This window comes from Schistocerca nitens, chromosome 1 (assembly GCF_023898315.1).
Source record: "Schistocerca nitens isolate TAMUIC-IGC-003100 chromosome 1, iqSchNite1.1, whole genome shotgun sequence".
Classification (NCBI taxonomy): Eukaryota; Metazoa; Arthropoda; class Insecta; order Orthoptera; family Acrididae; genus Schistocerca; species Schistocerca nitens.
In genome coordinates, this window is record NC_064614.1 from 180,919,623 (window position 1) to 181,207,980 (window position 288,358).

Consider the following 288,358-nt stretch of genomic DNA (forward strand, 5'->3'; position numbering starts at 1 on the left):
ATGGAATCCAAACTGATCTTCCCCGAGGTCGGCTACTAGTTTTTCCATTCGTCTGTAAAGAATTCGCGTTACTATTTTGCAGCCGTGACTTATTAAACTGAGAGTTCGGTAATTTTCACATTTGTCAACACCTGCTTTCTTTGGGATTGGGATTATTATATTCTTCATGAAGTCTGAGGGAATTTCGCTTGTTTCATACATCCTGTTCACCACATGGTAGAGTTTCGTCAGGACTGGCTCTCCCAAGGCTGTCAGTAGTTCTAATGGAATGTTGTCTACTCCCGGGGCCTTGTTTCGACCCAGGTCTTTCAGTGCTCTATCAAACTCTTCACGCAGTATCGTATCTCCCATTTCATCTTCATCTACATCCTCTTCCATTTCCATAATAGTGTCCTCAAGTACATCGCCCTTGTATAGACCATCTACATACTCCTTCCACGTTTCTGCTTTCCCTTCTTTGCTTAGAACTGGGTTTCCGTCTGAGCTTTTGATATTCATACAAGTGGTTATCTTTTCTCTGAAGGTCTCTTTAATTTTCTTGTAGGCAGTGTCCATCTTACCCCCAGTGAGATAAGCCTCTACATCCTTATATTTGTCCTCTAGCCATCCCTGATTAGCCATTTTGCACTTCCTGTCGATCTCATTTTTGAGACGTTTGTATTCCTTTTCGCCTGCTTCATTTAATGCATTTTTATATTTTCTCCTTCCATCAACTAAATTCAGTATTTCTTCTGTCACCCAAGGATTTCTACTAGCCCTCGTCTTTTTACCTACTTGATCCTCTGCTGCCTTCACTACTTCATCCCTCAAAGCTACCCATTCTTCTTCTACTGTATTTCTTCCCCCATTGCTGTCAATTGTTCCCTTATGCTCTCTCTGAAACTCTCTACAACCTCTGGTTTAGTCAGTTTATCCAGGTCCCATCTCCTTAAATTCCCACCTTTTTGCAGTTTCTTCGGTTTTAATCTACAGGTCATAACCAATAGATTGTGGTCGGAGTCCACATCTGCCCCTGGAAATGTCTTACAATTTAAAACCTTGTTCCTAAATCTCTGTCTTACCATTATATAATCTATCTGATACCTTCTAGTATATCCAGGATTCTTCCATGTATACAACCTTCTTTTATGATTCTTGAGCCATGTGTTAGCTATGATTAAGTTGTGCTCTGTGCAAAATTCTACCAGGCGGCTTCCTCTGTCATTTCTTACCCCCAATTCATATTCACCTACTACGTTTCCTTCTCTCCCTTTTCCTACTGCCGAATTCCAGTCATCCAAGACTATTAAATTTTCGTCTCCCTTCACAATCTGAATAATTTCTTTTATTTCATCATTCATTTCTTCTAATTCTTCGTCATCTGCAGAGCTACTTGGCATATAAACTTGTACTACTGTAGTAGGCGTGGGCTTCGTATCTATCTTGGCCACAATAATGCGCTCACTATGCTGTTTGTAGGAGCTTACCCGCATTCATATTTTCCTATTCATTATTAAACCTACTCCTGCATTACCCCTATTTTATTTTGTGTTTATAACCCTGTATTCACGTGAACAGAAGTCTTGTTCCTCCTTTCACCGAACTTCACTAATTCCCACTATATGTAACTTTAACCTATCCATTTCCCTTTTCAAATTTTCTAACCTACCTGCCCGATTAAGGGATCTGACATTCCACGCTCCGATCCATAGAACGCCAGTTTTCTTTCTCCTGATAACGACGTCCTCTTGAGTAGTCCCCGCCCAGAGATCCGAATGGGGGACTATTTTACCTCCGGAATATTTTACCCAAGAGGACCAAGAGGACCATTTAACCATACAGTAAAGCTGTGGTGTCACCGCCAGACACCACACTTGCTAGGTGGTAGCTTAAATCGGCCGCGGTCCATTAGTACATGTCGGACCCGCGTGTCGCCACTGTCAGGATCGCAGACTGAGCGCCACCACAAGGCAGGTCTCGAGAGACGTACTAGCACTCGCCCCAGTTGTACGACGACGTTGCTAGCGACTACACTGATGAAGCCTTTCTCTCATTTGCCGAGAGACAGTTAGAACATATTGAAACATTATCAAATAATGTAGTTCATGAAATAAGTTCGTGGCTTGTGGAAAATAATTTGATGCTAAATCACAGTAAGACTCAGTTTTTACAGTTTCTAACTCACAATTCAACAAGAACTAATATTTTAATCAGACAGAATGGGCATGTTATAAGCGAGACGGAACAGTTCAAGTTCCTAGGCGTACGGATAGATAGTAAGCTGTCGTGGAAAGCCCATGTTCAGGATCTTGTTCAAAAACTAAATGCCGCTTTATTTACCATTAGAACAGTATCTGAAATAAGTGACATTTCAACACGAAAAGTAGTCTACTTCGCATATTTTCATACGCTTATGTCATATGGTATTATTTTTTGGGGTAATTCTACTGATTCAAAAAGGGTATTTCTGGTTCAAAAACGGGCTGTTCGAGCTATGTGTGGTGTAAGTTCGAAAACCTCTTGTCGACCCCTATTCAATAGTCTGGGAATTTTGACATTGCCCTCACAGTATGTATTTTCTTTAATGTCGTTTGTTGTTAGCAATATTAGCCTATTCCCAAGAGTTAGCAGCTTTCACTCAGTTAATACTAGGCAGAAATCAAATCTGCATGTGGAATGCACTTCCTTGAGTCTTGTGCAGAAAGGAGTGCAGTATTCTGCTGCATCCATTTTCAATAAGCTACCACAAGAACTCAAAAATCTTAGCAGTAGCCCAAACACTTTTAAGTCTAAACTGAAGAGTTTCCTCGTGGCTCACTCCTTCTATTCTGTCGAGGAGCTCCTGGAAGAGCTAAAAAATTAAGCAAATTCCAGTGTTACATTATTGACTTTCTTTATTTAAACTAACGACTTGTCGCCCGAATATGTTTCTTATATTTCATTTTATCTGTTTCTACAATCGTGTTATAATTTCATGTATTGACTCGTTCCATGACCATGGAGACTTCTCCTTAATGTGGTCCCACGGAACAATAAATAAATAAAATAAAAAAAATAAAAAATAGCCTTCAGCTAAGTTAATGGCTACGACCTAGCAAGGCGCCATTTGTACCATTGCATGTATCTCAAGATAGTCTCACTTGTATCATCAAGAATGCTGTATACCAAAGGACGATATAAAAGTTAAGTGTTCTAGTAGCTAAGTTCTTTTCTTTATCACATTCATTACGAATCCTGTTCCAGACTTCGCGCCAGTCGGCGTGTGTGTACGTGTGCCCTCTCGGCTACCCGTCACTGTGGACTGGCTGTCTTGTCAGTCCACTACAAAAGCTGCATGCCCTCGGGAAAAATTACGGCCGTAGTTTCCCCTTGCTTTCAGCCGTTCGCAGTACTAGCACAGCAAGGCCGTTTTGGTTAGTATTACAATGCCATATCAGTCAATCATCCAGACTGTTGCCCTTGCAACTACTGAAAAGACTGCCGCCCCTCTTCAGGAACCACACGTTTGTCTGGCCTCTCAACAGATACCCCTCCGTTGTCGATGCACCTACGGTACGGCTATCTGTATCGCTGAGGCACACAAGTCTCCCCACCAACGGCAAGGTCCATGGTTCATGGGGGGCTTTGTACATACCAGGTGCGATAATAAAGTAATGAGACTGATGCGAAAAAAATTTTGCTTACCGTTTTAGTCAAGTTTAGTGTTGTCTCCTTCAAAGTAGTTCCCTTCTGATTGCACACACTTTTTCCAGCGCTTCTGCCATTGATGGTAACATTTCTGGAACTCATCTTCTGCATCATCCTCGAAGACCCTCGTCACAGCTTTTTGGACATCTTGTGTTTTTTGAAAATGGTGTCCCTTGACTGCCGTTTTGACTCGTGGAAATAGAAAAAAGTCTCACGGAGTGATATCTGGCGAATAAGGTGGCTGTGTTAGTACTGAAAATTGTTTTGAGGTTACAATTTGCTGTACTGACAGAGCAGTATGGGATGGCGCATTATCGTGATGCAGAATCCAATTATAAGCAATCTTGGCATGGACATGAAGAACTCTTTTACGAAGTATTTCTAAAATTTCTTTGTAGTAATATCGGTTAACTGTTTGTCCAGGAGGCACCCACTCTTTATGAACAATTCCCTTGAAATGAAAGAAGCACCCAAGCATGCATGGTCGTCCACTGCAGTCTTCATGTTCAACATTCGCTCTGCCTTCACTAAATATTTTATACCAACGAAAAACTTTAGCTGCTGACATAACCTCCTCTCCAAAAACCTTCTTAAGATTACCGGAAGTTGTCGTCGCGTTTTCACCCAATTTAACGCAAAAATAAATGGCATACCGTTGGGCAATATTATGCGGTTCCATTTCCGTAACGAGAGACACAAACACATGTTAACTTATTTCAGCACAACTCACGACTGAGCAGTTGCACCGATGTGCTGCTTGGACTAGAAGCAGCTTATAGACCAGGGTCAAAGATATTGTGCCTACGCAAGCCTGCAAAGTTGCCACATATTGCAAAGAAAATCAGTCTCATTACTTTATTGTCGCACCTCGTATGTAAGGAATAGCTGTTTTTATGTTTCCAAGGTAAACATGTATGAGCACAATCACAGTTTAACCTTGGTTTAACAAAACAACAACAAAATAAACTTACATGACGATAATATAAACTTGCATGACGCGAGCTAAATCGCTATTAATCAAACAATAATAATATAAAACTTCCTGGCAGATTAAAACTGTGTGCCCGACCGAGACTCGAACTCGGGACCTTTGCCTTCCACGGGCAAGTGCTCTGCCATCTGAGCTACCGAAGCACGCCTCACGACCGGACCTCACAGGTTTACTTCTGCCAGTATCTCGTCTCCTACCTTCCAAACTTTACAGAAGCTCTCCTGCTAACCTTGCAGAACTAGCACTTGTCTGACACCGACAGATGTATTTTATGGAGTCGCTCTCTAGTTGGTATTGTCTGATTGACAATTTTATACCAAGTGGATCGGACGTCAGTGCCTAGAACACTGTTATTGATGTTTGTCCAGATTCTAGTCCAATCCGTAGAGGGGTACATCGTCACCATGCGGTTGCCTCTTCCAGTTTCGTTCATCAGCCGATATAGTTGAGCAGATGTTAGATCACTTAATGGAGCACTCGATTTTGATTTCAGCTGGCTGGCTTCTAAGAGAAACATCCTGATATGATTCACCTTATAGTGCACTTCCCCCAGGTTTATTGGTATTAGCATGTTGTATGGTTGATATGTCCTTATGGCCATACGAAGTGCGCTGTCGGGGTATTGGTGTCACAGCTGCAGTGTATTACGTACGAGGAGAGCCTTCCATTTCGTTGGGACATCTATTAGACCCTTTCTTTCAGGAGTGCTAGTTCTGCAAGGTTCGCAGGAGAGCTTCTGTAAAGTTTGGATGGTAGGAGACGAGATACTGGCAGAAGTAAAGCTGTGAGGTCCGGGCGTGAGTCGTGCTTCCGTAGCTCAGATGGTAGAGCACTTGCCCGCGAAAGGCAAAGGTCACGAGTTCGAGTCTCGGTCGGGCACACAGTTTTAATCTGCCAGGAAGTTTCATATCAGCGCACACTCCGCTGCAGAGTGAAACTCTCATTCTGGAAACATCCCCCAGGCTGTGGCTAAGCCATGTCTCCGCAGTATCCTTTCATTCAGGAGTGCTAGTTCTGCAAGTTCCGCAGGAGAGCTTCTGTAAAGTTTGGAAAGTAGGAGACGAGATACTGGCAGAAGTAAAGCTATGAGGTCCGGGCGTGAGTCGTGCTTCGGTCTGGCAGTCGGCCTTCAACGGGCGTGGCGAGCGGACGCGCGGCGTGTTTACGTCCTCGCTGCTGCTGGCTGAGTGCTGTTTACTGGTGAGTAGACGCTGTGACGCTGTTCTAGCGGCCACAATAACGTGTTATTGTGTGACAATGTTTAGAACCGGAACATGAACGGCATAACGCGCAGAGACACGTTGAAATTTGTATTCGATCACAACTATGCACGACCGAAGTCTTTTGAGATAGAATTATGGATTGAGGAAAGTCTGAAACGATCCTTTGACGATATTATCGGCGTACACCTGTCGATCGTCAGTAGCGTTGTCTACATAAAGTTTAAAACCGCTGATATTTGCGAACAGATCTTGCAGTCACGTAGTGGTAAGCTTAAATTTAAGCATCGTGATGGGAACATCGGAGAGGTTAAGGTTTTGCATGCAGGATTTGGTCTTCGAACTCTTTGAATTTTTGAGTTACCACTTGAAGTACCTACGGCTGAAATAGACGCGGTGTTCATAAATTATGGTAAAGTTGTTAGCAATGTTGCCGAAAAATGAGCCGGCCGGTGTGGCCGTGCGGTTCTAGGCGCTTCAGTCTGGAACCGCGTGACCGCTACGGTCGCAGGTTCGAATCCTGTCTCGGGCATGGATGTGTGTGATGTCCTTAGGTTAGTTAGGTTTAAGTAGTTCTAAGTTCTAGGGGACTGATGACCGTAGATGTTAAGTCCCATAGTGCTCAGAGCCATTTTTTTTTTAGCCGAACAATGGGCGACGTTTAAGGTTCCTGTCCTGAACGGTGTTCGGCAGGTTAAAATGGAACTGCAGAGGCACATACCATCTTACGTTACTATTTGTGGATACAGGGCGATCGACATATATGACGGTCAACCGCGTACCTGCTCTGGGTGCGGTGCCACGGATCACGTTCGTGCTCAATGTATCCAACGAAGGGTGACACAGTTGCCACCAGGAGACACCGTGCCAGCTAATACGATGACTTCACTACCGCTGACATATGTGGCGGCAGCCCGCACGAACATGGCCAACGTGGAACATTCAGTTGTGGACACAATTTCCAATGCCTTGGACGACGACCAAGTGACGCCAGTGGAAACCACCACAGAGGACATCACTGATGTAACCCCTGAGGTTCCAACGGAAACTAACGAGCCAGTGGGTACGAATTTGGCCAGCCTTCACTGTGATGTACAATCCCAAGGAAACATCAACGATTCGGACACTGGCAACAAACAGATGCCTGTCTCAGCGCAAACGGCAAGATTAACTGGTGGGCAAGATAGCGTTTCATCTCCAGAGGCTGACGAAAATGGAAGGCGAGGCAGTTCGCCGAAGAAACATAAGAAAAGGAGGATAGCCCACAAGAATGCCGAGCAAACTGCACCAAGTTTGCATGAGAAAGGTTTGCAAATTGCCCGCGACCTTACAGATGCCCTACATGGAAACCCTGATGAGAAGCAACAGAGTGGCAGCAGTGATGTGGCAGACACCACGAAGCCCCATTCTGAGGTCGGAGACCACCATCTCGCTGAAGGGGAAAAGACTACACGCCGTTTCTTCAGGGATAGCTCCACACACCTCCGTCTGGCTGAGACAGCCTCACACACCAAGAGGGACTCAGTTAATGTTGGCGACTGGGCAGATGACGTAGAGGGCATGTCAGTGGACACTGAAACGAATAAGGTCGGCTCGGCGAAAGGTGATTCCTCAGCTGTGAGGGATGAAGAACTCAAAAGGACAGGACCTGCTTCAACAACTCCGACAGGGGACGCTGATAACTTTTCTGATATTTATCAATGGTTCCCACTGACGTCTCCCTTCCATAGTTGGATTGAGACTTCGCACCACTAGCGGGAAATGCCTCCTCCGTTTCAGGACTACAAGTTAGCCACGTTAAATATCAATAAAATTTCTTCAACTCAGAAGCTGTACAGTCTCCGCGACTACCTTTACAGCTGTGACGCGGATATTGTGATGCTGCAGGAGGTGGACGACAACCTTCACCTAGACATTCCTGGCTACGAAGTGGTAAAAAACACCACTCCGGATAGCTCCTCCGGTACGGCTTTCCTAATCAAAGAGGGAGTGACCATCTCTGACGTCGAACTACTGGAAAACGGGAGAGGCATTTCGTGTCTAATTCACGGTATACGATTTATAAACATCTACGCCCCTTCTGGTAATCAAAATAGAGTGCGCAGAGCCCAGTTCTTTGCTACTGACCTGTTATATCTGTTACGACGAAATCCAGAAGACGTGGTACGTGGGGGTGACTTCAACTGCGTTTTAAAGCCTAAAGATCAAAGGTCGAATTTTAATGGTTGTCCAACTCTCGCAGAAACAGTGCGTCAGCTCGAACTGGAGGACACATGGGAAATACTACATGGGAACCAAAGCTGCTTTACTTATTACACGGCACAAACTGCCAGCCGCATCGATAGGATCTGTGTGGGGAAAACTCTGAGGGGGCAAATATCGGCAACGGAAACGTGGCCAACATGTTTCTCAGACCATTTGGCCTACCACTGTACCATACGTATGACCAGACAGAAAACGTTCCGTGGCAAAACAGGATGGAAATTAAATGTAGACATCCTCCGAGAGCAAGGGATACGAGAACAGTTGCAGGAGGTCTGGGAATCGAGTCTACACAGACAGGCTACTTTTCCGTCTGTCACGATGTGGTGGTGCCACTATACGAAGCCTCGACTTATTAGGTGCTTGAAGGCCTATAGCTACGCCAGGAGCCGCTTGCAAAAGGAGATCTTTGAATTTTACTTAAGATGCCTACGTGATTTATACTCCGAAACGTCTGTCACACACGAAAACATCGTACAAATTAAAAGGATTAAGGCAAAGTTGTTACTACTGAAACGGAAACAAATGGAAGATCCCAAAATCCGCTCTAGAGACACCAACAGTACTTCCGATGACCATCCATCCTCGTTCCACCTCGACAGAGAGAAACGACGAGCAAGACAAAAACTGACCAGTAAATTGAAATCGGAAGATGGCAGCTTCCTGACGACTCAGATGGAAATAAAGGATTATATCACTGGCTATTACCGGAGACTCTATATGGCAGACCCGACAGATGATGAGATCATCTCCGCCATGCAAGATCTTCTAACAGCGAAACTAGCCGAGGCTGACAGGGAGTCACTGATGAGTGAAGTCACTGCGGATGAAATTAAGATGGCCTTGAGGAAGGCTCAGCCTCATAAATCCCCTGGCGCGGATGGACTTCCCATTGTATTTTATAAGGAATACTGGCATCTACTGGAAAATTGTTTTGTGCATATATGTAACGAAATTAGAGCAGGTCTGCAACTACCAGAAGACTTCAATGGCAGTTTAATTGTACTTGTTCCGAAACAACACCCATACGAAGACATCAATCATTTTCGTCCAATCACCCTCCTGAATTCCGACTATAAGATTGTGGCCCGCGTGTTTGCAAATAGAATTAAAAACGTCCTAGGGACGATAATCCATCACAGCCAGTCAGCAGCAGTACCTGGACGCACTATCTTCAAACGTATTGCGGATTACAGAGAGATCATCTCGTTCAGTGCAATTACACGGCCGACTGCAGCAATTCTTGCTTTAGACCAATGTAAGGGTTTGACCGGGTTTCGCACCGCTATCGGTTCCAAATTATGAAACGTCTTGGATTCGGTGACGACTTCATTACAGTGATTCAAAATATGTACACCGCTGCCACTTCTAAGGTCATTGTTAATGGTCAGTTCACCCGACAGATTCCTATTGAAAGATCAGTAAGACAAGAATGCCCCATGTCTATGCCTCTATACGTAATAGCAATTGAGCCACTTCTCCGGATGCTCCATTGCAAACTTCAGGGCTTAACTGTCTACTCATGCAACATAAAATGTATTGCCTATGCGGACGACGTGAGTGCTGTCATACGGTCGGAACAGGAGCTACGGGAGATCTCTGACAGTATCACTGAATACGAACGAGCATCAGGCTCCAAATTAAATCATACGAAGACCAGATTATTGTCGATTTGGGGAGGCTTTCCGACAGATGTAACTTGTCCCTACAGGTTGTGCGAGACTGTCAAACTGCTAGGTATAAAAATGAGCAGTTGCCCTATAAGAACAACGGCAGTCAATTGGAAATAACTCTTGGCCATCACGAAAGCCTGCCTTCAACAAAATAAAAGCAGAGAACAGAATCTGCTTCAACGAGTTCAGTTCATCAATACCAAGATCCTTTCCAAAATCTGGTATGTTGGGCAGGTTCTCCCGGTGGTAGACACTATTGCCAGGGGCATCATGTCGGCAGTCGGATGGTATGTTTGGAGGGGTGAGATATTCAAGGTGGGCATCAACGTCGTCACTCTCCCTCCGGAGGAAGGGGGCCTGGGTCTAATTGATGTCCCAACGAAATGGAAGGCTCTCCTCGTACGTAATACACTGCAGCTGTGCCACAAATACCCCGACAGCGCACTTCGTATGGCCATAAGGACATATCAACCATACAACATGCTAATACCAATAAACCTGGGGGAAGTGCACTATAAGGCGAATCATATCAGGATGTTTCTCTTAGAAGCCAGCCAGCTGAAGTCGAAATCAAGTGCTCCATTAAGTGATCTAACATCTGCTCAACTATATCGGCTGATGAACGAAAGTGGAAGAGCCAACCGCATGGTGACGATGTACCCCTCCACGGATTGGACTAGAATCTGGACAAACATCAATAACAGTGTTCTAGGCACTGACGTCCGATCCACTTGGTACAAAATTGTCAATCAGACAATACCAACTAGAGAGCGACTCCATAAAATACATCTGTCGGTGTCAGACAAGTGTCGAGAATGTAATGTCATCGACACCTTACAACACCGTTGTGCCTGTGGTGAGAACGGCCATATGTCGTAGGACCATGGCATCGATCTGCAGGACAATCTCTCTAACATCGATTCTCCAACCGGATGGAACTTACTATCCGGTAACCAAAAATAACACGTGGACGTGGTTGGCAGCGCACACACTGCACTACATCGTTAATGCCCAGGAAGACCGGACATACATGAGCTACAGAGTACACCTAGCCACACAGGCTAAGTTACTGATGAGGGACCCAAAATATAAGAGAAAGTTTTCCAATTATATCGCGGCATTACAAGAAGTGACGATATGACACACGTACGATGAAGAGACTTATAAGAGGATGCTAGACGAACAGATGGATGAACGAACAGGTGTTCAGTTTTTAAAACCCAAGTTCACAATTATTGTACCTGCACTTTTTTTTCGTTGCTTACATTAGGACTTTGTTTTGTACTATCATCGATAGTCGAGAGAAAGTTTTCAGTTTATGACTCACGTTGTGAATGTCACTTTATCCGAAGGAACATCGCCTAACATCACACTCAAGCACACCACAGGACGGTCTGCGGACTTCAGCGACGTCTGCCCTCACAACTACGAGAAGGAAACCTGGGCGAAAAAGAAAGGATCACTTAACGAACGGGGCCAAGCTTTAATGCTTGGGGTATATAAAGTGAAGGCTTATTAATTTCGAGAAGACGAGTTTTGAGGAACGCGTATCAGCTGAGTCAGTGCCACCTTGTTGGAGGACGAGCAGGGGAATGTTTTCAAGGAAAATACTATTCTTTTCTTTACAGAAGAAGTCTTTTTATTTCGCCATGAAGAAGAACATTACGCAGGGGAATGATTTAAAGGAAAACAAGTTTCTTTTCTTTACAGAAGAAGTATTTTATTTCATCGTGAAGAAGAACAATTTCTTTTAATGGCGATGAAGCCAGGCTTAGAAGGCAACTTCTGGCGAGCGTAAGGATGAGTTGAAGGGGAGGACGGAGACCCAATAAAAAGAAAAAAAAGGTTGCTCAGATGGCAGAGTACTTGCCCGCGAAAGGCAAAGGTGCCGAGTTCGAGTCTCGGTCGGGCACACAGTTTTAATCAGCCAGGAAGTTTCATATCAGCGCACACTCCGCTGCAGAGTGAAAATCTCATTGTGGAATAATAATATAAATTTCCATTATGTCACTCGGTTGCCGGGTACTAGTGTTACCCACAGTAATGACCCACTCGAGGCATTAAACGCCGCAGTAGCATCAGTTCCCAGCCAAATGCTTATTAATTTTTAATGATCTCGCAGACAACTACCTCATTGTGGGATTGTGGTACGTGTATAAATGCAATGTGCAGGTCTTGTCCCATTTGGTCTATATGGAATTTTCTCATTGTCGTCTTCGGGTAGCAGTTGTATTACAGAATGGCACCTTCCCTAGTCTGGAAGTTTCTACGAAGTGCAGTATCAGTGAAGTACAATACTCGATTTGATTTAAAAGATTATAACAAGAAGAGGCACAACGAATTTGTTACACAATAAGAAAACTGAGAACTTAACAGTTTACTCATAGTTTGCAATAAAAATATAAGGCAGCTGATCAGCTGCCTGTGTCTACATAGCCTGCCTTTATCTGCTTCTAGGTCTTGAGAATAAACAAAGTAACATGAAAAATACAGTTCCTGAAGTTCAGTTTTCACTCTTTATCACTGAGTATTGGTAATGTCCAAATAGTGGTATTACTCCCGATTGTAACATGATTTTTGAGCAGAGTTTCAAAAAATTAAATCAGTAGGAGAGTACTGGTGGTTTTTTGTGAGCTTTTCGAGAAAAGCAACAAATGGTGGACGGACTAAGTTTTCTTTTATTTACCTGTTGATTTGATTATTTTGATTCTACTTATGTTAAAACTGAGGGAGTCATAATTTCTCAATCTTTGTTCGACTTCTACTTTTAATAGGAAAAAATCTGAAAATCGTTTATTTCAGAAAGCGGTCATTTTCAGTGGCGTTGAAAAAGAAAAAGATATTACGGAAGACCGGTTGTTTCAGCCACAACCGACATACCTAGGTCCCGTGTGCGCCCTGTCCAGCGTTGTGCAGTGAATCATTGGAAAACTGACGTATTTGTTGTGCCATATTGGAAAAACTTCGGAGTCCTCCTGAAGTTTTGGAAAATCTAGATCTGCACCATTTGAGGATGGCTCATTCCAGTCGCTATGTCTTCCTCCAAACAGAAGGGACTGCACACTTTTTTCACGAGAAATGGCACAAAAAATTCACGTTAGGCGAGTCTCTTTCGTGGTAAGTAATATCACAATGTCCTGGAGTCACCATATGCGCACGTTATGGCTGTATACTTTACAGCTAACATCACTGGAAATTAACTATGGTAGACATGTATGCTCTTCCATGTTCTTTAGCAGAGCATTGCTGACGTTAACTCGTTTCCATTTATCAAATGGTTCAAATGGCTCTGAGCACTACGGGACTTAACTTCTGAGGTCATCAGTCCCCTAGAACTTACAACTACTTAAACCTAACTAACTTAAGGACATCACACACGTCCATGCCCGAGGCATTCCTTTTATCACCAACCGGAAGGGCCTGCACTAATTGTAGGCAGTACTGTTTATAGAGCAAACGACGCCTTAACACTCGCCAGACGTTCGTAGATTCCATTGCCAGTTCGCTGCTTGCGCGGAAAGTAGACTTTCGTGGACTCTTGCTTTCCACCGTATCATCAAAAGTGCGAGATCGACCTAGACTCTTACCGTTGCAGAAGAATCCTGTTTCTTCAGGCTGGCGAGACCAATGATTAATGTTTTTGGTTGCAGGCGGATCAATGCCAAAACGCCGACGAAATGGACGCCGGATAGAAATCACTGGCTCATTCTTTGCAAACTGCAGCACACGAAACGCCTTGTTTTGAGCGGATTCCCTCTTACTTCTCACTCACTGCAAACTGAGATCAGTCATTGACTGACGTCTAAGGACGATTTTTTGACAGTCTAGGCCCCACTCATTTAAAGAACACATTTCCTTTCGGGCACGTCCCATGTTTCGTAATTACTACCGTCCCAAATCAGGCCATTCTCTTGGAAATACACAGTATTGTTCAGAAAACGTATTCTTTCCTGATGTACTTGCATTCTTACATCTACATCTACATCTATACTCCGCGAGCCACCTTACGGTGTGTGGCGGAGGGTACTTATTGTACCACTATCTGATCCCCCCTTCCCTGTTCCATTCACGAATTGTGCGTGGGAAGAACGACTGCTTGTAAGTCTCCGTATTTGCTCTAATTTCTCGGATCTTTTCGTTGTGATCATTACGCGAGATATATGTGGGCGGTAGTAATATGTTGCCCATCTCTTCCCGGAATGTGCTCTCTCGTAATTTCGATAATAAACCTCTCCGTATTGCGTAACGCCTTTCTTGAAGTGTCCGCCACTGGAGCTTGTTCAGCATCTCCGTAACGCTCTCGCGCTGACTAAATGTCCCCATGACGAATCGCGCTGCTTTTCGCTGGATCATGTCTACCTCTTCTATTAATCCAACCTGGTAAGGGTCCCATACTGATGAGCAATACTCAAGAATCGGACGAACAAGCGTTTTGTAAGCTACTTCTTTCGTCGATGAGTCACATTTTCTTAGAATTCTTCCTATGAAGCTCAACCTGGCGCCTGCTTTTCCCACTATTTGTTTTATGTGATCATTCCACTTCAGATCGCTCCGGATAGTAACTCCTAAGTATTTTACGGTCGTTACCGCTTCCAATGATTTACCACCTATGGCATAATCGTACTGGAATGGATTTCTGCCCCTATGTATGCGCATTATATTACATTTATCTACGTTTAGGGAAAGCTGCCAGCTGTCGCACCATTCATTAATCCTCTGCAGGTCTTCCTGGAGTACGTACGAGTCTTCTGATGTTGCTACTTTCTTGTAGACAACCGTGTCATCTGCAAATAGCCTCACGGAGCTACCGATGTTGTCAACTAAGTCATTTATGTATATTGTAAACAATAAAGGTCCTATCACGCTTCCTTGCGGTACTCCCGAAATTACCTCTACATCTGCAGATTTTGAGCCGTTAAGAATGACATGTTGTGTTCTTTCTTCTAGGAAATCCTGAATCCAATCACAAACCTGGTCCGATCTTCCGTAAGCTCGTATTTTTTTCACTAAACGTAAGTGCGGAACCGTATCAAATGCCTTCCTGAAGTCCAGGAATACGGCATCAATCTGCTCGCCAGTGTCTACGGCACTGTGAATTTCTTGGACAAATAGGGCGAGCTGAGTTTCACATGATCTCTGTTTGCGGAATCCATGTTGGTTATGATGCAGGAGATTTGTATTATCTAAGAACGTCATAATACGAGAACATAAAACATGTTCCATTATTCTACAACAGATTGACGTAAGCGAAATAGGCCTATAATTATTCGCATCTGATTTATGACCCTTCTTGAAAATGGGAACGACCTGCGCTTTCTTCCAGTCGCTAGGTACTTTACGTTCTTCCAGAGATCTACGATAAATTGCTGATAGAAAGGGGGCAAGTTCTTTAGCATAATCACTGTAGAATCTTACGGGTATCTCGTCTGGTCCGGATGCTTTTCCGCTACTAAGTGATAGCAGTTGTTTTTCAATTCCGATATCGTTTATTTCAATATTTTCCATTTTGGCGTCCGTGCGACGGCTGAAGTCAGGGACCGTGTTACGATTTTCCGCAGTGAAACAGTTTCGGAACACTGAATTCAGTATTTCTGCCTTTCTTCGGTCGTCCTCTGTTTCGGTGCCATCGTGGTCAACGAGTGACTGAATAGGGGATTTAGATCCGCTTACCGATTTTACATATGACCAAAACTTTTTAGGGTTCTTGTTTAGATTGTTTGCCAATGTTTTATGTTCGAATTCGTTGAATGCTTCTCTCATTGCTCTCTTTACGCTCTTTTTCGCTTCGTTCAGCTTTTCCTTATCAGCTATGATATTCAAGGGATATCAATAATGGCTGCGAAATAGTGGCAGTTTCTTCGTATTTTATTGTAATCACATCAGACTTTACATTACTAACAGTTAAGTTGGCATGGTTCTTTACTACACTCCTGGAAATGGAAAAAAGAACACATTGACACCGGTGTGTCAGACCCACCATACTTGCTCCGGACACTGCGAGAGGGCTGTACAAGCAATGATCACACGCACGGCACAGCGGACACACCAGGAACCGCGGTGTTGGCCGTCGAATGGCGCTAGCTGCGCAGCATTTGTGCACCCCCGCCGTCAGTGTCAGCCAGTTTGCCGTGGCATACGGAGCTCCATCGCAGTCCTTAACACTGGTAGCATGCCGCGACAGCGTGGACGTGAACCGTATGTGCAGTTGACGGACTTTGAGTGAGGGCGTACAGTGGGCATGCGGGAGGCCGGGTGGACGTACCGCCGAATTGCTCAACACGTGGGGCGTGAGGTCTCCACAGTACATCGATGTTGTCGCCAGTGGTCGGCGGAAGGTGCACGTGCCCGTCGACCTGGGACCGGACCGCAGCGACGCACGGATGCACGCCAAGACCGTAGGATCCTGCGCAGTGCCGTAGGGGACCGCACCGCCACTTCCCAGCAAATTAGGGACACTGTTGCTCCTGGGGTATCGGCGAGGACCATTCGCAACCGTCTCCATGAAGCTGGGCTACGCTCCCGCACACCGTTAGGCCGTCTTCCGCTCACGCCCCAACATCATGCAGCCCGCCTCCAGTGGTGTCGCGACAGGCGTGAATGGAGGGACGAATGGAGACGTGTCGTCTTCAGCGATGAGAGTCGCTTCTGCCTTGGTGCCAATGACGGTCGTATGCGTGTTTGGCGCCGTGCAGGTGAGCGCCACAATCAGGACTGCATACGACCGAGGCACACAGGGCCAACACCCGGCATCATGGTGTGGGGAGCGATCTCCTACACTGGCCGTACACCACTGGTGATCGTCGAGGGGACACTGAATAGTGCACGGTATATCCAAACCGTCATCGAACCAATCGTTCTACCATTCCTAGACCGGCAAAGGAACTTGCTGTTCCAACAGGACAATGAACGTCCGCATGTATCCCGTGCCACCCAACGTGCTCTAGAAGGTGTAAGTCAACTACCCTGGCCAGCAAGATCTCCGGATCTGTCCCCCATTGAGCATGTTTGGGACTGGATGAAGCGCCGTCTCACGCGGTCTGCACGTCCAGCACGAACGCTGGTCCAACTGAGGCGCCAGGTGGAAATGGCATGGCAAGCCGTTCCACAGGACTACATCCAGCATCTCTACGATCGTCTCCATGGGAGAATAGCAGCCTGCATTGCTGCGAAAGGTGGATATACACTGTACTAGTGCCGACATTGTGCATGCTCTGTTGCCTGTGTCTATGTGCCTGTGGTTCTGTCAGTGTGATCATGTGCTGTATCTGACCCCAGGAATGTGTCAATAAAGTTTCCCCTTCCTGGGACAATGAATTCACGGTGTTCTTATTTCAATTTCCAGGAGTGTAAGTTGCCAGAACTGTACCCTTCATTTTTCACTAGTATTTATACTGGCCAATGTTCAGCTACTTGAATCGGACCACTCTATATCACAGTCTTCGAAACCGGTTCACCTTTGGCTAATAATTATCTGCACTGAAGAAACTCCCCACTTGTTGATTATTGCTACCTCCAGCTACATCAGTTTGCCCTTCTCGGGTTGTTTCGACTCTTTCTGGCTCTTATGTATACTTTACTCATATTTGTGATGTTGCTGGCAAAAACATCAATGAACACATTAGTTTTAACTCCAAACTTTGTGTCAGTCGATGTTTACACAAATTGTTTGATGACTATGCCAGTTGAAACTGACCAGTCATTCCACGAAGTTCCGGGACTGCAGCAGGACGACGTCGACTTCTTGCCACGATATTTCGGCTGACTACTGTTCAGCTATTTTCAGGTGAGCGTTTTGCACTGGAGATTAATAGTTGACATCGCTACTTCGTTACCAAAGATTGGGGCTGAGGCGCATGCCCAAAGGCAGCTGCTTAATGAGCGACCTCTGTCGTTTTGCGCCCTCTTCAAATACTGCTCCATCTCTTGGCGAGCAGGTGCGAGCGTATTGGTGATCCTACATACGTGCTCTCTGTCGGAATGGAGGCTAGCGGAGCTAAAATTCAGGTGTTACATTAACAAAATTAACCGTCGTTAGACGTGTTATTACTGACAAAAATTTTTCTTTCAGAGGATTTTGAAGAAACCACCTGATCCCACACATCCAGTTGAAAGCCGCCAGCCGGCCGAAGTGGCCGCGCGGTTCTGGCGCTGCAGTCTGGAACCGCGAGACCGCTACGGTCGCAGGTTCGAATCCTGCCTCGGGCATGGATGTGTGTGATGTCCTTAGGTTAGTTAGGTTTAACTAGTTCTAAGTTCTAGGGGACTAATGACCTCAGCAGTTGAGTCCCATAGTGCTCAGAGCCATTTGAACCATTTTTTGAAAGCCGCCATCACCATTACTCAGATCTTCCGCCAAACGTATTTCCCCCGATTACTTAATAATTGACTCCCCCAAGGATCTGGTCGAGGCAAGATTTCCGTGGAAGAATAATCCTTGGAATATCCTGTGGAGACCCAATTCTTGGCTATGGATTATCTACTAGGCTGCGAAAGGCGAGTGTGTCGATCATGTTTCAGTGAACATTAATGCATTGTGCGCGTTTTCTGATCAGCTTCGCCTTTGCCGCACTGGAAAGATATCCTATGGCTTACAGCCCTCCGCAATCCCAGATCGTCCTTTGCCGAACTAAGAGAGCGTAAATCTTTGTAAGTGACAATAAGACTACTTTAACATTATGCCTGCTTAAGATTTTGCCTAATTTAAACGAAATATTGCCGGCATACTCATTATCAGTAGCCCATAAACACCGCTTAAACTGTGGCTGCGTTAAAATAGGCTAGAAAATTAACTTTTCCTTGAGGTTCCTACTAAAGGACAAACTGATTAGCTAAGAAGGTTCCAGAGGATATTGATAATCAATGGTCATTTGAAATCGGTATAATCATCAAACAATTTATGCGTGAACTTTATACTTATTATTAATGTACTCCTCCCTTAAAGTTTTTACTATTATTTCCCCTATTTTGCCATTCTCTACAATACTACCCTTGCACTCCTGCGCACTTGTGCGATCGATACCAGCTTGTTATTTTTAGCTGTAATCATTATTTTACCAGAACATCCATTATTGTTTTCTTGATTGTAGTTACAAAAATAAACATAGTATCACTCTTCCTGTGCCTCACCTAAAGGATGCCTAAGCCTGTCCGTACATTTTAGTCGATCTACGTATTCCTGCACTCACCAGGCTTACTATTCATGTGGCACTCAGTTTCCAACGAACACATTACTTCACTCAATTCTCAAAAAGTTATTTAGTCGCTAAACCAATTTCGACTGAACAGTAATTTTCAGTAGCCCATAAATACATAATTTTTCAAAGGTAGTACGTTGTTGTACATAAAGTGCAGCTACTCACATAGTTTCAGTGTGGGCTGTAATTGTCGTATGGCAGCGAAACTTGGTAGACGTTATAATGTGTTACTGCGGAACCGATTTAGGCCGGAGAACGTTCCAGACTTGGCCACCAGGTGGGAATATGAAGCGGTGAGTCATGCGGAGTGGTCGCGCGGTTAGAGGCGCATGTCAGTGATTGCACGGCCCAGCCCGCTGGAGGTTCGAGTCCTCCCTCAGGCATGGGTGTATGTGTTATTCTTAGCATACGTTAAGTTTAAGTAGTGTGTAAGACTAGCGACCGATGACCTCAGCAGTTTGGTCCCATAGGAATTCACACATTTTGTGAAGCGGTCAGTCCGAGAAATACACATAGAAATGTTTCCATGTGTAACTCCCAGCAATATTAAGGCTCTTATCATACGGCACAACCTGTTACTGAATAGCATCCTCTTACAAATCTGCCTTATTAGACAACCATTACAGCACGGTCATTCTGATATCTTCATCATCATCGTGGCTGAAAAACCAGATGCTTCTTCAAATGCATGAACTCGAGGTAGTCACTGGGCGCTGGATCGGGCCCGCACAGAGACTGACTGAGTTGTTCCCAGCCAAATGATCCGAACAGCTGTTGAATTCCATTGACAGCATTAGATGGGCATTGTCACGAAGCAAAACGATCGTCTTACTCAACAAGCCACGTCTTTTGTTTTGAATTCCACGGCGCGGTTTCTTTAAAATCTCACATTACTCGTGGAAGTTATGGTGTCACCACGAATCAAAAAAACCACAAGCAACACTCCATTCCTGCCCCAAGCAAACAGTACACATGAGTTTCCGGGCTGAAGTTCTTTGTTTGAGCTTCACTTTCTTGGGTGATGTTTAATGTCGTCACTCCATGGATTGCTGCTTTGATTCAGGTGTAAGATAAGCCACTCTAGGAAAGTCAAACAGCTGACTAGCTCTTTTGTGCACCTCAGTCAGCATTTTCGGTACCTAGTGTGAGCATAACTATCGCTAATTTAAATGTTCCGTAACTACTGCATGAAGCACATTTCTTGACATCTCACATACCGTCGAAATCGTAAAACGTCTCTTTTCTCTCACTTTTTCATCAACTTCCTGCACCAAGTTGTTAGCAGTGATTGAAGCTCGCCCACTTCGTTCCCATTACGCACATTAGTGTGGCCATCTTTAAAAGCTCTCACCCATATCTATACCATCCTATCGCTCATAATATTATCTCCGTACACTTCACTGATCTGACAAGGAGTTTCAGTCACTTTCACGCCTTTAGCAACAAGAAAAAGGATTACAGAGCATATTTCACAGTCAGTGTGATTCTCAAGCGGAGAATGCATTATAAATACTCACAGCTGTAAACACGCCGAATGACTCTGTAATTGAGGTACTAACGCCGACCACGGCGCTGCAGCGCGGAATTTCAAAACGATACTTACTTTGAAAACACGCCTCGTATTAGCGGTCGTTTCTTATGGTACGTAAAATTTATTTCTGATATTGGTTTCTGTTGTCTATGTTCAAAAAATGTTCTAATGTGTGTGAGGTCTTATGGGACTTAACTGCAAAGGTCATCAGTCCCTAAGCTTACACACTACTTAATCTGAATTATCCTAAGGACAAACACACACACCCATGCTCGAGGGAGGACTCGAACCTCCGCCGGGACCAGCCGCACAGTCTATGACTGCAGCGCCCTAGACCGCTCGGCTAATCTCGCGCGGCTGTTGTTTGTGGAACTATTACAATGTGCTCCAGTGGTAATTGTTCGAAGAGTGTCAGCGTTGTTCGTCTACTAAGAAGCAACGACTTGATGCTGATGAGTACTCATTCACCAATGTCTTACGACATAATTTTTGGTGGAACACTTAGTTGAGTAAAGTCACCACTCAAAGAGAAAATCAATTTCACCAGCCTGTGATTCCTGATAGAAGCTTACCCTTTATACATTTTGATCCTAAATATTATAAGGTATGACACCAAATATTTTTACGGGAAAAGAGAATAGTATATTGGAAATACATGCATTTTGTTAGGGATAGGTAATGAACTATTGTTCATTAGGAAACGGGTATTGTTGTCTTACCATCGCAAAAATATCGCATTTTTGTCTTCCTGGTTTCTGGGCACAATTGCTGGTCGTCTTCTCGACGAACCATCTGAAATATCAAGTGGCTGCAGCAGACTGGTTACAATTGGCCTTTTGTTTTGGGCCAAATACGACTGAACTGGCGGTTTTAAATGAAATAACTTCACTAACTCAAAATTTTCGCAAAAGGGGTAGATACGCGGATGATAATGGTCTCAAAAGCTTAGAAGTCGTTTTATCTATTGTATTAGACGTGTTGTCTGGAAGTAAGTAACTCTTACTGGAGTGAACACTTTGGTCTCTTTTCCCGACAGGTACTGTAGCCACCTTTCCCGATCGGAAGCAATGTCAGCTTCATTGATCCACACACGAAACTGTTAAACCGAAGTAAATAACAAGGAAAGACGTTTCTAGGTCAAAGGATGTTGTTTAAACATTGATGTAGTAAAAAACTATTACTGTCCATACAAGTTAAGCAGCAAGAATAACATATATAACATCTTACACCTGGCGACTCAAAAACAAAAGTGGTTTTACTAAAAAATATCGGAAAAAACTTCCTCTGTCAATCTCACTGACAAAAATAGCGCCCGCATCTCGTGGTCGTGCGGTAGCGTTCTCGCTTCCCACGCCCGGGTTCCCGGGTTCGATTCCCGGCGGGGTCGGGGATTTTCTCTGCCTCGTGATGGCTGGGTGTTGTGTGCTGTCCTTAGGTTAGTTAGGTTTAAGTAGTTCTAAGTTCTAGGGGACTTATGACCACAGCAGTTGAGTCCCATAGTGCTCAGAGCCATTTGAACAAAAATAGCGACGTTTATTAGAGCTAAACACTTCTCGACAGGTAGCAGCGCTCTTCAGGACAAAAAATATACAGCGGGCATTTTTCCCGTCTTGAACACCTTCCCCTACCGATCTTACTACTAACCCATAACCTTCATAAATAAGTACGTTATATAAATTAATAACGGCAATGAAAATTTGAGGTATGATCACAAATATTTTGAATGTCATTTATCTTTTACTCATTGCATTGTCCTGCATGCTGCTTAATTTGTTTGCATATTACTTGCTACAAAACTGTACGACATATGATGATGACCGTCTCTACAGCGAGCATTCTCGAACCTGTGTTACTTCCGTTTGACATTTACACCTAAGCAGCTGACGATGCTAGTTGCGCACGTTCGTGAGTTGTCAGCAGTCGAAGACAAATGTTCCCTCTGTCACATCTATTAGACCTGCACTGTTCGCGCTGCATACCACTCTGCCCCTGACATAAGTGACACACTTCACTTACCTCACGGCTGAATTCACCAACAGTGCTGCTTAAAACATTACTGTTTCTGTAAGCATTTTTGTTTGTTACTGAGCAAGAGAAATACACTATTAAGAAGCTTTAAACATTATTTGACGTGAAACTTCCTGGCAGATTAAAACTGTGTGCCGGACCGAGACTCGAACTCGGGACCTTCGCCTTTCGCGGGCAAGTAATCTACCAACCTTTTTTTTCCATACACTTTATTTTTTATTTTTTTGTATTTTAATTTTTTTATTGTTGTTTTATTTATTTATTTATTTATTTATTTTTCAAATGTCAGACTTACAAACTTTGCTGACATACATTTTGTTGTACTGCCGCATAATTGTCTACAATGACCAAATGTTGACAAAATAGTGGTTAATTAGAAAATTAATTAATTAAGGAAATGAATAAAACTGAAAATGTCCAAGTGAAAGACATGAAGACATTGCGGATAGTACAAATACAAAAGAAACATGCTCCTGTAGCAATGAAATTAAATTCGTGTCGGGGGCGACACCTGCTCACGACCCGACGTTCGATAGCGCAAGAGAGCCATCTCCAGACGTTGGTGTAAGACTGGGTCGTCTTCTCGAAATTAAGTGTGATCGATGACTATCTCGGCTTCTTCGTCTATCTCATCTCTCACCCGTCACACCCCATCTGGCCGGCGGGTCGGTAAATGTAAGTCGCAAGTAATTAGCGAAGTCGTGCCCATATTTCTTATGCTGTTGCAGCTTCGTGTGTCCATCCAGGAGAAAATGCCAAAAATCCATTTTGTCCTTTTCCGATTCGTTATAGACGTAGCCCACCACCATTCCCCGTACCCATGTCACTGCATTGGTTTTTTGGACCGGAAAATAAGATTCATGGGGGAAAAAAAGTGTGTCAGATGAAATTGTGTGAGGGCCGGAGCGTAACAGGAACGCCAATATCTGTTGAGCCAAGTGCCACACCGGAGCCGTCCCACTACATGCTAAACGATGTTCATCAGTGTCCACTGTTGCGCAGTATAAACATAGTGGAGTGTCTGCCAAATGAATCGCGTGCCGCCGTTGATTCGTTGCGAACTTCCTACTCACATACCATGTTGAGCGTACCGACGTTGGGAGGTAAACTTTCCGTATAACGCGCCATATCTGTCGCCAGTTCTTGTCTGGGTACTTATTTTCCAAGGTATTCCTGGGGCACCGGCGCAGGAAGAGTTGGTATACATCTCGCGTCCTCGGTAGTCGTGTTGTTGGGAAGGATTCTCTGACATAGCTAAGCACAAAAAAAAAAAAAAAAAAAAAAAAAAGACTTGAAATGTGACATCTTCGGTGAAATATGATGGCCAACATTGACTGGGGGCAGCATGGAAGTGGGCGCTAGTACATCGGGCAACGCACCCGAGATATTGCGAAATTAACCGCGCCACTGTCGTAAAATCGTACTGACGAATAACGCCCGTGCCTTTTCATATACGTTCACTAGACCAAGTCCACCCTCTCCAGGTGGTAGCGTAAGCCTTGTGTATTGGATCTTAAACAGGTGTCCCACACTGACGTACGTTCCGAAAGTTGCTTGTATCCGTGATGCCATTGTGCGCGTTAAAGGCAGGACATGCGCTACGTGAGTGAGTCTCGGTGCTAAGTATACGTTAACATAGGTCACCCTCTGAATCATATCCAACGCTCTTAATTTCTGTAACAGCACCATTGTCCGCATCAGCTTCAATATGCGTCGGTAGTTATCCGCTGCTGTCCGCTGCACATCCGTTTGGAACGTATTACCTAGACATTTTATGGTCTTAACTAACATGAGCAGACCTTCCTGCCCCGGTTGTAATCCTCGACCGACATTCATGCAGCCTGACTTCTGTACATTAAGCACGCTTCCTGCCGCCATCCCGTATCGCTGTATCCATGCCAACGCCGTACGTACTTCGTCGCCTGTCCTAGCCACCAGCATCACATCGTCAACATAAGCGCGGCAATGAAAGGTCAGCTGTGGCAACGGCATTCCCTCCAACCGTCTTCGGAGACCATATAGACAGGGTTCCAAAGCTATTGCATACAAAAATATCGAAAGGGGGGCAACCTTGACGAACTGACCTGGAAATAACAATGTAGTCAGTGCCCCGCCCATTCACCGAGACCTTTGATCGTACGCCGTGTAACAGTCACATGGTCACTAGAATGAAGGCCTGTGGGATTCCCAATCTGCCCATCACTCCGTGCAAAAAGATATGATCCACTTTGTCGAACGCATGATCGAAGTCAATAGCGACTAGTGCCCCACGTACTCGATATGCCACTGCTAATGCGATGATATCTCGGTAGTCACCGAGCGCCGTATGTACGTTACTCTTACCGCCGAGGCAAGTTTGATCTATGAGGAGTCTATCAGAAATTGAAGACCTCAGGCGAGCCCCAAGGATGCGCGCGAAAATCTTATAGTCGCATTTCAAGAGAGTGAGTGGTCTATAATCTCCTGGCCTTCCGCCACCGCGTGCTTTGGGTATTGGGATGATGATACCCTCCGTAAATTCGGCAGGTATCTCAGTCTGCGGTAACAGGAGTTCGTTGTTCATCATAATGCAGGTCCGTCCCATGAGGTATGCAAAGGCGCGGTAAAATCCAATTGGGAAGCCGTCCCGTCCTGGGGACTTGTTCGGAGCCCCCCCCTGGCAATTGCATCTGTCAGCTCGTCCTCTGGCATCGCTGTGATGAAAGTCTCTGTATCCAGTGGTGGTCCTCTATCTGGCATTTTCGAGATGACATCATGTAGTGTCTCGTGGTTCACTTGTACAGGTCCATATAATTGGCGGAAATAGTCAGTAAACACATGCGCAATATCACGCTGGTTCACAACTTGCTGGCCAGTTTCAGAGATTAGTTCCCTGATCAATGTCCTTCGTCGTCGTTGGCGTTCACGTACTACGTGGTGCATGGAGGGGGGTTTCGGCAGCAACTGTGTCCGCCAATCTCGCCCGGACCATTATACATTCCATTCTTAGTCTCGTCAGCTGTAATAACTTGGCTTTTATCCTGCGCATGGCCGTGTGTCTTTCTGGCGATGGTTGTTGGGTCGTCAGCTCCCTCAGGGCTGTAAAATGAAAATCAGCCGTCGTGCGGTTCCACTGCGCTTTGTCCTGCCCGTATCGTATCAACGTTCTCCATAACGTTGGTTTTGCGCATTTGATCCAACACTGGAGAACCGAGTTGTATGCTCGTTGGCGGCGAACGCAGGCCTCCCAGACCGCCTCTATCGACCGGCGACATGCAGCGTCACGTAAAAGTGCACTATTCATTTTCCAGTGACCCTTACTCCGCCATATCTTCTGACGCGTTAGTGAAATCGTACAGACGTACGCCATATGATCCGTAAAAGCCGCTGGCCAGATTTCGGCATCCAGTATCGCCGTCCGTAGAGCTCGTGTCACATACACTCTATCAAGTCTACTCGCCGAGTATCCCGTGACAAACGTGTAACCCGGTCTGTCGCCATGCTGCAGTTCCCAGGTATCCAGAAGCGCCATTTCGGTAATCAAAGCACGCAGTTCCATGCATGGCACATAATGAGGTACTTGGTCCTTTTTGTCGACGACACAGTTGAAGTCGCCGCCCACTATATAGTTATCATAGCGTCCAGCGAACAACGGTGCTATCTCTTTGGTGTAAAAGGTCGCCCTTTCTCTTCGTTATGTGGAACCAGATGGCGCGTATAAACTGATGAAACGAACGCTGTCGACAGTGATCGCTATGCCACGTGCCGAAGGGAGAGACATGACTTCCTCCAGTCCTATTCCTTCCCTGGTGAGGATCGCCACACCGCATCCACGTGCACTGAATAATGTGCTTCGTGGCCGTAGAACTCTGGCGGCGACGTGAAACGCACTTCTTGTAGGAGTACAATATCCACGTCCTCAGCGCGCAACATATGTTTCAGCATTTGAATTTTAAGCGGTGTCCGAATGCCATTAATGTTTATCGTTGCAATGCGGTACGCCTGGCGTGTGTTCATCAGTTGTAGGGAGGTGTCATCAAGCGATGGTGTTGAAAACCAGACTGCTCTCGTCTATCTGCACCCCCGGCGCTCCTCGTCACACTAAGTTGTTCAACATTCCCCGGCCCCTCCCGGCGTTTGACCAGGACTATCCTCAGTCGTTGCGTTCGTATTTTCATTCTGTTCCTGTTGGTCAACTTCTTGCGCCCAGTCCCCCAGCATATTTCTGGAGCTGGCCGAAGGATGGTGGGAAACGTTGTCACCCTCTGATGTTGGACAATTGTCATCTCTACTTCTGCCTTCCGGTCACCAGATGGAGAGTTCAAGTTATCGTCGCTGTGCAATTCCTGCACCGTCATCTCGGTATCTGATGAATCCACTGGTCTCAGGTCGATACTGTCGTTGTCGTCCACTGTCCCCTCGGGACTATGGCTATCGTCAGCAGAAGTCAGTCGACGCTTCTTTCTTCTCCTCGGCGAACGCTGTTTCCGTTGCCTTGCTTCCGCATCGGCTGTTTGGGTTGCGTATCCTCCGTCTTGTCCCTGGCCTATCACGCTCTCGGTGGAAGCACTGGCAGCCACCACGGATAAGACTGGAGCGGCCGTCAGCTGCATCTCTTGTGTGGTGTCCTGTGTCTGCTGAGGTGGAACCGGTGGTCGGAGTTCCAGTCCGTTGGTTTCCATATTCTCTATAGGGCGCAGCTGCTGGTGCCCATCGGAAATCTCCCTCACGTCTCCTCTCAGGGCTTCCACAAAGGTCAACGGTAATACAGTCATCTGTTGTGGCACCTGAACGTCATCCCGTGGGGTTTGCACTAAACGTCGATGGAGGCATTCCGAGCGGACGTGACCTTCTTTCCCGCACCCCGAGCAAGTGCGAGGTTGTCCATCATAGATTATAATCGCTCGACAACCTCCTATGTACAAATAAGAGGGGACGTGCTTTCGCAGTTCTATCCGTATTTGTCTCACCCCATTTAGGACGGGGTATGTGGTAAAACTCGTCCATTTTTCGGCCACATGGGATAGAACTGTACCGTATGGTCGAAAGATGTCGGTAACAAGTTCAGACGGGACCTCAAACGGAAGTTAGAAGAGTCGTATAGTGCGGATCCCCATTCCCGCGTGATCGACCGTAACCGCACCAACATTCCCGTCAGCTTGACAGAAACGATACCCGTTCGGTGATCGTTGTAGAAGTCTTTCGCAAGCAGCCTCGTCAACAAGCTTGACATAGACGACGCTTGAAACGATCGATAAATGGAGTCCCACGATTTCCTGTGGATCGATTTTTACCTCTTCTCTTAAGAAACGTTCAATCTCGTGTGCCTTTGGTCGTGTATAGTCATTCGCAAAACTGAACTTCAAAGTCGTTTTTCTGTACGAGTGTGCCATCTCGTTTCTAGACTCACAACACCGCACACGCGAAGCTGCTCCGGCGTAAACAAACAGGCGCGCGCACCACAGCGCGGCCGGCAGGCAACACGGTCCGCACTGTCTCACTGCCGAAGGCAGACTGCCAACTGAGCTACCCAAGCACGACTCACGCCCCGTCCACACAGCTTAACTTCTAAACTTTACAGAACTTTAATCTGCCAGGAAGTTTCATATCAGCGCACACTCCGCTGTAGAGTGAGAATTTCATTCTATTGTTTGACGTATTTGGATTCGGCTGTAAGTTGCTCGATGCATATTACGATAAAATTCGGCTGAGAACCGCGGGCCGCACAAATACTTGAATACGTCCCGTGTGTCGAAGTTTGACGACCAGTGCTCTACAACATCTAGTAAACAACCCTTTAAACAGTGAGTAGTCCTGGAACTTCAAGGATGATTAAGACGGTGTGCTGGACCGAGACTACTGCGTGGGAGCTTACCTAGCGAGGGCAATGTCCTTAACAACTGAGCTATCCAGGCGCCACAATTAATCCTCTCTACCTGTGTCAGTGCCTCTCTTCTGCTTCGCAGTTCCACAGGAGATATAAATGCCTAGGTTTCCATGGCTGGATCATAGTCATTAAAAGCAGTCTTGGAGTATTCTCACGTCATCTTACAAAATACTTAAAACACAAAATGTACTTACGTTTCAGTCTAATTACGGCGGCTCTCCTCAAGGTAGTCGTTTTCCTGAGAAAAACACCTGGGAAACGGCGGTACATTTTAGTTTTTTAAATGTTTTATAAGATGAGTTGGCCGTACACCCAGAATGCTTTTAATGAGATGACAGGACTTCTCTTCCATGCATAGAGGGACTAGTAATTATGGATGAAAGGCTATGGCAGAGAAATGGCGTAACCATAGCCGTGGGGATTGTTTTCATACTGGATGGTTCATTCTTCATTGAAGTGTGCTGTTCGGAATAGTGACAAATTACACTTCCTCCTTTCACACGTTTGTAGTCAACAATTAATCTGAGTTATAAGTGATAGTAATATTCATAAGTGACTACGAAGGCTTTCCCGGCGTAATAATTGATAATATTCTTCTCGGCTATGCAGCCGGATCATAACGTCTTCAAGACACAATATTTCCGCGGTCCAACTGGCCGCCATCATCAGGTGAGAGCGCTGGTGCACAATCTCGCCGGGAGATTGTGCACCAGCGCTCTCACCTGATGATGGCGGCCAGTTGGACCGCGGAAATATTGTGTCTTGAAGACGTTATGATCCGGCTGCATACCCGAGAAGAATATTATCAATATTCATAAGTGTTAAACTACAAGGAGAAACGAATCACCAAACCGCAATCATCTCTAGCGTGACACAGAGAGTGAGGTATTCTGCCGTACACTGACCAATTACCCAGTGATATGAAGGACATCGTAGTGAGAGATTTCAATTGTGATCCGTGCAATACATGCGAATATCCAATTAAGCTTCTAATGTGGCACATGTCGCGACTTACTACGCACACGAACAAAGTCACGCCGGCAATAGCTTAGTCTCATTCCGAGTACACGCGACACTAAAATTATGTAAGAGGTAGAAATCGCGCGCTGTGGATGCAGCTCTTCCAGTTGAGGAAAACACAATGGAGAGTTCTTGTTACTTAACACATTCAATTCCGGGTTTCTCGATCCAGGGATTAACATACGAACGTTTCTGTAGTTTCTAACAAGGGAACCTCCCCATCGCACCCCCCTCAGATTTAGTTATAAGTTGGCACAGTAGATAGGCCTTGAAAAACTGAACACAGATCAATAAAGAAAACAGGAAGAAGTTGTGTGGAACCATGAAAAAATAAGCAAAATATACAAACTGAGTAGTCCATGCGCATGATAGGCAACATTTAGGATAATATGTGTGCAGGAACGCTGTGGTCCCGTGGTTGGTGTGAGCAGCTGTGGAACGAGAGGTCCTTGGTTCAAGTCTTCCTTTGAGTGAAAAATTTAACTTTTTATTTTCAGTTTATGTGACAAAGTCTTACGTTTTCATCACTTTTTTGGGAGTGATTATCACATCCACAAGAAAACCAAAATCGGGCAAGGTAGAAGAATCTTTTTACCCATTCGCCAAGTGTGCAAGTTAGGTGGATCGACAACATATTCCTGTCATGTAACGCACACGCCGTCACCAGTGTCGTATAGAATACATCAGACGTGTTTTCCTGTGGAGGAATCGATTGACCTATGACCTTGCGATCAAATGTTTTCGGTTCCCATTGGAGAGGCACGTCCTTTCGTCTACTAATCGCACGGTTTTGCGGTGCGGTCGCAAAACACAGACACTAAACTTATTACAGAGAATAGAGACGTCAATGAACGAACGGACAGATCACAACTTTGCAAAAATAAAGTAAGTAAAATTTTCGCTCGAGGGAAGACTTGAACCAAGGACCTCTCGCTCCGCAGCTGCTCACGCTAACCACAGGACCACGGCGCTCTTGTGCCCAGATAGTCCTTGATGTTGCATATGTTAGCCATGGACTAATCAGTTTGTATATTTTGCTTATTTTTTCATAGTTCCACACAACTTCTTCCTGTTTTCTCGATTGATCTGTGTTCAGTTTTTCAAGGCCTATCCATTGTGCCAAATTATAACTAAATCTGAGGGGGGTGTGATGGGGAGGTTCCCTTGTAAGTAGCGTAGAGCAACTAATAATGACCAAACTAGGTCTGAGTGGGTCTGCTACAGAAAGCCGCTTGACTAAATTCGGCACGGAACGTCCTTCTAGTATTTCAGTACGAAGCTAGACATAGACAGTCCACCTGCAGTTCACAATTCAATCCATTCTATGCATATATCCATGTGGAAATATAAGAACATTAGTTTAAGAGAACTGAAGCATTGATTTTCTGTTTTTAAGATTTGCCTTGTAAATGTAACCTGCAACATTTTCCAATAAAAATGACGTTACAATTACAGTTCACGTATTTATTTTACTAAAATATTTTCTTAGCGTTTTCAGTGGTGTTATTTATTAAAATAATTAGTACGAGTTCTGACATGCTTTCATGTCCGTTTATCGCCATAGCATTCTATAATACATGTTTATCAGTGCGCACGAAAACTACATAAAGCGAATGGTTGTCAGTTCGTATTAGATCCTTCAGGCGTCCACATTCCGAACAAAAATATGCTATGTATTAAAATAATTACTGAAGCCATTCAGTGGCATTTTGACATTTGTTTATAGCTCATATCTCGTTTAGAATCTTCCGTCAAGACCATGCATTTTGCTAGGTGTCTGTCCTACATAGTGCGCTAAACACCCATTCCATTACGTGTGGCCCCTCAATAAACCTAGGAAATGTGTGTGTGTCAGGTTGTTTGTAGAGTGGAAAAACTTCACAATTGCAGCTGAGCAACATGTTGATTGGTGGCACCAAGTTTTGTACTCTTGTATTTCATTTGCACAGTTCGGGCAAAACAACTAAATGTGCTAGTACGTGCTCCTAACTGTATTGTTCTTCACAGGTGACCTTTACAAGTTTCACTAAGACTAATGTTTATTCTTTGGTTTCTGGTTTACAATGGGAAAGATCACAAGTAATGCGACATTCGTAAATAACAAAATATTTCCTGACCATCTTAAAATGGCAGGTTACTAAATGGAAACTAATTAAGGGTTGTAGATAACAACAAATAGCAAAAGTGATTCATTGCAGTACTTACGTTAATATTTAAGATTGTGTTCCATAGCCGTAGGAAGTTTAATATAAGTCCGCAATGATAAACACAAACAATATTTTTGCATGACACATTAAGTATACAATACAGATCTGTTATTGGATAAGTGACAACAGTATTTTACGCCAGAGTATGCCATTAGTAATCGCCAAAGCAGACAACAAATCCCATCGTAATTTGTAATGTTTACATAAACGCAGAGATCGATAAAAAAATAATAACAAAGAAAAATATCTCAAATTCAATCATTATCATTATTCGTATAGCACACACGTGCAATACGTTTATAATATATGAATGTCATCGCATACGAAAAAAATATAACGACTAAATATTAATATCTAAGTTACTAACCAATTCCACCGCTGTGGCATTGGCATTCATAAAATCAGACCACATGCCCTTATAGCGTGGAAGAACACACTCTTCTATCATACGTCTGACTGACTGTTTCATTGCACCACAGTCACAAGTCGGAGACTCAACAATATCCCATTTATAGAGTGGGTCAGAGCACCTACCACAACGAGTGCGGATTCTATGGAACGTGACCCAAAGTTTCCTGCCAGTTTCGACATCCACAGCATCACAGTCATGTTTTTCGAACCATCCAGTTTCTTGATAATTTCCGATGTGTTGGTAGTTCCTGTTCCAGAGAACTTCGGTATTCAAATGGCTCTGAGCACTATGGGATTAAACTTCTGAGGTCATCAGTCCCCTAGAACTTAGAACTACTGAAACCTAACTAACCTAAGGACATCACACACATCCATGCCCGAGGCAGGATTCGAACCTGTGACCGTAGCGGTCGCGCGGTTCCAGATTGTAGCGCCTAGAACCGCTCGGCCACCTAGGCCGGCGATCTTCGGTATTCCTTGTAGCTAGCTGTTCAGGGTACAGTAGTGGCAGATGTCTCGAACGAAGCGTATTTCTTCGTAAGACAGGCATGCCGTGATGAATGGGTAGTTCCGTATTCTCTTGTATATTGCGGTAATCTATAGGCAGGGTCTCCGTTCTGCAAATCTGTGGCGGGGAGATACTGCTTAGCAGGGGGAGTCAGTAGGCAGGAGTTGATCTGATTGCACCAGTAATCGTGTGTATCGTGTTGTGGAGCTGCGCATCGATGAAGCAGGTACGACAACTGTTACACTACACTGAAGCACGATATTCTGCGGCCGAGGAAAGAAGTGCAAGAGCCGATGTGTCCATTGAAGCCCTGCAGCTTGTGCTACTCAACTTCTGAATGATATTGTTGCGAGTTTTTATCTTGGCTGATGTGTTTTCCAGATTTTCTTTTATAAGGTAGAGTGTGGTCGAGTGTATGCCAAGCTACTTGGGGTATTTGTTGTGACGGAGAACACTGCCATCAAATTGCTGCTTGCGTTCAGCGTTAGCTTGCTTCTTTTTAACATGAAACGCACTAACTGATGCTGGGCTTCAGTCTCCATTTTCTGAAATATGAGTTAAGGGACGCTAAGTCCTCTGTTAGTGATCCATCTGAAAAATTCAGTGGAAGTGTATGTAAGTTCATTAGCCTGGAAAAAATTCATGTAAAACAAAGTTAGCCACTTTAACAGTACGGCTCATATAACAGGAGCTGAGTGAGAAATATGCTTCCTTCAAGAGGTCTCATTCTTGATTAGGCAGCTTCATTTTAGAACAGTGAAAATTATCGTGTCTATTCTACAAAGTAAACGCTTTAGCAGCTTCACTGAAGCAACATAAATTGCTACAGAGTTTCATGGGCAGCGAATAAGTGTGTTTTTGATGCTTACGAAAAAATACGCTGTAGCTCTGAGAGAGAAGTTAAAAGCAGGCACCGCGGAGCGCGGACAGAATAACAAATACAGAAGAGAAAACACGCCGGGCTGGTGGCCGTTGTTGAAGCTCTTTCACCGTGTGTTTCTGTATGTGTTTGTGTGTGTGTGTGGGGGGGGGGGGGGGGGAATGGCCACGGGCCTTGCGGTTTCTGGCTTGTGTGGCGCGCTCGTACGTCCGCTGCAGACCAGAACGATCGTAGAGTGGGTGGGCCAAACGAAAGAGAAATATACACGTCGGCTCTCATCCCTCTCCAGACACAGCAGTGCTGTCGAGAAAGACTTTCGTGTTTACTGTCAGGGGCGGAAGCACTAGAGGGGTGACGGCTACAGTGTGTGTGTTTGTGTGTGCGTGTTTGTGTGTGTGTGTGCGTGAGTGCGTGTGCGTGCGATTGTGCGTGAGGAATGAGTGTGTGTGGAGGGGGGGGGGGGACGGTGGAGGTGTGGGTGAAATGGAAAAGGAGTGAGGGATTGCTGTACAGTGACTGCAGTCGAAACGGTTTTTACGTAAACACCTTCCAGAGAGACCACAATTGCTTGCCTTTATTGGAAAATGTTATTATAATTAGGTCGTTTCTTGTATTTATACGGGGAAGTTTAATAACGAAACATCGTTATCTCATTACGAGGTACACACTTATGAATTTTTGCCCTGGTCATACAGGACACGGAGGAGCCGATTGGGGCTCCACGAGTGTTCCTTCACTGCGAGGCATTCGGCAATCCGTGGAACGACAGCTTCAAGTTAACTTCAACGTGGTGAGCCTGTCTCGTATGTCCGCCTCATCCGATGCTATCTCCACGACCAGACGTTACTCGTGCGAGCTGTAGCTGAAATGTCCACAGTTCGCATATCTGTGCCGCAGGGCTAGGCCCTTGCACCGATCCTGTACGTGTTTTACACCGCCGACGCATCTAAGATCGACCGTATTTCGTACGCTCATAGTTCAGCGATTTTTAACTGCAGCATGAATGCCTACACTCCTATTGCAGCTCGCCTAACTGCACAAGTGAGCCACCAAGTGGAGCCTTAAGTTCAAATCCCACTACTAAGCGAACGTTTGAGATGGGCCGCCAGCATTTTATACGAGGAAAAGTGACGGCCGCACAACTCGAAGATTCAGGCAACACGCGAATAAAATTCAGCTCATGTACATAAGAAAGCATTTAATTGTTGTCAGCTCCAAAAATAGCCACAGTGTTACGTAGAACTTCTTTAAATGTGAATGTCGTGTTATTAGGGCCTCCCCTTCGGATAGACCGTTCGCCGGGAGCAAGTCTTTCGAGTTGACGCCACTTCGGCGACTTGCGCGTCAATGTGGATGAAATGATGTTGATTAGGACAACACAACGCTCAGTAACTGAGTGGAGAAAATCTCTTATCCAGCCGGGAATCAAACCCGGGCCCTTGGGATTGACACTCTCTCGCGCTGACCACTCAGCTACCGGGAGCAACAGCAGACTGACGGATAATTGTAGACACTGACATGCAGAGCCTACGATAAAGGCGCAACGGCCGAGACATTGCCAGACTCGTCGTGAGGGTGAGCTACACGGAACGCCTGCCGAAATTATTCTGTTACAAACACTCGTAGACATACACACAGACATTAACAATTAATATTTTTGACTGAGAAGTATCGCCTCAGGATCAAAACATGAAAACAGCTTCAAACCCTTGTCCCAACAAAGGTATTGGGTTTCCCTGGTTATAGAGCAAATACTGTTTACTTGTAAACCACTTGCACATATTGCCAACAGAGGATCCCTCTATCCTACCCACAGCTTGCTGGGAAGAATCGAGCTCTACACCGGAATGCCTCAAACATTCTACAAGGTAGAATAAATAAATAAATAAATAAATAAATAAAGGAGCACCTAATTTTGCGTTGTTGACCTATAGTGAGCGTTTCTGGTACTAACTACTAATACATCATGTTGAACGTGGTTATCGTTCGTGGACTGGTTTGAGACACCATACTTCGCTTTTGTTGTATGTACATGCTTCTTCCCCCCCTCCCCCCCCCCCCCCCCCCTTGACCACCTAGCCGTTGGTGGGGAGGCTTGCGTGCCTCGGCGATATAGATGGCCGTACCGTAGGTGCAACCACAACGGAGGGCTATCTGTTGAGAGGCCAGACAAACGTGTGGTTCCTGAAGACGGGCAGCAGCCTTTTCAGTAGTTGCAGGGGCAACAGTCTGGATGATTGACTGATCTGGCCTTGTAACACTAACCAAAACGGCCTTGCTGTGTTGGTACTGCGAACGGCTGAAAGCGAGGGGAAACTACAACCGTAATTTTTCCCGAGGGCATGCAGCTTTACTGTGTAGTTAAATGATGATGGCATCCTCTGGGCTAAAATATCCCGAAGGTAAAATAGTCCCACATTCGGATCTCCGGGCGGGGACTACTCAGGAGGACGTCATTATCAGGAAAAAGAAAACTGGCGTTCTACGGATCGGAGCGTGGAATGTCAGGTCCCTTAATCGGGCAGGTAGGTTAGAAAATTTGAAAAGGGAAATGGATAGGTTAAAGCTAGATGTAGTGGGAATTAGTGAAGTTCGGTGGCAGGAGGAACAAGACTTTTGTTCAGGTGAATACATGGTTATAAATACAAAATCAAATAGGTGTAACACAGGAGTAGGTTTAATAATGAATAAAAAATAGGAGTGCGGGTAAGCTACTACAAACAGCATGTTGTATGTTGTGGTCTTCAGTCCTGAGAATGGTTTGATGCAGCTCTCCATTCTACTCTATCCTGTGCAAGCTTCTTCATCTCCCAGTACCTACTGCAACCTACATCCATTTAAATCTGCTTAGTGTATTCATCTCTTGGTCTCCCTCTACGATTTTTACCTTCCACGCTGCCCTCCAATACTAAATTGGTGATCCCTTGATGCCTCAGAACAAACAGCATAGTGAACGCATTATTGTGGCCAAGATAGATACGAAACCCACCCCTACCACAATAGTACAAGTTTATATGCCAACTAGCTCCGCAGATGATGAAGAGATTGATGATTGACAGTGAAGGGAGACGAAAATTTAATAGTCATGGGTGACTGGAATTCGATAGTAGGAAAAGGAAGAGAAGGAAACGTAGTAGGTGAATATGCAATGGGGGTGAGGAATGAAAGAAGAAGGCGCCTTGTAGAATTTTGCACAGAGCATAACTTATTCATAGCTAACACTTGGTTCAAGAATCGTGAAAGAGGGTTGTATCCAGGAGATACTAGAAGGAATCAGATAGACTATATAATGGTAAGACAGAGATTTAGGAACCAAGTTTTAAATTGTAAGACATTTAAAGGGGCATATGTGGACTGTGACCACAATCTGTTGGTTATGAACTGTAGATAAAACTGAAGAAACTGCTAAAAGTTGGAATATACGGAGATTGGTCTTGGATAAACAGACTAAACCAGAGCTTGTACAGACTTTCAGGGAGAGCATAAGGGAACAATTGACAGGAATAGGGAAAAGAGTACAGTACAAGAAAAATGGGTAGCTCTGAGGGATGAAATAGTGAAGGCAGCAGAGGAGCAAGTATTTAAGAAGTCGATGGCTAGTAGAAATCCTTGGGTAACAGAATAAATATTGAATTTCATTGATGAAAGGAGAAAATATAGAAATGAAGTAAATGAAGCAGGCAAAAAGGAATACAAACGTCTCAAAAATGAGATCGACAGGAAGCGCAAAATGGCTAAGCAGGGATGGCTAGAGGACAAATATTAGGATGTAGAGGCTTATCTCACTAGGGGTAAGATAGATACTGCCTGCAGGAAAATTAAAGAGACTTTTGGAGTGAAGAGAACCACTTGTATGAATATCAAGAGCTCAGATGGAGACCCAATTCTAAGCAAAGAAGGGAAAGCAGAAAGGTGGAGGAGCATATAGAGGGTCTATACAAGGACGATGTACTTGAGGACAATATTATGGAAATGGAAGAGGATGTAAATGAAGATGAAATGGGAGATACGATACTGCGTGAAGAGTTTGACAGAGCACTGAAAGACCTGAGTCGAAACAAGGCTCCAGGAGTAGACAACTTTCCATTAGAACTACTGACAGCCTTGGGAGAGCCAGTCCTGACAAAACTCTACCATCTGGTGATCAAGATGCATGAGACAGGCGTAATAGCCTCAGACTTCATGAAGAATATAATAATTCCAATCCCAAAGAAATCAGGTATTGACAGATGTGAAAAATTACCGAACTATCAGTTTAATAAGTCACAGATGCAAAATACTAACACGAATTCTTTACAGAGCAATGGAAAAAATTGTAGAAGCCGACCTCGGGGAAAATCAGTTTTGGATTCCGTAGAAATATTTGAACACGTGAGGCAATACTGACCTTACGACTTATCTTAGAAGAAATATTAAGGAAAGGCAAATCTACGTTTGTAGCATTTGTAGACTTAGAGAAAGCTTTTGACAATGTTGACTGGAATACTCTCTTTCAAATTCTAAAGGTGGCAGAGGTAAAATACAGGGAGCGAAAGGCTATTTACAATTTGTACAGAAACCAGATGGCAGTTACAAGAGTCGAGGGGTATGAAAGGGAAGCAGTGGTTGGGAAGGGAGTGAGACAGGGTTTTAGCCTCTCCCCGATGTTATTCAATCTGTATATTGAGCAAGCAGTAAAGGAAACAAAAGAAAAATTCGGATTAGGTATTAAAATCCATGGAGAAGAAATAAAAACTTTGAGGTTCGTCGATGACATTGTAATTCTGTCAGTGACTGCTAAGGACTTGGAAGAGCAGTTGAACGGAACAGACAGTGTCTTGAAAGGACGATATAAGATGAACATCAACAAATGCAAAACGATGATAATGGAATGTAGTTGAATTAAGTCGGGTGATGCTGAGGGAATTAGATTAGGAAATGAGACACTTAAAGTAATAAAGGAGTTTTGCTATTTAGGGAGCAAAATAACTGATGATGGTCGAAATAGAGAAGATATAAAATGTAGACTGGCAATGGCAAGAAAAGGGTTTCTGAAGAAGAGAACTTTGTTAACATCGAGTATAGATTTAAGTGTCAGGAAGCCGTTTCTGAAAGTATTTGTATAGAGTGTAGCCACGTATGGAAGTGAAACATGGACGGTAAATAGTTTGGACATGAAGAGAATACAAGTTTTCGAAATGTGATGCTACAGAAGAATTCTGAAGATTAGATGGGTAGATCACATAAGTCCCTGCTCCCAGCCGCCGTTGCATAAGCAGCTGCCAGCAGAAAGTCGTATACTCCTAGCTCACTCATTTGTTACATAGTTTAATTCTTAATTTCATTGCGTATTTTTGGTACTTGCATTGTTTAATTCATAAATGTTGGGCGTATTATAGTATTTGAGAGTTGTAGAATCGCGCTTTAGTACCTGAATAGTGTAAATTCGCGTAGTCGTCTGTCTTTTGTTTTTGTTTTGAACGGCCAGTGTCGGTTGGTCACAGCCAGTGTGTTCCCTGCCGCCGTTGGATAAGCAGCTGCCAGCAGAAAGTCGTATACTTCTAGCTAACTCATTTGTTACATAATTTAATTCTTAATTTCTTTTCGTGTTTTTGGTACTTGCATTGTTTAATTCATAAATTTCGGGAGTATTATAGTATTTGAGAGTTGTAGTATCGCGTCTTAGTAACTGAATAGTGTAAAATCGCGTAGTCTCCTTCCGCCGCCAAGCAGTGTGTCAGCAGTGCGCAAGTAGCAGCATTACTGCATTTATTAGGCAATCTTGTATTTTAATAACCGTTTAAATTTTGTGTCGATTTGTTTGTGCTCTCTGTAGATTAATTCAGACGTTCTATGCACAACAGTTTTTAGCATGGATAGGGACTGCAACTGCTGTGTTCGGATGCAGGCTGAGTTGGCATCCCTTCGTTCCCAGCTTCAGGCAGTGTTGGCTTCGGTCACACAGCTTGAGGCTGTTGCCAATGGGCATCACTGTGGGGGTCCGGATGGGGGTTTGTCGGGGACGGCCAGCTCGTCCCACGCATCCCCCGATCGGACTACGACTGTGGCTGCCCGGGGTACTGCCCACATCGAGGCTGATCGCTCACCTGTGGTACAGTGGGAGGTCCTCTCGAGGTGTGGCAGGGGGCGAAAGACATTCTGGAGGGCTGAACGGAAGGCCTCTCCAGTTTGTCTGACGAACCGGTTTCAGGCTCTGTCTCCGGCTGATACTGATCTTCGGCTGGAGATGGCTGCTTGTCCTTTTCCAGAGGTTGCCCCTCAGTCTGCAAGATCCGGGCAGTCGCAGAGGGTGGGCTTACTGGTAGTTGGGAGCTCCAACGTCAGGCGCGTAATGGGGCCCCTTAGGGATATGGCAACAAGAGAGGGGAAGAAAACCAATCTTCACTCCGTGTGCATACCGGGGGGAGTCATTCCAGATGTGGAAAGGGTCCTTCCGGATGCCATGAAGGGTACAGGGTGCACCCATCTGCAGGTGGTCGCTCATGTCGGCACCAATGATGTGTCTCGCTATGGATCGGAGGAAATCCTCTCTGGCTTCCGGCGGCTATCAGATTTGGTGAAGACTGCCAGTCTCGCTAGCGGGATGAAAGCAGAGCTCACCATCTGCAGCATCGTCGACAGAATTGACTGCGGACCTTTGGTACAGAGCCGAGTGGAGGGTCTGAATCAGAGGCTGAGACGGTTCTGCGACCGTGTGGGCTGCAGATTACTCGACTTGCGCCATAGGGTGGTGGGGTTTCGGGTTCCGCTGGATAGGTCAGGAGTCCACTACACGCAGCAAGCGGCTATACTGGTAGCAGGGGTTGTGTGGCGTGGACTGGGCGGTTTTTTTGGTTAGATGGCCTCGGGCAAGTACAGAAACGGCAACAGCCTCAAAGGGTGTGGGGCCAAGCAGCAATCGGTATTGTAATTGTAAACTGTCGAAGCTGCATTGGTAAAGTACCGGAACTTCAAGCGCTGATAGAAAGCACAGAAGCTGAAATAGTTATAGGTACAGAAAGCTGGCTGAAGCCAGAGATAAATTCTGCCGAAATTCTTACAAAGGCACAGACGGTGTTTAGAAAGGATAGATTGCATGCAACCGGTGGTGGCGTGTTTGTCGCTGTTAGTAGTAGTTTATCCTGTAGTGAAGTAGAAGTGGGTAGTTCCTGTGAAATATTATGGGTGGAGGTTACACTCAACAACCGAGTTAGGTTAATAATTGGCTCCTTTTACCGACCTCCCGACTCAGCAGCATTAGTGGCAGAACAACGGAGAGAAAATTTGGAATACATTTCACATAAATTTTCTCAGCATATTATAGTCTTAGGTGGAGATTTTAATTTACCATGTATAGACTGGGACACTCAGATGTTTAGGATGGGTGGTAGGGACAGAGCATCGAGTGACATTATACTGATTGCACTATCCGAAAATTACCTCGACCAATTAAACAGAAAACCGACTCATGGAGATAACATCTTGGACATACTGATAACAAACAGACCCGAACTTTTCGACTCTGTAAGCGCAGAACAGGGAATCAGTGATCATAAAGCCGTTGCAGCATCCCTGAATATGGAAGTTAATAGGAATATAAAAAAAGGGAGGAAGGTTTATTTGTTTAGCAAGAGGAATAGAAGGCAGATTTCAGACTACCTAACAGATCAAAACGAAAATTTCTGTTCCTACACTGACAATGTTGACTGTTTATGGAAAAAAGTTTAAGGCAATTGTAAAATGCGGTTTAGACAGGTACGTGCCGAGTAAAACTGTGAGGGACGGGAAAAACCCACCGTGGTTCAACAACAAAGTTAGGAAACCACTGCGAAAGCAAAGAGAGCTTCACTCCAAGTTTAAACGCAGCCAAAACCTCTCAGACAAACAGAAGATAAACGATGTCAAAGTTAGCGTAAGGAGGGCTATGCGTGAAGCGTTCAGTGACTTCGAAAGTAAAGTTCTACGTACCGACTTGACAGAAAATCCTAGGAAGTTCTAGTCTTACGTTAAATCAGTAAGGGGCTCGAAACAGCATATCCAGACACTCCGGGATGATGATGGCATTGAAACAGAGGATGACACGCGTAAAGGTGAAATACTAAACACCTTTTTCCAAAGCTGTTTCACAGAGGAACACCGCACTGCAGTTCCGTCTCAAAATCCTCGCACAAACGAAAAAATGGCTGACATCGAAGTAAGTATCCAAGGAATAGAAAAGCAACTGGAATCACTCAACAGAGGAAAGTCCACAGGACCTGACGGGATACCAATTCGATTCTACACAGAGTACGCGAAAGAACTTGCCCCCCTTCTAACAGCCGTGTACCGCAAGTCTCTAGAGGAAAGGAAGGTTCCAAATGATTGGAAAAGAGCACAGGTAGTCCCAGTCTTCAAGAAGGGTCGTCGAGCAGATGCGCAAAACTATAGACCTATATCTCTGACGTCAATCTGTTGTAGAATTTTAGAACATGTTTTTTGCTTGAGTATCATGTCGTTTTTGGAAACCCAGAATCTACTCTGTAGGAACCAACATGGATTCCGGAAACAGAGATCGTGTGAGACCCAACTCGCCTTATTTGTTCATGAGACCCAGAAAATATTAGATACAGATTCCCAGGTAGATGCTATTTTCCTTGACTTCCGTAAGGCGTTCGATACAGTTCCGCACTGTCACCTGATAAACAAAGTAAGAACCTACGGAATATCAGACTAGCTGTGTGGCTGGATTGAAGAGTTATTTGGTAACCGTGATAGCGTTACGGAGATGTTTAGCAAACTCAAGTGGCAGACTCTGCAAGAGAGGCGCTCTGCATCGCGGTGTAGCTTGCTCGGCAGGTTTCGAGAGGGTGCGTTTCTGGATGAGGTTTCGAATATATTGTTCCCCCTACTTATACCTCCCGAGGAGATCACGAATGTAAAATTAGAGAGATTCGAGCGCGCGCGGAGGCTTTCAGACAGTCGTTCTTCCCGCGAACCATACGCGACTGGAACAGAAAAGGGAGGTAATGACAGTGGCACGTAAAGTGCCCTCCGCCACACACCGTTGGGTGGCTTGCGGAGTATAAATGTAGATGTAGATGTAATGAGGAGGTATTGAATAGAATTGGGGAGAAGAGGAGTTTGTGGCACAACTTGACAAGAAGAAGGGACCGGTTGGTAGGACATGTTCTGAGGCATCAAGGGATCACAAATTTAGCATTGGAGGGCAGCGTGGAGGGTAAAAATCGTAGAGGGAGACCAAGAGATCAATACACTATGCAGATTCAGAAGTATGTAGGTTGCAGTAAGTAATGGGAGGTAAAGAAGCTTGCACAGGATAGGGTAGCATGGAGAGCTGCATCAAGCCAGTCTCAGGACTGAAGACCACAACAACAAAAACAACATGCTTCTGCAATTTCTCATCTTTCCTTTCCAGGATCTTTCAATAATTTGCTAGTGAATGATTAGTGGCTCCGTTTCTACACAGACGTGCGACGACTACATTATCGACATCTTTGATGTTCTGTTACTAGCGCACAAAATGTAAAAGTAATCAACGAAGAGAACTGTTGAGGATAGAAACTTTCACAAGGCTCTATCCATTGTAATTAATCTTCAAGTCTCAGCGACTGGTCTCGTACCACGGTGAAAATGCCTCCACGTGTAGCTCAGAGTTTCATTGTCACTGATGTTTGCTCGTTCTATTTCCGAACAGAAACAGGCAGGTGTCGTCTCAACAAAGGAGGTGGCTTACTCTTGATCTCGAGGAAATTGTGTGATGTAGGTTCGCAGCTTTCTCTGTCACAAGGGCTATACTAAAGTCTCTGACAAGTAACTGGTAGAATCAACGAGGAGTTGAAGGAAATGCAATTATTTTAAAAAGAATCAGGATTCACTGCCAAGAGCTGGTAACAGTCCTCAAGCCATCATCGAGTACCTTGTGTGCCAAGAGGGAGAACATATGAAATGGATTTCATATTTTACTATCAGTACAACGGTGACTGGTTAGTATGCACACGAAAACTTTCATAACAAGGTGTCTCATACTTAACACTCTTGAAACAGTTTAAAGAACATTAAAAACTTATGAAGTGAAATAGGATAAAATGTGTCACAAGTCACTGAAAATACAAGTATGAGACATAAAGTCATGGGACTGACATTCTTCATACATATACGAAATATCTGAACACAAAGTTTTTTACATTATCATCTGTTGTCAAGGAGTAAAATATGTTACACTCTCAACAATAAAATGTGCCAAATGCTTTTAATCGTCGTATTTCATATTCAGTCTGTGTCCTCTATTTTGTATAGTGACTTTACAGCTGATTAATGTTTGCGAGTCGAACCATACATGATACAGAAGCAAAGTGAATGATTTAGAAAAATATTGCATTTTCTCAGTGCCGATGAGTCGCTTCCATGCTCCAGTGAGGTTATGACCAACGTCTCTTTTTAACTTGATCTCGGACATTCTAACATTTACTGCCTCCTTACTAACAAAATTCCAATATTTAGGCGCGGGACAAGATTTCAATTTTATTCAGTATTACCATGTGTTTGTCTGTAAGGCTGTGCTCAACAACTGCTAGTTTTTCAAGTTCTCGATTTTTTAACGTACTGTTGGCGTTCAGAAACGATATGGGTGGATTCATCGTTGTATTTGAGGGAGGAATCCTATAAATTCCCTCAACGTTGAGGTTGAGAGTATCCACTGAGACAGTCCGTAATCTGACACACATTCTGTTTCATCTTCTTACATGGTCGGAAAGTAGGTCTCATATAGGGTGGTTAAAAAAAAAAAAATCAGCCCAAAAAGTAATTCAGGAATCTTAAGACAGACGTCGTCCCTAGCGTAAATCTGTATCTGACCTCGAACGATTGTGGATCACTTGCTCATTGCGCGCCGTGTACTTAACCATTAGGCTATCTCAGCACACATCCAGCGCGTCAGACCAAAATGTTTCGATGCCGGATTTGTAAAAAACAGATAACAGGTAAGAGGATGGTTTTAATGATTCAGGTGTCCTGCACGTTCTCCCCTCATTTGAATGCAGCCCACAGGACGTTAATACAACCTAGTGAATATGTCAGAAAGCTCTTCTTTCGAATGTTCTTCAACTAGCGCGTCACATTCGCATCTCCTTCACTCTTGGCAAATCATCACAGACCCAGTCTGCACTTCGTAGATCTGCGGTACGTTTTCTAGCTTAAACTTACAGAATAAGACGTGACGTACTCACCTGAGACATTTAGTCATCTGTTCGATTAATCGTTAAGTATTTCTGTTATGTTGTTAAATTTCAAGTTAATTCACGTTAGTCCTACACGGCAGGCAACTGTTGTTTTAGTCAGCCGGGATTTGATTACCTTTAAATCATCACTTAGTGTAATGATTTCCACATTTTGTGGCTATTATCATTAATAACTTAATATGCATGTAACTAAATTACTACATAGTATCAATCTTAGTTTTGGAGCTTCGCTATGATTGCATTTCCCTTAAGGCATATAAACCTAACTGTTTATGTAGTACACGACCCATTCGATGTTCCACCAGAAACATAATATTATCTTTTGTGGATGCATGCAGGTTTTTATACGGGGAGCTGCTTTTTGTTTGGGCTCAACTATGGCTTTCTTTTCCTTATTTTAGTATAAAGACACCATTTCTCGTCACAGTAACGGCACAGGATAGAAATGGACGGTGTTGTCCACGAGTTGATGATGAGCAAGCAGAGAGGCACATACGGCCACCAGCTGATTTTTGTGATTTTGGCGTAGAGCATGTGGTATTTTTGAGCCTTACCATTGCATGCAGATATCACATGATAGGGGAAAGATGGTATTTTACCACAGTTTCCAGTTCTCGAGCACACAGATCATCATCATCAAACCCCAAATCTTCCTGAACATGGAGAGTTGTATTCTTGAAGTCTTCAGTCAAAAGACAGGTTTGATGCAGCTCTCCAGGCTACTCTGTTTTATTCAGGGCTCATCATCTCCGAATAACTACTGTAACCTACATCCTTCTGAATATGCAGACTGTTTTAATGTCTTGGCCTCCTATCATTTTTAGCCCCCACGCTTCGCTCCAGAACTAAACCGATAATTCCTTGATGCCTCGGAACGTGTTCTACCAACCGATCCCCTCTACTGGTCAGGTTGTGCCACAAATTTCTCTTCTCCCCAATTCTATTCAATACTTTCTCATTATTTACGTGATCTACCAATCTGGTCTTGAGCATTCTCCTGTAGCAACACATTACAAAAGCTAAGAGTTAAGCCTAGTTTACAGGACGACAATAGGTTGCACCCAACTGCGCTACCGGCCACTGCGCATGCGCGCCGCGCGTTTGCGCAACTCGTTGGTGAAACTAAACACTTGCGGCGTGTTCCATCTTTGGCGACACTAGTTGCATGAGTTTTGAGGTTATGTGTGTTCGTAGAATGTATAAAAACTGAAATATGAAGTTGGGAACTGAGAATAATGTTCGCTTTTTGGATATCTATGCTTTGTATAGGTGTTTGTGGGATTTCAGTGATGCTGATTACAAAAATAAGCAAGCAAGAGCGTCATGTGCGATCATAACATACGAGGTGCGGCTAGAAAAAAACCGGACTGATGCTGGAAAAAACATTTATTTACAATTATTTACAATTTCATGTTATCTCCTTCAATGTACTCTCCTCCTCGGTCTCTACACCGCTCCATACGAATTTTCCACTGTTCATAGCAATGCTGCAGATCATTTTCGGTAAGTCCATACATTACTTCCGTCGCTTTTTCTTTTACTGCTTCAACAGTCTCAAATCTAGTTCCTTTCAAAGCTGACTTGACTTTAAGGAAAAGAAAAAAGTCACAGGGGGCCAAATCAGGTGAGTAGGGTGGATGATCTAAGATGGGAATGTTGTGTTTTGCCAAAAACGTCTTCACTGACAACGCACTGTGAGCTGGGGCATTGTCTTGGTGAAGGATCCATGACCTTTTTTCTCCACAAATCGTTCCGTTTTCTCCGTACTCGCTCACGTAGGGTAGCCAGGACGCTAATGTAGTAATGCTGATTCACTGTTTGTCCCTCTGGTACCCAATCAATGTGCACAATCCCTTTGATGTAAAAAAAAAAAAAAATCATCATTGCCTTGAATTTCGATTTTGACATTCGTGCTTTTTTTGTCGTGGAGAACCAGGAGTTTTCCAATGCATCGATTGGCGTTTAGTTTCGGGATCGTAAGTAAAAAACCACGATTCATCGCAAGTAATAACTTTTTGTAAGAAGGTGGGATGAGTTTCAATGTTTTCCAGGATGTCAGAACAAATCATTCTTCGGCGTTCCTTCTGTTCAATTGTGAGACACTTTGGAACCATTTTTGAACACACTTTGTTCATGTTGAAACTTTCATGAAGAATCTGCGTAACACTTTCCTTGTCAACTCCTGTTAACTCAGACACTGCTCTGATTGTTAAACGGCGATCTTGTCGAACAAGTTTACCGATTTTTTCAATGTTTGCATCAGTTTTTGCTGACAATGGTCTGCCAGTGCGAGTGTCATCACTGGTGTCTTCGCGGCCATCTTTAAATCGTTTAAACCACTCAAACACTTGTGTTCGCGATAAACAATCATCGCCGTACACTTGTTGTAACATTACAAACGTTTCACTTGCAGATTTTCCTAGTTTGAAACAAAAATTGATGTTAACACGCTGTTCTTTCTGTACACTTAACATTTTCCGACGCACAGACAAAACGTCAACTACTTAAAACAGACGCCACGGGCAGACTGAGTGCAGGAGGCAGATGAAACTCGAGCAGTAGGCGGAGCGAGAGTCACGTGACAGGCCACGCGACTTTCAGCCTTATTGCATTCGTTTTATTGTTTCACCAGTACTAGTCCGGTTTTTTTCTAGCCACACCTCGTAGATGGTTTGAGCTGCAGGGCAAAATTTATTTAGTTAGGAACACATACGCAACCGAATTAAGAAAAATACAAGCAACTGTAATTCTAGCTGTGGCAATGCTCTCGTCTACAAGACTAAAATCCCATCGTTTGAGTTGGCCAACTCTTTGTTAAGGAATATTGTTGACAGATGGGAAGGCTATACAAATTCAAGAAGCTGCAGTCATTACTCAATATTCATCTATTTAAAAAGTCGCTCACTGCTTCCCATTGGCATATGTTAGAATTTTGAAATATTGCCACTGTTCAGATCTATCTTCAAGATAGTAGTTTGCCACCCATTCTCTTCTTAATACGGCCTGCTTAGAATAATTATTGCTGTTAATGTTAATAATTATTACTGTTAACGTTAATAATTATTGGTGTTAATGAAATAGCGTCATCGCGTGCAGCTGTGGCCTAGCGGTTCTAGGCGCTACAGTCTGGAACCGCGCGACCGCTACGGTCGCAGGTTCGAATCCTGACCCGGGCATGGATGTGTGTGATATCCTTAGGTTAGTTAGGTTTAAGTAGTTACAAGTTCTAGGGGACTGATGAACTCAGATGTTAAGTCCCATAGTGCTTAGAGCCATTTGAACCATAGCGTCATCACCAACTAAAACCGTATATTATAGCATGCCGAGTGTTCTCGATTGTAATGCACTCAATGTGATACGTAATTTCAGTTCTGGCGACAGTACTTCATGCATTACAGTACCTTTATTCCTAATTGCATAATTAACCTTATTTAGAACAAACGTGAACAGTTCTGGTGACATTCTAAGATAATTAAAAGAACTTCTTCGATCTTCCGTTATAAATTATTTCAGCAAGGATGCTGAGCAACCGAGCTGACGTCTTTTTCTACATCCAGTCACGAATGGAAACACGTTTCTCATTTCTTTCTTATGCGGTGATTCCACGCAACAGGCTTTAAGTCCATCGCAACTCGTGCGACGTACAGCTGCCAAAACTTTCATTTCAGACACGACTCAGGGACCGACAAAACGACGAAACTGAAGTGTATACTGGTGTCACCGTGTCTACAGTCATATATGAAACCACTTGCGTGCAACTCATTCCACGCAACGAGTGGCGCAACCCAATGTCGTCGTGTAGACTAGGCTTTACTAATGTCAAAACGATCCTTCCTAAGGCATTCTCTCTATCCAGTGGCGTTACGGACAGCGAAAGCAACAGGAAACATTTGTGCTCTTTTGAGCCGTGGTAAAAAAAAAAAAAAAAAAAAAATGCTCGTTGAAGAGCGCGCCGCAGCGCGTCGAGTGAAGCAGTCGCCCTCCGTTTCTGGCGGTGGGGCCGCTGTGGCAATCGCAGCTTTGGTGTCCCCCTCTGGTAGGAAAGCGGAAAGGTTGCCTGTTCACGTGCATTTAAGGGGCGCTATCAGCTCGGCAGTTGGTCAGTCAGAGTGAGGCTAGGTCAGTCTCGCGTCACCAGTTGCTGGTCTGTCTGTCGTTCGCATTTGTGCGGCAGTTAGTGTCTGTCTGTCGTCGGGGTGCGAGTATGTCTGTCGTTTGGATCAAACTTTAAGCCAGAATATGAGAGTCTTGCCACTCCGCCAGTAACAGAACTCAGCTAGTTGTCGCCCGGTCAGAGCTGAGTTCCTGCATCTGAGTCTACTCGTTAGGCCGCCAGTCTGCTCGAGTTGCTCTGGCAACGGTCATTGGCGGTTGGATCATCGGTCGGTTGGTCGGTCGCGCACTGAGACACGAGATGACTTGTCCGCCTTGAGCGTCGGCGCATGTGAGGTCCCCACGTGAGTCCAGAGGGCCGCGCCGTATAGAATGGGGTAGTGGCTTCGCGGTTGACACGAGAGCAACAGGAGTGAAACCACGACATCGGGCTGGCCGGGGCGAGCTGCGACACCGTGAGACGGGAGATCGGCGCGCCTTCCTGCGTCCGTTGAAGCGGCTGGCAGCGGACGGTTCGGGAGAGCTTTGGGGGGGGGGGGGGGGGGGTTCTGCGCCAGGTCTTCGCCAGAAATCGCAGTTTATTAGAAGTTAAGTGATTGGAGATATGTTGTTTGATTTACTTGTTAAATTCTACTTGTTTTCTCTGTGAGGTCACCAGCCGCTTTCTTTTGGGGTCGTCCCACCATTCTTCTCCGTTTGCCCACCCACGGGAAGGTGCTTATTTGTGAATTGGGTGGTCCGTTTTTCCCTTGTGGAGCTGGGGAGGGTTAGAGCAATCTGCGGTTCGGGTTGTTCAGTAATCCCCCTGTCAATCTGCCATACGTTAATAGCTGCCTCTGTCATGTTTGTCGGATTCAGTGTTAACGAATTTATAGAATTAAGGTGTTGAAACGTCCCCTTTGAACAATTATACACAACTGTGCTTAACCTGACGCACAATATTTTTTTTTTTTTTAGCGCAACGCAATCTGACTTTCAATAATCTCTAGAAGAGAATGGCCCTGACTAACATTAAACTATCTCTTTCACAAATCACTTACCTCACAAAAATCTTCACTGCTCAAGCTACTGCAATACAGCGAGCGCCACTACTGCCAGCTAAATAAAAGATTCAAACTATGGAAGGCACTAACTACTGATAGGGATAGTTAGCAAATGAAAGATATTAATAGAGAACAAACAATGTATTTACCTTGATATCATGACAAATTACAAAACTCCGCCATCTCTCTCCCCACATCCACCACTGCTGGCGGCTCACCTCCAACTGCCCAGCGCTACGCGCTGTTTACAGCCAGCTGCCTAACACTACAATGGTTGAGTATTACAACAATGCAAAGCAGCCACAGACTGCACACAGCACAGCCAGTGATTTTCATACAGAGGTGGCGTTACCAAAAAAAAACCTAAACAGCCTACTTACATAGCCCCCATGCTCCCCACAAAAAATTTTACAAATTGGGTTGGGCAGTGGGCAATACATATTTGTTAAAATTTTTCATAATCGTAATTACAATAACAAATAAATCAAATGCACACACTTATTGATACAATGTTGGTCAAAAGCTAAAATTTTCTCACAGTCCCTAAAGACAGTCCTGATCATTCATCACATTGCAGTGTTTTTCTCAAAGTCTGAGCAGTAAAAGACAATGCACACAGACGTAGTGGATTTCCATGCAGTCTTGAAGAAGTAGTGTTGTCCTTCCAACGGAAAGACAGTGCTGACTCTTGACATGCTGACAGGTAATGGGCCACAACAGAGCAAACCCACAACAGAGTCAGTCGAAGTTTTGAAGAGTATTGGTGTGTAGGTCATCACAGAGCAGACCCACTGTAGTCCTGGTAGAGATGGCTAGCAGCCATCTGTTATGACTGTGCAGGTACACAATCACCATTGAAGAGTCTTGCGGATAATATAGCAAGTCCATAACCACCACTTGTGCACTCACAAAGTTTTTGGAATTGTCCTTAGAACCAGCAATGCTGTTATCCAGTCCCTTGCTGAATTATTAACACACGTGCAAACACTAACAGTCCCTACTTGTCACATATTGTCCATATATTATGACCAACAAAAACGTGTGCAGTGAAATGTAACTTACAAGTTACTTAATTTGATGACCTGGTGTCAATTACAATTTTATAACATAAGAATACAATAACAACGGTATAAAATACATCATTAAAAACATAATAATACAGATAACATTTGTAGGAATAGGGGCTTTACAAAAGAATAGAAATAAACAAATACATCAGTGTTACAAAAATAATGACATAAGTACATACATAAAGATCAGAATAACTTTTGGAATATCAACTTCCACATGAGCATTAAAACAGAACAGATAAATGTCTAAACATCTTTACAAAGTAAATAACATAGTATTTGAAAAATTATACAACATAAATCTTATTAGCTAAACACATAAAGACAGGAGAAACACAAATATAAAAGAGTACACAAACACATAGTGAGATAACACAAAAGGAAAGGATAGGGATCGTTTTCAGTGTAACTTTTGGTACTGCAGTTTTGTGCGAACAAAACCTTTTTTGTTCTTGGAGATCTCCCTGTGTTCATCATTATTCCCAAAAAGTCCTATCTGTACCTCTTTTCTGTATTCCAACCATAAGTCTTTCAAAATAAATATGGCTCATTGTACAATACTCATTTAGGCCCAAATCTTTTTTTATATACCTTGTCAATGCATTGCTTCCAATTCATCATAGTTAGTTTCTTATATAGTCTACCCCCTCTTAATCTAACTTAAATCTACTGAGCTCAGATATATATATATATACCAAGGGACGAGGCAATGCAGCATCACATAAAACAAATAATATAAACAGCAATGAAAAAAAACGCAGATTTGCGAAGCAAGCAGTATTAAGAAATTAGCAAAGCAATTGTAATATTACAACTAATCTAAGGCAATGTGCAACAAATAATAAAATATATAAAAATAAATCATTAGTAAAACTGGCTTAACAGCGTAATACAAAGTCAAATTCAATAACACTATGCCTGGCAAACAGCAGCAACTTATACCTAAACATGACATAGCTCAAGCAGAAAAAATATTACAGTAAAGATAACAATGCAGATAAGGGAAATGTATAATCACATCTTAATGTCTAAGTAATTAAAGTGGTGCACCACAAAAACTAATTCTACAAAAAATTACTCAGTAGTTGAAAAGAAAATTATGTATGCAGTTCCTGGTATTAGTCCCTTCTTATTGTTCTTTCCATTCCAAGAGCTCCTTTTTCGAAGAATGTGGATTACAAAATTATTATTTAATAGATCTGCAGACAGAAAATATTTATATTAGTACATCTATAAAATTTTATTTTTACCAATGCTGCAGTGCAGCTAGAAACTAGATATTAAATGAAATAAGCAATTACGCAAACCAAAGCATAAAAATATCATTCAATAGTCATGAGGTATTTCATAAATTAGTAGAAAAATATCTCATCTAGAAAGACAGTAGTCATAATCAGGTGTGCAGATGTAAAAAATATTTCTCGTCATTTGATTAGGCATTTCTGTAAATATCATAAATTAAAAGCTCCACAGTGTCAACATATGTTTTCAAGTTCGACCGTGTCGTTTTTGCGATGCTCTCTACAAAGGAAGGTTAATGGCCCCCCCCCTTTTTTTTTTTTTACCTGTGCCGCTGAAAAAGGCTAATGGCCCTTTTTTTATTTTTCAAGGCGGCTGTCGCCCTGGTGGGTGCCCGCGACGCATTAGGTGCAGGTGGTCACTTAACTTTCGTACGGAAATATTTACGACAGCATTTTCCGCTACAATGGCAGTCTTAAATAAAAATATTTCACAGGTCAAGAATTAGCGTTGCAAATCTGTAAAAACAAAATCCTATGAATATAACAGTGTCCAAAAAATTTTCGTCGGCATTGTGATACATTCACGCATTTACACACATTTCATAATTCTAAAAGTACGATTCTCGGTTTCCAACATACGTCTTCACAAGGCAGAGTTCCTAACCGCTACTCATTACTCCTTACCTTATTACACATATACAAATTCGTCGACACTTCTTCAATACTTCATCATTAGATACACAGCATAATCAAATTCTTCATATAACATTAGCTTATTAATCATAAACATACCTCAACAACATAATACACATCGTCGTCGTAAAAATAACATCATAAAACCTCAGCCAAATCTCAAAATCTCGTAGCTTCCTCCAATAATTTCAAAACCTAAAAAAATTCTCTGCTCATGTCAAAAGTGTCATCTGCCTCAAACGTACTTTAAAAATCATGATCCCATACCAAATACATCATTCAAAGCTCACGTAGTATCACAATGGTTCTGAAAAAATATGAACAGTTTACGAAGTACAGACAAAATACAGTTTCATAAGTGTGAAGTTATTCAACTGTGTAATTACGTAAACATCTGTCACTGATGTAGTAAAAAAAATTTTGTCTTTCAGTTAAATGATCTGATAGCTGTGTAATACTGTGTTGGAGAAATATGGTACCGATGTGTAAAGTTGTATAAGCAAATACCATATTAGCTAGGGTTCCTTGTGGTTGCCACACACATGGTACACAAAGTAAACGTGTACCCCCCTGAGGATAAATGTAATTATACCCTCAGGTGTTACAAATTACAGCAATGGAATGAAATGTATCACGGAAAAACTTCGTATCATTGTACTTCAAATATCTTTAAAAATAAATGTTTTAAGTACCAAATTAATCACTCAAATGCGTGTCCTGTAGCGCTAAACTGTGCGTCTTGCTGTAAGATAATTCTGTGGAACTGTCGTAGTTATCGTCCTCTGTAAGCAAAGTTCTGCTGAAGTCAATGTACTTACCTGATGATACACAAAAGTAAAATGCTTTACGTATAGATATCTTAGTTATTACGCTTATTGTTGTGATGAAGAAAGTACTGTGCTGTAACGTATTGTTGTGCTACGGAAAAGGCTGCCTCATTGTAGCTATACCACAAAAGTTAAGTACTAAAACATGTTTTACTCTCCAGAAAAATTCATAAAAATTGTGCAGATATAAAACAGATACACCGCAAAAGCAACATCGTAAATTGTCACTCATTAGTAGCGTCGTGATAAAATCGTGTAGTTGTCACATAAACTAACCTCTGTATCATCTGGTATCTCTCAGAAACCACCTTGAATCCATAATGTATTTGCAAGTAAACCAAAATGTTGCATTAAAAAAAAAGCAGATTATCTTTCAATAAACGGTTTTACGTGTGAAATGTGGTGTAAACCTTTGCTCTTCCTAGTACTCAGAGTTTGAACAATGCAATTATCATGCGGTATACGTCGTTAAAGAATACTGGAATTTTTCTCAAGGTTAGCGTCTATGTTATTTATCTCGGAGCCAGCCGGCGGACGCGGCTCCCTGCGGTGCGGGTCATTGTCTGTTGGCGCGCGTCGTTAATAGGATTCGGAGACCGAACCTCTAGAAATTCGCCTTGCCGAGAGGGCCCAGCTCTGTTTGAATCCCGCCAGTTCTGATGCAATTCAGGTCTGTCGTTACGATCATATCGTCTGTCGTCATGTTGGTAGTTTCTGTGGTTTCTTTCTTGTCGGTTAAGTGGTGCAGAATTTCTCCCTGAATCGTAACTGCGCGCTGGACCGTTGCGTCTAAAGTTATTCTGTCCCTCGTAATAATAATTGTTTTGGTTCCCATATTGTCTGTTTCTCTGATTGTCTCTGTGATAGTCATTACCGCGGAGAGGTGATCTTTCCCTGTAATTATTACTACTCTGCCAACGATTGTTATACGGGTGGTGTCTGTTTCGGTCACGATTTGTGTTGTGAGAATAGCCTTGTCGCGTCCAGTTATTATTTCTTTCATCGCGGAATTGCGACGGATGTGATCTGTAATTGTTGTGCTCGTGCGTTCCGCGATTGTCAGTGTCAATTTCCAGTTCTTGTAAGAGTCCTTGAAATGCTTCAATGTCGTCTTTGCAACGTCCTGCCAAAATAATATGTCGCAAATGTTCAGGCAGTTTGATTAAGCAAATGCGGATGAGTTCTGAGGGGCTGTATGGGTTTGACAGGTACTGATTCTTGTGCAACATGTCTTCAAAATATTTCACAAGACTGGAGAATTCAGATTGTTCGAAATGTTTCATCATTATGATGCCATGTTTTACTCGGTCTTGTGTGGCTTGAGACCAATATGCTGAGAGGAAGGCATGGTAAAATTCTCCTTCACTATGACAATCGTGAATGACCGAACGCATTCTTACAGCTGGTTCATTCTCTAAATAGCCACACATAAATTCTAATCTATGTTCTAACGACCAGTTGGGAGGAAAACAATGAGAGAATTGATGGAGCCACGCTTGTGGATGAATGTCGTTGGCAGAATTCTTAAACGTTTTGAATTTACGTGTAGTAATGAACAGCTTATAGTCAAAATCATCATGTCGGCGAGTCGCATATCGGTCATTGTTAGGTCGTGTCGGCCGTTCCATCTCAAAATTCGGTGCACATTGCCAATTTCTTTCATAACTTCCGAAATGCCCTGTGTTATTATTTTGCGGCTTTTCCGTATTTCTAAGTCCCTCATCCCGTATTGGGGCGCGAGTGTCCTCTGAAATACGTAATTCTTGTATTACCTGTGTCAGCTGATCTTGTACTTCCCGGATTTCTCTTTGGTGTTGATTCAGATTTTGTTTCAGTTTCCTAATTTGTTCGCACTCTTCTGTGTCATTAAAGACTACCGGTTTTGTGTCGTTCAGATTATCATCTACCTTCGTAGATAAATTAGTGAGCTGATCCGAAAGTTCGGCTACTTTCTCCGATAGTGTACTTATTTCCTCAGTGTATTTTTCTGAACCAAGTTTCAGAGTATCTACTGTGTCCTTTAAGTTTTCTTGAGTTTTTGCAAGTTGCGTAACCGAATCGGTAGATGCAACTGAGTCAATTTTAGCCGACAAGGTCTCATGATTTTCATGAACAATGGTTTGCAGTTCTTTTATGGCTGCTTCGTGATTCTGTAATGCATTTTCATGACGCGAAAAAATAGGTTGGAAATGCTCACAAATTTGTGTTTTTACGTCATTGCAGACTTTTTGACAATTCGATTCAATGTGATGTAACTCATTAGTTAAATCCTCACGTGTTTGTTCAAGCTTATTTTCCACTGAATCTAACTTTTGAAGCTTTTGTTCCATTGCATCTAACTGTAGCTGTGTTTGTCTCTGGTGTTGTTCCATTGCGTCTAACTTTTGAAGCTTTTGCTGTGTTTCTCTCTGATTTTGTTCCACTGTGTCTAACTTTTGAAGCTTTTGCTGTGTTTGTCTCTGATTTTGTTCAATTTGTCTCTGATTTTGTTCCATTTGTTGCATTAATTGCAATAATAATGTATTAGTGTCTGGAATCTGTTCCTCTACGCTTTTCGGCAGTGCATTTGCACCGGCAACATTCACATTTTGACAAGCAGAAAATGTGTCTTGACTTATTTGAGAAAACGGTGAGGATCCAAAACCTGAATCTACAGTATTTGTGAGATCGTCTCGTGTCATTTCGGATTCCTGAGCCGAGCTATTGCCGACCGATCGATCGATAATGCTTCCCTGTTCTCTAATTGTTTCGCTGTCTACACCATTGTTTACAACCCGCTCCATTTCCGTATGCACAATTACCAAATTATTACTTTGAACATCAGTTAATTCATTACTCGGTGGCGCTAACACACTGCTTTCGTCTTCGCTGTCATTTCTCAATTTACTTTGGAGCCTAGTGTTACGTTTTTCACACGCCATTATTGTCACAGTGTTTCACACGACAACACAGAAAAACACAATTTGAAGAGCAAAAATAAGAGAACACATTAACATAACACTGAAAATAATATCTAGTTAATTGCAGCTGCGAAATACTTGGTGCAAATCTACATGCATGCCACAACTATTTTACTGTACAACAATGAAAAAACTACAACTACAATGGAAATTCTCTACAATTACGCGCTAGCAATAAACAAAATCTACACTAATTACACAAACTACAAGAAAAAAAATCAGAAGATTCCAGTGAGGTATCCTAGGCTAAGGGTCGACATATGAAACGTCCCCTTTGAACAATTATACACAACTGTGCTTAACCTGACGCACAATATTTTTTTTTTTTTTTTTAGCGCAACGCAATCTGACTTTCAATAATCTCTAGAAGAGAATGGCCCTGACTAACATTAAACTATCTCTTTCACAAATCACTTACCTCACAAAAATCTTCACTGCTCAAGCTACTGCAATACAGCGAGCGCCACTACTGCCAGCTAAATAAAAGATTCAAACTATGGAAGGCACTAACTACTGATAGGGATAGTTAGCAAATGAAAGATATTAATAGAGAACAAACAATGTATTTACCTTGATATCATGACAAATTACAAAACTCCGCCATCTCTCTCCCCACATCCACCACTGCTGGCGGCTCACCTCCAACTGCCCAGCGCTACGCGCTGTTCACAGCCAGCTGCCTAACACTACAATGGTTGAGTATTACAACAATGCAAAGCAGCCACAGACTGCACACAGCACAGCCAGTGATTTTCATACAGAGGTGGCGTTACCAAAAAAAAACCTAAACAGCCTACTTACAGTGTAAAGGCCGAATTCCTGAAATATGTTTTTATCTTGCCTATCATCTTGCGAGGCGGTATATGTGTAATGTAGAGCATGTTGTACATTCTATGTAAGCCTGAATTTCATGAGTTTTATTTAAATAGTCATTTTTATAAAGTTGCCACCCTCCTACCATAAGAGTCCTTTTAAAAACAAATTGCACTTTCGGTGGCAAATAATTTCTTAGTGTGAGTGTTTTACCATTTCCATCCCTCTTACGGGTTGCATAGTTAATGTGTTTGTGTAAAGTTGTTAAAATTTTTAGTTTAAAGTAATCTGGTGTGTTGCAGATTTGCACCAGTGTAGTCTGTCAGAGGTTGTTGTCAGCGGTCGTGACTACGGCCGTGTTGAAAGGGAGCGGCAAGCTTCTCAATCCGAAGGCTCATACTGTCAATATTGTTCTTTCTGCCTGCAAATCAAATTGTAACTTGATATTTCGAGGGTGTTTTTCTGCTTATAAATTTTAAATCTATTTTTGAAAAGGCTTTTATGAATAAAATTCCCATCTGTTACAGGTATTTTCATTTTCATCAGTTACTCCCTGGCAACTACTTCCACGCTCACCTAGTGTGATTAAATGTGTTAATGTTCTTGATGAATCGCTAGTAAATAAAGCAAATTCTTTAAGAAAAGATGCCGGCCGCGGTGGTCTCGCGGTTCTAGGCGCGCAGTCCGGAACCGTGCGACTGCTACGGTCGCAGGTTCGAATCCTGCCTCGGGCATGGCTGTGTGTGATGTCCTTAGGTTAGTTAGGTTTAAGTAGTTCTAAGTTCTAGGGGACTGATGACCACAGCAGTTGAGTCCCATAGTGCTCAGAGCCATTTGAACCATTTTAAGAAAAGATTTTGAAAGTAAATTCACGGTACATCTTTATGGAGATAGACGACGCAAATGTTTCTCGCTGCCTCCGCTACTGTCTCCCCTCTAGTGAACTCAAACGGAAGAACATGTCGGAAATGTTCCGACTTCTCCAAATGTCACTTCAGATTCTACTGTCCACAGTTCCACTCAGTATCTCGAAATGACAAAATGACAATATGTAAACTCAAATAGCAACAGCGAACTACAAATAAAAAATGACAATCCATAAATAAACCCATAGCAAGCGGAATACCAACATGCAAAACAAAAACGCTACGAGGTTACGAAGCAACCTAATATTAGACGCCAACAGCAAGGTCAGCAACAAATTGGGAGGCGAATTCTGTTTTTGCCATTGTAACAGTTTGCACACTGGCTGACAGAATTTGATATGATCCCGCCACCTCCACCACCCAACCCCTTTCTCGTGCATTAAAATCGAATCAAGGAGGATCTGGCAAGTTGTCTTGCTCTCGCAACCCAGGATGTGAACGAGCAGAAATACACCCCAGCTATATCTTTTAAAAACTGTGGTCTTGATGCCAATTCTGAAGCCAATGCAGCGCTCCGCAGTTTCTCGTATGAAAACGAGTGCTGTTTGTGTGTAGCTCATAGTGTCCCTGCCCCTCTGCAAGCGCCCACTAAACTGCAGCCCGCACGGCGTCTTTCTCTGGGCAGCCGGCGGCGGCTGGTGACGCGCAGTGGACGCAGGGGCGGCGTCCCTTCAAAGGAGGCCCTGCCGGCCGAGTGGACGCCCCGGGCTCGTCATCAGCGTCCCTGATTGCTCATCCGCCTCCTCGTCTATGCCGGCTGGCCTGGACTGTCGTCCATTTCCCCGTCTGAGAAACGCGTCGTCTCCAGTGCTAGGTCCACAGGGTCCGCCAACACCGGTCTCTCTTACGGCGATTACCAGGCGCAAAGCACTGACGTACCAATGGATGATAATAATAAACACAAGGGAAATCAAAACCAGCAAACATAATTCGTGAAACACTAACAGGTACAGTATCTGAGGTCAAAATTATGGGAGAAGTATCTCAGCCTTTTGAAATAAAAGCTGGTGTTAGACAAGGTGATGGTTTATCACCTTTACTGTTTAACTGTGTTCTAGAAAAAATTGTAAGGATCTGGAATTCGGAGCTAAAAAATCACAAAATTGAACCATATTTACAACAAGAAATGTATATCTAGAAAAACAAAACTAAAACACTACACCACAGTGGTACGACCAGAATGTTTATATGGATCTGAATGCCTAACGATGAACTATAAGATGGACAAACTAGAGGTACTGGAAAGAAGGATTATTAGAAGAATAATGGGTGCAATGAAAACTGCAGATGGTTGGAAAACAAGAAGTAATGAGGAGATCTACAAAAATATAGAGAAAATATCTGAAGTAATGGCCAAACGAAGATTAACCTTTTTTTGGACATCTCTACCGAATGGATGGAAACAGACTAACAAAACAAATACTCCTATATTTCTGGAAGAAGAAATCGACTATAGGATGGATTACAGAAGTAAGAACAGATCTTGAAGAAAACAAGATCAAAGAATCAGAAATAGCAGAAAGAAACCGTTTTAAAAACAAAATTCTAAATTTGGAAAGCTTTCAAAGCAGAAGAAATAAAAAATGGGGAACAACATAGAAGAAAGGAAGAGACTTCATTGGGAGAAAAAGAGGAAATACTGGAAAAACAGGAAACAGCAACAACAAAGGAAGAAGAGGAACTGAAGCTGTTAACGTGATCCTAGTTGGTCAATAAGATTGTTAAAAAAAAAAAAAGCTGATAAAGGTAATCTGCGACCAAATGAAACTATATGCTTCCATAGACATTTTCAAGTCTCAAAACGTGAATGTGCAATTGCGCAAAGCTGCTGTGCCGGGGTGGTTAGCGCTGTGCCTACTGAAATGGAAATGCTTTGTGGCTATGGCCTCCAGTCGGGTAGACCCTTCGCCTGGTGCAAGTCAACGATGATGGTAAGGACAACACAACACCCAGTCCCTGAGCGGAGAAAATCTCCGACCCAGCCGGGAATCGAACCCGGCCCCGTTAGGTATGACAGTCCGTCGCGTTGACCACTCAGCTACCAGGGGTGGACATCTGTCTACTGATCATGAGACTTGAATTCAAATGCCGGCGTTGGTATAGATTTTCATTCGTCACCTCAGTCTGCATGCATAAGGTGAACAATACCAAAACCGAGAAACTGTACGTACGTATTCCAGACTAGAAGCGGAGGAAAAATGGCCCTCTGAACAGTGTCGGGAAAGGCATCAATTCCATGGTAGGTGGTTCTGACGAAAGAGAGTTCCTCTGACCACGTGCCGTGTGTTGTAGGCTATGTGATTCACGCAGCGTAGTGTAAGCAGCAGAATGGCCCGGTATTCGTGTCAGGAACAAGCCGTGATGTTGACCGCGAACGGCCAAACAGATGGAAATGGTCGAGAGACAGCACGGCTGTATTAAAACAAGTACCCTCGAAGGCACCAACCATGTCACATAACATTTCAGGCCATTTTTGGGCGTTTACATCTACATGTACATCTACATGGTTTCTCTGAAATTCGCACTCAAGTGCCTGGCAGAGGTTTCATCGAACCATTTTTATACTACTACTCTACCATTCCACTCTCGAATGGCGCGTGGGAAAAAGGAACACCTAAATCTTTCCGTTAGAGCTCCGATTTATCTTATTTTATTATGATAATCATTTCTTCCTACGTAGGTGGGTGTCAACAAAATATTTTCGCATTCTGAAGAGATAGTTGGTGATTGAAATTTCGTAAACAGATCTTTCCGTAAAGAAAACCACCTTTGTTTCAGTGACTGCACCCCAACTCGCGTATCACGTAAGTGACACTCTCACTCCTACTGCGCGATAACACGAAACGAGCTGCCCTTCTTTGCACTTTTTCGATGTCCTACGTCAATCCTACCTGGTAAGGATCCCATACCGCGCAGCAATATTCCAGCAGAGGACGGACAAGTGTAATGTATGCTGTCTCTTTAGTGGGTTTGTTGGATCTTCTAAGTGTTCTGCCAACAAAGCGTAGTCTTTGTTTCGCCTTCCCCACAATATTATCTATGTAGTCTTTCCAATTTAAGTTGCTTGTAATTGTAATTCCTAGGTATTTAGTCGAATTGACAGCCCTTAGATTTGTGCGATTTATCGTATACCCAAAATTCTTTTAGTACCCATGTGGATGACTTCGCACTTTTCTTTGTTTAGTGCCAATTGCTACTTTTCGCACCATACAGAAATTCTCTGTAGATCATTTTGTAACTGAAACTGATCGTCTGATGATTTTACTAGTCGGTAAATTACAGTGTCATCTGTAAATAATCTAAGGTGGCTGCTCAGATTATCACCTAGATCATTTATGTAAATCAGGAACAACTGAGGGCCTATGACACTACCTTGCGGAACGCCAGATATCACTTCCGTTCTACTCGATGATTTACCGTCTATCACTACGAACTGTGACCTCTCTGAGAGGAAATCACGAATCCAGTCACACAACTGTGGCGATACTCCATATGCAATAATTTCATTAATAGTCGCTTCTGAGGAATGGTATCAAAAGCCTCCTGGAAATCAAGGAATGTGGTCTAGATCTGAGATCCCTTGTCGACAGCACTTATTACTTCATGGGAATAAAGAGCTAGCGGTGTTGCACAAGAACGATATTTCCTGACTCCGTGTTGGTAATGTATCAATAAGTCATTTTCTTCAAGATGATTCATAATGTTCGAGTGTAGTATATGCTCCAAAATCATACTGCAAATTGAGGTCAGTGATATGGGTCTGTTCAAATGACATCTGAGGTCATCAGTCCCCTAGAACGTAGAACTACCTAAACCTAACTAACCTAGGGACATCACACACATCCATGCCCGAGGCAGGATTCGAACCTGCGACCGTAGCGATCGCGCGGTTCCAGACTGAAGCGCCTAGATCCACTCGGCAGTACCGGCCGGCTATGGGTCTGTAATTCAATGGGTTATTCCTATTTCCTTTCTTGAATATTGGTATGACCTGTGCTACTTTCCAGTCTTTAGGAACAGACCTTTCGTAAAATGAGTGGTTGTATATGATTGCTAAGAAAGGCGCTGTTGTGTCTGCATACTCTGAATGGAACCTGATTGGTATACCATCTGGACCGGAAGACTTGCCTTTCTTAAGCGATTTGAGTTGTTTCGCAACGCCTAAGATATTTGCTTTTATGTTTCTCATGGTAACAGCTGTTCTCGTATCGAATTCGGGAAAATTTACTTCGTCTTCTTTCGTGAAGGAATTACGGTAAACTATATTTAGTAACTCCGCTTTAGTGGCACCACCATCGGTAATATTTCCATCGCTATCGCGCAGTGACGGCATTGACTGTTTTTGCCACTGGTGCACTTTACCTACGAACAGAATCTCTTTCGGTTTTCTACCATATTTTGAGACAATGTTTCATTGTGGAAAATATTAAAAGCATCTCGCATTGACGTCCGCACTAAATTTCGAGCTTCCGTGAATCATGGGTCCTTTCAGACGAACGAGCAGGGAAGCGGCAAACTGCGTGTACCACCAGATCTGGAGGACCGGGTTCTGCCTCTCGACCGTTTCCATCTGCTTGGCCGTAGACAAACACTATCTCAGCTTATTCACGACGTGAATAAAAGACCATTTTACTGATTACAGTACGCTGTGTCACAGCCGACAACACACAAGAGACACACGGCACATGATAAGAGGAACTTCCATTCGGAGCGCCATCTACCGTGGCAACGGTGCGTTTGCGGACACATATTCATAGGAAATTTTTTCACCCATTATCCTGCAGTTTGTCGGTTCTATGAATGTTCACCGTGTATACATTAAGCTGCGACTATCGAAATACAGGGGGTGGACAACGCCGGCCGATGTGGCCGAACGGTTCTAGGCGCTACAGTCCGGAACCGCGCGACCGTTACGGTCGCAGGTTTGAATCCTGACTCTGGCATGGATGTGTGTGATGTCCTTAGGTTGGTTAGGTTTAAGTAGTTCTAAGTTCTAGGGGACTGATGACCACAGATGTTAAGTCCCATAGTGCTCAGAGCCATTTGAACCAACAAATTCGTCCCGTAACTTCCTGCTTATAGACCCCCACGTGCTATCTTGGTGATTGAACAGTAGGGACGAAAAGACTACATCCCTGTATTACACCCTCTTTAACCCGAGCACTTCGTTCTTGGTCTTCCAGTTTTATTGGTCCCTCTTGCTTCTTGTACATATTGCGTATTACCCGCTGTTCCCTATAGCGTACTCCTATTTTTCTCAGAATTTTGAACATCATGCACCATTTTACATGCTCGAGACATACTATGAACATGTCTTGATTTTTCTCAGTCTCGCTTTCATTATCAACAGAAAGGTCCTTTCTGTTGCCTTTACCTTCCCTGAAGCCGAACTGACCGTCATCAAACACATCCTCAATTTCCTTTTCCATTGTTCTGTATAGTATCCTTATCATCAACTTGGATGCATGAGGTGTTAAACTGGTTGTGCGATATTTCTCGCACTTGTCGGCTCTTGCTATCATCGGAGTTTTGTGGATGATGTTTTTCCGAAAGTTTGATAGTACATAGTCAATCTCATAGATTCTACACACCAACGAGAATAGTCGTTTTGTCGCTGCTTCCTCCAATGGTTTTAGAAATTCTGATGGAGTGTTATCTATCTCCTCTGTCTTATTTGATGTTAAGTCCTTCAAAGTTCTTGTAAATTCTGATACTGGATCACCTATCTCTTCCCTGTCAACACCTGTTTCTTCTTGTATGACATTTTCAAATAAGTTCTCACCTTTATACAGACATTCAGTGTGTTTTTTCCACCTATCCGCTCTCTCTTCTGCATTTAATAGTGGAATTCCCGTTGTACGTTTAATGTTGCTGCCCCTAATTTCACCGAAGATTGTTTTGACTTTTCAGTACGCTGAATCAGTCCTTCCGAAAATCCTTTCGTTTTCGATTTATTCACATTTTCCATGCGGTCATTTCACCTTAGCTTCCCTGAACTTCTTGTTTATTTCATTCCTAAGTGACTCGTATTTCTGTATTCCTGAATTTCACTCAGCATTATTGTACTTCTTTGTTTCGAAGATGAACTGAAGTATTTCATTTGTTTCCCATGGTTTCTCCGCAATTAGCTTCTTTGTACCTCTGTTTTTTTCCTATTCTGTGAATGCCCGTTTTAGAGATGTTCACCCCTCTTTAACTGAGCTATTCATTATCGCAATATCTATAGCCCTAGAGAACACTAAGCGTATCTCTTCATTCCTTAGTACTTCCGTATCCCACTTCTTAGTGCAGTGATATTTCCTTGCCGGCCACTGTGGCCGAGCGTTTCTAGGCGCTTCAGCCCGAAACCGCGCTGCTGCTACGTTAGCTGGTTCGAATCCTGCCTCGGGCATGGATGTGTGGTAGGTTAGTTAGGTTTAAGTAATTCTAGGACTAGGGGACTGATGACCTCAGATGTTAAATCCCATAGTGCTTGGACTCATTTGAACCATTTCATTCTTCCTTACTAGTCTCTTAAATTTCAGCCTATTCTTCACCACTACTAAATCGTGATCTGAGTTTATATGTGCTCCTGGATACGCCTTACAATACAATATCTGACTTCGAAATCTGCCTGACTACGATTAATCTAACTGGAATCTTCTCGTATCTACCGACCGTTTCCAAGTATATCTCCTCCTCTTGTGATTCTTGAACAGAGTATTCGTTAATACTTATGCAGTACAAATGAGTGTGTGCAATTGTGGAACGGAGTTTGCGGCAATCAGAATGCTGCGCAGGATGTTTAAAAGTGATTCATGGCTCATTTCTACGTTGTGTGTAAAGTATTCACCGATGGGATCCCAAGAAAAACACATCCAGGCTGAATACGCTTAATAAAACTTTTGTTAAACAATCTGGATCGACAGAAGTAAGTACTAAACACGCAGACTTCAGTAAGGTTGGGTGTTGAATATTTATAGAACAAAAGAAGCACTCTGAGTCAGCTTAATTAGAGAACGAGCTATATTCGACAACTTAAATGTATTATTTAGACTAAATAAGGTAATGCTGAAGATCTCTAACTATTTTCACGTAAGATGGTGTTGAAACATTTGTGAAACTAAAAATACTTCCTGTACAGTTAAAGGACACAAATAACGGTTTTGAGTCCAGGTCTTTGGAACTTTGAGTGCAAAGACTTCGAGGAAAAATGTCACTCTACCACAGCCATGAAGAAAGGCACTCATGGTTAAGAACCCTAGAGAACGAGCCTTAGTCAATGTTTCGAAGGTATTACAAAGTCTACTTCCGTTTGTGAGGTCAATAGTTAATAAGAGCAAATATTGCGGAGCCGGCTGGCCAGACATGACGACAGTGCCCATGACTTTTGCCCCGAAAGCCCTGTAAGAAGTTCCTGACTGAGAAGACTGGTGCGGACAGCGGAGGCGTTGTAGCACTTCCTTCGAGCGAGTTCATGTTAGATGAAATGCGGGCGCATTCAGCGCCTGGCCCACGAAACTCACTCGGAGGGAACTCGTCTCCCAGAGCCCGTGCGCCAGCAAAAATACAGCCCACGACGCTAGGATACAGGCGGCCTTTCTTCCTGTTCTGTCGACGGTCAATTCGCCATCTGGTGGCCGCATTTGGCGTGTTAGCCCTCGTGTGTCTGCTGTTAGCATGCTGGCCACCCGCGTAGCTCCAGTGGAGTGCGTATTGCCGGCAGAGTAGGCGTAGCACACAACACAGCCTAACTGTGAGAAGGCGTTCATCGAGCACCACGGCCTCCTTTTTTCTATTGTCTTGGCTTTTCATAGAGAGGTGGACTGGCATTTAGTTTTTCAGCGTACAGATTTGTTTGTCCACACTGGAAGAGCCTGCACTCCTAACGACTGTATTATACAGGGTGATTCACGAAGATATGCAAATATTTTAATATGTTATTCTACAAGCAAAACTAAAGAAAAAGTTCATGTAAACATACGTCCCCATATGTTTTGTTACGAAGCTACGGCTAGTAAAATACTTAGCCTGAAATTCAGCAACTTCGCTAATATGAACCCATTGCAAAACTGTAGGAGATTAAAGTAAAGCACGATTTCCATTTATTTTGTTGTTATTGGTCCGGAGAATCTAAACAACATATCCCAGACGTGTATCTGCAGTAGATCTCCAGAACATCCACAGAAGGAAATATTATTACACTTACTTTCCATTAAGAAAGTACAAACGTTTATGTCATTGTTGGCAACCGTTATTGAGTTGCTTCAGTCGTTCCCTAACCTTGAAACGAGCAGGGCAACATGCGATCTTGCGTTAACTTGTTGAAAATTGGCGTCACGGAGACCTCGGAGACAGGGTACAGACATTGCCCTTAACACGACAGGAATGTAATGGTTGCTGTCCAAATGTGCATGGAGGACTGGTAGATTGATGGGAGTAGTTTTATTGATAGTTGAACAATTTTATTTTAGTAATTTTTTTTAAATTCTTTTTTCTGACGCAGTGAAATTTTGTCTTACTATAAGGTTGTTGCTGGGTGTGGGCCGGAGAGGTACCGGATGTCATTGTATATCGCTGCCTACCCACGCCTGGTCCACGTTCTCATTGCGAGTACTGCTGAAGGGATGACACTTTACTGAAACGCAACTCACTGATATACGCTTGCCACATACCCTTCTGCAGCCAATCAGATGGTTATGTAATGGTCACATGGGGGACGCAGGGCGTCCTAGTGAGTGCCCACCCATATCTCCGAGACGGTCTCTTGGTAGCCAGCTCTCAACCAGAACAGATGTACTTTCCTGCTCCTCCTATGGGCACTAGCGCCCTCAGTTTGGCTGTCGGTGGACTCCCACACACAGCAGTCTTACATCGGTAACCCTCACCCGTAAGTGTCTGGAAATAAACTGTAGCCAATTTGTTCGAACATATCCATACTTTTCCAGATGCTCACATGTTGCCTTGAACATGTTTTCGACTTTCAATCCCAATTTAAGATTTGTTCCATGTCGCATTCATTGTGATGTCTGCCCCCGGTAGCTGAGTGGTCAGCGTGACAGAATGTCAATCCTAAGGCCGCGGTTCGGTTCCCTGCTTGGTCGGAGATTTTCTCCGCTCAGGAAATGGGTGTTGTGTTGTCCTGATCATCATCATTTCATCCACATCGACGCGCAAGCCGCCGAAGTGGCGTCAAATCGAAAGACTTGCACCCGTCGAACGGTCTACTCGACCGGATACCCTAGTCACACGACATTTACATTTACGTTCATTGTGTTGTAGTTTTAACACCCAGCAGCATATTATTGTGATACATTTGCGTCGTTCACAACACAAAAAGTTGTAGAGTAGTTGCCAACTACGGGGGTGTGTACGTCAGTGCTAAGCTGTCTCTTGTCAAGCTATAGTACAACTTTATCACATGGTATATACAGGGTTATTACAAATGGTTGAAGCGATTTCACAGCTCTACAACAACTTTATTATTTGAGATATTTTCACAATGCTTTGCACACACATACAAAAATTCAAAAAGGTTTTTTAGGCATTCACAAATGTTCGATATGTGCCCCTTTAGTGATTCGGCAGACATCAAGCCGATAATCAAGTTCTTCCCACACTCGGCACAGCATCTCCCCATCAATGAGTTCGAAAGCATCGTTGATGCGAGCTCACAGCTCTGGCACGTTTCTTGGTAGAGGAGGTTTAAACACTTCACCATTAAGAAAAAATGTTGCTTCATCACTGAAAACAAGTTTCGCACTGAACGCATCCTCTTCCATGAGCTGTTGCAACCGCGCCGAAAATTCAAAGCGTTTGACTTTGTCATCGGGTGTCAGGGCTTGTAGCAATTGTAAACGGTAAGGCTTCTGCTTTAGCCTTTTCCGTAAGATTTTCCAAACCGTCGGCTGTGGTACGTTTAGCTTCCTGCTTGCTTTATTCGTCGACTTCCGCGGGCTACGCGTGAAACTTGCCCGCACGCGTTCAACCGTTTCTTCGCTCACTGCAGGCCGACCCGTTGATTTACCCTTACAGAGGCATCCAGATGCTTTAAACTGCACATACCATCACCGAATGGAGTTATCAGTTGGTAGATCTTTGTTGAACTTCGTCCTGAAGTGTCGTTGCACTGTTATGACTGACTGATGTGAGGCATTTCAAGCACGACATACGCTTTCTCGGCTCCTGTCGCCATTTTGTCTCACTGCACTCTCGAGCGCTCTGGCAGCAGAAACCTGAAGTGCGGCTTCAGCCGAACAAAACTTTATAAGTTTTTCTACGTATCTGTAGTGTGTCGTGACCATATGTCAATGAATGGAGCTACAGTGAATTTATGAAATCGCTTCAATCATTTGTAATAGCCCTGTACAACTCTATCACAATATAAGTACAGAGCAAGACGCAAAATTTGTGTAGATGTGTGATTTATTTGACACAACATGTTTCAGGACGACATGATCCAATTATAAAATTCATGTACGGAGCAGTACGTAATTTGTATTCGGTGTCCAACTGACTTTCGGTAGTTGACGGTGCTCTGGGAGAAAGTTAAACTCCACCGCGAATTATGAACACTATGTAATGATATGTGTAATGGACAATATTAATTTTTAATGCGTGTTTGCTACTTGCTTATTATTGGTACGAATATCAGTTTTGAAGTTACTTAGCACCACAAGGAAATACAGACAGTTTTCTCTTACATTTAATTCAGTATGTGTAATGAGGTAAGGTAACGAGTTCTGTGTTCCTTGTCTTACAGAATTTGAGAATGGGACAGTGCTTTTCCAAAACATATTGTGTTCAATAAATCAAACATTTGGAGAACTGGTGCGTCTTACTCTCCACAGATCCGTGTTTGTCCGTAGTAAACTAGGCCATAAAACGGGAGTTTGCGACAACTGGCAGCGTAAACCTAAGTGTATCTAAAAACGAAATCGTGAAGCATCTATTACTGCACTCTCCCATCCCCTCTCCCGACACTCACACACTCACTCACACACTCACACACACACACACACACACACACATACACACACACACACACACACACTGAGGCTCGTCCATGCCAGCACATGAAATAATTGTTATTTGGTACATCTACATCTACATCTACATTTATACTCCGCAAACCACCCAACGGTGTGTGGCGGAAGGCACTTTACGTGCCATTGTCATTACCTCCCTTTTCTGTTCCAGTCGCGTATGGTTCGCGGGAAGAACGACTGTCTGAAAGCTTCCGCGCGCGCTCGAATCTCTCTAATTTTACATTCGTGATCTCCTCGGGAGGTATAAGTAGGGGGAACAATATATTCGAAACCTCATCCAGAAACGCGCCCTCTCGAAACCTGGCGAACAAGCTACACCGCGATGCAGAGCGCCTCTCTTGCAGAGTCTGCCACTTGAGTTTGCTAAACATCTCCGTAACGCTATCACGGTTACCAAATAACCCTGTGACGAAACGCGCCGCTCTTCTTTGGATCTTCTCTATCTCCTCCGTCAACCCGATCTGGTACGGATCCCACACTGATGGGCAATACTCAAGTATAGGTCGAACGAGTGTTTTGTAAGCCACCTACTTTGTTGAAGGACTACATTTTCTAAGGACTCTCCCAATGAATCTCAACCTGGTACCCGCCTTACCAACTATTAATTTTATATGATCATTCCACTTCAAATCGTTCCGCACGCATACTCCCAGATATTTTACAGAAGTAACTGCTACCAGTGTTTGTTCCGCTATCATATAATCATACAATAAAGGATCCTTCTTTCTATGTATTCGCAATAAATTACATTTGTCTATGTTAAGGGTCAGTTGCCACTCCCTGCACCAAGTGCCTATCCGCTGCAGATCTTCCAGCATTTCGCTACAATTTTCTAATGCTGCAACTTCTCTGTATACTACAGCATCATCCGCAAAAAGCCGAATGGAACTTCCGACACTATCTACTAGGTCATTTATATATATTGTGAAAAGCAATGGTGCCATAACACTCCCCTGTGGCACGCCAGAGGTTACTTTAACGTCTGTAGACGTCTCTCCATTGATAACAACATGCTGTGTTCTGTTTGCTAAAAACTCTTCAATCCAGCCACACAGCTAGTCTGATATTCCGTAGGCTCTTACTTTGTTTATCAGGCGACAGTGCGGAACTGTATCGAACGCCTTACGGAAGTCAAGGAAAATAGCATCTACCTGGGAATCTGTATCTAATATTTTCTGGGTCTCATGAACAAATAAAGCGAGTTGGGTCTCACACGATCTCTGTTTCCGGAATCCATGTTGGTTTCTACAGAGTAGATTCTGGGTTTCCAAAAACGACATGATACTCGAGCAAAAAAAATGTTCAAAAATTCTACAACAGATTGACGTCAGAGATATAGGTCTATAGTTTTGAGCATCTGCTCGACGACCCTTCTTGAAGACTGGGACTACCTGTGCTCTTTTCCAATCATTTGGAACCTTCCGTTCCTCTAGAGACTTGCGGTACACGGCTGTTAGAAGGGGGGCAAGTTCTTTCGCGTACTCTGTGTAGAATCGAATTGGTATCCCGTCAGGTCCAGTGGACTTTCCTCTGTTGAGTGATTCCAGTTGCTTTTCTATTCCTTGGACACTTATTTCGATGTCAGCCATTTTTTCGTTTGTGCGAGGATTTTGAGAAGGAACTGCAGTGCGGTCTTCCTCTGTGAAACAGCTTTGGAAAAAGGTGTTTAGTATTTCACCTTTACGCGTGTCATCCTCTGTTTCAATGCCATCATCATCCCGGAGTGTCTGGATATGCTGTTTCGAGCCACTTACTGATTTAACGTAAGACCAGAACTTCCTAGGATTTTCTGTCAAGTCAAAGCAACTTAAGGATCGGCAGCCTAAGGTCGGCTAGGTATATTCACGAATGTTTAGTTCTGTCGGTGCGCCACTGCAATGCAGCTTTATGTCGTGTAGCAGGCCTTTGCTCTTTGTCCATGGAACCTACATAAGGACGGTTATGGCTTCCGTTTGGGGAAACTATGTGTCATATACAGGGTGTTCCATTCATCTTGACCACCCTAGATAACTGTTTTTCCAGATTCAAATTACAAAATGTTTCAAGCAAATGTTCCTTAGCTGTCAGGGGGACAGCAGTCAGCATGATTGCCTTCGTTGTGGCTTTGTTTTTTACAAAGAGATGAAGAGTGGCATGACCTTTTTAAATAGCACCCTGTATTTTTTATTCGGTAATTCAATTCCTCACCTAAAGAACTATTCAAAAATGTATCTCGCAGTACCATTCACTGAAACTCAACGTTATTAATTACATAACACAACATATACGTTGACACTCCCACCGATTAGTGCATGTACTCAGGGTAATGGAACACATCCACGTGCTGACTTTGACAGAGGACAATTGTAAATATAAGTAGAATGCACACTCATCATTCCGTCAACCATCGTCAGTTGAAGAGTTGTGTGAGTAGAATGTACACCAACGAAGAGAAGGTAGAAATGCTACTCATCTATGGGGAATGTAAGTTAGCAGAACAGTAATTGCAATACTGTTTCCTTATGTACGGATACATTTAGTACAGTAGTTTAGTCAAATGGTTCAAATAGCTCTGAGCACTATGGGACTTAACTTCTGAGGTCATCAGTCCCCTAGAACTTAGAACTACTTCAACCTAACTAACCTAAGGGCATCACACACATCCATGCCCTAGGCAGGATTCGAACCTGCGACTGTAGCGGTCACATGGTTCCAGACTGTAGCGCCTAGAACCGCTTGGCCACACCGGCCGGCAGTAATTTAGTCCTTCTAAATACTTTTGTGTAGATTAGGCATACAGTAAAGGCTGTCCTTCCTACAAACTACATCGACATAACATTTGTTTTAGTGTTCTTGCCGTTGAAGGAAGGCGAAATGCTACGCAGGCAGCGGAAACGTACAGAGAGCGATATCCTGACAAGAACCCATCTTCCCGACGGATGTTTTCTCGTCCTGTTGCGACGCTCCAGAAAACGGGAAGTTTCAACCTACAACAACGCAATCGTCATAGCACTCGCACAGACGAAGCTGCCGAAGTTACTGTTCTCGCTTCCGTTGCTGTGAATCCACATGTGAGCACACGACAGCTGGAACACGAGATTGGCATTCCTAAAACCAGTGTACATCGTATTCTTAAACGTCACCGGTTCCATCCTTACCATGTACACCTACATCAAGAATTGCATGGGAATTATTTCCAGAATCTTGTACGGTTCTGTCAGTGGGCACAGCAGCAAATCCTCGCCAAACCGAAATTCTTCTCCAATGTTCTATTTACCGATAAATGTTCCTTCTCAAACAAAGGACAGGTAAATACAAGGAACATGCATTATTGATCCAGCGACAACCCACGATGGCTTAGACAGGTGGAACATCGGGGTCAATGGAGAGTTAACGTCCTGTGTGGGATGCTTGGTACTACAATTATTGGCCCTTATTTCATCCATGGGTGTCTATACGGCGCAGCGAATGCCAACGTCCTCAGACGAATTCTTCCTCCTTTTCTGGATGAAGTGCCGCTAAGAACCAAAATCCTTATGTAAACACGATGGATGTCCAGCACTTAATGCCTTGCGTGTTCGTCGTGTTCTGAAACCAAGGTATCATGCCAGGTGGATTGGTCGAGGAGGAACAGTTAGTTGGCCTGCTAGGTCTCCTGATTTAAATCCTCTGCAGTTTTTTCTTTGGGGATGCATTAAGCAGGTTGTCTATCGCGATATTCCAACTACTCCAGAGGACATGCAGGAATGTATCGTGCTTGCTTGTGATTGTCTTCAGCAGGCAACAATGGAAGCAAAAAGTAATTCTTTTATTCAACGAGTGCACCAGTGTATCGGTGTCCCACGTCACCACTTTGAGCACCTTTGAATGTTCTAGTCCTGGGCGATGGTGCAAGAGAGTTAAGGTCAATTTTGTTTTATGTTTTTTCATTTGTTTTCTGACAACACCAGCAAGTGGACGAGTTTGTGATCCCGGACTCAAGGTCAATGTTGTGTTATGTAATTAATAACGTTGAGTTTCAGTGAATGGTACACTGTGATACATTTTTGATTAGGTCTTTGGGAGAGGAAACGAATTACAGAATAAAAAATACAGGGTGCCATTTAAGAAAGTCGTACCGCTGTTTATACCTTTGTAAAAAACGAAGCTATAACGAAGGCAATCATGCTGATTGATGTCCCCCTGACGGCTAAGGAACATTTGCTTGAAACATTTTGCAATTTTCATCTGGACAAACAGCTATTTATGGTGGTTAAGATAAATGGGACTTCATGAATATAATACCTTCGCCGTCCTTGTTCGAGTGCTTCTGAATATAGTTGAACGGTAAGAACAGTACGAACATCGGTAGAAAATTTCTATTCTTCTTTGTCCTAGTGCCTGATAAATGATAGTAGTTTCAACTACGATAATATTCTTCTCGGGTATGCAGCCGGATCATAACGTCTTCGTGACACAATATTTCCGCGGTCCATCTGGCCGCCATCTTCAAGTGAGAGTGCTGGTGCACGAACTCGCCGGAACTGACTTCCTAGCGCAAGCTGCGGCCCCTATATAGGCCGCAGAAGACCCACAACGCGCGAGAAGGTGCCGTAACTGCCATCTAGCAAAGTAAACATACCGCCCCGCCAGTGGTGGAAATAGGCGAAATCGAGATGTTGTTGTTGTTGTGGTCTTCAGTCCTGAGACTGGTTTGATGCAGCTCTCCATGCTACTCTATCCTGTGCAAGCTTCTTCATCTCCCAGTACCTACTGCAACCTACATCCTTCTGAATCTGCTTAGTGTATTGATCTCTTCGTCTCCCTCTACGATTTTTACCCTCCACGCTGCCCTCCAATGCTAAATTTGTGATCCCTTGATGCCTCAAAACATGTCCATATCGCTGTCAAAAATTAAAAAGTTTCAACTATCTTTTCAAGGTAAGTTGTTGTTATCAAAAAGAAACCGTATAGTTATCAGTTATCATGACAGTTAGTACCAAATATATCTCACACGTAGATATTTCGTGCAGTCTTGGCCCGGGTAGCTGTAACACGGCAGATGTTTCCCCGAGTGCGGCCACCCTACTTACCATTATGGCTTACGGTGACAGACGCTCCTACGTATCGGCTACCGACTGCGGCGACAGAAAAATCTTTAGAAAAACACTGATTTTGACTAAATATCATGAATCCAAACGAGAGGATATGCAGGACTGTATGCCTGCGATAAATGATTGACTGCAGAGAAATACTGTCCACGTGTACCCAGCAGCCCCTGTTCTTGTATAGGTCAAGCTTAGTCGTAAAATTGTTCGGTATCAACACGTGAGACAGTTCGGAACTGGCAGAGTGTTAGTGTGGTTTATAGTTGTGTCAGACCATGATGCTACAGATCGTAAAGGGACGCTGCTAAGACGGTGATGACTGTGAAGAAATAGGAAGCAGAAAAGGATAACATGGCACTAACTACATAATATGACTGCGACACCGGTTGGCCGTCACATTATCTCCACACCCGTAATGAACCGAGCACTGCCGTTGTTGGCTCGACAACGAAGTACTCAATTGTATTGTAGAACTGCCTACGTCGACAGTTCGGGGGTTCTTACTTAGTTCTGAACTGTTGTCAGGAATACTGTGGTGTCAGTTTCCATTGCCCAGTTAACACTAGTGCCTCACGCTCCAGCAGAAGTATAAGCAAGGTAAGTTATCTGCCGCCTTTCTAAAAAAGGTATTCTAAGAGCAATGTTGTTTGGCCGGCCGAGGTGGTCTAGCGGTTCTGGCGCTGCAGTCCGGAACCGCGGGACTGCTACGGTCGCAGGTTCGCATCCTGCCACGGGCACGGGTGTGTGTGATGTCCTTAGGTTAGTTAGGTTTAAGTAGTTCTAAGTTCTTAGGCTACTTATGACCTAAGATGTTGAGTCCCATAGTGCTCAGAGCCATTAGCAATGTTGTTTCCGACTATCCTACACTCCTGGAAATTGAAATAAGAACACTGTGAATTCATTGTCCCAGGAAGGGGAAACTTTATTGACACATTCCTGGGGTCAGATACATCACATGATCACACTGACAGAACCACAGGCACATAGACACAGGCAACAGAGCATGCACAATGTCGGCACTAGTACAGTGTATATCCACCTTTCGCAGCAATGCAGGCTGCTATTCTCCCATGGAGACGATCGTAGAGATGCTGGATGTAGTCCTGTGGAACGGCTTGCCATGCCATTTCCACCTGGCGCCTCAGTTGGACCAGCGTTCGTGCTGGACGTGCAGACCGCGTGAGACGACGCTTCATCCAGTCCCAAACATGCTCAATGGGGGACAGATCCGGAGATCTTGCTGGCCAGGGTAGTTGACTTACACCTTCTAGAGCACGTTGGGTGGCACGGGATACATGCGGACGTGCATTGTCCTGTTGGAACAGCAAGTTCCCTTGCCGGTCTAGGAATGGTAGAACGATGGGTTCGATGACGGTTTGGATGTACCGTGCACTATTCAGTGTCCCCTCGACGATCACCAGTGGTGTACGGCCAGTGTAGGAGATCGCTCCCCACACCATGATGCCGGGTGTTGGCCCTGTGTGCCTCGGTCGTATGCAGTCCTGATTGTGGCGCTCACCTGCACGGCGCCAAACACGCATACGACCATCATTGGCACCAAGGCAGAAGCGACTCTCATCGCTGAAGACGACACGTCTCCATTCGTCCCTCCATTCACGCCTGTCGCGACACCACTGGAGGCGGGCTGCACGATGTTGGGGCGTGAGCGGAAGACGGCCTAACGGTGTGCGGGACCGTAGCCCAGCTTCATGGAGACGGTTGCGAATGGTCCTCGCCGATACCCCAGGAGCAACAGTGTCCCTAATTTGCTGGGAAGTGGCGGTGCGGTCCCCTACGGCACTGCGTAGGATCCTACGGTCTTGGCGTGCATCCGTGCGTCGCTGCGGTCCGGTCCCAGGTCGACGGGCACGTGCACCTTCCGCCGACCACTGGCGACAACATCGATGTACTGTGGAGACCTCACGCCCCACGTGTTGAGCAATTCGGCGGTACGTCCACCTGGCCTCCCGCATGCCCACTATACGCCCTCGCTCATAGTCCGTCAACTGCACATACGGTTCACGTCCACGCTGTCGCGGCATGCTACCAGTGTTAAAGACTGCGATGGAGCTCGGTATGCCACGGCAAACAGGCTGACACTGACGGCGGCGGTGCACAAATGCTGCGCAGCTAGCGCCATTCGACGGCCAACACCGCGGTTCCTGGTGTGTCCGCTGTGCCGTGCGTGTGATCATTGCTTGTACAGCCCTCTCGCAGTGTCCGGAGCAAGTATGGTGGGTCTGACACACCGGTGTCAATGTGTTCTTTTTTCCATTTCCAGGAGTGTATTTTTGGCCGCAAAAAAATAAGTAGACCTTTGGTGAGAGTACTCTGGAAACTAGAACCGTTGTGCAACATAATGAACAGACGAGAAGCGAGGTGGTGAATTTCAAAGCTACGTGGCGATTTCAGTCATACAGGGTTATGCATGCCATTCGGTTATCAATATGAATCTCGATAATGTGGCAAAAAGTAACCTTGCTTAAGTCAACAACCTTTTGCAATATAAGGCTTTGAATATTGGGCTGAGTTTCAAATCCTGCAACGTGAAGAGAACAGCCCCCCTCAAACCCTACAAGGTGCATACGCCAATCACCAGGTCACGCCACTTACGCTGCCTTGCTTCCAGCGTGTTGGAGCAACCGTTGACCAGTCTTCTGAGTGTGTTGCAAGCCAAGAGGAAGAGCGCGGGAACTGCTACACAACGTAGCGCAGGCGAAGCGAAGAAAGGACATCCATTTTCTAAAACAATGCAAAGCGTGGGATTCTGTACACCTACACACATTGTCAAGTAGCGTTCCTGTTGCAGAGGTAAAGGTGATTGACGTTCACAAACTTTTGGTGAAGAATTTTGATGCGCAATGGGCAAAGATACTAGTCTTCAGTGCTATAAAAGTGTGATTGAAAACAGTAAAGTGATTCAAAATGTGAATACATATGTGGATACAAATGTATAAACAAAGACCTTCAGAAGCGAAGTATAACATTTATTTGTGTAAAACAGAATAACATCAATGCTTAAAGATCTATAACCACTGAAGTTTATAAAGCGTTAATAATTATGAAAGGTGTAATTGATCCAAAAAATGCTATAACACGTTTTTTTACTGTTCCCTTCGCTTCGAGTTTCAAAAATGGCAGCGTGCAAATGAAGTACTCAAAATTCTTGGCAACGAGGCCTTCGGATCTTAGAATTTCTGGATACTTACAGAGGTCACGAATAGCAATTAATATACAAAATTTGAATTTCGTAGATATAATAGTGTAGTAGATAAAAGTGTTTCTAATTTTTCTTAAAACGTTAATAACGTCACGTGACAGATACTGCAACGCTCACGTAGTGTAATGGTCTCGGACGCAATTGCATATAATTTCAGATTCCGACTTAGCCTCGGAATTCCGAGTGTAAGCAATGAAAAAGAAACAACACGAAATGGATTAGGAACCAATGTAGGATATAATACATCAATCAAATGTCATTCAATGAAGGAGAATAAGAGGTTGGAGAATTATCTACTCTCTAAACGAGGGTAGGAGGGTATCTATGGCTGACCTGACGACAAAGTATGCAGCAGGTAACGGCACAAGTGTCTGGAGGACCTTGTAGAACATGAGTCTCCACAGTAGATAATCCCCATGTGTTCCCATCTTGACCCCACACCATCAATAAATACGATAGCAGTGTACACGGAATCATCAACATTTAACCGTATATCAATCGAAACTAACGTACTGTAGGATGAATCACATTTCTTTCTACACCACGTCGACGGGTTTGTCCGGACACGGCCTTATGCAGGCGAACGACTGCTCGAAAAATGCACTGCACTGATAGGGGGCATTATTATGCTATGGGGGATATCCACCTAAGATTTCAAGGGACCTACGCTTTTAATCGAAGGCACCATGATAGCTGTGAACCACGCGAAAATTTTTGCAAACTACTTGCACCCCCTAGAACTTGGTGACTTCACCGACGGTGACGGCATCTTCCAACAGAGTAACTGTGCGTGTCACAAGGCCAGAATGGTGCCTCAGTGTCTTGAGAAGCATGGCAGTGAACTTCCGTTGATGTAGTGGCGACCAAATAGATAATACACAACTGGCCATTAAAATTGCTACACTACGAAGATGACGTGCTACAGACGCGAAGTTTAACCGACAGGAAGAAGATGCTGTGATATGCAAATGATAAGCTTTTCAGTGCATTCACACAAGGTTGGCACCAGTGGCGACACCTACAATGTGCTGACATGAGACAAGTTTCCAACCGATTTCTCATTCACAAACAGCAGTTGACCGGCGTTGCCTGATGAAACGTTGTTGTGATGCCTCGTGTAAGGAGGAGAAATGCGTACCATCACGTTTCCGACTTTGATAAAGGTCGGATTGTAGCATATGGCGATTGCGGTTTATCGTATCGCACCATTGCTGCTCGCATTGGTCGAGATCCAATGGCTGTTAGCAGAATATGGAATCGGTGGGTTCAGGAGAGTAATAGCGAACGTCGTGCTGGATCCCAATGGCCTTGTATCACTAGCAGTCGAGATGGCAGGCATCTTATCCGCATGGGTCTAGCGGATCGTGCAGCCACGTCTCGATCCCTAAGTCAACAGATGGGGACGTTTTCAAGACAACAACCATCTGCACGAACAGTTGGACGACGTTTGCAGCAGCATGGACTATCAGCTCGGAGACCATGGCTGCGGTTACCCTTGACGCTGCAGCACAGACAGGAGCGCCTGCGATGGCGTACTCAACGACGAACCTGGGTGCACGAATGGCAAAACGTCATTTTTTCGGATGAATACAGGTTCTGTTTACAGCATCATGATGGTCGCATCCGTGTTTGGCGACATCGCGGTGAACGCACATTGGAAGCGTGTATTCGTCATCGTCATACTGGCGTATCACCCGGCGTGATGGTATGGGGTTCCATTGGTTACATGTCTCGGTCACCTCTTGTTCGCATTGACGGCACTTTGAACAGTGGACGTTACATTTCAGATGTGTTACGACCCGTGGCTCTACCCTTCATTCGATCCCTGCGAAACCCTACATTTCAGCAGGATAATGCACGACCGCATGTTGTAGGTCCTGTACGGGCCTTTCTGGATACAGAAAATGTTCATCTGCTGCCCTGGCCAGCACATTCTCCAGATCTCTCACCAATTGAAAACGTCTGGTCAATGGTGGCCAAGCAACTGGCTGGTCACAATACGCCAGTCACTACTCTTGATGAACTGTGGTATCATGTTGAAGCTGCATGGGCAGCTGTACCTGTACCTGTACACGTCATCCAAGCTCTGTTTCACTAAATGCCCAGGCGTATCAAGGCTGTTATTACGGCCAGAGGTCGTTGTTCTGGGTACTGATTTCTCAGGACCTATGCACCCAAATTGCGTGAAAATGTAATCACATGTCAGTACTAGTATAATATATTTGTCCAATAAATGCCCGTTTATCATCTGCATTTCTTCTTGGTGTAGCAATTTTAATGGCCATTAGGGTATTCACAGGCGTTGGAACACATCTTGAATGCTATAAGGCGCCAGTTTCGCTACAGCATACCAGCGGTCTGTGTCACGTACCTTGCAACTCTTCTAACGTTTATATTTTCTGAACTGAAACTGGAGTAAACTGAACTTTATACTCGCGTACGTGTGTTGTAATCCTAAACAATACAACTGGCGTGATTCCGGAAACGCTTTCTGATGAAATGAGTCACCAAACCTGAAACCGATAACTGTATTTTAATTAACTTTGCCAAAATGATTAGGAAACGTAACTGTACAAGAAATAAGCTGTTCTGTGAAATTCTATTGTGCAGTGCAGTGAAGTGCTATAATGCGTGTCGTCAGAATAGGTGACTTGCAATTCTAACACACAACGTTAAGAGATTGTAAATGCTACAATGCAATTACTTATTGAATTTTGTAAGAATGAGTCATCCTCATGTTTCTCTAAAAATGCCCTGTGAATCTGCGTACGCAGTCTGACCAACAAAATCCTAGACATCAAATAATACATACGCAAATGGAACATTGCACTGTGAGAGTAACACTGTGTGCATAACAAATTAAATCTGAATTGAACTTTTCTTAAACCGACCTGAGAATGAAGGCAACACCTCACTCTGAACGATCTTTTTATGTTCTGACTCTATGGTAACTGAACCTGACAAATCTTGTGGTCTACCTGTGGCATTGAAAACTAGGTACTGATCGAATTGAACATAGATGTGCAGTGCAGCAGCAAGTAAGCCATATAAAAGAAAAGTCTTGAGCAAGTGCAGTGAAGGACATACAAATATTCTGAAGGAATCACATCTCAGTTGTAGCTATTGTGTTTCGCAGTGTGCAATGCGGCGACACGCATAAACAGGAAACTTGTGGAGGAGTCGTTGGTGGAATCTGAACTTGCGAAATACTGATATAGTAAGTGACTGTATTACAGAAATTGAATCTCATTGTTTGGGTATTACGATCAACGGCACAAACATTATACTTTATAAGTAATTTTACTCTGCCAAGTAATTAATTGTTGAAAATGCTAAAGGAATGATAAAATCCTTAACCTCCGAGGCAATCCAGGCGGGCAGTAAAACTGACTCACCCAAACGAATAAAAAAAAATTCCATAAAACCTTCTGTTATTCAGACACACCATAACAACACTTAAGCAAGGAGTGCTGCAACAGCAGTACCTCCTAATCTTCATTTATCGAATTAATCCCTTCAAAATCAGATTCACAATTCATCCTTCTCTGTATCTTTGTCTCTGTGCTCCAAGCTATTTCCATCTGCTCAGCAGCATAGCCAACACCCAACAATCTCGTTACCTGCTCTTAGAATGCTTGCTGAACGATAATACTGTTCACAACCAAATATGACAGTGTTTACGCTCAAAACCTCTGTGGCGCAATATATCGACTATAGAAAACTACTGTTTGAAAGATTTTTAGCGTACAAATATAAAATGTAATACATTCGATGAAAATGTAAATCTGACAACACTTTCCTTGAATACCAAAAATAAACTAAAAACTTACAACCTTCCCAAACCTACCAACGACTTGTCGAGCTATTGCGCGCAGAATAGTTGCCTTATTGGGTTCCAAAAGTGGACTACCATGCTTTAAAACAGTCGGTCATAATGGTTTTACTCATCAATGTGTAATACAAGAGCGTACAAGGAGTAAAAAGAAACCATTTCCTTACTTTCTTAACGCATATTCCATTCAAGTTGCACACGCGTGACTACTACTTTTTGAACTTATAAAAATCTTTACAAAAAACTCGTCCTCTTCGCAAATTCAAAGAAACATATAGTGTTATCTATTATTTGAAGAGTGTGAGAGACTTTTTTGAAATCGGTCATAGTAGTATACAACGAAGAAGAGCATAAATATTAAAAAAAGAGAACGTCGAGCTGAAGGGAAAAGGATACAAGAAACTTAGACCATTAGGAAGCAAACGATGAAAACTTGACGGCGCTCGCGTACTTAGTACTGCTCTCGTTGTCCATGCTCACTCCGGACACGCCTCGCTATTGTCTGGCATCAGCGTCCACTCAGGAGAATTACGGGAAGTTTGCAAAGTTCGCGGCAGAGGCTCGAGAGGCGCAAGTAGCTTCGATCCCTTTCGAGGAGGAGGAACAGGAACGAAAAAAAATCACCATCACTGGTTATCTTGACAAAACTTTCTTCACGCAACGAGGAACACGAATCTCTTATGAATGAGGTATTAATAATGACATCGGAACGCTGGAGTGATTGTTTCGTAGCTGGAGGTGAAATCTGTTGTTTGGGAGCAACAGAGCAATTTCTTTCCTCGTAAGTTCTTAGAAGTATGGATGCTCTTCTAAAGCTCGTCCCAATGTGCCGTTACTGTTCGTTCATTGTTTGGTAGTGTCAGACAATCGTTGCAGGCATTAACATGAAATAATCACATAAATAAGGAAGAATGAAAATGCGCGCGCACACACTCACACACACACACACACACACATACACATCTGGGTTACATTTAGAAATTCATCATAAACATCTCTCCTTAAGCAAAGAGTGTAGGCGTAATATAGATCATAAACTAAACTGGGCTGAGGACATAGCTATAATGTGCAAGAAGACATCAGCATCTCCGAATAAAAAGATAAAAAGAGCTTCCCTTTTGAGCAGAAAAGATATTTGTACAAGCAGCTGTAATCATAAATTCCATGTTATTTAATTACCAGTCTTCCGACTGGTTTGATGCGATCCTCGACGAATTCCTCTCTTGTTCCAATCTCGTTATCTCAGAGCAGCGCTTGCACCCTACGTCCTCAATTACTTGTTGAAGGGTATTCCAATCGCTTTTTCCCCTCAAGCTTTTAATTTACACTTTATAGTTTCTGGATGGCAACTGAAACTCGGAAAAAAAGTTCACTGAGAATTGTAGGTGCGAGGACTAAGATAGTGTCAAGAAATTCCTGACAAATTAATGGTGAGCGGGCAAGGGGGCGGTCCTGCTTCTTTCCTCTCATCTGAGATATGCTGCCCGCGATCAGTAGTTTAACTGCAGTTTTTAACTATCAATAATTTATGTGGAATAATATTCATATAATTAACACAATTTGAAAGATTAAGGAATTAAATTTTTGTGATTCGTGAAACACAATAAAAGAAATTTAATTCAAGGTTAGAAAAACAAAATTCCATGAGATTTTATGAAATTCCCCGATTTTTTCAGGTAAAATATAATTCCCTGAGAATTCCAGATTTACCATAAGAATCGTCACCATGGTTTCTTATAGTACTCTGTTATCTTTTTGCGTCTTTTTCAGGAAAGATCAACGTGCTTGGAACTGTGAATGAAAGCCAATAAACAATATATCTGTGACGTTCGACATTTTGCGCCAATATCAACATCTGATACACAACTATCCTGGATAAGTACAGTGATTTCCACACCCTATTTTCCTTCATTAGTCTTATCAACGCATTCAGTTAGTAATATCTAGGGTTCGTGTGAATTTTATATTAACTGTTAATAATATTCTGATGTTAATTTCGTCACTGTAGGTTCGATGTTGCAGGAGCCACCACCACCGCTGCTGACGACGACGAAGACGCTTCAGGTGTTAGTGGAATGAGGGGGAGAGGGTGTTGGCGGTCCCAGCTTGGCGATCCAACATATGAAATAGCATAACTGTGCTCTGCTATGTGTGTGTGTTTACAATATTTACTTATGTGTGTGTTTTTGCGATAGTTTGTAGATGGGGTCGGGTTGGGGTCTATGTATCAGAGTAGGATGGTACAAACAGCAAGCAATAAATATATGTATATATGGGTAGATATCAAAAGTATGGAAAAATGTCTTAAAATCAGTAAAATTCTTTTAAGACATGTTCTTGCTGGATCTCTGCATTTATACGTAGAGTGTGGCGAAATACTTCAGTTTACATAATAACTACTTGTGCTGAATGTATGCATCTGTGATCGAAGTCGTTTCCATAGACGTACCTGCTGCAAGTTTGGGCACCTGTGCTGGAGAAAGGCCAAGTCACTGTGGGATATTCCTGTAGTGATGGGGAGCTGAAGGTTGTGATGATCGATGTTGTAGTTTTGGAAACAGTTTATTGCAGTCTGGATGTATTTCGATAGACATTTCCATGTGTTCTGGAAGCATTTTGGTACAATATCAACCAGTCATACACTCAAGACCGACGAAAGCTTATAATTTATACTGTTTACATTCAGGTTTAATTATCCCCTGCAAACAACGTGGGGATTCGTAACACCAGCTTCAGCAGAGATGGTATAACCGTTACGCAGAAGTGCTGCATTAAAGCAGGTGGAACACATTTCATCCAATTCAGGACAGTGTTCTCAGCCATACCATTGTATGCACATACATACTGCTGAATTACAGCTGATTCTCCAAAACAATGTATTAAGGAGAGGAACCAATGCACTGAACAGACGTGAACAGTTCCCTACTAAGAAAATTGTTCTTCTAGGTACGGTATACGTGCAGTGTGTATGAAACAGAGAATGGAGCTACAACAACGCTGTAATTATGAAATGAGAACAGGGGTACAAGGCGAAGACTACTGCAACTGGTGAAAGGAGAGGCAGCTGTGCGAGCAGGGTTTACATATGGCTTTATCCATGGTGTATTGGGAATTCTATTTACGCTATGGGAGTTGGGGGGGGGTGGCTCTCCATGATATTAGCTTTTACAATAAACAGTGATGGAAACTACACAATGTTGGAGTACTGGTTGAAATCAACACACTCGCGTGATCTGGGGGAAGTTGGTCTGATGGTATATACTAATGCCTTAATAGTGGATGGATGGTGCATTACAGAGATGAAACTGCCATATCCCCCTAGACATGAACAATACCATCTAACATTGGACCATGACCTCTGTCATACTAAGAGCTCCCCCAAATGTGGTTATGCACTGTAGGCTGTAGAAGTGAAAGCACAAGAACATTTGGTATGAGGTCCAGTTTGCCGGTATACACACATCTTTAGGATCACACGTACAGAACGTTTCGATGTTTAGCAGTCTGCATGACGGATTTTGCTCGTTGTATTATTGTAATCAACATCACATGCACAGTAGTAAAGCAGGGGTGGTTTTCGGAATGATACAGAAATTGAGAACCATGTTGCAGTGCTATTTTCTGAGAGCATCTTAAGTTCAATGTGATGATACTTCTTGTTGACATTACAAGTCTATAAGACAGTGGATTTCAACTTGAATAATTGGGTAAAGTGCGTAGAAATAATGAAAAACGTGGCAAAATTACGAAAATTGATGGAAAATACGTATCAATAAGGAAACTAAAACAACAACGAAGGTACTTAGATGCCATTCTAGTCGCACGAAAATTACTCCATACCTCCACCACTGCAATTGACACCTGATGGTGCATACTATCTATGCTCTGTAGGTTTACGTCCCGCAGAATACCCTGTTGTTCCGCAAGTTGTTCAGAATTGTAAGTCATAGAAATTTCAGTGAAATGCATGGAAATTACATAAAGGCTGGTAAAGTTGCCAAAACTGATGGAAAATAAGTAAAACTAATGAAAATACGACAAAAATGAAGGTATTTACATGCCAGTCTCAGTGCAACGGACACCTGGTGGTGCCTACTATCCATGCTCTATGGCTTTAAGTCCTGCAGAATATAGTGTCTAAAGACGTGAATGCCGGGATGACCTACACCTAAAACACTGAAATAGTGATCATGTACCTGGGTGCAATATGAGGAATCAGTGCTCTTGGTGTCTCCAAAAACAGAACACCATGATATCTGCTACCCCTCACTGTGGAACATAAGATTACATAAAGGTCATCACCTTTGGGCAGCTCTTTGGAAATGCGCCACAATGCAGCAAACTCTTCCAGTTTCCATATGATGGAAATTTATACAATTCTTCTCAATAAGAAGCACCTTCCCTGTCTTCTATTTTCAGCACTCACTGTGTGGTGTGGCAGCAGCACACCTTACATCACAGGATCTGTGTGGCAGATGCAGTTTAGCACTTGACATGGACCTCAAAATCGTGGTGTGAAAAGAGAGAATGTATAGCACTGTACAAAGCTGTAGTCATACACTTCTTGGATGTGTGACAACAATAAAAAGCAGTGTATCAAACTGCTTACAAGACTCTGACACAGTAAACCCTCATGATGCTTAGAGGCAACGCAATTGTGTTACTGAGTTTGTGAGACACTTCCTCCTACATTGAGGGGACGTAATTATTAAGAGAACTGGCGTGTCTTATAACTGGCTGGTCAATAAAAAAGTAACGCTTGTTCTTGGACTTATAGCTATAATCAGCCACTAAGATCATGAGATGTATTGATAGCATCAAACATCATATGCAAAATTCGAATTGTAATAATAATTATGTGACGTCTGAAAAATTGTTTATGGTGTGATGTCTGAGGGGTTGAATGAGGGGCAATGTGGAGCAATGGATGGTCATCTACACTTACATTAAATGTGGTAATAGAGGGAAAGATGATTCAATATAGCGAGGAAAATTAACCTGCACGTTTTTCAGAACTTTGGCAAGGAGTTCCATATTGTAGCCTGCAGTCTTGGGCTCACGCAGATCGAATGGACATTTCCAGCTTAAGGTGCGGACTACCAATGATCGTAACCCAACCAGGCAGGCAGGATGTGATGGTCCTGTTGACCTATGAATGTGTTTCCGTCATCCTTGCTGTTTCTGACATTCAGCCATAATAATGACAGAATGCGTCGATCTATAAAATGCTCTGTCCTAAAATATAATCTGCAGTTTCATAATTGCAGTCATTCTATGACAGTGACGATTGTTTCTGAGGTACTGCAAATCTGCTGTACACATTTGCTTAACTGTTGTGTGTGTGGAAGAGACTGTGTTCTGTTCATGGAGTGAATCTACACATGTCAAAAACTTCTACTATGGCTTTGTCTATTTCATCGTAAAATTTCATTTTTTTACGTATTTTCTGTTGCTGATGATCATTTTATGGGACTGATGCACGAATAGCATAATTTCCGAACCGTAATCAGACATGAACGGAGGACGCTATATCCCCCACAAAGCTATATAGTGCATTGAAACCCCCTTACATAATTGGAAATAGGAAAAGGACACATGGAATGGCGGACCCACGATATTCTAAGAACAAATCGACATTTACAGCTCTTAAAAGGCATTTTTAAAAATAAATTTAAATTAATTTCACTACTAAACAGACTAGCCTTTGAAAGTAACATCCACAGCTGCTACTGCTGAATCAAAAGTCCAAACATTAAGTTGTTCCGCTCTGTGTATACAATGTATTAGTACATTCTCTTCTAAAAGTCCGGTGTCATATACTAATATTCATGGCAGGCTCTACACATTATTTAAGTAATGAAAAATGTAATGTGGGGGCTTAAACCATCTTACCCTTATCTGTGAAAAACATATGGACCACTAAAGAAAGAAAGCTCAAAGTTTGCAAATATTTGCACAATAAGTAGATAAAATGATCTGATTTAGAAAACCTGGAGGTTAATCATAAATCAGATAATATTACCCATTTAAGGAGAGATGTAAAATATTGGCAGAAAATAATAACATAAGAGCTTGTAAATACGAGCAGAGGCTAAACGAACTTAACTTGAGAAATACTCTGCAAGTGCGAACAGCTCCAGTAAGGTACATCTACATCTACATCTACATGATTACTCTGCAATTCACATTTAAGTGCTTGGCAGAGGGTTCATCGAACCACAATCATACTATCTCTCTACCATTCCACTCCCGAACAGGGCGCGGGAAAAACGAACACCTAAACCTTTCTGTTCGAGCTCTGATTTCCCTTATTATATTTTGATGATCATTCCTAACTATGTAGGTTGGGCTCAACAAAATATTTTCGCATTCGGAAGAGAAAGTTGGTGACTGAAATTTCGTAAATAGATCTCGCCGCGACGAAAAACGTCTTTGCTTTAATGACTTCCATCCCAACTCGCGTATCATATCTGCCACACTCTCTCCCCTATTATGTGGTAATACAAAACGAGCTGCCTTTTTTGCACCCTTTCGATGTCCTCCGTCAATCCCACCTGGTAAGGATCCCACACTGCGCAGCAATATTCTAACAGAGGACGAACGAGTGTAGTGTAAGCTGTCTCTTTAGTGGACTTGTTGCATCTTCTAAGTGTCCTGCCAATGAAACGCAACCTTTGGCTCGCCTTCCCCACAATATTATCTATGTGGTCTTTCCAACTGAAGTTATTCGTAATTTTAACACCCAGGTACTTAGTTGAATTGATAGCCTTGAGAATTGTACTATTTATCTTGTAATCGAATTGCAACGGATTTCTTTTGGAAGTCATGTGGATCACCTCACACTTTTCGTTATTTAGCGTCAACTGCCACCTGCCACACCATACAGCAATATTTTCTAAATCGCTTTGCAACAGATACTGGTCTTCGGATGACCTTACTAGACGGTAAATTACAGCATCATCTGCCAACAACCTAAGAGAACTGCTCAGATTGTCACCCAGGTCATTTATATAGACCAGGAACATCAGAGGTCCCCGGCTCCCCGGGCAGCCACAAACACTCCCAAAAACACCACCTTCGTTCATAACAGCAACAGGTCTCCACAGCCAAGCACCACTCCAAACAGAGGACCCATAGCTCGTGAAGCTAAAAGCTGTTAACAAATGCCACTCACATGAAAAATGAGCTGAAATGAAATTCGCCCGTCCGTTAATAACTTAATTGCATAAAACCTTCCATAATACTCAGATAGTAACATTACTCAAAATTGCACAGGGCAAATACCGCTTAATAACATAAAACGGTAAAATGATGGCGTAATAAACGTCTCACCGAAAACATAACTGAACAGGATGAAATAATTAATCTCAGAAAGTTACTTGAAATATAAAAACAGTCCATAGATCACCTAAACTACACAATCGGAGACTTGTCTGCACCAAACGGAAATTTCTATGAGAAACAGCTGCTTACCAAAAAACTGTTCTAATGTGTGTGAAATCTTATGGGACTTAACTGCTAAGGTTATCAGTCCTTAAGCTTACACAGTAGTTAACCTAAATTATCCTAAGGACAAACACATACACCCGTGCCCGAGGGAGGATTTGAACCTACGCCGGGACCAGCCACACAGCCCATGACTGCAGCGCCTTACCGCTGTTTTTTTTTTAATCTAATTTTGTTCGCTTTTGTTCGGACTTCGTATGACATCCGTTTAAGTTCTTTGTTGATCGATTAATTCAGTTTTTTTTTTATTACAGAGGGCTGCTAACCCTCTGACCGAACACGCTGAGCTACCGTGCCGGCAAAGACCGCTCGGCTAATCCCACGCGGCAGGTGCTTACCTCTAGGGGGTGGTACTAAATTGCTAGCACTTACAAGTAAGGCTCTCTTTCTTGGCACTTTGATCTCAAAACAATCTAAAACACAATTTGAACAGCTTTCATCAGTTCAACAAATTTCCTTATAATACGAGTAACAGAAAGATTAAATAATAAATCCAAGACAAATGCCCTGCCGGCTCACAGGAAAATAACACTTATTTTGCCGGCCGGAGTGGCCGTGCGGTTCTAGGCGCTACAGTCTGGAACCGAGAGACCGCTACGGTCGCAGGTTCGAATTCTGCCTCGGGCATGCACGTGTGTGATGTCCTTCGGTTAGTTAGGTTTAATTAGTTCTAAGTTCTAGGGGACTGATGACCTCACAAGTTAAGTCGCATAGTGCTCAGAGCCATCTGACTCATTTCTGAACACTTATTTGGAAGCCACCAGATTTAATATAGCAGACAGCTTGTGGCATAGTCAAGTAACAGTAAGGCAAAACGTCAAATGGGACTTGAAGTGGCAAGTAGCAGCCGTTACATCTGCAAAACAAACACTAACATTTAACTGGATCAAATTCAAGCGAACCAGTTTCGATTAGCAATAATTGTAGTGGGTGAAAAAATTTTATGAGATCCATAAAGCGAGAGTCACTAGGGTGGGCACATTCGAGCCCAAGTGATACCAACAATTGCTACACCAAGAAGTCGTAATTCCATAACTTCACCGCATACAAAACGTCAGCATCCAAAAAGCGCACAGCGTGGAAAGAGAATTCAGTTGAGCACACTGAAGGGCATGGTGAATACTTCGATGTAACGTTAATGGTGCACTCGCAACCAACCAGCCTCCGTACGAACAGAGCCAACGACCCACATAGCCGATAGGCTGACCATTGTCTGTGGTGTACTCTCACCACGCACCCAGACGCACTCCAGTCGAGAAGTTGCGGCGTGTTTCAAGACTTCGCACCAGCGACAACATACAGGAAACCAAGGGTAATTCCTGACACCTAGTGGGGTGACAGCAAATGAAGGGGAAAGGAAAGATGAAATGGAACCGCCATGGCTCAACATATACCACTCAAAGATCCCTCCCACTTTTTCTGCTTACCGAGGCGGAAACCAATCAACCTGCTTCACCTGGCTAGCATTCACTATAAAGGTTTTGCCGGTAGTGAGATTAGAGAATAGTAAATCAACAGGGCTGAAGACATGAACAACAGAGCAAGGACCAAGAAATTGTGGAGCAAGTTTCCCTGTAATTCCACTTTGCTGTCCGCCACTCAAATTGAAATTTCGGACGAAAACCTTATCTTTCATGATGTCTCAGAAGGGCTGCCTCTCCTGCTTTTGCCACCCCTGCTTATTGCGTTTGTCCTGACGACAATGGGCTGACTCAATATTTTTCCTCACCCTATCCCAATTTTGTTTAGTGAGTTGAGAGGACCGGCCGGAGTGGCCGAGCGGCTCTAAGCGCTACAGCCTGGAACCGCGCGACCGCTACGGTCGCAGGTTCGAATCCTGCCTAGGGCATGGATGTGTGTGATGTTCTTAGGTTAGTTAGGTTTAAGTAGTTCTAAGTTCTAGGGGACTGATGACCTCAGAAGTTAAGTCCCATAGTACTCAGAGCCATTTGAACCATTTGACTTAAGAGGTAATAATACTAAGGGAGAAAATCATCTATACTCCACAAGTTATCAAGAAGAATATTAAGAGGGTACGTAATCATAAATGTTACCAGAATTGCTCTAGATGCCTCATGCTGTGCAGAATTAAAGGCGAAATTGATCCAAGGCAGTGAAGTATCTTATTCGGTCAGAGTCTTAGCGTGGTAATTGACCAAGGTCGCCATCAAGTTCCTATTATCTGTTTCTGAAAAGGAAGGCTGAGAATAACAGGGGGAAGCAGTAATATGTCTGACCGCGTTACTGAAACAAAACACTTAAATTCGCTGGGCCGCGCGGGGTAGCCGCGCGGTCTGTGTTGTCTTCTCACGGTCCGCGCGGCTCCCTCCGTCGGGGGTTGGAGTCCTCCCTTTGGCATGGGTGTGTGTCTTGTCCATAGCAGAAGTTGGATTATGCAGTGTGTAAGCTTAGGGACCGATGACCCAAGCAGTTTGGTGCCATAAGATAAAAAAAAAACCTCTCTACAAAGCAAAGCTTTGGCATTGTCGCTAGCAAGGGCCTCAGAAAATAGAAAACATGTTAGTTATGTGGTGTATAGTGAGAGATGCCATAACTCCTCTACTGTGAAGTAATCAAAAACATCGGGAAAAATCTTGGAACATGACCAATATACAGGGTGAATCACTAACTATTGCCACAAAGAAAAACTCCGAAAGAATGATAGGAACTGAAAAGCTTGTTGGGCAAAAGTTGCATGGGACAACGGGGGCCATAATGTGACGTTGGTCTTTTGTTGCTAGGTAGGGTCGCTTGAGAGATATGAAGGTGAATTTTCTTTTTCTACGTGGGATGCTATAGTTTGGTACTTCTTTTCTGATAGCGGCTACCGAGACGAATCCAATGATGTGTAACAGTAAGGTCTTTGAAGGTCAACGAAGGTCACACAGGTGGCATGAACGTCCATTTACAGAAGTTGTTCGAAGTGATGACCATGAGTATCAATGCAGTGCTTGAATCTTCTTATCATGGATTGAGTGGTATTAATTATCACATTAGCACTTATCGAAGCACATGCTCTGACAATTCTCTGTCGCATATCTTCAGGTATATGGAACGTGTTTATAAACAATGTCTTTTACGAATCCCCACAAGAAAAAATCCAGAGGCGTCAAGTCTGGCGAACGAACCGGCCACGACACATCTCCTCTATGTCCAATCCGACTATTTGGGAACTGTCTTTGCAACTCATTTCTAGCCATCAGCGAAAACTGTGGCGGACACCCATCGTGTTGATCCCATGTTCTGTTCCTTGTCCACAAAGGTATTTCTTCCATTAACAGCATTAACGTTTCTTACAGGAATGTGGTTTACTTCCTACCATTAAGATTTCCTTCGATGAAATAGGGGCCTATAATTCTGTCCTACAGAATGCCACACCATACAGTCACCGACCATGGTTTCTGGTGTGCAACTTTCCGCAGCCAACATGGATTTTCAGTTGCCCAATAATGCATGTTATGCAAATTAATATTTCCACTGTTCGTGAATGAAGCCTCGTCAGTAAATAAAACCAATTTAATAAATGTGTCATCCCTCTGAATCTGAAGTTAAGCTCATTGGCAGAATTCAATGCGACGCATACAATCTGTACCAGTTAATTCTTGGTGGAGCCTGATATGTTAACGATGATATTTATGGCGATGCAGAACACGAACAACACTACTCCGGCTCATGCGAGATTCCCTTTGGATGGACGCGAACCAACTCAAGGATCACACTGGCAAAAGTACCAATTTCAGTTTCCTCGTTACTTCCTTTCCTTTGCCGGGTATGTTTCCGGTGCGTTAAAGATCCATTTGTTCTCAATTTATCACACACGTATTTAAATGTACGACATGTAGGGTGAGTACGTTCAGGATATCTTTCAGTGTACAAGTCTCTAGCTCTCGTTTGCATTCTCCGTAAATGGGAAGCATATCGGCTTGTTCTTCGAAGGAATACATCATTCACATTTGCTTGATTCGACGATGCTAGTCTTACCGTTCCTATTAGTGTTGTATTGCGAAACTTTCGCATGGTGTTTACATGTCAATGGTACGTTAGATGGATACGCCGTATTCGGCGAATATTTACTATTTGCACGATATACGAGAGAGAATTGTCACAACATGTGCTACGATAAGTACCGAAGTGATAAGAAATACCACTCACTCCATGATAAGAAGATTGCAGCACTGCGTTGACACCAATGGTCATGACTTTGAACACCTTCTGTAATCGGACGTTCACGCCACGTTTTTGACCTTCGTTGACCTTCAAAGACCTTACTTTTACACATCATTAGATTCGTCTCAATAGCCGCTATCGGAAAATGAGTACCAAACTGTAGCATCTCATTTAAAAAACAAAGTTGACCTTCATATCTCTGACACGAGCCAATCTAGCAGCAAAAAAACGTCATATTATGGGCCCCATCATCCGGTGCAACATTTGTCCCGCAAATTTCTCAGCTACTTTCATACTTTTGGAGTTATTCTAGGTGCTAATGGTTAATAACTCACCCTTTATAACGATTTCCCCTATTAGTGCATGGCAATTTCTTTACACTACTTTAACAGATACTAATTTTGAGCATGACTTATGCTCTCAAACTACAACCATATGTCCATCAAAACTGAAAGAAATCGGTTGTATGAAATCTCGTGGAACCATGACTGCTTTATTGTCATCATGGTTTTGTTCGTTAATAGCTGGTGGCTTGTTAGATGTAGGTTGACTTCAGGTATGACTGCTCCACTGAACGTTTCCGTCACATAGCAGCTCATAACATGGACATTTCAGAGCTTGAAGTCTGACTTGAAATAGTTCTCACTTTTTCTCAGACTGGTGTTAATAAATAATATAGCCTTCAGGCCAGAATATTTCAAGTTTTCGATGTGTTATCGACTTTGCACATGGTAGACATGTACAAGAGATGTGTGATAGGTTAATACATGTATGGTGGGAGGAGGGCAGTGGGTGTATGGGTGGAGTGGTGGTGTGTGGAGACGCTGTAGTATAACACCAATGGAAGTAACGTATTTGTTGTGTAGGGCTTATAGTGAGGCCACATTCCTGACTGTGTTACAAAGAATCAGTTTTTTCTTTGGTATACAAAGTAGTTGTTTTATTACGTTGAAGTTGGTCGCCATGGACTGTCACAGAGAAACTTGCAGGATGAGTGTGTGTCAGATGCTGGAGGCGGCAACTGCAGGATAAACCCTCGAAAATAAATAAAGACACCACCTCAAATGCCCACATATCGTGCCGGTGGATGAGGGGAGAATGCTGTGTTTGTGCCAGTTTAGAATGTCCTCTGTGAACTAGCTCAGCTGAGCCCCATTAACAATGTGAGTCCTGTGGAGCTAGCAGTGGAAGAACCAGGTGGTGTTGTTGTGGCTCCCGTAGATCGTTATCGTCAATAACAAGCCGACAGTGAACCACCCACATTATTAGTCTTGGTCCTACGAAAATATCTGCCTCAGATGCAGGCTTGGTCATTCTAAAATGTGGGTGCAGCTATAAAACAGTTTCCCACCAATTTCGAATGGTATTGTGGATTAGGACACACAGCAAGGTGAACATATACTCACACACATGCAGTCGGTAAACATGGGAGGCAAGGATGGCAGGAAGTGGAGGCGGGGGTATGGAAGAGTTTTGAGGAAGCTGTAGGACAATTTAGGAGGATAACACCCTCAAAAATAAATAAAGTTAACAAATACCTCATATTCTTCCTCTTCAGCAGTTCAGCACGGAATGAGTCTTTTTCCCACCAATTGCTGGATGAGGGTGAGGAAGGGGGAAGTGGGGGAGGGGAGGGCTGGAGGATTCCCAGGAGAGGTTAAATTGCTCAGAACTGAACTGGGGATGGGTGACAAATAAAAGTGTCCGTTTTTCCAGACTAGTGATGGGAGGAGGAAGGAGTAGGGCAGGGGTTGGGGACTCCTCAGAAGGACAGATGATTCTCAGGGGCTCATAAATCAATTCCCAGGGGTCATAAATCAATTAGCTAAAGTCCGCAGCTCGTGGTCGTGCGGTAGCGTTCTCGCTTCCCGCACCCGGATTCCCGGGTTCGATTCCCAGCGGGGTCAGGCATTTTCTCTGCCTCGTGATGACTGTGTGTTGGGTGATGTCCTTAGGTTAGTTAGGTTTAAGTAGTTGTAAGTTCTAGGGGACTGTGGACCATAGATGTTAAGTCCAATAGTGCTCAGAGCCAATTAGCTAAAGTATATTAAGAGGAAGGGGAGGAAGAGAGGTGGTTTAATTAATCAATTTAATTAATTGGCGTATCCATTTGATATCAAAAGTGTCCCAGAAACCTCTTTGCCTCACTAGTTGCAGCATATAATACTCGTATGGTTCACCTGACACCAGAACCAACAAGGTACGCCATGTGTCGCATAAAAAAATTAATACTCAGTTTTCAAATGGTTGCTTTCTCTATCAGTTGGTAACATTATAATCACCTTTCTAATGTTGAACGAATGCGTTTATATGGAGACAGGTGGAAGAAAAAATTAAGGGTTTCTGACATAGATGCTGTTGTTATTAGCAGGTGTTTATAAGACATATAATGTGTCAACTGCAAGTTTATGGGATGAGAACTATGGTCGCCCAGTTTTCACATCTACAATGTCACTAGAAACGTTCAAAATAGTATCAGGAGTTATTAGATTTGATAACCATCAGACAAGCCTACAATGATGTGAACAAGATAGGTTTGCACGTATGAGGGGTTCATGGGAGAAATGGGCAGAGGTATTACCTAAATTATACAATCGTAATATGTTTGTTAGAGTAGAAGAACAAACTTTTACATTCAGGGCGAACTGTCCTTTTCACCAATATATGCCTAGTGAACCAGAAAATTATGGCATGAAGTTCTGGGCATTTGATACCAATGAAACAAGTTATGTACGGAATATTCAGCCATATACTGGTGAAGAGAAATATCATAATGATTCAAAGTGTGCGAAAAAACAAGCCTTTCTATCCCACCAGAAGCATTGCAGGTGAGGGAGATTCCTAATTACACATCAACATTTGTTTTCACAAAGGACACATCGCTTGTATCATACACTCCAATGGAAAATAAATGTATTATTATGTAAAACACTCTGCACCACGATGCGAAAGTCAGTGGTGGTACCAAGGAAAACATCAAATTACCTTAGAATACAACGTTACGAAAGGAGCTGTGGACACACTATACGAGATGGTGGTGAATTATACACTGATGGGGAAGACAAACAGATGGTCTACTGTTATATTGTCAAATATCATCGACATATCTGCATGAACGGTTATGTGCTATACAAATCATCTTACCCCTAATGGAAAGCGAACACAATTCAACGAAGAATACTCCTAGAACTTCTTCGCGAGCAGCTAACTGATGGGGTTCAAATGGCTCTGAGCACTATGTGACTTAACATCGGAGGTCTTCAGTCCCCTAGAACTTAGAACTATTTAAACCTAACTAACCTAAGGTCATCACACACATCCATGCCCGAGGCAGGATTCGAACCTGCGACCGTAGCAGTCACGAGGTTCCGGACTGAAGCGCCTAGAACCGCACGGCCACCGCGGCCGGCTAACTGATGGGGATATGAAGAGATGAGGATACCTTCCAAGAGGAAACGCTAGAAGGGAACCAGTAGAGAGAAGAACGTCGTTTGAATCTGAACCCTCCATATCGGAAGAAAATGATCCTAGGAGTAAAAAGAGAGACAGATATCATCTGTGCGGAAAAACTGATTACAAAAGTTTAGTGAAATGTGTTAAGTGTAAAAAATTCACTTGCAAGAAACATCTTACATACATATGTACAAACTATTGGTAAAAGTTAGGCCTAGAGTAGTAAAATCAACATACTTATAATTCTAATATTCGATTATTGTATTGTTGTACTGTTATATTACGCAACTGGAAGGATTAATAGATTACACTGTCTAAGTTATAGCTTTATTTATGATTTTAATGTACAAACGGGCGAAAGTATACAAAAAAAAACTCTTTTTTTTTATCCAAAAGTCCTGAGTGTAAGTGTAAGTGCAAAATAAACAACATAGTGGGGTTAAATAAGCAAGTACATTTTCGTTTTCTGGTTGTATGTTCCTGATACATGAGTCATTTTCGTGTCCTGCTGTCCAGGCGGGCGCTATGGTCGCTGGTCGTACGCTCCCATGCCTTTGTATGACGTGAATGTGGCGTCCCGTCATTCACTGGCCCGACCGTCACACATTTATGTCCCTCCTGAGGATGAAGCTTTTTAAACTTCGAAACTCGTCGTCGAATAAACTAAGAAAATTGCTGCCAACTGAAGCGGATTTTTATTCTGAAGATATTAAAATAAGTTAATGTGTTCTTTACAGATATGCAGGATATACAATCGTGAGCAACGCCTCTTCACTCCAAATTGCAGTACTTACACGATACAGCAGAAACCTAAAACACCAACAGCGTAAGATTATAAGCTAACGAGTCGGGAGTGCACTCCAGTGAAATTCATCTGGGTGTTCCACAGCACCAAATGTGAAGTACCACCTTTTCTTCTCCTTTGTGAATAAAATCGTCTATATCGCGTAATGCAGAGCTAGCCTAAATGATTCGTTGGCTTTCAAAACATACACGAAAATATAGATGCACTCACCAAGATAAGAAAGGTCGCCCTGTGACCCAAGTGCACGCTAGGTGGTAGGCTTGTGACGCCACTCTACAAGATGATGGCAGTGCAAGAGAAGAGTTTTTGTGTGTCAGGATACGCAAAGCGTTCATCGGTTAAGAGCGTTCAAATGGCTCTGAGCACTGCGGGACTCAACTGCTGAGGTCATTAGTCCCCTAGAACTTAGAACTAGTTAAACCTAACTAACCTAAGGACATCACAAACATCCATGCCCGAGGCAGGATTCGAACCTGCGACCGTAGCGGTCTTGCGGTTCCAGACTGCAGCGCCTTTAACCGCACGGCCACTTCGGCCGGCCTAAGAGCGTTCAGAGTGCCTTCGTACGAAATACGGAAAAGCTGTACCAGAGCTCCAGAACATTTTGGGTCGCTTTCGACAGTTTCGTGAAGTTGGCTGCCTGTGTAAAGGGAAAAGCACGGAGAGACCGTGTGCCTCAGAGGAATTCGCAGAGTACGCGAGACAGAGCTTTGTGTGCAGCCCACAGAAATCAGCCCTTGATGCAAGCTGTGAACTGGGGATTCTGTATAAAACAGTGTGGAAAGTTTCGCGGCGGCGTTTGTATTTCAAACCCTACCGTTTTCAACTGTCTGAATCCAAATGATTACGCCGACCGTCTTTTGTAGCCGAAGGCAGCAATACGTTATAGACGATAATGATGACTTTACAGGGACAATGATATTCAGCGACGAGGAGACTTTCCATCTCCGCGTGGAGTTCGACTCACCGAAAGTGAATGTCTTCTGAGCGGTAGTATCGCACACAAAAGATATGAAAGGGCTGTGAGTTGATTGGCACAGCTGCCAATTGTGCTCTAGCGATTCATGTGACAAAGTGTCTGAGGTGATAATTGCCCCACGACGGGAATTAACAAGCTTTTAACGCGGAATGATAGTTGGAACTAGACGTATAGAACATTTCATTTCGAAAATCGTTTTGGAATTCAATATTTCGAGCTCCACAATAACAAGAGTACGCCAAAAATATCGAATTTCAGGACATACACTGACCGACCGCCTTCACTTAACGATCCGGAGCAGCGAAGTTTGCGTAAAGGTATCAGTGCTAACAGACAAGCAACACTGCGTGAAACAATCACAGAAATAATACTGCATGAAACACTCGCAGAAATTAATATAGGACGTATAACGAACGTATCCCTGTGGAATTTCTGATAGGGTATGTACCCTCTGACTCAGAGTTGAAACATTAAAAGTTTTGGCTGGTTCCGTTGTCTAGGGGCTGGGATCCGTAGTTGCCACATTACAGGCCAAATACTGCTGAGTCTACAGTATACGATAAGAATACGCACATGAATCGCCTGGTCGAAGCTTTCTATCACTATGTAATGCGAATTATGAAAGCAACATATTAATTTATAAATGAAAGATTGCAGTTAAATAAAATCTGCACGTACTATCTTAACGACTTTAAATGATGAATACGATAGTAGAGGACTTTTGAGAATGCGGTATATTTCTGCAAATCACTTATTGGTGTCGATGGTCCAGCAATTAAATAAAATATAAGCTAAATAACAGGGCAACAATAGATTGCTACATCACGTAATTAGTTATGAACATCAACATAGATCGCGGAATATTCATTTCCAAACGCGTACTACGTCTTCACTGTAGAAACCACGGAAATCTCACAAGTTCACAAGTCGGCACTCCGAAATATTTCTATCTCTAGCGACCACGTGCAAGCCGCTCCACTCTCCAAGTCTTTCCCGCGACTCCCGTCCGTGGCGCCGTTGCGTCCAGCACTTCCCGTGTCGTGTGCCGTAGTCCCCAGAACTCGCGTCTATCCCCATTAACGAACTCTGTGAGTGGCTAGAGCGCTCGCGCCACGTCTTCATGCCAACGCAACCACACAAAAATAATGAAACACATTCGAAGTACTGGATTTACATTTAAATACTTGAAATTAAATAAATATTCCTACGGATGGACCATAAACACCCTCTAACACATATTATTAAATACATAAGCAATTAAATGAACGTTTATCAAATGAAAAGAAGCAAAAGGTAGGCCAGGAGCCTAATGTCTCTGCGCTTTTTAACACACAATAAATATTTAACCAATTTCTTCATGAATAGTATATATCGGATAAAAACAAAGACATAGATGAATAAGTATATTTATAAGCATGCTGCTACCGTTTTTTCGTGTAACTGTGGAGTAATTATGGCCTGACGCGATTAGTAGTAATCGGCCACTTTCACCTCCAATAACTCATGTACTGTTCAAGTTACGTGCCTGTAATTCATACCATTTTAGGTTTACACTACTAGCTTTCAAAAGACATGGCGATCGACAAAATCGGATGAAGCGTTTATAATCTGTAAATTCGTTACTGGGTGTTACTTGTATAACTTACCGTGAGATTCTAAACTATAACTAATAAAGATATTGGAAATCTGATTACACCATGAGAATAGTAGTGGAAATAATAGTTATCTATATGTTTCTTTTTGAGGTACCATGATTCATCTGGCTACTATTACTTTCTATATGAACTGTGAAACGTCTGCCATTAAGGTTTCACAAAGTCCACCATCTTTGGCACTCCCGGTGTGTCTCCTTCATCGACACAGTGTCACCATGGAATTCCCGGTCACGCGGCTGGACCCCTCTTTCTTCGGACAGCGTCTGGCACCACGCGGTCGGCCTGCCGAGCGCCCTGCGCCCACCAAGCGGCCCGCGCGGCCACTACTTCTTCCGAACTTCGATTATTTTCAGGGCGCGATGACTCGCCCGTTACCTCATATTCGTTAGGACACTGTGGCGAAATTAATGTTAATGCGCTGTAGCAGCAGACGACCAACGCAAGTGTCTTTGTCAGCAGCACGACATAGCCGGCAGTGGCTATCCTGGGCTCGTGACCATATCGGTTGGACTCTAGACGACTGGAAATCTGTGCCCTGTTCAGACGAGTCCCGATCTCAGTTCGTAAGAGTTGATGGTAGGGTTCGAATGTGGCACAAACCCCACGAGGCCACGGACCCAAGTGTTCAAGTGCACTGCGCAAACTGGTGGTGGGTCCATAATGGTGCGGGATGTGTTTACACAGAATGGATTGGGTCCTTTTGTCAAACTGAACATCTCATTGACTGCAAGTGTTTACATTCTGTTACTTGGAGACCATTTGAAGCCATTCATAGATTTCATGTTCCGTACAACAACTCGCCATGTCACCGGGCCAGAATTGTTCGCGACTGATTTGAAGAACATTCTGGACAGTTCGAGGGAATGATTTTGACATCCAGATCATCTGACATGAATAGCATCGAACATTTATGCACCAACTGTGGTGCACAAAATTCTGCACCGGCAACACTTTCGCAGTTATTGACGGCTCTAGAGGAAGCATGGCTCAATATTTGTGCAGAGGATTTCCAATAATGCTTGAGTCAGGCCATGTCGAGGTCGTACATCACAGCGGTCAAAAGAAGGTGCGACACGATGATGGGAGGTATCTCATGACTTTTGTCACGTATGTGTATATTTATGACCGCGTTTGAATGTGATGCAATAACTAACTTTCACGCCCACGTTGACGATGTCCTGCTATTGGCTATCGGATTATATATTATCATGCCCGACCTCGTCATCCATAGCACATTTAACCATCCATTAGCACATAATGTGAACACGGGCACACAGTTATCGATTTGTCAAATAATTTAGAAATTTTTCATGGCCAGAATAATGGTCATTATTTAATTATGATTGAGGAAATTCAGGTTCTGCAGCGCAGGAATCGGCGCCGTGAATTTATGTTAAATAGCCAATTGGATTTAAGACACCGCAGCTTACCTTCTAATTTTGGCAGCCTATATCGTAATAAATAACTTTTTACTTATTGTTTCTCATTTATTATAATTTTACTTTCTAGTGCCTTATTACTTTCTTAATATAACGCTATGAATGTCATGGGGCATCCGAACATATTTATTCAGGTTCTACCGCCTACTGTCTTTAAAAGATTTCACCTTGCCACGCCGTCAATTTACAAGTTTGCTCCGTGCTTCCCTGTCAGTTCGACCTTGTTCCTGAACACAGTATTCAGTTAGTATCAACCCCTGGTAGTCCTCGTCGTGATACGCCGGGTGCATAAGGCAAAGCTCAAGATTTTTATTCTTCTATTTATTTTGTTTTATTTGCCCGTCTTAATTTCATTGTGAGTTCCAGTAGTTCACTACAGTTTATACGATTTTAGAACTTTTATAGTACTGTCCATTTAGCTGGCACAAACCATAATGTGGTTCACTCTGCAGCGAACTCGAATCCCGGTCCGGCACACAGTTTTAATCTGCCAGGAAGTTTCATATCAGCGCACACTCCGCAGCAGAGTGAAAAATCTCATTCTGGAAGCATCCCCCAGACTGTCGCTAAACCTTGTCTCCGCACTATGCTTCCTTCCAGGAGTGCTAGTTTTGCAGGTTCGCAGAAGAGCCTCTGTGAAGTTTGGAAGGTAGGAGACGAGGTATTGTCAGAACTGAAGTTGTGATGAGGAGTCGTTCTTGGGTAGCTCAGTTGGACGCCGGCACGGTGGCTCAGCGTGTTCGGTCAGACAGCAGGCTGGTCTCTGTAACAAAGAAACTGAGTGAAGCGATCAACAACGAATCTCAACGGATGTCATGTGACGTCTGCTACGACCAAACACAACGAACAATATGGAACAAAAAACAATAAATAAATAAAAAGTTGGTAGAGCACTTGCCCGCGAAAGGCCAAGGTCCCGACTTTTACTCTCGGTCCGGCGAACAGTTTTAATCTGCCAGGAAGTTTGGATAATATGGTTGTTTCCCTCCGGGTGGGAATGATACAACATACTTCTATGAGTGTTATCCAGTCATTAATCTGGTTGGTATGTTTTTATTATATTATCCTCGATATTTATTTTTAGAACTTGAGGTATAAACCGTGGCCATCTCCTTCATTCTGCCACTCCTATTTTGACCACCACTCCTTTTAAGGATGTTTTAATACAATGTAGGTGATACTAATGGAGGCGTCCAAAAAACTCTCCTTGTCAATGTAAATGATTTGATTTTGTGTACTCTGCTTACTTCGAATCTGGGTCTCTTGAGGGCTGTTGTACATTTCGTATGTTTAATACCTAAACACTGTTGAAATTACATATGTGTTTATGACCCTATATTCATCTGACCAGAAATCCTTTTCCTCCTGCCACCGAAAATCAGTAATTCCCTAAAAATCTAACTTAAACCTATTCGTTTCTCTTCCTAAATTTTATACAGAATTGTAAATAACAAATCAGATAGGTGTTTGGAGGAGTAGGTTAATAATGAGTAAGAAAATAGGAATGCGGAGAAAGTATTATGAACAGCAAAATGAACGCATTATCGTGGACAAGATGATTCGAAGAGAGGTTGAAAAAAGTGTGATAAAATAGAAGATATTTTTCAGACAGTTAAAGGAGAGAAAAATTTAATGGAGATAGGGAAATGGAATTCGGCCGTAGAAAAAGGAAGAGAAGGAAAAATAGTACGTGAATTTGCACTAGGGGAAAGGAATTACAGAAGCAGCAGCCTAGTAGAATTCTTCACAGAGCATAATTTAATCATCGCCTACACTGGATTTAATAGTCGTGAAAGAAGGTTGTACACGTGGGAGAGACCTGGAGTCAGTGGAAGGTATCAGATTAATTATATTACGGTAAGACGGAGGCTTGGGAACCGGATTTTAAATTGTGATACATTTGAAGGGGCAGACGTGGACACAATTTATTATTAACTGCAGATAAAAACTGAAGGTATTGCATTTACTGAGATAACCTGGATAAGATTAAAGAACCAGATGTTGTTGAGAGTTTCAGAGCGAGCATAATGCAACGACCGACGAGAACAGGGGAAAGGAATTACAGTTGAAGACGAATGGGTAGCTTTGAAAGATGAAATAGTGAAGACAGCAGAGGGTAAAATAGGTAAGAACAAAAAGCATAGCAGAAATTCTTGGATGCAACAGGGGATTCTGAATTTCATTGATTAAAGGAGAAAATATAAAAATCTGGCAAATGAAGTAGAAGAATGGGAACATGAGCGTCTAAAAAATGAGATTGACAGAAAGTGGAAAACGGCAAAGTAGGAACGGTTAGAGGACTAATGTAAGGATATAGAAGGATATTTCACTATAGGAAAAACAGATACCGCCTACAGGAACATTAAACAGACCTTTGGAGAAAAGAGAATCAGCTGTATCAATATCAGGAAGTCAGACGGAAAAGTAGTCCTAAGCAAAGAAGGAAAAGCTGAAGGGTGGAAGCAGTACACACATCGTCTATATAAGAGAGATGCACTTCAAGGCGATATTTTAGAAATGTAATACGACGTAGATGAAGATGAGATGGTAGATATGGTACCGCGAGAAGAATTTGACAGAGCACTGAAAGACCTAAGTAGAAACAAGGCTCCAGGGGTACACGACTTTCCGTCAGAACTTCTGATAGTCCTAGGAGAGCTCCATCCTTGACCTAACTCTTCCATGTGGTGTGCAAGACGTATAAGACAGGCGAAATATTCTCAGACTTCAAGTAGAATGTAGTAATTCCAATTCCAAAGAAACTATCTGTTTAATAACTCATTACTGCAAGAGACTAACACGAATTCTTTACAGAACTTGTAGAAGTAGACCTCGGGGAAGGTCATTCTGGATTCTGGAGAGCTCTAGGAACACGCTGGCAATGGTGACCCTACAATTTATCTTAGAAGATAGATTACGGAAATGCAGACTTACGTTAATAGCATTCGTAGACTTAGAGAAAGCTTTTGAAAGTGTTGAATGGAATACTCTTTTTGAAATTCTGAAAGTAGTGCGGGACAATTACAGTGAGTGAAAGGCTGTTCACAACTGGTACAATAATAAAGTGGCAATCATAATAGTTGAGGCACATGACAGGGAAGTAGTGCTGAGAATGGAGTGAGAAAGGATTGTTGCATATCCCCCATATTATTCAGTCTCTATATTGAGCAAACAGTAAAGGAAACCAAAGAAAATTTGAATTAGGAATTTAAGTTCAGGGAGAAAAAATAGAAACTTTGTGGTTTCTTGACGATATTGTTATTGTGTCAGAGACAGCAAAGGTCTTGGATATGGCCTTGGAAGGAGGATTAGGATGAAAATCAACAAAAGCAAAACAAGGATAACGGAATATATTCGAATTAAATCAGAATTTGCTGGTGAAGTTGCATTAGGAAACGAGAAACTAAAAGTAGTAGATGAGTTTTGCTGTTTGGGCAGTGAAATAACTGGTTATGGCCGAAATAGAAATAATATAAAATGTAGACTGACAACGGCAAAGAAGAAGTTTCTGAAGAAGAGCAATTTGTTAAGATCGAGTTTGGACTGAAGTGTTAGGAAGCCTTTCCTGAAAATATTTTTATGGGGTGTTGCCATGTATAGAAGTGAAACATGGACGATAAGTATTTTGGACATGAAGAGAATGGAAGCTTTCGAAATGTGAGAGTCCAGAAAAATGATTAAGATTAGGTGGGTCGATCATGTAATTAATGAGAAGGCACCGAGTAGAATTGGGGAGAAAAGGAATATGGGATATAACCTGATTAGAAGAAGGGATCGGTCGACAGGACATATTGTGTGAGATTATTACTGTAGCGAAGTGTGGGGCATGAAAGTCGTAGAGGGAGAACAAGTGACGAATACGGTAAGCAGATTCAGAAGGATTTAGGTTCCCGCTGTTATTTGAAGAGGCCTGCACAGGATACAGTAGCATGGAGAGACACATCAAGCCAGTTTTCGTACTGAGGACCACAACAACAGCAACACCTGGAAAGAAGCACTATGGGGTGAGAACAATTTTTTTCTCAAACGGATGGGGCGGGGTGAGAAAGGAGCGTGACCCACGACGCGCAAATATCCGGACAACATTTGCCCAGTGTTTGAGAATGAGAGTTCAAATGGTTCAAATGGCTCTAAGCACTATGGGACTTAACATCTGAGATCATCAGTCCCCTAGACTTAGAAATACTTAAACCTAACTAACCTAAGAACATCACACACACCTATGCCCGCGGCAAGATTCGAACCTGCGACCGTAGCAGCAGCGCGGTTCCGGACTGGAGCGCCTAGAACCGCTCCGCCATAGCGGCCGGCCAGAGAAGAGAGCATGTAATGGCTTGCAACAAACGTAACACATAAATTCAAACCCTAAAGACGTCCACTGTCACTGACCCCTCCCTCAAAACAATGCAAAAGAAATTACGTCTCCTCCCACATCAGCCGTGTGCATGCAGGAAAACTAGCGCATCGGGCGTGGCTATTAATTTATTACTTCCTTACTGTCTATTCTGTTCGCAATTTATTTCGTATATATCATCAAATGTACCTGCAAAATTATGTCATTGTACGATATGACGGAATACATACTGAGATGGGTGACCAATTATTAGCCAAAATACACTGAAGCATAATAGGATCTGTTGTAGGCGCGCGTGTTCAGAGCAGAGATATGTAAACAGGCAGAATACGGCGCTGCGGTCGGCAACGTCTATATAAGATCACAAGTCTCCGGCGCAGTAGTTAGATCGGTTACTGCTGCTACAACGGCATTTAAGTGAGTTCGAATGTGGTGTTACAGTCAGCGCATCTCCGGGCTAGCGATGTGGAGGGATTTTCCCAAACGGGTATTTCACGAGTGTACCATGAATATCAGGAATTCAGTGAAACATTACATCTCCGACATCGCTGCAGCCGGAAAAGATCCTGCAAGGACGGGACCAACGAATGCTGCGCCATCAACAAGTGTCAGTGTCAACGAAGCATCATCGATAAGGGCCTTCAGAGCAGAAGGCACACTCGTGTACCCATGATAACTACACGAAACAAAGCAGTACGTTACGCCTCGCCTGGGCCCGACAACACCGACATTGTGCTGCTGATGACTGGAAATATGTTGCCTGGTCGGACAAGTCTCGTTTCAAAATATATCGGGTGGATGGACGTGTAAGGGTATGGAGGCAATCTTGTGAATCCATGGACCCAACGTGTCAGCAGGGGATTCTTCAAGAAGATGGAGGCTCTATAATGGTGTGGGGCGTGTGGAGTTGGAATGATATGGAACCCCTGATACGTCCAGATACGACTCTGACAGGTGACAGATACACAAGCATCCTGTCTGATCACTTGCATCCATTCATGTCCGTTGTGCATTCCGAAGGACGTGGGGAATTCTAACAGGACAATGCGACACCCCACACGTCCATAATTCCTGCAGAGTGGTTCCAGAAACACTCTTCGAAGTTTAAACGCTTCCGTTGGCCGGCAAATTCCCCAGACATTAACACTATTCAGCATATCTGGGATGTCCTGCAACGTGTTGTTCAGAGATCTCCACCCCCTCGTACTCTTACGTATTCATGGACAGCAGTGCTGGATTCATTACGTCAGTTCCCTCCAGCACTTCTTCAGACATTAGTCGAGTCCATACCACATCGTGTTGCGTCACTTCTGCATGCTCGCGGGGGCCCTAGGCTGGTGTACCTGTTTCCTTGGCTCTTCAGGGTATACACATCCACTTTTTGATAATGAGAGCACTTTGCGACTTCCAACATACTGTAAACACAATTTCAGACCTGTTCTAAACTTCTTCTCGCTTACATCTACATCTACATCTACATGCATAGTCCGCAAGCCACACTGGGGTGGGTGATGGAGGATGCTTTATGTACCACTGTCACCGCCCCCCCCCCCCCCCCCGGTCCCAAAATCACTGTTCCAGTAGTGAGCAATACGCGGGACCAACGATTGATGGTAAGACTCCATGAAATCTCGAATCTAATTTCATTTTCTTGGCCTTTCTCTCTCTCTGTCCGCAGCTCGTGGTCTCGCTTCCCGAGCACGGGGTCCCGGGTTCGATTCCCGACAGGGTCAGGGATTTTAGCTTGCCTCGAGATGACTGGGCGTTGTTGTTTCGTCTTCATCATCATAATTCATCCCCCTTATGGTCGGACGAAGGCAATGGCAAACCACCTCCGATAGGATGTTGCCTAGTGCAGCGGTGCAGGTCTCCCGCATCGTCCTCTAAGCTGTGTCAAGGAATATAGGACTTCATCGTCATCTTCATCATCGTCATCATCATCGTCATCATCATCATCATCATCATCATCATCATCATCATCATCATCTCTCTGTCTCTCTCTCTCTCTCCACCAATATATATATATATATATATATATATATATATGGATCTCTCTCTCTCCACCCATATATATATACACTCCTGGAAATTGAAATAAGAACACCGTGAATTCATTGTCCCAGGAAGGGGAAACTTTATTGACACATTCCTGGGGTCAGATACATCACATGATCACACTGACAGAACCACAGGCACATAGACACAGGCAACAGAGCATGCACAATGTCGGCACTAGTACAGTGTATATCCACCTTTCGCAGCAATGCAGGCTGCTATTCTCCCATGGAGACGATCGTAGAGATGCTGGAACGGCTGTGGAACGGCTTGCCATGCCATTTCCACCTGGCGCCTCAGTTGGACCAGCGTTCGTGCTGGACGTGCAGACCGCGTGAGACGACGCTTCATCCAGTCCCAAACATGCTCAATGGGGGACAGATCCGGAGATCTTGCTGGCCAGGGTAGTTGACTTACACCTTCTAGAGCACGTTGGGTGGCACGGGATACATGCGGACGTGCATTGTCCTGTTGGAACAGCAAGTTCCCTTGCCGGTCTAGGAATGGTAGAACGATGGGTTCGATGACGGTTTGGATGTACCGTGCACTATTCAGTGTCCCCTCGACGATCACCAGTGGTGTACGGCCAGTGTAGGAGATCGCTCCCCACACCATGATGCCGGGTGTTGGCCCTGTGTGCCTCGGTCGTATGCAGTCCTGATTGTGGCGCTCACCTGCACGGCGCCAAACACGCATACGACCATCATTGGCACCAAGGCAGAAGCGACTCTCATCGCTGAAGACGACACGTCTCCATTCGTCCCTCCATTCACGCCTGTCGCGACACCACTGGAGGCGGGCTGCACGATGTTGGGGCGTGAGCGGAAGACGGCCTAACGGTGTGCGGGACCGTAGCCCAGCTTCATGGAGACGGTTGCGAATGGTCCTCGCCGATACCCCAGGAGCAACAGTGTCCCTAATTTGCTGGGAAGTGGCGGTGCGGTCCCCTACGGCACTGCGTAGGATCCTACGGTCTTGCGTGCATCCGTGCGTCGCTGCGGTCCGGTCCCAGGTCGACGGGCACGTGCACCTTCCGCCGACCACTGGCGACAACATCGATGTACTGTGAAGACCTCATGCCCCACGTGTTGAGCAATTCGGCGGTACGTCCACCCGGCCTCCCGCATGCCCACTATACGCCCTCGCTCAAAGTCCGTCAACTGCACATACGGTTCACGTCCACGCTGTCGCGGCATGCTACCAGTGTTAAAGACTGCGATGGAGCTCCGTATGCCACGGCAAACTGGCTGACACTGACGGCGGCGGTGCACAAATGCTGCGCAGCTAGCGCCATTCGACGGCCAACAACGCGGTTCCTGGTGTGTCCGCTGTGCCGTGCGTGTGATCATTGCTTGTACAGCCCTCTCGCAGTGTCCGGAGCAAGTATGGTGGGTCTGACACACCGGTGTCAATGTGTTCTTTTTTCCATTTCCAGGAGTGTATATATATATATTGGTGGAGAGAGAGAGAGAGAGACAGAGAGATGATGATGATGATGATGATGATGATGATGAAGATGACGATGAAGTCCTATATTCCTTGACACAGCTTAGAGGACGATGCGGGAGACCTGCACCGCTGCACAAGGCAACATCCTATCGGAGGTGGTTTGCCATTGCTTTCGTCCGACCATAAGGGGGATGAATTATGATGATGAAGACGAAACAACAACGCCCAGTCATCTCGAGGGAATATATATATATATATATATATATATATATATATATATATATAATGCTGATGAGCAATATTCAAGTAATGGTCGAACTAGTTTTATGTATTTTACTTCCTTTGTTGATGGATAAAACCACTCTTTTAATTGAGAACAATATTATCAGGTTTATTTTAGTATAGGGAAGAGGTGATCGATAATATCCAAAAAAAAATTAAGAGCATTGAAAATGTTGTAATTAAAATTGTCGACTTATCTCTCATCAAAATAACGCCCGCAGCAAAGTAGCGCCTTAAGGAAATCAAAGAGGGTTCAACGCTGCTACTTTTTTTTCTAAATTTTACTATATAAACCATGTGCAAGTGTTGTTAGCTCTGTTCTCTTGTTTTCGGCACTCTGAATAGGTTTACGTAGCTGCAACGTGTGATATAGTTGGCATTTTCGTGTGATATGCTACGGAAGGGATCCGGGTACTTCTGTTAAACTGCAAGAAAAGTGACTACAATTAATTTATATGGGACAGACTTACGTTGAAACTCCTACTGAGGTCTAGGTATACCATGGACTGAGAATATCTGAGGAAATGTGTGCGCGAGAGAAAGTAGCGCTCAGTATTAAACTCTGTTACATGCCGAATATCCGATAACAGAATCTGTGCACTACACGAAGTGACGTCTAATTGAATATAATAACGGAACTGGACACTTAGTTTTGTGAAAGTAAAAGCGTACGAAGTTTGGAGGACTGTATCGATGTGTAGTAATGGACTGTAGTCCCTGCTATTATACCTTTGAGTGACGAACTATAAAAATCACTGACATGGTAGTTTTCGTAATTGCCAATAGTAATTGTGGGATCAGCCCTCCTCTTCTCTATATACAAAACACAATTGTTTATGATATTTAATTATTTTCAGAATGTTGTTAATAAAAAACTAAAGTGATTTCCACAATAGCGTGTGTATTAGTCAGTGATAATTATACACAAGCGGCAAATTGTATCTCTGGATGACGGATGCGAAATATTACTAAGCGTAAATTGTGACTTGAAAGTTTTTTAATAGTTCATTTCCAATGGGACAGAAATAATACAAAATCAGAAACAGTGCGGATAAGTAGTAACGTCGGAAATAGGAAGTCGAAATAATAACTAACACCCAAAGACTTTATTAACCATCTAGTCTTCGGTAACGCAGCAACAAATGAATGGTGATCGACTGTGCAAAAAGTAAACATTAGTTACTATCATGAAAACCCAAAATTTAGTCGCCGTTACGATGAACATGTTTGTGGCTGCTCCATCTGATGTGTAGATATAACGAAAATTCGGGAAGCAACATATCTTACGTCAGACAAGTCGACGACAGTAGATCCATGGAGGGTGGCTACATGTATTACATTTCCTGAGGATTCTTCCAATGAATCTGTCTGGCATTTGCCTTATTACCGATTAATTTTATAGGGTAATTTAGTTTAGCTCGCTTCGTACGCATACTTTTAGATTCTTTATGAAAGTAACTGCTTCCATTGATTATTACTAGCTTAACGTCAAGTACTGAACACACTAACTCATTTGTAAACAGAAGACTGAAGCTGTTATACACACGCTACGGTCGCAGGTTGAAATCCTGCCTCGGGCATTGATGTGTGTGATGTCATAAGGTTAGTTAGGTTTAAGTAGTTCTAAGTTCTAGGGGACTCATGACCTCAGAAGTTAAGTTCCATAGTGCTCAGAGCCATTTTTTGTTATACACAGGAGAGTCCTAGTCTTTAACTAATCGGGGTTTACTGGTTACTTACTACCTGGAAAGAAGCACTGTGGGGGTGGGGTTAACAACCGCTTATATCCCATAGGGGCTGGAATGAAAAGCGGTGGCATTGAAGAATAACTCTGGAACACCTGGAGCAATTTCAGCCAAATTTGTTGGTGACTTATTATTTTTATAAAATACGGTACGAGTAAGATTCCCCATTACCACTAGAGATGGGAATGTGCATGAGTAGGATGTGATAAAAATGTTCGAAAACGACCTGTTGGTAGTTATACTATGTGATCAAAAGTATCTGGACACTCCCAGAAACTTACGTTTTCCATATTAGGTGCAATGTGTTGCCACCTTCTGGCAGGTACTCCATATCAGCGACCTCAGTAGTCATTAGACTTCGTCAGAGAGCAGAATGGGCCGCTCCGCGAAACTAACGGACTTCAAACGTCGTCAGGTGATAGGTTGTCACTTGTGTCATACGTTTGTATGCGAGATTTCCACACTCCTAAACATTCCTGGGTCCACAGTTTCCGATGTGATAGTGAAATGGAAACGTAATGGCACAGGTACAGCACAAAAGCGCACTGGCCGACCTTGTCTGTTGTCAGACAGAGAACGCAGACAGTTGAAGAGGGTCGTAATGTGTAATTGGCAGATATCTACACAGACCATCAAACAGGAATTCCAAACTGCATCATGATCCACTGAAAGTAATATGACAGATAGGCGGAAGGTGAGAAAACTTGGATTTCATGGTCGAGCGGCTGCTCATAAGCCACATACCACGTCGGTAAATGCCAAACTGCCAAACGACGCCTCGCTTGGTGTAAGGAGCGTAAACATAGGACGATTGAACAGTGGAAAACCGTTGTGTGGAGTGACGAATCACGGTGCACAAAGTGGCGATCCGATGGCAGTGTGGTTATGGTGAATGCCTGTGACCTTCATCTGCCAGCGTGTGTAGAGGCAACAGTAAAATTCGGAGGCGGTGGTGTTATGATATGGCAGTGTTTTTCATGGAAGGGGCTTGTACCCCTTGTTGTTTTGCGTAACACTATCACAGCACAGGCGTACATTGATGTTTTAAGCAGCTTCTTGCTTCCCACTGTTGAAGAGCAATTCAGTGATGGCGACGATTGCATCCTACAGCACAATCGAGCACGTGTTCCTAGTACTAGGCTTGTGTTGGAGTGGTTACACGACAATAACATCCTTGTAATGGACTGGCCTGCTTTCGGAACGCCGACTTCGTGCCAGGCCTCACCGACCTTCTAGCACCTGATTGAACATATGCCTGCGAGAGAGGAAGCTTTCATCAAGGTTAAGTGTGGGCCAACACCATACTGAATTCGAGCATTACCGATGGATGGCGCCACGAACTTGTAAGTCATTTTCAGCTAGGTGTCCGAATACTTTTGATCACATAGTGTAGCTAGCGTGAGATTATGGCGCAAAACAAAGTTCGTACAGTCACAAAACAGATTGTTAATTTATGGGTCGGTCCCTCGATAAATCGAAGTATAAAACAATACAGTTTCCTGAGCTAACGAATAAGACTGTCTCGCTTCTTTTGGTTTTCAAAAACGGTTCAAATGGCTCTGAGCACTATGGGACTCAACTGCTGAGGTCATAAGTCTCCTAGAACTTAGAACTACTTAAACCTAACTAACCTAAGGACAACACACACATCCATGCCCGAGGCAGGATTCGAACCTGCGACCGTAGCGGTCGCGCGGTTCCAGACTGTAGCGCCACAACCGCTCGGCCACCAGCGGCCGGCCTTTGGTTTTCCATCCTCGTTTCTGCTGAATGCTTATTCGCTACTGGACAGTCAATGTCGTCCACCTGACCCACTTTCGGCTTAATGACACTGGTTGTGTCTGTAAATAGAAACCGTATGAAACCGTGGAGAAGTTTCGAACACAGCCCAAAAAGATCAATAGTTCGTGCAAGCAATGAACTTGGAATACCGCAGTAATCTGTGTGAGAGATTTTTCAACGGCTGTTACACCTCAAACGATACAATCTGCTGCAGCTCGTGCAACAATTAAAACCCCAATTTTGTGGCCGGCGCCTTAGCTATCCAGGAGGTTTTGAAGATGAATATTTCATCTCCAAGCTGATATTTAGCGACGACGCAATTTTCGGTATTTGGTAAAGTTAGCCGACACTATGTAAGAGCGCCGAGCATTGAAAATCCTCTTGAAATAGAGGCGCATGAACGAGATTCGCCAAAGATTAGCATTTTCTTTGCAATGTCACAGAGGGAGCCGTATGGACCGTTTTCCTCCTGGGAGGCGACCGTGACTAGTACCTCTTACTCTAATATGTCGAATGTGTCTTCCAACAATACGGGGTACTCGCTTATTAGAGCATCATATTCATCGCTAACTAAAAGACGAATTTCCGTGTCGCTGGACAGGGCGTAGAGGGGCAGATGACGTGGCTCTATTGCCGTGGCAGCTGTTGTGATGGTTGTTAGGATATGGTTGCATAAGGTATGGAACGAAATTGACAACCATTTGGAGGTGTGTCATGTGACCAGAAGGGTATTGTATTATACTCATAGAACGTTTGTAGAGAGACAAAAGCAAACTAGGTGAGCTTACAGCGCTATTCATGCACCAGCTATGCCTCTCTGAACACCATGAAACCACGAGAATGGAGAATTAAATATCTGTGATCATAGACTTGCATGATTTTCGTGTAGTGTTATCATGGGCAAAGGAGGAGTTGCAATATATGTCAAAGTTAGTGCAAAGTCAAAATTCTGAAACAAAAAGTTTTTTATCAAAACCTAGAGGGATTTGCCTTTGGGTTCATACTGCACAATATTTCTCTGGTAGTTGTAACAGTCCCTTTAGGAAACTTTCAGCTATGTACTGCAAATCTAGATGCATTACTGAGCTACCTCTCAGATAAGAAGAAAATGTTGGTGGTTCGTCGAGGTCTATGTTTACAGTTATTAAAAGATATGGACAGGAAAAATGACCTAGAATTGTTATTTTGGCGTTTCAATCTAATATCAGTAATCAATATTCTAACTTGTGAACAGAAGAATTGTAAAACAGTGATTAACAACATTTGTTAGATAGTGCTCAGGCTGAAACAGTTAGTGTGTCCCAAATTGCTACTGAACTATCTAATCAAGACGCACAGTTAATGGAAATAAACAGTACGGCGTCCTACAACTCTGAGATAGGTTAATAAAGAGCAGTGAGGCTTATTAATGGGAACCAGATAAAATGTTTTCAGAGTGTGCAGAAAGGGGCAGTGTGGGGTGAGGGATATGTACATAGAGATGCTAACATCAAATTTAATTTATTCTATAGTAATGTTGTGTTAATATTTGGAAGTTCTTTTCCCAAAAATTACCAAGAAGATTCATCACGAAAAACGGGTGAGACATGGATAACTAAGAGAATTTGTATCTGATGTAAGAGCAAGAGGGAAATTTACATAAAGGCCAGAGCAGCTTAATATCCAACTTTACTTACATAATACAAAAAATACTATAGTGGTTTGAGGAAGGTAATTAAAAGGTTATAAGTAATAATTTCCTGACAAATCAATATGCAGGTAATCAGATTAAAATAATATGGGATATCATCAAATGGGGGCAGGAAAGCTGTAAGTAAACAAGATTCTCTAACAATCAAACCAAATGACAATGTTCTGACTGATAATTCACAAGCTGCAAGTACTTTCAACTACCAATTTCTAAACGTAGCAGCAAATATAGGTTTAAATGGTTCAGTTGAAGAAACATGAAAATATCTTAAAAATTTCATTCCACAAATCTTAAGGCATCCAGAAGTAGCAAAAAATCCTTCACTGAAATTAATGCTTGTACATGGCGTTGATGTAATTTCAAATGGAATTCTGAAAAGTTGCTGTGTCTTAAAAAGTAAAGACCTTAGTGGTATATACACTGGATTACTGGCCCAGGGAATCTTTCCAAACAGCTTAAAATATGCAATTACTAAACAGCTTCATAAGAAAGGTGACAAGACAGACTTAAACTATCATCATCTAATTTCCTTACAGACATCTTTTCCTATAACATTCGAAAAAGTGATTCCCTTAAGAGTGGTTGCACACTTACAAGGAAACACTACACAAAGCATATCACAGTTTGGATTCCAGAAGAGTTGCTCGACCGAGAACGCTATTTATGAATTCACTCACCAAACAGTACAAACCTTAAATAGTAATATATCGCCAGTTGGCATTTTCATCTTTCCAAGGGTTTTGATTGTTTAGATCATGATAGTCTCATAGAAAAACTCAAGTTTTATGGAATTGATGGCTTTACACACAACTTGTTTGAAACGCACTTGCTAAAGAGAATGCAAAATGTTGGGCTGAATAATTCAGACAACATCGGAAACGTATAAAATTTTTGGAACTTTGGTAAAATCACAAAGGGAGTCCCACAAGATTCAATTCTGGGTCCACTCCTGTTCCTTATTTATGTGAATAATCTTCCACTAAACATTCAACAAGCAAAATCTGTACGTTTTTCAGACGATACTAGTATTACAACAAATCACACTTGAGAGAATGTAAGAAAAGACAAGGTAAAGGTATTTTCCAATGAATTATTAATTGGTTCTCTGAAAAAGGACTCTCCTCAATTTTTAAAAATCGTGCTACATTCAGTTCGGTGTAACAAATGGAGTCATACCAGCAACAGATGTAGCACATGAACAGGCAACAATCACATAAGGCACATAAGGCACACTTCTTGACGCTTAGGAAATTTAACACGTAACGTTGAAACGGTAAAGCATCTGTTACCTCGCACTTGCACATGTTCATCAGCTTTTGCCACAAAATCGTCAGTAATGACTGAAGAGCTCCCACTTCGTTCCTCATCAGGCACGGACATCTTTTAAAACCCTCACCCATTTCCGTACCATCCCACAGCTCATAATATTTTCTCCACATACTTCCCTGATCTGGCGATTAATTTCAGTCACTTACACGTCTTTAGCACTAAGAAAACGAATCACTGCGCGTATTTCACAGTCGGCGGGAATCTCAATCGGAGGAGTCATTTCAAATACAAACAAACGTAAACACGCCGAGTATTGATGGGTATTACGTAGAAAATTAAAGTGCGGGGTAAGAAAAGTCTAGTTGTTTTATATTTATTTCAAAATGGCACTTACTCAATAGCACGTCGCGTATAATTTAAAGTCAAAGACATAATCGTCCAGCAGGGAGTACATCTCTAGCGCACGTAATATTATTTGTGCGAATTTCGGGAATCAATTGTTAAACAAAAGATGTACGACTCACTCTTGTTTCAGCTCCTATTTTAAGGCTTGTCTAGAATGCTTGTTATCTCTGTCTTTGTGGTATGTGGGCAAATTGGGCACATACTGCTTATTAACATATATGACAATGAACTATTTTTTAAATGCGTTCTGTTTTCTTTTGATAGAAGAATGACTAATACCCGGCTCTACTAACTAAAAATATTTATGTGACTTCAGCATATTAAGATAGTTCGAAGTGGTAAATGCCATCGTTTCTAAATTACTGCGTACATCATTCGAGTCTGCAGTCTATAAAATTAACGAAGATCGATTACAAATGGTTCAAATGGCTCTGAGCACTATGGGACTCAACTTCTGAGGTCATCAGTCCCCTAGAACTTAAAACTACTTAAACCTAACAAACCTAAGGAAATCACACACATCCATGCCCGAGGCAGGATCCGAACCTGCGACCGTAGCAGTCGCGTGGTTCCGGGCTGAAGCGCCTAGAACCGCTCGGCCACTGCGGCCGGCTGATATATTTCAATTGTTATGTTTATGCAAACCTGATTTTTTTACTGAAACAGTAACAGTTACACGGTCAGGCGTCACCAAGCCCACTAATTTCTGTCTACAACCCATGGCTTTGAGAGATAAAGTTATGACGAGGTAGCACACACGTGGCACTTAACACAATCTTACATCATATCATTGACGTAAACAGAAAAATGCTTTTTCTTTTTGTCTGTGTGCTATGTTCCTCTACTAAAAAATTTTGCTTCGAACAGTCACATCATTTTCTTTACATTTTATTTTGTGGGAGACATTGCAGCAACCACGAACTCCTCATATACATCGACTGTCAAATTTCATAGATGAGTGGAAGCTCGCTGGGTAATCTTCCTTTATATGCAAAACACAGATTGTTTTATTACTACATATTTTTATTTGATTACGTTGAAATGATGAAACTTCATTCTGCGCTTAATGATAATCATTTTAGCGTCGAAGCTTCTACTACTTCATGACAGTTCAGTATCTGTTGCATTCCACCCACATGTTGTTGGAGTTTTAATAATTAACAGGGTACATTAAGTAGAATAATTGCGTGGAATGTGTACTAAATAAACCAAATATGGAGAGGTTTCCTGCCTTGAAAAATCATGAAAATAAAGAAAGGGAGTTTGTAGAAAAAATAATGGACGAGGGAAACCGATGGAGTGCAGATAGGCTGTCGAAACCAACATATTGAATCATTTGTAAAATGATTGGTGTCAGTGTCCATTAGCAGACTGTGCATTTCCTTGAGCAGCCGTCTTTAGCGTTTCTGACTGCTTGCCTCCTTACCGGTGGGTGCGAGACAGTGGAAGGAATCATACCGGATCTGTCTAAGTGTGCGGTTCGCCTTTCCCCTACCGATACGTGGCGGGCCACTCCCATTTATCGACAGCCATTAACGTCCCTCCAGCAGTGCGACTGTTGGATGGAGGGTGGGGGGTGAAGTTCGCGGCGCAGGCACTTTTTGGCAAGTGTGTGGCGGGTGGCAGGGTGCGCTGTTTCTTCGGGGACAAAACCACCGGCACCGCACCCGTGGCCACCAATCAGACGCCGTCGCTAGCAATTGAAAGACACAACGGTGGCGCTCCTGCGGGAAATTACTTTATCAAGAACAAAAGTCGCTTCGCAGTTCGTGGCTTTTCTTTGCAACCTCCCCTCTCGCCCCGTCTACTTCGCCGTTTCTCTCATCCCTCACTCTTTAACCTGAGTGAGCAGAGAGACAGGACGAAATGGTTCTTTCCTGTTTTCTCTTCCGCTCAATAGGGCCGCGGTAAGGAAGTTCAGAACGGAAGTTTCGAGCCCTTAAACATGTCAGTTACACTCTGGAGACAATTAGATAATTTTCTCAACGTCTTTCAGCCGTTTTCCAACTTAAGAACTTTAATATACGAAAAGAATTTATCAGGTTTTAATTATCATCCCGAAAAAATAAAGTCAGGGAATAAATTCTTTTGTGTGTTTGGAGGCCTGTGTCTACAGTCCTGGTACACAGTGAAAAAGTGGAGATAGCCTGTGCCATATTGTTTTGTGTCCTCTAGTGGCGTTCTGTTGTACTGTCACACAGGAATTTCAATGTGTACAAGAACAGTTGACAGGTACCTGCACAAAAACAAAAAAAATTTGAATAACTTAATTTTATTTTGTCAAGGTGGTAACTTCATGACTTTGCCTCATAAATTTTCACCGTTGTAAATAATTGTGTTGATAATCAACTCGGGCCCTATTTCAAATATCATAGACATGTACTTCAAATAAATGCGTCATATTCATTTACTGTGAGTGACCACAGTCCATGAGGAAGTGCTAATTTCTTGTTTTGCTATCACAGTTAAAGTTATTACCAATTTCAATACCCATTACTTTAGTTGATGTAAACCCTACAGCATAATATATGTTATTTCAGTTATCACTGTTATTTTCCATTACAAGCAGGCTTCATATCACACTGAAGCAGCTTAGTCAGCTTTATGATTTCTTAAATACTCTTATCATGAATATAAAATTTGTCATTTAAAGATTGCTTAGTAATTACGATGTTTACATTAAACGTTGTGGAAAATAATTGCATCGTCAGAGATGACTAATCGACGAAGAGTTTCATCATGATATATAATAATTCTAGTTATGTGCTTCGAACATGGTGAAATCGTGTAAAATTTGTAAATGAATTATACATCATATCGTCACTCGTTTTATTTAACAATCATACAAACAAATTCTTTTGAAACAACAACATCTTAATCTGCTACCAATGTCTTTTATCAAACAAGTCTTTCTCATATATCCGAAAATTTTAACCGCTAACAATTATGAGCCTGATGGCTTACAATTAATTCACAATTGTGTATTGCTCTTCAGACAAAGTTAAATAAATATAATAAATATAATAAACAAACGAGTAAACATATTTAGCACCACAATTAATTAGCGAGAAGTGACGCCAGTTCGCTCGAAGGCGGAACGAAAACTTAACTTGGAGAAGCCAAGGCGGAAGCCGGAAGTTCGTACAGGACCCACTTCTCGGAGTCACCTCCCGTTACTCAGGATTTCACTGCCTCGGTACCAGTAGGTGGAAAGGTAGTGCTTACTCCAAAACACCAGGCAGCCAGCTGTAGCATTTAACAAGCGCACAGAACATGTCCTCAGGGACAATGTAAACAACCACCAAAAGATATTAAATAACAGGTTAAATTATTCACTAATAAAGCGGCACACTGCCTTCTTTAAGATCAAGTACTTTATATCTCGATTTACATTTATAAACACTGTACAACAGATCTTATCATTTAGCTGACAGATGAAGGCACAAAATCAGTTTTAAGAAATGTGTGCATCTATTTACAATGAAAAATACTGAATCTTGGATTAATTGTGGCAATACAATGAAGTATACTCATGTAATGGTAAAAGAAGAATTAAACACCTCACTAAATAAATGGTTCCTACATACAAGGCTTATTACATAGCATATCACTCTGAACATCTTCAGAACTTATACACCCAAGGTTTCAGCAAAACACCCAATAGTGGATCCACAGAATGCATTCACACCACAGGAAGTTTACTATGGCATAAGCCAAATTAAAAATGTTCGATATATTTGAAAGCATTACAGCAATGCTGACAAATCTGCAGTCACGTATCCCGGACAAATTCACTTAACTTTTCGCTGGACGTCCGATATGGCTTGTGTCGGGTACAGCGTGCGACAGTCAGGCAGCAGACGACCGTAGACAGCCGTGTCCGGAACCAGCAGCACGCAACCCAAGACAGTGGCAACAGGAAAGGCTCTCCACCAAGCTGCCCCATACATGTGTTCGGTTCCCGCTCCACCAAAAGCTCACTCCGGCCTCAGGTAACATCGAACGCCAGTTGCCTTGTCCTTGGCGAGAGCCCCCGGTAAACTGCTCGGGCAAAGATAAGGCAGGAAAGACTCAGTACAAGCAAAGGCGCGAAAACGAGGTACTTGCAAATACGCTGGCGCGCCAGCAAAACGCCACGGCACTTCGTTAAAAGTCAAAGATTCCTTTCTCCGCGAATCTATAACTCATCCGCGTCCTCCGACTTCTCAATCATTGCCTTTGTTCATTCCACGACTCGTGTCAGCATGGAATAATAACGCATGCGATACCGACTATTAGAGTTCGCCGTCGCAGTGGAATAAAGCAACAGTAGTGACCTGCCTTTTCCTCTCTCACGTGACGCAGCCTGCTTTCACACTCAGTCTCGTGGTATACTGCAAGATAATGCACTGGCGCTGATGAGGTTTCTTTGTAGGACATCAGCTAAGGAATCTTTACGGCAAAACAGGTAGGAAGAAAGACTATGCGGCGACTGAGTATGGCAATCAAAGGAAATATTGTCTTAATCTCTGCATATCTCGTTTGGGAAAGCGAGGCCATTCATATGGTATGCCTCTTTTGTCATCTTCTACGGACTCACTGAGACACTTAGGTTCAAATTGTTGAAAAGACTCTGAGCACTATGGGACTTAACATCTGAGGTCATCAGTCCCCTAGAATTTAGAACTACTTAAACCTAACTAACCTAAGGACATCACACACATTCATGCCCGAGGTAGGATTCGAACCTGTGACCGTAGCGGTCGCGTGGTTCCAGACTGAAGCGCCTAGAACCGCTCCGCTGCAACGGCCGGCAGACACTGAAGAAGTTTGAGAGCTCTTACATCAGTTAGTGCACAATCACATTTATCTTAAATCCTGATAGAGGAATCGCTTTTTAGGGTGGAATTTCTAATGTTTGTACTTACCTAGTGCGTTATGCAAGGAACTGCGCTGGGAAATGAGAAATACGCTGAGGTGACAAGAGTCATGGCATACCTCGTAATATCGTGTCTGACCTCATTTTGCCCTTGTGTACGCATTAATTCGACGTGGCATGGACTCAACAAGTCATTAAAAGTCCCCTTGCAGAAATATTTCAGTCGTACTGCAGTTGTCCATAATTGCGAAAATCTTTCCTGTGCAGGGGTTTGTGCATGAACTGACATCTAGATTATGTTCCATAACTGTTCGATGGTATTCTTGTCGGTCGATCTGGGTTCTCAAGTCATTCGCTCAAAATGTCCAGAATGTAACTCAAACGAATCGCGAACAATGGCGCCCCGGAGACTGGCGCATTGTCTTCTACAAAAACTGCTTGGGAACGTAAATCCCATGAACGGCTGCAGATTTAGTCTCTAAGTAGCCGACCATAATCATTTCCAGCCAATGATCAGTTCATTTGGACCAGAGAACCCAGTCCATTCCATGAAAATACAGAAAAAATCATTGTGGAGCCTCCACAGCTTGCAAAGTGTCTTGTTGACAACGTGAATCCATAGTTTCGTTGGTTCTGCGGCACGGTCGAACCCTACCATAAGCTGTTGCCAACTTAAATCGGGATTCATCGTACCACGTCACTGTTTTCCAAACGTCCAGGTTACTATTCATTGCCGTCCGTTGTGGCCGAGCGGATCTATGCGCTTCAGTCTGGAGGGGACGATGGTGCTGCTGCGATCGCAGGTTCGAATCCGGCCTCAGTCATGGAGGTGTGTAACGTAATTAGGTTAGTTAGGTTTAAGTAGTTCTATGTCTAGGGGACTGATGACCTCAGATGTTAAGTCCCATAGTGCTCAGAGCCATTTGAACCTTTTTTTGGTACAATTAATTCATTTACGAGCCCAGGAGCACTTCAGGCTATCTTGTGCTGCTGGGCATAGGCATTCGCTTCAGTCGTCTGCTGCCATGACCGATTAGCGCCAAATTTCGCCGCACTATCCAAGTGGATACGTTCATCGTCTGTCCCACATAGACTTCTGTGGTTATATCTCTCAGTGTTGCTTCTGTGTTAGCACTGACAACTCTACGTAATTGGAACTACTCCGTGCTGCTGGCAAAGGCATTCGCTTCAGTCGTCTGCTGCATTGACCGATTAGCGCCAAATTTCGCCGCACTATCCAAGTGGATACGTTCATCGTCTGTCCCACATAGACTTCTGTGGTTATATCTCTCAGTGTTGCTTCTGTGTTAGCACTGACAACTCTACGTAATTGGAACTACTCCGTGCTGCTGGCAAAGGGCTTCGCTTCAGTCGTCTGCTGCCATGACCGATTAGCGCCAAATTTCGCCGCACTATCCAAGTGGATACGTTCATCGTCTGTCCCACATAGACTTCTGTGGTTATATCTCTCAGTGTTGCTTCTGTGTTAGCACTGACAACTCTACGTAATTGGAAGTACTCTGTGCTGCTGGCAAAGGCATTCGCTTCAGTCGTCTGCTGCCATGACCGATTAGCGTCAAATTTCGCCGCACTATCCAAGTGGATTCGTTCATCGTCTGTCCCGCATAGACTTCTGTGGTTATATCTCTCAGTGTTGCTTCTGTGTTAGCACTGACAACTCTACGTAATTGGAACTACTCCGTGCTGCTGGCAAAGGCATTCGCTTCAGTCGTCTGCTGCATTGACCGATTAGCGCCAAATTTCGCCGCACTATCCAAGTGGATACGTTCATCGTCTGTCCCACATACACTTCTGTGGTTATATCGCTCAGTGTTGCTTGTATGTTAGCACTGACAACTCTACGTAATTGGAACTACTCCGTGCTGCTGGCAAAGGCCTTCACTTCAGTCGTCTGCTGCCATGACCGATTAGGGCCAAATTTCGCCGCACTATCCAAGTGGATACGTTCATCGTCTGTCCCACATAGACTTCTGTGGTTATATCTCTCAGTGTTGCTTCTGTGTTAGCACTAACAACTCTACGTAATTGGAACTACTCCGTGCTGCTGGCAAAGGCATTCGCTTCAGTCGTCTGCTGCCATGACCGATTGGGGCCAAATTTCGCCGCACTATCCAAGTGGATACGTTCATCGTCTGTCCCACATACACTTCTGTGGTTATATCGCTCAGTGTTGCTTCTGTGTTAGCAGTGACAACTCTACGTAATTGGAACTACTTCGTGCTGCTGGCAAAGGCATTCGCTTCAGTCGTCTGCTGCCATGACCGATTAGCGCCAAATTTCGCCGCACTATCCAAGTGGATACGTTCATCGTCTGTCCCACATAGACTTCTGTGGTTATATCTCTCAGTGTTGCTTCTGTGTTAGCACTGACAACTCTACGTAATTGGAACTACTCCCTGCTGCTGGCAAAGGCATTCGCTTCAGTCGTCTGCTGCCATGACCGATTAGGGCCAAATTTCGCCGCACTATCTAAGTGGATACGTTCATCGTCTGTCCCACATAGACTTCTGTGGTTATATCGCTCAGTGTTGCTTGTATGTTAGCACTGACAACTCTACGTAATTGGAACTACTCTGTGCTGCTGGCAAAGGCATTCGCTTCAGTCGTCTGCTGCCATGACCGACTAGCGCCAAATTTCGCCGCACTATCCAAGTGGATACGTTCATCGTCTGTCCCACATACACTTCTGTGGTTATATCGGTCAGTGTTGCATGTATGTTAGCACTGACAACTCTACGTAATTGGAACTACTCCGTGCTGCTGGCAAAGGCATTCGCTTCAGTCGTCTGCTGCCATGACCGATTAGCGTCAAATTTCGCCGTACTATCCAAGTGGATTCGTTCATCGTCTGTCCCACATACACTTCTGTGGTTATATCTCTCAGTGTTGCTAGTGTGTTAGCACTGACAACTCTACGTAATTGGAACTACTCCGTGCTGCTGGCAAAGGCCTTCGCTTCAGTCGTCTGCTGCCATGACCGATTAGCGTCAAATTTCGCCGCACTATCCAAGTGGATTCGTTCATCGTCTGTCCCGCATATACTTCTGTGGTTATATCTCTCAGTGTTGCTAGTGTGTTAGCACTGACAACTCTACGTAATTGGAACTACTCCGTGCTGCTGGCAAAGGCACGCTTCAGTCGTCTGCTGCCATGACCGATTAGCGTCAAATTTCGCCGCACTATCCAAGAGAATACGTTCATCGTCTTTCCCACATACACTTCTGTGGTTATATCGCTCAGTGTTGCTTATGTGTTAGCACTGACAACTCTACGTAACTGGAACTACTCCCTGTAATTACGTGAAGGCCTACAGTCACTGCGTTGGCCGTGGTGAGAGGCAACGCCAAAAAATGGTGATCTCGGCACACCTCGAGACTGTGGATCTCTGAATACTGAATTTCCTAACGATTTCCAAAAAGGAGTGTCGCATGTGTCTAGGCCAAGGATCATTCCGCGTTCAAAGCCTGTTAATTCCCGTCGTGAAGCCAAAATCACGTCTGAAACCTTTGCAAATGAGTCGCCTGAGTACATGCAACAGCTATAACGATATGTTTACGTAATGTGTATACATACACATGCAGTTATAAATGTCCCCGTTCGTAGTCGCTAATTATAACTCGCTAATTATAACAACATGTTTACTTTTGTGCTGTAATATATAACTATAATCAGCGGTGGAAATATATTTGCGAACGCCGACCGTGTGCGTCTGTTTCTTGTTGGATCGTCTGATCAGTCGGAAGTTGCATTGCAGAGGAGAGTAAATGCCTATTCAAAATATAATTCTTTTTGGGTAGCTCAACATGAATTCCCTAAGGGACCGTAGTTTATCGTGCATTTACCAGTAGAATATGGCGCGAAGAAAATATTTCGCCGTATGCAACTTGCGTCCGATTTCGTCGAAAGAATTCGTGACTGTGAACTCTCTATTTGGCAGAAACATAAAGAAAATTAAATAACTTCGTGAAGGAGTGAGACATAGATTCTGTATTAAATTAATAGTCCATACACCAGTTCCATTTGGCCGGACGGTGTGGCCGTGCGGTTCTAGGCGCTTCAGTCTGGAACCGCTTGACCGCTACGGTCGCAGGTTCGAATCCTGCCTCGAGCATGGATTTGTGTGATATCCTTTGGTTAGTTAGGATTAAGTAGTTCTAAGTTCTCGGGGACTGATGACCACAGATGTTAAGTCCCGTAGTGCTCAGAGCCATTTGATCCATTTTCGAACCAGTTCTATTTAACTCTGAATTTATGGCAATTAATAGATGAACTTACACTGCAATAAAGGATATAACATGGATGCCGTTTTGACTGGCATTTTTCTTCTCGTAATGAAAATAATTCCTTTGACGTTTTCACATACACGTCGCACAATAAATCTACTGCTATGCAGTATTGCACTTTCAGTATTGAACTTTGACTTCACACTAAAATAATATTATTTTTAACGATAATAACACGGCGGCAAGACATGCGCGTCCGACACAAGTTACAAGAGACAAGAGACAAGAGAAGAATGAGTAACTGTTCATCAAGAATATCTCGTACATCAAAACAATGTCTAAAAGTTTTCTTGCCGGCCGGTGTGGCCAAGCGGTTAAAGGCGCTTCAGTCTGGAACCGCGCGACCGCTACGGTCGCAGGTTCGAATCCTGCCTCGGGCATGGATGTGTGTGATGTCCGTAGGTTAGTTAGGTTTAAGTAGTTGTAAGTTCTAGGGGACTGATGACCTCAGATGTTAAGTCCCATAGTGCTCAGAGCCATTTTTAAAAGTGTTCTTATTCTGTCTGTTTTTCGCGCGGCGGTTTTCAGAGTCAGTAACTCAGTGCATCTCTGACGGCGCTTCGACAATAAACAACTTACGTCACAGGCCGTTCACCTTTTACATTCTCACAACATTATTTGCTAACTGTAGCTGTTGCCAAGCGCTGCGGTCGCAGGTTCGAATCCTGCCTCGGGCATGGGTGTGTGTGATGTCCTTAGGTTGGTTAGGTTTAAGTAGTTCTAAGTTATAGGGGACTTATGACCTAAGATGTTGAGTCCCATAGTGCTCAGAGCCATTTGAACCATTTTTTTGTTGCCGCTTGGCAATGATTTAAAATGATAAGGCAATCACATAATGTTACACAGCCTCGCCAAGGCACTTCCCTTCCATACCCTGCGTACACGATACTACCGCCATTTGTATACGCACATATCGCTCTCCACGATTTTCGTCACCTCATTGTATAGCTCAACAGGACTTTCACGACTGACTGACTGATGTAGTGTCGCCCCGGCCGCAGAGGACGGGGTGCCTACAGGTGTATAGGCGCCATAAGCTGGCGGCAGGGGCCAGCTCCAGCTCCAGCTGCCGGCCGCAATATCTCGGCGCGGCGCCCGCTGGGACGGCCGCGGTGCGGCGGTATTGGACTGGGACAGGTAAACGCGCGCGCGCGCGCAGCTCGGCTCAGCAGCCCCGGCGCTGTTTGTCGACGTTATTGGATTCCGCCGCAAGTGTCGAGCACCGGACGGGGCCCCGAGTGTGCAGAGCGCCGCGCCGGCAGGTATTCCTGCCTACCTACCCACCTACCGCTGTCACTGCGCAGATAACTCGGCCGACTCTGACATCACGAGCCGACTGCGCACGGGAAGGCCTGCCAGAGTCTCAGGCGGCCGCGTCGCCAGTGGTGTTTACCTCCGGCGGGGCGCGACGTGCTAGTCTGTTTACCTCGCTGCGAGCTCTTATCTTCGCCCGTATCAAACGCCAAGTGAATGTAAGCACGCCTATCGAAATAGTCGAAACACCACTATTCCGTAACTGATTATAATAATTTTTATCAGGTTACCTTCCATTCAGAAGGCTGTTGCACGCAGCGACTGTTATATTGAATTTTAAATAACAGATTTCAGCTATCAGCCGTCCTTTTTAAATTTTATTGGCAGATCCAGATTTCAGATAGAAACTAGCCATTCTCAGTGCACTATCATTTTTGATCAATGCCTGTTGGTCGGGCCTCATCCACAGTTCACTGAATACTACACGGGTAGTATTCAATGAACTGTGGATGAAGCCCGACCAACAGGCATTACGTGCATTGATAAAAACGATAGTGCATTGAGAATGGCTAGTTCCTAGCTGAAATCTAGATCTGCTAATAAAATTTAAAAAGGACGGCTGATAGCTGAAACCTATTATTTACAATAATAATTTTTGTTTTGGGTGGAGCCATAGTCGCGGGAAACTTTTTTAAATGATGCTTCCGCCATTTGACTATAACAATTTTTATTTTATTGTCATACGATCCGTATTTTCAAGTTGGTTAGGTGGGGTTGTTTGTGGGAAGAGACCAAACTGCGAGGTCATCGCTCTCGTCGTATCAGGGAAGGACGAGGAAGAGAAGTCGGCCGTGCCCTTTCAAGGGAACCATCCCGGCATTTGCCTGGAGCGATTTAGGGAAATCACGGGCAACCTAAATCAGGATGGCCGGACGCAGGACTCAACTGTCGTCCTCCCGAATGCGAGTCCAGTGCGCCACCTCGCTAGGTATTTTCAAGTACAAAAACTTATTTATGTATCAAAAGACATATCAGTAGTTTGAAATACGAGTCACTGTCGAAAAAAAACGTATCTGACCATAAAGGGCAGAACCGTCATTAATAAAAGTGGGAACATCTCTAAAATGCCTAAATATATTGAGGATTTTTAGTTTTGTATCCTGTAGCACAGCTGTTATACGAAACCGCTAACCAGTAAACAGATATGCGCCACACTGTTGCGTCTAGTTGTTGTTCAGACACAATAGCGTAGGGCATACCTGTTCACTGGTTAACAGTTCCATGCAACTGATGTGCTATAGCCTCCAGAAATGAAAATCTTCCATTATTTCCGACAGTTTTCTACGCTGGTCTATAGCTCTTTGTCTGTGCCAAAATGTTGTCTTCATAGCTAGCGGTTCATCTGAGCAAAGATGAAAATCGGAGGGACCCAAGCCCGGGGTGTGCGGTGGTTGAGCAAACGCTTGCCATCGGAAACGTTGCAGGAGAGTCCTCATTGCCCCTGCAGTAAGTAGGCGAGAAATGACATCAAGATGGAACACCATTACAGTTGCGTTATATGGGGTTGCATGAAATAAGGCGAAAACTCTTGTTAGGCACCCACACTAGGCGGGAGACACTACTTTCTAGGCATCTTCATGCGCTCTCTGTGCTCTCAGAACTAAGAAGACCGACGTGACGCTATCTGCGGACAGACATTCCCGACAACATCCGCGCAAAGTTTCATCAGATTATCACTATGGTTTCCATTTCGGGACCGATCGTTCCTTACTTTCCGAATAGTATTAATATTATAACATAGTATGCATGTTCCACATCTCTTCCTGAACCACTACATCGATTTCAACCAAACTTGGTACACATAACACCTGTTATCTGGAAAGAAACAATATGTACCTCCCATTGATGATGGGCTAGGAGGGAGGGGGCGAGGGTCAGTGGGGAGGACACAGAAGCGTAATTCAGGATCATTTGATTTGCAGCGATTCCAACCATTTGTTGTACGTATATGACTCATTATTTTTACAATTATTTATATAGAAATTCTATGAGGGTAATATACCTCTAATACTCCCAGGTTGGGGGTGAGAAATGGGGACGTGAAAAAGAATACCCGATCAACACTCTTGTTAGCACCCAATACACAGTTTTCATGGTCGCTAGTCTCAGTGGCGACAGTCCTCATGATGTTTTATTGCTAGGGATGGGCTGTGAGATGGTTAGGAAAGACGCCAGGAATAATTTCTATCAAACTTTGACACGTATCAGTTATTGTCTAAAGAAAACAATAATAATGTGGCAGTTAGACTTATTGGCGTCGATAGGAGTGAAAAATGCTGATTCAAGGGCAAAACACACGAACACCTGGATTAATTTCAACCAAATTTAGTATACAGGGCGTCCCAGAAATGTTGCGACAAACTTTAACGGGCTGCAGAGGGAGTAGTATCTTGTACCGCAAGGAAGAGGATGTTGTTATGGGTGGCCGGTATCCTCTTCTCTACAACAGAAATGCACGTGCAGGTTAATACAGTTCTTTATTTACTTGTAGTGTAAGTATTTACTTAACTGGAACAGAGTGCTTGTGTTGTGGTACAACCTCATCGGTAATAGTTCTGTAGCAGACAGTTTCGATAATCTTGCTATTACAAACTTTAGCCTGACTGCTGGTCCTGCTGTCGTCACTGATCTGCTCGCTGTGTACTGTCGAAACCTGCGATGAATTATACCTGTTCTGGACTGGCAGACGCCAAACTGAAATGGTGATTTGAGGCAGTGAGCCCTACGGTCAGCGGCGGCGGCCTAAATACTTTCTGTCGAGAGTGCGTTGGCGGCATGTTGCTTGTCTGTGTGTCTCTGGCCTCTCTCATGACAGGCGCGCTTGATCCAGCGCCTACTATCGATATTCGTGCCACATCTTTGCCGACCAGTGTGCTGGTGACAGCTTACGGCAGCACAGCGGTGTCTTGAGGAATAACTCGACAACAGACACAAATGGCCCGATGACAGTACAGATAGTCGAAGTTATAAGCGCCGGCGCCTACCTCCAGGACATCCCTTCATCAGCAAACAATGTAACTTTCTACGCTGATGGTCCGTAGATGGAGTGTTTCGCATTGTTGTCTAGCACTCACTGATCGCGACTGATTGCCACCATGGCCAGTGAAGAATGGGAAGATACAGGGTGTTTCAAAAATGACCGGTATATTTGAAACGGCAATAAAAACTAAACGAGCAGCGATAGAAATACACCGTTTGTTGCAATATGCTTGGGACAACAGTACATTTTCAGGCGGACAAACTTTCGAAATTACAGTAGTTACAATTTTCAACAACAGATGGCGCTGCAAGTGATGTGAATGATATAGAAGACAACGCAGTCTGTGGGTGCGCCATTCTGTACGTCGTCTTTCTGCTGTAAGCGTGTGCTGTTCACAACGTGCAAGTGTGCTGTGGACAACATGGTTTATTCCTTAGAACAGAGGATTTTTCTGATGTTGGAATTCCACCGCCTAGAACACAGTGTTGTTGCAACAAGACGAAGTTTTCAACGGAGGTTTAATGTAACCAAAGGACCGAAAAGCGATACAATAAAGGATCTGTTTGAAAAACAGCAACCACAGAGGGCAACGCGCAGCTAGTGCAGCAGGTGATCCAACAGCGGCCTCGGTTTTCCGTTCGCCGTGTTGCAGCTGCGGTCCAAATGACGCCAACGTCCACGTATCGTCTCATGCGCCAGAGTTTACACCTCTATCCATACAAAATTCAAACGCGGCAACCCCTCAGCGCCGCTACCATTGCTGCACGAGAGACATTCGCTAACGATATAGTGCACAGGATTGATGACGGCGATATGCATGTGGGCAGCATTTGGTTTACTGACGAAGCTTATTTTTACCTGGACGGCTTCGTCAATAAACAGAACTGGCGCATTTTTGAAACACCCTGTAGCTGCTGCGTTGAACGGCTTTGCCTCCTATAAATGCGGTGCTCTGTTGCCTCAATGCGTGATGGTTTCCTACACTGGATTCCATCCGCAGTTTACTTTCTCATGGATCACTAATACTTCAAATATTTTCCGAATACAATGAAAAAACAAACTACGGATGGAATCCAGTGTCCGAAACCGTCTTGCACCAAGGCAATAGAACAACGCATTCTTAGGAGACAAGGTCTGTATACACAGCAGCTAGCTACACAGCAGGTAGTTCTGTCTTCTCCACTGGCGATCGTGGCAATCAGCTGCGATCACTGATTAACAAACAGTATTGCGAGAGTTCCGCATACTTTCCATCGTCGTACAAACGACAGGTTACTTAGCGGCATTTGCTGGCGCCGATGACGTCGACGCTCTGTGATGTTTTTGGATGATTGACACAGTTTCCTGTCCACGATTTGTTCCTCAAGACGCTCTCTTCATCAGTGCTCTGATCGGTTTGATGCGGCTCAACACCAATTCCTGTCCTGTGCCGACGTTTTCGTCTCAGAGTAGCACATGCGACCTATGTCCTCAGTTATTTGCTTGATGTGTTCCAGTCTCTGTTCTCCTCTACAGTTTTTACCTTCTATAGCTCTCCCTAGCACCAGGGAAGTAATTCCGCAATGACTAGAAAGATGTCTTACCATCCTCTCCTTTCTTCTTGCTATTGTCTTCGGTATATCTCTTTCCTTGCTAATTCCCCGGAGAACATCCTCATTCCTTATCTTATCAGTCCACCTAATTCTCAACACTCGTCTGTAGCAGCACGATTCTCTTCATTTCCGGTTTTCCCACAGACCCTGTTTCATTACCGTACCATACTGTGTTCCAAATGTACAGTCACAGAAATTTCTCCCTTAAATTAAGGCCTATGTTTGCTACTAATAGTCTTCTCTTGGTCAAAGAATGTCCTTTTTGCTAGTGCTGGTTTACTTTTTATATCCTCCTTGCTCCGTTCGTACTGTCTATGTAGCAGAATACCGTAACTTCGCCTGTTTCGTGATAAACAATCCAGATGTTAAGTTTCTCGTTGTTCTCATTTCAGTTACTTGTCATTACTTTCATCTTTTTCGGTTTACTCCCAATCAACGTTCTGTACTCATTAGACGGTTCATTCTATTCAGCAAATCCTGTAATCCTTCTTCATTTCCACTGAGGATAACAATGCCATTGGCGAATCTTCTCTTTAATATCCTTTCAGCTTGAATTTCAGTCCCACTCTTGAACCTTTCTTTTATTTTCGTTATTGATTCTTCGATGTATAGGTTGAACAAAAGGCTCGAAAGACTGATTCTCTATCTTACACTTGTTTTTTAGTCAGAGCACTTTGTTCTTGAGCTTTCACTCTTATTGCTCCCTCTTGGTTCTTGTAGATACTGTACTTTCCGTATAGCTAATCCCTATTTCTCTCAGAATTTCAAACAGTGTTGCACCATTTGACCTCGTTGAACGCTTTTCCCAAATCGACATATCCTATGAACGCGTCTTGATTTTTCTTTAGTCTTGCTTCCATTGTCCACCGCAGCATTAGAAATGCCCCTATGGTGCCTTGACCTAAATGATCGTCATCTAACAGACCCTCAGTTTTCTTCTGGATACTGTTCTTCTCAGCAACTTGGCTGCATGAGCTGTTAAGCACTTGTCTCGCACTTGTCGGTTCTGGATATCTTTGAAATTGTGCGGATGGTATTTTTCCGAAAATGTGATGGCATATCGCCGGACTCATACGTTCTACACAATAATGTGGATGGTCATTTTGTTGCCACTTCCCCCAATGATTTTAGAAATACTGATGGAATGATATCTAACCGTTCTGCTCTATTAGATCTTTAGTCTTCCACAACTGTTTCAAAATTCTGATTCTAATACTGGCTCCCCTATCTCTTCTATATTGAATCCTGTTTCTTATTCTGTCATCAGACAAGTTTTCCCCTTCATAGAGACCCTCTCTACCACCCCTCGAAGTTTGTCGCAGCATTTCTGGGACACTCAGTATACATGCCTTACTATAAGTGGCATAGTGAGGTGCCTCTCCTACCCCTTGGAGTGGGGGTGGGGATGAGAATGGATGATACGTAAAAATGTCCGATAACGATCTGTTGGTATTTCGTTCCTGTAATTAGTTGGCCTGGTATATTTGAGCCCGCATCTCGTGGTCGTGCGGTAGCGTTCTCGCTTCCCACGCCCGGGTTCCCGGGTTCGATTCCCGGCGGGGTCAGGTATTTTCTCTGCCTCGTGATGGCTGGGTGTTGTGTGCTGTCCTTAGGTTAGTTAGGTTTAAGTAGTTCTAAGTTCTAGGGGACTGATGACCATAGATGTTAAGTCCCATAGTGCTCAGAGCCATTTGGTATATTTGAAATGTCTGAAATGCAGTCTCTCCTGCATTTGTGTTGTTCAATACGAGAAAGAGCATTGTAGCAAGTCGGTAACATTGTCAGCGTATTTCGGGCCAAACATCGTCCACATGGCTAAATAAAACAAAACAAAAAATATTACTTACAACGTCCTCTCTGTAGAAACAAGGTATAAAACAGCAGAGAATTAGACAGTGGCTAATTTAAAATGTATGTGGCATTCGCATATGCGGGCAGGGCCGCGGCCAAGAAGCCTGTACTATTATTAAATGTTTTTATGCACCACGTTCGCGATTTCGAGACACTGTCCTCGTGTCAAGCATGGTTACGTAATCCATATAAACAGCAGTCTCCGTCGTTACTATAGAATCCATGTCATAATTTTCATTGTGCGTGCTCTTGGAATCACATTTCGCATAAACGTCACGCCTGGTAGACAGAGAGAGAAATCGTGATGTTTTAGTTATCTAACTGCGTGTACGGCCCAGTTTCACCCAGAAGACGATGACGATAGATCGTGGCATGGACGTAATGAGAAAGCGACACTGTTGGCGATATGCGAATATCGAACTCGCGGGAACTGGTCGGAATTGACACCAAGTTCTCGTGGATGCTATAGAGAAACCAGGATTTGCCACTTAATTAATCTTCCAACGGTATGTGTTCGCACCAGAATCACAAAACTTTGATCTGTCAAATGAAATTGAAACTGGAGATTAACGTCAAGGTATGGGGAAGAAGCCTGACTGTTTACTAATGAAACTAGTAAAATATCAGTCGTATTTGACGCTAGAACTACAAAAATTTAAAATTTGACTGTGTCCTGAATTCACCGAAACTCATATCATTCATCAGCACAGCTGACAAGTTTCCTCAGTGTCCCTTGAATACTCCAAAATGATAAGTTCTCGAACGCAAACGAACTTCATTCAGCACGAAACTAGTGTAGTTTAAAACTTTCCCGCTGCTAAACAATGAAAACATAGCTACTTTGCTGTGACTAGTCGAAGCTAATTGGCTTAATGGCGCCCATTTTACGACACACATATTTCAGTCACTTCAAATAAAATATTCCATAATCTACTGCAAAATCTCACTCAACGAACAAAAGAAAGAGCAACGTTTATAAGCACTGTTAATTCCAATTTACATATAATAAGATAAAACGTAAAACGATGATGTACAATATTTCGTAAGTCAAGAATGTGTAATGCACGAAAGTTCCTAAAGAATTTAATGCAGGCATACAGTATTTGCATTGAGAGCTGCCTAACCATTTCAGAGTCCGGAGAAAGATACTTAACTGTGCGAAACGGTGAGCCATCCTACGTTGGCGTCACACACAAATATGCATCAGTGATTGCAATCCTTAAATTATGCCGTTTCAGCTACCCTCTTGAACAAGATAATTAGTGTTAAGATTCAGTAAAAGGTGCTATCGTCTTCTTGTTAGTGTATGCCTTGGTGCTTGACGATAAAAAACAAATGTAGTCCGCACTGAACGACGTAATGTTTGACAGCGTCACTAACGCAATAAGTGCTTGTAACCACAGTAATGTAGCATATTTTGCATGCGGCACAGTGTTCGAGGATGTATTCGATACTGGAATCAATTCCCTCGATAAATTTGTCCTTTTACAGCCACTGATTTCATATTTCTTCACGATACGTCAGTTCATGATTAAAGCGACATCGACATATTGGAATTTTAAGCCGGCTGTTCGCGCTGTGCTTCATAAGTCCACCCGATAAGAAACGCGTCTCTGCACTATTCACGTCTCCCAATCTCCGTAGCATTGCATGCAAGATTAATCCGAGACAGTTAACATGTAAACACACCTTATCCACTATTTTTTCAATCCAAAATACAACGGTGAGCAGCCTGCACGTCTGCGGTTACCAACTAGCTATCCATGCTCACGTACCATACAAAGATGCTGTACACTGTTACATCGAAAGCCGCTACCTGAAGACACACATTCTAAATTCACGCTCCCACAGAATATTAATAAAACAAAATCTAATTGTATGTTTTTTTAGTTTAAACGTATGGAAATTACTTCAAGGCAAACAAACATTAAATACATATGGATATTTGGATTTATAGTCTTATCTTCACACGGCCTCAAACATGTGGAAAATGGACATAGTGGTACAGACGTCAACTACTCTCACGCCCAACAGCATCTCTCTACTCTTTACACAGTGACAAGGGCACCCGCGAGATTTTATGTCAGTAGGGGCAAAGCAGTTACCCATACACGTGATTAAGAAATTTGCACTCATTGTCATCTTCCCGTTACTTTGTCCTATTGGTACCTGGTGAATGATACAAAAGCGAACAAGCAAACCGTACAGTTACAGTAAAACATCTTTTTAACTGTCATATTTAATGTTTTCCCTTCATTTAGATAATTTCTGGTTGGTACCGTAGTAACCCTATTCTCTGAAGTGACTGATTCTAACATTAAAATATCGTGTAGGCTAAATAGCAATTTCCGTTTTTTGGGCTTTTAAATCATTACCACAGGTTTCAACATCTACTTTCAAATCGGTTTATGTGGAAACCGTCTTCCCATACACGCACTGCCTGTAGGATAATGCGTAACTTAGAACTGTACTGTTTGTTTCGGAACCCACGTTAATTTGTGATCAAAAAGAAACTGTGGTAGCATTTTAGGCGCATTTTCAAAACGTTTTTGCAATGTCTCGCCACCTGAATAGTCTAAATAGCGATAAACCACCATAAACATCATTTGAATTTGTTTCTCCTCTAAACGGCAAGTCATATAATGCATAAAAATATGCGAGGAACGATTTTCAGTTTTCACGATTAGTTTGTATCATTTTCGCAAGATCCTCACTGACGACATCTTCTACATTCGTTGTTTGATTTGCTGTAATATTAACAAAATTACTTGACTTTTCAGCTACACCTTTATGCCATTCGGAATTCATGACCATTTTCTGCAGAATCGTAAAACTTCATGAAATTGTTGAATGGACGACTTATGAATGCGCCATGACGACTGCCATGCGTCATACGTGACTGGAAGAGTACACATACATCTTAGAAAGCGAACCGATAATTGCATTAGAGTAAAAAACAGTTAGCTAATGAGCCAGCCTAGACACCACTGAAAAAGAATTAGACTAATACTGTAAAACCAATAAAACTAGCAAATAAGGCATTAGAAAAAAGAAATAACTATCTCCGAAGGCTTGGATTAAAAATTTGTTCAGCAGAAACAGCAGTTAAAAGTAACTTTGAAAGCCTATCCTGGAAAATAAACAAATGTTTAAACAGAAAAGGAATTACAAAAAAATACGAGGTTTGACTGAGAAGTAATGCCTCCACCTGCGTAACTCTTCAACAGTTGGCAGCATTGGTATGCGGCAGGTATTGGCTCGTTCCGTAGCCTCTTCTCTACAGCTCCAGTTGGCGGGATGCCTTAGCATTGAACAGTTGTGTTGTTACAGTGTAAAGTATGGAATCCTGCGCAGACGGCTGGACAATACGATTTAAGCAACGTGCAGTCATTGAATTCTTGGCAGCAGAAGGTGTCACACTGTGGTGTGCGTACTGTAAGACCTTCGGTACACACACCATCAGGTTATTTGACTTGTCACTCTAACGAAGTAGGCGAGTGTCAGCAATATGTCTCGTGGTCTTATCGGGGCGTGTTTATCTTCTGCCGTTAGGTCAGACGATAGAAATGCCACTTGCACGCTTAGAGTAGCAGATTGACGACGACCAACTTTAAACAGAACTTGATTAATTTTCACACACATTTATTAAAATAATAAAAATCATAGGTATTACGTAACTTGATTCTGGATGCTGTTAACAATTGACAGTCTTAAGTTCCTTTGGTCTTGGTACGTTACTCTTATTCTCACATATCTCTGATACTTGACAAAGTGTCTATACATTTCTCTTCATGGCTATGTACAGGAACATGATAATCTTATTGGGCGCAGACTGAAACTTGACTACAGACTAATGCAGATTGACTGATCGGAGGTCTGTACACTCGTTATAATACCTCGCGCGTCCAGGTATCACTGCGCGAGTGTGATCCGCGAGGAGAAAAGGTTCTACGTTAGCAGCAGTCTCATTGGCTGCGTGACATATTAATACGCAGATCGGTGGAAGCAGAATTTGGTCCGTCTCTAAGACAGCGCCATCTCGTAGTGCGGAGACGGACGAGCGCTGCGCCTGCGCTGTTGCGCTTAGTGGGGCGCGCTCTATTGGGAAAGTTGTGGACGTGCTGACTACACGGAACTATGTACACAACACACACAACAGGAGATTCATCAGAGAATGAAAGCAGTTTATGGTATTTGTGTTGATGTGAGTACTGTGCATCGCTGAGCGAGTAAGTTTAAAGGTGTTGAGGGGGGAACATCTGACCTTCGTGACAAACAAAGAGTAGGACGTCCTGTGACAGCAACCACCGAGTTCCACAAGCAAAATGTTGACAGATTGATTCAGAACGATCGTCGTATCACTCAGAAATTGCAAGCACAATCAGCATTTCACAAGAACGTGTGGGTCACATTATTTGTTTGCTTGGCTATCGGAACATCTGTGCACGATGGTTATCCCAGATGCTGACTCCGGAAAGCAAAACGCATAGGCTTGAAATTTGCTAGGAACTCCTCTCGCGTTACGAGAAAGAAGGTGACGCTTTCTCCATTCAATTTTGACGGAAGACGAAACGTTGGTACACCACTACGACCCGAAGACGAAACGTCAGTCTATGGAGTATCGACACAAAGGCTCGCTCCAGAAAAAGAAATTCAAGACGCAGCCCTCATGTGGAAAAATCATGGCCACAGTGTTCGGGGACGCAGATGGTGTTATCCATGTTGATTTCCTTGACCGTGGAACAACAATAAATTCACAGCGTTACATCACAACGCTGTGAATTCTGAAATGACGGCTAACAAGGGTCCGAAAGGAAGAGGGAAATGTTTTCCTGTAGCATGACAATGCCAAAGCACACACTTCACGTGCGACCACAGCAGGACTTTAGAGACTGAATCTCACTACCGTATGACTTCTATCAGTTCCCGATAGTGAAAGACGATCTGCGGCGACATCATTATGCTTCTGATGAAGACGTTGAGAGAACTGTGAGACTGTGGTTGCGGAAACAGAGTGTCGACTTCTTCCGTGACGGCTTCAGAAAACTTGTTCATCTTTGGCAGAAATGTATCCAATTAGCTGGTGTTTATGTGAAAAATTGAATATTGGCAATTGAAGATCACAGTCTAAGGAATATTTCTGCTTTTGATTTATTAAAATATTCCCATCCAAACCCAATTAAAGAAGATGGAGGCATTACTTTTCATTCAATCCTCGTAATACTGAAAAGAACCCACTACAAGTCTGGGACAGATACATTAGTGATATACACTGAAGAGCCAGAGAATCTGGTACACCTGTTTAATATCGTGTAGGGCACCTGCGAGCACGCAAAAGTGCTGCAACACGACGTTGCATGGACTTTACTAATTTCTGAAGTAGTGCTGGTGGGAATTGACACCATGAATCCTGCAGGCCTGTCCATAAACCAGTAAGAGTATGAGGGGGGTGGAGAGTTCTTTTTAACAGCTTGTTGCAAGGCATCCCAGATATGCTGAGTAAATTCATGTCTGGGGTGTTTGATGGCCAGTGGAAGTGTTCAAACTCTGAAGAGTGTTCCTGGAGCCACTCTGTAGCAATTCTGGACCTGTGGGGTGTCGTATTATCCTGCTGGGATTGCCTAAGTCTAGCGGAATGCACAATGGACACATGGATGCAGGTATTCGGACAAGATGCTCGTCACTTCAACAGCACACGCCCCACATCATTACAGAGCCTCCACCAGCTTGAACAGTCCCTGCTAACATACAGGGTTCAAGGATTCATGAGGTTGTCTCCATACCCGTATCCGTCCATGCGCTCGATACAGTTTGAAACGCGACTCGTCCGACCAAACAACATGCTTCCAGTCATCAACAGTCCGATGTCGGTGTTGAAGGGCCCAGGCAAGGAGTAAAGCTTTGTGTCGTGCAGCCATCAAGGGTACATGAGTGGGCCTTCCGCTCCGAAAGCGCACATCGATGATTGTTTCGTTGAATGGTTCGCACGCTAACACTTGTTGACGGCCTAGCATTGAAATCTGCTGCAAGTTTCGGAAGAGTTGCACTTCTGTCACACTGAACGATTCTCTTCAGTCGTTGTTGATCCCGTTCTTGCAGGATCTTTTTCCGGCTGCAGCGATGTGGGAGATTTGTTGTTTACAGGATTCCTGATATTCACGGCCGGCCGGTGTGGCCGTGCGGTTCTAGGCGCTTCAGTTTGGAACCGCGTGACCGCTACGGTCGCAGGTTCGAATCCTGCCTCGGGCATGGATGTGTGTGATGTCCTTAGGTTAGTTAGGTTTAAGTAGTTCTAAGTTCTAGGGGACTGATGACCACAGATGTTAAGTCCCATAGTGCTCAGAGCCATTTGATATTCACGGTACACTCGTGAAATAGTCGTACGGAAAAATCCCCACTTTATCGCCACCTCGGAGACGCTGTGTCCCTTCGCTCGTTCTCCGACTATAACACCACGTTGAAACTCACTTAAATCCTGCTAACCTGCCATTGTAGCAGCACAACCTATCTAACAACTGCGACAGACTCTTATTGTCTTATATAGGCATTGTCGGCCGCAATTCCGTATTCTGCCTTTTACATAAAATTTGAAAACATATGGCTATACTAGTTTCTTTGGAGCTTCAGTGTAAAAAGCGATATTCATGGCCATCAGTAGATACCATAAAAAGCATAGAAAAAATTTAATGAAACAGAAAAGGATACAATTCATTTGCATAATATTACGAAAGAAAAGCGAATTAAATACTGCAAAAATCTGTGTTATGATGCTAACACTGACGAGATGAAAGAAGAAAATCCAGAAACAGAGATAGTGAGCCTACAATTCATGATAATAAAAGTGATAAGGGGATACTTCGGTGCCTCATAAAACGCCCATAAACGACTAAGTGGAAGGACCGGATCTTAGTGGAAGGGAGAACTTCATTCACCATTTATCACACAAGGCTTTATTCATGTACGCAATTAATTAAAATAAGAATTATAACAAAAACTTTTGCTGAACGGTTATTTACCAGATATCTAAATAGGCACAAGTTGGCCTTTGATACAATAATTCTGATACAGATGCGATCAGTAAAAGCAACAAACTAGGATCAAATAACAACTCTCTGAACAGTTTGTTGTTATGGAAATTATTAGTTACACATCAGACGGCGTAGCCGATCTACGCTAATGCAACTTTCGTTGGATTGTTGTAAAAAGGTTAACGGTAAAACGATAGGAATCAATTGTGACAGATCAAGCGGCAGAAGTCATTTTTAGTTAATACAAATTTCATGGGATTATGGTAATGCTATTACAATAAAACTCTTTCGATGTTAAGCGTCTCGAGGACTAGACTGAAGACATACTGAACAGTGACAAAATTGACTTACAGACAGTAAATGACACACATGACAAACGCATTCGTTACTCAATAAACAGAATGAGCAACTTTAAACATGAAAGTCTTTTGCCTGAAACACAGCTTACGCCTGAAAAGGACACGCAGCAATGACATATACAGAAATTTCTTTTAAATTTGTGAACCTCGGACCAATAGATGACACTTATAAATATATCTGAACTCCAGGCGCCATCCTGGTACGGACAAGAACGGCGTACACAACAGGCCGCGTGGACAATGGCCTGTTGTCCTGTTCGACAAGCAATAGTGCGAGGTATGTAAGTCTTAGACCGATTTTGTCTCACATAGACACCTTCCAAGAGTATTGCCTTCAAAACATGCAATTGCTACAGGGTGTACCTGGCGCATAAACGTAACGTTAGAGTGTACTAAATAAGGAGGACACACAAGGATCCGAAGGCGTAGTGAAACGTCCCCTTAGAAAAACTTAAAAATGACAGTGCTGGAAAACCTCTTACGTTATTTGATTTTCAAACAGCTGAGCAGAACTGAACGTACTCAGACATATCTCTCTTTACTTATTCTGATCAACACTTTTTTTTTAGCGCAACGCAATCTGACTTTCAATAATCCCTACAAAAGAATGGCCCTAACTAACAAAAACCTATACATTTCATGAATCACATCAATCACCTCACAAAAATCTTCGTTACTCAAACTACTGCAATGCAGTGAGCGACAATACTGCCAGCTAAATAAAAGATTGTAACTACTGAGGGCACTAACTACTGATAGTTTCGAGAACATACCTTCACTGAAGAGTCAAGCAGTATATTGCTCCCTCCTACGTATATCTCGCGAAGAGACCATGAGGATAAAATCAGAGAGATTAGAGCCCACACAGGTGCATACCGACAATCCTTCTTTCCACGAACAATACGTGACTGGAACAGAAGAGAGAACCGATAGAGGTACTCAGGGTACCCTCCGCCACACACCGTCAGGTGGCTTGCGGAGTATGGATGCAGATGTAGATAGGCATAGTCAGCAAATGGAAGATTTTGGTAGAGAACAAACAATGTATTTACCTTAATAATGTTCAAAAGTCATTATATATATATATATATATATATATATATATATATATATATATATATATATATATATATATATATATATCCAGTGTTACAAATTTACTCTGGACACACGTCCAGATCGTCCGCTCTCAAAACTCTGCCATCTCTCTTCCCACATCCACCACTGCTGGCGGCTCACCTCCAACTGCCCAACGCTACGCCCTGTACACATCCAGCTGCCCAACATTACAATAGCGAATATTCCAACATTGCCAACCAGCCACAGCCTGCACACAGCAAAGTCAATGAACCACAATGAACCCAAGACAGTGTTCTTACAAGGGAACCTCCCAATCGCACCCCCCTCAGATTTAGTTATAAGTTGCCACAGTGGACAGACCTTGAAAAACTGAACACAGATAAATCGAGAAAACAGGAAGAAGCTGTGTGGAACTATTGAAAGGTGGCTACACTGAGCCACAGCGCCAGAGATCGCGCTAGAGAGTATTGTTCCGCCGCCTCCACTGGCAGTGATTATTGAGATGTCGTAGTGGGCAGTGCTTGTCGAGGACTCGAAGTAGTCAGTTCCTGTCGAGAGGTCGTGGTGGAGTGTGCTTGTCGAGATGTTGTAGTAAGGAGTGCTTGTTCCATGTTTTATGCAGTTGTTTGATGGGATAGACAGCAGATGGTTCGAATGGAAATACTGTAATGATCAGAGTGCTTTTCGTCAATATATATGAAGGTAAAATATTCTGTGTTTTTTTCATGATTTCAGTGTCTTAAATAATGCGTCATTACAGGTTCAGTCAACAAAGCATCTGGCTTGTGTTCTTGGTTTAGAGTGTAATTCTGGTTCTCTTGAGTAATTATGGTATTTTTATTTTCTTTAATTAATTCAGTATAAATGATATTTAAAATTTCTTGTGTTATTGAAGAAGAACCGTGCCAGATGTGTACGTTGAGTCATACTTCCACACACAGAACAGTGACACTTGTTTTTTGGTTTCATAGGTTTTATAGTTGCTGGGGACTTAATTAATTAATTGTGTTAACGAAAATTTTCTTTCATTCTTTGTTGTTGTTCTATGCAGTCAGATTGCGTACAAAAACTAGTCAGGGCCTACCGTTTACGAGACTTCGTAATCGGACAAACAGCTACAAAAAATTAAAATTATTTGCATTATATTTTAATTAAGCCCCCATGCACGTGGCGACCGCTGCTTCGGATCGTCCCTTGGAGTTTTCTGATTGTAAAAATAGTGGACAGTAGTATTGTTGTAGTAAATTGTAGTTTAGTAATTGTAGTCTATATTGCATGTGTAGATTTGGTAATTGGCATTCTTCTACTGGTATTTTGCAAAATTTATTTTTTTTGTTGGCTTGTCTACGGGTTTGACAATTTAGTGCAATTATTTCAATTGTTCGTTAATCGTGATTGAGGGAAACATTTCGTGTGAATGGTATTGTTGGAGATAAAGTGTCATTGTGTGTAATTTTCATAAAGTGACGAGTTTTGTATATTTTGTAAATGATTACGCGATCAATGAAAAAGGCAAAAATGATGAATAGTCAAAATAACGAAATTGTTGACATGGCGAACTCGCCAACACAGGAAAACAGTATGATGAATAATGAAGTTGAAAATAATTTAATAAGTCGGGAAAGTAGGCCGGAAACAGTTCAAAATTTTTCACAATCGAAAAATTTTCAGAATACGAGATTAACGACAGAAGAGATGCAGCGGTTGATGAGTGCAATATTAAATTTGGGATCAAAAATAGATACAATTGAAACAATAATAGGAACAGTTACAACCGGGATGAAAGCAGTGGGATCACAGTTACGATCTGAATTAGAAACTGATATGGGAACAATGGAAACACAGTTAGGCTCACGAACAGGGACATGTTTAAAAAACATGAAAGATGAATCAAAGAAAGAAATTAGAGAAGAAGTACAACCGGTTTTGAATGCTCACAATAATAGTTTAATTTCAACAGAAATCAGACAAGAGGAGCAGGACACAGAACGGGAAGAAAAAGATCGCGTGATAGTACAAAAATTTTCAGAATTAAATTTACAACGTGCACACGATAAGGAAGAAATAATTGAGAGAATCGAGGAATCCGTACCAAATGACAGAACAAATAACTTAACGCAACAGTATAAACAGTTAACTACTAAATGTGACAATACCGAAACCCGAGTTGCGACACTTACGGAAGACGTAAACTTATTGGAAAGAGATGAGGAGATTTCAGATAAATTGACAAATCTTAGTTTACATGGGGACAGAGATTCGGATGATACAGCTCCATTACCATTTGCAGAAACCGAAGAGTACCAGAACATAAATAAACATGTTGACAATCAGGGAATATTTAATGAACGCGTTAAAATAGAATTTGAGGTGTTACAAAAGCAAGTCAAACAAATTGAAGGCGAAATCGTAGGAAAAAGACATTTAGAATCACAGATACCAGAGGGGTTTGAAGAAAGTAATTTATTTCATTTACGAGATGTAACAAGAGAGCGCCAGGCGCGCGAACTTGACAATAATCGACATTGGGACTGGGACAGACGCGGTAGGTCTTTGTCGCCACGAGGCGAAAACTTTGACTATAAACACTTTTTGACTATTCGGAAATTTAAGATCTTTCGTAATTCTAAGAATGACATACATCCATGTTCATGGTTAGATCAATTTACGTACGCACTTCCACCAAATTGGCCACTAAGTCACAAACTGAAATTTATGTGCAGCTATTAAAGTCCTCAGGGGATTCACTATACTAAGTGAATATGTGCCGTAGCGTTCACAGGGCCCCGAGCTGTAGTGGTGCTATTTCCCTTTTAGTTTTCTGCACCGCTGCCTACTCTTTTACTATTCTTTGCATCTATAAAAACAATTCTTCTACTATCCATCTATCTAGACAGTAGGTAAAGAATAACCGGATTTGACTGTTTTACCCAAAAGTGACTTCGGAAATTACCGTTTGGACTTACTATATTTTCTGCAGCATGCATTCGTAGTTCAAATGAAATTTTACCTGTTTATATTCGTGACAATATTACTTCATATGTTGACGATATTCGTATTGCTAAACATTCTTGGAGTGAGCACAAAAAAAAAAAATTGGATTACTTATTACATATCTTTGCAAGAGTTGCCATTACAGTGAACTTAAAAAAAAAAAAATCTGAATTTGGTCGTTCTCAGGTGAAATTTCTCGGTCATATTATTTCTACAGAAGGTATTCTTCCTGATCCAGAGAAACTAGGCGCTATTCGTAATTATGCTGTTCCTACCACAAAACGTGATGTTCGTAGTTTCCTTGGTGTCTGTAATTTTCTTAGACGCTTTGTTAGAGTGGATGATTTGGCCACACCTCGTTTACACATTTCAGTTATGCGCACTTTGGTCCCAGAAAATGCTTTCATAAATTACGAGAAAATTGTTACTTCAGTAATATGGAAAAACGTATTCGATTTGTTCTTGCCAAATGCAAATTATGTCAACAGGCTAAGCCGCCAACTGTTTCTCACAGAGCACCGTTGTTTCCTATCATTCCAGCGAAATTAAAGGACATGGCTGCAGTCGATTTGTTCGGTCCAGTGGTTCGTTCTACTAATGGTTTTGCGTACATTTTCGTAGCAGTGGAATTGACATCAAAGTATGTGTGTTTTACACCTTTACGCAAAGCAACAGCTCGTTCAGTATCTAACGCTTTCATCAAACATTTTCTTAAAGAAGTGGGTCATGTTGATAAGGTTATATCAGATAATGGATCACAGTTTCGCTCTAAAATTTGGCTTCGTACTCTACGGCGTCGTAAGATTAAACCAATTTTTATTTCACTTTTTCACCCTCAATCTAATGCTTCAGAGAGATGGATGAAGGAAATCAATAAATTGTGCCGTCTTTATTGTCATCAGAATCACAGAACTAGGGATCAGTATCTTCATATTTTTCAAAACATCCTGAATGAACTTCCTAATGACTCAACTTCTTTACCGCCTCTATTGATATTAAAAAACAAAGCACCGTCAAATCGCATTTCTGAAATTGTTCCTTTTCCGCCTTCACGGAAACTGCGGCATTCCGAAGTTGTCAACCTGGCTCTACAAAATATTGCATCTGCGGCTGCTAGAAGAGAGAAATCAGCTAAACGTCCTGGTCGTTTAAAAATCTTGTGAGTTGGTCAAAAGGTGTTAATTAAATCTCATCGTTTGTCTCATAAAGGAAAAGGCTTGTGTCGCAAATTTTTTCTGCTTTATAACGGTCCATATAGGGTTCGCAAAATCATTCATGATAACACTGTTGAAGTAGAAACTCTTAAATCACGACGCTCTAAGGGAATACATCATATATCTAACGTTAAAATTTTTGTGGAATGACATACTTTAGAGAAACTAACAGCTACATGTAAACATGCAGAGAATACAAGGATACCGCGCTGTGTTTTGGCGGCGGCACATACTCAAAGCAACAGTCAGTCTGCGCGCCGCACAAGGCAGTCGTTGACCGCAAACAATTACTTCCTACGTCACGCGCCTACAGCTGATCGAGCGCTCAGTGCGAATGCACTGACAGTCGTAAACAAATACACAGTCTAAATTCTCCGAATAAATTCTGTATAAAGCTATGGTGACTTTATAAATTATGTTATTAACGTTCAGTATTTTTCAGTATACGGTTGTGTAAAATATTTAAGACCTTCAGGTAAATTCTGTGCATGTCCGACGTTAAGACGACTTACTATGGAGAAAATTTCAGGAAGAATGTAATTTCGAAGAAAAAAGGAATAAACTAAAAAGGGTAACTATTAATTGAGTTTATTTTTCAGGTAACATATTTCCACTTAGGTACGTACTTTAGACGTAATTTGCTGCTTGCGATTACGTGACTCATACTTTGTGCTACATTTCATGTTCTATGAATTTACTTGTGAAGCGACGTGCTTGTGTACATTTACTGATTTTGACAATGTTTTATTAATGAACAGGGTTGTTATTATGTATATTGTGCATCGCTTGGCTGCACTGCCTTTTCACTGATGTCATATTTTTTATTATGTGCCTGCTGTGCTTATTTATTTAAATTGTAATTGTCAACTGATTAATTGTGCTGACTGTGGTTATGTATGTAAGTTTTACTTTGTGATTTATCTGCTTGCGCCTTCATGTTTACTTATTAAGATTACGTATGAACATTTACTTGCTTATGCTGATATGATGATAATGGCCTGTTTATTATGTAAGATACACATTTGCTGCTTTGCGTATGGATTGTATATTAACACATTTCCTTTTGTTGTCATAACTACTCTTCAATTTCGAATATAGCAATGCTGATGTACAGTGTACAAACATGAAGATTAGGTTACACTATTGTATTAATTGTAGATTGTTCGCTTGGCAGAGCCTCGTTATAGGGATTGTGCTGCATCCACTTGTTGACATTCTGTTCGCTACTGTTATATTGTCGCGATATTGCATGTATTGCTTACGCTCAGTGCCTTATATTTTTAAGATAAGGAAATGAACTGCTATAATGCTACGAACGACATTGGTACAAGAAACTGCATAGAAGTCACATGAGCTGGAGGTTTTATGGAAGCTGTATAAATTTATGCTTATAGGAAGGAAGCTAACGACATGACATACCAACACTGGGTTAGACCATTGACAGTTATTACACTGCATTTTTCGTGAGTAATTGAAATAGGAAGTGACACTTGACACAAGAAATACTCCACATGTTTGCTTCTGTTTGCCATAATTTTTGAAGTGGTGTACACACGATCATTAACACTTCATAATCGTACTTAATTACTGAGAGTTATTCGAACTAAGTCTGTTAGAGGTCATGTATGCATTTCTTTTATTTAATGATGGACAAGGAACCAAAATGTATCTTATAATTTATAATGAGTAGAAGATTTGAGTCAGATGGATTATACAGAGGTTGTGTGTGGACACTGTGTCTTCAGATTGTATGGGATGCCGAATTGAAGTTTGCACTAGGATTTTGTCTGTACTTGTTCGAGGAGACTGACTAGAGGGAAGAGTTGTCATGGAAGTGAAATGATATTGGTGCTGAGGTTTATATGTATCAACGTATTGAAGAGGTATTATAGAGGTATTGATATTATGTGAAGTTGATGATTATTGGAGTTTTCGTGGACAAGAGGTAAGGTAAATGATATTGATGATAAGGTTTATATGTATCGACGTATTGAATATGTATTATAGAAGTATTGAGATTATGTGATGCTGATGATTATTGGAGTTTTGGTGGATAAGAGGTAAAGTAAGTGAGGAGCATATTTTTTTGTTGGTCTATATGGGACAAGGAGGATGAAGATGGCAGACTAGAACACTCAGGTAGAAAGAAGATTGCCTACACACACACTTTGTTAAATCAATAAGCAGTATATACTTTTTTTGGGAGAGAGGAAGTTATTGCTTATCTTGGCTCACTGACAGTTGTTCAGCAACCGTACATTTTGATCTGGCTTGGCAAACATTGGTCTTGACATGATGACTATGACGTTGACTAACTATTATTGACTGTTATACATTGCTGCCACTACTACTTGATACACATGATGAACATAAAATTTTGACAGAATTGCATTTACACAGGTAACACTATTCAATTACACAGTAGCACTAATGTGGATGAAAGATGAGTGAGTGTTTTTTGTGTGTTTTCCTTTCCCTATCCCAAATTGGTACCAACCTATCTCCTAAATATTATTTTACTTGTTGTTGTGGCTTGCACTGACACCCATAAAAATTATAGGTATACTGATATTTGTGTATTTGTAATATTTAATATGACAATTATCTGATATCATTTGTGTGTTTATTATGATTTGTATGTTTAGTGTAAAAGCATTGTATGTGTATTCAAACTATTGTTCATGCCTGAACTGTCTGATTAGTGATGGTGCTGCACTAACAACATGATGTGTGACATTTAGTCATGTTTAATTTCTGCTGATGAACTGTGTGATTAGTGATAGGGAATATTATGGACTGTTATTTGCACTTTTTCTACATGATTGGTGCCACTAGAACATGTTTAATTTCTGCTGATGAACAGTGTGATTAGTGAAAGTGAATATTATGGACTGCGATCAGCACCTGTTCAACATTGCTGGGTGCCACTGGTGGACTGCTTCTACTGAAAGATGTCACCTGTTGATGTCTGCACCTGCTCAACATTGCTGGGTGCCACTGATGGACTGCTTCTACTGAAAAGATGTCACCTGTTGATATCTGCACCTGTTCAACATTGCGGGTGCCACTGGTGGACTGCTTCTACTGAAAAGATGTCACCTGTGGATGTCTGCACCTGTTCAACATTACTGGGTGCCACTGATGGACTGTTTCTACTGAAAAGATGTTACTTGTTGGTGTCTGCACCTGTTCAACATTGCTGGGTGCCACTGATGGACTGCTTCTATTGAAATAATGTTACTTGTTGGTATTTGCACCTGTTGACCATTGCTGGGTGCTACTGCTGGAACTGTCAACTGCTTATTCTTGAGCTATGGAAAGCGTTTATGTGAATATTTGTATAAACTGATTTTTTGTGTATTACTGTTTGTGAAAAGTTGTGAGACTCTTACCTGCACATATTCGTCATTGCTGACGCTATTGATTGAACTGTTTAACCACATAATACTTGTGTAAACTGTTATGTAAAGTCACATGTATGAAAGAATTTTTATTGCTTACTGTATTCTATATATTAGGTTATTGAAAGGTCAGTGCAAAGCCAAAATTTTATCTAGTTATATGATATTTACGCACTAATATTATCTTTTATTTTTGTCTGTATTTTTTTGACGAATTTGGTGGTATTTTCACCACCAATGCTGGCAAAAATACCATCAAATTCTAGCCCGTGGAGGAAGGGCATATGAAAGGTGGCTACACTGAGCCACAGCGCCAGAGATCGCGCTAGAGAGTATTGTTCCGCCGCCTCCACTGGCAGTGATTATTGAGATGTCGTAGTGGGCAGTGCCTGTCGAGGACTCGTAGTAGTGAGTTCCTGTCGAGAGGTCGTGGTGGAGTGTGCTTGTCGAGATGTTGTAGTAAGGAGTGCTTGTTCCATGTTTTATGCAGTTGTTTGATGGGATGGACAGCAGATGGTTCGAATGGAAATACTGTAATGATCAGAGTGCTTTTCTTCAATATATATGAAGGTAAAATATTCTGTGTTTTTTTTTCATTATTTCAGTGTCTTAAATAATGCGTCATTACAGGTTCAGTCAACAAAGCATCTGGCTTGTGTTCTTTGATTAGAGTGTAATTCTGGTTCTCTTGAGTAATTATGGTATTTTTATTTTCTTTAATTAATTCAGTATAAATGATATTTAAAATTTCTTGTGTTATTGAAGAAGAACCGTGCCAGATGTGTACGTTGAGTCATACTTCCACACACAGAACAGTGACACTTGTTTTTTGGTTTCATAGGTTTTATAGTTGCTGGGGACTTAATTAATTAATTGTGTTAACGAAAATTTTCTTTCATTCTTTGTTGTTGTTCTATGCAGTCAGATTGCGTACAAAAACTAGTCAGGGCCTACCGTTTACGAGACTTCGTAATCGGACAAACAGCTACAAAAAATTAAAATTGTTTGCATTATATTTTAAATAAGCCCCCATGCACTATGAAAAAATAAGCAAAATGTACAAACTGATTAGTCCATGCACAAGATAGGCAACATAAAGGACAGTGTCAGCTCAGGAGCGCCGTGGTCCCGTGGTTAGTGTGAGCAGCTGTGGATCGAGAGGTCCTTGGTTCGAGTCTTTCTTCGAGCGAAAAGTTTAATTTTTTATTTTCAGACAATTATCAAAGTTCAGGCATTCACACATAATCAACTTCGCTCTCCAAAATTCCAGGACATGTTCAGATTTTCTTGGACATATGCAGAATTTGACGGTCTACACACGTAAAAATTTGAAAACGTTAAAAATATATGTTTTGACGGAGCACAGGGAAAAGTGTGCGACTGTGTGACTTTTATATTAATTTGTTGCAGTTTATGTGACAAACTCTTATGTTTTCATCACTTTTTTGGGAGTAATTATCACATCCACAAGAAAACCTAAATCGGGCAACATAGAAGAATCTTTTCACCCATTCGCCAAGTGTTCAAGTTAGGTGGGTCGACAACATATTCCTGTCATGTGACGCACATGCCGTCACCAGTGTCGTATAGAATATATCAGACGTGTTTTCCTGTGGAGGAATCGGTTGACCTATGACCGTGCGATCAAATGTTTTCGGTTCCCATTGGAGAGGGACGTCCTTTCGTCTACTAATCGCACGGTTTTGCGGTGCGGTCGCAAAACACAGACACTAAACTTATTACAGTGAACAGAGACGTCAACGAACGAATGGACAGATCATAACTTTGCGAAAATAAAGAAAAAATTTTCGCTCGAGGGGAGACTTGAACCAAGGACCTCTTGTTCCGCAGCCGCTTGCGCTAACAACGGGACCACGGCGTTCCTGATCTCAAATTATCCTTGATGTTGCCTGTCTTCGCGTAGACTACTCAGTTTGTATATTTAGCTTATTTTTTTATAGTTCCACACAACTTCTTCCTGTTTTCTCGATTGATCTGTGTTCAGTTTTTCAAAGCCTATCCACTGTGCCAACTTATAACTAAATCTGAGGGGGGTGCGATGGGGAGGTTCCCTTGTTAGAATAATATTAGATAAAACCTCAAATTAGTACCAAAACCCTTAAACAAATTGTCACTGCCTCCAAGAAGTAACAAAATTACTCGCAAACCCCTTGTATTTTAAATAAGCAATTCAAATCACACCAACATAAAATTACTTTAAGTAAAGGCATAAAATGATAAGTTAGCCTTACAATTATTACATGTCCTTGATGTACCGAAACATTCAAGACTGCGCAGAAAGATCAGGCGGAATGACCATACATTGGTGCATCGGTCTGTTCAATGACTCATAGTACTCTCTGAAACAGACTAAACACTAAGATTATTAAATAATACACAGTAAGCCCAAAGGTTTAAATGGAAAACCAGAATATCAACACAATCAAACGGCAACACGAATTAATACAGTCAGAATGGTACAACAAGTTTCGTAGGGGCAAACCACAAGTTAAACTGTGCACAGGGTTTTGTGATTGAGAATCAACCAGTAATTTGTCTCAGGTTCATCACACTTGCAACATGGAGGGCAGAAAATGTGCCTCCAACGAATGACGTAAATACAGTGATATGACCTTATTACATCAGTTGAATTCCGTGTCCAGCAGCATCCCGAAAGGTAGGTCACGAGTGAGGGCCCGCAAGAGCATATAAGTGGCTAACGACCACCAAATTCTTCGTACGCAGTTCACCCTAAAAAGCGTCCAAAATGAACGTTTTCATAGCGACAGTATTCACTGCCAAAGTTGCCTCTCGTGTCCACTATCGACCACGCGCCGTTACCAGCCGCCTCTCACTCCGCCCATTCGCTCGGCTGATCAACTCGCGGCAGCACCACGAGCGCCAGAAGGGTACGTTTTTTGGAGGAGAATCGATAGTATGAAAGCCGGCACGACTCAAAAAGAATTCACAGTAGCCTTGAAAAATCACAAAAATTCGAAAAGCCTCAGGTTTCGACGAAATTATTGCCGAATTAATTACATATGGAAGATTATCACGACACCTTAAATGAAAATGGTTCAAATGGCTCTGAGCACAATGGGACTGAACATCTGAGGTCATCGGTCCCCTAGAACTTAAAACTAGTTAAACCTAACTAACCGAAGGACATCACATACACCCATGCCCGAGACTGACTGAAGCGCCTAGAACAGCTCGGCCACAACGGCCGGCACATCTTATATAAATGTTACATTTGTTTAACATGTGATAGAAGCAAATTGGAAAAGCAAATGAGACCTGGTACTCTACGCCTAGCTTTTCCTGCAGTAGTCGGTCCACGCATCTCCCGTGATTGCTCCCTAGGAAGCGGACTCTCGTCTTCCTACTAGACTTTTCACCGACTTGTCTAAAAATGTCTCTGTCGGTCCATCATGGCCAGGGCACATCGGCTGGTACGTATTTCTCGATTCAAAAACCCTTACCAACAGCCGAATGTTTTGGATTATTTCATTTTATACATCAAATGCTAACATTTTCGGCTATTCAATATTGCCATCTTCAGGCCCCTCTATAATAAAGGAGTATACATGTAGTGATATAAGGTCGTACAAATCAAGTTTAAAAGTGACATGTAATCACAATACCGCTTAAACTTAAAAATAATGGAAGCATTAGCGTTAAATCAAATCTAAGTGTACATTGCGCACAATAGACTAAAACATGAGTGTATATTTGTTAATATCATTAAACCAAACCACACTGTATATCTAGCACAATAGACTAAAACAGGTGTACACATTTGTTATTCATAAAACAAATTTACATGACAGATTTACCAGGGAGCATATAAAATCATTAAAGAGATCAGCACTAGACAGCGTACAATCAACATCTCCGTACAAACAAAGCACGTCTTTTTTTTATATATATAATGAAATCCTATAAAGTCCTTCAGAAGAGGAACCGACTAGTGTATATGAGTCCAAATCATATATTTAAAGTAAAATGTCAAATAGTAAGGTATGAATTACAATAGTTTCCATATTTCCAGCCTAGGCAATATCACGGATGGTAAGACAAGTAGTTGTCACAGTATCAAAAATAATTTGACACAAAACACAATGGCAGTTGACATATTACGAGAAAATAGCATGCATAGCGTGCACTAAGAATATTCACAACTAACTTGTGGCCTAGGTTATACAGAAAATACGAATAAAAGATGTGGTTGCTTTCATTTATATCACTAAACAGATTGGCTTTACTATAGTGAACCAAATAAACAAGAAAGTCAGATCCTACTTAAGGAAGGTAGTACAATGTCTTTGGGAGTATAAAGCAATCCTAACACGACCTATCTATAGATACCAACCATCTAAATACTAAGACCTAAGTTGGGTAGCGATGATGTACGTGGGTACGGAAAAAAATAAAACGTAAATTAGTATGTGAAGACCATTGTATTGTCGAAGTTGAAGCCCATAAAATGAGTACCATCTTCTTTCTCCAAGAAAACAAAAGTAGTAAAAACATCATTGCATACTCTCTAAACTGCATGGAGAAGTAAGGACCACGCTAACATGCCGATAAAATATCCGGGTCATGATCATACTCGTCAGGTGTAGTTAAAACACCGAATTCCGACAAGTGAAATCGGGACTGTGTCAGTTTGGGTCTAAAAAGCTGTTGGCATTATAAAGAAGCATTAAATATTTCATTGTCCTAAGTGTAAAAGTAACGTAAAAGATACCAATAACCTAAAAGTACGGTCACTACTAAATTCTGTCTACCATGGGAGTAGACTGGTATAAAGCGTACACAAAGAGTTGCAGAAAGCATGACCTACGAATTCATATGAAAGTTAAGTAGTAAGCTTCAGATAAACAATCAGTGCGTTATAGTAAGGTTGAAAAATTACTTTCATGTTAAGAATCTTGGAGAACAAAATATATAGGAAAAGAACTGAATAATGTCGGAAACGTAATGGTGCAATATGTAAAAGCTTAAACAATGTAGAGGTATATAAATATTGCTAAACGGAAGTATCACCTATTATCCAAAGAAAAGTCCCCAAAAATAATCATTTCTTTGACGAAACATGTTCGCCGATACCAGATTTTTGAAGAGACTCACCGTGATATGGTCGGGTCGCTGAATGAGACATGTAATTTGGTAGCGACTCATTGTATACCAGTGTGAAGATCTCTGTCATAACTTTAGTGCCGTTTCGGCTAGAATAACTGATTTTGGCACGTCAGGGTCTAGTCGTACGTAATTAGTGGGGCTTATTGTAGTAAATTCATACTGTGTATCATCAACATTAGACGACTGTATTTCAATTGTTTGCAGGAGAGGCCTATCGTGTGGTTGAACATATAGTGTTATACCATTCTGTTATATCAGTCCATGCTGCATTTGAGTGTTTCATATGAGTTCCACTACCATTCTCGATAGATGGTAGTTTCCTGTTCTTTATTAGAAATTTTGCTTGGAGTTATCCCATTAGCATACTTCAGTAGGACAACTAGCGCTCAAACTTCTATTCTAAGGGGGAGTTTATGGAAGGTTAAAGCCTTCTGGCGTGGATATATTGCAAATTTGTAGATATAAGTTCAGAATATAAATAAAGAATTACTTAATATATTAATTAGTATCAGTGGTTGTATCGATTGTGGCGTGCAACCGCTGAAACATTAGGATAATTAAGCATTTCAGTTGCCTTGCCGAAAAGCCATACCTTTCTTGTTCCAGAAGCCGTCGTGATCGGACGCATATCTGCATCGCTGCAGATAATTATTTTGCATACCGCATTTATTCTGTTTTGCATGAGACGCAATCTCACTACGCGAACTCATAGTTGACCACAGCAACAGAATTAATGTAAGTGTCTATGTAATTTAATTTAGTATAATATTTTGTGAATACAGTGACATTATTTCATCTTGTGTTTCATTTATGATGCAAGTTATTGTTCCAAATAAACGGCGTCTCAATGTGACTAAAGGTTCCATGTTAAAAATATTATCTATGGTCCAGTACGAATCACCGCTTTGGAATTATTCAATCTGCGAAGTCCGATAAACAAATATTTTCAGAAAAGTCACTCACCGTTAAACGTGCAATGAACGGACCATATGCAAAAGCTGTTCTCAAGAGCCGAAAGTTTGTATAAACTGATCACATACTATTATCATTACTTACTATTATTTGTCTGTTCTGCTATTCTCAAACCAGACAGGAAAAGTCACGAGAAATCAAACTGGCGACTTCGTGTCTGGACCTTTTATTGTATTTACTACATTGTTTTCCTTTGTTGCATGGATTATGGGTTCATATCCGACGAGCCATTGCCACTGAATATTTGTAGAGACCAAACAAAAAGACGAACCATTGAAATTGTTGACGAAACCTGGAATCTACACTGCATACTTGGATCCAAGGTAAAACGTCGCATTTTTCCACCAGCACGCTTGTACAAGCGCTTTCAGTAATTATAGCTTGCTTCCCACCTTTGTCAAAATTTTCCATAACAGTAGCAGTCATTTTTACACCAGGTTGCGTATTCCAAATTATTTTTATCATACAGTTCATTACAACAATACAGTCATACCATTCCACAAAATGGCCGAATTGTGTCATGTGCAACGTAAAATGGCAAGCAGCCATTAATGTTAATTATATCACCATTAATTGAAATTCTTGCTCAGTTATGCCAACATTGTTGACATACGGAATTAACTTCATGAAATCATTCTCAAACGAGTTTAGAGATTTTTCTTGCAATATACATTACGTGTAGCATGGTGGTAACGCGTAAACAGGTATAAAAAATGGAATATGAATGACAACAGACGCAAGCTGAATCCAACTTGGATACTGTACAAAACATCGCCAATGACTCCAGAGTTGACTCTAATAGTAACGAACAGTCAGCCGTTAACATTCCTAGTGATGGAAGTTTCGTAAATAGACCGACCACTAGTCAAGTAGCTAAATCCAGCTCACAGCCCATTCTTGTCCGTGACGTCATGTCAAACGACGTGGTGGGGGCAGATCAGTTTCAGTTGGCAAATATTGCGATTATCAAACAAATGGCTTAAACCAAACATCACATGATATCAAAACAAAATCAAATGGCTGAAAACAAAAATCAGCTGACCCAAAACAAAAAAGACATTGAAAAACACATGACAGTTTTAAAAACTCGACATGACGACATTAAGGCCGAATTAAGAACACTAAGAACTTTTAATGACAATTTGTGTGAAAGAGTAGACGAGATTAACACGAGACTGAGCGGCCAAGTGTCAGAACTTGACTCAAAATTTTCCGAATTGAACTTCCAGCAGGAAAAAAATACAAAAGACCTATTTCAAACTGAAGCCAAACATTTAAATAATATATGCGAAGCTGTTGCCACACAAGTCAAATCATATCCACCAGTTCATGACTCAATAAAAACACGCGTTACTGCAGTTGAAGGCAAAGTTAACACTATGGATAAACAACTTACAAACTGCAAATACACACTGACAACCACTTTACCAACATAAATAAAGAATTTCATGACCGGGGTGAGCAGAAAAATAAAAAATTTGAACAACGTATAGAGGAAAAATTGCCGACGGTTATGCACGACACTGTAGCCGAATTTCTCATAAATAATAAACATGTCATACCTGAGGCAGCTCAGTCCAATGCAGCACAACACAAACAACTGAACGATAACATGCGACCGGAAGGCAGTAATGCTAGTAATCAAAATGCTCGCTTCGGTAATGAAAACAGATGCATGTGTGACACGTATCCTCTGTACACAACACACGTCACAGCGACAACAGTATACACCTATACACATGACACCTAATTATGGCTCTGAGCACTATGGGACTTAACATCTATGGTCATCAGTCCCCTAGAACTTAGAACTATTTAAACCTTACTAACCTAAGGACATCACACAACACCCAGTCATCACGAGGCAGAGAAAATGCCTGACCCCGCCGGGAATCGAACCCGGGAACCCGGGCGCGGGAAGCGACAACGCTACCGCACGACCACGAGCTGCGGACTGTAATTTTTCGGAAAGCGTTTAGAAATGTGTTCCCAAGAGTATGGACTGACCGAAAGAGAATTTCTTAAATTGTAGGTTACATCCAGGGTGACGGAGCTGTCTGGGAATATAATGAAGCCGACAGATGCGTGACATATGAGCAATTCGAAAGAGCTTTCCTGGCCAAATTATGGTCGCAGTCGGTACAAGAACGTATTATGAAGCAGACTGTGGAAACAGAACCTTTCAATGCTAAACATGGCATTTTGCGCCGATATTTTGAGAAATATTTGAATATCGGACAGTTTCTCCATGAATCTGTAGCCACGCTCGGTATACTCCGCGCACTGGAAGCCAGATTGCCATTTAACAATAAAGAGAAGTTGCAACACATTCCAGACATTCATGCAGATTATTTTCTTACTGTACTTGATTCTGATGATATGTTATATGAGGATCAATGTTCCGTATGGCAAAAAAGCTGCCACAATGATTACGTCAACGCCATGCAAAACGCGCGGGCAAGGCAACTTTATCCTGGCGTGCCGGCTGCTGTCTGTTACGTAGCGCAGCAGAATCAAAAGCTTCCTTCTGCAAACCAATACATGCATCAAAATCAGCAGACACACCCATTTATGAACAATAATCATAACACATCATACAAAAAAGTGGCAACCCACACAAGAGGCGCCACAACAACAATGACGGAAATAACAGAAATGGAAACCACAATAACTGAAACAATTATGAGCCTGTACAAAATCAACAGCAGAACTGGAACAGTAGCTACGGTAATACATGCGAAAATACTGGTCGACCACCACTGTACAACATCAACACAGGTCAGTGGTAAATGCCGCCACAGCCTGTACAAAATCAAAATGGGACTTTATCCACCAATCAGCAGGTAAGTAAAGGTGCTCAAACACAAAAGCCGCAACAGATTGGAGAGTGGAATAAGCAATACCCTCATGTAAACATAATGAGAGTGTCACGTGAAGCTCCATCTCCTCCTGTACCATCACCTGCACCAATAACTACGACGTCTAATTAAGGACAGTCACCACTGTGCCCCAGGTCGTGGCTGAAGAAGATTTGAGGAAGAGGCGACTTCAGTATCAAATCATTGTTTCATTCACCACTGATTAACAACACAATGATTATGTAGCAAACAGTTTTAAGCAGTGACCACTGTAATTTACACACACAGTCATGATGAGAGCTTATATGATGAACTGTTGCAGGAATATATACAATGTCTTTCGTTCATCTAGTAATGATATAGCTACTGGTATAGTAGGAAGTATTCCAACCAGTATTGTTCTGGACACAGGAAATTTGAACCTGTACCAGTGTTTCCTGTTCAAAAGTGTAATATTTTAACTGACATAGGTAATAACTCTAGTAGAGTTACGAAACAAGTTTTTGTGACAATTAAGACAGGTAATGGAACAGTACAATGGCCATTCCTCGTGGTCCAGAACCTAGTTACTAATTGTATTACCGGTATAGGCTTAGATATTTTATGTCAGAAGGGCAGTATTACTGGTCTCTCGAAATGTAAATGTTTCCTTAGACATAAGGGCAGTGAAATCACGATTGACTTGCGGGAATTCTGTAGGTTTGAATTTAGTGTGTTGTTTTAGACGTTTTCCACTACTACATGTGCGCTTCGGATTGTTTGCTGAGGCACCCAGATATTGTGTTTAATCTTTAAAATTCCAGATGACATCATTGCGTGAAATCAAAATATGTTCAAAAATATGTAATGTTACGCTAGCGACACACGAAAGGATTGAAGACAGCTCCATGGGGGAGGAATTTGGAATGGGACTTCATGGAATGTAATGTTTTAGGAATACGACGTCCTCTCTCACCTGGACAAATCGAGCAACGCTGACAGCATTTTGCCGTCCGACGTCTTACATCCATGCCTTCACGGAACGTACGTTGTGTAATGGAAATCCACGGGTCTTCAATCACGCGAGCATGACCTAGGAAGAACAGTTTTTCAGTGAAAATAAAGAGTGCAACGAGTGAACATGCTCACATGTAGGTTGTCAAATCTGTGAACAGTGACGACGATATGTTATTACATTTAAGTTATGCAAACTACCCAAACAATGCTTACCTTAGCGTTATTATTGTATGTGTTGGATATGAACTGCAAAAGACTACTCGTCGTACAAGGACAGCTAATTTGAAACAGAAAGACGTTTTAAATGACCAAAATGAAATGTATTTTGCTTTATCGTACGTTTTAAGATTATTATACCTGTTTTAGACGATAGCGCATATTTTTTGTAAAAACTTCCTCGAATGTCCTGTCACAGTAATGTCTTGCGCACACGCACTTACTAATGGTATATAAACTGTGATCACAGTGTCGCGAGTTCAACTAACGTCTACAGCCACACTGAAATACACGCGACTGAGCTTACATTTCTGATCTAGCTCTGAAATATTACTTTGCAAACTTTCAATCGAATCTGCCATCACAACTAAGTCATCCGCATATGCAAGACTGCTTATTGTGTGTTCACATATCTTAATCTCACCCAGCCAGTCTATTGTTTTCAACATGTGATCCATATATACGAGGGCTATTCCGAAAGTAAGGTCCGATAGGTCGCGAAATGGAAACCACGGTAAAAATCAAAAATGTTTTATTTGCAACAGTTAGATACACCTTGCAGCTACTTATCTCCATAGTCGCCGACCCGACTTAGACGTGTATCGTAGCGTTGTACCAACTTTCCCATACCCTCGCTATAGAAGGCAGCCGCCAGTGCTCTCCGCCAATTCTCTACGCTGGCCTACGGCTCGTTGTCTTGTGCCGAAATGTTGTCTTCAAAGACAGCGGTTCATGTGACCAGAGCTGAAACTCAGAGGGAGACAATTACGGGCTGTATTGTGGGTAATCTCACATTTCCATTTGAAAACGATGCAGGAGCATCTTCATTGCCCCTGCAGAATGCGGCTGAGAATTGTCTTGAAGACGAAACAGCACGACAGTTATGTAATGTTAGCTGCATAGCTTCAGGGGAAATTTCTCACCAGGCCCTCGTACTTGGCGGCAGACACTATTTTCTAGACATCTTTACGCACTCACTGCGAGCTCAGAAATGAGAAGAGCGACGTGATGCTAACTGGGGTTATACTAGAGACACTACCCAACACATCTGTGCAAAGCTTTATCGGATTTTCATAGTCGTTTCCATTTCGTGACCGATCGGACCTTACTTTCGGAATAGCGTTGGGGTGTGACGTCATAAGCGAGTGACTGCGTGTGAGATCGCTGTCTAAGTTTTCATATATTTTTAGGTTCCAGATACTTATTTTAACGGTTTTTGTGATAATATTTACTATATAAGTGACGTATTAGTGGTTTCTTCATTCAGCTCTGCCTTTCTTCTGTTGTGACGTGATATTTGTGAGTGTTTCGTATCGAGCAACTTAACCTCTTGCCTGTGTTTACATTCCGCGCTGACCAGTTGCAGCTGTAGCGGCGCATCGAAAGCTAAGTACTAATTAATTGTTTGTGCATAGTGATTTATTTAGGAACTTTAGTAGTCTTCAACCGGTGTTCTTGGTGTTTTCTGGTGAAATAATTTCAGAAGAACCTTTTGGGAACTGTTTACAGCTCGTTACTCTGTGATTAGACGTTTGATTCTCTTTCTGTATTAGTCTTTTGTTATATTCACATTTGTTGTTTATTAATACTGTTAAGAATAGTAGTTACTTCCCTTGTAGAGTAAGATTGTGATTATTGTAGTCAGGTTTTTAGCAACTTCTTATTGTAGTAGCGGAACTTAGAAAAAGTAAAATTTTACCATGAGTGAGAAGTGTGGGCTTTGCCGTAGGTTCGTGAGTAGTGGATTGCGGTGTGACACTTGTTCGAAGTATTTTCACTGGGGGGAATGCAGTGGGGAAGCCAGTGGGCATTCTGGTGAGATCCTCTCCTGGAACTGCAGGTTATGTAGCAAGAGTAAATTGATAGAGGAGCAGGAGCGTAAGATCTGTGCCCTTCAGGTGCAGTTGAAAAACGCACAGGAGGAGCTAGATAGGATGAGGAGGGAGAAGGGGGTTGGGGAATGGGAGCTGGCTGTTGGCAAGAGATCTGCAAGGAGAAGAAGATTTTCAGATAGTTTTACTATTGGTGTTTACAATAGATATGACCAACTGTCAGAGTCTAGTGGAGAGGAATCTCTAGTAGCTGTAGATGTAGGAAGTATGCAGCAGACCTCAGTAGTTACTGTGCCTAGAACAGTTTCAAAGTCGAAGAGGAAGAAGAAGGTTCTGCTGTTAGGTAGTTCTCATGGCAGAGGTGTAGGCCAGCAGTTGCAGGAAGTGCTGGGAAGTGAGTACCAGGTCACCAGTATTGTGAAGCCTAATGCAGGGTTGGCTCAGGTGACTGTTAACATAGGGGGGTTATGTAGGGATTTTACTAAAGAGGATCAGGTAGTGATTGTGGGTGGGGCTGGTAATAGTATTGGTAGGGATGGGGAGTATAACATAGATGGTGACCTGGAAAAGATAGCCACTCAGACTGGCAACACGAATGTGCATTTCGTGGAACTGTTTCAGCGTCACGATCGGCCTCATCTTAATACAGCCGTCAGGCGTAATAACATGAGACTTGGGGGTGCGCTGATGACAGAAGGCATGGGTCACATTTCAGTGGTGTCGGTGGAGTCTATCAGCAGGACGGGTTTCACTAGACACGGCCTGCACCTCAACAGGTATGGGAAGGGGAGGTTGGCAAAGCTTATAGGTGACAGCATAGGTGGGGTTGGTGAGATCACTCATGGGAAAATTCCTGCAGTAGTGGGTGTTAGAGCTGCCCCTTTTTTAGATTGAAGTCAGCTGATAGGTATTCCTGCTTAAGGGAAGTCTCTCTAACAAGGGAATCACTTTTGACAAAGCTTAGGTATCCGAGTAATGAGGGAATTAGTATATTTCATCAAAATATACAAGGTATTAGGGATAAAGTTAGTGAACTGCTTATAGATGTTGACTCTGAAATTATTGGTATATCTGAACACTTCTTAAATAAGGAGATAATTCAGAGGCTTCCTTTACCAGGATACAGGTTGGCTGGCTGCTTTTCGAGGAGCTCTTTGCGGTGTGGGGGAGTAGCCATGTATGTGAAAAACGGCATCGCATTTGAGTCAATTGATGTTTCAAAGTACTGCACTGAAAAGGTGTTTGAATGTTGTGCAGGTGTGGTTAAATTTAACGGAGTTAAACTTGTAACTGTTGTTATTTATAGATCCCCAGACTCCGATTTCACAGCATTTTTGCTAAAGCTAGAGGAGGTTCTTGGTTCACTTTATAGGAAATACAAAAAGTTAGTTATATGTGGTGACTTCAATATTAATTGTATAAGTGATTGTGCAAGGAAGAGGATGCTGGTAGACCTCTTTAATTCATATAATCTTATGCAAACCGTATTATTTCCAACGAGAGTGCAAGGGAACAGTAGAACAACCATAGACAACATTTTTGTTCATTCCTCATTACTAGAAGGGCATTCTGTTAGAAAAAAGGTGAATGGCCTTTCAGATCATGATGCGCAAATTTTAACTTTAAAAGATTTTTATGCTGCAACACGTGTTAAATATAGTCATCAGCTGTTCAGGAAAGCTGATCCGGTTGCTGTAGAGACCTTTGTAAACCTTATAAAGGAACAAGAGTGGCAAGATGTTTATAGCGCTGAGACAGTAAACGATAAATATAATGCTTTTCTAAAGACTTTTCTCATGCTCTTTGAAAGTTGCTTTCCGTTACAACGTTTAAAACAGGGTACTAGCACAAACAGGCAGCCTGGGTGGCTGACTAGAGGGATAAGAATATCTTGTAGAACAAAGTGGCAATTATATCAAAACGTTAGAAACAGTCAAAATCTAAATGCAGCAGCCCATTACAAACAGTATTGTAAGGTGCTTAAAAATGTTATTAGGAAGGCAAAAAGTATGTGGTATGCAGATAGAATAGCTAAGTCTCAGGATAAAATTAAAACCATATGGTCAGTCGTAAAGGAAGTTGCTGGTCTGCAGAGACAGGTCGAGGATATAGAATCAGTGCGTAGTGGGAATGTCCGTGTTACTGATAAGTCGCATATATGTACAGTATTTAATAATCACTTTCTGAATATAGCAGGTGAACTAAATAGAAACCTAATTCCAACAGGGAATCATATAGCGCTCTTAGAAAAAAGTGTTCCGAGACTGTTACCTGAAATGCTCCTCCATGATACTGACAAGAGGGAGATTGAGTTAATAATTAAATCACTAAAGACCAAGAACTCTCATGGATATGAGGGGGTATCTAGCAGAATACTGAAGTATTGTTCTATGTATGTTAGCCCAGTACTTAGCCATATCTGTAACTTTTCATTTAGGAGTGGTCGGTTTCCTGATCGATTAAAATACTCGGTAGTGAAGCCACTTTATAAAAAGGGAGACATTGATAATGTTGACAATTTTAGACCTATTTCTATGCCATCGGTGTTTGCTAAAGTTATCGAGAAGGTTGTATATACAAGGTTACTGGAGCATTTAAATTCACATAATTTGCTGTCAAATGTTCAGTTTGGTATTAGAAATGGTTTAACAACTGAAAATGCTATATTCTCTTTTCTCTGTGAGGTTTTAGACGGATTAAATAAAAGGTTGCGAACGCTAGGTGTTTTCTTTGATTTAACGAAGGCTTTTGACTGTGTTGACCACAAAATATTACTGCAGAAGTTGGACCATTATGGAGTAAGGGGAGTAGCTTACAATTGGTTCGCCTCTTACTTTAAGAACAGAAAGCAGAGGGTAATTCTCCGCAATATTGAGAGTGGTAGTGATGTTCAGTCCCAATGGGGCACTGTTAAGTGGGGCGTTCCCCAAGGGTCGGTGCTGGGGCCACTGCTGTTTCTTATTTATATAAATGATATGCCTTCTAGTATTACAGGTGATTCAAAAATATTTCTGTTTGCTGATGACACCAGCTTGATAGTGAAGGATCTTGTGTGTAATATTGAAACAGTAACAAATAATTTAGTTCATGAAATAAGTTCGTGGCTTGTGGAAAATAATTTGATGCTAAATCACAGTAAGACTCAGTTTTTACAGTTTCTAACTCACAATTCAACAAGAACCGATGTTTAGATCAGACAGAATGGGCATATTATAAGCGAGACTGAACAGTTCAAATTCCTAGGCGTTCGGATAGATAGTAAGCTGTTGTGGAAAGCCCATGTCCAGGATCTTGTTCAGAAGCTAAATGCTGCTTTATTTACCATTAGAACAGTATCTGAAATAAGTGACACTTCAACACGAAAAGTAGTCTACTTCGCATATTTTCATACGCTTATGTCGTATGGTATTATTTTTTGGGGTAATTCTTCTGATTCAAAAAGGGTATTTTTGGCTCAAAAACGGGCTGTTCGAGCTATATGTGGTGTAAGTTCGAGAACCTCTTGTCGACCCCTATTCAAAAATCTGGGAATTCTGACATTGCCCTCACAGTATATATTTTCTTTAATGTCGTTTCTTGTTAGCAATATTAGCTTATTCCCAAGAGTTAGCAGCTTTCACTCAGTTAATACTGGGCAGAAATCAAATCTGCATGTAGAATGCAGTTCCTTGACTCTTGTGCAGAAAGGAGTGCAGTATTCTGCTGCATCCATTTTCAATAAGCTACCACAAGAACTCAAAAATCTTAGCAGTAGCCCAAACTCTTTTAAGTCTAAACTGAAGAGTTTCCTCATGGCTCACTCCTTCTATTCTGTCGAGGAGCTCCTGGAAGAGCTAAAAAATTAAGCAAATTCCAGTGTTACATTGTTGATTGTCTTCATTTAAACTTATGACTTGTCACCTGAATATGTTTTTTTTTTCTATATTTCATTTTATCTGTTTCTAATATCGTGTTATAATTTCATGTATTGACTCGTTCCATGACCATGGAGATTTCTCCTTAATTTGGTCCCACGGAACAATAAATAAATAAATAAATAAAAATAAATAAATATGAACAACGGTGGGAACAGGTTGCAGCCTTGTCTTACCCCTGAAACTACTCTGAAGCATGAACTCAATTTACCGTCAACTCTAACTGCTGCCTGACTATCCATGTAAAGACCTTTAATTGCTTGCAAAAGTTTGCCTCCTATTCCATAATCTCGTAGAACAGACAATAACTTCCTCCTAGGAACCCGTTCATATGCCTTTTCTAGATCTATAAAGCATAGTTACAATTCCCTGTTCCACTCATAATACTTCTCCATTATTTGGCATAAGCTATAGATCTGGTCCTCACAACCTGTAAGAGGCCTAAACCCACACTGATTTTCATCCAATTGGTCCTCAACTAATACTTGCTCTTTCCTTTCAACAATACCTGAGAAGATTTTACCCACAACGCTGATTAAAGAGATACCTCTGTAGTTGTTACAATCTTTTCTGTTTCCATGTTTAAAGATTGGTGTGATTACTGCTTTTGTCCAGTCTGATGGAACCTGTCCCAACTCCCAGGCCATTTCAATTATCCTGTGTAGCCATTTAAGACCTGACATTCCACTGTATTTGATGGGTTCCGACTTAATTTCATCCACCCCAGCTGCTCTTTTGCACTGCAATCTATTGACCATTTTCTCCATTTCCTCAAATGTCATCCTATTTCCATCATCAGTCCTATCCCATTCTACCCCGAAATCTGAAACATTACTGATCGCATTTTCACCTACATTGAGCAACTCTTCAAAATATTCCCTCCATCTGCCCAAGGCATCCACAGGATTCACCAGCAGTTTCCCTGACCTGTCCAAAATACTTGTCATTTCCTTCTTACCTCCCTTTCGAAGACTGCTAATTACACTCCAGAATGGTTTTCCAGCAGCTTGACCCATAGTCTCCAATCTGTTTTCAAAGTCTTCCCAAGATTTCTTCTTGGATGCTGCAATTATCTGTTTGGCTTTGTTTCTTTCTTCAACATAACTTTCTCTGTCTACCTGAGTTCTAGTATGTAGCCATTTTTGATACGCCTTCTTTTTCCTTTTTACAGGCTGCCTTGACTGTATCATTCCACCAAGCTGTTTGCTTCATCCTATTTTACACACTACTGTTCCAAGACATTCTTTAGCCACTACTAGTACTGTGTCCCTGTACCTTGTCCATTCCTTTTCCAATGACTGTGATTGACTACATTCAACTAACTGGTACCTTTCTGAGATCGCTGTTATGTACTTGTGCCTGATTTCCTTATCCTGAAGTTTCTCCACTCTTATCCTCCTACATATGGACCTGACCTCCTGCACTTTCGACCTCACAATCCCAATTTCACTGCAGATTAAATAATGATCAGTGTCATCAAAGAATACCCTGAATACACATGTGTCCCTCACAGCCTTCCTGAATTCCTGATCTGTTATTATATAGTCAATGACAGATCTGGTTCCCCTGCCTTCCCAAGTATACCGGTGAATGTTCTTATGTTTAAAAAAGGAGTTTGTGATTACTAAGCCCATACTGGCACAGAAATCCAAGAGTTGTTTCCCGTTCCTGTTGGCCTCCATATCCTCTCCAAATTTACCCATAACCTTTTCATACCCTTCAGTTCGATTTCCAATCCTGGCGTTAAAATCACCCATGAGCGGAACACTGTCCTTGTCCTTTACTCTAACAACTACATCACTGAGTGCCTCATAAAAACTATCCATCTTATCTTGATCTGTCCCTTCACAATGCGAATATACTGACACAATCCTAATTTTCTTGCTAGACACTGTCACATCTATCCACATCAGTCGTTCGTTTACATACCTTATTGCAACTACGCTGGGTTCCATTTCTTTCCTGATGTAAAGCCCTACACCCCATTGTGCTATTCCTGCTTTGACTCCTGACAGGTAGACCTTGTATTCTCCCACTTTCTCTTCTTTCTCACCCCTTACTCGAATGTCATTAACAGCTAAAACGTCCAGTCCCATCTTACTTGCAGCCTCTGCCAGCTCTACCTTCTTCCCAGAGTAGCCCCCATTGATATTAATAGTTCCCCATCTCATTACCATTTGTTTGCCAAGTCGTATCTTAGGAGTGCCTGGTTTGTCAGTTAGAGGTGGGACTCCGTCACCTCCAAAGGTCCGAGGCATTTTGCTCTGATTGTTGCCAGCATCATATTCAAAGTACCAGGCAAGCAGGTTGCTAGCCTTACTTGCCCCGAGTCCCATTGGGTTTTACCCCTAACGGCTGAGGGACTAACCGGTGGATTTGGTAGTCTTTGCCGTATGAGCACAAAGGTGACCACGACTCAGAATATGTCCGAGATGCCCAGCCTCATTCCAAAGTAACTGGTATCCCGACTGTCGGGGCCACTTACTTGCCCACTCATACGTTGCCCGTGGTTCATGAACTAGGAGATGACTACAGGAACCCACACCATGAACCACGCTGATTTTTTACAGGTAAATGTATTTCATAAAATGTCTGCGGTTGACACTAAAGGGGCTAATCGTTCGAGCGTGTGAATTGCTGAGAAATGCACATCTCGCACACTGCTCTGTATGTGTCACGTGTGACGTGGGTGTCCAGAGCTTTGTGTTGGATTGCGCGTGTCATGTGGCAACCGACGGAAGTTCAAAAAAGCTGCCGGTCCTTTCAGCTAAGTCTGAGATAGCGACCTGTAGCACTACTTGCCTTCCTAGATGGACCAGAGCAACAGTTACTAGTAATTGCTGGGACACCACAATTTGTGGCGGAAAAGTACAAATCTTGGAATATGGTTTGGCCTCGGGAACTTCAGAAGTGTTATACACTACCCTCTGATTCGCCTATCACCGGCTGACATCAGATGCGAGTTTCAAGGAGAAACTAGCGAGGAAAATGTACATGACTGACGACGTTCCTCGGTAAGGATCTGTTAAACGTGGCAATGACACTCTATCGACAGCAACAGATAGATTCATACCGCGTAAGTTGATAAGAGACGGGACCGATCCACCATGGTACACAAAACAAGTCAGAATACTGATGCAGAAGCAACGAAAAACGCATGCCAAATATAGAAGAACGCAAAATCCCCAAGACTGGCTAAGTTTCACGGAAGCTCGAAATGTAGTGCGGAAGTCAATGCGAGATGCTTTCAATAGTATACACAATGAAACATTGTCTCAAAATATGCTAGATAACCCAAAGAGATTCTGTTCGTATGTTAAGTACACCAGTGACAAAAACAGTCAATACCGTCACTGCGCGATAGCGATGGAAATGTTACCGATGATGGTGCCACTAAAGCGGAGTTACTAAATACAGTTTTCCGTAATTCCTTTGCGAAAGAAGACGAAGTAAATATTCCATAACTCCAAACTAGAACAGCTGTTAGCATGAGTGACATAAAAGTAGATATCTTTGGTATTGCGAAACAACTCAAATCACTTAAGAAAGGCAAGTATTCCGGTCCAGATGGTATACCAGTCAGGTTCGTTTCAGAGTAAGCAGATACAACAGCGCCTTTCTTAGCAGTCATATACAACCGCTCATTTCACAAAAGGTCTGTTCCGAAAAACTGGAAAGTAGCACAGGCCACACCAATATTCCAGAAACGAAATAGGAGTAACCAATTGAATTACAGAACCATATCACTGACCTCAATATGCAGTAGGACTTTGGAGCATATACTGTACTCGAACATTATGAATCACCTTGAAGAAAATGACTTATTGATACATAACCAACACAGATTCAGAAAATATCGTTCTTGTGCAATGAACTAGTGAGTGCTGTCGACAAGGGATCTCAGATCGATTCCGTATTGCCAGACTTCCAGAAGGCTTTTGATACCGTTCCTCACAAGCGACTATTAATCAAATTGCATGCATATGGAGTATCGTCTCAGTTGTGTGATTGGATTCGTGATTTACTCCCAGAGAGGTCACAGTTTGTAGTGATGGACGATAAATCATCGAGTAGAACAGAAGTGATATCTGGCGTTCCGCAAAGTAATGTCATAGGACCTCTGCTGTTCCTAATTTACATAAATGATCTAGGTGATAAACTGAGAAATCCCCTTAGATTGTTTGCAGATGACGCTGTAATTTACCGTCTAGTAAAATCATTAGACGATCAATTCCTATTAAAAATGATCTTGAGAGAATTTCTGTATGGTGCGAAAAGTGGCAATTAGCACTAACCAAAGAAAAGTGCGAGGTCATCTACATGGGTACTAAAAGAAATCTTATAAATTTTGGGTATACGGTAAATTTCACGAAGCTAAGGGTTGTCTATTCGACTAAATACCTAGGAATTACAATTATTAGCAACTTAAACTGGAAAGACCACATAGATAATATTGCGGGGAAGGCGAAACAAAGACTGCGCTTTATTGGCAGGACACTTAGAAGATGTGACAAACCCACTAAAGAGACTGCCTACATTACACTTGTCCGTCCTCTGCTGCCTCTGCTGGAATACTGCTGCGCGGTGTGGGATCCTTACCAGGTAGGATTGACGGAGGACGTCGAAAAAGTGCAAAGAAGTGCAGCTCGTTTCGTGTTATCGCGCAGTAGGGGTGAGAGTGTCACTGATATGATACGCGAGTTGGGGTGGCAGTCACTGAAACAAAGACGGTTTTCTTTGCGGCGAGATCTATTAACGAAAATCTTCAGAATGCGAAAATATTTTGTTGACACCCACCTACGTAGGGAGAAATGATCACCATAATAAATAAGAGAAATCAGAGCTCGAACGGAAAGATTTAGGTGTTCCGTCGGCCGGAGTGACCGAGCGGTTCCAGGCGCTACTGTCTGGAACCGAATCCTGCCTTGGGCATGGATGTGTGTGATGTACTTAGGTTAGTTAGGTTTCAGTAGTTCTAAGTACTAGGGGACTGATGACCTCAGATTTTAAGTCCCATAGTGCTCAGAGCCATTTGAAACATTTAGGTGTTGCTTTTTCCCACGCGCCATTCGAGAGTGGAATGGTAGAGAAGTAGTATGAAAATGATTCGATGAACCCTTTGCAGAGTAACCATGTAGATGTAGATCTAGATTGCCGACGGAGATATTACATTTTTCCTGATTGGCGTCTGCAGACAGACTGGCGCAAACTGAAGCGTCGGTAGATGGTGGAAGAAAGACACTCTAGGTCTGACGGCGGATGGAAATTGGTCGCTGGTTCGAGACGTCGTGGCGCTTGGAGGTGTTTGAGTCCTGACTAGCGAGATTCTGATTCTCCAATACGACCACCGTCCTCCGACTTACTGCCACAGCATACTGATGAGAGTATACAGCAGCGTGGATCCCTAGATGGGGGTTAATGTTTAGATAGTAAGCATACCATCGCCACAGTTCCGCTAAACCCGATTCTTGGTTAAGTATCGTTTATTGTGGTATTCGACTGACCACTGAAGCTTCTAAATTAATCGTTGGGTTGAGTTAATGATTTAATGTGCAGCTAGAGTACGGTAGCCATACCTCCACTTGATTTTCTTGTTGGTTACCGTCAGCAATTAATGTATTTTCGCATCATATTCTTAGAAATACTCTGTAATTGGTTAATATAATAAATAATCGGTTTGCGTTTCATCTGCCTTTTTATTTGAAGGAGCACATAATTTCCTTATGTTTACTGTTTTATTCTATTGATTGAATAGACAGTTATATAGTTGGATTATTGCAATTTCCCACCTTATGATTCTATGTTAGGGCCTTTCAAGACAGCGATTTTGTTGCGTATTTTCCAGTTAACATGGAGTTTTAAGGGGAGTGTGACGGAGCCTGGGTGGGTCTATTACTCTGACAGGTTTCATGGCCTCACACATAGCGGAATGTTGCAGTATTTATTCACAAATTATGTCAGTGACGATAGAAATTTTGGAAGCAGATTTGACCTTGTGATTTTTAGTTCGACAAAGAATGATCGTTGTCGACTTCATGGTTGCTTACGCATAGGAATTCAAGTACATATAAATTAATGAAAAATGTTTTGTCCGTTATTATGTACAACATTCTCTCCATCTTGGTCACTGTGCTTCATGGATACTTGTTCACTTCATAATGAACAGGAGGCAGGAACAGGTCGTCAAAATATTTATGCAATGGGAATCGCCGTCTAATCGAAATATATTTAATGTCTGTTACGCTCCCTCGGCTACAGTTCTTTCTATTCGTTTTGTATTACAGAGATATCTGAAGATGATCGTTTACGATGGAAAATGGTCAATAGAGCTGTAGATATAAATTTCAACATGACTTTCCTTAAATGTTTTAAAGATAGCACCGCTTATTGAAAATAAGCAGTTTTCATCTACTACACCATTCCTTCTGGAGTGTAGAGCGCAGATAAAGTCAAACGAAATTTGTGGAAGAGTTCTCGAATAAGGATAACAGCTAACCAAATGCAAGCATGCCCCTCACTTCCATATATAACGGGCCTAAATTTGTGTGTTGGTAGTTTTTCGGCAACTGTACGAGAAGCCGCTTTAATGTCGTTCTGATAAGTCTCCAAATAGGCACTTTTCTCACCGCGACCGTGATATATTTCTATGCTAATCTCGCGAATTGCCGCTCTATTCACATATAACGCCTTTACCGATAATAGGTCTCAATTTTAGCCGTCGTTGGTACGGCGTTCGTGGCATTAAAAAGGAATCGCATGAGCAAAGCGGAGAGAGAGAGACCGGGCCACGGAGATTGATGATCCGGGCAAAGAGGGAGGGAGCTCAAACAGGGGAGTTGCGATGGAAAGAAGTCTGTAGGCGCGTGGGAGGGAAATTACGGGCAGCCAGTTGAACTTAGGGTGACGCATCGGATTTGTTCTTCACTAAATCGGCAGAATAATTTACGAAAATTAGTTAGGCGCAAAGGATAGCTGCAGAAAATTCTCTCTGTGATGAAACGCTCGTCAACAATGAACGACATATTTTTATTTAGTTATTGATAAAACAGTTGCTTAAAGCAACCCAGAAAGTTAAAATGAATTTTAAAAATTTAATTTTAATTGATTAATCACTAGTTACCATTATTTCCACTTATTTAGTCTCATCCATCATCTGTTTTCTTGAGTGAACAAATCTTTTCATTTATATATATTTTTTATTTTCTGAATTCACCAACAATCTATTCCAGAAATGGAAATGATGCGACTATATATTCGTAGGTTTTCGCTACGGAAGTAAATTCCTTAAAATACTGCTAGGTCATACGTCAGTCGTAAACTACGAAAGAAGCGATAACTTCAATAAAAAAAGTAAATACTTACGGATGTAATTATTAGCGTACAATCAGTTTAATAATCATGGTTGGGAAATAAGAATGGGAAGACTTGTGAAAATCTAATCCGTGGAAAATCAGTTTGCATTCCTGAGAAATGGAGACAAACGTGAGGTAGTTCTGACCCTACGAGCCATCAGACTGATGAATGGCAAATCTTCGTTTCTAGCAGTTGTTGTTTTAGAGAGGACATCTGGTATTGCCGATCAGAATACACTCGTCGAAACTGTAAAAAAAAAAAAAAAATACAAGGTGCGGCGTGTTATCTACGCTGTATTACACACATCAAACTACAGTGATAAGAATAGAAGACTTGAAGTGAGATCAACATGGGAAAAGAGTGAGACAAGGTTGTAGCCTATACCAAATATTCCGTCTGTACAATGTGCAAGGCGCGAAGGACACCAAGGACGAATTAGTGAAGGGAAATAAAGTTCAGGAAGAAGAAATAAAAACTTTCAGCTATGCCGAAGAAATTCTAATTGTATCAGTGACAGTTATGTGGAAAATTAGTTAAACTAAATGGATAATGACTTGAAAAGAGGTAGGAAGATGAGTATAAATAAAGAATGATATTGGGATGTAGTCTAATTAAATCAGGTAGTGTTGAAGGAATTAGATTTGGAAATGAGATACTAAATGTAGTAAGTGAGTTATCATTTGGGCAGAGAAATTTACTCACGATAGCGAAAGCTGAGGGGATATAAAGCACAAATTGGTATTAGCAAGGAATGAGTTTGATAGAAAGAGAAATTTGTTTACATCAAATAAAAATTCAACTTTCAATTCACCTTTTGTATTTATGATTACAAGCGTTCATCTCCATTTATGCTGCTTCTTGAGTGTAGTCCGCAGATATGAGGACAATGTTAGAGGATATAGAAGTTAATCTTGCCCATCAGCTTCTTCTCCTTTTTTTTTTGTTCTATCATTATCTTGAATTTATCTACGTTTAAAGAAAGCCGCAATTCATGCACCAGGAAATACATTGAATGTTGTGCTGCAATTTTTACCATCGAACAGAGATCCTAGTTTTCCGTAGACAACCGCATTACCAACTATTCGATAGTATTGCTGACACAATTCGGAAGAATGATTTGGGCATCTAGATCGAACACTGCAGGAAATTAACGAGAGGCCATTTCGTGTCCAAAATCTTGCGATTATGGATGACTACAGAGGTAGCATGACTCAATCCTTCTGCAGGGGCTTCCATCGACTAGTGAAGTTCATGCTACGTCGAGTTGCTGCACTATGTCGCGGTAAAGGAGGTACGACACGTTGTTAGGAGGTATCCCAAGCCTTTTGTCGCCTCAGTGTGTAGCCGACTCATGGGAGTTACATTGTGCAGCTACATTGTCACGAGGCTGAGTGACTCAGAGGTGGGATAGGACGGCAGGCAGATGACGCCCAGAAAGAAGCGTGAACTCTTTATTTGCAAGTTATACCTCGGTTTGCGGCTTGATGGAGGAGTCATTCACAGTGCAAATTTCACTGGATGAAATTTTCTCCCAAAAATGGTAGAGGAAGCGTCCACTAATCCGCCCGTCCCATCTCCGTGACTTCTCAGGCAGGTAGAAGAGCCGAGGTCCACATAGGCGCGCCCTTATGTGGCGTCCTGTTGAAGATGAATAGAGATGTTCGAACAAGAACTCTAATGCCTAAATTTTTACAATCGGAAGAGATTGTAGCTTTTTTATTTTCTGTCGGCGATACGTTAAATGTTTTTATTTGCGACCAAATGTTCAGAAAATTCAATGAAAAACATTAAAACCGAGGCACAAATATGGATCTTAAAATCTTACCTCTTATATTCATAAAGCATACTTTAAAGTAAAATGTGCTCTGTTGCCGTGAATCAGCATTATCCTGTCCGCTTAGGTATTTAATTTCAGATTGAAACTCTTGGAGTGAGAGCGTCCATCTTGCTAATCTTGGATGTAATAATTTACATATTTGCAAAAAACTTAACGCTTTGTGGTCACAGTATACTGTTGTCTTCGCTCCATATAAGTAATAGTAAAATTTCTTAAATGACCAGACTACGGCCAATGCTTCCCTTTCGGTAGTCGTATATGTTCTTTCACAAGCAGTTAAGAGTCGGCTAGCAAAAGCTATTGGACAGAAAGTTGATTTTCTATCTATCATCTTTACTTGGAAGAGGCATGAACCTATTCCAATTTCCGAAGCATCTGCCATTAAACCGAATTCTTGGCTCATATCTGGATGATATAATATTTGTGAATTGACTAAGGCATGTTTTATTGCTTCAAATGCATTCTGACATTGTTGCGTCCACACCCACGGAGTATTTTTGCGCAACAAGCTGTACAACGGTTCTGCATTAATAGAGTGGTCGTGAATGAAACGCCTGAAAAAAGAGACAACTCCGAGGAAGCCCTTTAACTGCCTTTTTGTTGTTGGAACTGCAAAGTTTTTGATTGCCTTTAGTTTCTCGGAGTCCGGTAAGATGCCTTTCCCATTTATAAGATGACCCAAAAATTTGTTTTTATCTCGAGCAAAATAGGACTTTTGCAGATTTGCGGTTATGCCTGCTTCCTTGAAACGTTCTAACACTCTTCTCAATAAATCAACGTGCTCCTTCCATGTGGTCGTAGCTATGAGCATGTCGTCCACAAACAAAGTTAAATTGCTTCAAAGTGCAGGTCCCAATGCATAATCTAGAGCATTTATAAAAACTCCTGAGCTCACGTTTAGCCCGAAAGGTAAAACCTTAAATTGATAGCTTCTACCTGCATGTACAAATGCGGTGTACTTTTCTGATGGTTCGTCTAGAGCTACCTGCCAAAATGAACTTCTCAGATCAATATTTGTTAAGTATTTCATCCCCTCGAACTTTTGAATTAGCTCATCGATATTTTCCGGATGAGTTCGCACGGGCACGATAATCTTATTTATCTGCCGTGCGTCTAGCACGAGACGAACTTTTCCTCCCTTTTTCGATACAACATGAAGCGGACTACAGTATGGACTCGTCGAAGGTTAGATCAGATCTAATTCAAGCATCTGGTGGATTTCCGCATCAACTGCCTTTCGTTGGTGCCACGGTACTGGATAAAAAATACGGCAGAAAACTTGGTGTGGTATCACATCTAAATGGCATGTGTATCCCTTGATTACACCAGGTCTTTCTTGAAAGACTTCATGATATTCCTGTAGAAGATCATGTAATTGCTTTCTTTGGTGTTGTTGCAAATATTCAGGTTCTTGCACCTTTTCATATACCATATCTTCAGGGTTTCAAACTGGTTGCAAGTAATTAATTTGGTAATACCGTACAGGTTTGCTATGTATCCACTTTATTTGCAGCTTTCGTCCCTGACAATACTTTCCATGGGTACTATATTCCCTGAGAAGATTCAGTTGATGTTTCTGATCCATTATTGTAAAACTGGCATGGCCTAGAGAAAAATCGATATGCCAATTTCTCTCTTTAAATTCATCTATACCCAGGATACAGACCTCGACCAATTTTTCTATTACAAGGAACGTGCAATTTATAGCTACATTTCCTATATCTAACTGGAGTTGAGTCTGAACTTTAACCTGAGAAGACTTATGACCAGTAGGACCTACAATTCTACAACATTTAACAGGAAAAATCGGTGGATTTGCTTTCTGAAGTATTCTTTGAAATAACTTCTCAGAAACGACATTTACTGCTGCTCCTGTATCTAAAGTAACTTGCACAGTAATGCCTTCAATTGCCGCCTGAATTTTCGCAACAGGTTCAGTGATATGTTCCTCTTGACAAGGCATCATATCCTGCTGAAGTTCTTCTATTAATAATCTACCATCATTGTACCGACAAAAATTTACGCTTGAATTTTCGCCCCCGAAAACTTCCTCGACTGCACCGTCGGGGCTTCTGACAGTCGAGTTTAGTTTGACGATTGTCTATTATTAGTAGATGTCTGCTCCGTTACGTCGGTTATTATTGGTGGTTGATTTCTCCGAACCTGAAGTTTGTGGTTGCTTGTGATATTCTTGGGTTGGTTGCTGATATCTGCGTTTTTGCTGATAGTTCCCTTCTTGATAGTATCCTTTCCTCTTCTTATTATTCTTCCTCCATTTCCGTTTATATGTTTGTTCACATTGTTGGTCATGATTACACTGGTCGGGATTTTCGTTACCAAATTTCACGTTTTTCTGGAAATAATTCACCTGTGGGTTTGGTGAATTGTGTGCAAAAGGTTTGTTTCCATACTGTTTGTTGTTACTATTGTATTTGTTAGGTTGGTAACTTGGTTGGTTATAGCGCACACGTGATTCTTCGAACAGAATGTCTATTGAATCCAATGTGGCTAGAAAATCTTCCACATGTTGTTCAGGCGCATGTAGAAGTTTTTCCTTAACTTCAAGTGGAAGTTTGCCCTTTAATATTCGAATCATATCCTGCGTCGGGATTGGTTCATTCCAGTATTTGCTTTTATTTATATACTTCTCGAAATACTTTCTTAAAGATCCATTTTTGAAAGAAAAAGGTTGTGGGTCAAAAACTTCCTTATGTAGTCTTTCTTGTACTCCCTTATTCCAGTATTTGTGCAAGAAAGCGCGTTCAAATTGGTCATAATCTTCACACGAATCGGATGCTTCTGACGCCCACATCGATCCATCTCCATGTATGAATCCTGCAACGTACATAATTTTTTGTTGCTCAGTCCACATTCGCGGCAATATCCCTTTAAATTGCTTGATAAATACCACGGGATTGATCGACTTCCTTTCGGGAATAAATATCTGGAATTGACGATATTTAAGCATTTTTTCTTCATTCATAGTCACAGGTGTATTCTGGTGGCTACTTCGCGGTGAATGATAATCTCGATAATATGTTTCTGGTTGATTACGTAAATACGCACCAATACATGGATATTAATGCATGGATTCGGTTTCACTGGTTTCATCAGGAATAATGTCTGCTTTTGATAAACTGCAAGTAGTATGTGCCCCTCTAGTATTAACTAGACCCTTCTGGCATGCTTTTAATGTATTTTCTATCTTTGCTTTCCAAGCAGGAAATTCATCTCCTATATTCTCCTTAATCTCTTTAACTTCTGCTTTAAGTTGTTCTTGTGCAGCTTCGTTGTTAACTTGCACGTTAGAAACCGTTTCTTTCAAGGTTTTGTCAACTTAGTTTCGCACTGTCTCGGTTTTCTCTTTCGCCCAATCTTCAATGTCCTTAGAGAATGCGATCTTATGTTCATTGAAAAGTTTCTCTATGTGTTTCTCGCCTTCGAGACTGAGAGTGTCTATCCTCCGAGCAAGCTCAATGACAGCTTGCTCGTTGTCGTGCTTAATTGTATTCACGTCTTGCGCAATAGTGTTCTGTACATGAATAACTTCTTGCACTTGATGATTTAGTGTATCTTGACGACATAAGATATATTTGTATTTGTTTGTTAATTCCTGATACTGTTGTTCTTGTCTAACTATGAGTTGTGCCTGACTGGCAATCAAGTGACTCTGCTTTGTTTCCAAACTCTGGAATTTTTCAGTAATCTTATCATTTATTTCTTTTAGTTTATTAGATTGCTCCTGAGCCAAATTAAATTGCGCACTCCCCAATACTTGGAATCTACGATTCATGTCATTTGCAAAAGTGGATTGCGTAGTTTCCAATGCCTGGAATCTACGATTCATGTCGTTTGCAAACGTGGATTGTGCCGTTGCAACATTAGATTGCGTGGTTTCCAATGCCTGGAATCTACGATTCATGTCATTTGCAAACGTGGATTGCGTGGTTTCCAATGCTTTAATCCCTTGCGTTTTTACAGTCAAACTTGACATCAGCTGGGATAACAAATCGGTATTCTCAGCAATTGGCGATTGCACTGGGCTTAATGAGGATTGTACCGACACAATTTTCGGTACAGTCATTTCGTTTTCGCACGCTTCTGTGTCAGAGATGAAATTCATGTTGTTTGTTGGTTGCTGCATATTTCTCTGGACTTCTTTCGACATATGAATTTCGGAACTAGCAACCGTTTGTGTCGACGGCGTGAGCGCATTAATTATTGCTGGTTGCTCAGCCGTAATCGACATATCGATAACTACGGCGGTATTAAATTCTGTGGCACTAGTTGACGATGCATTCACACTATTTAATTAATTTTCTGGCATTGTGATGCGTGCTTGCTTATTGGCTTTCAACATAGATCTAGTTAACACCATGTAAATGAGCAATTGACAGTTTCTCCTCTAAATAAGTCCTACAAAAGTGACTATTAAACTTTTACACACGCAAAAAACGTTAATGTCCTAATGCAGTTAATGTACACTTTACAGTGTGACACAAACACAGTACATAGATAACACATAAAATATTGTCTTACTATATCTACCGAAATACTGGAATTCTAGTAAAAGTAATATAGCAACACTATTTATACTTAGAAAATTAATACATGAAAGGTCATCACAATGCATAATGCTCAAGAAAGCTAGTAATTCAAATGTTCTGGCCTTTTTGAAGTTTCTGCTCGGCTGCTGGGACGGCGCACTCGTTCTCTTCACAAGATACTCCTGCACGTTCAGTTAGCATGAAACATACAAAGGACCATAATGTAGTTACTCTATAAAACTAGACATATATACACACAATGAAACATTAATTACTAAATTACTAACATAGTTATATTGCGGGTTCACTATGAGTGTTGTATCAGGATCGTGTCCTGTCACGGTCGCCATCTATAAAGACTCCTTTCTTACTAGGCTAATTACTGTTTAGCTCTACAGGGCCTTTATACTGAAATGTTTCCCCACACCACCTAGTATTGTCTTTCTATGTGTGTGAGTAACTGTATGTTCACTGTTGTGGGTAAATACATACAGCGTACACAGGGCGGTATGTGAAACTGATGGCGATTACACGCTTCCGCTGTTGTAGAAATCTGCTCCAGATGCTGCAGATACCGTGTTGAGCTGAAAGTGGTAACCAAAGTACGGAGAAATATTCTTCGGGGCTCTGTTGCATAGCACTCAGATTGCTTTCAGTTCTGAGAAAAGTCCAGTTACTATTGTGGATTTGAATGATCCATAAAGTGACTTCTTTTCCGAAGAAAACATCGAACTATTTCACTAGAACTGAACGCTCCCGTCGGAACTGTTCTCAAGCTGGTGTTTATTAGTAAATCACAATAGCAGTATATCGCTGGGTGTATAATAAGAAGTACCTTCTTGAAATGAACAATGTTTTATTGTTCTATTGACTGATTTACTTCCATATACACTTATATTTTACAATGTGAATCAAAAACTCGCAATAGCGTAGATTTTTTACATCACAAGAATGGCTCTCCTCTCCTAAAATTACTCTTACCAAGAACAAAAAACTCTATATCCTAAGAATAATTATGTGAGCGCTGACCACCACAGAGTAATAAACAATATCTTTGTCTCCCTCTCGCACTGTCACAGCAAGTTACGCTGCATGATACATCATGACTCTGTAAAACACTGTAAAGTGCATGACAGAGGGTGCTTCCCACTGTACCAGTTATGAAGGTTTCTTCGCGTTCCATTCTCATATGGAGCGAGGCAATAACGATTGCGGAAATGCCTCAAAAAATGGTTCAAATGGCTCTGAGCGCTATGGGACTTAACATCTATGGTCATCAGTCCCCTAGAAGTTAGAACTACTTAAACCTAACTAACCTAAGGACATCACACAACACCCAGTCATCAGGAGGGAGAGAAAATCCCTGACCCCGCCGGGAATCGAACCCGGGAACCCGGGCGTGGGAAGCGAGAACGCTACCGCACGACCACGAGCTGCGGACGAAATGCCTCAATGGGCGCTCCAATTAGTTTAAACTGTCATCGCTGTCCATACGGGACCAATACATAACGGTTTGTAGCGTATTCATAGGTTCATAATTTTAAACTGGTTCTTGAAATTTACTATGTTTTCTCGTGAGAGTTTGCCACCATCTTCAGCCATTTGCCAGTTCAGTTTCATCAGCATTTCCATCACTGTTTCCCACTGGTCAAACAAACCTGTGACTATTAGTGCTGCTGAGCCTTTTCCCTTGAATATCTACTGTTAGTCCTATTTCGTAAACGTACCTTACACTTGAGTAACATTCTAGGATGGGTCGCACGAGTGTTTTCTATGCAGCTGTCTTCGTATACTGATTGCGTTTCTCTAGTATCCTAACAATGAACCGAAGTCGGTCCCTGCATTACCTACGATTGAGCCTATGTGATCTTCCCATTTCTATTCCTTACACCTAGGTATACGCGTAGGTATATACCTACGTATTCATGTGTGTTCGCCGACTCTAAATATGCCCGTTGCTGTTGTGGTCATCGGATACCAAGTTGTTTTCGGTTCATGGAGCGCACCATTTTGCTTTCCTGAATATTTACGGCAGATTTTTGACATCTTATCACTATCAGACTGAATATTTATGTAGTTTATTCTCAGACAGTAATTCTTTACAGGCTGTGGTGACGAAAGTCATCGTTTTGCCATCACTTTTGCATTCGTTCTCATGTTAGTTTCCTGTTTTGTTACACATGTTGTTGAAGTTGATTTATACAATGTCTTTAGATCTTAGTGGCACTTTATATATCCCTCATTCCTTTTATCTCAAGACGTGTATGACATCTGGTACATCAGTAATTTTTCTTAAGCATTTGCTTGTTAACACTAGCTGTGGATTTCGCGTATTAATTTCCAATGTCACGCGTGGTCAATTCTTGTTTGTTATGTAGCGGCCGTGAAGATGGTTTAAAGCTGGCATTGGCTGGAAATAAATATTACACTGAGGCAGGCAAGCGATATGCACATATACAGATCCGGTAGTATCGCGTACACAAGGTATGAAAGGGCAGTGCATTAGCAGAGCTGTCGTTTGCACTCAGGCGATTCATGTGGAAAGGTATCCACCTTGATTATTTCCACACAACGGGAACCAACAGACTCTAAAAGCGGCTTTGTAGTTGGAGCTAGACGCATAGGACATTCTATCTCGGAAACCGTTAGGGAATTCAATATTCCGAGAACCACAGCGTCAAGGATGTGGCGAGAATACCAAATTTCAGTCACTACCTCTCACCATGAACAGCTCAGTTGATGGTCTTCTCTTAACGACCGAGTTCAGCGGCGTTTGCGTAGAGTTGTCAGTACAACAGACAAGCAAAATTGCTTGAAATAACAACCGTAATCGGTGTGGGAGGTACGACGAAGGTATCCGTTAGGAAATTGCGGCAGAATTTAACGTTAAAGGGCAGACGACACACGCGAGTGCCTTTGCCAACAGCACGACTGCCTGCAGCGCCTCTCCTGGTCTCGTGATCTTGTAAGTTGCATCCTAGACGACCAGAAAATCGTGACCTGGCTAGATGGGTTCCGATTTCAGTTGGTAAGAGCGCACGGCAGGTTTCGAGTGTGGCACAGATCCCACGACGCCATGGACCTAAGCTGTTAACAAGGCGCTGTGCAAGCAGGTGGTCGGTCATAATTACGTTGACTGCGTTTACATGCACACATGCACGGGGTCCCGGGTTTGATTCCCGGCGGGGTCAGGGATTTTTCCTGCCTCGAGATGACTGGGTGTTGTTGTATAGTCTGCATCATCATTTTCATCCCCATTAAGGTCGGAGGAAGGCAATGGCAAACCACCTCCTCTAAGACCTTGCCTAGTACGACGGTGCGGGTCTCCCACATCGTCCCCTACGCTCCTCGGAATATGGGACCTCATCATCATCATTACATGGAATGGCCTGCATCCTCTGGTCCAACTAAACTGATCATCTACGGGCAAAAGTGTAGCTAGCTGGAGACCACTTGCAAACTTTCATGGACGTAAGTTCCCAAACACCGATGGAATTTTAAGGATGACATGAGGCGTCGAGCAGCTGCAGTATTTCAGACAATAGGTGGTCCGACACGATATTGTGAAGTATCACACAACCTTTGTCACCTCAGTATAAATAACTACATCAACTGCGAGAAGTCTGAGTTTATCAAAATATTGTCCTCAAGGTGATTACTACACAACATTAAAGACAGGGCCCCATCACACTTGCTTGGGACTCACTCCAACTTACTACCGTATCTGTTTAGGTCTCTCCATCTCCGATAACTTGCTGCGTGCCCCATACCACGAAATCCTCAATCCAGTCACATTTTTGTCTAATAGCCAATAGGAAAGCACTCTGGATAGTAAGCATAGATGTGCTACAGAGTCGAAAGCTTTTCGGATATGGAGAAGCACTGCATCAACTTGACTGCCTTGATCCGTGGCTTTCAGACAGTCAGGTGGAAAAACTGCTAGTTAGCTTTCACACGGTCGATGTTTTCGGAATTCATGCTGTTTGACAAGTAGGAAATGCTGCATTACCTTTGAGATAAGAATATGTTCTAAGATTTTGCCACAAATTTATCTCAAAGGAATTTGACGTTAGTTTTACGGTTCACTTCTGTGCATGGGTGTGACCTGTGTTTTCTTCCAACCACTGGGCACCTTTTTTGCTCAAATGATCTATGATAGACAACGGTTAAAAGGGGGATAACTCAGATGGAAATCTGGTATAGAATCTGACAGGGATTCCGTCGCGTGCTGAAGCTTTGTTAAATTTTAGCTGTTTCACGTGTTCCTCAACGCCACTGACACTATTATTTTTATCATTTCTCTTTGCAGTGGTGCGAGAATTAGCAGGAGCAATACTCCTGCGTAATTCGGCATATAATTTTCGTCGTTGCTTAGTGAAATATACATTATCCTTATAAAATTCTTTACCTCGTAAGATGCACTAAAAGAACAGAGTATTCGTCACAAGTTACGTAACATCACAACTTACGTAACAAAGGAACAAAAGTTTTTCAAGGTGACAAAGCAAAACGATTTTCCATATTCGGACAGAGTACGCATGCTAATGTTACCGATGACAACGTGTCTAACGGGGAGTTAACTAAATCTGGTTTTCCGAAATTCCTTCACTGAAGGAGACGAAGTAAATAATCCAGAATTAGAATCAAGAAATGCTGCCAGCATTACTCACTTGGAAATAGACATCCCGTGTGTGGCGAATCAACTTAAATCACTTAATAAATCACATTAAGACATGTAGTAACAGTGTATATGCGTATATAAGAGGGAATATCGTAGAGCGTTATGTCGGCAGTTGGTAGAGCTCTTGCTCTTCTTTCGGCGGTAAGATATTTTGTTCACGTTGGACGTTTGCATAGTGGTGTCGACGCAGCTCGGACAGTGCTGCCACCGGAGGACAAGGGGGTGGGGGTGCGGGGGGGGGGGAGGCGTGCGGTAGAGAGTTGTGGAGGGGGGCGGGGGAAGTAGTTTGCAGGTAAACTGGGTGGAATTTTTACAGATTTCTGCTTGGGAGCTAATTTCACTGGGTGAAATTTTCATATATTCGACTGTCAAGTTGTCTGCAGCACCTGCTGGCACGCTGCTGTGCTGACGTCCGCACCAGGCGCCGGACCTGTGGCTATGTCATGTGAGCCACAAAACCAAAGTCAGGGGCGCGCACTGGAATCATTCAGAGGCTCTCTTCGATGCATGACAGCACCCAGTGGGCTAAGGCGAGCGGCGAGAAGCTCGCCGACCACTTTGTCGGAAGGGAGCTGCTGTGCCCACGGTGCGACTCAGTGCCTGCTGGCAAGAGTCTGTCTTCTGCTGGAATGTCAGGTCTGCTCGATGGAACCAACTACAGTGGAGGGACTTAATGCAGGAATCAGTTATCCCAGCAGGGTCTCGAACCTCGGCTGCAGCTGGCAGCTTCATTTCGCCTCCTCGTCTGGGATAGCCCCAGCATCCTGGTGGTTATGTTGGACTGTGGATGAATCCTCTACAAAAACTTATTTATCCTGGATAGCAGCCTCTGGCATATCCTCAGCACCATAATGGTATGATGGACTGTGAACGAATCCTCTACAACAAGTTATTTATCCTAGATAGCAGCGCACTTGTTGTACTGATTTACCACCAAGTGAGGTGGCGCAGTGGTTAGCACTCTGGACTTGCATTCGGAAGCACGACGTTTGAAACCAGCGTCTGGCCATCCCTATTCAGATTTGCCGTAATTTCCGTGAATCTCTTCCTTTGAAAGAGCACGGCCGACTTCCTTCCCCATCTGAGCCGTGCGCGGCTCGCGCTCATATTGTTCGTCACTTTGTTTTAGTGGTTGCATAGCCTCATTTTTTCTTTAATTCGATTTACTGGCGTCTCTAGGTTCCTGGTTTGCTTGCCCGTCAGTGGCAGCAGCAGCGCTTATCGATATGTGCACTGTCTGGAGCGACCACTAGTATTTCCGGGTCGTCGTCTGTCTGGAGTTGAGTTGGGAGCTCAGTCGGGGCGCAGCAGCGAGAGTGTCGGGTGGAAGGGAATTGATTAGGCTGTTGGTTGGTTCTTCAGCCTGTCCCTAGGTCGTGTTGCCACCCAATTCCTTAGTGTTACGCTTGGCTGCCTGTCTCACCCAAACTGTTGTTTAGAGTTTCCTCCCCAGGCAGAGCCTTGGAACACTTCTGAGCACCACTGTTTGTTGTTAGTGATTGTCATTTTATTTGGTATCAGGTACTGCGCCAGGCCTTCAGCTGCGTATTAACATTGACTGTTTCATGTTTAGTATATGGCCTTCAGCCACATTCATGACAACTATTTTAAGATTAGGCCTTCAGCCGTGTTTTATTTAAAATTCGTGTTCCTCTGTATTTAGGCCTTCAGCCGTGTTTGTTCAGAATCTGTGACTTTAATATGTAAACCCTTGTCTGTAAGGTTTCACTTTAATCATCTTGAATTTCTGAAGCGTCCTTCAGCCGTGTTCTGCAAATGTTTATCTTAAGGTGGTCTTTAATTATTCTTCCGTAATTGTTTGGGCCATTAGCCGAGAAGATATTGTACTTTTACTTAAGTAAGGCCTTCAGCCGTTTCTCTAAATCCCGGTGTTTTGAAAGCAATCATTTAACTTGTTCTGGAGAAGTTACTTGGGCCCTCAGCCATGAATTGATCTTTGTTGTTTCAAAGAGAAAACTGTGCATTGTTTTGAAGAATAAAGTTGTATGTATTCTTGTATAACTGACAGTAATTGACCTTGGCCTCTTTCCACAATCTGATCGGCTCTGTACGGCGAAATCAGATTTCACCATCCTTCCCTAAAAAAAAAAAAAAAAAAAAAATGGCTCTGAGCACTATGGGACTTAACATCTTAGGTCATCAGTCCCCTAGAACTTAGAACTACTTAAACCTAACTAATCTAAGGTCATCACACACATCCATGCCCGAGCAGTCCCGCGGCTCCGGACTGCAGCGCTTAGAACCGCACGGCCACCGTGGCCGGCTAATCCTACCCTAATCTGATGACACCGATGACCTCGCTGATTGGTCGTCTCCCCAAAATCAACCAACTAATTTGCCACTCCTGTTCACCAACAAAACTCCGAGGATGGGGCACTACCTTGCCTGCACCGTCCAGGTCTGGCAAGTTACGCCAAGGGAGGAATAGTCCATCTCAAAATAATTTACACTCTTTTTGTCTTCACCCATAATATCGATAGGAAGTTCTCATAGGCCATAAGAGGCTACAGCAGTTTTAAATTGAATTAAAAACATTCTAGTCCACAAACACATATTTACTGGAAATGATAATCGTCTTCGGTCAACACGATTAGTTCCGATTTGAATTGGTAAGAGCTGATGGTAGGGTTTGAGTGTGGCGCAGACCCCACGAAGTCATAAACTCAAGTTGCCAACAAGGCACTGTGAAAGCTGGTGGTCTCTCCATAATGGCGTGGGATGTGTTTACATTGAATGGTTCAAATGGCTTTAAGCACTATGGGACTTAACATCTGAGGTCTTGAGTCCCCTAGACTTAGAACTACTTAAATGTAACTAACCTTAGGACGTCACACACATCCATGCCCGATCCAGGATTCGAACCTGCGACCGTAGGAGCAGCGCGGTTCCAGACTGAAGCGCCTAGAAACCCTCGGCCATATCGGCCGGCTACATTGAATGGATTGGGCCCTCTAGTCCAAATGAACCGATCATTGGTGGACAATGGTTATGTTTAGCTAGCTGGAGACCATTTCATGGACTTCATGTTCCCAAACAACGATCGAGTTTTTTATGGATGACAGTGCGCCACGTCACAGGAAACAAATGTTATCGACTGGTTTGAAGAAATTTCTGGACAATTGGAGTAAATGGTTTGGCCACTCAAACATTCTTGTCCACTGTAATATGTTTATTGTCAATGGTAATCGGCTTCGCTCAAAATTGTTCACCTTCAGATCATATTACACCATGATGATAGATGGTGGCAATGAACAGACAAGGTATCGCGGATCCAGCATACCTGCTTCGTTCAACGCCAGTATCTGCCATCATGATGTAATATTGTCAGATGATCGCATTTTGGCCAAAACTGATTACTATAAATATTTTATTGCTCTCAAGACTGTTTTTAATTCCATTTTGTAATATTTTATCTACAAAATTATATGCTCCACGATAAATGTTCTAAAAAATGATTATTGCAATGTTACAAAGCATCTTCTCACAAATTTTACTCATAATGTGATAGCAGAAAATTTGAAAACTAGTATCACATACTCTCGTTCTAACAGTGAAGCAACCTTTGACCCAGTCATTTGTTGGTGAAAGCAGTCTACGACCGTTTCTTAATTTGAATATTACAATAAGTGTCGAATCCCTCTCGGAAATTTAAGAAGACACTTCACCCAAAAGATACACAACAGTATGGATAGGTTTACTGATAAAGAGAGGGTAGGTATGGGACTCATCTGTGAGTTCAATGAATGCAATGGAAAGGGCCGCAAAACGACGTATGCTCAGCTGTTCCCACAGCAAAGGCAACTACATCTCTGTACTTTCGAATCTGTATCTTTTGCAACTCCCCATCGTTAAACATCAACAGCAAGTGCCGAGAGTCAACAGAACAAATTTATTTCCAAATGTGCAGCACATACCATTCGTATTAGCATTGTGAATGCCACACAAAAATAAAAATGAAGGTAAGACATCAAATGAAACTCCAGCTACTGTAGGCTGCAGGTCCCTTACACCAAAATCTCTCTGTTGTTTCATTGGTTGAGTCCGGCGTTCGGCAGTATTCACTTCTGTCAGTATTATGATATACAGTGGGTGGACGAAAATATGTAAACACCAGAAACACAACACAGTACCACACCTGATACGCTGTAGGAAAACATTTGAAATGTTATACCATTCGTCCCGCAAAATAGTGGCAAGATCAAGTAACGATGATCACGCACCCATCTCTCAAAGGTAAACCACAAAGACTCGATACTACTGAGATCTGTTGATTGTTGTGGGCAAGTGAGATGCGACGTTTCATCCTCGCTCTCACAAAACCAGTCTTGGACGATGTGAACTTTCAAATGGCTCTGAGCACTATGGGACTCAACTGCTGAGGTCATTAGTCCCCTAGAACTTAGAACTAGTTAAACCTAACTAACCTAAGGACATCACAAACAACCATGCCCGAGGCAGGATTCGAACCTGCGGTCTTGCGGTTCCAGACTGCAGCGCCTTTAACCGCACGGCCACTTCGGCCGGCGACGATGTGAACTCTTTGAACAGTGACCCTGTCTTCTTGGATCACAGCATCACCACTGGGGAACAAACACCGTACTGTAGAATGGGCCTGATCAACCAAAATGGTCACATAATCCTTGGCAGCAATTCGACCTTGCAGAGTATCCAAGGGGATGCGACCTTGCAGAGTATCCAAGGGAATGCGACCTTGCAGAGTATCCAAGGGGATGCGAACTTGCAGAGCATCCAAGGGGATGCGAGCTTGCAGAGTATCCAAGGGGACGCTACCTTGCAGAGTATCCAAGGGGACCATGGAATACAATGATACAGCTACCCAAATCGTCATCGAATCCACACCAGGTTTCACGTTTGGAGGTAAACTCGGGTAGGAGCTGGAAACATTGTGCAACAAGGTTCATCTGACCAAATGAATTTCTTCCGCTGCTCTATGGTCTAGCCTTGATAGCTTCGAAACCACGATTTTCTGTTAGGGGTACCTGTGTCAGCGATGAGTGATACTGGTATTTCAGCTCTCTATGCAATTCCCTGCTTATGGAGCTTCCTTTGTATTTGTGTGGTGCTGAAAAGGTTCGCGAGTCTGAGATTCAGTTCTGCAGCGACTTCAGCAGCTGGCGTCCTCTTATTTTTCGTCTCAGTTCTCTTCAATGAGCGTCTGTCACCTTCAATCGCTTTGTGACTTAGCGATGATGTCTCTCCGCTTTCCCTGTTTGCGGTACAATACTTCGCGATGGACCATCTCGAAACTGCAAACACTTTGGCTACCTTCGTTACGGAAGCACCAACCACACGTGCACCAAAAATCATCCTACGTTCGAATTCACTTAGCTCCAACATAATGCACTAACAACTACACAGAAAGTTGATCTGACCATGACTGACACTTCCAAAGTGTTGACGACTTGTACAGGTACCGTTCGTGGTCAGATGCAATAGCACAACCTACAGCGTGGCTGGCACCCGTTTTCATGTTTAAGCAAGCATTTACGCGCTTTCTTTCCATATTTTTGTCATATGTTAGTGTAACTTAGATGTTAATGACTTTAAAGGGGAATTTTTGGGAGAAAAGCGACTAAGTTCAGGCGAAAGCCAATTACATAGGTTTATTGAACAGCCATTCGACGGAGACTGTGCAGCAGTTCTGATACTTCTGCTACACTTCACATATGAACCATAATAACTACACACGAGAGATCAGGTTACGGGACAACTCATACAGACAGACGTTTCATATGTAAAGCAGTAGGAATGAATAGTCCTTAATATATGGATGAGATACCCTCCACCCTGCAGTGTGCAGTGCTTGTAGAGATATACGCACAGATCTGACAGTGTGTTTTAATGAATCCAGTGTCTCTTTTGCGCCTGTGTGTTCATTCGTGTGGATGAGAAACGACGAATTACTCTCTCACTGTATTTTCATACCTGACCTCTGCTTTTTTTAAATTTTGTTAGCAGATCAGCCTCATTAACAACATAAAATTTAATTGCTTTCGTTTACACACGGTCAGAGAGATATCCTCTTTCTCACTCCATGAATTATGCCAATGTAATTAACATCAAACGAGATGCGTAATTAGGATTTCTTTGAAGAAAGATTTACATTTTTGTTCGCTTTGTTATGCTAATGAAGCACGAGAGAAGCTAATTGCTTGCCATACAGTGAGGAATGTACTTGTGGATTCGTCGTGGCTGCGGCCTTAAGGTCTGTAGGTATTCTATGTAGATGTTTTCTTACTCTAAACAGTGTTTCTAAAAAAGAAAATATATATGAAATCTTTCCGTCTAACAGCCTCTTCTTCTGGTTGTGATACTAGTTGTATACTATACTCACATCAAGCAAATTATTTTTCAGTTCTCAACTGAAGTACAGCGTTTACATAAGATTTTTTGCCGACTTGTTTCACGCAGTTTTGGTCAGCTCTTAGTCTTGCTTGTAAATTCCTCGCATGTGCTATAGACGTCGAGGATACTGTAAATCACTAAAGGTTCCTCGAACTTTGATGTGAGTGGCTAATGAATCGTGTACTGCCGTGCGACAATTCCTAAATTTCCAAGGCGACGAAGAGAAGCAGCAAAATTATTTCCGTATCCTTAATAAATATGAAGCGTTGATTATGTTCCAACGACAATCGCTGCTTTGCTAATATTCAGAACGAATCGTTCGATTCGCCCGTAATTTGAGTTTCTCGTTTCTGGAAATGTAGTTTACCTCAAAAGTGCTACATCCTTTTCCTTGAATCATGTCAGAATAAGGTAATATCTCACTCCCGAACAGAAACAGAGCCTAGTCATCTTTCAATTCCTCTGCTACTGGTTCTCTATTATTAGGAGTAGCTGTGATGTCATTATTAAGTCGAGCCGACCATATTATGGCTGTTCATTTTTTTCCGCCGTATTCGGCACTGAACGGTAGTGATGGTAACCATCAATCGTTCATTCTGTCCACTGTTGCGGCATGCGATTCAGTACTTGGAAATCATGGAGTTAAACCGATAATGATAAAACTTTGATGCAAGGCACTTACGTCACCAGATGATAGCGGCAGTGAGAAGGAAAGAGATATCCAATTACCACACGTGTTTAGTTTGAGTGGATAATACATCAGACTGGTTCGGAATGAGACACGCTGCAGGTTGGTTCAGGTTGTTTGTGGGAAGAGACCAAACAGAGAGGTCATCGGTCTCGTCGGATCAGGGAAGGACGGGGAAGGAAGTCGGCCGTGCCCTGTCAGGGGAACCATCCCGGAATTTGCATGGAGCGATTTAGGGAAATCACGGAAAACCTAAATCAGGATGGTCGGACGCGGGATTGAACCGTCGCCCTCCCGAATGCGAGTCCAGGCACGCTGCAGTTCATGTCGTAAAGTGTAAAGCATAACTTTACAGTTGATGATAGATATACATTGTGCGCTGTGTAATTCGAAAATGAATAGGATAGCAGACAGGAGATCTGAACTAGATAACCATTACGTTCATCCATAACAAAAAGAAACAAACAACCTTTCACTCAGTTAATCCTATACGGTCCGCCCCCGGTAGCTGAGTGGTCAGCGCGACAGAATGTCAATCCTAAGGGACCCGGGTTCGATTCCCGGCTGGGTCGGAGATTTTCTCCACTCAGGGACTGGGTGTCGTGTTGCCCTAATCATCGTCATTTCATCCGAATCGACGCGCAAGTCGCCGAAGTGGCATCAAATCGAAAGACTTGCAACAGGCGACCGGTCTACCCGCCGGGAGACCCTAGTCACAAGAAAATCCTATACGGAACATCCAAGCAAGCAGCACGAATATCTCTAAAAACCGGAAAAGTGTGAGTAGGACTCGCACTCTAAGAGGTCCGTAAAAAACTTAATTATGAATAAAGGTAATTCATCTATAGGTTTTAATAACTAAGTCAGAGAGTATCAGAATATCTGACGTAAATGGCCACAGCTCTTGCTTGCACTGGCGTAGAAGCTTATGGTTAGTTAGTTAGTTACAGGCCGGCCGGTGTGGCCGTGCGGTTCTAGGCGCTTCAGTCTGGAACCGCGTGACCGCTACGGTCGCAGGTTCGAATCCTGCCTCGGGCATGGATGTGTGTGATGTCCTTAGGTTAGTTAGGTTTAAGTAGTGCTATGTTCTAGGGGACTGATGACCACAGATGTTAAATCCCATAGTGCTCAGAGCCAGTTAGTTACATGTTCCATACATCATTTGAACGGTTATTTTACAGGATATGTACACGTGGCTGGTGTTAACATTAATGAATGACCATTTTATTCCTAATCACGCAACCACGCTTAAAAACAAGGACTTTTTTAGTGGTTACCAATAAATATTTAGAAATTCCTCACTGGAATCGAAGGAGTTACCCAGAAGAAATGATTTTAAATTTGAATTAAAGCTTGCTTCGCTGCCTGTCAGACATTTTGTGTTATGGGCAAAGAACCAAATTTTTTTTATTGCACTGCACTGAATTCCTCTGTGCGCAACTGACCGCCTTAACAACGGGTAATAAAGGTCGTTTTTCCCCCTAGTGTTGTAGGTATGCACACCATTGTTCTTAAATTGTGATGGATTATTTATGAGGAATTTCACTAGCGAGAATACTTACTGTGGCGGCACAGTTAAAATGCGTAGATCCTTGATGAGGTGCCTACATGACGTCCATGGGTGAACACTACATATTATTCGCAAAAAAATATTCCGTACGAGGCTATTGAGTGGAGATAAGAAAAATATGTCAGGAGGTTGATATTATTGTTTCCGAGATTAGCACTTAACGAAGAGCAAAAGACGACCGCTGTGGATGAGCGGTTCCAGGGTCTTTAGTACGGAACCGCGCTGATGCTACGGTCGTGGGTTCGAATCCTGCCTCGGGCATGGCTGTGTGTGATGTCCTTGGGTTAGTTAGATTTCAGTAGCTCTAATTCTATGGGACTGATGACCTCAGATGTTAAGTTCCATAGTGCTTGGAGCCAGTTGATATGAAGAGCAAATCAGCTGTTTGAGAATCTCAGTGGCATACATTTGTTGTACCTCCAAGGGACCGTAGTCCTCAGTATCTGACATTAAACAAGATGCCGTTACCCTTTCCTGAGAAAAGGGGGTCTTAACAGATGGACAACAGAGTGGTCCTATGAAGATTCCGTTTTTACACATCGAGTTACGGAACCCTGAAAACAATTCTGGTACCTATTAATCTGGAGATGTTTTGAATAATGTACATCAGCGCAGGCCAGCTTTTAGATCTTCAGTTAATATTTACCCTCAAACTCCGTTCGAAGAGGCGTGGAAAGGCCCAACGGTTCCGACCGACCGCTATGTCATCCTCAGCCGATAGGCGTCACTGGATGCGGATATGGAAGCGCTGGTGGTCGGTACACCGCTCTCCGGGCCGTTGTCAGCTTCTGTGACCGGAAACACTAGTTCTTAGTCAAGTAACTCCTCAATTGGCCTCACTGCGGCTGACTGCACCCCGCTTTGTAACAGCGCAACTTCGGTGATCTGACGGGGATCAAGGTTATCAGTGCGACAAGCCCGATGGCATTTGCTTTCTTATACAACTTCTAATGTGAAATAGAGATTCGTCCGATATACCGACTAACATTAGTGGTCAGAAATTGGAAGCGTTAATCGTAATATCTACATGTTATTACGATAATTATTTCGAGAAAACTCCTATTAAATCTCTCGCACTGTAAGAAACTTATATGGCTAAACCATTTAGATTGCTGGTAATTCTTACGATAGTGTCCGATGTCCTGGAGAGTGGCTCAACAACGGAAAATACAGCAAACAACGCATTTTGGAAATTTTTTCGTTGTTCCGAAAAAGGCTTAATAGCACTCATGACAATCGTTGCGTTGACGCAGTAAGAAGGAATGAAGTCTAGAGTTCCAGCTTCCATCGACGACCACCTCAATAGAGAACGAAAACAAGTTCGGATTGTACATGGGTAGTGTAATAAAATAGTGGTGATATTGTTAAAGAAATCACCGTGGCATCCGTCTTAAGGGAAACAGCGGAAAACCTAAGTGTGAAGAACGGGAAAGAGGAGTCGAATCGCATTCCACTCGATGAGCGGTGTGTTAACGGTGAATCCTGGGCAATATTCTGAGGATGAATAGCGGTTCTCGCGACAATAATTAATCCAAACGCAGGCTAGCGTAATTTGTAACCATTTGCGAAGAACTAAACGCTGCTACAATGGTCGACGGTTGGTGGCAGCTGAATACAGTAAGCATTATAGAACACATGGGCTGTCTCTCCGCTTCACCTAATTTCATGGATTATTCGTCACCTTTTATTTAAATAAAAATACAACAGCTTTTTTCTGGAAAGGTGGTTGGTATGTCCCGACGCGTAATTACGCTACAGTGCTTACCAAGTGATTTCAGTGTTTCGTGTAAAGAGACAGTTGCAGTCAGTATCATGGAGAAAGTTGTACACTTTGTAATTTGTCTGTATGGCTCGATGTTGTTTCCTTAGCTTTCGTCTGGTAACTCGTTAAACTTAAATAGCTGAAAAAAAGCAGTTTTTCTGTGACAATCGGATTACACCGGATGACTAGTTTCAGTTGCTACAAATTCATTTTCACTTCCAAGTACCTCAGTTTATTCAACATCATGCTCTGTAATAATTACAAGGAAACAATAAATTGTGTCACTTAACGATGCTACTAACAGATCCTCTCGCAAAGCAGCGCGTTTTAGCACGCCACTTTCCGGATTGGAAGATGCGCGCTGGCCCGGAGCGAATTCGTCCGGGGCTTGGGGCCGATGGCCAATGTGCCGACCACACTGGATGTGGCTTTTAGGTGGTTTCCCACATACGTCTACGTGAGTACCAGGCTAGAATCCACGTTCCCCCACAGTTCCACGATTTGCAAACATTTTGGATACGTTCGCAGACTTTCACAAGGGATAACACTAACCGCAGGCGGTTGGGGTGGTGACAGGAAGGGCATATGCCCACCCTCTAGTACCATCATTGGCAAATCCAATAATTAACGTGCCGACCCTGTGAAGATAAACTATTCTTGTAATAAATTAAAGTGCTGTAATTTGAAAACTGACGTGCAGTATTTGATAGTAATTTCAGAATAATGTACATTACAACTGTGACTTAAAAGTGGTAAGACATATCAAAAATTTGAAACTGAATTCTGTAATACACAGTTGTATTGTTTCTTTATTGTAGCAGTCGATTTCGGTCTCTATTCGGAGCAACTGAGGTTTATCTACATGAGAGTAAATTATTTTATATCATCTCTGTGGCATACTGTAGGTAGCACATCAGGGAAATATGCTTGAACAGGCAGTAATCAGCTGAACAGCCTATAAATGCAACCCATTGTTCTGTGTTTTAAATGTTCTCTTGCAGTGAATTCTTTAGAAGATGTAAGTGTTCAACCTAGCCTTCACTACTGAATCTCCAACAAAGGTGTAACTAAAACATGTGGTCTACCAAATGCTTAAAATTGTCAGAAGGCCCTGTGGCAGAAGAATCAACATTCCGTAGGCCCTGGACATCTATACATTTCGACTAGCAATCACTGATGTCACATCCTCTATCCAACACGCTATATTATATGTCAGTCTAGAAGTTAGGTTTGACACTAATATATATGTCCTATAGTTACAAGTTACCAAATTAACTAATTACAAAATATGTTCACAAAACATTTGAAATTTTAAAATAGGAATACAATAAATTTATAAGAAAAAATTATACCTACCTGAATGAGATTTTACTAAAATCGAAACTACGATATTGTCGCTAAGTATTTGCGTAAGCTGGAGATAAGTCACGGCGAAAAAGTGAAACTGAAGATCATTTTAATAATTTAGGATGAATAATACTACTTTAGTATACGTAGTCATAATATCTCACGATCCATCTTTTAAACTGGTACTGATTCCACTGCCATCAAACTGCACCACGTTAAGTGTTTAGCAAGGCTGTTGAATACCACCTATGCAAAAATATATAAGAAAGGTAGCAGTACCCACGTACGAAAATTAGACAAGTCTAGAGTACATGTCGGACAAATATTTTCCATTGTCAAGATATGCGACCCCCACCATTCATAGTTGAGAGTAAACATTACTACTACGACAGCATGTATTTAAAGAAACATGACCATGCCTTCTGAAGTTAGAAAGAATTAAAATTTGTTGACCTACAGAAGTTCTGCTTTAAGTCTTACAGTACTTTTCATACACTTTTAGGACCGTATGTAGAACTGCAAGTCCAAGTATATGGGTGCCACACGCCAGACACAAAATACTGAGGTTTGAAAACTAATACGTTATAAAATACTTTGCAGTACCCATCTTAATGCTCTTTGTGAGAATCATTTTATTGTATTAAACTAAACTCTGTCCGTACAGGTCTTGGAAGCCACAACGGTACCGACCGGCCACCGTGTCATCCTCAAACCACAGGCGTCTTTGGATGCGGATATGGAAGGGCACGTGGTCGGCACACAGCTCTCCCAGCCGTTGGTCAGTTTACGAGACAGGTGCCACTACTTCTCAATCAAGTACCTCCTCAGTTTGCCTCACAAGGCTGAGTGCAACCCGCTGGCCAAAAGCGCTGGGCAGACCAGATGGTCACCCATCCAAGCGCCATCCCAGCCCGACAACGCTTAACTTCATGATCTGACGGGAACCGGTGTTACCATTGAGGCAAGGCCATTGGCTGTTTTACTGTATTATTACCTTTATTTCCACATTTATCTACAGCAACGTAAATATCCAGTTACAAAACCTCTTATTCCAGTACCTTTTCACTATTTGGGTTGCTTTCATTCATATTCTGAACGAAGGCAGTTTCAAATAACTTGCCAGTTCGGTGCGCACGTTCGAAAATACGCATAAAACTGACTCACTAACTGCAGGCAGTTACACTGAAGGACTAAAGAAAGTGATATAGGCACGCTTATTCAAATAGAGAGTTATGTAAACAGGCAGAATATGCGCTGCGGAACGTAACAAGTGTCTGGCGCAGTTGTTAGATTGGTTACTGCTGCCAAAATTGCAGGTTATCAAGATTTAAGCGAGTATGAACGTGGTGTTGTAGTCGGTGCACGAGCGATGAGACACAGCATCGCCGAGGTAACGATGAAGTGGGGATTTTTCCGTACGACCATTTCACGAGTGTACCATGAATATCAGGAATCCCGCAAATAGCTGCAGATTTCAATGCTGGGTCATCAACAAGTGTCAGCGTGCGAAACATTCAACTAAACATCATCGGTATGGGCTTTTGGAGAGGAAGACCCTGTACCCTGGATGACTGCATGGCACAAAGCTTTACGCCTCGCCTGAGCCCGTCAGCGCCGACATTGGACTGTTGATGATTGGAAACATGTCGTCGGACGAGCCTCGTTTCAAATTGTATGGAGCGGATCGACGTGAACGTGTATGGAGACAGTCTCATGAAGCCATGGACCCTGCATGTCAGCAAGGACCTGTTCAAAGTGGTGGGGGCTCTATAATGGTGTGGGTCGTGTGGAGTTGGAGTGACATAGGACCCCTGATACGTCTAGATACGATTCTAATCACCTGCATTCTTTCATACCCATAGTGCATTTTCTGGACTTGAGCAATTCCAGCAAGACAATGCGACGCCCCACACGTCCAAAATTGCTACACAGTGGCTCCAGGAACATTCTTCTGAACTTAAGAACTTCCGCTGACCACCAAACTCTTCAGACGTGAACATTATTGAGAATATCTGGGATGCCTTGCAACGTGCTGTTCAGGAGAGCTCTCCACCACCTCTTACTCTAATGTATTTATGGACAGCCCTGCAGGACTCAATTACCTCCAGCGCTACTTCGACATTAGTCGAGTCCATGCCACGTCGTGTTGCGGCAATTATGCCTGCTCGCGGAGGCCCTACTCGATATCAGGAAGGTGTACTAATTTCTTTGGCTCTTCAATATATGTGCAAGCTTAATGATGTTCTCACCCTGTACTTCTCAGGTAGGCGACAGGAATGCTTAACAGCCACGACGTTAGTCATGTTCCTGCAATTTTATAGCTGGTTGCTTGTTCCTGAAATCTCTGCTAAGAAAACTGAGATGACAAAAGTAATGGGACTGCGATGTGCACATATACAGATACAGATGGTGGTAGTACGCATGCCCAAGGCATAAAATGAGTAGTTCTCTGGCGGAGCTGTCATTTGTGTTCAGCTGATTTGTATGAAAAGGTTTCCGCCATGATTACCGTCGCACGACCGGGATTATTGAAATTTGAACACGGAATGGTAGTAGGAGCTAGACGCATAGGAAATTTCATTTCGGTAGTCGTTAGGGAATTATATGTTCCTGGATTCATAGTGACAAGACTGTGTCGAGAATACTAAGTTTCTGGCATTACCTCTCACCACAGGCGATGCAGTTGTAAGGTGTATGCTTCGCCGGCGATGGGCGAGGCATGACAGAATCTCTGACCAGAGAGTAGTTTATTGTTAGTTGTTGCTTGTCGCGAGTCTGCGTGAGTCGACACTAGAAGTGAGTCTGCACTTGTCTGCGCGAGTCTGCAGTAGTAGTCAATCGGATACGGTAGTAGGGAGTCGGCATGCGTCGGCTGTGTGCTCTGGTCAGGACTCTGGAGGATGAGTATTGTTGTAGAAGGTAAAGAAGCAGCATTGCGCATATTTAATAATGTATGTTAATTGTAATTTAATTTGTTCAGAAAAATGCCCCAATAATAATTTTTTTATAAAGTAACTCTTTTAAAGAAAAGTAATCATTTCAATCTAAAGAATTTTTCCACTCTTTTGAAAAAAAAGCATTCATTTCAATTTAAAGAATTTTTCCTATGCATTCCTTCCAAGAATAAAAAAAAAAAAACATATACGCCAGCATTGCACGAAGCTGTGTCGATAAATAAGAGCAGATATAGTTGCAGTTTTTATTGAGGTAAGAATTTTGCTTTTGTTATTCAGAATACAGGGCCGAAGGTCAGCGCTGCTGTCCTTATTAAATTTACCAGATATTATTATTTCTGTTGAGAGGTTCCATTTGGTTCATGGTTCATTATTTAATTAATATTATTGTGTGGTTTTTGGTCAATTTTCATTCCTTAATTTTTGTGGGGAGTTTAAGCTTGGCACCATTTTGCATTATTATTTAACATTTCGTGCGGGGAGGTTACACTTGGCTCCATTACCATTATCATTTTTCAAAAATTCAGTGGGGAGGTTACACAGTGGCCAACGGCGTTAACTTAACGACCGAGAGCAGTGGTGTTTGCGTGGAGATGTCAGTGCCAAAAGACAAACAACACTATGTGAAATAACCACAGAAATCAATGTAGGTCGTGCGATGAACGTAGCAATTAGGATAGTGCGGTGAAATCTGGATTTAATGGGCTACGACAGCCGACGACTGGAGCGAGTGTCTTTGCTGACAGTACGGCATTGCCTGAAACGCATCTCCAGGGCTCTCGAACATATGCGTTGGACCCTAGACGACTGGAAAACCATCGCCTGGTCAGATGAGCCCCGATTTTAGCTGGTAAGAGCTGGTGATAGGGATTGAGTTTGAGGCACACCCAGGAAGCCATGGCTCCAAGTTGTGTACAGGGCACCGTGCAAGCAGGAAGTGACTTCAGAACGGTATGCTCTCTATTTATATGGAATGGATTCAGTACTGTGGTCCAACTGAACGGATGATTGACTGAAGACGTTATTGTCGGCTACTTGGAGACTTTTGCAGCCATTCGTGGATTGTATTCTAGCAAACAACGTTGGGTCACAATTGTTCGCGATTGATTTATAGAACATTCTGGACAGTTCGAGCAAATGATTTAGCCACCCATATCTCTGGACTTGAATCCCACTGAACGTTTATGCGTCGTAACAAGTAGGTCAGTTCGCGCACAGTACCTTGTACGGGCAACAATTTCGCAATTATGGACGACTGTAGAGGCAGCATAGCTCAATGTTTTTGCAGGGGCTTCCAACGACTTGTTCAATCCACGCTACGTCATTTTGCTGCGCTACGCCAGGCAATGCCGTGTTAGGAGGTATCCAATGGCTCTCATCATCTCAGTGTATAGGGAAACAGTTCAAGAACTAGGGAATGGATGCTTATCCCACTACTCAAAGTAACACAGTCCTGGTGGAACCCGATAAAAGTGGTGGCTTGTTTTTTTTTTATTTTACAGGTTACTATTCCTTGCTGTTGGGGCTGTGATTTTTGATATTTTTTTGCCTAAACCAGCAAGGCAAAAAAAACAGAGGCCACTACTTCCACCACATCAAGTGGATTTAGTGCTCACGTACTCACACTGAGCCGTGAACACTTCCCAGTTTATCAATGGGGAATAGTTGAACATGATTACTACTGTTATCGGTGCCATGCGTGCCATGGTCGTGCCAGGCGCGCGATATTAAATCTTTATCGTATGATTAATAGTGCGAGACCTGCACGACCTTACAGCAACTGTTATAGTTCTGCATTATTCTGTTACACTAGGGGTGAGATCACGTAATGAAAGAGAGAGAATGTAAGATTAACGCACTCATTTATTAAACAGTTGAGAATCGAACAATCATACAACCAAATGGGGGTAGGGGGAAGAAAGATTCGAGTTCAGCAGCCTGCCCCAACGTACGTTCATAACAAGCCACGATAGCAGGAGGGAAGGAATTTTAGTAACGATCGCCGTATTATCAAATGGGGTCCATTTGGTAAAGGAAGGGGTTGCAGGCGTGGAACGACCACCACCAGGAATTAGCCAAAGACTAAGAAGATGGTACTGTGCGTGAATCGCTCGGTAGCCTCCCGTACTAAAGCAATAAAACCCGCAAGACGCGAAACTATTCACAATGACCTATCAGGTTCCCTCTGGGCCTCAGGGCGCGAATCTACAGTGCACGTCGGCGCTCATGCTTACCGAACTTCATCTCCTGGAAGCGTCACCTCCGGTCTCCGGCACGGTCACACTAGAACTGAGCTACTGCCCCTTTGTCCACCACCCATCCGCTGAGGGCGGTTGGCGCCCGCCCGCGAAAAACGGGCGCGCACCTGAACTGGAAAATCATAGGGCCGGAATTTCACAGGGAGGCGACCTCGCGACGTTAAAATCTAGAAGAAATAGCATTTACAAGGTTGGTAAGGCAGGTTGGGGAACTGAGAACAGGAGAAACTTTGGCCATTACTGAATGTTCAAACGACACCACGCGCTACCCTGGCGATCGGAAGAGGGATGGGAAACGGGAAGCCATAATGACTACTAGGAACACTGCTGCCCTCGCCCATAAATAAAGAAAATTCCTGGCACCAAGCTCCTCTCACAGATCAGTGTGAGACAAGCTGTAAAAATCGTCAAATAAATCAGGCATAGAAATTATTAATATTACCTGAATTATTATTTTACCGAGTACCAGAATGCTGGGACTAGAAATATGAAATACGAGCACTGAATGGTGAATGAAGTGCACGTCTTTCACCGATTTTTGTTCTTATTTGTTACTTCATGTCATTGCTCTTTTCACCTACCAATACAACCTCTGTTATAGCATATCACTTAAATCAAGACACTCATCTCTCATCAGCATAAAGTTGTTTTATCCATTGCTCCCGTTCCAAAACACTGTGAGGAAAGAACTACTGCTCAGAACAACGTTACAGTTGCATGAAACGTTATCAAAAAAGGATTAAATATTATGGAAACGGAAAAGATTTAATGAAAATTTAGCTTCATAATGTAAATGGATTTGACTACAAATGACAAATGAATCGCAATAAGGGGGCTGTCCCTCGAGTTGTTCATTAAACTAACCGTTCTGGGCAATGTGCATGACCGACCAAGTTGGCAGTCAATAGCTGTAGCACTGTTAGTTAAGCAATTTCGTACCACAGCGGATGGGAAAACTCGGTTTTAATTGTCCTGAGGGCAAAAACTCCATAAAAAGCAACAGTGACTTAAGATGCCAAAAATTGCATAAAAAGCAACAATGATACGGGTTTGTGGGAGCCATGAGACTGGCGAAATTATGTTAAATAAGCTGTTCATTGTTTTCTTTAGTGGAAAACGAGAAACAGCTTGTATCACAAAAAATCGATGTGTTTCAGGTATCACCTTCAGAATGCGTTGCGTAGTGCGTGCCTTCAGTTCTGTTAACACCAGTGCCATAAGCCAGAAGGACTGACATCAAGTGCTCTTGATGGCCAGGCTACAGAAAAATTACGGCTGATAGTTCTAGAATTCCCAAAATACCTCTGTAGCAGCTGCTTCACTAGCTGTGCAATATCTGGAGAAGCACCCCCTTACACAAAAATGATTCTACCCACACATCCACGCTGTTGAAGGGCTGAAACAACGTTGGTGCGCAGGAAACTCTATTAGCGTCTACATGCGACAGTACAGGCATTGAATAAATTGAATAATATGGTCCTACTACCAAAAAAAAAAAATAAATAAATAAATAAATAAATAAATAAATAAAATAAAATAAAATAAAAAATGGTTCAAATGGCTCTGAGCACTATGGGACTTAACATCTATGGTCATCAATCCCCTAGGACTTAGAACTACTTAAATATAACTAACCTAAGGACAGCACACAACACCCAGTCATCACGAGGCAGAGAAAATCCGTAACCCCGCCGGGAATCGAACCCGGGAACCCGAGCGTGGGAAGCGAGAACGCTACCGAACGACCACTAGCTGCGGACTCCGACTACAAAAGACCCCGTCCACCCGCACAAAGCAAGTAACCTTCGCAGAATGAAGTAGTGCCGGCTGATGTGTGAACGGATTTACCGTTGCCCACATTCTGCGACTCTGAGCATTGACAACTCCTTGGAGTTGGGAATGGGCTTCCTCTGCCCCCTGAATGTTCCTTCAGCATTCATTGACCACTTCCATGCGAGCAAGAAAGTCTAGAGTGAACGTTTGTCGCGCGGACAGGTCGCTATGGAGCAACTCCCGAGCATGGGTGATTTTGTATGGATACATATGCAGGCTGTTTATAGGATTTTGTGCACCGTCCTCGCAGGCATGTGAAAAGGTCAGTCGATTCCCCGTGCACCGCTCATTTACATACCGCTGCTCTCTCCACACTGCAATGCTGCGGCCATAACTTCTTCTTACTGAAGTTGGATCAACAGATTTCCTTTCTCTGTCTCGGTGCATTTCAAAAGAACCTGTGTTTTCGAATTTCGGAATCATTTTCTCCGTACCCTTGGCAGAAATCGGACAAACGCCTTTTTTCATACCTGTGAGTGTCCGGAACCTCTGTAGAGCTACTGACGTAGAGTCATAGTTCTTGTAAAAGGGCTTTACCAGCACCGCGCGATGCTACATTGAGACAGTTACGCCGAGCGTCTCAGACGCAAAAATGAGGAACAGCTATGTGCCCCATTTTGAAATTTAATCATAATTACCCTGGACCTGATTATAAATCATTTGGCGCACACACTGTTTCATAGGGAACACGGAAGTACGTTAGCTGTCGTGTTCCGTAGCGTGCTCGTGCACAAAATGACAATTAATTACTTATTACCGTCGCAACAGAACTTTTATCACGACGCTCTGGTCCATGCTTCGATGAGCGAACCGTTCCCTACGGGACTTTCCCAACTATTCTTCCGCGACAGTCCTCTACAAGCGCGCATAAACGAACATAAGCCAACAAACTACGAAGTTTCGATAGCGACCTACAATTCTAAACAGATTATAAGAGCCTCCGTTTATTGTTTGGTTTCGACGTACTTCCGTTTCTGGTTCAGCTTTTTTCCTCTTGGAAAACATAAAAAGATAGTAATGTGAAGTTCAGCTTTTCGGTGCATATTTAAACTTTCTGAGGGCGTTGTAGTGTGAGTCCTCTGCAAAGAGTAGTGGTAGAATAGTTTGTATTCGCTGTGACCATAAAAATAAGGGAAGAGGGCTCTGTTACGTAAGCAACAAATTACTGGTAAAAAAACTGCAGTTTTTTCCACGAAAGACAAAGGACACTACTTGTTCACATAACGGGGTCATTGTTTTTAACAGCCCCCTCGTAACGTGGTGGTCTTTCTCGCTTTTCAGCGCTAGCACCTCATTTGGTGGGCCGCAGCTGCAGCTCTCTGGCCGTGGGAGAGTCGGCAGTTCCTCAACAATGAGGAGAGAAAAAGCGCGGGTCATTTAGGTGCTCGGCCCGCTCGAGAGGGCGGGTAATCAGCGTTATGCCGAGATAAGCCGCCGGAGACAGATTAGCGCGGCGCCCGCAACAAATAACAACAATAGGTGGCGCCCATTGTTGTCGAGGGAGGAGGCAGCAGCGAGTGTGGCCAGACAAAAGGCGCGGACGCCCGGAGCAGTCCTCTAATGACTGCGGCGCCGCGATTTGTTACCTGTCTGCGTCTCTGTGGCGGTTGGCGGTCGTGGCTGCGGCGTGCATCAAAATAATACGGCGAAGACGCCTTCTCTGTCCGCACTAGTGTGTCGCGTCCCAGTACTGTTTTGTAGTGCCTTAGGAACGTAGACGACAATCTGAGGGTTGTCTGAGTGTCCACCTTTATTGTCGGAGATGAGAGGGAGAAAGCTCTCCGAGGTAGAACTGGGTGGTTATTGGTTGCAGTGGTAATCTTTCAGGATTAATGGCAGGATGGGTATGCTGAAGAGTTCAGTATTTATTAAAGTAATACCTGTGTTCTCTTTGATAACTTATAAAAGATGTGCCAGTTCCTAAACCCTTTCTGTATTACTTGTCAGACTCAATATTTTCTTATCAACAGGCCACTCGCCTAAGCTTACGAGAGACAATTACTGTTCCATAACTTGTTCTTGTTAATTACGATGCTACAAATACTAACTCTCCCTTGAGACAAAGACCGATCATCTATGTTCAGAGCTATTCCCCAGAGTAGATAATGATTACTTACCTTGCAGTTGATGTGTGTGTTACTAGATCTGATTACCGACTTCTCGCTGCGAATATTACGAGGATGAGTCAAATGAAAACCTTAAATTTATGATAACAAATCGAAATTTCGCGCCGTTATCCTGTAAGTTGGTAAGCGTGCTACAAACAGCGTGCAGAATGGCCTGTAGATGGCAGCATAGTGCAGATGCACACAACCGTCGCAGTATCAGTATAAAGATGGCCGCCACATTTGCGACTTTCACCAGGGAAGAACAGCGTTCTGTTATTCGGTTTTTGCGTAGTGAAGATGTGAAACCTATTGAAATTCATCGACGAATGGAGGTTCAGTACGGTGATGCATGTTTGTCACAGCAGAAAGTCTACGAATGGAGTAGGAAGTTCACAAATGGTGTGTCTTCGGTGGAAGATGCTCCTCGTCCAGGTCAGGCACAACGAGTTGTGACTCCACAAAACATTGCACCAGTTAAAGCCGTAGTGAAGGAAAACCACCGAGTGACACTGAATGACACTGCAGCATGTTTACAGATTGGTCATGGGTCAGCGCCCACATTGTGCATGATGTGCTCCAGTTTCACAAAGTGTCTGCAAAATGGGCGACACCGCAGCTGACTCCTGAAATGAGAGAACGACGTGTTGATGCTTGTGAAGAACTTCTTCGGCGCTTTGAACGAGAAGGTCATAGCTTCCGTGCAAGAAACGTTACTGGGGACGAAACCTGGGTTCACTTCCACCAACAGGAAACGAAGAGAGCGAGCAAGGAATGGCGCCATTCCTCATCACCAAAACCAGAGAAGTTTCGAACAGAACCATCAGCAGGGAAGGTTATGCTGACTCTCTTTTGGGACGAAGAAGGCGTCATTCTGGAGCATTACGTGCCTAAAGAGACTACTGTCACCAGTGCATCATACACAGATCTCCTAAAAAATCATCTGCGGCCTGCAGTCAAAACAAAGTGACGTGGATTGTTGTCAGGGGGTGTCCTTTTGCAGCATGACAATGCAAGGCCCCACACTGCCCGTACAACAGTTGCAACAATCACAGACCTGAATCTTGAGTGTCTTCCTCATCCACCACACTCACAAGACTTTGCCCCAAGTGATTTTCGTATGTTTGGACCACTCAAAGACGCAATGGGAGGAAAAAAGTTCCGTTCTGATGAAGAGGTACTCCATGCGCTGCATGAGTGGTTGCGCGGACTACCAAAAGAATTTTTTTCTAAAGGAATTTATGCACTTTCTAAGCGCTGGAGGACTTGCATTGAGCGTGAGGGAGATTATGTTGAAAAGTGATGCAGCTTTGTACCTTTTCTGCACAATAAATAATATTTAAAAAAATATTTAAGGCTTTCATTTCACTCACCCTCATACTTCTGCATACTCATGTCGCTTCTGCCTGGCGTACTTCTCCATCAGACTACCTCTTCCCATTTTATCTCTTGCTGATATACCGTCAAGTCGCGACTGACCCTCGATAATAGCCGTTCGGGATATATCCATTAGCTGGCTCCCTTGACAGGTAAATACTTTAATGTTTGATTTCTCTTAGAGGTTTCCTCTCGATGTTACCACTTACATATACTGGAAAGTTTCCGTTGGCGGCAGGGCTAGTCTCCCTTATCGCAGTCTCAAATAGTTCCATCACATGTTTAATCCGTGATCCCGCGGGCTACTGGATGTCCCTACTTTACGTGACATGTGGAAAGCTTCTGTTGTCGTCCAACTGCGGTTCAAATACTGTCTTAATGCGCGTGTATTGATCTTATACGTCTTATCTCTCTTCCCTTCACAAGTATCCTCCACTAAGGTTTCCCAATGCTTAAAACCTGATGCTTCTAATTTCATCAAGTGACAATTGTTCTCCGTTCACTTTATCTGACAAGTATTGCTTTATAAAATCATTATTAAATTTTTTTCTTGCCACTGGACAAGTATGAGGTACAGCACAGTGTCGGAGCAGTGAGTTCCAAAGGTGCAGAGGCAGCCTCGTGAGACCCAACTACGAAGGGGACCACACGACAATCGAATGTTTGTAATTTTTCATGTTAGTGGTACGTGAAAATCAGAACTCAAATATTAATCGCCCAAAACAGTTCGATGTAACGCTAAAAATTCTCGAGATAGTCGGCTCTGAATATGGGTTTTAAAATCGATTCACAGCGTATGCAAGTTTTTAAACAGAGGTGCACAAAATGGAAAAAAATATGGCTAGCTGCGGATAGAACTTGCGCACTGCAGGTTCCGTACAAACCTAATTATGTATATAGACTGTTCATCCATTCCAGGAATCTAGAATTTCGACCATTTTGCCTGTTATCGACATTGATACTGGGAAGATATCGTCTTAGGGATTCCAAGATTTTCGAGAATACCGTGTTTTTATGTCACTAATGTAAATGTGACACAAATTCATGCAGGGAGCAGGCGACCATTATCTCTTACAATAGTTTGGGAATGTTTGTTTCACATAAAACTTGAAAATCCATTCTATGTGCAGTAAACGCTCCTGACATCTGATGTGGATAAATTCCCAAACCCGTGATTGAAGCAATAACGTCATTCCTTGCCTGATCATTGACTTTTACTACTGCGATGCAGTCAGCCTGAATGCAGACATAAATAATGTATTATGTTCAAATTTGATGCCGGATAATAAAAGACAAAACAATAATTTTTCGTGTAGTGTGGTTACAAATAAACAATTTTCGGGTTTTTGCCTTTGCATGTACTGTGAAACCTTACGTCTTGCCAAATTTCATGTTTCTAGATCAACGGGAAGTATCCTATAGGTATTTATGAGTGAGTTTGCCAATATCAAAAGATGTGATATAAATGGCCGTAACAATTGATTGCATTGACTTAGAACCTACCGTTTATTATTCCATCAAGGGACCGTAGACCTTAGTATATACGTCTACCCCTTTATGAGGAAAAAGAGGCTCACAGACAGACAAACGGAAGGACAACAAAGCTATACTGTAAGGTCAAAATGGCTCTGGGCACTATGGGACTTATCATCTGAGGTCACCAGTCCCCTAGAACTTAGAACTACTTAAACCTAACTAACCTAAGGACATCACACACATCCATGTCCGAGGCAAGATTCTAGCCTGCGCCCGTAGCGGTCGCGCTGTTCCCGACTGAAGCGCCTAGAACCGCTCGGCCACACCGTTCGGCTATACTGTAAGGGTTCCGCTCCCTCCGATTGAGGCACAGAACCCCAAAAATTGTAGTGCTCGACACTGGTAATCTCTCGTTCGAGGCTTGTTTCGGTCTTTTTTTTCGGTCAGTTCGAATACATATGTGATTTAAATACAAAATTAATAAAATATATGCTAATTCTAATTACAATCGCTCAGAAATATCCAGTTTTCGTGGAAAGTGTAAATTCTTAATTAATGATCTTCCTGTAAAACATGGTTTAAATTTAGAAAGAAATATTGCCAATTTAATTCTTTCCCTCTCTTATGTATTTCGATTCATGGCAATGTCCACTGAAGATGCACCTTAGTTTAGAATTTTGCCACGACTAGAAGCCGAATCATGGTCACACGTGTGATAAGCAGTATCGTACTACACAGTCACACGAGCTGTCGTAAAAGATTAATCGTGCTTTAGCATAATAAAAACGGCCGAAAAGCCGATTTTCTCGAGCACTTTTTGGAGTTGCATCGAATTGCTTCTGATGTTTGGTATTTGAGTTCTGAACCTCATGTACCATAAACATGAAAAGTGCATAATTTCGATAGCAATGTGGGCTCCTTACCAGTTACGTTGTGAGTAAGATACAGGACATGAATTCAAGAACTCTAAGGAAGGTATTGCAATATTCTGCCTTCCTCTCTTCTTTTTCATTACAACTTCAATTTTTATTGGGAATAACGGCTGTAGTCTCGTTATTTTTGTTCCATTCGGCTGTGTTTATCGTTCACCACCATCCGTCGTGAGCACACGTCCCATTAATAACTAAGCCCCGCCGTTTGTATTTCCCAGGTGACCATAGTGTAATTATCGTCTTTAAATAAAAGTTTTATTCCGTTCTTCCCTTTGCGTATTTCTTTGAGTTACCTCCTGTACTAAACTGTAGCGGTCCTTTTTATCTACGGCCCACATTTCATTGAGTTCTGTTACTTGTCAGTGACACATCATGTGAAACTAACTTTCATCTTCACGTTTTGTACTCCATTGTAGTATTAAAATGTTTTTATCCTCTGTATTAAAATATTTCAAACTTAACGTCTTCAGTCTACGCGGTACGTAAGCAACAACACGTTAATTTCTCTGCGCTGTTTCCTATTTGTTTGTTGGCCCCTGTCACTCATGTACATTGGGAGTCCCGTACACACGCTGTGACTATTATAGGAGTATTTTCGTTTTAAAAATGTTTTCCAAATACAGCTGCATGTTTAGCTGTAAAGCTACTATTCTCCATATCCCTCCAAGCACTATTGGAATTTCAGCCATCGTGGCTCTAAAAAGTTTCATTTTGTCAGAGGCGTGTAGAAACTATCACGTTACGCTCAACCTTTAATCGCACCGAATACGTTACATTTTATAATGTCGCCGGTATCCGCGGTGCAACTAAGGGCTCAGGGAAAATCCGCCGTCCCGCACCAGCAGTTTTTCGAAAGCTGTGTTTTCGGATTCGCTGTCCAACAGAACGGCCGTGCAATTCCCACAGGAAACATAAACATCGTACACGATAGGGAAAGCTCCGCATTGTCCAGCACTGCGACGCTAAGCGCGCCGACAACCGTTAAAATAAAACTGCTCGGCCAGTAACCTCATCACCCGCGAGCTACGGCCTTTCTGGGCTAAACGAAGTCCGGCGCTTTTAGTTTTGTCGTTCTGTGAGCACACGCGACCTACTCGACAATAGTAAAATAACACGCACGGCGTCGCACCATCAAATTTGACATCTACGAAATCCGCTAGAGATAACGTGATGCCATTGTCTGTTTTTGGTGCAGAACATGTAAATCGAGTCCTATTAATCTGTGGTGGATTCCAGTTATTTGATCTTAAAACTTGAAATTAGGAATATAAAATGACATGCATACTGTCGTTCTTTTAATGAATCTACCAGAGAATGAGTCGGCCTCAAATTTATTGAAATAAAAAAAAATCGTTTCTGAACACTACGTGTACTTTTGTTTGCCTCACTCGAGGTGGAAAGAAAAACACAAGTACATGGAAGGTAGCTGCGAAGAAAGCATGGGTAACAGAAGAAATACTTCAGATGATCGACGATAGAAGGAAGTACAAAAATGTTTAGGGAAATTCAAAATGCAGAAATACTAGTCACTTGGGAACGATATAGTCCCCGCGGAGGTTCGAGTCCTCACTCGAACACGGGTGTGTGTGTTTGTTCTTAGGATAATTACTGTTAAGTAGTGTTCAAAAATGGTCCTGAGCACTATGGGACTTAACATCTGAGGTCATCAGTCCCCTAGAACTTAGAACTACTTAAGCCTAACTAACCTAAGGACATCACATACGAGGGCTATTCCGAAAGTAAGGTCCGATAGGTCGCGAAATGGAAACCACGGTAAAAATCAAAAATGTTTTATTTGCAACAGTTAGATACACCTTGCAGCTACTTATCTCCATAGTCGCCGACCCGACTTAGACGTGTATCGTAGCGTTGTACCAACTTTCCCATACCCTCGCTATAGAAGGCAGCCGCCAGTGCTCTCCGCCAATTCTCTACGCTGGCCTACGGCTCGTTGTCTTGTGCCGAAATGTTGTCTTCATAACCAGCGGTTCATGTGACCTGAGCTGAAACTCAGAGGGAGACAATTACGGGCTGTATTGTGGGTAATCTCACATGTCCATTTGAAAACGATGCAGGAGCATCTTCATTGCCCCTGCAGAATGCGGCTGAGAATTGTCTTGAAGACGAAACAGCACGACAGTTATGTAATGTTAGCTGCATAGCTTCAGGGGAAATTTCTCACCAGGCCCCCGTACTTGGCGGCAGACACTATTTTCTAGACATCTTTACGCACTCACTGCGAGCTCAGAAATGAGAAGAGCGACGTGATGCTAACTGGGGTTATACTAGAGACACTACCCAACACATCTGTGCAAAGCTTTATCGGATTTTCATAGTCGTTTCCATTTCGTGACCAATCGGACCTTACTTTCGGAATAGCCCTCGTACATCCATGCCCGAGGCAGGATTCGAACCTGCGACCGTAGCAGTTAAGTAGTGTGTAAGCTTAGGGACTGATGACCTTAGCAGTTAGGTCACATAAGATTTCACACACATTTGAACATTTTTTTTTTTTTTTTTTTTTTTGGGAACGAAATAAATAGGAAGTGCAGAGTAGCTAAGGAGAAACAGTTACATGAAAAATGGAAGGACTCTAAAAATAAATACTATCGTAAGGATTGATTGGCAACAGAAAAATCAAAACAAACATCGGTGAAATAGAGAGCAAGGACGGTAATGTTAAAGGTACAATGGAAATTCCACTGTTGAATGCAGAGGAGAGAGCGGATAGGTGAAGAGTACAGTAAGGGCTCTGTCAGGAGAAGGACTTGTCGGATGGTATGATAGAAGAAGATACGTGAGTCGACAGGAATGAGATGGGGGATCCAGTACTAGAGTCAGAATTTAGAACACCTTTGGAAGACTTCAAATCAAATAAAGCAGAAAGGGATTCGTAACATTGTATGTAAATAGAAAGGAGATCATTGCTGCCAGATGCAGTGGCACGTCAAGCGGAATCAGCGGTGACGAGCGAAAATGTGTACGGAACCGGGATTCGAACCCGGTATCTTCTGCTTACTAGGCATCCGGGATACAGCATAGTCGCACCTGCACGGAATATCTCGGTACGCCTCACGCTCGATCCATTCTCCCACCGAGCGCTACCTATCCGCAATCCCCAACCATTATACACCCGTTCCATACTCAGGGATTTCCATCGGAGGTTGGACGTCTTTCGTGCGTTCGCACTGAAGAAAGTGGATCCATTGCCCAGCCAGGCTCCTCAGTTATATGAATGGGTAGTGTTTGTTCCTTCTCAAAGAACAGGCACCACACAGATTCTACAGCTGTGAAAGACTGTTTGTAAATGGAAGGGGGATCACTGCTGACATCTGCAGCGGGACATCGCCGCTGATTCCGCTGAACGTCCCGCTGACACCACTGATTCCCCTTCCATATACTTACAGTGTTTCACAGCCGTGGGATCTTTGTGGTGTCTGTTCTTTCGAAGGAACAGACACCACACATTCACATAATTCAGAACACCAACCAGATTTTCTAAAATGTTATAAGGGACTGGCAACAAAACGACTAATCACGTTGACGTGTAGAATGTATGAGACTGCCGTTATACCATCAGACTTTCGGGAAAACATCGTCCACACAATTCTGAAGATAGCAAAAGCCGGCAACTGCGGGAATTAACGCACAATCTGCTTAACCCGCTCAGACATCCATAATGCTGGCACGCAAAATATACGGAACAATGGAAGAGGAAACTGAGGATATCTCACAAGAGAACCTCCCCATCGCACCCCCCTCAGATTTAGTTATAAGTTGGCACAGTGGATAGGCCTTGAGAAACTGAACACAGATCAATCGAGAAAACAGGAAGAAGTTGTGTGGAACTATGAAAAATATAAGCAAAATATACAAACTGAGTAGTCCATGCTCAAGATACGCAACATTTAGAAAAGGACCAGCTCACTAGCGCTGTGGTCCTGTGGTTAGCGTGAGCAGCTGTGGGACGAGAAGTCCTTGGTTCAAGACTTCTCTCGAGTGAAAATTTTAATTTTTTATTTTGAGACAATTATCAAAGTTCAGGCACACACACACAATCAACTTCGCTCTCCAAAGTTCCAAAACATGTTCAGATTTGCTTGGACATATGCAGGATTTGACGGTGTACACACGGAAAAATTTGAAAACGTTAAAAACATATGTTTTGACAGAGCACAGGGAAAACTGTACGTCTGTGAAACTGTTGCATTCATTTGTTGCAGTTTATGTGACAAACTCTTGTGATTTCATCACTTTTTTGGGAGTGATTATCACATCCACAAAGAAAACCTAAATCGGGCAAGGTAGAAGAATGATTTTACCCATTCGTCAAGTTTACAAGTTAGGTGGGTCGACAACATATTCCTGTCATGTGTCATGTAGAATATATCAGACGTGTTTTCCTGTGGATGAATCGGTTGACCTATGACCTTGCGACCAAATGTTTTCGGTTCCCATTGGAGAGGCACGTCCTTTCGTCTACCAATCGCACGGTTTTGCGGTGCGGTCGCAAAACACGGACACTAAACTTATTACAGTGAACAGAGACGTCAATGAACGAACGGACAGATCATACCTTTGCGAAAATAAAAAAAGTAAAATTCTCACTCGAGGGAAGACTTGAACGAAGGACCTCTCATTCCGCAGCTGCTCACGCTAACCACGAGACCACGGCGCTCCTCAGCTCAGACTCTCCTTGATGTTGCATATCTTTGGCATGGACTACTCAGTTTGCATATTTTACTAATTTTTTTCATAGTTCCACACAACTTCTTCCTGTTTTCTCGATTGATCTGTGTTCAGTTTTTCAAGACCTATCCACTGTGCCCACTTATAACTAAATCTGAGGGGGGTGCGATGGGGAGGTTCCCTTGTCAGATGACGACTGAGCCGTGGTGCGCCTTTTCTGGCGCACCAGCTCTTTGGCGCGACACTATCGATTACCCGGCTGTACTAGGATCTTTGCCCCTGTTGTGATCTCGCGGGTGTTTCGCGCTGGGGGCAGTTGGTGTTGGACTAGCTACGAGGCGCAAGAACGTGCTTGCGTGCACGAAAGAGGAAAACACGCGTGCTCGGCCAGCAGCGGCACGGCGGTCTACCTCGTAAGATGGTAGCGAATTTGTGGTGAACCTGCCTGATGTAAACTCCAGCCGCTGTTCGTTGCATTGCTTTGGTGGCTGTTTTCTCGGAGAGATCCATCCTGGAGACCATCTCGAACAGCGCTCTCCATCGAAGGTGTAGGTGATTTTGGTGCCTTCGTTTCGTTGAAAGATTTGCGTCGCAGCGAGAGTACTTGTTGCGTGGTTGCCCTAATGTATGTGTTGTTGAAGTAAGAGCAGCCGGCAGAGTGTGTAACTGCATAGAGACCAACAGTTACTATTTCTTTTAAAAATCCGCTGTTTGGATTACTATTGGGAAGCTGATTAGCATATATTATATTTTGGGTTTCTGGGACAGTATCCAGAAGGCATGTATTGTTTGTATGAGACTTTCAGTGTATTTTGATTGCCATCAAATCGACGTCCTTGTATATTGATATAAAATTTGGGTCACTTCTATTAGAAGCACTTACTCAGTTATTAGTAAAGACTTGTATTCTGTAAAGTCATCTGTACCTAGTTCCTTTATATACATGAATTTATTTGAAAGTACTCACTCTCTTATTAGTAAAGGCTCGTATTCTGTAAAAAGGCAATCATTTGTATGCAGAACTTAATATGCGTGCATTTATTTGAATGCAATCACTCAGTATTAGTAAAAGAGCAATTGGTTCTTCTTTAATATTGTTGATTATTGATCTCTTAACTTGTATTAATTGATGTTTGGTTGCTGCTTGCCGTGTCTTCAGCAGTCTGTTTGTGTTCCAGTTTTCTGCGAGTTGGGGCATGTGGCAGCGGCGCCACATTCCGCTTCGGTGCACAGAAGCTGTGATGACTCGTCTAATGGGAAGTGATTCCTGGTTGGGCCCCGGCGTTTAGGTGTTGTTTTGGACGGCTGGTTTTCTGCTTCCGGCATTTTAAGTTAAGTCACCTTCTGTGCAGGGCAGACCGGCGTCACTGCCCATTTGCTAAACATTTAAGGTGTTTCATGTATATTAAAAATTAATTTTTTTTATTTGCTTGGGAATCAATTGTATTAAATTGTAACTCGTTGTGCTGCTTGTGTTATTTGGGTTCGTAACGAACTGGTGTGCGTTTCATAAATCACTTTCATATTGCAAATTATTGCCCTTTAAATAAATTATGTGTGCCACATTTCTTTAAAACACTTTCAGATTGTAATGTATTGTTCCTTTAAGTATTGCAATCTCTGTGGCTCATCTCTTTAAGTCAGTTTTCGTTATTGTAATTTGCTGCCTTGCTTAAGAATCAAGCTATCTGCGATATTTTGGTATTGTCTTAAAGATGGCAACGTGTTTCTTGTCTTTTAGCTATTTTATAAATATTGTCATTGAATAAATTGTTAATTTATTGATTTGGTAGTTGTTGTGTTTAAGGAGTGACATTATAGGGGCCTTGACCTTCCATGCTCAGTGCGCCCCTCATACCTGCATCCTCAGTCACAACGACCAATTCGGCTTTAGAAGAGGAAAAGGCTCTAGAGAGGCGATTCTGACGTAGCGGCTGATAATGGAAGCATAAATGAAGAAGGAAAGCACGTTCATAGGATTTCTCGATCTTGAAAAACCATTTGACATTGTAAAATGGTGCAAGGTGTTCGAAATTCTGAGGAAAATGCCAGTAAGCTACAGGGAAAGATAGACAGTATACAATATGCACAAGAACCAAGAGAAACAATAAGCTGGAAGGTCAAGAATGAAGTACTCAGATTGAAAAGGCTGCTGTATAGATACAGCAATAAGGAATAGCGCAGTAGGCAGTACAGTTGAAGAGGAATGGACATTTCTAAAAAGGGCAATCACAGAAGTTGGAAAGGAAAACATAGGTGCAAAGAAGGTAACTGCAGAGAAGCCAGGGTAACAGGAGAATTACTTCAGCTGATCGTGAAAGAAGGTAGTATAAACATGTTCAGAGAAATTCGGGGATACAGAAATACAAGTCTCTAAGGAATGAAATAAGTAGGAAGTGCGTGGAAGCTAAGACAAAATGGCCGCATGAAAAAGCAAAGAAATGGAAAAAGAAATGTTTGTCAGGATGGACTCAGCATACAGGAAAGTCAAAGAAACGTTCGATGAAATTAAAAGCAAGGGTTGTAACATTAAAAGTGCAACTGGAATTCCACTGTTAAATGCAGAGCAGAGGGCGGATAGGGTACACTGAAGGCGGCTATGAGGGGGAAGATTTGTCCGATGTGCTAGAAGCAAAAACAGGAGCCGATTTCGAGGAGATAGGGGATCCAGTACTAGAATCAGAATTGAAAAGAGCTTTGGAGGACATAATACCAAATGAGGGAGAAGGGATGGATAAAATTCCATCAGAGTTTCTAAAATCATTGGGGGATGTGGCAACAAAACGACTGTTCACTCTGATGTGTAAAAATATATGGTTCTTGCGACATGCCGGTGACAGGATATCAGTGATAAAATTTGCTGTCCTCATTGAAGGTGCGGGAGAATTACATGATCTGTTAATGGAATGAACAGTCTAGTAAACACAAAATATGGGCTGGTAGTAAAACGGAGAAAGACGAAAGTAATGACTGGTAGCAAAAGTGAGTAGCAAGAAGTTAAACATCTCTGGTGATCACGAAGTAGATAGAGTTAAGAATTCTGCTACACTGGAAGCAAAATCGCTCATGACGGACGAAGCAAGGAGAACATAAAAAGTAGACTATCATGGACAGAGAGGGCATTCCTGGCCAAAATAAACGTCTGAGAACGTTTGTTTGGAGCACAACATTGTGCGACAGGGTAGCACAGACGGTGGGAAAGTCGGAAAAGAAGAGAATCGAAGTGTTTCAGATCTAGTCCTACAGAAGAATGTTGAAAATCGAGTTGATGGATAACGTGAGCAAAGAGGAGGTTCTCCGCAAAACACATGAAAAACACTGAAAAAAAGAAGAAACAGGATATGTGTTAAAGCGTCAGGGAAATCTTCCACTGTACTACAGACAGGAGAGGGGAGAAATGTGGAGGAATACAGAGCCTGGGAAACTGAGGCTGTAGGGCGCAAGAGCCAATCTGAAATGAAGAAGTTGCCACAAGAGAGGAAATCTTAGCGGGCTGCATCAGACACGTCAGAAGACTCATGAAAAACAATACAAATAGAAAAGGAAAGAAAAGAATAATTGTTACGGCACCGGGTGATTAAAAAGTCAGTATAAATTTGAAAACTTAATAAACCACGGCATAATGTAGATAGAGAGGTAAAAATTGACACACATGCTTGGAATGACATGGGGTTTTATTAGAACAAAAAAAAAGTTCACAAAATGTCCGAGAGATGGCGCTGGACAGAAAAACGTCAGTGACTGCGCATGACAATCATGTATAAAAGGAGCTGTAATGAGAGAGAGAATCAGATGCGCCAGCAGTCGCAGCATGTTTACATTACCAGAAAAGGCGCTTTTAGTGAAGCTGTATTATCAGAATGGGGAAGTCCTCTTGCGTGGGTCGTTTGGTGATGATCGTGTGCTCAGCCGCCACTTTCGTCATGCTTGGCCTTCCAGGTCCCCAGACCTCAGTCCGTGCGATTATTGGCTTTGGGGTATCGTAATCGGCCGACATCTCTGGGGATGCTGAAAGACAACATCCGACGCCAATGCCTCACCATAACTCCGGACATACTTTACAGTGCTGTTCACAACATTATTCCTCGACTACAGCTATTGTTGAGGAATGATGGTGGACATATTGAGCATTTCCTGTAAAGAACATCATCTTTGCTTTGCCTTACTTTGTTATGCTAATTATTTCTATTCTATTCAAATGAAGCGTCATCTATCGGACATTTTTTGTACTTTCGTATTTTTTTGGTTCTAACACAACCCCAAGTCATTCTAAGCGTGTGTGTCAATTTGTACCTCTCTATCAACATTATTCCGTGATTTATTCAGTTTTCAATTTTATACTGACTTTTTGATCACCCGGCATATATTGATGTGTTATTGAATAATATTGTGATGTAGTTCCTCACTTAGGATAAGAGTACTCACTGCTCAAAAGGAAGTAATTAGAATCGTCTGTGGAGTTGCCACACATACGTCTTGCAGGCATGCCTTCATGCAGCTGGGAAGATCAATCACAGTCTTACGGTACGCTTTTTCTCTCCATCTCAGTCTGAAAGTTACAGAGTAATTCACAATACTAGAAGAAAAATGAATCTGCGTTACTCTTTAATGAATCTAACTTTGACACTGGAAGGGGTGCAATGTGCAGCTGTGAAAGTGTTAGACTTTTTTATGTTCATTCGTTTGCTGTACCAATTTCTTCATCTCAGATTCGTGATTGTTTCTTGACAATATACCATTGAAGATAAAATGACTGACAAATAGTGGAAGTGTTTTCAGATGCAAATAAAGGTGCTATTCTCGAACAGAAACAATCAATCGTTTCTACAGGAAGAAACTTGTAAATGGCCAACATGTAGAAATGGAAACAGTTTTTCATTTTGTTATGTCTATTTCAGACAGCACATTCCTCATCGTAAGTTATATAGTGAACATTATGTTTGGAGAACGTAACTAACAAACAAAGAAACTAACGATGATTGTATGTTACACTTTCCCAGAGAGACAGTGACACACTTTGGTTAATAGGACACCATAGGATATATAAATACTGTATATATAGTTTTTATTTCTGTGTTATCAGATTCCCGCGCCCGGGTTCCCGGGTTCGATTCCCGGCGAGGCCAGGGATTTTCTATGCCTCGTGATGACTGGGTGTTCTGGGGGACTGATGACCATAGATGTTAAGTCCCATAGTGCTCAGAGCCATTTGAACCATTGTTTTGTGTTATCAGAAGATATCTGGTTATTTTATAGAATACCACTACAGGTCGTGTGTAGTACTCAGACTGATTACAGTAACACCAACATCCACTGTCATACAAATACACGAGTAGTGACGAGATGGGCCGCAGCCTTAGGGAACTGAGAAGAAAAGACATAGTCCGAGACAGACTTGAAACCCAGAGCAGCTCACAGATGAGCTTTAGTTTCTTTACTTTCTGGTGGATTTGTAATTTCATTTTCTTGTACTCATTCACAAGGACTGCGTCTATTCGTCATCGCCGATTGCGTCCAAATTTACAGTAAATGCAGGTCTTGGCCAGAAATGAAAGTGAGAGTAGCGGGAGCTCCAAATGGTCAAGCGTACACGAGAACTTCGTCTACAAAATGAGGTAGTTTTATTATTTTAAGTTTCATGATTTACTCGTGCTCATGTGATATTCAAAGTAAAGAAAGGGGGGTCAGTAATTTTCTCGCCATCTTGCACAGGTTACAAACCACTCATTTTTCCAGTTACGTAGGCGTTTTAAAGTTTCCGTAGGAAAAAAGACTTGTTTTACATTCATCGAACGTTTGCGCCCATCGCTCAGTTTGGCAGCAAACGCGTGTAACGCAACATTTCGCCAAATGTTGGTGAGAATAGTTAGTTTTACACAATGGTATGTGTTTTGATGCATCCTACTTGGGATGTGACTTCTGTTTCTCTCTCGGTGAGATGAAAGCAGTTTTGAAGCTTTTCAATCAAATTCTTTACTCGACGACAAAAACAGATATCGCAAGGCTGCACTACGCAGTACGTTCGGGGCATTGACTTTAATACTGCACGATGGCTGCCCTCCCCCATACCAAAAAATCTCTTCGTATGATTGTGGATTTGTTTGCCTTCTCCACGAGTTACTTAAAATAAGGAATTTTTGTCCTTCAGGTAGGTAGGGCTTCATCTCATCAGCGAAAAGGTTTTTGTATAACTCTCTTGTAGGCTTCGCAGATTTTGACGAAGTAATGACGACATTCTTATATATTGACGCGCACTCTTTTATGTTTTGAGTCACCTGTGTTCTGACGGATCCTATGCTACCCGCTAAGAATTCCTCTCCTGTGCCAATCTTTTCTTCTCATGGTAGTACTTGCAACCTACTTCCTCAGATATTTGCTGGATGTGTCCCAGTCTCTGCCTTTCTCTACAGTTTTTGGCCTTTATGGCTCCCTGTGGTACCATGGAAGTTATTCCGTTAAAAGTTCCTATCATCCGGTCTGTTCTTCTTGTCTCTGTTTTCCAAACATGCCTTTCCTCGCCGATTCTACGGTGAACCTCCTCATTCTTTCCTTTATTAGTTCACCTGATTTTCAACATTCTTCTGTAACACCACACTTTAAATGGTTCTATTCTCTTCCTTTCCGGTTTTTCCACAGTTCATTTGCCCCTACCATACGGCACTGTGCTGAAAATGTACTTTCTCAAAATAAGACCTATCTTTGTTGCTAGTAGATCGCTCTTGACCAGGAATTCCCTTTTTGCCAGTGCTGGTCTGCTTTTTATGTTCTCTTTATTCTATCCATCGTGGGGTAATTTGCTGTCTAGGCAGCTAGTACTCTCTCAAAGGCATACGTAGACTGTTGGCAATAATTTTCTAGAAAAAGTAGTTACATATTATGATGCATACCAGTGGGTTACTGTGCTCGTAGTTCGTTTTATCTGCAGTGTAAGTGCCGGCCAATTTGACCGAGCGGTTCTAGGCGCTTCAGTCTGGAACTGCGCGACCGCTACGTTTGCAGGTTCGAATCCTGCGTCGGGCATGGATGCATGTGATGTCCATAGGTTAGTTAGGTTTAAGTAGTTCTAAGTTGTAGGGGAGTGATGACCTCAGATGTTAAGTCCCATAGAGCTCAGAGCCATTTGAACCATACTGCAGTGTAAGTAACGTAAATATTACCGTTCTGGGCTCTGTATGCTGCGCTATTTGCTACCTGAGAACTGCACTAACTAAATGACTCATGCGTCCTTGACCTATGCCAAAAATACTATTTTCTTCTAAACGCTTGGTCATTTGGAGCTCCTCTTCTGTCACTTCTATTTCTTGCCGTGCCCTGCATTTACCGTAAATTTGGGAGAAATCTGTGTCCTTGTTGCTGTTAAAGAATTTCTTATCATATGCACAGCATTAATATCCTAATATGAAGAATAACGTAATGAATTACAACAACACTTCTGAATGATACTGATGAAATGACACTGATGAAGAAAAAAGAACTTGTCCAGGTGCGATTAGGTCTTGCGCACTGGGAGTTTCGTACAAACTTAATAACGTATACAGACAGTTCATCCATTCAGGAATAGAGACTTTCGACCGTTTTTGTCTGATAGCGACATTGATACTGGGAAGATATCGAACCCACAGACTCCAAAATTTTCGAGAATATTTTATTTGAATTATACAAATGTGAGATAAAGTCGTGCAGGAGACATGCTACCATTATTATGGCGGTAGTTCGCGATTCAGGCTGACTGCGTCACAATCCAAAAAGTCAAAAACAGGTAAATAATGACTCTATTGCTCATATGATGCATTTCGGGATTCGTCCATCGTTAGATATCCATGGGCGATTATTGCACGGAGATACGGCGTTTCTAGTAGTGTGTGAAACAAACATTCGCAGACTATCCGGCTATGTCTACGTGCAGTAATCGCTTCTGGGTATCAGATAAAGAATTAATTCCGAAACGGCGGCGTATGAGCAACAAAATCATTCATTGTACGATGTTTGGTTTTTACCACAGCGATCCAGACAGCCTGAATGCAGAAGTACTTATTGTGTTTTAATTTCAAGTTTGACGTCGGATAACATACGACAAAAGAAATATTTTTTCGTGTGATATACATTCAGATTTAAAGTTTTCGAATATTTTTCCTTTGGTCGTAATGTGAATATCTACATCTAAATGGATACTCTGCAAACCACATTTAAGTGCCTGGCAGAGGGTTCATCGGAACACCTTCACAATTCTCTATTATTCCAATTTCGTATAGCACGCGGAGAGAATGACAACCTATATTTTTCCGTACGAGCTCTGATTTCCCTTATTTTATCGTGGTGATCGTTCCTCCCTATGTAGGTCGGTGTCAACAAAATATTTACGCATTCGGAGGAGAAATTTGGTGATTGGAATTTCGTGAGAAGATTCCGCCACAAAGAAAAACGCTTTTCTTTTAATGATGTCCAGCCCAAATCCTGTATCATTTGTGCGACATTTTCTCCCACATTTCGCGATAATACAAAACGTGCTGCCTTTCTTTGAACTTTTTCAATGTACTCTGTCAGTCCTATCTGGTAAGGATCCCACAAAACGCAGCAGTATTCTAAGAGAGGATGGACAAGCGTAATCTAGGCAGTCTCCTTAGTCGGTCTGTCACATTTTCTAAGTGTCCTACCAATAAAACGCAGTCTTCGTTATCCTTCCCCACAACATTTTCTATGTGTTCCTTTCAATTTAAGTTGTTCGTAATTGTAGTAGCTAGGTATTTAGTTGAATTTACGGCTTTTAGATTAGACTGATTTACCGTGTAACCGAAGTTTAACGAATTCCTTTTAGTACTCACGTGGGTGACCTCACACTTTTCGTCATTTAGGGTCCATTGCCACTTTTCGCACCATTCGGATATCTTTTCTAAATCGTTTTCCAGTTTGTTTTGATCTTCTGATGACTTTATTAGTCGATAAACGAAAGCGTCATCTGCATACAACCGAAGACGGCTGCTTAGATTGTCTTCCTAATCGTTTATACAGATAAGGAACAGAAGAGGGCATACAACTCTACCTTTGGGAACGCCAGAAATCACTTACGTTTTACTCGATGACTTTCCGTCAATTACTACGAACCTCTCTGACAGAAAATCACAAATCCGGTCATATAACTGAGACGATATTCCATAATTTTACTATGAGCCGCTTGTGTGGTATAGTGTCAAAAGCCTTCCGGAAATCCAGAAATACGGAATCTATCTGAACCCGCTTGTCAATAGCACTCAACATGTGAATAAAGAGCTAGGTGTGTTTCACAGGAACGATGCTTTCTAAACAAATGTTGACTGTCTGTCAATAGATCGTTTTCTTCGAGGCAATTAATAATGTTCGAACACAGTATATGTTCCAAAATCCTGCTTCATACCGACGTTAACGATATGGGCTGTACTTCGTACCAAATTTGATGATTCTAGACCGCCGGAAAGTACCCTATAGGTTTTGAAGAGCGAGTCTCCGAGTAGTAAAATAAGTGATATGAATGGTCGTATTTTTGACTGCATTAACTTAGAAGCTTCAATGTTTTACACCGACAAGGGGCCGTAGATCTTAGTAGGTGACATCCGTTTCAACTCGATGCGTCCACTTTCCTGAGAAAGAGGACTTTTAATAGTTCGACAGCCTCGCGGGATTAGCCGAGCGGTCTTAGGCGTTGCAGTCATGGACTGTGCGGCTGGTCCCGGCGGAGGTTCGAGTCCTCCCTCCGGCATGGGTGTTTGTGTTTGTCCTTAGGACAATTTAGGTCAAGTTGTGTTTAAGCTTACTGACTGATGACCTTATCAGTTATGTCCCATAGGATTTCACACACATTCGAACATTCTTTTGAATAGCTCGACAGACAGACAAACAGACGGACATGAAAGTTCAACATTTTACCGAGTACTGTACAGGACCCTATAGAGATCTCTGCTAATTTTATCCATCGACCAACTATATATCGTGTACCGTATAGAGTGATACTAACCTAAAAAAGCTGCTGATTTTTTGAGACAGGTGACCTAGTCACGAGCTAAATTCTACTAACAGTCGTCCATGTACAGGAGCACATGGTGGAGACTAGCTTCGTGTGAGAGTGCGGAGGTATGGCAGCTTGCGGCACCTACACCGGGCTGCGGCTATTGGCCGTGCAGGCCGCCGGCCATCTCCTGCGGGCTGGCGTGCGGAGCGCGGAGTGAATCACGGCGATGGGCCGCATGCATGCCAAGTGGGGCACCAGACGACCCTCTGGGGGCCGCGACGTGCTGGATCGCACACCGCCGCGCAGGTTCACACTGCCCGGTTACCGAGAGCTTCCCTGTCCTCCCTCCCGTTCTAGCAAGGTTGACGATTAGCAGACAACACAACGAAAGACTGTGTTTATTTCGAATGGTGAACAACATTTTCCTCACTGGTCATGAAAATAGTATATGGAAAAGTCACTTCCGCATCAATAGAGTAGCATCTTCAGGAAAGAGTCTTCCTAAATATTCATGGCGCGGCAAAGTGATTGCTTACAGCCAAGTCTCAACGTTCATCGTCAAAATGGAAACAGATAGCACACTAAATGCGGTTGTCCATGATAAAACTGACTGGAACCGCGGAGCATCAATGGATGGGACATCGTGGCATGTGCGCGGCACCACCGTAAACTATATGCAGTCCATCTCTATTCTCCGTGTCCATCTGTTCCTATTCTCTCTGGCTATATGTTCCCTCCCTGTCTGTCCATCTGCGACATGTAGAAAGACTTGGCAGGAATGTTGTAAGGTGTCAGGCAGATCCAACATCTTCCATGAAAACCCTGACATGATAAGCAAATCCAGTAGTATGTCACATAGCTCCGAATAAATCGTGACATTAAATTAACCAAAGTAATACGAGTAACGAGTGAGCAAATGGAATGCCACAGACTAACACAAGAATGCCTATATGCATGTCATACCTTACCACCGTGAGACAGACGCATTTCCGAGGGGAGAAACGAGAACAGAAGCCGAGAGCAGAACCGTGTTAAGTTAGAAGGCCCTACGATAAGGGATGGACATCCACGTCGCCAGCTAACCGTTAGGACCACCCCCCAGCCAGCCCATGTTAAAAGCTAGAGCCCTCCAGAAGAACAGTATAGATCGTACGATAACACAAGAAGGGCTACACCACCCGCAAGTTTTAGCGTGAGACTTTTTCGCGTCTCTGTTATGTCAGGACCACCCCTCACCCCATGTTAAAAGATAAAGCCCTCCAGAAGAACAGTATAGATCTTAAGATAACACTAAAGGACCACACCAGCTGCAAGTTTTAGCGTGAGACTTTTCGCGTCTGCCCGCATCTCGTGGTCGTGCGGTAGCGTTCTCGCTTCCCACGCCCGGGTTCCCGGGTTCGATTCCCGGCGGGGTCAGGGATTTTCTCTGCCTCGTGATGGCTGGGTGTTGTGTGATGTCCTTAGGTTAGTTAGGTTTAAGTAGTTCTAAGTTCTAGGGGACTGATGACCATAGATGTTAAGTCCCATAGTGCTCAGAGCCATTTGAACCATTTTTTTTCGCGTCTCTGTTACGTTGCAAACTTTAAAAACATTGCCCCACCACGAAAAGTATAACGTTTCTCATTGGATGGACAGAATTTTTGTAGGCGGAACTTAAGCTTAATATTGAGACCCTGATTGGTCAGATGGAAACACAGCCAGATAGTTTTTTTTAAACCAACTTCGGTAAATTGTAGTAAGGAGAAGTTAGAAGAGAGTTGCTTCCGAGACGGCGAGGTGAGCGGAGCTGTGCTGCCCTCCGCCCCCTGACGAACACCGACAAGGTAATCAATGCATGCGATGCCGCATTTTTGAGTGCATAAGGCTTCACTCAGAACTGCAGAAGTCTCATCTGTTACATCCCCTTTTTGCGTAATACTAGTGTCTATCGTCAATTAAAGCTCATGGTGTTCACATTTGCCACTTGAAGTAAAAATCTGATACGCGATGATTTTTCTGTTATATAGTTATTGAGAAGCCACATCAGCCACTGTAATTTACGACAGGTTAGATAAGCAAAGATAATTGAGGATCACTGTAGACCATTTTGATAGTTTTCTCTTTTGTGAAACTTAATTTAAACCTAGATTATAGATGTGATATGGCATAGGTCATCCTTCGATCCATTGTAGAACTTGGAAACCCATTCAGGGAATATTCGTTCACATTTTTGTTGAACGCAGTTGGTTTTTACCATCCTATATTAAAACATTTCCTTTTATCAATAGTGCAATTTATAAACAATATTTTGTAAGTAGAATAAAATTTCCAATGGTAAACGTAACTGCTTTTTCGACGTTATTTTACCAGTTAACTAAAAATAGGAAAGCCTTGAACCCCTTCCACTAAATTTAGTTAGTATTGAGATTCTGAATGTGTGATCTGGTGTCTCCTTACCAGCAACAGGTCCCAGGTTCAATGTAGTCAATTCCCTAAGAAACACGCTCAGAGCGTCGTTGCGCGAAAGTGGTAGGGAGACACCACGCAGAATGTTAGAATGTAACCACACTCAGAACGGCCACGTGGGAATACCGAGAGGGAAGACCTTCGTGTTGGGCGTATGGCTCTGGCGCATCGTACTGCAATTTAAGCAGCAGTTGGTACCTCAGTGACACGATGAATTGTTACAAAACAGTTACTTCAAGGACAGCTCCGACCGAGACGCACTGTAGCGTGCATTCCACTGATTCGAAACCACCGCCATTTGTGACATCAGTGGTGTCAAGTGAGAGTTCATTGGAGGGTAGGGTGGATGTCTGTTGTGTTGAAAGCTGGCTGTCTCGGTCCTAGGGATGACCGTGTGTTGGTTAGAGGGAAGCCAGCTGAAGGACTGCAATCAACCTGAGTCGCCAGCTAAACCCACTAGGCGGAACAGGTGATTAGGATTGTGGAAAGGGCCAAATAAGGTGTCGGACACTTTCACTTTAAAATTGTAATTTACTGTAAGTTAATAACACATTTACAACTAAAGTGGCAAATAGCCGATCTTTTACAACTACGAGTTTCAAACTGATATTCTTTCACGGCTCAAGGCCTCCAAACAAGAAATCTTAAAAATCAACAAGGTAAATTTCAAGTGACTGAAAACAAGCAGTAAAAATTACAAATAAAATAATAAAAATGTATATACAGAGTGTTACAAAAACGTACGGCCAAACTTCCAGGAAACATTCCTCACACACAAGTAAAGAAAAGATGTTATGTGGACATGTGTCCGGAAACGCTTAATTTCCATGTTAGAGCTCATATTTGTTTCGTCAGTATGTACTGTACTTCCTCGATTCACCGCCAGTTCGCGCAATTGAAGGAAGGTAAAGTTGACTTCGGTGCTTGTGTTGACATGCGACTCATTGCTCTACAGTACTAGCATCAAGCACATCAGTACGTAGCATCAACAGGTTAGTGTTCACCACGAACGTGGTTTTGCAGTCAGTGCAATGTTTACAAATGCGGAGTTGGCAGATGCCTATTTGATGTATGGATTAGCACGGGGCAATAGCCGTGGCGCGGTACGTTTGTATCGAGACAGATTTCGAGAACGAAGGTGTCCCGACAGGAAGACGTTCGAGGCAATTGATCGGCGTCTTAGGGAGCACGGAACATTCCAGCCTATGACTCGCGACTGGGGAAGACCTAGAACGACGAGGACACCTGCAATGGACGAGGCAATGCTCCGTGCAGTTAACGATAACCCTAATGTCAGCGTCAGAGAAGTTGCTGCTGTACAAGGTAACGTTGACCACGTCATTGTATGGAGAGTGCTACGGGAGAACCAGTTGTTTCCGTACCACGTACAGCGTGTGCAGACACCATCAGCAGCTGATTGGCCTCCACGGGTACACTTCTGCGAATGGTTCATCCAACAATGTGTCAATCCTCATTTCAGTGCAAACGTTCTCTTTACGTATGAGGCTTCATTCCAACGTGATCAAATTGAAAATTTTCATAATCAACATGTGTGGGCTGACGACAATCCGCACGCAATTGTGCAATCACGTCATCAACACAGATTTTCTGTGAACGTTTGGGCAGGCATTGTTGGTGTGGTCCTGATTGGGCCCCATGTTCTTCCACCTACGCTCAATGGAGCACGTTATCATTATTTCATACGGGATACTCTACCTATGCTGCTAGAACATGTGCCTTTACAAGTACGACACAACATGTGGTTCATGCACGATGGAGCTCCTGCACATTTCAGTCGAAGTGTTCGTACGTTTCTCAACAACAGATTCAGTGACCGATAGATTGGTACAGGCGGACCAATTCCATGGCCTCCACGCTCTCCTGACCTCAACCCTCTTGACTTTCGTTTATGGGGGTATTTGAAAGCTCTTGTCTACGCAACCCCGGTACCAAATGTAGAGACTCTTCGTGCTCGTATTGTGGACGGCTGTGATACAATACGCCATTCTCAAGGGCTGCATCAGCGCGTTAGGGATTCCATGCGACGGAGGGTGGATTCATGTATCCTCGCTAACGGAGGACATTTTGAACATTTCCTGTAATAAAGTGTTTGAAGTCACGCTGGTACGTTCTGTTCCTGTGTGTTTCCATTTCATGATTAATATTATTTGAAGAGAAGTAATAAAATGAGCTCTAACATGGAAAGTAAGCGTTTCTGGACACGTGTCCACATAACATATTTTCTTTTTTTGTGTGTGAGGAATGTTTCCTGAAAGTTTGGCCGTACCTTTTTGTAACACCCTGTATATCACAGCTAGCCTAAGAGCCTCAAGGTAAAAGTGGACAGAAAACATAAGGAATATGCAATACAAACGTCTGAAGGCCCACAATAAAATTTTCAAGGTTTTAAAATAAATTACTATAACCTTCCAAAGGCAGAAGACCGCAATGTTTCTGCTTAAGGCGTAATTTGAAGAGTAAAGTTTTAAGTGGCTGAAGACCCACAATTGATTTTGCAAAATTCAAAAGTACCATAAACCTTTAAGAGCTGAAGGCCGCAATATTTAAGCTTGAAACGTAATTTTAAGAATAAAAGAGAAGACAACACAACGACAATAACCTTTCAGCAAATATCCACTTGCAGTAATTTAAGCTTCCTTATACGCGGCTGAAGGCATTTAATTTACATAAAATACAGTAAACCCAAGAATTTTTTAAATCATTGGCTATGACAGATTATAAAGAGACAATTAAACACCCGTGAGAAAGACAGTAAAGACAACGGCACTCAGAAGCCTCCAGGAGGTCGGTCCGCCCTCGTTCACTTAGGTGAGACAGATAGTGAACCCAACTATACTTGATCTATCGGTAAGCCAACCAAGGGGCAGCCACGGACCGACCGAAAAAAGACTTGCTTGCCACCAATCGGTACGTGATAACTCAAACACAAAATGTTACGGACGTAATTATCCACAATCAATATGTACATGTATTAAGCTGTCAAAACTACACACCGTGTTGGACAGCGACAACAGGTGAGGAAGGGACACTGCCTGAAATTACTTAGTGGCCAGAGCAGGTAACCAGAACACTAACGGCCACAAGGCAGAAAATTTCGCTGGAGCACTCGAATAGTAGTCAACCAATATAGTTAATTCCACCGCATGGCGGCTAAATTTCCGCAATAGAAACACTCGGTGTTGCTCACAGGAAAACCTCCCCAACGGCGAACCACCGAAACGAACAACACAACACGAATGGACGTGGCTTGGGTGTTTAAAACACTACTCAACTTTGACGTCCTGGGTCGGTGAGCTACGAAGCTCGCAGCGATCGGACAGCTCCACACACGCGCAGGGGCCGGCAGCGGACACAGCCGACTGCCTCTCTGGTCCGCACCAACCGTCCGACTACCCTCAGAATGCCGACAACATCTAAAATTGTCATGAGGGGGAATAACGCCAACTACACACGCAACCTGACAAACACTGCACGAAGATCTGAACGATACCCAACAGTAAATAAGCACACACGAAGACAAATCGGGAGTAGATGCACGCACACATAGTCGACTCATGAAAGATCGGCGAGCCAAAACGCGTCGTCCGGTAGGACGACCGACTGGCGATCCACCAAGACCGTGGCCCGGCTCAAGTGATGCGTGGCGGCAATGGTCGGGCGAGCCATGTCGACGCAGACCTCAAGCTCCAACCCGAATGCACTAGTGCCGCAAATAACTCCCCGATTGGCAGGTCCGGACTGCGCTCCAGACGCGTTCCAACCGACTGGCAGACCCGAACTGGCGACCCGAACTGGCCTACGACAGAGGCTATCGAGGGAAGATGCTACGAGAGGGGATATATAGACACGCGCTGCTAGCGCCGCTCACGGTCAGGCAAAGCGGCAACTCGGTGGCAGTAGTAATTTAAATTAACGTACTGAGGTTCTAACATTCTGCATGGTGTCTGTTTGTTCTATATCGTGTCTCCCTACCACTTTCGCGCAACGACGCTCTGAGCGTGGTTTTTAGGGAATTGAGTAGTTTGAACCTGGGACCTGTTGCTGGTAAGGAGACGCCAGACCACACATGACATGTAGAGTTCAGAACACTTCAGTGAGACTAGCGATGATATAACCAAATACTTAATGATTTCAGCGTCAGCTCCACTGCACTCCCTGTAAAAGAATCTTAATACTAACTAAATTTAGTGGAAGGGGTTCATGGCTTTCCTATTTTTAGTTAGCTGGTAAAATAACGTCGAAAAAGCAGTTACGTTTACCATTGGAAATTTTATTCTACTTACAAAACATTGTTCATAAATTGCACTATTGATAAAAGGAAATTTTTTAATATAGGATGGTAAAACCGACTGCGTTCAACAAAAATGTGAACGAATATTCCCTGAATGGGTTTCCAAGTTCTACAATGGATCGAAGGATGACCTATGCCATATCACATCTATAATCTAGGTTTAAATTAAGTTTCACAAAAGAGAAAACTATCAAAATGGTCTACAGTGACCCTCAATTATCTTTGCTTGTCTAACTTGTCGTAAATTACAGTGGCTGATGCGGCTTCTCAATAACTATATAACAGAAAAATCATCGCGTTTCAGATTTTTACTTAAAGTGGTAAATGTGAACACCATGAGCTTTAATTGACGATCGACACTAGTATTACGCAAAAAGGGGGTGTAACTGATGAGACTTCTGCAGTTCTGAGTGAAGCTTTATGCGCTGTTATGCGGGATCACGTGCGTTCATTACCTTGTCGGTGTTCGTCCGGCGGCGGGGGACAGCACAGCTCCGCTCACCTATCCGTCTTGGAAGCAACTCTACAACTCCTAACTTCTCCTTACTACAATTTACCGAAGTTGGTTTAAAAGAAACTATCTGCCTGTGTTTTCATCTGACCAATAGGGGTCTCAATGTTAACCTTAAGCTCCGCCTACAAAAATTCTGTCCATCCAATGAGAAACGTTATACTTTTCGTGGTGGGGCAATGTTTTTAAAGTTTGCAACGTAACAGAGACGCGAAAAAGTCTCACGCTAAAACTTGCAGCTGATGTGGTCCTTTAGTGTTATCGTAAGATCTATACTGTTCTTCTGGAGGGCTCTATCTTTTAACATGGGTTGGGGGTTGGTCCTGACGTAACAGAGACGCGAAAAAGTCTCACGCTAAAACTTGGAGCTGGGGTGGTCCTAGCGGTTAGCTGGCGACGTGGGTGTCCGTCCCTTATTGTAGGACCTTCAGCTTAACACGGTTCTGCTCTCGCCTTTTGTTCTCGTTTCTCCCCTCGGAACTGCGTCTGTCTCATGGTGGGAAGGTATGACATGCATTTAGGCATTCTTGTGTTGGTCTGTGGTATTCCATTTGCTCATTTGTTACTCGTATTACTTTGGTTAATTTAATGTCACGATTTATTCGGAGCTATGTGACATACTACTGGATTTGCTTATCATGTCAGGGTTTTCATGGAAGGTGTTGGATTTGCCTGACACCTTACGTATCACCACCGTTCGAACTTAATTTTTGTACTGAAGTTAGGCAATGATTGAATCGTTGTCTAAGCCAGTCAAAAATTATTCCATTATCTAAATTTTGTTGCCTACTGTTCAGCCACGTTATTCTGTTCTATGCTAGTTTTTATTACTAATTTATATTTTTATATTGTTCCACATTATTATCAAAAATATGTTTATATTGTCAAGGGAAGAATATTTTATTCTATAATAATTACTGTTTTTTTATTTTTATTTTTAAATTGTGAATTTTATTTTTTAAGAAGTTTGTTATCGAAAGTGAAGAGTCTTTCACATCGATTTTCTTAGAAATATCGTTTTTATAAATGTAGTAATTAAGTAAAATCTATTCCTAAAACATTTTCTAAATATCACGTACAAGTAAAATGGTTTTGTTTCTAGACACTCATTTCAACAGTGTTACACTAACAAATAAGAATTATTTCCAAGAACTGCTTTGACAAAGAAGTATACATACACAAGTATTGAGATATTATCCTAAGAAATGCTACAAATGTTAAAAGAAAGGGAAAACATTCAACAAGATATTTTTTTTATTCTCTGTTTTTATAAGGAGAAAATAAGTAAAATATAGTTATTCTTTTATTTTTATAAGGAGAAAATAAGTGACATATAGTTTTAGTGTTTATTATGCCTTACTTTTGTTCTTTATATACTGGCCATTTCAGAACTAATGACTTATTTTTATCGATAGTCTATTTTTTAATTAAGTCCATAGTCAATGACTGTTATTTTGTAGTTTATTAGTTGTCTGGTCTGCTTAACTTATTTAGTTTTTCACACGTTTCTTTTGCACAATTCCTACATCACATAATTTGATTTCACACATTCACACAATCCTATGAATGTTTAAGCATGAGGTTGACAAATGTTTTTTGCACGAAGGTGATGGGCTTGAGCGAGATGGATGTGGGCAAGTATTTGATGTACAGCTTTGTTCGTCGTTCCTTGTTGGCTATGCATTTGTACGTTGCTTTTGTGGAGGTCCCATAATGGAATGGAGCTGTGAGTGCAGAATCTCGTGGTTTACTGGCTTTGTATGCGTGAAAGTCATCGTTATGTGTCGCTGAAAGCGGTCGTTTTTCGTTGTAATACTTCGCAGACGACTAGTTTACAATAGGATAGGGATTTGGGAAGGTATGTCGTCTATTCTTCTCTCATCTTCTTTCTTGGTCTCAATCTTGCGAATCTTCAACTTCTGTTCTTCCTGCTTTTTCTCTGCTTCTTACTTGCTTCTTGGTTCTTCTCTGGGCAGGATATGGAAATATTTATTGGTAACTAGTCGCTTTGAAGTTCTCCTCCTAGTAACAGTTTGATAAATGGTTTAGGCATGTCATTTCTACTTTGTGGAAGTTTTCTTCAGTTTCGTGCATCAGCGTGCTGTTTAATAGCGGTAGTGTGACTTTTACACATATTTTTTGCTACTGGTGGCTTGCCCAAGCTGTCATCTCGTTGGGGCGTTTTTTGCTCGCTCCGCTGAGTGGGCGTTCGGAGACCCTTCTGGCGTTTGGTGCCCTGTCATGTCTCTGCAGGGTTCCGCCACTGTGCGGTTCCGTGTTCTGTTCCAGCAGGGTTCCGCTTAGCAGGCAGATTTATTGCCCTGTTCCGATACAAGAGCCCTCTGTTGGTCTCGCTGTTCTTTCCCTTCTCTCGCCGCTTCTGCCTTGTAGGAATCATGTCTTGCTAATTATGTCCTTTTCTTTCTTGATACTTCTCGCGTTGCAACTTGTGGGTCGTTGCATCTGGTCTTTGCTGGAGTTTTTACAATGGTTCTTACAAAAAGTTTTACTTATATTCATATAATATATGTCTAGTACCTACATTGTTTTACGCCTTTTTAAAAAGCTTTACAAATTTCGGCACCCGTTCCATGTTACAATTCTAAGATATTTTGAGTCTTAACTTATACAAGAAACCTCAAATTCGTTTTTTATTTTTGTGTAGGGTCTTGGTGTATAGCATTTTAGTATTTCATGCTGTTAGACTATCTATTCTTTATCCCTTCACCTTAATCTATGGTACTATTGGTGTTATTATTGAAACTACTTTCTTTTTCCCACCTTCCTCTCTCTTCATTCTTCTTTCTCCTGACGATCTTTTCTGCAACATAATCTTGAAATATTGTGCTGATTATTTACCAGTAATAAAATTAATCTTCAAACTTGTACTGAAAGTGTTTAATACTGCCAGTCTTAGGTAAAAGTACCTCTGTTTTATCTCGTAAAATACCCTCTAATTCTCTTTTACTGTGTTCCGAAATACCTTGAACTTCTTGCAATTTTTCGTCGATTTCTTTATGGACTTCTAACATGAGTTGAGGTGATTCCCCTTTTTGTGCATACCATTCTAATTCTTCATCCCCTTTATCTCACGTCATTCTTAATTGTTTGTTTATAACTGGTATTTCTTCTAATTTTAGCTTTTGCTCAAAGAGAAGTGTGACATTCCCGAATGTTACGCTACCTTTCCTCATATCTATTATCGCTCATCTCTCATTTAAAAAATCTGCACCTATAATCAAATCTACAGTTAGTTTAGGTATAATCACGAAGTTGGCTTCGATCTTTTGACCTTGACACAAAAGAGTTAACCTTGTTTGTCTCGTAACTTCCACAGCATTGTTTCCAATAGGACCTCTTACTTTAATCTTACGTGTTTTCAGAACTGGCAATTCCTCATTGGCATTACACTGCATGAATAAATTTTCTGAGATCGCAGTCAGTTCACTTCCGATATCAATTACAATATTGACTGGGATATGCTTTACCATAGCCTTCAAAATTGGTTGAATTTGAAAGGGTTGGTTCTGTTCTTTGTCTTCTTGCATCAACGAATCCTCCACTGAACCATACATGAGTCTTTTTAGGAATTTCCCTTGTGAATTCGAACTTTCTGTAGGATAAGCTTCGACTGCTACTTCTCTCTCTTTTATTTCCTCTTCTCTATTTCTTCCTTCATTTACGCTTTCTTCAACATCCTCCACTTTTTTCTCATCCTCGTCTATCTTCTCCTTCTTCGTCGCTACTTCCACATAATCGCATCTAAATACTCTAATTATCGCTTCATAACTTCCTTCATTATATACGTTGGGTTGTGTGCCCACTCGTAACTTATTTTCAACTTCTGTCGACTGCGCATTATCCTCATTGAATTCGCTTTCCCTGGTTCCCAGCTCAAATAGCTCTGCAATACTCATTACTTCGTCCTTTCCTCCTACATTCGTTGTGCATGCCTCTGGTAATTCATCTTCCCCGTCAGTAATCTCCCAATTAATTTCGTCCCAACACGATATTGTTATTTTCTGGTCTTCGTTTTCATCTGGTCCCTCCGGATTTGTTTCTCCCTTCTTCTCTTCTCGTGATAAGATTTTTACTTCTCTATTCAAAGTGCTGCAATTGTCCTGGGTCGGTGCGTTATTCTCTTTGGCATGGGCGCTTAGCTGTGAATTCGAACGTTTATCGGGGTTTGGTGGTCTTACCCCCACCTCTTCTATCTGTATTCTCTTTTATTGTTCAGCTTGTTGATAGTGGTATCTTTGTTGATAATTTGTCGGTCTATTGGTTCTCCAGTACCCGTTCCGGCTGTCGTTATTCCCTCTGTAATAGTTGTTGCCGTTCCTGGGTGAATTATAGTTATTGCCATATTCTCTTCTAAATCCATAACCGGTTCTTTGTTGAAATCTATTGTCGTTTTTTGTTGCGAAGTTATCACGTGGTTCGTAATTATTGTTTCTTCGTACTGTGTCTTGTGGATTCCACTGCTTTTCGCTTTCGTTTTCACGTGCGCTTCGTCTTTTTCTTGCGTCATCTTCCGAAAATATGAACTCTAGTTCCCTTAGAATACCTTTAAATGCTTCGACGTCATTGCCTCCGCGACCTACTAATGATTGCTGGTATTTCAATGGTAGCTTCATCGCGCATAATTTAATCAACTCTCCGTCACTGTATGGTACATCTAAGCATTGATTTCTCTTTGCCATTAATTCGAAAAATTTCACGGGACTCTTCTCTCCTGAATTTTCAAAATGTGGGTTCTGTAATAATTCGTACTTCACTCTGCTCTGTGCGTCTCTGGACCAATATCGTGAGAGAATCTTCTCTCTGAAATCTTCGTACGATCAGCATGTCGCTGCAACATTCTGCATGGTTTCTGCGACTGTTCCTGACAAGTGTGCACATATAAAGTCTAATTTGTGTGCTAGCGTCCAGTGTTCTGGTAATCCTACTCGGAATTTATCAAAAAAAGTTCGTAGATGTAATGAGTTTCCTTCTCGAAAGTGTTGAAATTTTCTGACTGTGAGGAAATGATCGTTGTCGTACTTCGTCATAGTTCCATATGAATTTCGCGATTCTTCACCACTTTTGTTTCTGATCATTTCTCCCGTCGTTCTTTCCGGTTGTGGTAGATCCATTGGATATTGTCAACTGTAACTTTCGCCTACCCTTGCGTAGTATCGTTGGAGTGGTACGCAATAATTTTCTTCCATCGGTTGTGAACGTGTAGCTGAATGCATTGCACTGTACTCTTTGCGGCCTGGCTTTCCGTTGTCAGGTATTGGTTCGGTATCTTGTCTGGCTAACCTTGCTGCTTTATTGCACGATCCAAACTGTCTTGAAGCATACATTTATGGTTCAGCATGTGTTTGTGATGACGTTTGTTCATCAAGAATTTCGAAACGTGTTTGTTGCTGTGCAGGCTATCTGATTTCACGTATGTTACTTTCCGCCTGTGATTGGAATCGCAAATGCGTAATATCTTCGTTAATTGCTTGTTTTTCCGGTGCTGTTCAGATACGGATGTGGTTGCAGACTCTGTGCTTGTTTTATCCTGTTCACTACGCTCTTCAATGGTTTGCAACAACTCTGTTCGCAATTTCTGAAATTGTCGCTTCGTTTGCGCTTCTATTTTGACTATGCGGTTATCAAATCTTTTCAGCGGTGCTTTTGTGATACGTTTGTGTAACACACTGTTTTCAACAACTTCACGCGCTGTACCTGCTGCTTGTCTAGTAATTACGTTTATCTGTTTCTCTAGTTTCTTGACTTCTCCCTGGGTGTTGTTACGTAATGTTTTGATCTCGTCCTGAATGTCATTACACAATGTTTGTACGTCCGATTGTGCCTTGTCAATGTCTGTTCTCAATTGATTGTGACCTGTTATTAAGTTTCCTATCACTTCTCGAGATTCTTTTGCCTCGTCTTCAATATGACTTAGGTGTAACTGAATTTTTTTGGTTTGTTCTTTAATCGCACGCATTTGTCTCGTGGTTTCTGCATTCTGAATTTGAATTTGGTTCGCTATGTCTTTGTTTTGCCTTGTCATGGTTTCAATAATTTGTTGTAATAATTCTGCCAGATTGGTGGGTCCTATTGCGTTTTCTTCCGACGTCCTACGCTCTGTGTTTTCGCCCAAGTGCTGGTTCGCAACCGATTGCATTGAACTGCGCCGTGACACGTTTCTGCTCGCATTCCTTGCACTCTGTGGTGAGAGAGCTCTGATTACTTGTACTATGGGTTCTACGTATTCAAGACGCAAGTTAAAATCCTCATCGACGGTCTCTCTACTTTCCTGCTCCTCTGTCGTATGCTGACTTACGTTTTCTATGCCTTGACGTACATTATCCTCGTTACGGTGCGTTATATGTCCTATTTCTCGCGATACTGCATTGTCTGTTGTACTGTCCTCTATTTTCAGTCCATTTTCATGCTGGGTCTCTACCTCAATTCGGTCAAGGTCTCGATCTGCCATTGCTAATCTTTCCCAATCCCTTATTTTCTGTTTTAAAAGCAATTCACGCGCCCTACTTCGAGTCAACATGCGCTCATACGATCTCACGCGATTCGTAAACTTTTTGGACACACGACTTGACAATCAATTCACTTAATTGTTGGGTCAGGACCAACTTGTCAACAATGTATCCGCCACCTGTGCGCTTGCAATGATGAGAAAACTTAATTCTAACGATATTTAAAATTCATAACTTAATTATGCTATTGTCTCTGCTAGAATGTCTCACATTTTATTGAATACTTTCTTACTATCTATCGCTGCAGCTACTGTTTTCGACTATGTATAATTTAAAAAAAAAATTTTTTTACTACGAAAATTTTTCAGCATTATATTTTTCTGAACTAGTTAGGCATGTGGTCGACCTTCAATCATGGCATTTTACCATCCTGGCAGGGTCGCCGTTCTCTAACATTCTGAGTGGTGTCTGTTTGTTCTATAACGTGTCTCCATACCACTTTCGTGCAACGACGCTCTGAGCGTGTTTTTTAGGGAAGTGACTGGTTTGAACCTGAGACCTGTTGCTGGTAAGGTGACGCCAGACCACACATTCAGAATCTTAATACTAACTAAATTTAGTGGAAGGGGTTCAAGGCTTTACTATTTTTAGTTAGCTGATAAAATAACGTCGAAAAAGCAGTAAGTTTACCATTGGAAATTTTATTCTACTTACAAAACATTGTTCATAAATTGCACTATTGATAAAAGGAAATGTTTTAATACAGGGTGGTAAAAACCGACTGCGTTCAACAAAAATGTGAACGAATATTCCCTGAATGGGTTTCCAAGTTCTACAATGGATCGAAGGATGACCTATGCCATATCACATCTATAATCTAGGTTTAAATTAAGTTTCACAAAAGAGAAAACTATCAAAATGGTCTACAGTGACCCTCAATTATCTTTGCTTGTCTAACTTGTCGTAAATTACAGTGGCTGATGTGGCTTCTCAATAACTATATAACAGAAAAATCATCGTGTATCAGATTTTTACTTCAAGTGGCAAATGTGAACAACATGAGCATTAATTGACGATCGACACTAGTATTACACAAAAATGGGGTGTAACTGATGAGACTTCTACAGTTCTGAGTGAAGCTTTATGCGCTGTTATGCGGCATCGCGTGCGTTCATTACCTTGTCGGTGTTCGTCAGGGGGCGGCAGGCAGCACAGCTCCGCTCACCTAGCCGTCTCGGAAGGAACTCTACAACTCCTAACTTCTCCTTACTACAATTAACCGAAGTTGGTTTAAAAAAAAACTATCTGGCTGTGTTTTCTTCTGACCAATCAGGGTCTCAATGTTAACCTTAAGCTTCGCCTACAAAAATTCTGTCTGTCCAATGAGAAACGTTATACTTTTCGTGGTGGGGCAATGTTTTTAAAGTTTGCAACGTAACAGAGATGCGAAAAAGTCTCACGCTAAAACTTGCAGCTGGTGTGGTCCTTTTAGTGTTATCGTAAGATCTATACTGTTCTTCTGGAGGGCTCTATCTTTTAACATGGATTGGGGGTGGTCCTGACGTAATGGAGACGCGAAAAAGTCTCACGCTAGAACTTGCAGCTGAGGTGGCCCTAGCGGTTAGCTGGCGACGTGGGTGTCCATCCCTTATCGTGGGGCCTTCAGCTTAACACGGTTCGGCTCTCGGCTTCTGTTCTTGTTTCTCCCCTCGGAACTGCGTCTGTCTCACGGTGGGAAGGTATTGTGGGGCGGCGAGTAAGAGGGGAGAAATATAAATATGATAGCTGTTTAAATGTTGCAATGTTGAATCAGCTTCTGGCTATTAGAATATTGTTAAAGCTGTCTTTCGCCGTTCTCAACACTGGCTCTCTACTTACGTGTTAGCCCCCAGAAAGCGATTTAACAAAACGTGAAGCTTGTAAAAAGAGTTCCTAGTGCCCACTTCACCTGAGAAGAATATTATAGCTGCAGCTTATAACTCTGAGGAATTAGGAGATTGTCCGGGATTTCTAATCAAAAAACGATTTTCCAAAATAGTTGAGTATATTCTCAAATTCACATATGAAAAACACCAATATCCCTACAACCTAACTAACAGAGCAGTTCAGAGTCTAATGCGCTGATGCAACTATAAATGTCCGAATTAAATGTTAAAAAGAATGCTCGCCATAATTTGATGAGAGTATTTCATCAAACGCCACGCTAAATAATTGGTAGAATGTCTGTCCCGCGACGGCACGTGAAAATACGACAATACGCAAACTGAAGCTAGAAAATGAAAATCACTTGACATGATTTCATGGTTACGCGCATCTCGAGCAACTGAATACGGCACCCGAGGCTGTTAGTGGCCGTGATACCGACGCGGCGCGACTGCCGACACAGATGGCGTGTCATTCAGCGTCTGGAGAGAACTGGGGCCTTGCTTCCTCGCGCAGCGCTCTTTTATATAAATCCGCGGTGCGGACGCTAAGGGAACGCCTGATCAAATCGGCAGTCCCGACTAGCCGCTGGGCTAGTAACGCACCACTTCAAGTTACATAATAAATTATAGCTTCTCTTGCTGATGGCCGAATAAGCTCTTAATTTAACTGTGCATTCAGCACGCAGGTAAGTATTGATAATAAAATTTTGACGTGGCTAAGTTAAGTATTGTGGGCGAGAGAATTAATTTAATTGCACTGCACGCAGCAGATGAGCTCTGAACTGTCCCTTCTGAGATCCGCTATCGCTATAATTTTATAGGTATTCAAAAGAAACTTCACACATCTTCCTAGTCATAGCGGACCTCCAACCTATTTAAATCTAAACATCCTAACCTTATTTACTAGCCTACTTAATCTATCTTGCTTCCTTCAGTTTTGAGACGAAAACCAGAAAATCATGAATTTCCACTAAAATATTAATCTGTGAAATCCAAAGTACTGTTTTTATTAAATCATTATGAAAGATGAATCTAAATATAAATTTTGAAGTCTCTAGCTCTTTTCTGTTGCGCCAATTATTTTTTGCAGAAAAACGTCCAAATTTCGGAAATGGCTTAAGTTATCGAACTGATATTTAACACACCTTAATTTAGTATTATTTCTGACATGCTATAAAAGTTTTAGGTCATTTGCTTGATTTTTAAGGTATTGCGCAACATTTATGATGTCAGAGCTAGTTACAGGACTGGCTGGCACACAATGGAAAGACTGATATGCATTTACTACAGCGTGAGTAGGCTGCTTCCCTACATCACCCTCTACTTAAATTTTTTGTTTATGAATGTTAATGAATGAAAAAAAATTTTAATTACAAAAAGGGAAGCAAGAGTACAGTTTAACTCCCTATGAAAAATTCCAAATTGAAATGTAAACCTGTAGAAACATTAAAAGAAAACTGATTACCTACATTAATTATTTAAATTGTGGGCATGTTCACTGCCTTTTTAAATAATGTCATTACTCAAAATTTTAAGCAAAGTCAATGAAATATTCTGGCATACATATTGCCTCAGACAAACAAACACATACAAATTGAAAAATTACGAAAATCTTAGATACATTAAATACATTTTTACATACACAAATTCAAAGAAAATAACATGATACATAAACAGATGATTATCTCTTAGCAGTCTTTTCTAAACCTGAAAGAAATTTTTCACAAATGATTTTTACACACGTGGTTGTAGCCGCTTTGGCTGGCGTCCTACACTTCCATTCACAAGGGTAGAGGAGGGAAGTTGCTATGGTGTGCGTCCTTCTCGTTCACTCTAAATTACATGGGGAAAGGGGAGGGGTCACTGTGAGTTGTGTCCAAGTCACTCCACGCTTTCACGCAGCTACCAGGCTGCCATTATCTGGTTTGTCCTGTAGAACAAACAAAAAGAGTGCCTCAGACTCTGTTCACTTAATATCTAAGGGTGGGTCACAATGAAATGGGGATATATACATTTAATCCTTCAATATTTTGCTGGAACAAAGTTAACAGAACATTTTCAGTATTACTCTCGCGGTTACTTAATTGTCATAAAATCGTTAAACAAATGGCTCAAAACGCCGTTAGTCACGTATTAGAGAAAATCTATGCTCAAGGCATGTAATCATAAATCATATTTAATCTGAATTTATTATTTCTGGGCCGGAACACTGAACCAATGCTCGGTACATTTCTGATACATTTGCATTTTAAGCACTTAACTGACTCATCTTTGATTACCTTATTCTTAGAGATAGTATGAGTACGATTAGTGGTTGTTTTCTCAGCTTCTTTGTACATGTGAGTAACTTTTGGTAATAGTACAGTTGTGAGTGTTCAAAACACACTACAAATGGTTCAAATGGCTCTGAGCACTATGGGACTCAACTGCTGAGGTCATTAGTCCCCTAGAACTTAGAACTACTTAAACCTAACTAACCTAAGGACATCACAAACATCCATGCCCGAGGCAGGATTCGAACCTGCGACCGTAGCGGTCTTGCGGTTCCAGACTGCAGCGCCTTTAACCGCACAGCCACTTCGGCCGGCCAAAACACACTACGTTTAGTTGATTACTAAATCCACTTATTGGTCCTCTGCTGTTCTGTTCCACATCTGCAATTAGGTACTTACTTTGAAGTGTATTTATGCTGAGCTAAAATAATGTTTTACGTCTGCCATTATGTTACTTATTTACTTTGCTAGTGTATGTACTTATTTAACACTCACTCTATTAATATTTAAAGCATAGGATAGCACATTTTATATCATATCCATAGTGTACTGCAGCTGATCAGTTTGCTCACGTGGCAATCCATTTCCACTCGATCGGACGCTGAAACCACAGGTAGTCTCTCTCAGACCTACCACTAAAGTGCATCAAATAATTATGGACGAGCGTAATGCTAATTTCCTTAAACCTATAGGACACCATGAGCTGCTCTGTCTCATCTAACATAAGGGTACCTATGGTCGCATTCACGCCTCCAACTCATAACCTCAATACGTGTAGGTGTATCCTGTCACACACTACACCAAAATAATGGCCAGCTCCAACCTTATAAATACTTCAGGGACGTGTCCTTCACGTCTCAACCACAAACACTGCTCAATTCTATTACACTGCCTTTCCTTGCTACACCAGGTGAGTTCATCCTTACAATTTATCTGCATATTTTTCATAACACTAAGCAATCTCTCTTACTATTAATTAGTAAGCTCTAATGCATACACCAGGTTTCACTACCACTTCAGATCCAGATTGTACATGAATTTGTACCTCTTTTTAAATTACTGTAGTGGGACCATTTCCAATAAAACAATACTCTATACTTACTATTTTATTACCAAGCTTCTATACATAATTGTTACTGAAATACATTTTATTTTAATTACGTAATACTTCTCTATTGTTTGTCACTATTAGGTATTTTTCTTCACTAATCGGTAGATAGAATGATTCCAGAACTCATGGCTTGATAGCCATGACAGAAAATTTTCATGTGTTGGAAGAAGAGGTCGAAATTTTAGGTGGATAGAAAAGATGAAGAGAGTGAGTGAGACCTGAAAAGGAAAGAAGATCTCACCCAGCTGGGACTGCACAGCTGCCACACTGTGTAGAGGTTACAGAACAACCTCCTCCCTACAGCATTCATTAGTTGAATGCTGTTTTGTTTATTATTGATTTGATAACCATAACGGATAATTTTAGTATTTGGAAAGGAAAAGCCGAAATTTTTGTGGACAGGAAAGATGAAGAATGAGTGAGACCTGAAAGGGAAAGAAGATCTCACACAGCTGGGACCGCACAGCTGCCACACTGTGTAGAGGTTACAGAACAACCTCCTCCCTACAGCATTCATTCATAACCTTTGACCACGCCACGTCGATCTGAAAATACTTTATGATGCCTTTTTAGAACCTGTCTCAGTTTTTCCTTTTGATCGTCTGAAATCTTATCGATTTCCTGCAATTTAGCTTCTATTTTGTCCACAATAATTGCTCCTTCTTCTTCTTCTGTGTTTAGCTTACTTGTACTAAGATTTACATCCTCGTCCCAATACCTCCTATTTTTCAAAACTCGTATAGGCAGCTCCCACGTTTCATCATCAGTTACTACATGTTTATCACTAAAAGGTACTATAATTACTCCGGTTATTGGCAAGACCATTTTTAACTGGCTTCTTTCAAAATCAACAACACTCTGATATTTTGACAAGAAATCTATGCCAATTAAAACCTCAATACTGAGATTGTTTACAACTAAACATGGATGATCAATTAAATTACCATTTATGTTAAAGGGCAGTAAAGCTCCTTGCTTTACTGTTTTTGACACCTTGCCAGTAGCACCAATTATCCTTAGTCCTGATACCCTCATTACTGTAAGCTTGTCTTTGCCAGGTAATGCATCAAAGAAGGACTGTGATATCGCACTCACCTCACTTCCACTGTCTAAGAGACAATGTACATTGATACCCAACATATTCACTATTATTATAGGGTGGCTTATTCTAGGTTGTACAGGTGGTTTCTCAAATTCATCTAATAGTTCCTTTTGGATTTGTCTCCAACTAAAGTGATCAACATTTGTCTTCATTACATTTAGGTCACGGTGTGTAGGGGTTTCCTGAATTACATTTTCAGCTGCCTTTTCCAGTCGGTCTATTAATTTTAAATCGAAACACCGCACGACTTCATTACATTTAGTTTGCTGAACATGACCCAAATTACTGTAGTCTGAGCGATTCTGCGCCTCCAGACCGGGCATAACATTAGTTACAGCTAAACCACTTTCACCATTATCGTCGGTTTCCTTCTCAAGTGACAACTGGTCACAGCTACCGGGTTCATCGACCCCCAACAGCCTACCCTCTACATTCCCACTTATCTCCTGTCCTAAATCTATTAGTACATTATCAACATCCTGCACAGGCACTTTAGATAAGAGCACATCATCTTCATCGTAAATATAAGCATGAATTTCTTCTGCTTCTTCACCTGACAATTCAGTATTTTGTAGCTCTTCCCTATCATTACACTGCTGCGCCTTCTCTTTCTTTTCCCACTTAGAAAGCGTCTCTAACACGGTATCTATCAAATATTGTGAGTGATTTAATATTTCTGTTGTATCCTTAGGTGCTACCGACTCTTCATCCACATGTTCAGTCTGAGTATTTGGATCTGTCTTACCAATTCCCTTAACTACTGGCTTAGGAAAAGTAACCGCCTGGTGAGCGCCAGTATCCTCATAGACGGGAACTAGTTTTCCTGCCTCGGCCTACTGCTGTTTCCTTTATTTTCGTTATAGTTAGCTGGCATAGCATTACTTTCCGTACTGTTGTTTACATGCATAATTCTGTTTGGAACAACATTACTGTCATTTGGATGCCATTGTTGGTTCTGATAATTATTTCCCCAATTCCTACCTCTCTTAGGATGGCGAACCCCTACTGTTCTGATGTTTACATTGCCATTTTGTTCGTTCCTAAAATTACTATTATTGTTATTGGCATTTCTGTTATAACGTGCTTGCTCCTCATTGGCAGCAACACGTTCTACACGTTCCAAATACTCAATGAAACGATCCAGATTGTCTCTAGGGGCAGATATAATTCTAGTTTGCCAATACCATGGCAGCTTGGCTTCAAGACCTAGTATAATCATTTCAGGTTTCAGCTTTTCGTCCAAATGTGACAAACATGAGATCCATGACCTAGCAAACTCTTTAATAGATTGTTTGCCTGCATTGAAGCGTTTTCCACTCCAAAATTCTCTTAACATTTTCATTTTGCTTATTGCTAGACCAATACTCATTAATGAAAGCTGTTCTAAACTCCGCTAATGTTTTACATTTCAACATAACATCAGCTGACCAACGCATGGCGTCACCTGCTAAATGGCTTCTAATAAATGAGATTTTCTCTCGTTCAGACCAAGTTGGTGGAATCACATTTTCAAAATCGTTCCAGAAATCTAGCGGGTGGATATTTTTATCTGGATCGAACCGCAAGAACTGCCGACACCCGATAAAAGCGGCGTTTGCAGCTACAACTTGTTGTATACTACCATTACCAGAAGCTACTGAAGCTACTTTACTCTCAAGGTTAGCAATGTTAGTACTGATATTTTCTACTTTCATTTCCACATTATCTACTCTTTGTACAATATGAGTAGTATCAGTTTTGATTGCATCTACTTCTGCTTGACATATGTTTACCTTTATATTAACACCTTTAAATCTATCTGAGCACAGTTCAGATTCCGCCTCGATTGTTTTTGTTAACTTGCGCTCCAGCTTCGCATCTTCCATTTGGAAGTCTTTGCGAACCGCAGCAACTTCGGATTTTACTGTTTTATACATTTCAGAAAATTGTTGAGCAACCTTTTTCTTAATATCATCATGATTGTAATCAATTTTACAATTTAAACTGTCTAGATCCTCTTTCAACTTATTGCAACCAGCCTTGAAGGTATTGTCCATTTCCTCCAATCGTTTATTAAAATTAGTTTGGCTGGCCACAATTCTGTTATTTACCTCAATTATGTTGTGTCTAGCTCCTACAGCATAGACACAATGAGGTAGCTAGGTGCACGCTAAACTAACGCAGACGGGCGTGAAGTCTGAAACAGGATACTTATTAATGAATAAGAAGAAAAGTACTTATATGTTTGTTACTTAACTTTTAATGAGTCCTTGGAATACATCTCTCTTGAATATTAGTACGCTATTAGCACTGATACAAATGGCGCCTTGCCAGGTAGTAGCTATGGACTAAGCTGAAGGCTATTCAATCTGTCTTTCGGCAAATGAGAGGAAGACTTGGTACGTCTGGTCGCAAGCTATGTCGTCCGTACAACTGGGGCGAGGTCTAGTCCGTGTATTGTGACCTGCCATGTGGTGGCGCTAGGATTGCGATTACACAGTGGCGACACGCGGGTCCGACATGTACTACAGGACCGCGGCCGATTTAAGTTACCACCTAGCAAGTGTGGTGTCTAGCGGTGACACCACATTCCTCCCCCGCAAATCGGCGAACGGTCGTGAGATAAGGCTTCCGCCCGCCGTGGGGAGGACCCCATGTTGACGTATGCGATGAGGTGGGGAGCCTAACAACAGGCGAGGCTGTGCCACCCGCACCCGGCCATTCGGTCCGAGGGGAGCTAGGAAACGCCTGCAAACCTAGTCCAGGGTGCACGTCAACATGCGGTGTATGCGCACGTAATGATACAAGAGGGGCCGAAGGGTCGACCTCCATGCCGCGGCTCGCACCCGCCCCTTCGAACGGAGATTCCGACGACTCCGTTACTGGCGGCGTCCGATTGTCTTCCATGTTACAGTTTGAAGCTGATCTTAGGGCGGCAGCTTTTGAAGCAGTTGGCAAAACCCTGCAGTCGTTTCCGATGAGGCAACGAGCAGCGACACAAGCAGCAGCAACGGGAAAGCGCACGGCAAGTATTTGAAAGTAACGCCGATTTCAACTGGCGAAAGGCGCGTTCGCATTCCGTCGTCCAGACGAACGGAACACCTTTACGGCGTAATCGATGAAGCGGAGCTGAAATGGAAGAAGCATTGCGCAAAAATTTATTATAATAATTAATTTTACCCAGCACACTCTGTAGCTGTTTCAAATTCTGCGGAGCAGGTAAGTCCTGTATGGCACGGAGGTGCTCTGGACTCGGATGTATACCTTGGGCATTGATGACATGCCCCAGGTAGGGTAAGTCCCGAGCAAAAAAAAACACATTTGTCCTTCCTCAAGCGAAGACCATTCTGACGCAATACCTGAAATAATGTTCGGAGATTTTGCAAATGTTCTGCTTCTGTCTGTCCTGAGATCACAATATCGTCCAGATAGTTCGCACGTGGCCTCAAAGGGCCTAAATGGCGGTGCGACAGCGTTGTGTGGCCGCGGTAGCGATGAAGCGGCGGCTGCCGCATCGGTTTGCAGCGCACGTTGACCCTGGACGAGCTGTCCAAGGGCTTCCAATAACGCCTGCGTCTGCTGATTCTGCAAGCGAAAAAATTCGGACAGTACATCTGGAGATTGTGGCGAAGCCATGACACAAGCAAATCAGAGCAAAGTACAATCAATTTATGCCACGTGGGCGCGGCACCACTCCTCGGCGCCAATTTATGTTGTGTCTAGCTCCTACAGCATAGACACAATGAGGTAGCTAAGTGCACGCTAAACTAACGCAGACGGGCGTGAAGTCTGAAACAGGATACTTATTAATGAATAAGAAGAAAAGTACTTATATGTTTGTTACTTAACTTTTAATGAGTCCTTGGAATACATCTCTCTTGAATATTAGTACGCTATAAGCACTGATACAAATGGCGCCTTGCCAGGTAGTAGCTATGGACTAAGCTGAAGGCTATTCAATCTGTCTCTCGGCAAATGAGAGGAAGACTTGGTACGTCTGGTCGCAAGCTATGTCGTCCGTACAACTGGGGCGAGGTCTAGTCCGTGTATTGTGACCTGCCATGTGGTGGCGCTAGGATTGCGATTACACAGTGGCGACACGCGGGTCCGACATGTACTACAGGACCGCGGCCGATTTAAGTTACCACCTAGCAAGTGTGGTGTCTAGCGGTGACACCACAAATTATATCAGATTTTAATTCAGCTGTCATTCTAGCATTACTGGCTGACATTTTTGCATTACTGCTTTTGACCTCAGTTATTTCAGACTTTAATTCAGCTGTCATTTTTGCATTACTGCTTTTGACCTCAGTTATTTCAGACTTTAATTCAGCTGTCATTTATGCATTACTGGCAGCTATTGCTTGTAATATAACATTTAAATCAACAGCCCCAGCATCTTTGGGTTGCTCACTAGCTGGCTTTTTATCACACTCAGGTGACGAAAAACTAGCTCCAATACCAGAATCATCAAAACTACATGAAACTGCAGATTGATCAGTTATATCTAACTTCTCCTTCTTAAACTCTACCATCCCTGATGACTGTTTCATTATTAATTCATCAGAGAAACTATCATCCAATAAATTTACAATTTCTGCTTTACTACAGGGGTCTCTATTATTGAATCATTGCCCCTTCCCACACTACTGTCAGGAGACAATACTTCATATTTCACTTTAACATTACTACTTTCAAGCATGTTTGTACTTGAAACGTAGTCTGAATTCACAGTTCCCTCAACAGACATACGTTCTAATTTAAGTTTAAACTCAGTTTCTTGTGGCGGTTCCATCGCCGACAGTCTTTTAGTGCAGGTTAGTAAAATTTTTAACAGCTTTTCACTTAACTTAGTTCCTTCTGCACGACGTTGTCGGCGCGGCGTACCAGGATTTCTGATGCGACGTGGCACGTTGAACTGGAGACGGCACTCCGACGGCTGTTGTGTGTTTGCGTGGCTCGTAGCTGCAGGCTCGGCTCCGGCTGCTGTGGCTGACGACTGCGGTGCGGCGAAACTGGCTACTCGCAATGTCGGCAGCACCGCTAGACTCAGTGCCAGCTCCGTCAATCCAGATGCGTTGTTAATCCAATTGCGTCGTCCACATGCACACGTAACACTTTCACTGTTCTATTACTCAGCTGCGTGTCGCATTTCACTCGCGAATCCGAATAGTTAAAAATCACTTTCACTTAGTTGAATTCCCGGCCGATGCACCATATGTGGGGCGGCGAGTAAGAGGGGAGAAATATAAATATGATAGCTGTTTAAATGTTGCAATGTTGAATCAGCTTCTGGCTATTAGAATATTGTTAAAGCTGTCTTTCGCCGTTCTCAACACTGGCCCTCTATTTACGTGTTAGCCCCTAGAAAGCGATTTAACAAAACGTGAAGCTTGTAAAAAGAGTTCCTAGTGCCCACTTCACCTGAGAAGAATATTATAGCTGCAGCTTATAACTCTGAGAAATTAGGAGATTGTCCGGGATTTCTAATCAAAAAACGATTTTCCAAAATAGTTGAGTATATTCTCAAATTCACATATGAAAAACACCAATATCCCTACAACCTAACTAACAGAGCAGTTCAGAATCTAATGCGCTGATGCAACTATAAATGTCCGAATTAAATGTTAAAAAGAATGCTCGCCATAATTTGATGAGAGTATTTCATCAAACGCCACGCTAAATAATTGGTAGAATGTCTGTCCCGCGACGGCACGTGAAAATACGACAATACGCAAACTGAAGCTAGAAAATGAAAATCACTTGACATGATTTCATGGTTACGCGCATCTCGAGCAACTGAATACGGCACCCGAGGCTGTTAGTAGCCGTGATACCGACGCGGCGCGACTGCCGACACAGATGGCGTGTCATTCAGCGTCTGGAGAGAACTGGGGCCTTGCTTCCTCACGCAGCGCTCTTTTATATAAATCCGCGGTGCGGACGGCTAAGGGAACGCCTGATCAAATCGGCAGTCCCGACTAGCCGCTGGGCTAGTAACGCACCACTTCAAGTTACATAATAAATTATAGCTTCTCTTGCTGATGGCCGAATAAGCTCTTAATTTAACTGTGCATTCAGCACGCAGGTAAGTATTGATAATAAAATTTTGACGTGGCTAAGTTAAGTATTGTGGGCGAGAGAATTAATTTAATTGCACTGCACGCAGCAGATGAGCTCTGAACTGTCCCTTCTGAGATCCGCTATCGCTATAATTTTATAGGTATTCAAAAGAAACTTCACACATCTTCCTAGTCATAGCGGACCTCCAACCTATTTAAATCTAAACATCCTAACCTTATTTACTAGCCTACTTAATCTATCTTGTTTCCTTCAGTTTTGAGACGAAAACCAGAAAATCATGAATTTCCACTAAAATATTAATCTGTGAAATCCAAAGTACTGTTTTTATTAAATCATTATGAAAGATGAATCTAAATATAAATTTTGAAGTCTCTAGCTCTTTTCTGTTGCGCCAATTATTTTTGCAGAAAAACGTCCAAATTTCGGAAATGGCTTAAGTTATCGAACTGATATTTAACACACATTAATTTAGTATTATTTCTGACATGCTATAAAAGGTTTAGGTCATTTGCTTGATTTTTAAGGTATTGCGCAACATTTATGACGTCAGAGCTAGTTACAGGACTGGCTGGCACACAATGGAAAGACTGATATGCATTTACTACAGCGTGAGTAGGCTGCTTCCCTACAGTATGACATGCATTTAGGCATTCTTGTGTTAGTCTGTGGTATTCCATTTGCTCATCGTTACTCGTATTACTTTGGTTAATTGAATGTCACGATTTATTCGTAGATATGTGACATACTACTGGATTTGCTTCTCATGTCAGGGTTTTCATGTAAGGTGTTGCATTTGCCTGACACCTTACAAGGTGGAAGTGCGTTAAAAACAGAGTGCAAAATACATGAGGGCGGGGAAGACGAGCCACGCACGGCTTACAACCTGTCTGCGTGCAAGATACATTTTACCTATACCTTGAGTTGTGGTCTGTGGTGTGATTTCGTATGACAGCAGAAGCATCCTTGTGATTATACTACAAATCCTGATTGCAGAATTGGACGTCATTCTGGTGATTCGATGTTGTGCTGCTATGCATGAACAGTATTCCAGGGAGTGTTTTCCGACCGGATAACGTTCACCCGCTCACAGTCGTTGTAACCTAACATTCTCTACAGAATGTTGATTTACTGCCTGGGCTACTTGATCACCAGATCTGTCTCGAATGTAGCACGTAAGGGATATCATAGGACGACAGCTGCAGCATCATTCACAAACAGCGTTGACTGTCCATGTGGTGACTGACCAAGGGCAACAGGCACAGTACACCATCCAACACCTATACATCGCAATGCATGAACATCTGAGTGATTGTATAAACATTGTGGCGGTTTTTCTGCTTATTAGTGTACCAGCATTTCATGTTTGCAGTAGCTTATCTCGGGCTTACATTAGCCTGTGATCTTACAATGTTAATCACTATAACATGATACCTACACAAATTTATTCCCCGAATTCTATCACTCTAAAATAATTATCTTTTGCGCTGCGTGGGTGTTTTCGTCATTGTGTCTGACAAAATACGTCAGTGGTATGACCATTTCCTTGGTGCTAAATGTTGCTGTTGGTAATGAGTCTTTCACTATTTTCATCTGTTTGAAATTTTAATTTGCAAATGTTACTTATTTGAGGTCTGTGTTCCTACTACGTTCTCCAGCAAATTTTCGCTAGATTTTACTCTTTGCTTACGATTTTTTTATGTGATGACGGGAAAAATTATTTTCTAAACAACTTTTTAGCTATTTACGTCCATTGCTCCTTCCTCAACAGATTTTTGTTGGGTGGTGTTTTAAGGTTATTGGCTTTTTCGTACTCATACAGTGTTCAATGCACTTCATATGCATGCTATATATATAATCTGTAGTCCTTCAATTGGTGCATCAAGTATGCAATTTTCTTCTTATTTGTTTGTTTATACAATACTTCTGTTTTATTGGCTTCTGTCCTCGGCGGATGTTCATCTAATGATTTTACCCGAGACAGAAGCCAATAGGCAGTTTGTCATAACGTCGTCATGAAAGCCTTAACAATTTTATATTTCTGTTTTACATTAGCCGATCCACATAAATTTATATCTCACCAGCTGCGACATAGTCGCATATACAAACAGTGATCCAATACTGTCAAAAGTTTTTTATTCCAGTCTTTGATCACAATATCAAAGACTGGAACAAAAAAAAATTTGATAAATTTATGAAATCATGTTACTTTACATTTCATATTCCTTTCTGTTCACTGAAAAGTTAAAAGCGATTATTATGTGCATTAATTATTTTATAACTACATTTTTATTTTTGTGATTATCATAGTGTAATATTATTTTATTTACAACCATACATACACTCCTGGAAATGGAAAAAAGAACACATTGACACCGGTGTGTCAGACCCACCATACTTGCTCCGGACACTGCGAGAGGGCTGTACAAGCAATGATCACACGCACGGCACAGCGGACACACCAGGAACCGCGGTGTTGGCCGTCGAATGGCGCTAGCTGCGCAGCATTTGTGCACCGCCGCCGTCAGTGTCAGCCAGTTTGCCGTGGCATACGGAGCTCCATCGCAGTCTTTAACACTGGTAGCATGCCGCGACAGCGTGGACGTGAACCGTATGTGCAGTTGACGGACTTTGAGCGAGGGCGTATAGTGGGCATGCGGGAGGCCGGGTGGACGTACCGCCGAATTGCTCAACACGTGGGGCGTGAGGTCTCCACAGTACATCGATGTTGTCGCCAGTGGTCGGCGGAAGGTGCACGTGCCCGTCGACCTGGGACCGGACCGCAGCGACGCACGGATGCACGCCCAGACCGTAGGATCCTACGCAGTGCCGTAGGGGACCGCACCGCCACTTCCCAGCAAATTAGGGACACTGTTGCTCCTGGGGTATCGGCGAGGACCATTCGCAACCGTCTCCATGAAGCTGGGCTACGGTCCCGCACACCGTTAGGCCGTCTTCTGCTCACGCCCCAACATCGTGCAGCCCGCCTCCAGTGGTGTCGCGACAGGCGTGAATGGAGGGACGAATGGAGACGTGTCGTCTTCAGCGATGAGAGTCGCTTCTGCCTTGGTGCCAATGATGGTCGTATGCGTGTTTGGCGCCGTGCAGGTGAGCGCCACAATCAGGACTGCATACGACCGAGGCACACAGGGCCAACACCCGGCATCATGGTGTGGGGAGCGATCTCCTACACTGGCCGTACACCACTGGTGATCGTCGAGGGGACACTGAATAGTGCACGGTACATCCAAACCGTCATCGAACCCATCGTTCTACCATTCCTAGACCGGCAAGGGAACTTGCTGTTCCAACAGGACAATGCACGTCCGCATGTATCCCGTGCCACCCAACGTGCTCTAGAAGGTGTAAGTCAACTACCCTGGCCAGCAAGATCTCCGGATCTGTCCCCCATTGAGCATGTTTGGGACTGGATGAAGCGTCGTCTCACGCGGTCTGCACGTCCAGCACGAACGCTGGTCCAACTGAGGCGCCAGGTGGAAATGGCATGGCAAGCCGTTCCACAGGACTACATCCAGCATCTCTACGATCGTCTCCATGGGAGAATAGCAGCCTGCATTGCTGCGAAAGGTGGATATACACTGTACTAGTGCCGACATTGTGCATGCTCTGTTGCCTGTGTCTATGTGCCTGTGGTTCTGTCAGTGTGATCATGTGATGTATCTGACCCCAGGAATGTGTCAATAAAGTTTCCCCTTCCTGGGACAATGAATTCACGGTGTTCTTATTTCAATTTCCAGGAGTGTATTTAGATAGTGTGATCTGTTAAAAACATAAATTATTTGACAACGTTAATGGATTTAGCATCTTATTCTCCTTTCATTCTTAAGGTCTTTGACTAGTTTAGCTCGGCCGGCCAGTGCAGCCGAGCTGTTCTAGGCGCTTCAGTCTGGAACCGCGCGACCTCTACGGTCTCAGATTCGAATCCTGACTTGGGCATGGATACGTTTGATGTCCTTAGGTTGGTTAGGTTTAAGTAGTTATAAGTGCTAGGGGACTGATGACCTCAGATGTTAAGTCCGATAGTGCTGAGAACCATTTTCTTAACTAGTTTAGCTTTCTGCTTACACATAGTTTACTGTCACTTTTGCACTCAGATCTCATGTTAGTCTCCTGTTTGGTCACACATGTAGCTGAAGTTGATTTATCTAATGTCTATAGATCTTAGTAGCACTTTAAGGATCCCTCATTACTTTTATCTCAAGACATGTATGAGATCTGACATATCTGTAATTTTTTCTTAAGAATTTGCTTGTTAACACTTTCTGTGGATTTCGAGTATTAATTTCCAATGTATCGTTTGCTCATTTTTTATCTGTAATCTAGCGACCGTGAAGATGGTTTAAAGCTGGCATCGGCTGCAGATAAATATTACACTCTGGTATGCGAGCGATATGCACAAATACAGATAGCCGTAGCAACGGATACACGAAGTATTTTCTGGTCGTACATGGTTATATAGGCAAGTGTATCATGTTGTTGTTGTCTTCAGTCCTGAGACTGGTTTGATGCAGCTCTCCATGCCACTCTATCCTGTGCAAGCCTCTTCATCTCCCAGTACCTACTGCAACCTACATGCTTCTGAATCTGCTTAGTGTATTCATCTCTTGGTCTCCCTCTACGATTTTTACCCTCCACGCTGCCCTCCAATGCTAAATTTGTGATCCCTTGATGCCTCAAAACATGTCCTACCAACCGATCCCTTCTTCTAATCAAGTTGTGCCACAAACTTCTCTTGTCCCCAATCCTATTCAATACCTCCTCATTAGTTACGTGATCTACCCATCTTATTTTCAGCATTCTTCTGTAGCACCACATTTCGAAAGCTTCTATTCTCTTCATGTCCAAACTATTTATCGCCCATGTTTCACTTCCATACATGGCTACACTCCATACAAATACTTTCAGAAACGACTTCCTGACACTTAAATCTATACTCGATATTAACAAATTTCTCTTCTTCAGAAACGATTTCCTTGCCATTTCCAGTCTACGTTTTATATCCTCTCTACTTCGACCATCATCAGTTATTTTACTCCCTAAATAGCAAAACTCCTTTACTACTTTAAGTGTCTCATTTCCTAATCTAATCCCCTCAGCATCACCCGATTTAATTTGACTACATACCATTATCCTCGTTTTGCTTTTGTTGATGTTCATCTTATATCCTCCTTTCAAGACACTGTCCATTCCGTTCAACTGCTCTTCCAAGTCCTTTGCTGTCTCTGACAGAATTACAATGTCATCGGTGAACCTCAAAGTTTTTACTTCTTCTCCATGAATTTTAATACCTACTCCGAATTTTTCTTTTGTTTCCTTTACTGCTTGCTCAATATACAGATTGAATAACGTCGGGGAGAGGCTACAACCCTGTCTCACTCCTTTCCCAACCACTGCTTCCCTTTCATGCCCCTCGACTCTTATAACTGCCATATGGTTTCTGTACAAATTGTAAATAGCCTTTCGCTCCTTGTATTTTATCCCTTCCACCTTCAGAATTTGAAAGAGGGTTTTTCAGTTAACGTTGTCAAAAGCTTTCTCTAAGTCTACAAATGCTAGAAACGTAGGTTTGCCTTTTATTAATCTTTCTTCTAAGATAAGTCGTAAGGTTAGTATTGCCTCACGTGTTCCAACATTTCTACGGAATCCAAACTGATCTTCCCCGATGTCTGCTTCTATCAGTTTTTCCATTCGTCTGTGAAAAATTCGCGTTAGTATTTTGCAGCTGTGACTTATTAAACTGATAGTTCGGTAATTTTCACATCTGTCAACACCTGCTTTCTTTGGTATTGGAATTATTATATTCTTCTTGAAGTCTGTTCTAATGGAATGTTGTCTACTCCCGGGGCCTTGTTTCGACTCAGGTCTTTCAGTGCTCTGTCAAACTCGTCACGCAGTATCTTATCTCCCATTTCATCTTCATCTACATCCTCTTCCCTTTCCACAATATTGTCCTCAAGTGCGTCGGCCTTGTATAAACCCTCTATATACTCCTTCCACCTTTCTGCCTTCCCTTCTTTGCTTAGAACTGGTTTGCCATCTGAGCTCTTGATATTCATACAAGTGGTTCTCATCCCTCCAAAGGTCTCTTTAATTTTCCTGTAGGCAGTATCTATCTTACCCCTAGTGAGACAAGCCTCTACATCCTTACATTTGTCCTCTAGCCATCCCTGCTTAGCCTTTTGCACTTCCTGTCGATCTCATTTTTGAGACGTATGTATTCCTTTTTGCCTGCTTCATTTACTGCATTTTTATATTTTCTCCTTTCATCAATTAAATTCAATATTTCTTCTGTTACCCAGGGATTTCTATTAGCCCTCGTCTTTTTACCTACTTGATCCTCTGCTGCCTTCACTACTTCATCCCTCAGAGCTACCCATTCTTCTTCTACTGTATTCCTTTCCCCCATTCCTGTCAATTGTTCCCTTATGCTCTCCCTGAAACTCTCTACAACCTCTGGTTCTTTCAGTTTATCCAGGTCCCATCTCCTTAAATTCCCACCTTTTGGCAGTTTCTTCAGTTTCAATCTGCAGTTCATAACCAATAGATTGTGGTCAGAATCCACATCTGCCCCTGGAAATATCTTACAATTTAAAACCTGGTTCCTAAATCTCTGTCTTACCATTATATAATCTATTTGATACCTTTTAGTATCTCCAGGATTCTTCCAGGTATACAACCTTCTTTTATGATTCTTGAACCAAGTGTTAGCTATGATTAAGTTATGCTCTGTGCAAAATTCTACAAGGCAGCTTCCTCTTTCATTTCTTCCCCCCCAATCCATATTCACCTACTATGTTTCCTTCTCTCCCTTTTCCTACTGACGAATTCCAGTCACCCATGACTATTAAATTTTCGTCTCCCTTCACTACCAGAATAATTTCTTTTATTTCGTCATACATTTCATCAATTTCTTCATCATCTGCAGAGCTAGTTGACATATAAACCTGTACTACTGTAGTAGGCATTGGCTTTGTGTCTGTCTTGGCCACAATAATGCGTTCACTGTGCTGTTTGTAGTAGCTAACCCGCAATCCTATTTTTTTATTCATTATTAATCCTACTCCTGCATTACCCCTATTTGATTTTGTATTTATAACCCTGTAATCACCTGACCAAAAGTCTTGTTCCTCCTGCCACCGAACTTCACTAATTGCCACTATATCTAACTTTAACCTATCCATTTCCCTTTTTAAATTTTCTAACCTACCTGCCCGATTAAGGGATCTGACATTCCACGCTCCGATCCGTAGAATGCCAGTTTTCTTTCTCCTGATAACGACGTCCTCTTGAGTAGTCCCCACCCGGAGATCCGAATGGGGGACTATTTTACCTCCGGAATATTTTACCCAAGAGGACGCCATCATCATTTAATCATACAGTAAAGCTGCATGTCCTCAGAAAAAATTACGGCTGCAGTTTCCCCTTGCTTTCCACCGTTCGCAGTACCAGCACAGCAAGGCCGTTTTGGTTAATGTTACAATGCCAGATCAGTCAATCCTCCAGACTGTTGCCCCTTCAACTACTGAAAAGGTTGCTGCCCCTTTTCAGGAACCACATGTTTATCTGGCCTCTCAACAGATACCCCTCCATTGTGGTTGCACCTACGGTACGGCCATCTGTATGCTGAGGCATGCAAGCCTCCCCACCAACGGCAAGGTCCATGGTTCATGGGGGAAGAAGTGTATCATTCAAAATTTTATCTATGAATGTTGTACACAGCTTCATTGTTGTTTTCTGTGTAGTTAACATATTCACTCTCCTAGACATATTTATGTCATATGTCCTCTTAATATCTAGGAAAACATCATATGCCTTCAGATAATTATTTGATGGATCTACATTCCACATTTATTGAGGGAAAATTTCATTTCTTGCATTAATTATATGGATTCTGTAATTTTAGGTGATTGAACAAGGAAGAGACAAGCAACTGATAATTATTCATTTTGGTCTGGAAAAACAAAGATTAAGTACAGCATATCAGATTCTGCAGAATTATAGTAAGTGGTGGTATCTAGTTCAAAATTTCTCTTTCCATCTACGTTTTGTGGTTCAAAGAACGTTACAGGAATCGTCAGAATTTCTAGTCATTCTTGCTGTAACATGAGTGAATATTCTGGTTCATAACTAACCACAGGAAAATGGATTTGCATTGATTTGAGACACATTTCTGCCTTTCAAAAAATGGCACTGAGCACTATGGGACTCAACTGCTGTTGTCATAAGTCCCCTAGAACTTAGAACTACTTAAACCTAACTAACCTAAGGACAGCACACAACACCCAGCCATCACGAGGCAGAGAAAATCCCTGACCCCGCCGGGAATCGAACCCGGGAACCCGGGCGTGGGAAGCGAGAACGCTACCGCACAACCACGAGATGCGGGCATATATCTGCCTTTCTTAGGAAGTGTCATCACATGTTCAATGCCGGATTAATTATCGTCAGTCCATCCAAAAATGCCATCTCCAGCACTTGAAGACCGTGCAAGAATTACAGTTAAGTCTCCTTCCCAAACGATTTCTTCATAATCATTGAAAGATCCACCAAATATTTCGAAAAGATAAAGAACTATACATTAATTACTTTCTATGTTCCCATTATTGAGGATATATTCCACCATGGTTACCTCACTATCTAGAGATGAAGTCAATGCAAAAGGACAAATGAAGAAATAAAAGGATGTTCCATTCTAGACAAAAGTTGTTTACTTTCTTTATTGTGTTCACATGAAACAACTTTGCGACATAATTGTCAATAATCATATGTTGGATAATCTGTACCATTAGCTCCATAATACTACAGCACATGAACAATTGAACATGATTAGGATGACCTGGACCATATCCAATAATTATATTAATCCTCATGGTATTCTAGTTCACAGGGAAAGAGTGAAACTGATGGTTCTCTGTTTTTTCATTATATATAAAGGAAATAATTTATTAAACAATTTTCAAAATAATTGTTACCATAGCACCACTGAAGTTCATCAAATTCTCAAATTAATCGGTTACAGGTATTTGTATATCCTAAATAGAATAAACAATTGGAATATACATGGTGTAATGTGGTTCATGAATTAAAGGTCCACCAAACTCAACAGTAGATTTGAATGGAGCAATAAAATTAGTTTCTCAATGAAAATTATCAATATTAATTATAAACAATAAATCAGCTTAATTAACATTTATATTAATTAATTCGAATGGAATAAATTTAGGTACAACATTAGCAACAGTCTTTCCATTAGCTTCAATAGTTTGACTACTAAAGCGAAGTACCCTTCCAATATTATCCTTTATGTCTGTATATCATTATATATAGACTGAGATATTATACTAAAACCGTACAGATTTATAAAATGTGAAGTATTTGCATCTAGAGGCTTGTATCATACTGTTTTGCCAAAATGAATGAAGATCGATAAACATAACAAAGTCTTGCTTCCTTTATATGTCAAATGTGGAGAAGAGAAAATAAATAAATGTAATCACAATGATGATGAAAGAAATTTTGATGGAACCTCGACAACTGATGAAGTAAATAAAACTACAGGAAAAGGACACTAAATTTTAGATGCTATGAGAGGTGGGATTTTATAAGTAAAAGCAAGATCATGTTTAAAAATTACCTAAAACACTTCATAAGAATTAAATTAGAGACTAGCCGCCATTCTTCTGAAACCAATGAGATGTATATCAAAGCAGTTAAAGAAATATTTGATACTGACTGAAAGAACAAAAGAAAATTCTGGAAAACATGCTGTTGCCGAAATATGTATGAATTTAGTATGGGGAAAATTCGGACAACAACAAAATGTGAGTAAAACAATTATGTGAAAGTCTTATAACAATTTTAAGAGATGCTATCAGACGATCACTTAGATAATATAGACATAAATTTTATTAATGAGCAATATGGCACAAATGAAGTACAATGCCAAGGAATGTTACATAAAAAGTAATACAGATACTAATCCTTCTATAGTTGCATTCACAACATCAAATGCAAGGCTTATGTTGCATAATCTGTTAGATAAACCAGGAGAAACTGTTATATATTTTGACACGGGTAGTATAGCAATCATTGATAATGGTGAAAATACTTTGGAAACATTTGGTATGGTAGGTGAATGGACTGATGAGTTTGGGGAAAACTGGACTATAGATTGGGCATCAACTGGACGTAAAAGTTATTATTTTCAGGAAAAAGTTACAGGCACAGAGATGAAAGTAATGGGCTTCATTTTAAAGTACGAAGATATTCAAAAGTGAAAGTGGTGAATCTAGGGTAAGATTAACTGAGATTGAAGTGGAAGAAGGGATACACTTTAGAGTACATTCAGATAACAAGAGATGTACATGTAAAAATTCAACCAACAAACAAGTCTCTGATTTCAGTACAACTTAAGATTACTTCAGTTTATAGTTAAATAAATTTTAATAAATTAAATTAAAATAAGTCCACCATATCTTTTAATGCAGAAATAAAATCTATATTAGCTGTTTCATTATAATAACAGAGTGAATTTATTGGTTGCTTTTTATTGTACTCTCTGTTATGTAAATTTCTAGATTTAGATTTCTTGGTTATTAAGTGAGAAACCCTTAAAAATAGTATATAAGCTTTAACACAGTTTTTAATATTTTTGGTAAATTATTAATTCGTATATGATAATTATTAAGTTGATAATTTCGTATTTTTTAGAGTTATAAAATGAGAGAATTTAACTTTTTTACTTCTTCCCATATTTCAGTATCAGTTTCCTCAAATGCATCTTCTTCTCCATAAGCATTATGTTTCATACTTCTCATATGTTCTATGATTGAAGATGGTTTAAAATAATATTTGCAAATATTATATTTAATTTTCTGTTTCGCTTTGGTATTTCTCTCAACAAAAAAATTTTGGTCAAATTTAAATTCCTGTACGTATTAGTCATATTCGTCCTTATTTAGAAGATTAACAACTTTAAAGCTTAATAAATTTATAATTTACTTGAATGGAGGCTCTACTAAAGATCACACTAATTTGTTTAAAACGATTTGTGAGTTTGAATGAAATAACTTATATTAAGTTATGGCTGTGAATATTTAAAAACTAAATACAGTGAAAAAAATTATATGGAGATTGATAATATGTTTAAAATTATTTTGCCAACAGATTCATGAGAGTAATTAGTTGTTAGGATTTTCAATTTTTTGAGGATGGAAATATTAAACTGAGCTTTAAGGAAATATAGAAACTTAAATAAAGTGATAATGAATTTCATGATCTTGAATATTGAGTTTAATTGAAATTGGCTGCTCCTACCTGACAATAACTCAAAAAATAACGATATTTTTTTATTTATTAATTTTTTTAGCTATCCATTTATAATATTTTACTCAAAAATTAGTGTTTCTTTTAATTTATCCCAATGCATGTAGCATGTCAGCTGCTGCTAATTTTTATGTACATGATAGTGTTCGTTCATTAATTTGTATCCTAGTGTGCTCAGACTTCCCACTTGGTAATAGGGCGTTTCTTGGTGGAGGCAGAGAATTGCTAGGAGCGAAAGCTTAGCACACTGGCTTGGTCCACAGATGGAGGGACAGAGTACCATATTACCTAGTCTCCCTTGACGTTGCTGTTGTAGACGAAGCATTGGCTACTGTCTTGGAGACTTCAAAAGAAATAATAGGTTAATTCATCTCATAAGTCGCAGGCTGAAAGAATTCAAAGGGTGCCAGTCTCAAAAGTAGAGGCCTTCAGCTGTTTTCTGCATTACATAAAGGAAGGTACCGCCAACACTCTGTATAGTAAAGAACATTTAAGTAACATCTTAAAGCTTTAGCGATGATTCACAATTTCATTTACCATGTTTGCTCAGAATGCATAACTGTCCTTGCAAGTTACTTACTCTGATCATGGCAAATTTTCTTGCAGAAAATATAGTGGCGAACGATATTAGTGTGGGTAGGGAGCTGGGTGACATCATCTCGCCGAACCTTTGGAAACACCACATGTAAGTGAGATTTGAGACCACATAGGGCTGTAATCAGCCCAATTTCATCAGACAATAGACTTAAATTCTTAACTTATTATTTGTGTAATTTACCTTTTCACTACTTAACTCGGTGCGGAAGTGAATACTTAATAACCACTTCTTTTCTCATCCATATCTCTGTAGCGAGATAAGTAATAAACTCATGTTTTCAGTCTTATTGCTATTTCTGTTAACCTCAGCTTCTTCTATGTCGTTAAGAGTCGCCTTTCAGAGCTGTTGCACAAAGTTTTATGTTCAGAGCTCAGGTCTGTGGGGTTGTTGTGTGAAAGCAATACGTTTTACTGTCAAGCAAGTCAGTTAAATCGGCTACGACCGAATGTGAGGATCAAGGAAGGCTGAAAACACTGAAAATGGTGGTGGTTGTAACTGAGACAGTTGTCAGAGGCAGACAGTTTTTTGTTTATCGTTTATGACACCAAGAGATGCAGGAATAGGGAGTGACAACTGTTTACATAGAACGCGCATTTCTGTCTTTAACAACTCTTGATTTGGGTCAAGCAGATATAATATTATTGAACCTGACTCGATACCATAACGAAAAGGAAGTCCGATAGCTGAAAAATAGTTGCGACTAGGATAAGAAAACTGTATTTGTGACAAATAGTTCTTAATGTATTATAAAGCCGCGATTTATATCTCTCAAGCATTGGCAGACGTTACGAATGTGGGTTTGAGGGGCTAATCATGCTTCTCTTAGTTTCTGGTAATTCGTCTTAGTTATGCCTATCATTTTAAGAAATATTAATGTCTATATTTTTCAGTACAGGTACTGCTGACATGTATGCCGGCAGTAAAGATGTACTTGGTGATTGTTTATCGGCAAAACTGATACATTCTATCTGCTGAACTTCACATGTCCAGAAATTCGAATGAAAACCATGTGACCGTTTTCAGCTAGCCAAAAAGAGAATGAAAGTAACACATAGATACACTAGAAGAGCAGCAGTCGAATTACAGGGTCTGATTTCAGTCCCAGTGCGAATGTTCATGTGTAGCGCCGATGTGAAATTTAATCTCTCTTTGTCTGTGTGCTAACGATACTACCATCAGTTGTATTTACTAGTTTCATTTGCATGAAACAAGTTTAGATGTTTCAGACCTTAACTTCAGTGCCCAACTACAATAAACATGTCATTCATCATAATGTGTAAATATACCATCATAATATTTATAATATTACATTTTTAAAAACCGTACTTTAACTACATCAGAATGTAGCAATGATTCAGATTGTAGTTAATACGTGATTTTCTTTTTTCAAACCACGTACAGATATTATGATAGTGTCTTGATACAGTACGTTAAATGATATGTGTTCTGTATCCACTGGCTTGAAGATGTTGCACTATAACACCAAATTGTGGGTTATTGGCCAGTCGCCCTGCGGACCTGCAACCCGTTTCATACCTGTGGTATGCATGAGACGTAGCCCAGAAGCAGTTGACCAGCAAAAAACAGAACTGGACTAGACCAGCACCGCGCCGCTAAAGATCGCCGACACCACCAAGCTGTTTGCTTCCGCAGGTCATATGAACGAAAAAGTTCCTGTAGTATCTCTAAGTGACTTGGGTATGTAAGGCAGAGCAGTACGACAACAAGCCTGTCTTTCGTCTAGCTCTGCGCCACGCGTTGATTCCACCCGCAGTTCTTTACAGTGTCAGTTGGAATCGTCGTCACGTACGACGTCGTGTGCCGCACCAGCCGTAACTGACGGAGGGAAACGCCAGTATCTGCCTTTACCTTCCTGGCACTTAGTTTCTGCTTCGGGAGTGTCCTGGACTTGAGTGTCAGCCGTCGACCTTACCTTGATACGTCGTTCTTCTAACATAACGGTAGCATGGCGATGTAAGTGCTGTTCTGTTACCTTAAGCTATATATATCGATAGCATGTAGACGCAGTAAATGGTCTAGTCCTGTCTAAAGGCCGCTTACAACACTCACGGTTTCTACTCTTGCAATTACGTTTAGTACCTCAGATGTTATTCTTGCTTCGATAATTGAAGCGTTTAAACACAACTACCTCCTTCACAACCGCTAGTGACTTCAGATGCAGCGTAATGGATAAACATCGGACAATTGAGAAGTTTTCGTATACTCTTGGTAGCAGCTTTTATTTTTCGTCAAACTACTTCTTGCGAGTGCTAATAATACTGAAAAACACGGTCGCCAGCCAATATGACGAATCGATTGACGTTATTCAACAAATTCACCAAATATGGTCTTTAATATATTTTGGTTCTTATCAAAACTTTTTCGCTTTTAACAATTTCTATCACTGAAGGAACAGGTTAATTTACGCGTATAGCTGAATAATGACTGCTTACAGAATAGGCCACACGGACACACCTTAAAAGTTTTGGTCCATGAAAACAACGCCGGAACGACAATAATATCTACCTAGGTTTCTTAGGGTAAGATCAGCAACACTGCCTCTGAAAACATGTATTATACTCAAGAAATATTTTACGATACTTTGTAAGTATCGAAATGATTGCAAAACGTTTTATACTCGGTTTTACTCAGTCTTATTGAAATGGTTACCTTACGTAATTTCTTGGACACAAGCTCTCAATAACCAAATTCACACACTAGGTAGAATTGTTATTTCCTTTACGTACTTTCAGTGCAATCTACAATTCTCCACATTTACTTTAATTGCTGCACTTGAGTGATAATTGAAATCTACTTCGAAAGAAAACAGTCAGTTGCGCAATAATGTTCCACACCAATGAATTCACGGTTTTTTTCTCTTGAGTATAGGAAAAGATCCCTACTTCGAACACTTTATTTTAAATGAGTCGTTTTGCGTTTAAAAAATAATTAAGTGGTTATTGAATAAAACACACAAAAACTTGTCAACACAGTTCGTATACAGAACTATGGACGGTTTATTTCAGTAGTGTTGCTGTGAGCACAGTTGATGGAGACTTGGTTGCTTTGAAGGCACGTACCGTTTTGCAGCGACGGAGATTATTAATTGTCTTTGTGGCGTCGAATTATGCGACTTATACCATCGCAAATGTGTGTTTGGCTTTGCTGGGGATCTGCGTCAGTCTAAGTAATGGATGCCTTAGACCATTTCACATCCAGGAACCAACAGTCGTTGCAGCCGGACCTTAAAATCTCCTCTAAAGCGTTGCAAACTTGTACCTTAGCACTTCCCCTTCACTCAGTTTTATTAAGCAGTTAAACTTTAGCTTTGTTTAAACAATACTTTGGAGTACAGCGCGCATCACCTTTCGTAAACTGCCTCAACAGTGTCTTGCGGCTGACTGTCATTTCACCTCTCCCCTCTCCTACCTGCTTCCGTTAACAGCAAAAAATTTCCACCTTTTCCTACCTTCCAGAACGTCGGTAAATCCCTTCAGGTTTTCATCAATATTTAACTTTAGCCCTGAGCTGGTGTTGACTTCACTTCACAAACATTACACTTAGCTAAATAAAATGCACTTATTGTTACTTACATAACATTATGAACATTCGTTACTTACATATAAACATTAAACTTCACACAGTCCAAGAATATTCTCTTCTGCAGCCCCTCTTATACAGTGCATATGTACCAACCTCATTCTTTGCTTCTTTAGTGCAACGTCTCTAGACTCTAAAAAGGTCGATAGTGTTACAAACTTTACAATGTATCCAGATCTTTGACAACGCGAATATCAGGCTTTGACTGTTTCACCATGAAGGCGTCCAGTCTAAGTTCGTACTTGTGCAATTTCACTACTTTTCATGAACCTTCACAAATTATTTTTCCAAAGGAGGACGATTTTGGTTTATGTATTTCTCAATAAAACTGTTCTTCATTGTTTATTTGCACTGTGTTCTCACTGCACCTCAACTGGTGCATGACATATCAAATGGTTCAAATGGCTCTGAGCACTATGGGACTCAACTGCTGTGGTCATTAGTCCCCTAGAACTTAGAACTACTTAAACCTAACTAACCTAAGGACATCACACACACCCATGCCCTAGGCAGGATTCGAACCTGCGACCGTAGCAGCAGCGCGGCTCGGGACTGGAGCGCCTAGAACCGCACGGCCACCGCGGCCGGCATGACATATCAGAAACCGGTTACAAATAAATGTAAGGGGCGTGTATCGATTGCACACGACACGGTTTACTGTTTGCCCACCTGCACGAGAGCAGGTTCAGCATTGTCTCAGCAAACAGGTCAACTGCGCGCGATGTTAACTACCGACTAGAGACTAATAAACGAAGGTACGAGTTAATAGCAGATGTTCCCAGATATGTGAGTGGCTCAAAGACTTCTTAAGTAATAGAGCCCTGTATGTTGTCCTCGATGGCGAGTTCATCAGAGACATGGGTATCGTCAGGAGTGTCCCATGGATGTATAATAGGAACGCTGTTATTTTCTATATACATAAATGATTTGGCTGACGTGCTGGACAGAAATTTTTGGTTGTTTACTGATGATGCTATGGTGTACGGGAAGGTGTCAAAGTTGACTGAAGGAGGATGCAAGATGACTTACAAGGACTGTCAGATCGCAGAAGGCCAATGTTGTTCACGGTATTTGAAGCACCCAATATAGGCTGCTAACGGCAACAGGGGGTGGCACTGGAGATATCAAATGATATGCACAACATAGGGCGCCTGAGCATAGTTGAACTGCTTAGTCGACTAGTAACACAACATTGCTACAATGCTAGTGATGTTCATACAAAACATACCAATGGCAATGATAAACAAACCAAACATTACATTACATCTGCAACAACAGTTGACGAAGTTGACACTTCGTCAGAAAGGAACCCAAGGTGTTTCGCAGATTGAGATAGAGGTGGCACAAGAAATATTAACGTTTCTGAAAGATGAGTTAGTGGTATGTGTGGTGTCGTAAACGCTCGACTGTGCGGACAGTGTACGTGAGGAGTACAATAATAACGATACGTACTTAATAAGTTAAAATGATACTGAAACAGGTGTCGAGCCATGTAGGTCACCATCCTTGCCGGATTGGGAGCCATAAATCCCATCTCCAGAGAATCGTAGTAAAGGGCAAACGTAGTACAAGCAGCGGGTACTAAACATAATTACGTGAAAGATCATCCGCAGTAGCGTGAAAAGAAAAGAAAATTTTGAACAGATTTCGAGTAAGTCCGCAATAACGTGACCGAGCACTGCATTAGAAAACCCACAGATATTCAATGGAGGACAAGTCGCACTTGTTACAAAAACTGGTGTTTTCGCCGTAAAAGGATGCTCGATGCTATTTACAGGATGTGCATGATTGTGACGTGATGCGTTACGCACATGAAATTGCGTGCGACATATATTAACGTGATTTCATGGAAGGCACTGGATTGATGCATAACTTCCAACAGTGCTACAGAAATGGAAGACATAAGATAACGAAATTTCAAGCAAAGCGTCAACTTGACTGTGCACAGCAAAATGCGGAATAGATCAGAAAATTTGTAGATGAGATAAATAAACATACCCCGTCATTCAGTAATGAATTTGTTTTCAGCTCAGACTAGTCGAAATTTGGGTAGGAAAAGCATATGAAAGGAAATATGGAAATTATAGATGCAAATAGAGTTGTATCAAGATCAACTGACTTCAATGCCTTAGTTTCCGGCTGCTAATCTCGATGGTAAAATGGCTTGGAAGTTATTTATTGTGCTTCGTGAAGTCGGAGGTGCTATGCCCTCTACAAGTCTACATCTACATACATACACCGCAATCCACCATGCGGTGTGTGGCGGAGGGTACCTCGTACCACAACTAGCATTTTATCTCCCTGTTCCACTCCCAAACAGAACGAGGGAAAAATGACTGCCTATATGCCTCTGTACGAGCCCTAATCTCTCTTATCTTATCTTTGGGGTCTTTCCGTGAAATATAAATTGGCGGCAGTAAAATTGTACTTTAGGCAGCCTCAAATGCTGGTTCTCTAAATTTCCTCAGTAGCGATTCACGAAAAGAACGCCTCCTTTCCTCCAGAGACTCCCACCCGAGTTCCTGAAGCATTTCCGTAACATTCGCGTGATGATCAAACCGACCAGTAACAAATCTAGCAACCCGCCTCTGAATTTCTTCTACGTCCTCCCTCAATCCGACCTGATAGGGATCCCAAACGCTCGAGCAGTACTCAATAATAGGTCGTATTAGTGTTTTATAAGCGGTCTCCTTTACAGATGAACCACATCTTCCCAAAATTCTACCAATGAACCGAAGACGACTATCCGCCTTCCCCAAAACTGCCATTATATGCTTGTCCCACTTCATATCGCTCTGCAATGTTACGCCCAATTATTTAATCGACGTGACTGTGTCAAGCGCTACACTACTAAGGGAGTATTAAAACATTACGGGATTCTTTTTCTTATTCATCTGCATTAATTTACATTTATCTATATTTAGAGTTAGCTGCCATTCTTTACACGAATCACAAATACTGTCCAATTCATCTTGTATCCTCCTACAGTCACTCAACGACGACACCTTCCCGTACACCACAGAATCATCGGCAAACAGCCGCACATTGCTATCTACCCTATCCAAAAGATCATTTATGTAGATAGAAAGCAACAGCGGATCTACCACACTTCCCTGGGGCACTCCAGATGATGCCCTCACCTCCGATGAACATTCACCATCGAGGACAACGTACTGGGTTCTATTACTTAAGAAGTCTTCGAGCCACTCACATACTTGGGAACCAATCCCATATGCTCGTACCTTAGTTAGGAGTCTGCAGTGGGACACCGAGTCAAACGCTTTCCGGAAGTCAAGTAATGTGGCATCCGACTGATACCCTTCATCCATGGTTCGCAAGATATCATGTAAAAAAAGTGCGAGTTGCATTTCGCAGTAGCGATGCTTTCTAAAGCCGTACTGATGCATGGATAGCAACTTCTCTGTCTCAAGGAAATTCATTATATTCGAACTGAGAATATGTTCGAGAATCCTGCAACAAACCGATGTTAAGGATATTGGTCTGTAATGTTGAGCATCCGTCCTTCTACCCTTCTTATACACAGGCGTCACCTGTGCTTTTTTCCAGTCGCTCGGGACTTTACGTTGGGCAAGAGTTTCGCGATAAATGCAAGCTAAGTAAGGAGCCAATGCAGTAGAGTACTCTCTGTAAAACCGTATTGGAATCCCATCAGGACCTGGCGTTTTATTTATTTTCAAGCCATTCAGCTGCTTCATAACCCCAGGTATGTCTATCACTATGTCCTCCATACGGGAATCTGTACGAGACTCAAACGGCGGTATGTTTGTACAATCCTCCTGCGTGAAAGATTTCTTAAATGCTAAATTTAAAATTTCAGCTTTCGTTTTGCTGTCTTCAATTGCCAGGCCAGACTGATCAATGAGTGACTGGATGGAAACCTTCGACCCGCTTACCGATTTTACGTTAGACCAGAATTTCCTTGGGTTTTCAGCAAGATCTTTTGCTAAGGTATGACGGTGGTAGTGGTTGTATGCTTCGCGCATCGCTCTTTTTACAGCAGCACGAATCTCTACTAACTTTTGCCTGTCCTCATTCTCCCGATCTTTCTTGTACCGCGAGTGCAACTGCCTTTGCTTCCTGAGCATTCTCCGAATTGCGCTGTTAAACCACGGTGGGTCTTTTCCGTCCGTAACCCACTTTTTCGGCACATACGTGTCCAATGCGTGATTTACAATGTGTTTAAAATTTGCCCATAATTCTTCCACGTCCATCGTACCGGAAGTAAATGAAGTCGATTCATTTACTAAGTGGAATGCTAACAACTGCTTATCTGCTCTTTCTAGTAAGAATACTCTCCTAGCCTTCTTGACCGATTTTTTAACTTTCGTAACCATAGTCTTTCTCCAGTGCGTGATTTTGCAAGGACAGTAGGGAATATTTATGTCACAGCAAGCAAAGGAGGGAAAATGTACGTAAGAGAACTACAGATATAGTATGAGCTCTCGTTTTCGCCAACAGATGTTCAAAATAAAACTTGCTTTGGCTGATTACTGGTCTGCGTATAAAAATCATATTCCTTTAGAGCACGCTGTCCCTCCTGAAAAGTGTGTGACACTGCAGTTCATAGCCCCGGAGCCACTGGTTAAATTCAGCCCCTGGATGTTTGTTTTTTCCGTACCTACCTGCCACAACGCCTTAAAGGGTAGCCAGTTCCACGATAAGCTCCAAGACAGACTGTTTTGCATTCGGATGCATACCATCGCATACCATCAGTTCTCATCACCCAGATGCACCAGTATGATTCTATATGCATTCTTTAAGAGCCCGGTTTGTGAATCCCAAGGATTTCGTCTTCCATCTTCATGGTGCGAACACTTGTGAACACAGTGGCGTGCCATTTTACATTCGGTATTCAGTGTGCAAGTTAACAGTTTCCTTCGAAAATTTCTTGAATGTTGACTATATCCATTTTGTGAAGTGTAATAGATACATCACATAGAAGGTTGACCTCTGCACCTCCCGAACACTCATTTTCTGTGGGCCTCCTTATGAACATGGTGAGTCCTTAGCTGCTAATATTTTTCATCTCATAATTGTCAAGATGGTGCTTTCAAATCAGCCTTATTCAAGATTGAACTTGGGACTTCGCACTCAAGGGGTTTCTTGTTAGAGAAAATTTCCAATTGGTGTGATGAATGGCAGCTAGCTCTAAATGTATAAAAATGTGACTTACTACAGCTGAGTAGGAAAATGAACCCATAATGTTTGGATACAATATTAGCAGTGTCCTGCTTGAGACAGTCATGTCATTTGTAAATGTGCTCGTAACGCTGCAAGGCGATATGAAATGAAACGAGCATGTGAAGATAGCGGTAGTGAAGGCGAAGGGTCGACATCGGTTATTGGGAGAATTTCCGGAAAGTGTGGTTCATCCGTAAAGGAGATCGCGTATAGAACGCTTGTGCATGTTGTCCTTAAGTAGTTTTCGAGGGTTTTGGATTCGTAACAGGTCAGATTAAGGCAAGACACCGAATAATCAAAGGTGGGCTGCTAGGTTTGTTACCGGTAGGCTCGAAGAACCTACAAGTGCTACAGAGATGTTTCGGGAACTAAGATGGTAACAATTCTGCCGCCGCAACGTAGATTTCGCGTATGGATCACGAAGATGAAATGCGAGAAGTTAAGTGTCATACGGAGGTATATAGACACTCGTTTTTCCCTCGCTCTGTTTGCGAATGGAAGAGGAAAGGAAATGGTTGGTAGTGGTACAGGATGCTCTTCACCGTGCACCCTGCGGTCGCTTACTGAGTATGTAGGTAGACGTAGGAGGTATGTCATAACAAGTCGACTGCATGCGAATGTTTTATTTGCTATTTGGTAAAGTTTGCACTGAAATGTTGGTAGCAATGTTATCATTAGTCACGTTCTCCGGTTGCTGTGCTGGCGGTGCCAGTTCCTACGTCTCATATGTGACTAGCAAGCTAGAAGTGGATTTCAGTGTTGTTGTGGAGCATATGACAAGTGAAAGAGGCCATATTGCGGTAACAAAGAGAAACACAAAGTGACATAGCGTGGAGGAGCATAATAAAAACATGAACGTCACGTAGTTACTTATTCTTCAACTCATATTCTGTTTACTACTGAGGTCAGTCATTTACCATGATGCCACTGATAACTTTATCAGTCAGGTAACTTCCAAGTGCCTGTTACTGAATGATGTGAGATGCCTTTAAAATTAATTCGTAAGGAAATTGCTGCCAAGGGGTCAACAGTTCCATCAAAGATGCTGCTAACATCAAAAACTGAATTTGTCGGGACAGAAGATTTTGCCGTCTTTGTTAAAAGGTGAAATGAAATTCATAGTGTTTGGTAGGAAATACCTACTTCGTGTGCAAAAAGAGACAATAAGCTTCTCTTCAACAACTCAAACATCGTGTGCTATTCAACTGAAAGTAACACATAATTAAGACTTGTGTAGCTTAGCAGTCACTGAAAGTACCAGGGGTCTGAAAATGGGAACGAAAATGCTGAAGTGACAACTTTACTTGTGTTTTCCTCCACATGCACTTGACTCAAAAATTGACCTCCACACGCAGTTGAACACTTCAGAACAGATAAATTATTGATCTGCATACAGTCGGCATTACCCGATTGAAACCACTAGATACAGTTGCCAGTATTATCATTACTACACTACTGGCCATTAAAATTGCTACACCAAGAAGAAATGCAGATGATAAATGCATATACATTGGACAAATATATTATACTAGAACTGACATGTGATTACATTTTCACGCAATTTTGGTGCATCGATCCTGAGAAATCAGTAGCGAGAACAACCACCTCTGGCCGCAATAACGGCCTTGATACGATTGGGCATTGAGTCAAACAGAGCTTGGAAGGCGTGTACAGGTACGGCAGCCCATGTGGCTTCAACACGATACCACAGTTCATCAAGAGAAGTGACTGGCGTATTGTGACGAGCCAGTTGCTCGGACACCATTGACCAGACGTTTTCAGTTGGTGAGAGATCTGGAGAATGTGCTGGCCAGGGTACCAGTCGAACATTTTCTGTATTCAGTAAAGCCAGTACGGGACCTGCAACATGCGGTCGTGCATCATCCTTCTGAAATATAGGGTTTCGCAGGGATCGAATGAAGGGTAGAGCAACGGGTCGTAACGCATCTGAAATGTAACGTCCACTGTTCAAAGTGCCATCAATGCGAACAAGAGATGACCGAGACGTGTAACCAATGGCACCCCATACCATCACGCCGGGTGATACGCCAGTATGGCGATGACGAATACACGCTTCCAATGTGCGTTCACCGCGATGTCGCCAGACACGGATGCGACCATCATGATACTGTAAACAGAACCTGGATTCATCCGAGAAAATGACCTTTTGCCATGCGTGCACCCAGGTTCGTCGTTGAGTTCACCATCGCAGGCGCTCTTGTCTGTGATGCAGCGTCAAGGGTAACCACAGCCATGGTCTCCGAGCTGATAGTCCACGTTGCTACAAACGTCGTCGAACTGTTCGTGCAGATGGTAGTTGCCTTGCAAACGTCCCCATCTGTTGACTCAGGGATCGATACGTGGCTGTAAGATCCCATACAGTCATGCGGATAAGATGCCTGTCATCTCGACTGCTAGTGATACGAGGCCGTTGGGATCAAGCACGGCGTTCCGTATTACCCTCCTGAACCCACCGATTCCATATTCTGCTAATAGTCATTGGATCTCGACCAACGCGAGTAGCAATGTCGCGATACGATAAACCGCAATCGCGATAACCTACAATCCGACCTTTATCAAAGTCGGAAACGTGATGGTACGCATTCCTCCTCCTTACAAGAGGCATCACAACAACGTTTCACCAGGCAACGCCTGTGAACTGCTGTTTGTGTATGAGACAAAAAATGGTTCAAATGGCTCTGAGCACTATGGGACTCAACTGCTGAGGTCATTAGTCCCCTAGAACTTAGAACTAGTTAAACCTAACTAACCTAAGGACATCACACACATCCATGCCCGAGGCAGGATTCGAACCTGCGACCGTAGCGGTCTCGCGGCTCCAGACTGCAGCGCCAGAACCGCGCGGCCACTTCGGCCGGCTGTGTATGAGAAATCGGCTGGAAACTTTCCTCATGTCAGGACGTTGTAGGTGTCGCTACCGGCGCCAACCTTGTGTGAATGCTCTGAGAAGCTAATCATTTGCATAGCACAGCATCTTCTTCCTGTCGGTCAAATTCCGCGTCTGTAGCACGTCATTTTCGTGGTGTAGCAATTTTAATGGCCAGTAGCGTACACAAAACATTTATTTCCCAGTAACCACGAGAAGAAGAATGTCCGAAGGAACAACACATATTGTTCTTAACAAATGGACCTAGCCAAGGACGTCTTCATGACGTGAACAGCAGGGGACGGTTTGCGGGCGTCGTTTGGTGGGAGCGAGGGTCCGGAGCGACACCTCAGCTGCCCGTCGACAGCCCCTGCTAACCAACCAGCTCGCCAGCCCACTGCAGAGTTTGCCGCTCGTTAACTGGCGTGTGGCCGCGGCTTCCGTTTAGCGAACTGCCGCCGGGGGCAAATGTGGACAGGGCCGGCCGTGGGCACAAACAGCCGGCATCGGCGGCGGCAAACACCGCCCCCACCCGCCCCCGCTGCTAACTTCATTACGGCGGTGATTAAAGCTACGGCCCACGCACGTCCGCACCTCCCGGCCAACACTGCGGCAAACACACACTTGGGAAGCACCGACACGGGGCAGCTGCGGCTGTCCAGCGCACGTGACGACGATATTAAAAAGCAGGTAGAAAGCAGCCACCGTGATAAACCGAGTTGAACACAAATTTGGGTACCATTAGCTGTCACATGTGACGGTTCCCGTGGTGTGCTGTAGAGCTCAAACGAAGTTCTGTTTGTGTTGTACTCTGTCGTTATCAAGCACTCGTGACTGAGCGATTAAGAAAGAATGATTTCCAATTGCGTAGAGTATACATATTCCTTAATTACCTACGCTGCACAACCTCATTCTGTGTATTTATCTTGAAAATTACGAGTTCTTCTTTTGATATTTTTAAACGGCCGTCTAATTAGCTGATTTTGTGCCATCGTAAATTAAATACAAAGTATGCAAAACGTTCTGACTCGGAACGCGTGTCATAATTAACAAGAGTAATGACACAGTTAAAAGACCTGGAATAGGTATATAGCTCGATAGCTTGTACATCACATTTTGCTCCTGTAACAGAAATCTGTGAGCATTTGACAATCGTTACCACCTTTGCAACTCTTATCTCGTTTACAAATAGTGTTTTGGTGTCATCAAAAAAGTCAGTCAGATTGATAGAACAAAACTTTAGTCATTTGAAGTATTAACAATTAATAGTGCAGAGCAATTTTCTGTAAACTATTGGAAACTAAAATAAAATAACTCTAAACTCCTGCCGGCTGCTGTGGCCGAGCGGTTCTAGGCGCGTCAGTCCGGACCGGCACTGCTGCTACGGTCGCAGGTTCGAATCCTGCCTGTGTGATGTCGTTAGGTTAGTTAGGTTTAAGGAGTTCTAAGTTCTAGAGGACTGATGACCTCAGATGTTAAGTACCATAGTGCTCAGAGCCATTTGAACCATCTAAACTCCTGGGGACCCATGTTTGATTGGAAGGCTGGAGGAAGTGAACTGTTTATGACTTCCAAATCTGGGCGCCTCACAAAGCAAGATAAATTAGACAAACTATTTAAAATGGATGACTGAGCAACAAGATTCTTAACCAAATGAGTCAGATACGATTTGCCCAGGAGACTGGTCGTGCAGCAGCTCGAGCGATACTTACATTCTTCAGGTACCAGCTGTAATCTCCCTCTCCTTTCTACTTCCATCTATTGTACACATTAAGCAATGTCCAGTCAAAGTAATTAACAATTAATGTCTTTCTTGAAGATTTGAGAGGAGCGAAGATTACAAAGAACTTTCTAGTTTACTCAGCTTATCATGTTGAGTTGGCTCCAGTTCTTCTTGTCTAGGGGTCTGATTCTTGAAGCTGAAAGTGTCGCATCACGTCCTCACGTTGATTTGAAATAAATAAATCTGAAGATTGTTGTTGCAGCACTTTTTTACCTAAATATATTTTCTCGTGGTTTAGTAATTCATACAGTGTTTTTATTCTTGACATTAACAAAGCCGAAATTACTTTGTTCGCACAAAAATGAAAAAAGTAAGTCCGATGACATCAGAGGCATGCTTCCGAATCCCACACCCAGGAAATAACAATACTCCAATGGGTTTACAACTTTACTTAACAAATCAATTTCAACTAGTTTGCGTTACATTGTTAATTTCGATTATTATTTCATAAATGAATCCAGAAATAAATGTAGTAAACAGTACAGAATTGCGTAATTAATAATACAAATTTTAGGTGGCCCCATAAATCGTAATTTCATATATTAAAAAAAAAACTATTTTAACTGTACATTCAGAAATAGTTCTTATGGATTATAACACCGAAACTAAAATATTTTATAAAGTGTTTCCTATTCATAAATTTTAGCTTTAAATATCACATACTGTGTATAAAATTATATGAAAGTTTTCAGAAAAGCAAACGAGATAATATTGACCTGTGCAAAATTCGAAAAATAATACTGGTACCAACAAGTACTGCTGTGGCAAAGTAATGCTAGATGAGAATGTCCCGTTACACAGTACAACACCGGAGCATCAGTTGAGAGCTGGGAAGTGAATTCTCTCTTTCAACCTCTCCTAAACGTTCATCATTCCAATGCTCCACTTGGAGGAGAGGTTGCATACCGCTGTCAATCTGATGAACGAATATTACTCGTATATAACGTGTAGGAATCACGAGAGTACCTAGCGTTGTTGTGCAAAGTTCAACGCCTTCAGAAACCACGCCCGAGATTTTCATAACCTCTCCCTCACTACGCGCAAATTGTTAGCTCCAAAGAAAAACGCACAGAACTTTTTTGTAGGGCATGTAACGTAGCTTAAGTTTATACTGGGCTACGTCTTTGGTGGAGGCAACGGTTTAAGTCAAGCGTAAGGTGTCTGAAGATTACTTTTGTACGTTGTTCTTTTATAATTCGACAACTACGACCTCTGGTGATAATGTAGCCGAGTACAAAATTTAACTAACTTAATTTCCTACAAGAAGGCGCTGTTAATTTTTTGTGTGGGAATAATAGTTTTCCTGTAGCGAGCGAGACAATTTGATAATGTTGTACGTGATATTTGAAGCCATTGCAGGTTGCATAAAACCCAGAAGTAGGGGCAGCTGAATCACCCTGTATAAGTTAACAATTGTGACAGTTCTTTTTTTTCTTTATTGTGATTTCATTCCCCTGCCCCATATGGGCAAGGGAGGGCTGTCAGCGGCACAATCCGCCGCTGGTCAGCCGAGTGGCAGGACAACTAAGACAAGAATAAAATGTTACATAGACAAGGCGATAAAATGGGGGAAGATAAAACAGAGTAAGGGAAGACAATGGAGGTAAAAATACACTGACATGGTTACATTCATGGGGGGACAATTAAAAAAAGGGGCATAAAGTAAAAAAATACAGTTGACCATTCTTAAAACACAAAGAAAACACTGAAGGCACATGCACAGGTTAAAAGTCGGCCACAGTATTAAAAACACTCCAGAACAACACACTTAAAACCCACTTGGAGCACACACGATGAAGAATGAAACTGCCAGGTGGGACCTACCGAAGGAGGGGCCGGAGAGGATGGAAAAGGAGGGGAGAGCAAGGTGCAGCAGGGGAGGTGGCGGGATGAAGAGAGTAGGGGCGTCAGCGGGTACACTAAGAGGCAGGAGACTGGTGGGGCAGCAGATGAAGAGGGAAGACAAGGCAGGAGGGAGTGCAGAGGCACTGAAAGGGAGCACAAGAGAGTGAGGGGAGTAGGAGGGGGAAGCCACTCAGGAGAAGGGAGGGGGAGGAGAGCGAGCCCTGAGGAGGAGGCAGGATGATGGGGTTAGAGTTGGTAGGAAGGGTAGATGTCAGGGCGAAGCTCATCATCCGGGAGGGGTAGATGGTGGAAGTTGCGTTGGGAAAGGAGATGGAGGGTGTGGAGATGGACAAGAGAGTGCCCTGAACCTCTGTCCGCTCCACCGCCCTCTTTGACAAGGCCGTTGGCAGAATGAGGGTGACTTCTTACAACGGAAGTCTTCGGCCTCCCTTAAGCATACTGATGATTTTTTAAAATAGTTCATACTACTAGCACGACACTGCTACTTTTCAGAGTCGAAGCAGTGTTAAATATTTCTCATCATGCTGTACCTTTCCTTTGCTAAGGCTGCGTATGCCACTGGAACAGAAGGAAGCACTTTGCCATTATGTAATATCATGGCTTTCAAACTAGTTGTCGAGCGATTTAAAGGTCTCCAATCGTCCTGTTTGCACTCATATAATATAGATCTGCATCAAAACTTCAATATTCGTACGGTTGTTGTTGTTGTTGTTGTGGTCCTCAGTCCTGAGACTGGTTTGATGCAGCTCTCCGTGCTACTCTATCCTGTGCAAGCTTCTTCATCTCCCAGTACCTACTGCAACCTACATCCTTCTGAATCTGCCTGGTGTATTCATCTCTTGGTCTCCCTCTACGATTTTTACCCTCCACGCTGTCCTCCAATACTAAATTGGTGATCCCTTGATGCCTCAGAACATGTCCTACCAACCGATCCCTTCTTCTAGTCAAGTTGTGCCACAATTTTCTCTTCTCCCCAATCCTATTCAACACCTCCTCATTAGTTATGTGATCTACCCATCTAATCTTCAGCATTCTTCTGTAGCACCACATTTTGATAGCTTCTGTTCTCTTCTTGTCTAAACTATGTATCGTCCATGTTTCACTTCCTTACATGGCTACACTCCATACAAATACTTTCAGAAACGACTTCCTGACACTTAAATCTATACTCGATGTTAACAAATTTCTCTTCTTCAGAAACGCTTTCCTTCCCATTGCCAGTCTACATTTTATATCCTCTCTACTTCGACCATCATCAGTTATTTTGCTCCCCAAATAGCGAAACTCCTTTACTACTTTAAGTGTCTCATTTCCTAATCTAATACCCTCAGCATCACCTGATTTAATTTAACTACATTCCACTGTCTTTGTTTTGCTTTTGTTGATGTTCATCTTATATCCTCCTTTCAAGACACTATCCACTCCGTTCAACTGCTCTTCCAAGTCCTTTGATGTCTCTGACAGAATTACAATGTCATCGGCGAACCTCACAGTTTTCATTTCTTCTCCATGGATTTTAATACCTACCCCGAATTTTTCTTTTGTTTCCTTCACTTCTTGCTCAATATACAGATTGAATAACATCGGGGAGAGGCTACAACCCTGTCTCATTCCCTTCGCAACCACTCCTTCCCTTTCATGCCCCTCAACTCTTATAACTGCCATATGGTTTCTATACAAATTGTAAATAGCCTTTCGCCCCCTATATTTTACCCCTGCCACCTTCAGAATTTGAAATAGAGTATTCCAGTCAACATTGACAAAAGCTTTCTCAGGGTCTACAAATGATAGAAACGTAGGTTTGCCTTTCCTTAATCTAGCTTCTAAGACAAGTCGTAGGGTCAGTATTGCCTCACGTGTTCCAATATTTCTACGGAATCCAAACTGATCTTCCCCTAGGTCGGCTTCTACTAGTTTTTCATTCGGCTGTAAGCAATTCGCTTTAGTATTTTGCAGCCGTGACTTATTAAACTGATAGTTCTGTAATTTTCACATCTGACAACACCTGCATTCTTTGGGATTTTGAATTATTGTATTCTTCTTGAAGTCTGAGTGTATTTCGCCTGTCTCATACATCTTGCTAACCAGATGGTAGAGTTTTGTCAGGACTGGCTCTCCCAAGGCCGTCAGTAGTTCTAATGGAATGTTGTCTACCCCCGGGGCCTTGTTTCGACTCAGCTCTTTCAGTGCTCCAAAAAAAATGGTTCTGAGCACTATGGGACTCAACTACTGAGGTCATTAGTCCCCTAGAACTTAGAACTAGCTAAACCTAACTAACCTAAGGACATCACAAACATCCATGCCCGAGGCAGGATTCGAACCTGCGACCGTAGCGGTCTTGCGGTTCCAGACTGCAGCGCCTTTAACCGCACGGCCACTTCGGCCGGCTTCAGTGCTCCGTCAAACTCTTCACGCAGTATCATATCTCCCATTTCATCTTCATCTAAATCCTCTTCCATTTCCATAATATTGTCCTCAAGAACATCGCCCCTGTATAGACCCTCTATATACTACTTCCACCTTCCTGCTTTACCTTCTTTGCTTAGAACTGGGTTTGCATCTGAGCTCTTGATGTTCATGCAAGTGGTTCTCTTTTCTCCAAAGGTGTTTTTAATTTTCCTGTAGGCAGTATCTATCTTACCCCTCATGATATAAGCCTCTACATCCTTACCTTTGCCCTCTAGCCATCTCTGCTTAGCCATTTTGCACTTTCTGTCGATCTCATTTTGAGACGTTTGTATTCCTTTTTGCCTGCTTCATTTACTGCATTTTTATATTTTCTCCTTTCATCAATTAAATTCAATATTTCTTCTGTTACGCAAGGATTTCTACTAGCCCTCGTCTTTTTACCTACTTGATCCTCTGCTGGATTCACTACTTCTTCCCTCAAGGCTATCCATTCTTCTTCTACTGGATTTCTTTCCCCCATTCCTGCCATATGTTCCCTTACGCTCTCCCTGAAACTCTGTACAACCTCAGGTGCTTTCAGTTTATCCAGGTCCCATTATAACACTCCCTGTCTGCTACTGCTACACCATAACCTCGAAACTGGGAACAGGTTGTGAAATAAAACTATTTTGTTAAAGCAATTATGGTATATAGCAACAGAGCAGTGTTACCCTCTGGGAGGAATTTTGTTATGTTGACCGTTTTGTACCTAACGGCGGTGGCTTATCGGAAGTGAAAGTCAGAATTACGTAAATATTTGAACAGTACGAACAAAATTTTGCCTATCTGCACTGTTTAACTGATAAAGAAAACGGTCGCCAGCCTAACTAGGCAAGAGAATGATTAACATTCTCATTCAAGAAAATAGTTATCAGTAACTTTAATGGATAAACACAACCTAGACTTGGCCACACGTGAGTGCAGTGAACTCTGACAGATACATACGTTTTAAGATTGAAGCTAACAACTGGAGCAGCAGAAACTATTTGCATAATTATAAGAGATACCGAAACACCCTATTACTTTCAGGCTTTAAAGAAATTATGGTTTTTATAATTAGTGGTCTTCCCATTACTTGTTACCCAGCATTAATACAATAGACAAACTGTGGATCCTGTTATATTATTAATATGCACTTCCTATACACAAGAGAGACATACACTTAGCCGGCCGGAGTGGCCGTGCGGTTAAAGGCGCTACGGTCGCAGGTTCGAATCCTGCCTCGGGCATGGATGTTTGTGATGTCCTTAGGTTAGTTAGGTTTAACTAGTTCTAAGTTCTAGGGGACTAATGACCTCAGCAGTTGAGTCCCATAGTGCTCAGAGCCATTTGAACCATTTTTTAGAGACATACACTTAACAAACATGATTATATAACGTTTCACAACTGCAGTTTTCCACTTTTACTACAGCGAAACACAATGTTGACAAAATTGCAAGAAACTGACTCACCTTTTTGAATTTACTACAGATATCTAGGTGATCATTTGCTAAGCAAAACTTTAGAAGCCTCAGTCTTAAGAACTTTTAATTTTGCAGTTGGCAACAGCACTTTAAAAAGCAGTTTTAATAGGAAAATTATTTTCAGCAAACAACATTTACTTTACCTCACTCTCTTGCCACATTAACTTTAACTTTCTTTTTACTAAGTTCAAGAGGCATTAATTAGCATAACATTGGTCATAAATGTTCTTTCAGTAGGGACACTTGGTAATTACTTTAGTTCAAACGGAAAGGAACCTGAGAGGTGTTATGATAAGGAAAAAATTAAGGTAGGTACATAAATTCAGGTATAAATTACCTTATATTTGTGTACACTAAAACATCCAGTAAGCTGATCCTTCACTGTACATCATTATAGTATTACGTTACAGTGATTGCGCAACGTGGTGGCAACCGCATGTTGGTAGGTGGATTCGCAGGCAGAATTGCTGGACTCTGGCCCTTCTTGGTGGCGATGATAGATACAAATTCCAGAATAGTTCCAGCTAGTTATCCATCCATCCGAGGCATTGGAAAGTAGCAGAAAAATCCTCTCTCGGAACCAGCACAATATGCATCTTTTACATGGCAGTGCACGGTTTGGTAGCTCGTCCCCAACTCGTAGCTCGTCCCCGACTGACTATCAGTTCCACCTTTTCTACATAGGCCAGCCACAATTTGCGCGCGCTACACAGTTCCGTTCCCGAGGGGAACCACAACAACTTTTACATACAGAATAACGAAGAATCCTAAGTGAGGATCAGCAGTTTACATAACAGCAACCAAATACATTAAATAAAACTGAACATTTGCACGTATTGACATTTCTACCAAAAATTATTCACACAAAATTACAATCATATACAGTAAGTCTTGTTCCCTCCAAATGGGACAAAGCATTTAATCGACAGATCAGATCATGACATCAAAGTTTTAACAAAGGAAAGAGTATACAATTTTGTGTCATCTATTCAATCAAACACATTTACAGAAGCACAGCAATGTAACATTAAAAGAAACAAAAGCAAAATAAATCAGTACAGCATTAGAGCTATGGTGTTACACCATCTCCTTAAATTCCCACATTTTTGCAGTTTCTTCAGTTTTAATCTACAGTTCACAACCAATAGATTGTGGTCAGCGTCCACATATGCCCCTGGTAATGTCTTACAATTTAAAGCTTGGTTCCTAAATCTCTGTCTTACCATTATATAATCTATTTGAAATCTGTCAGTATCTCCAGGCTTCTTCCATGTATACAACCTTCTTTTATGATTCTTGAACCAAGTGTTAGCTATGATTGAGTTGTGCTCTGTGCAAAATTCTACCAGGCGGCTTCCTCTTTCATTTCTTAGACCCAGTCCATATTCACCTACTGCGTTTCCTTCTCTCCCTTTGCCTACTACCGAATTCCAGTCACCCACGACTATTAAATTTTTGTCTCCCTTCACTATCTGAATAATTTCTTTTATTTCATCATACATTTCTTCAGTTTTTTCGTGATCTGCAGAGCTAGTTGGCATATAAACTTGTACTACTGCATTAGGCGTGGGCTTCGTGTCTATCTTGGCCACAATAATGCGTTCACTATGCTGTTTGTAGTAGCTTACCCGCATTCAAGTTTTTTTATTCATTATTAAACCTACTCCTGAATTACCCCTATTTGACTTTGTAATTATAACCTTGTATTCGCCTGACAAAAAGTCTTGTTCCTCCTGCCACCGAAGTTCACTAATTCCCACTATATCTAACTTTAACCTATCCATTTCCCTTTTTAAATTTTCTAACCTACCTGCCCGATTAAGGGATCTGACATACCACGCTCCGATCCGTAGAACGCCAGTTTTCTTTCTCCTGATAACGACGTCCTCTTGAGCAGTCCCCGCCCGGAGATCCAAATGGGGGACTATTTTACCTCCGGAATATTTTACCCAAGAGGACGCCATCATCATTTAACCATACAGTAAACCGGCATGTCCTCGGGAAAAATTACGGCTGTAGTTTCCCCTTGCTTTCAACAGGTCGCAGTACCAGCACAGCAAGGCTGTTTTGGTTAGTGTTACAAGGCCATAGCAGACAATCATCCAGACTGTTGCCCCTGCGACTATGGAAAAGGCTGCTGCTCCTCTTCAGGAACCACACGTTTGTCTGACCTCTCAACAGATACCCCTCTTTTGTGGTTGCACCTACGGTACGGCTATCTGTATCGCTGAGGCACGCAAGCCTCCCCACCAACGGCAAGGTCCATGGTTCATGGGGGTAAGTCATTATATTTCTTATGTTGAAAAACTTTTCGAATGGCTTTTGACATTGGCGAAAATACATACGCGAGCTGTATCTTTCTGAAGACTCCATGAAACCAGAAGCTGATAGCACGGCTGTATATTTAGAAAGGTCTAAGGCTCTAACTGGGTCAATGACTTCACATTGCCTTATTTTGTGGATTTCACTAGGTGATGTTGCAGTAAAGAGGGGTTGTTAGATGTGAAAGAATGGCACGTTTTTGACTTGTCTTCATCTTCACTGTCAAAAGAAAAGTTTGTTGTTGTGGGTACTGGAGGATCAGGAACTGACACACTCCGTGAGGCGCTGCCCGCATCGCTCTTGTTATGATAGGTTGTTGTATGATGCTCTACTTTTTCTTGTTAAATCCATTTTCTGAGTGGAGGCAACAGGCAGAAGTAACAATCCGTTACGTGGTTTCTAGGTTCGCTCCAGCTAGCAGGCACTGTAAATCGAAGGGAAACTTTTTCTTTTCATCCATGCATTTGGAATTGATGAAAATGCCATACAACGAACATGAGGAGCCCATGGATTTGACTGGGCACTACATGGGGCTAGAACTCTAGGAAATAAGCTGTTTTCACTGCTTGTGACAGTGTTCGATTCCTTTGTTCAAAAACTGCATCTCCACACGCGTAACAAAAATCGTTGTGGTTATTAACGGATCTGAATGGCATAACAGCAGTTTTGATTCCGCACACTACAGCGGAAGCTCACATGAAAGTCACAATACACAATGGAGCACTCTGTAAGACGAGCAATCCCAGACTGTGTTAACTAGAAACGTAACACTGACGCAATATCACGTGAAGCATATGTTCACCGATCGATATATCTGGGGATGTGGTCAATATCGTCGCTTCACAGTAGAATGTGCGTATGTTACACCTGCGTGAATCGAAGCAGTCATATGTGATTTCATTGGCTTTCTTGGTCAAACAAGAAAATGAGAGCTAGAAAAAAGAAATAAGGACGAAAAGGAATTTATATAGCACGTAAACGGAAGGTAAAAAACAAAAAGTATTGTAATTTTCGAATGTAGCGTACCAAACTCTACAGAAATTGGGTAGTCTTATACGAAAAAGTTTTTACTGTTGAACAGTGCAATAGGAGTGGTGTTTACGGATAATGTAGGTCGTTCCAAGGTGAACGTTACGTCTGCAAACAGAGGATACAGTTTCGCTATGTGACCTGTCTTGGAAAATGAAAAGACAACTTTGCGGTAATGAAACTTATACGTTCATCGTCTGCAGAGACATCTTGTTAGTTGAAATTTCTTAAACCAACGGCTTAGATTTTTTTCTAATCTGTGGTTTGATGTCGAAGCGGACATTAAATGCATTCTGCTCTGTCAGCTTTCCCTTATAGAGTCAATAACACAGGAAATCTTGTACTATATGCTAGCCAAAAGAGGTAACATACCTGTCGGCTGGAAGGAGCACCCTAACGGTCGTTTACGCAACTATCAGCGCGCTAATGGTGGTAATGTGAATTATAGATTGTAGTAAGTTTACGGTAGATTTTCTTCATTTCAACTGAGCGTGTATTATTCATATAATTTATATTTGATGATTGAGACTTACAAGGGAACCTCCCCATCGTACCCTCCTCAGATTTAGTTATAAGTTGGCACAGTGGATACGCCTTGAAAAACTGAACACAGATCAGTCGAGAAAACAGGAAGAAGTTGTGTGGAACAATGAAAAAAATAAGCAAAATATACAAACTGAGTAGTCCACGCGAAGATACACAACATCAAGAAGAATTGGAGCGCAGGAGCGCCGTGGTCTCGTGGTTAGCGTGATCAACTGCGAAATGAGAAGTCCTTGGTTCAAGTCTTCCTCGAGTGAGAAGTTTTAATTTTTTATTTTCAGATAATTATTATCTGTCCGTCCTTCCGTACGGTGCGAGGAAACTGCGCCGTAGTATGGGCAAAAACAAACATCGAAACAAAACACATGTTTTGACAGAGCACAGGAAAAACTGTGCGACTGTGAAATTGTTGCATTCATTTGTTGCAGTTTATATGACAAACTCTTGTGTTTTCATCACTTTTTTGGGAGTTATTATCACATCCACAAGAAAACCTAAATCGGGCAAGGTAGAAGAATCTTTTTACCCATTCGCCAAGTGTACAAGTTAGGTGGGTAGACAACATATTCCTGTCATGTGACGCACATGTCGTCACCAGCGTCGTATAGAATATATCAGAGGTGTTTTCTTGTGGAGGAATCGGTTGACCTATGACCTTGCGATCAAATGTTTTCGGTTCCCATTGGAGAGGTACGTCCTTTCGTATACTAATCGCACGGTTTTGCAGTGCGGTCGCAAAATACAGACACTAAACTTATTACAGTGAACAGAGACGTCAATGAACGAACAGACAGATCATAACTTTGCGAAAATAAATAAAGCACACTTCTCACTCGAGGAAGACTTGAACCAAGGACATCTTGTTCCGCAGCTGCTCACGCTAACCACGGGACCACGGCGCTCCTGCGCTCACAGTATCCTTAATGTTGCCAATTCAGTTTGTATATTTTGCTTGTTTTTTCCATAGTTCCACACAACTTCTTCCTGTTTTCTCTATTGATCTGTGTTCAGTTTTTCAAGGCCTATCCACTGTGCCAACTTATAACTAAATCTGAGGGGGGTGCGATGGCGAGGTTTCCTTGTTAGTTGAAATGAGTCCATTTTCTTAAATAACGTTGTATTAAAACATAATACTAGAAGGAGCCAGGTGATTAGGAAACATTAAAACAAACAGCCATTTAAAAAGGCGTGAGGTACCTCTCCTCGGAGTCTTCAGCGAGGGTCGTGCCTGAATAACATCTTCTCGGTTATCAAGTCTCATCCCTTGGAACAAAACACTTGAGCTTTCGACGGCTGTCACTGCAATCGTCATTAGGAGCAGAAAGAGCAGACTGCCGCTGGTGCAAAATGTTCCGCTTATACAGGTGCGAGATCAGTGTCTGGAATCTTCCAGAGGGATCGGAAGTGACGCATGTGCGGGAAGGTGATTTGGACAGCTCATAGTAACCCTGGCCGCATACGGTTCGCCACGCGGTACAGCAGCAGCCAGAGGTGCAATGAAATGCCGATCCTGCCTTTTTGCGCATGCGTCACTTCAGCTCTCCCTGGAAGGTTCCAGACGCTGCTATCCCGCCCATATAAGAGGAATACAACGCCAGCTTCGGTATCCGAGGTTTAGAATCCATTGTCCCCAGCTCCTTCCGATTAGACCAGCTGAATGTTTCACAGTGTGTTTAATAATCGCAGTTCGCTTACCTGTTCAGCACTGGGTAGGCATGGAAAGAACCACTCTGCTACACTAAGTTTATAGTATGCACAGCTATACCTCCCATCTCCTGTCCCCACAGTCGTCGCATTGAGCACATTCTTACATCCACCACCTTACATCTTTTCTGCCATACCTATAATGTCCTCTTTGAACACAACCGCAACACATGCATCGCTCTCTCTTCCCACAACTCCCTCAATTTCCCTTTCTTAAACCTTTCCTGGTTCACATCCACAACTGTTATATGCAGTGTTCATGATCAAACCACCCGCTACAATAGTGCAGTTATTTAATAAATGAAGTATTTACACTACCAGGTTTCAGGGACGCAACACCGACACTGCTCCTAATCCCAAACACAGATAATCACATTCGCAACTAGGACACTTACCCTGTAACATCTTCTCTGTCATTCAGACCTTCATCCTCTCCAACATAGACCCAAAATTCCTCAAACACAAATCCCTCACCCTAGAAATTAACAAATACCTAACCTCCAAATCGAGCACTTCATCCCGACGAAAAACTCAGTCTTACTAAAGTCCCTGAATCACAATTTCCATAGTACTCGTAACTTGCCCTCCAAAATCCCTTGCATTACTTTTGTTCCCAAAGCCTCTTTAGCATTTATCACCACCATACCCCAGGCCAAACAGTCCAAATATAGTCATTGTCTCCCCATTCAATGTCAACCTCGATATCACAGATGAGGAAGTGTAATCTGAGTTGAATACCAATCCCAATTGAGAAGTCTGAAAAGATCTTCAGATCAATAATGATTTAGGTCCCACCAAGTCTGTGATTTTACTGAACCGACGTCTAAAACCTACCCATCTGCTCACTCTTACTTGCAGTACTTGCTGTGACTCGCATTCTATTTATTCCCCGGAATTCAAAACCAAGCCCCTGCCTACTAAACCTGATCTCACTGTACCAAACCATCCCTTTTGATAACACTATTTATCTCAACAATACCGTCTGCCCACATCCCACTGCTGGAGATATCATAAAATTGAAGACGATCATACTCTAAACCATCCATCCATTTTAGTATCCACATACCCTCCAACAAATCTCCACTGCTGCCTCCTCTGTATTCCATCTCAACACCCAAGCCACATGTTCCCACAACCAGGTCCACTTCGTCCTTAACCGCCTCACCACCGTAGTATAAACCCGAACCTCATCCACACGACCCACTACCAGTCCTTATCATTACGTGAAAACATTACACCATCAAATCCACCAACATCCATTCTGTCCTAACAAATAAATGCCTATTTGTGCACGTATAATCCATGCCTTCCGTTTAAATGAGACCTTCCTCCAACCCTGTCACACATCTGAATCTATTCTTGTATCCTACAGCGCACAGACAGTCAGTTTCCCGTGGATAGCGGTGCAGATGACTGGTCACCAAAACAATATTCCTATTCAGCCACAAGCCTAAACCATACTTTTACCGAATACCGTGTCCTTATCCTCTTCTTCGTTACCGTCATCTTGAAAATGTTAAGTGTTACCTGAGCCACCATTTTCATCTCACCTCATTACTCCATCCTCTGTGTTTAAATTTACCATATATTTTCCACCTATATTATTTCTGTTGATATTAACATTCACAGCTGATCTCCTGTATATATCAAGCTGGGGGTCAGTTTACATCTCCCTCCAATGTAACTTTGCTCTGATTTCCCAGCACACCGTCCTCAAAGTAACAACAGCCCAAGCGCCGTATTAGCTCCTCCCAACACCCTCTGGCTCCTCACTGCAGGAGTCCACGATTCAGTTTGAAGTAGCCAACCACGTTTCCTCCTCACTATCCCCCACACACCAGCTCTTCCCCACGTACACCATCCCAGTCACCGTCTAAGGTTATTGGAGACTACTCCTTTTTTTTTTCTTTTTGAGGCCACAGTCTTCTAACTGGTTGTAAGCGGACCACCACCAATTCTTCTCCTGCGTCAACCTCTTCCTAACTTAAATTCTCAGTTACTTGTTGCATGTATTCCAGTCTCTGTCTTTCTCCACAGCTTTCGCCTTCTACAGCTCCCCCTTTTGCACATATTCCGTTCCTCTCAAATTCTGCGCAGAAATTTCGCATCCCTCACCTTATCAGTCTACCTAATTAT